Raw genomic sequence first — 238,601 nt, 5'->3', positions numbered from 1 at the left:
CACCAATGGATTCAGGTCATAATGTCCAAACATGGGCTATGGATTTGGCATAGTGAGAAAGAAGGGGGAAAAAATATGGCTGGACTAATAATTTGATTCCTTTGAGAGACTGCAGAGGCCAGCTGTGCTTTTTGGAGAAACAATAATAACAGGAAAAAAAATCTCAGTGATGAGAGTTTGAAAATAGATGAAGCTTTGTTGGAGAGAAAGACCTGATCTCAAGATAGATTAGTGGCTGGATGTGAATAGAGCCCACCAGTGCTCCGGCTCAGCCACTGGACCCCTGATAGTCTCTGAGCCCTGCAACAATGTCACCACCAGAGGCCAGGTCTCACTGCTATCTAACCCCATTATCACACAGAAAGATTGATACACACCCCCTCTGGGGTGGAAGCACCACAAAAAGTGATACCCTTCCGTTCTCATTCATGTGGATTCATTTAGTCTGCCCACCCCCACATCAAACTATATTTTAAGCCGTCTTTCACAGTTTGTCCTGCAACTGAAACTCATTACTTGCGTGTACTTATTTTCCCAGACATTCATAAAAATGCTACAGCATTTAAACCCTGCCTCATGATGGGAAATGAATAAAGATTTGTTGAAGTGTATGAGCTCCCAGGAGTCAGCAGGCTGCGGGCTCAGGTTTGGTTTAGTGACTGAGAGACTGTCAGCAGCTCATTCCACACCTCGACCTTTGACACCTTTCACACCATCTGAATGGGTGAAAACAAGTACAAAACAAGAAACAGATCACAGGATGGACAGAAACTCCGGCCCTGCAGCAACACTGTTTTTTGTGTTTTTTTGTTTGTTGTTGTTGTATTTTTTGGGGCTGAAGGAAATGGGCCCTTCCCCTCAGCCAGACCCACCTAGCAGCTTTGTCACCCAAGTGACATGAACATTGTTAGCAGATAGTTGCCAGAGGAGGCTACGGCGGCCCCAGTGAGAGAGATGGCATCCTGACTGTGAGAACTTTGACGCGACCAGACTGCAAGTGGCACCACCCAATAACCATATAAATGGGAGACAATGGACCTAATTGCAATCAGTGTCCTCTTTTATATTTTATGTCCTCAGTTTCACCCTGACTTTCACAAGGGACAACTGCATGCATTTCAATAAAGCTATGGTGTTGTGGGACAGACCAGAGCGACATAGTATATACAGTAGAGTGGTGCAAAGGCCCACACTGAAATGACACGATGCAAATACTCCCACTGAAGTCACACTTTGGTTACAGCCAGCTTCTGTTTCTCTCTTCCTCAAGCCTTTAGATGTTCAACATGAAAATCTCTACAGACTGTTAACGAACATGCCAAGCTAGGATGATTATTTATTCCTGCTGTGATCGAAATGATGTTGAAAAGTGGGGTTAAATAGTCACGAGGTGACCCAGCAGCTCTGATGCACAGCAACATGTGTTTGAGCGCAGACTGTAACTTTAAAGAATGTGATTCTCAAAGCTCTTCTTGTTTATAGGTCATGCACACCAAAGGTGATGGGCCAAAACTGAACTACAGAGGGGAGTGCAGTGTGTGGGCATTTCATTATGTAAGTGACTTTGAAGCCACTCTTTTGATGTTTGTGTGTCCTTCTGTCTGAAATTAGATCACTCCCTTGGATTCAATACATCTGTTTAACACATTGAGCACATCAGAGCCCAGATGGGAAGATTATTAAAAGTAATATGTTTGTTTGTTTTTGCGAAAACATTGGCACTGTTACAACAGAATTTTTAAAAAAAAACTGGCGCATGTACCTTTCCAGTCCCAAATAAAAATGTTACAAACTAACAGCACCTAAAAAATTACGCTAGTTTTGCCTCAGCATTAATATGGCCTGTAAGTGATAATGTTTCACACTTCTATTTTCTAAATAAATAGCTCTTGTCAGCTTCACACTTTTATCCAACACTTCAGCCACTAAATTCTAACTTAAGATCCTCCAATGTGTTGTTTATCACACAGTACTAATCACTTTTTCGCCTCTTTCATATAAACATTAGACACAGCGGAGAGGGAAAATCATGAGACCTCTATGGCTGACTATGCACTCATAACAATCCTTTGTTTCCTCGCATTAATGGCCATGCTGAAACATCTTAACATCAGCAAGTATCATGGCTATATATTTTCTCTTTTATAGCCAAGGAGTAGGACGTGTGAAGTATGTCGCCTGCCTTGAATGAGGACGGTGGGTTATCTGCAAGATTTCTAAAGAGGACAACCATCATCAGAAGAGATATGACACCTGTAAAGCAGCCTTATCCTCTTTTGAAGTGCCTGTTTGTATTGTTGAAGGCAACAAAGGAATTTTTCTACCTCTGTACCCACAAGAGAGCATTAGTCAAGCTGGAGAGATAACAGGGGGGGAGGGCATACTGATGCAGTCTACTGTTGTGTGTTTGCCAGTCATACATGTGCATTTGATCACTACGCTGGCTACTTTAAGGTAGGACCTGGCAGTTTTTCAGGGAAGTACCATGACTTCACGTATGTTACTGCTGTGCTGTAAGATGTGGTCTGATGCTGGTGGAGGGCCAAGCCTGGAGGTTGACAAGAGGTCATCCAGATCCTTGTGGGGATGGGGTTGTAGAAGGGAGGAGGAGGCAGACATGATCACTCATTAGTCACCTTTTCACCTCTCTGTAGCTCAAAGCGGTTCAGCAGGTAGGATGAGCATGTACTGTATTGTATTGCCAGCAGTAGTTTCAGTCAGTCTCACACATGTTTATTCATCAGTGTTGAGATTAAGTTATGTATTCATATTAGACCAGATTGTCTTTTATACAGACAGTTTATGCACTTTCGAACAAGTTTGCCTCTGTTGCTGTCTCTGATGGTTGTATAATTGTGATTTTTCTACAATTGTGTTATTTTCAGTTTCCTATCATATCAGGGCTCTGTCTGTTTAGAGCCATAAGTGAGACTTTACCTTGTTGGATAATGTTTAATCAGTTTTTCAGGAAACAAATTAAGAACTAGGGAAAATAGGGGAATTTCAAATAATTAGGGAACATGACATTTCCAAAAATGCTGATTGTCAACCCTGTCTGCTGGTCTGTTATCTTGTCAGCCTTTTACAGAGACGTCAAACTAGTGTTTCTATTCAGCAACACGAGCAAACAGGCTGCCTTTCCCCCAGAGCATTTATTTTATGTCAACATAGCTAGTCCAACAATTGGCATTGTCATTGTTGTGTGACGACAGCACATCTATTGAATAGCAATATCTCATCACAGCCCAGCTCAAGCTTGATTTATAGGCAGCACATGTGGATTTTCAGTGTGGATTTTTTCAAATTTCAAATCAATCAAGCAAAGTTTTTTTTTTAAATCTCCAGTCTAATGATCCAACAACATCAACTTTTAGAAGCTAGAAGCCAGATGGAGGAAAAAGATCCCCCAAAATTCATCCACACCATTGCAAACATGTACTGGGTGAGTGAGTGAGATCGGGTATATCAGTTACAAGGTGACTAGCAGGGGAGAGGAGCGGGGTTATCATTAGCAGGGACTGGCGCTGGCCTTTGGTAGTTCCAGTAATTACCTCACAAAGGGTGGTGCTTGCCTTCCCACTGGTTTTCCCACACTGCACTGCAGGCTCAGAATTCCAATCGGCCCCAGACCTGCAATCTCCTCAGTTTTAGACAGCAAATTACTGACAAGTCCCATTCTTCACAGCACTGTAATTGCTTTTTAGTGCTGTTTTTATTGAGGCAACCCCAACCCCCTTACCCTTCCTTCAATAAAGCTAAGTCAGGGAGGGGGCGAAGGGTTAATATAGATAGCATTAGTCCCTAATGGGAAGGTCTTGAGTCGTAACTGTGTTTTCCTATAATATTAGATAATGTTTTGTGGTTATTCAGAAAGATGTGTTTTCTCTGAAATTTTAAGTTAATAAATTCCACATTAATTCTTGAAGATACAAGATACACACTCTGCAGTAAGTTTCTGTGTGTGTTTGCTCCTGAGAAGTGATACCTTCAAGGCTCTTCACATCTCATACAAAGAGAGGCACTGAGCATCTTGGCTACTCTAGGACTTAAATCACTTCATGTTGTCTTTCCCACCCCTGCGCATTACTCTCTCAATCTATTACTTTGTGGAAATCATTAGTCTCCATGTCAATACAAGCTCCGAGTAGAGAAAACATCTCATTATGGGACTTAAAGAGATCCGTAGCATTCTTGGCTCTGTCAAGCTGTTCTTCCTTTCTTCAATATAGTTTCTTTCCTTTCACCAAAAGGACAAATTCTCAACGTTCCACTGCCGGACAACCAAACAGTTGCCATTTGAAATGAGAAAAAGAGAAAGAATGGAAAATGGCTGAGGGATTAGAGGATCTGAACAGGATAAAGGGATAGGAGATTCTTGGTGTGATCCAGTTTAGTTTGAAAGATGGAGGGTCTTAACAAGGATTTGAGACTTTAGAATTCACTGTGCCATTATTTCCATCCGCTGCAGTTTCAGCTAAATTGTTTGTCATTCTGTGGCCCCTACAAGCCCACAGTCCTTCACATATTTTCATCTAAATGCATACACAGTAGCCTACTTTATATAATGTATATAATGTGCTAACAATTCTTTATACAGATTTTTGTTTGACAGTTTGTTTTCCTCATGTATGTTTATGCACAGACTGCATTTGAGAGGTTTATAAAATATCATATGCAACTTTTTATTTATTTATGTATGTATTTATTAATCAAATTTGTGGTATTGATTCCTCTCAACTGTGTTTTTTTGGGGTTTTTTTCTTCTTTTTTTTGTCTTTATCACCAAGTCACCAAAATGTGAGGAAAATATATCAAAGAGGAACAACAGAATGAAGAAGATGGTTTAAACATGGTGTACATGCAAAGAAGTGTTTTTTTTCTGTCCAGGTATCAAACATGACATATGGGCTGCATTGGTGCAGCAGCAAAGTGCTCTAGGGCAACAACCTGCAATTGACTCAAGTAGCAGCCTAATTCGCTTGTGCCCTTGTGTGTCCATCTCCCTGTCAGTCTGAGCAGGTTGACACCTCTGACCCTGTCAGGAGTGTCAAATAGCTTGTCAGAGGTCTTCAGTAAAGTACAATGACAAGCCCTCTAATGCATTACCACACGAGTGCCAGCCAGAAATGAGAGGCTATAGACCTTTCCAGCCTCAGGGCAGACAGGTGCGCAGACAAGCAATGTATACACACACACAACCATGAACACACACCTAAAAAAGAAGAGTTCTGTATCAAAACAATTCGATTTTGAAGTAAGCACAAGACCATGATTGTTAGGAGGGATTATCAATTGTCAAAATTATTAATTATATTTTTTGGTCTGTGGTGCCTGGGCTTGTGCACATTGTTCAAAATCCCTCCAAATTCATTATTCAATCAGTTAAGGATTACTTCTGAGGGACTTACATAACTGAGAGAGATCACTTATCAGCAATAAAAAACACCCTACCTGTACCTGGACCACCTTGGGAGCATGTTAGGCCTGTCATCATGAGGCCTCTCTAAAGGGCCCAAAGGGCCGCTTACGATCAACCTGTCAATGTCACGGATGCCTGAATGTTGGAAAAATAAGATGAGACCGTGTTACAAATCATTTGGCATCAACATGACAAGTGAAAAATTCCAAATGCCAAATCTGGACATCTACCTGGTTTTGATGCCATGAGTTTTGGTTGGTGCTGGTTGCCCTCAAGGCCCTGCTTCGACATGCTGTGCATTCCAACCAATTATCTACCCCAAGGTGCAACAGGTTCACACTTTAATCTTTGATGCCTCCTCCAATGGGATATAGTTGGATTTAAAACAGGGAGCAGGGGTGGGACAGCCCTTAAAAACCTGTATACATAGCAAACAAGAATCAACTTCAAACCAACCCCCTGAGAGAAACAAAAAAGACTTTCAAAGAAATACTTTTATCCTCACTATTGTTTCATCTTGCAATGGCTCGTCATAACCTATGTGGATGCTTGAAGCAAGTATCAAAGAGAGAGCTGCAGACGTAGTCTCATAACATCAGTCAAAACTTCCTTTAAGTACATCGAAGGTGGCAAAATGTCCTGGTAATGTGGGTCATTTAAAGGGTGCTGAGTGTTTGGAGGAACAGACCATGGTAACCTCACGTCCAACCAAGTCATCCTTTACCAGGAAATCCAGTTCTCTGGCATGAACGTGGTGTTCTATGTGTACCCTTACACCTTGCCAGTATACCCACATCCTGCAAGCCAGCGATTCCCATCCTTAATACACTCTACCCCCAACCCCCATTCGACGCCAGAGGCCCCATGTCCTTTCTGAGGAAGTGCATCGTTGAAGAGCTTGTCTCAACCATCTGTCACGGATGTCGCAGGACAACTCCCATCAACACCAATGGCTCCCACATATCATCACTGGAGGAATGAACGAGACACATGGAAAATGAAAACAAATATTTCAATAATTTCATATGTATGGTATCACAGTTGCTCACATCGGAGACCAAATTTGAATTAAAACAAGGTTATTTGTGGTACTAACAATGCATAAGTCTATATTTCCCAAGTTTTTTTTTTTTTTTGGGGGGGGGGCGTCTAGTAAATGTGAAGAGAAAAAAAACCCAAAGCAAAATGCAGATGCTTATGGCCAAAACCCATGAATATGTATCTCATACACTTAACTGCTATCCAGCCAGATCACCTTACTACCTTTGTTTCCATAGAGTGTGCTGTCAAAATACATAAGAACAATCTTCATGCAGTAATGACTCAATATGGAATCAAACATTTCCGTATGCACCCGGGGCGGAGTGCAAAATGTTATGTAAATCCCCTTAACGACCTTTTCAGGGCGCCAACAATCACCATACAAAGGTGATTGGCAGGCGACACTGGTGCACATTTATCCTTTTGCCCCGGCCTGTCTCTCTCTGTAGCGCCCCCTACTGTGAAAGGCGTGGGGTAGGGTGCCCAGTGGCACTTGTTGCCAGTGGATGAAGCCAGCATGGATCCTCTCATGGCAACGATGCGGGTCGTTGTAATAATGTTCGGTTTGTTTCTTGCTTCACACCTCCTTTGGTATTTTGCCCGACCTATAATCCAGTACATGAGACGCAGAGGGAGGCATCCCATGCCTGTCCATCTGAGTTCCAGCTCTGCTTAGCCCAAACCAGCTCCTTTGTACGACTCACACAGCAGTCTATTGCTTGCCTAAGGGCCATTTCATAATGCGTGTCTATTATCATGATTATTATGATTATTGAAACCCTACGCTATGCACATATACCAAATCCAAAATAAGTTTTCTAACATAATGTGAAGGTTCATGAAACTGTAGATAACACTTTCCCTTATACATACACACTTATGGGGACACACACATTCTCTCTCCCCGCCTCTGTCACACGCTCACACAGACATGCGCACACACACACACATACACACCAGCTCAGCATTCCCAAGCCCCTTACTGAGCGTTTTTATCCTTGCTAGGCCTCGTCTCAGAGGGGAGTAAGGCCCCTACTGAGATCCTTACCCACTTCCTACTGCAAAGCCTGTTTGGCCCCTTGGCAGCCCTCGTCCATTCACAAAGTGCCGAGAAGCCTCATCAGCCACAAATGTACTTTGATTTGGCCATGACTGACACAGCCTCACAGGTGATGGTGTAGTCTGTATACATCGCCCAGGAATTTATCCAAAGTATATTTTTCTGTAGAGAGGGATTACCTCTTTGAAAATCACAGCAGTCCTACTGTAGCTGTCCTCTCTGGGGCCTTGGCCCCCAGGTGGGGATAGGTGGTCTGGGGACACATTTGACCTGAATGAAAGAAGAGAAAACATGCACGTGCATTTGTGTGTCCATGCCCGTGCGTGTTTGTGCATGTGAGCGAGAAAGTTTTAAGAGTGTATACAAGTGCGGCCATTAGAATTTGTTTGTGTGTTTGTGTGTGTGCTTTGAGGGTGTGTGTGTGTGTGTGTGTGTGTATGAGTGAGATATAAACACCCCCTACTGTCCTATTTCTAGTCCTCTGTCCACACATCACAACTGTCAGTATCTGGAGAGATATGAAGACGCAAAGGAGGAAAAAGAGGAGCCCTTCAGATGGATGTTACCGCTGCGTTTGTCTGTTAAGCATTAGACGATGGATTTAGCACTTCCAGGATCTTAACTGTACCCTCGGCTCGTTACATGGTACGTTGCAAATGACTCAATGTCAACAAAATAAAACCTGTTTTTTCCTCTTTTTCCAGTTTACTTCGGGTAAGGGTTTTGTTGCTAATTGGGAGATTCTTTATGAGATTATCTAGCATGATTTATGCCTCATGTATTTCATTTGAATTCAAAATGTTCATCTTAGGAGACAACAGCCTGCAGGTATAACTTCCAACAAAGGGAGTATCTCAGAATCCAGATCTGTGATTTGGCTAAGGAGTGCAACAGAAGACAGAGCAGTAATAAAATTTCATTTTGGCAGGTTTCATTGCACGTGTTTGCCCTGATCAGTGTTGTCACACCTCAACACCTGCACCTGTGCTCTGACAATGCAAAGAGGAGAATGTGGGTTTGACTTTTGCTTTGTTATATGTTGGATCACTAAATCAAACAAAACTTTATGGCAATATTTTTTACAGCTTGTCTTGTTAAACTGTCCTTTATTAAGAAAGTGCCTTTTTTTGGTTAGTTAGTTGGATGGTTGGTTGGTTGGTTTGGAATTTATAGGATTTTGCAATTAGGAAATTACAGTGCAGCAGTTTCAGTGTTGGGCAACTGGTGGTTTTGCACTCTTTTGTTTTAAAGATGAAAAGCATAAGACATGACTATTTTATGAAATATATCTTCTTCATATTGTATAGTACATTGAGTGAAATGGTTTGTTATGCAAGTATGACTTTCTTAACTTGTTAGTGGACAAACTTTGACCTGAACCTGCTACTAAACAAGATGTGTTTTGAAAAGGTTTGATCAAAGTTATCACAATCTTTTAATAGCTGCATGCTCTAACATTCTAACAACTTGAAATAGCCTATACATTTTGACAATATGCTGTAAGCTTCCCTGATGGTTTCAACCAAGTTGTCTGAATTCTGACAATATCTGGAGGGAAATATGGAAAATACAGGAGGAAAAGAGAGAGAGATAAAGACCATAATGAATTTTCTCAGTGTTTGTTTGATTTTTACAATGAAATAGAACTTTCAATATTTGTTTGTAACATTGGCTTTGCAACTGTAGCCTATTGCAACTTAGTGGCCAGATTAAAAGGCAATTTGCTGAATGACCCTGAGTCAAATATGTGAGTCTACAAGAAACTAATCATTTGGTACTCGGTAAACATCTTCCAAACACATGGAGAAAAAAAAGAAGAAAAAAAAAAGACAGCCATTGCTGTGAAAATATGCTGAGAGCGATCTCTCAGGCATTTGGCAGGGCATAACCACAAATTATGGTTGCAGAATGAGACGGCATTATGAGCCTTCACTGTGTGGTCCATCACCAACCATAGACCCTTCTCCCCTCCCGCTGTTCTCTGCTGCTCTTCTCCCCTCCTGCTGCCACCTCTGCTGGGTGTAGCAGGCATAGTTGACCCTGGTTAAAATTTAACTGCCCAACAACAACAACGCAGTTAGACTTTTTCTTAATGACCCAGTGGTAGACCTGAAAGAAGTGGAAATTGCTGTTTCAATTGACTCTGAAAACAAATACCATAGATTTAAATGAATCTAAACTGTATAGTATGACAGATTAGGTCATCACTTTATAAGCAGAGAGTCTAGACAATATGCAGACAGGGAATAACTCATAATTTCAAACTATACAGGGAGTTTCCATGCTTTTAAACAGCTTCACATTAGACCAGATAAAGGCTGTGTATCACATTTGATTATGCATAAACCCCATTTTAGATATAGCCTACTGATATGCTTTATTTCATTCTACATTTTTTCCCCCATAAAAGACCATTAAGTGTTTGGGCTATACATGTACGTATGTAATACTTTATGTTAATCTATCAGTTTCCTTTACTGATTTAGGCTTAAATAATTATACATTTATCAGAACATAAACATAATCAGTAGTTGATAATAAACTATTACACACCATATTGTCACTGTAAGTGTGAATTAAGTGTGAATATAGTTCTACTATGAAGCACCCATAACTAATCTTTAAAACAGATATTGAATCTTTTGATATAAATTTAAAATATAGGTTGCACCGTATATCTATTAAGGAAGTTTTTACATGCAAGCTCACTATTTGACTGTCCACATCCATCCGCTGACCATTAAAGACCAGATGCAGCTGAAATCTCTGGGGGAAAAAATCTTGTAGATGGACATGGAATTACATGGAGGTTTTTTTTTTTTTTTTTTTTTTTTTCAGACTGCTTCAATCATTCACTAACTGTTCACCATGTATTCATGCTAGGAGCTATGATTGTCGAACTTCATTGCAGTTTGTCATTGACTATTTTAGGTTTAGTGTTTTAAAACGCCAATTAGGAGGGTTAAACCCCAAATTGGCCAATTAACAATTACCGTAAGCAATGTAGAACAATTTAGGCTGTCCACAGGGCCTGTAGTTCTCCCCTTGGCCGCAGGGGGCGACACCTCCCAGCCTGACGGCGACCACGGAAGTTTTGCAGGAACGGAACCTCTGACGTGTCAAACTGTCGCCATTTTCCTGAGGACGGAAACGCCTTGAAGAGGGAAGGGAATAAAAAAAACTGTGTAAGTGAAAAATAGAGATTTTAATGAACCTAATCTAGTGTCGTTTTCATCGGATGTAGTCGTTTAAAAAGCCACGCGTTTGCAACGCTAAATCGTCCGTGTGGCCGCGTTCACGGCAGTCACGACGCCGAGAGCAACATTATTAGCCGCAGCTGCGAGCTAACTTAACCGACCACCGTTAGCCAGTTTATCTAAGTCACCATTTGTATTTTCCTCAGTTTATTACTCATGTTGACGGCCCCTACTTTATTCTGAATGCGTTGAAAATGCGCAGTAAGAGCCGTCAACGTCCTGAAAACAAGAAATGTAACAATAAACCGTCAATAACTGAACCAGTCGGAGGAGTAATAGCAATACACCTTGAAAAGCTAACCGTGCTTGTGTGTATGTTCGTGTACGTAGTCGGACAACGTTAAGCACTGCACCGTAATGAGGTAAAAGTACTCATAGTTTTAGACATTATGAACAAGCTGGGCTCCTGATATCCTGTCTTAATGCATGTACAGTTAATTGTTGACTTTAGACAGTACAGGTCGGCGGCTCGTCGTCCTGGACAAGGCTAGTCCTGTTCGTCACCTTAACTCTCCGTAGGTGACAGCATCATCTCCTCTCGACGCCTCCTGTGTTTAAAAATGTTTACAAGGGGTTTGTCGTAGTTTGAGTTGAAGTGCTTAGTTTTCGACTTGTAAACGTGTTCGTGTCAACTGTGAAACTCCAAAAGCTGCCACATATCCGACTTGGCACAGAAAACAAATATGGACGCCTCCCATCAGTCAAACCCTATAACCGAAATTAATATGCTCACTGTTTGAGTCCTTGGCACGATTAGATGTAGGCTAATCATAAAACAGTTTTAAAGCAGTGCATGTTTTAACGTGGTATCAGTTTTTGTGATGAAATTTTGTCCTGCAAATATTTTTAAAAGCCAAAACCTCAAGTGGTAACATTTACAGATTCAGATCTCTCCAAATATTTATTTGATCACCTGGGGAAAAAACGTTCTATTAATTTATCAAAAAAAAGAGGACATTTCTATTTGAATAACAGTAAGTTTGGATTAACATGATATAATCTAAATATAAATATAATTTTAATACAGTAACATAAGTAGAAACTGAGATTTTAATAAGACTGGATGTTACCCAGCATTTACTTAAGGTAGGCAGCAATACTGTAGGGCACATGCAGATACAGTGCACCTTAAGATGAAAAAAAACAAAAGTGTGTTTAAGCCATATATTAGAGATAGCCTACTTGTTTGTGGTCATATTTGAACAAACAAACCCCTATCGTTTAGTCTATAAAGTGTCAGAAAATTGTGCCCATCACAGTTTGCTAAAGCCCAGGGAGACATCTTCCAAGACTAATTTGTATTCAGGTTGTAATTATACAGAAATATATATAATAAACAAACCTTCACAACTTTATGTTTGCTTTAATCACTTTATCAAAAAGTTGATGCATGTCTGTTATGTATCAGCCCTCATTTTAACAATTGATCTTTTGTTTCTCCACAGGTTTATTTTTGCCAAAGTAGGTTCCTATCACTTGCCACCATGGGGAATATGTTTGCAGGGTTATTTAAAATGTTCGGGAAGAAGGAGATGAGGATCCTTATGGTGGGTCTTGACGCTGCTGGAAAAACAACAATATTGTACAAACTCAAACTAGGAGAGATTGTGACGACCATTCCCACAATAGGTAAATAACAGCGTGTGAGATAATGATTTAAATGCCTGTTCTGCGTTTAAAATCACACAGGGTGATGAATACTATTCCAGGGAGCCGGGTTGCATTATCACTATGGAATGAGGGAGTTGAGTTTGTTTTTAATGTGATTGTCTTTTTTCCCTACTAGGTTTTAATGTGGAGACAGTAGAGTACAAGAACATCAGTTTCACAGTGTGGGATGTCGGTGGTCAGGACAAAATCCGACCGCTGTGGCGTCATTACTTCCAGAACACACAGGGTACGTTTATATGTTGTAAATTGCTTTGCCATTAGTATTCATAAAATTTTCACATATTTGTGTTCAAAAGATCCACAATGTGCACTCACTCATTTTTTTCCCCGTTTGCTTTTGTTCCAGGTCTCATCTTTGTTGTGGACAGCAATGACAGAGAGCGTTGTACGGAGGCTCGTGAAGAGCTCCTGAGGATGTTGGCAGAGGATGAGCTGCGTGACGCCGTCCTGTTAGTGTTTGCCAACAAACAAGTGAGTAATCATTTATCAAAGCCTTTCATTTAAACAAGTATTTATCACAACAGTTTTTATCTCTTGGTTTATTGTACATACAGGCCAGGCTTCTTATATTTTTCTGTCTGTGTATTGCTTGTAGGACCTTCCAAACGCTATGAATGCTGCAGAACTCACAGACAAGATGAATCTTCACTCCCTACGCAACAGACACTGGTACATCCAGGCAACCTGTGCCACCACTGGAGATGGTCTCTATGAAGGACTGGATTGGCTGTCTAATCAGCTGAAGAACCATTAATGAGCACAGCTATCCAAAACCTACCTACTCCACTCAATCCCTTGCTATCTACTCTCAAGATGTTGCAAAACTGAGCTACCCTGTCCAAACAAAAGAAAACAAAAAACAAACAAACAAAAACCTTCTGGAAGCTGCCCTCAGCAGTTATTAACACAAGCATACATGGCCAGTGGTGGAGTTGATCTATTCTTGTAAAACATTTTTTTTTATGTAATTGTAAATATATTTGGTAATGGGGCAGCTTATTGCACTCTTATAGATTCTACCATGGTTACTTTTCTCTTTGTGGCTGACCAGCAGCCATGTGTGCATTGACTAAGAAAAAGGGAGGCAGTGAATAAGAATTTACCAGCACATGTTGGCCGCAGGACCTCAATGCAATCTGATGACTTGTTATTATCTTGTCACACGTACTGTAGAGAGTGATCCGTGAGGGGCTTTTCATTTTCCAAAAAAAGAATTATACACTGATGCACTACTTGCAGCTACTATGGTTACTTTAACCAGTGACTACATGCACCAGTCCCCAAATTACCATTTAGTCAACACTGGCATATTATTTGTACTGACATCACTCTTTTCAAATTGAGAACTCCTCATCTGTGAACACTTGCCAGCCTTTGATAATACAGTTGCGTTGGCTTGAATTGAGAAATGCAATGATCTCATATCTACCTGCTTTACAGTTGTTTGAGAGGCAGTCTGTTGCGTTAGCGTTGGGTTTTTGTATTTCTGAGTCTCAGGTTGATCATGTGCTGCCTTTGCAATATACTTGTTAGTAAAACTGCATGATGTGTTCCGTTGGTTTTTTAAGGGCATGCATATTTACTGGGTGTTTACAACATTAGCCTGCACAGGAAATGTTACCTACTGAGTAATTATTTCCACAGCCCTGTACTGTAACTGAACTGTGCGAGGCAATTGTAACTAAAAGAGTTGCACACTACAACACCCTTAGTGTCATCACTAATGGCTCTATCAAGTCATGCCTGTTTTTGAATTCATCACAATCTGGTAAATGGCATTTTAATGGCAATACAAAATCATATATATATATATATATATATAGTGCCATTAATTCTTCCTTTGCAGCACATTGTCCTTGGGGTAAACAGGAAGTACATACATATGCCTTGTTATCCAAGACACATGTTGCCTCTTCTTTTCTAAAAGGTGTGGGTGTTAACTTTACTGCTCTGAAAATTACTCTGGGTTGCATTAAGCATTTTTTTTTTAATTATAATTGTCTAAATGTTTGAAGACTATATTAATCTCTTACTTAAGTTTGTGTTTTTTATGTAAGGCTTTTGTTTTGTGAGGAAAAAAAGCACTGTAATTAAAGTGACTGGAGAAAAATGTTTGTAGATGATTTTCATTGTGTTTCTCTCTATGCAATAAAATCTCTAAACGTTAAGTTGGAGATTCTCCATGTGCTTGGTAGTATGTGTTTTCTCTAGTTTCTTATAGATCTTAAACTAATATGTTCGAAATTTATATAATGGGTACAAAAAAACAGACCAATGAAAAATGTCATTAGTTCTACACCATATAATGCAGGAGCACACGAAGGCACAATGCTGTGATTTAACAACAGATCCCATATTGGTGTCAGGGTGAACTGATGGGGTGATCATCCTTTGACCCAGGGAGAAATGTGAGACTCCGAACAGTGGAAACCACCCAATGTTTGGGTTAAAGCAGTAATGTGGAGAGCATACCCTGCCTCACATTGTGTCAGGGTGGCAATCTAGGACAGCATTCTTGCAGGTTGATTAGGCTGCCGTGGTTAATGCAGCCAAGCCTATAAAACATGGCAGGAGAGTATGGTAGTGGTGGAAGGAGAAGGAGTTGGAGTCTCGGGTCCCTCACGGGGTGGCTTTGTCTGGCCTCCTCTCCTGCTGCTCCATCAGCTTGGATTGTGTGTGGCGGTCTAACGGTACTCGGCCATATAAAAGGACCAGCCTGGTTTTTTGCACTCTTCTTTATGAATGCCTTGCTCTTTTTTAGTGCACCCCCCAGGTGCCGGCCAGCAGAATACCCTCTTTCAGACCAATTCAAGGCAAATGCAAACACTACACTCTATTATGACCAGTGGAGAGCATTCCAATGGTATCGCACCAGTCAGGAAGCTCAACCTAGAACGGTGAGGGATTAAGGAGTGTTGGCATGACCGAGAGAAAGAAAGGGACCATAGCTGCTGAGTAGTGCAAGGGGCACAGTGGGACGGAGATGTCTAAGGACGCAAAGGCATCAAGGAGCATCCCAGAGGATTTACTTAAAAAAAAAAAACACTGAAAGAAACTCACCCAACTGTTGCACAAGACGATCCCTATATAATAAAACAAATAGTATTTACATTGTCTTCTGGCTAACACTAACTAAGCCCATCTTATAATACCTGTATGCTTCTGTTGGAACAGACTCATTCACACAGGAAGGATTCATTCGTTTTTGAAATCTTTTACTTAAGCTGGTGTAAACAACTGTGTCAGGTATTTAGTTTTCAGGAATTATCATACTGCACACAGTACAAGTTTCTGTGGCTTTGTTCTAGGTAAAACTTAGATTTCCTGAGCAATAAAAGCCACAAGGGCAAGATATAGGAAAACAGAGATGCTTTCATTTGCTATTCAAACTATTTCAACCTATGACAGTAAGTAAAATTATAAACACTGTTAAAATACAAAAAGTGTCAAATAAAAACTCAAAATAGCACAAAGAACACAGTGTCCAGGACTAACTGACCAATTCATAGGGTGCAAAGTTAAAACACAAGGCCAGACACATTAACTCTCCATCACCAGTCTGTTTGGTTGTCCCGAGGTAAATGAGGGCTTCAGGGCCAGTGGAGCTGCTGTGGAGCGCTCTGTCCTCATTATGCGTCTTTGAATTTACGGGGAGGGGGACATTAGTCGTCGGAGTCTGTGTCGTGGCGCCGCCTGTGGCTTTGTGTTGCACCAGCAGGGGCCATCTTGTGGCCCGCGGGGTTACGGGAGACAGGAGACCCCCCATCAGAGGAGTCTGTGTCATGCCGCTGCTGTCGATGATCGGGGTAGGAGGGCTGTCGCTCGGCCTTTGCTTCCCCTCTTGAATGGCTGTCATGGGGTCTGGCTCCACTCTGACTGTGGTATGATGGATTATGATGATGGTGGTCCTTTCTGTGCCTGACAAGTAAAAAAAAAAGAGGAAACAATCAATGAGTAGCGTTGCGGTGGGGATCAGTTAAGATATTGCGATAGTGGGAAAGAAGAAAAAGTAGTGACATCTACAGAAAATATGAAACAGCAGATGTAACTGAATATAACTGACTATTTCACATTCAACGGTTATTAAATGATTGCTGTTGACCTCTTTCTTATATTGATTCATATAAATGTTGTCTTGCTGGCAGAAATCACTGAAACACATAAATTGCATAAGTATATATATTATAAAACACCACCTCTCCTGCTAATAGCCTATATAACAGACACTATATCTATCATAGGGGTACGTGTGTTTCAGTTTTTAAGGGTAATGCTTCAGGCTGCTGTGAATAGGACAGTGTATTGGTGCCCTCTAGTGCTGACAGATGAAAGCCTCTGTTTCATGGCAAGTCTGCAAATTTGGGTACTGTGAAGGTGGACATTGTATGAGCAAATATTCAGTATAATTGATCAAAAGAAGATACAATATCACCAATTAATGCCATAATACATCTGTTTTTTAGTTTTGTTAACAAAACATTCAACCTGGGCCCCGCCTCCTGCCCCTGACGGCAGCAGCAGCAGCTGTCAGAACTGCAAAGTAAAGGAAATACAGTCCGAGTGAAGCGCTGAAGCGGCAGGTCAATAGAGTGCCAAAGTAGTCCAGTCATTTTATGAGAAAAGGTTAAACAAATTACAACAGAAGCAAACTCATCTGATTTTGTATCCTCAACATGTCCTGAGTGAGGGAAAAAAAGCCCCGAAGAATCCCATTAGGGGAAAGTTTCGAAAAACACCCTAAAATATCCCATTTATACGCATATAAAAAAAAAATTCACGTGAATAGATTAAAATTTTTAACCTTTACATATCTCCATGAAAATTACTGAGTTGATTACGTACATTAAGACAAACAAAAAATGTATTACAAGTTTTTTGAAATTCTTTGTTAACATGAGCAGATTTGCATAAATGTGCATAAATTCCACCATTTTGACGGCACATGTATATATGAAGTTGCTGTGGTGGTACCGGCGTGAAAATTGGAATGAGTTGACTCCATCGGTCAACCGACAAGTTGACCACTTTAAATTTCAAGATGACTGCAATTTTTCAAGACAGCCACATCCTTAGTAGAGCAGGTATGACATGCTCCGTCTCTATTAATGCTCATGGGTAGCCTAAATTGGTTCCATTCCTTAAGTTTTTTAACTGTAATATCATATTACAGTTAAAAATGTCTTGTTCAATCTTGTTAACATATTATATGTTAACAAGATTGAACAAGACATTTTCACCTGCTCTACTCAATGTTTAGATCAGGTGCTGTATGAATGCAAATTAGCCATACGTAATTGGATTATGCACTGTTGGCTCATGTCATACCTGCTCTAAGGATGTGGCTGTCTTGAAAAATTGCAGTCATCTTGAAATTTAAAGTGGTCAACTTGTCGGTTGACCGATGGAGTCAACTCATTCCAATTTTCATGCTGGTACCACCACAGCAACTTCATCTAGTATACATGTGCCGTCCAAACGGTGGAATTTATGCAAATTAATGCAAATTTGTGCAAATTTGCTCGTGTTAAAGAATTTCAAAAAACTTGTAATACATTTTTTGTTTGTCTTAAAGCAGAAGTAAGCGATCCGGTCGTTTTCGCTAATGCTGCGTTCCAGGCAGGCTTTTGAAATCGTAAATTACAGCTTCAAGTCACAACTTCCGACTTTGTAGCGTTCCAGGCAACCCACTCGTGTTTTTCCGACCTGTTTTACCGGTGAAAGTCACTATAACGGCCACTCGTAACTTCCGACCTGTGAACTCGTACCAGATCGAACTGGTACGACTTCACAGGTCGGAAAAACAGGAGTTACGAGTTGCCTTGAACGCACCATAACAGTCCTCGTCCCTACGTCACCACATTCACGGCGTCCCTTGGCTGCACACACAGCCCTGCATGCCGTTCTCTCTCCTCATTGGATAAAAACTGTAGGATACGATAAATGTTTTCTCCTGGGCTCAGAGCAGAGCAGAGTGACTGACAGACCCGTGTTTCGGTCCAAACGCTCCATGTAAGTGATTGCTGTCGGAAGATATAACTATTTAAGACTTATATTAACACAAATATATCACTTACTTCTGCTTTAATGTAAGTAATCAACTCAGTAATTTTCATGGAGATATCTAAAGGTTAAAAATTTTACCCTATACACGTGAACATTTTTTTTTATATGCGTATAAATGGGATATGTTTGGGTGTTTTTCGAAACTTTCCCCTAATGGGATTCTTCTGGGCTTTTTTTCCCTCACTCAGGAGATGCTGAGGATACAAAATCAGTTGAGTTTGCTTCTGTTGCAATTTGTTTAACGTTGACCCCTTTTTTGGCCTAAAATTACTGGACTAAAGCGGAAGCAACGTAACGTCGCCATGGGACCTCAATTCGGAAAAAATCTCCATGTAGGCTAAGTGAACGGTCAAAATTTTATTTCGTGATCCGATTGAATTGTGTCATGAGAAAACTATATGACCTTAACCTACTTAAAACATCGCGTTTCATGCCAAAAAATCAGCAGTTTGTCGTAAAACGGCAACGGAAGAATGTATTTTGTGCGAAGACCGCTCTACAGACTACAGATCGGGTGTCCCACAAAAAAATACGTCACCAACTGACAGAGGAAAGGGCGGCATGTGGTGTGTGACGTCACCTACGCTACCTGTAGTCTTCCTGGTTACAGATTTTTGGAGTTTTATTTTACAATAGTTTTACAACAAACTGCTGATTTCTTGGCATGAAACGCGATGTTTTAAATAGGTAGAGGTCATATATTTTTCTCATGGTACAATTCAATTGGATCAAAAAATGAAATTTAGACTCCCGTTCACTTACATGGAGAAAAAATACTCACTCATTATGCGTCCAAGATGTCAAAAATGGCAACCAGGAAATGTCAGGAATCTAAAAATAGTGCCAGAAGCTTATTTACTTCCTTCGATAATTGTATTGGTTTGGATTCTGAACCAATAGAACATACTCGCGATAAAATCGTCACGCTGCATATCAGGACACTTATTTCGCGAGATTTCGTCGCCGGTTCGCTCGTTTGCTGTATGCCAGGATGCAGTGTTATGCTGTAACAAGTAGGAGGGCCGTTGTGGTGAGCTGTGAAGCGAGTGCTAGTGGCGAATGCATCCACCGCTAGCACTCACTAGCATCCGGGACAGCTAGCGGGGCTAGCAGCCGTCCTACTCGTGCTGCATGGAGCTTCACCTGAGCTCTGTCATTGGCTGGAGAGAAAACACCAACTCTCCACCCAGAAGCGTCCCCAATCCCCATGCACAACAAACAAAGCAAAAGACCAAAATACAGGCGTGGGGAGGGGGCTCTGTAGACACAGTCACCACCACACAGGACTCGAAGCCCATTATTAAGACTGATTTAATTTGTATAGCGTTTAGTTTTTCAGCAAAAACCTCCAGACCCCCTTTAAATGAAAATGAAATGATATAAACTTACCTCTTTCTGTTGTCATCTGACTCTGAGGAGGACGAGTCTCTTCTTTGCCTTTTCTTCTTTTTGTCCTTCTTCTTTTTTTCCTTTTTGCTCTTTTTTTCTTTCTTTTTCTTCTTTTTGCTCTCATGTCTGGAGTTCAAAATTTAGCAGTGAAGATCATAATTATTCAAATTAACATTAAACAATTCATTCAAGGCCATATTTACCTTAGTAGAACAAAATGCCTGCTGTTTTCTCAAGTTTTAAATGTGAGTAAATTGGTAGCTAATCGTATGCATACGTACCGCTGCTCCATCTCTTCTTTGTCTACACTCTCAGATGGATTTGTTGTTGCAGTTACGGGATGACCTTCAGTCTTGTGGTGCTGTAAAGACAGTATTTTTTTATTTCTACTTTTTTAAGTAACATAGTAGAGGCAGCAGAGAGGGAAAAAAACTTACTGTAAAGACTGGTAAGCCTATTTTCGCAGCCTCCTTTTCTTTTTGGGACAGTAACATTTTCCTTGACCCTGCACTGTAAATAGAAACACACACTTGTAAACAAACACTTTACGATCGCACAGCATCAAGATAACAAGCTCTCTAGCCACCATTTGAATGTCAAGAGGATCATTGTGACTGAACAAAAATAGAAGCATATTTCCTCCTTCATCACCTGGAGCTTCCCAAGCCAGAGACACGGTCCACATTTCTCTCCTCCCCATCAGCCTCTTCCCTCCTGCAAACATCTGCAAGGTCCTGTGTCGAAATTAGATAGAAATCATTTCATATAACATTTTAATGCTGCAGGCAAATTCTTTAAAAAGCTTTTGACTGAAAGCAAAACTGAACAGTGACATACTTCTTTGGTCAGGCCAGTTGGTTGTCTCTTTATATTCTTGTGCCCTCTGGATTGACAAAAAGAAAATTAATAACCTTCATCAGTGATCAACTGCACTTGTTTCCCATTTTTTAAAAGAAGTTATACATACAAGGCAGCCATCAGGGCTTCGTGCTCTGCAGCTTTGACCGCAGCAAGTTCATCCTGTCTGGACAAAGCCTTCTTCTTCCCTGTTTTATCTCTTGCATACCATGTCAGATCTTTGCCTTTTTGCCATCGTCCTACTGGTGCCATCAAAGAGTTCCCTGGAAACAACACAGAGGAATAAACAGTGATTGAGAATGATGTGCTATGCATGTTATTTCTACTGTATTGAGCAGCTGAGTTTTTCTGCGAGAATTTGAACTAGTCCCTCCTCAAAAAGAAACAGTAGACAGTCGCTGCTGTAGAAGGCAAATGTAAAGAATCTAAAAGGCCATAACAACAGCAAAACTGATTTTGAGATGTAAAGATTCAGTAAAAAGTTACAAAAAATAAATAAAAAATAAAATAAAATAAAAATTTCTGGTTTAGAGATCTCAACCCTACAATAAAGAAAACTCCTGGATGAAAAATTGATTCATTCACTGTTACTGGAGTATCTACATTGGAGGTCACCTGATGGCTTCAATGACTTCAGATCTTGCAACTTATGATCATGAAGGGCAGCAACAAACAATCGCTCTAACACAAATTCTGTCCTTGATGCAGTGATTTCTAAGTCTGTCTATAAATGATAAGGTAAAAGATAGGATGAATAAATGAATATAAAAAAAGAAAAGTAAAAATAAATCCACTAACTGACATTTCAAAGGAGGTTAAATCGAAAGCAATTGGACTTAGTTATTTGTCTAGGAGTTATTTGTCTTTCCTAGACAAATAACTAAGTCCAGTTGCTTTCGATTTAACCTCCTTTGAAATACTATGACCTGGACAAATGAGAATATGCACCGGCCCACTAACTGACAAACCTTTATATTTATGAAGCTGGGCAATCAAATAATATTTAACATTTTACATTGACATTTCTTGAAAATACTAATAATACTAAAAAATACTACTACTACTAATAATGAATAATAAATTAATCACCTGTATTTAAAAACTGTGGTCATGTTTACTAAATGTTGCAACAATTAAAACACCTGTGATTGTTGATTCAGACACAAACATATAAACTTGCTGAAATAGCACAAGTTAATTTCTATTTTTAGGTCGATTTTCCTCCTGATTTAACACATGAATCAAGAATTACTTCGCACACACATTTTGAGTTGTGTCCTCCTCCCACCACAAAAAAGAAAATCTGCTGCTGATAAAATGTGCACTGTAGCTTTAAGCGTTTAATTGTTCGTTTAAAAAAACTGTTTCCTGTGTTTATTTAACTCGTAAAACACAAGTAACGTTATTCTGATTTGTCCATTTAATGTTACAGCTGTGGTGGATGCTACGTAGCCCCTTGGTGGCATGCTGACAGCGGTGGGGGCTCAAATAACGAAGAGACGACGTGTCTGCTCAGTAAGAGAGAAAGGGGGCAGTAATGACAGCTGGAGCCTGCAGATTGTAGAGTGGAAACAGGACGAAAACCCAGCGACTAGACCAACACAGACCCTGTGTGGAATGAGGGAATCTACAACAAAAGGTGTGCAAAACTGTATATGGAGCCTAAGAGCCACTGTGCGAAATTTAAGTGTGATTTTTTGATGTTTTGCTCTGCTGGTTGTAAGTTAGCATGCAAGCTATCACCCACGTCGCAGGTTAGCGCCGTCGTACAAACTTACCGAGATAATTCTCCCTGTGCTTATCGACTTTCACGTCATCCCAGTTGAACTGGTCCTGGCCCCCTCGGACCCCTCCAGATCTCGAAGAACCAAACATGCCTAGTAAATGGTGTTATTACGGTAAGAGCAGGGGGGCGCTGGATTCAGCCGCTAACTTTCAGCCACGTTAGCACACGAGCTCCGCGACTGGTCAGGCCTTTAGCGTCCACTCATCCGGGAAAGTTGCGGTGAGTTTAACCTTGCTGCTTCGGTCGGAGAAAAACGTGCGTCTTTGTGGTGGTATTTACGAAATCACTGAAACTGACGCGACAACTAATCTTGTTTACTTTCATGAAATGTCCACGAAGCTCAAAAGGAAATGGCTCCAACTCAAGCTGAGCTATGCTATGCTATGCTATGCTATGCTATGCTATGCTATGCTATGCAGCACGCGTTACTCTGCGTCCTTAAAATAAACAATCCGTAACCGTGCGCACATAGTTCCGCGTTAAGGAAATAAATGTAGCTCCTAGCCTATTGCACTTTATACTCTAAGATGTCCGCACTGGCAGTGTATGTTCTCTTTAGCAAATGTTAGCAAAACTTCACGTTTCTTTGCTTTGTGTCGCACATTACCGTCGTGACGTCTTAATGTTGTGACCCGCAGTGATGACGTAGGCAGCCCCGGTCCACTAATGGCACTCGCAGCGGAGGAGGGAGAAAACCCTCCGGACAAGGTCTCACAATCTTAGACTAACGTAACTCCCGATGTACATGAGATATTTTTCCAGACTGTTTTCAGGTAAGAAGCAGGATGTTTGTCTGTTTATGTGTTTGTCTGTCGTTGTTGTTGTTGTTGTTGTTTTTAAATGTCGGCCTGTATCTGTCTGTTTTGTGTCACTGTAGCCAAGAGACATCCATTCATTTCCTACGATGTGAGGCTCTTAGGTTTCACCGCCGCTGCAGGTTAATAACGGTTTTTGTTCACTGAGTTGACTAAGTTTAGCTGATGCAGTGTCACCTGTAGTTAGTAGTGTTAATAATTGACAACAAAACGCATTATACTCAACTGAAAGTAAAAACTCAGACTGCAAAAACCAATCCCATGACAACACTTCAAAATGCCCAATAGAACAAATGCACACAAGCTAATAACATGTGTAGTTTTCTTGTAATTACGAGTTAGTCTTTGAATGTCCACAGAGTCCCTTTGTATTCAAAACATAGTACTTATGTACACAGCAAACTGTTCATATTTTAAAAGGCTACACAGACACAGGCCAATATGTTAATACTTCCAGTGTCTATACCATGTAATAGGTTATCTTAACTCCTAATGATGCAAGTCTCTATCACTGCATCTTTACTTCAGCTAATTACAAATCTGTTTTAATAAATATTAATGAGAATAAGAATAAGGATGTTATTTTCATCTTTTCTCAAGTCAGACCCGTAGCATTTTATTGCCCCTGACAGTGATTCAAAGGGCACTCTGCAGAGCCCGATTTAGCTGTTTTTTTTATCTGTTAGATAAGTCCGGCACAAGATCGTAGACACTCATGACACTCACTCCATAGTGATAAACGGAAATTACTTCCTTCTGTTTTGACAATATGAACGGTATGCTGTATCTTCGAGGGCTGCAACAAATGATCATTCACATAATTTGCTAATCTGCAGGTATTTATTTGTGAATTGGACAGTTTCATCTATGCAATGCTGAACATTATCATCAGAATTGAACAGATCCCGAGGTGTTATTCACATCATCAAAGATAATGTATTCATATGAGATGATATTTAAGTTAAATACAGTGGTCCATGAATCTTTAGTTCCTTCTTGCATGGGAAGAAGTTGCTCATCTGACCACTGAGGTCTAATAGGCTTCACATGGCTTGCTTCAGGCCAGCCACATATCAATCACGTGAGATGTAGTGTACACGGTTTAAGTCAGGCTTCCAATAAGCCTATAAGTCAGTCTATGTTAATTGTAAACTCGCGTCTTTCATTTCCTGTCACACAGCTTTAATCTACGTACAGGGTTAGTTCTTGTGTGTGTATGAGTGGGAGCTTCAGGTTTCAGATAACCCGTCAATAACAAATGCAATCAAAACGGTGGCTTAAAATTGCAGATTTAATGTTATCTTGACAGGTTTTTATATAATTTGCTTTCAATAGGAAATTTATTTAATTTCAGTTTCCAGCACTATTTGTCTTCTCTTAGGCCTTATTATCTTTTCATTTAGCAATCAAATAAGAAAAGCCTGCTGAGGCTTTAAAAAAAAAAATTTTGTTCATAAATGTGTGAATATATGGTAGTTACGTGTTTTTTTTAAAGTAGCTACAAGCAGCCATTTCACCAATCAACAAAAATAAATCTGCATCTATTCTCAGTTAATCATTTCAGATATTTGTTGAACAGGATTAAATTTGTATAGAGAATAGGAAGCTGCTGCTAATAGCCCAAACAGTCATTGATTGGTGGTGGAGGTTTGGTGTTGGTGTTGGGAGGTGACACCTATTCTAAGACAGGACTGACCTCTGAAAAAGAAACGCTGGCACCTTAATTAGACATGTTGCTGTTTACGGGAAGCATTCAAGAGGCATTGGAGAACTACTCCTGTCATTTGCACCTGCAAACACAACCTCACTGCCTCTGATTCGCCTGGAGACAAGATGACTCATAATGCCATGATTTTATTCTTTTCTATTAAAGACCACAGGGACATCCAGAAGTCCTACTCTACTTTTGTTTTTAAGATGGATTAGGCTAATTTTCCACATTTTTATTAAGAATTTAATGCAACTTAACATTTTTCATGGGATACCTCATTTTTGGACCAATTGCCAACCTGCCTAATACTTGATATTGATGTAAGTAATCTAACTGTAAACAATAATAATTATAGCAGCTCTTTACTGTAGTTTAGCAGCTCAATAGCACAATTATAACTATTTTCTTACCATTAATATGGAGAAGATGGTCAGAGTTGTTGCTGACCAACATACATACACATATAATAATTACTCAAAGAATGTCTCAAAGAGCTGTCGCCGCCTTTGGACAAGAAATAGTTAACACATGGATCTTTTTTTTTATTTTGCAATATCAGATCACTATGAATATCCACTAATGGCCTGTTGGTGTGTAAAGGACGTGGCCCTGCCATCTTGCCCCTCCTCCCACACTGCTCTCATACATCATCCACCCACACACACCCTCATAAACAGTCACGCCTGCCAGGCTCACTTGAATGTCTTGTCTGCTTGCACTCCGTGTGTTTTGAGGAAAGGTAAGGAGGAACACTGTGGGCTTTACTTTATTCTTTACTTGAGCAGGATGCACAAAATTGATTTGTAGTAGTGCAGTAGTGGAAAAACTTCAGGTACCGTACTGAGAAACAAATACCATTTTACAAACTTGTAGTATTCTGCTTTTAGGCTCAGCACTGGAAGGCTGTATAGTGTGGTTAAAGTGATGGTATGCGTTAACACCCACGGTGGAGTCATAGTACCAACAAAGTCAGGAATGTGCACCTTGGTGACGCTGGCCACCGGCTTTTGCTCTTTTTGCCTGTCTATGTTGTTAGCATTAACACCTCGACCAGCTGCTGCACCTGTGTGGGTGTTCTCATCTTGTGTTGTGATGTACACACTCTCTCACCACCACTGGACCATCTGATCTAATGGCTAATGGCGTCTTATTGAGTTATCTGAAACAATGTCCGGTTATGTCTTTCAGTTTTAGTCTTTCAGTCTGTGTCTTCACTACACTGCACTGCACTCAGACATGTTGTCAACTGCTCTGTTGTGTCCTGTCATCAACAAGTGCTTTAGGGCTCTCCAATTAGCGATGAATTGTTCCTCTCCACTGCCATGGTAACCTCACAGCTTGTTAAACAGTTGATTGCCTTTCCTCCTGTGGGTTTTTTTTTTTAGGTCTCATCATTTGCTGCTGAGTGCTGCTGGCTTATTATTTTTATCCCCTCCAGAGCACACTGTTTTTGTTCTGAACACACAAAGCTGCTGTAATGTTGTGTAACTGCACTGAGAGCCATATGTTCGTACAGATTTGGTCCTGTGATGACTCATGCAGTAAGACTCCAGCGGTTGTGTTTCACCCTTCAGCCTCAGTCTTTTTTTTTTTTTTTTGCTCTCATTGAACACTCCTTCGTTTCTCCTCCTCTCTTCCAGCTATGGCTGGACCCAGGCCTGTGGTTTTTAGCGGGCCCTCTGGGGCAGGGAAGAGCACTCTACTGAAGAAGCTCATGAAGGAATACGACAGTGTCTTTGGCTTCAGCGTCTCCCGTGAGTGTCAACAAGGAAACAAAGGGTTGCTATTGATTAGCATAGTCAAACCTGTACATGTGGATATGTAAATGTGTGCCAAATGTCACAGAAGAAAACAAGCAAAATTCAAACAGAGCTGCAATGAATGATGATTTCCTTTACTGATTAACCTAATGATTATTTCCTCTGATTAATCAGACTAAAAAAAAGAAATAGATGAAAAGTCCATTTCATAGTTTCTTAAGGCCCAAAATGAAATCTTCATTTAACTTTGTCGTGATATTAAACCCACCAATATTTCAGGTATAAAGATATAAATCAGAGAAAACTAGCAAATATTTATATTGAAGAGATGGAACCACTGAATATTTATTTATAGTTTACTAGATTAGTTACGGATGTGCTAATGCATTAATCAAGTCATCACTTCAGCTCAAGATTCAAATCCAGTACATACTATAACATAACTGTCTTATCATTCCTCAGATACGACCAGAAATCCTCGGCCTGGGGAGGAGAATGGCAAAGGTACCTAGTTTTCCTCCTTTTTCACAAGCTCTCCAACAACTCATGTCTTACTTTCTAGTTAACAGTTTTATAGCTGTGTCCCTCATTTCGTGGTTTCAGATTACCATTATGTCACACGGGAGGTGATGCAGGCTAGCATCGACAACGGGGAGTTCATTGAGAACGCAGAGTTTTCCGGGAACATGTATGGGACGAGTAAAGCCGCCGTGCAAGACGTCCAGGCCAAGAACCTCATCTGTATACTTGACATAGACATGCAGGGTGTGAGGAACATTAAAAGGACAGACCTCCATCCCATCTATGTCTCCATCCAGCCACCGTCCATGGCAACCCTGGTGAGAGCAGTGAATAACCAGATTGTTCACATTTAGGACTTTCCCAGTTGTCACGTAACCGGTTGTACAGGTTTTGGATGCTCAGATTTTTTTCCTGATTGTTGTTCCTGTTGCAGGAAAAGCGTTTAAGAGACAGAAAGACTGAGTCAGAGGAGAGCCTCCAGAAACGTTTACATGCAGCCAAGGTGGACATGGAGTTTAGTAAGTCTTAACAACGGTGCTCAGATTTTTTTTTTTTTTTAAGTTTTAAATCACACAATCATGAGCATGAGAATAATTGTATTTTCCTTCAGGTAAAGAATCTGGTGTCTTTGATGTGATAATTGTCAATGACAATTTGGAAGATGCTTATGGACAGTTAAAACAGGCTCTTCTTGAGGTGAGTTGCTATTATAGAACAGGTTCTTACATATTACATACAGTATGTTTACAAATTTGAAGCATTAAAACATACAGTATATACTGTGTATATATATATATATATATATATATATATATATATATATATATATATATATTTTTTTTTAAACACACCTAACCCATGATTGGCAACAATGCATTCCTATTTTATTTTATTATATTATTTCAATTCATTGCATGTAAAGCAGGAAAGTTATATCAGTGATCAATCAAGATACACATGGACATGAACAGATCAAATTCGAGCTGACCACTCCGACCATGTCTTACTGAGGACATGTTAATACCAACAGGGTCAAATGAAACTGCAAAATTTGACCCTGTAAATCTGCCATTTTTGTGCCATGCCAAGGAAAATCTGACAGATATAGAAACAGTGCTTAAGGATAGTGGGGCGTAGCAGATGGTCAATTAATGAGAGATAAAATGCACTTTCTTCTTTCTTCCTTCTCAGAAGGCTCAGGCTTTTGTGGCTACAGTGTAACCTTGTGTGTTATGGCCAGACGTGGCTAATGTTAGCTAATGTAATAGCGACATTGCTGTGTGTGCACTCTAATTGGTTTGTGTTCTACATTGTTAACAGTTATAATATTGAGCTAAGCCATAGAGAATCCTGGGAAATAAAGGCAAATTTAATGTCCTGCAGTTTCCATTCGTGGCCACAGTGAACATGACATAGTTCACAGTTGTAGATTTTTTTTCTAGTTTTATTAACTACCCACATTTGGGAACATTGTAAAATATGTTTTCTCTTTTTTTTCTAGGAAATTAATAAGGTGAAGAAAATCGACATGTCTTCGTAGGAGACGACAGCATCCTGACACCGTTAAGTCCCGTCCAGCCACTCCTCACAAAACCACAGACCTCCATTCCACTCGTGTACATTCCCACAGATGGCGGTCTGTGTGTAGGATTTACATACTGTTGAGAAGTATACGATAACATACTATAAAGTGGAACTTTTTTTTTTTTACTGACAAAGCGCTTTTATATTTTTATTTTCATATGTACGGAAATGATACTCCAATGATCCTTACACGATGAGACTTGGTAGGATGCTCTCTCTGGACAGGATTTACTGACCACACAAACGGATATACTGCTTGCAGCAGCAACATGCAGACAGTAGTGTGTACAATAACTCATTCCATCTTGTGGGTAATCTGGTTTGTCAAGTGTGCAAAAAAGCACGCATCTGGATATATGGATAGCGAGTTATGCTACCCGTACTCCATTAGAGGGTTTTTTGTGCAACTCTTTTAATTATATCATAGATTTAATGAAATCATAAAATGTGTTGGTAAGAGAAAACATGGCAGTTGTTTACTTAAATGTGATGATTCATGCAAGTCAGCTGTACTGTTCGAATAATAAAACTATTCCAGTGCTAGTCAATGCTTTCGCTTTAGAGACTTTTATAATGGCCACATACTAGTGTGCTTACGCCATAACAGTTTGGTTTGTTAGATAGACTGAAGTGCTATAGAAGGATTAAATCCCATGATACAAGTAGAAAATGTTGCTTAGAAGAACGAAACAATAGAGCATCTAATGTCACTTTGTTTGTTTTGGGTGGGGAGGGGGGGGCTATGACAGATTGGTTTTACTGTTTATTTTACAGTTGTAAATTTGTAAAACTTTTATATTGTGTAACTTATTCACTTTGCAGCTCCAGCTGCAGAGTGAAATTACACTGAACAGTTTGGGTTCATAACAAAAGGAGATCTTTGTAACTTATAAGACAAATTAAATGGCACATGTATGTTTTTTTTATATATTGCTTAGAATGAAGCACACAACGAACCTACTTTTACTTGAAAGCTAAGAACAAACATTTCTAATAATCCATTTGTGAATTGGCATTTTTTGTTATTATCGAATTCAAAACCAAAATGAATTTCATGGACATAAAAAAATACCCATTCCTTTGTGCAGATAATTGTGTGTCCCTGTTTTAACTTTGTATTATTCACTGCTATTTAAATAATTAATTGTGGAAATGTTACATCATATTCATTGAGATGCATGCAGTCCTAACCAGCTTTTAAAATATTGCGCTTGTTAAACTTGTATCATCATGTATAACATTAATGAAACTCCCAATAAATACCGGTATGTCAAAACACAGTACTGGAGTAATAATTATTTGTATGCATGCTGTAAGTAAGAAATGTCAAAGAAAGTAGCTGCAGTATTTGCAGTACATTTATTTAATTCAGATTTAACACTGAGTATCTCATGTTTCCAAAAAAAAAAAAAACTACACATGTACAGTACAAGCAATTAAAATCTGTTAGTGCCTTTAATATCATTACATAACATGATACTTGTAGCTAAGCCGAACACCTTTTAAACAACACCAACACCACACATCTTTAAGGAGGCAGTTATTCTAGTCATCTTCTAAATTGCACTGAAAAGGTAGTAAATTCTGAGCTCAAGTATTTTGCACAAACATTTGTTCATAATCAAAATATGACATGACAGGTCGGGTTACTTTGGATAAACACGTCCGCCCTGGAAAAGCAAATACATGCAGTCACTCATCTAAATATCACTTACATATGAATATCCCTGTGTCGTCCTGTGAGCTCACAGGTGGTTGCACTGCATTCACAGATGTCAAAATGTCGTAAAACGCTGAGTGTAACATTCAATTATAACACAATTATGGACACATCTGCAAACAGATGTGTAGTCAAACACAGTTAGAGATCTAATGTGGAACAGGCTGTCAGGACACCTACCAAAGGATTTGCTTGTTTCGTTTGTAGAAGCTGTAGTAGAGAACTTCTGTCTGATTTTACCAGACTGACCATAATTTGACAACAGCTCATGGACCATAACAGTGGCTGAAGCTCTGTTGTTGGTTTTACATGATCAGTGCTGCACGTTTAAGTTAACTTACAGTAATACTGAAAGAGAAGCATGCACTCATGACCTCATCAATAGTCTTCAACTCCCAACGTTTGCTGATCCAGCAATTCAAGGCACTGCAAGGGTGCAAAAGGCAACATTTCTTGAAAAGGTACAAAAGTCAAACTGCAAAAATACGTATATTCAAATATCTACTGTATAATTATTTCTGTATGAATATATAAGAGTCATCAATAAAGATAATGCCTGGATCAGTTAATAATAGTGGATCAAGGCTTATGAATTCATTAAAGTACATAAATGTTACGTGAAATGTGATGAGATGAATTCAGCTCGATGGACAATGAAAGTGTCAGTAAAATATCATACCTTAGTTACGTAGCTTCTGTCTATCATGTGTATTGATAACACGGGACTGAAACCTGCTTACAGTGACATTCCAACTGGCCTAGTCTAAAGAGACTGGGCCACTCTGACCATTTGACATAAAAAAGTAAAAGACTCACAACAGTGAGCCCACTTTCTGATGGGAGGTTTCAAACTGGAATGGTCTGTCAAATGCAGAAAAGATACTTGAGGTTAGGATATGTTCGTTTTCATCATGTAAGTAGAAATGTCCCCATTTAAGACTAAGAGGGTTTGCGGTACCAGATTAAAGATGTTTGCTTCTACTGGTTCTGATAAAGGTTATCTCTGATTTGAAGAGTGACTGGGTTTCCCACTGATGTGTAGCCATAGGTCTGAGTTGACACTTTGGTTTTAAAGCTCTGCTGCCCACCCTCAACTCTCTGCACCTCTGAGCAGTAGGACGGCTTCACCTCCAGATTTGCGTGGCTCACTTGGATGGGGACGTGCCTCTCAGTCCTGGGCCGCGCTCCGCTGGCTTGAGGGACGGCGGAGGAGAAAAGACTGCCGGACAGGTGCTCCTTGAAGCGACTGAAGAAGCTGCTCCTCTGCCTCGGCGCTGCGACGGGCCGCCCCACGTTCAGCAGCACGGGCTGTCCCACCGTGGACCCGCCGATCTCCCTCTGCAGCACAGAGATCTCACAAGGCTTTTCAGTGACGACGTTAGAGGAGCCGTAGGTCTCTCCTTCTTCTGGAACATAGTCCTCCAAGTCCTCGAGGGTCAAAACATGATCTCCTTGTTTCAGAATCTTAGGTTCCTGCTTTCTGAACATATCTTCATCATCATCTTCATCATCAGGTTCAAAGATGACAGTCTGTTGATCGTCCAGGTCATCGCTGTCCTCTCCGGCTGGTGTGAGGACATCTGAGAGCTCACAGGGCTCCGCAGTGGCAGAACCAGAGGGAGCAGTAGCTTCCTCTTCTTCCCAGGCGAGCGGCTCGGCCTGAGCCTGCTCCACCAGCTTGTTGTTAGAATTGTTAGCGTTTGGGTTTTCCGGTGGAGACCTTTTGGGTCTGGAGGGAGTGGCAGCGCGATCAGAAGCTGCAGGTGAGATGCCTCTCCTCCTGGGCAGCCTGGGAGATTTATTGACCTTGTACTCGATGACCTCCTCTACCTCAACCCACCTGGGTCTGCTCTCCATGGCTCTGGCTCTGTCTGCACCCTCGGGCTCTGTGACATAGAGGGTAGGGATAGTGGTCTTTCTTGGAGTGGGCATCCTCCTCACTCTGGCAGAGGGCTCTGGGGTGGATGTTTCAGAGCGGTGGGCTCCAGCAAGAGTCAGGCCAGGAGATCTGTGCCTCCTCATGCGCGGGTTTTTCACCACGGTGGTTATAGTCTCCTCACTGGATTGAAAAGACGACCACAGACAATATCAGTGCTACAGATGAAGGTCTTAAGTACAAACTAAGAGGGTACATGCAGTTTTCACACTGATGACTGATGCTTGTCGGCCACTTATTAGTCACTCACGCAAGTGACACTGAGCTATGTAACTAATTAGGACTCCCCAGAGACCTCAAAGGAAAGTCTGATGTTAGGAAAACAATTGTCACCACTATTCACTGATATGAACTCATCCTTTCTTTCTTTGCTGTACACTCTGTCAAATCCCTTGAGACAAATTTATGATTTGCAAAACTGGGCTATATAAATAAAATTACAGTAAGTGTCACATGAATACTGTATTAGGAGCTGCAATAATAAAGTAACCAGTTAAAGAAGACAGCACCCTGGTGAAAACAGCCCATCCTTTCATCATCCTTGTGATAGAATCCTTTGCACTCAGGTTTTAAATGCAACACAACGATGCATACATAAGGCTAAAAAGAGGCACACACACACACACACATGCTGAAGTGCTCCAAATTTCCTGTTGGCCCATGGTTTGTTTTAGAAAGCAATGTCTTCACAATAAACATACACAAGGGACAGTTTAGTGAAATTACACTCACATAATGATGGTTTTCCTTGGTATTTTAGTCTCCTGTTCGGTAACTATGGAAGAAACAGATTTAATTGAAGCAAGCTGATAAAGTCTAAACATCACAAGTATCAGATCAATCCATGTTTAAACCTGCATCAAAAGCAACAATAAGGATCATTTCATATGACTCAGTCTCTGCAAGGATAAAGTATGTGTCCCTACCTTCAATGGTAATGGCCTGATCACCAGAGCGAGCCACAGCAGAGGGGAGGACCAGATCAGCAGCACACTTAGCACTGCCCAGACGGTTGGACAGCTGGAAACAGCAGGGATGTGATTTTAGACTCGACTTACTGTTTCGAAACCAATGTAAATGGACTAAGAGTATATGTCTATGTATGTGTATGCATGTATATGTATTATATAATATGTATATTGCAAACCTTTCTTCTTTCATTCATATAAAGTTGTGATGTTGTGTGTCTGAATGTTTTGTTTGTTTATGAAAAAGTGTATGATCATTATTATCATTACATATGGTACAAGTATTGTACTGTGTGGTGCAGACTAACCTCACACTCGTAGTGTCCCAAATCTCGCTCTGTCAGGTTCTTTATTACCAAGACCAGAACTCCACTACGGAGCTCGCTGTAGGTCTGATACTTTTCCTGGTCAGTGAGCAGTCTGCCATCTTTGAACCACCTTTAACAGGTGCACACAGCCAGGCAGTGGAGAACACACGGACATGTCAAACAACTTACTACATTTCATCAAAATGTTTTGCCAGTTTTATAATAACAAATATCCATACCTGATCTTGGGGCTGGGGGCACTCTGTATGACACAGGTGAACTGCGTGTCCTCACCAGGAACAAAGATAGCATTCCTCATTTTATTCACAAAACGAGGAGGCACTGCAGGAAACACATCCAAATGAGTTACATGTTAAAACACTGAAGCAACATTCTGTAAAGAAGAGGTTACTTTCACATGACTATTTGATAACTCACTGAATTGGTAGGTTGGACTTATTACTGCTGTTATAAGGATGCATTACAGTTAAGAATGAAAACATCTGTTATTGTATGTACACAATCAAAATGTATGCTGCTTACCCTGAACTGTGATCTTTCCAAGAGTGCTAGCATTGCCAGCAGAGCTTGTGGCAAAGCACATGTACTGTCCAGAGTCATCGGCCGTCATGTTGTCCAGGATCAATGTGCAGGAACCGTCAGGGTCCTCAATGATGATGTGATGGGGGTCTGCCTCCACTGTACGTCCATCTGTGTCCAGCGTGTTAAGCAATGCGTTAATGACAAACATTTGGCAATTTTACCATATACACTCTATATTTTACAGCTTAATAATATGAAAAATATGGTGCAAATTTCATACCCTTGTACCACGTGACCACAGGTTTGGGCACTCCAGTGACTTTGCAGGCCAGTTTAACAGTCTGTCCCAGCTCTGCTGTGCAGTTTGCCAGAATTTCATCAAAGTCAGGGGGACCTATGAAAAGAGTTGAAGCATAAAACGCAGTGTTTAAAGGTGATAAATAAGAGAATAACACAAAGAAGAAAACCTAACCCTAAACCAAGTGTATATACTGTATATGTGTTTGTTTCCCACTCACTCCATGCAGGTGTGCTGTATCGCTGCTGGAGTTCCCTGAACTCTCTCAACCATGAATTCTTGATGGTGACAGTTCGGGCCTGTAAAGTGTATTTCCTCACAGAGTCTTCACGTTCATGCCAGATTTCAAAGGCACGGTCATCACCCTCCACTGTCTCATTCACATCAATGTTATTCAGCTGCAACAAGATGGAGAGTACAAAGAGCATCATTTGGACTGTTGATCAGGATTCTTCATTCTTTTTTTTAAGAGCACCTTCTCTTGAAACAGAAAAAGTGTGTATTTACATTATAAGTCTTACCTTCATCATGTTCTTAAAGACATATGTTTGTGTATCAGTGTTGCTGTCTCTCTTAGGTTTACAGATTATGCAGTAGTTCTTAAAGAGGAAGACGTGGCGGTGGTGACCTCTAGAGGACGTCCTAACTCCAGGAGCTCCTTCCCACACTTGGAAGGGTCCCTGGTGCAAAAAAATAGACAAATACAGTGGAGTGTGTTCAGACTTTTCAACTTGAAAAGATCGCATCTCTCTATCAGTAAATTATGTCTTATAAATAAATTAGTCAGTTAAAAGCAATATCCTACCTGTCTGATTGGCTCTCCAAGAACTTCCAGAGTGGCGGGATAGTTCTCGATCATGGAGACATGGTGAGTATTCTCAGAGCGTTGAGGCAGCGCAGACACCATAGCATAAGCTTCTTCCAGGAGGCAGCAGTTCTGACCATTTCTCGCCTTGTTTCGAATGAGCTCCTGATGGTATCAAAGCAGAAACTTGAACACAACTGCGGTGATAATAACACAGGCCGAGAATCAAGTGCCCCACTCATGCAGGTGATCCTAACGAGACTGTTGCATATGGTGTCGAAGTTGTCACCTTGAGGAAAGCCTTGTACTTCTGAATCCTGTCCAGTGGTTGTTGGAGGTAGGCATTGATGCTGCGTACAGGGGGATCTGCAGGGTCTGCACTGGCCTGCACTTTCTCATTGTACTCCTATAATGCAATGATAGGAAGACTTTAATTAGATTATTTCACTGATGCACACATCATCAACACGGCGGCAGTGGCCGTTTGGTGCACATTGGCAGCCACGCTTCTGTCAGTCTGCCCCAGGGCAGCTGTGGCTACACATGTACAGTAGCTTAGCACCACCCTTGTGAATGAATAATGGTTTCTGTAAAGTGCTTTGGGTGTTGGGAAAAGCGCTATATAAATGTAAGCCATTATTATTAAAACAAATAATCTGCAAATTCTTACATCAAAAGTATTTTTTAGTGGAGTAAATTTACGCTTAGGAGTTTAAAGGTGTAAAAGCAATAATAACTTTGGCCTTACTTGAGCGGTGCTTTGTTACCTTGAAGAAGTGATGGACAGACTTGTCACTGATTGCAGACTCTGCCTGACCCTGACCAACAAGGTACTGCAGATATTTCTCAAAGCCCTCCCTGTTCTTCAGGAAGCACATGGCTACGTCATCATCGGTGTCACAGTCACTCAACTTTGGAAGGAAAGCCCTAAAAACAAGAATGGAGAGGAAATTAATGCATTGATGATAAGAGAAACTCTTATCCACCTGTTCTTTACCCTTTTTTGAAAATATATAACCAATATTAAAGTATTAAGGAGGTGAGCTCACTTGCTATGGAAGGACTTGATATCATCAATGTTCCTGAAAATGGTTTCCTTTTGGCCACTGATATCAGGTGGTGCATCAGAGCTGTCTGCATGCTTCACATGATGGGATGTGAAGAAGTCTACCTCCTTTACAAACTCTGACTCACCATTTATCAGGTCCTGTAACATTTGGCTAGAACATGAAAAAACATGGTTATGACACGTCCCTTTTTCTCCTCCAGTATTTGCCTTGTGAGTGTAGATTTGCTGCACTTACAATAATTTCCTCTTGTATTCACCCTCAGTCAACTCCTCTGCACTTGTCTCTGGAAGATCACCTGCCTCAGCTGAGAGCTGAAATAACAAACATTTTTATTATAACCTTTAACATGGGCAAAACTAACAGTTAACATGTTGTGTTGTTGGATATTCTTGAGGCATACTCTGAGTTTCTTGTCCAAGTAGGCAGGTGAGACCCAGCCTTGGCGGGATGGCGTGGTTTTGGTCGGTTTTGTCCGGACTAACCATTTGAGTGGATGGGCTGAGTCTAAAACCTCAACATACTGTCCTTCTTTCAGAGAGATAGATTCTTTGCTTGCCACAGTGGGGATGTAGTCAGCCGTTGCCACATAGATGTCAAACATCTGTAAAAAAGTATATTAATGACAATTCAGATTTTGCAAAATGTTTTGATGGCATTACATAAAGTGAGCTGCCCCCACTCTGCTTATTCTTGCAGTCTTGGTTGGAAATCTCCACTTGGAAAGAGTTTCCTGAATTTCACTAGTGAATCTTTGCACTGTGCATGAACACTTTTATTACATCGTTCACCTTTTATGTCCATTTGTTATAAAGAGACACAACTACACAGTACAGGTATGGGTTTTAGTAAGTATCACTGTCATCTGGAAAGTTTTTTCTAACAATTTTTCATTTTTTCTTTCTTTCTTTGTTACCTCTCCTCTGGCATCACCCTCATCAGACTCTGAGGAGGAGTCAGCCATGAGGGAAGGAGGACGAGAGCGCCCGTGATGAGGCGATGGAGAGGGAGTCTTGGTTTCATCATCACTGTCAACACCAGGTACGCGTAATGAAGCTGTGACAGCCAGGACAGACAGAAGGAATCGGAGGGATTCAGGTCAGGTGTGTGAAGAACTTGAGCAAAAATCAAGAATAATCTCTATCTTTAAACATTGTTTTCAATTGTTATCAACCATTACATTTGGGATTTATATAGCAGTTGTTAGTAACCACATCACTCAGTCTGTCAAAGCTCAGCTGAGGCAGGACCTGTCAAGTCGTTGATTCATTTTATCTTTTAAAATTTTGGTTCAAAAGAGATGACTATATTGTAGCTGGAAAGTAGTGCAAAAATTCCACAACAACATTGAAGTCACTCACACTACTTTGTTAGAAACCACTAACCACTACTACTATGTTAGTTTTGTGACAAAGAATGCAAGACAAAACTACAAGATAGACAACATTGTCTGAGCTCGTAACATACATGTCTGTAAACATGTATCCAAAGTTGGGGGACACCAGTTTGATAAGGCAAGATGATGCATGAGGAGGTGTAAACGCTCACAGACAGCATGAGATGGAAAGGCGCTTTTGGAAAACCTGTAAGCTGTTTAACTGCAGCTTAATTCATAAAACATTTTTTCCTGTATGTATAATAAATAGTCAAAGAAGTCATGTCTTTCGCGATCCTGTTCTGTCATATCTCATGTTCCTTGTAGAAAAATGTAGTTATTATGAATATGATGCACTTGGGATACATACTGGTAGTTTTGGGCCAAGTTTTCATCCACTGGAGCACTTCATGATTCTGTGCGCTGTCTGAATAACAAATTAATGATTGAATGAGCATTCAACTGTTTGGACTGATAAACCTGATGGATGAAAGTTGTGAGGGAATGATGTCTGTATGAATCAATGAGAGGTTTATCTACACATGAGTAAAAGCAAAACATGCTGAAAAACAAGCACTAGAAAAGCAGGGATAAGTATCTGTCAAGTTTGGTATCAAGTCCAGATCTACTGGAAAATGAATTCGAATTCAAGAATTGAAATGTTAAAACACTCAGATTAAACACCACTTCCACAATTCTTGAATAATCAGAGTGAATTCACTGAATTCAACCAAACCTGACAGGCATATAAGAAAATACTAAGGGTTATTTTTGCAATCTTACACATTAGCCAAGCCATTCATAGTAGCTTGCATGTTTTATATGCAATATTAAGATTTTCACTCAGTATAGTCTAGCAAAATGCTAGAAAATTAGCAGGTTTTTATTCCAACCACAGTTAAAACTAGGTGATTTAAGAGATAGGCTTTCCCTCTGGCTGAACGACTCCTCCTTCTCCTCCCAGTGAAATCACCTGGTGCAGTGTTTGGCTGGAATGAAAACCTATATATACTGATGTGAGCTTAGGAACTTTTTTATTTTTATCTCTCACAGTATGTTATCTGGTCTGTTAGCTTGCTGCATGTCTAATGACAAAATAATTAATGATTTCACACTGAATAAAACCGTTTTTGACTCTATTTCATCCCCTTTTCTTGTCATTAGTGAATTAGTGTTTACCTTTTACACACAGCGTAAGTCCCACAGGTTTGTAGTTAACCTCTGATGGTGAAACATGTCCATCTGTCCATATTCTGTCCTAAATGACCTCTCTACTCCAACTATGACCTCATAATTTTTCTTGTGGTATATCCATCTTATTCCCTTTATGGACCTCTTGGACATACTGTAAAATTGCTCAGTATTTCTCTAGTGCTGTAAATTGTGACTTGGGTTTCTGTCAAATTAGAATCTGATGGTCAGATAGATTTTTTATTGCATAGACAAAAAGGTGAACAACAGACTTACCCTGGGTGAATTTCGCTGATACCATTTCAGTGATCTGGGAGGTGAGCTTCATGAGGAACTCCTCTGTACCTACTTCACCCAGATAGGGCATTTTACCCTCTTGTGGTGGAGAACAGAGGGTAGGTGGACAGCAAAGAGGAATGAACACCATAAATATTTTAAATGTTTAGTATTACAAATCATTGCTATATAATTATCATTAATCTCACCTTTTCCAGTGCCAGCCTCATCTTCTGGAGGACTAATTGTAATCCCAAGAACCCTAAGAATTAAATGGTACAATTTACTTCCAGATATTTGCATTTGTATATGCCCTTTGTATGTGCAATTTCCCTTTGACTCTCAAAGAAAACTTACTCTGTGGGTTTGGTCTCTTTCTTTGGTTGTGGTGCTAGGGAAAGGGGAGAGAAACACAAACAGTCATTATCAAATATTGAGGATAAATGATAAATTCTAAGGCAATAGGAGGTTTGCCCTCTAATGAAGGTCTTCTAGTTCAAACATATTCTCATGGTCAATTTCATATAATTTCTACATAAACTTCTCAGATTTTGTTTTCCTTACTGTCATCCACCTCGAAGTGGGCAGTGCAGATGGACTGTCCTGCTCTATTTGTAGCAATACAGGTGTAGGCACCAGTGTACTCTGTGCCAACATCCATCAAGATGAGGCTGTGCTGGCGTCCGGAGCTTGCTATTTTGTATCCCTTGGTATCAGGCTTGATCCACAGAACCTCTTCCAGTGATTCCTCCTTTAGCCAGGAGACCATGGGAGTGGGAGACCCTGTAAAGGTGGGTGTGGAGAACTTGGAATAAATGCTGGATGACAGATAATGTGGGAATTTATGAAATTGTTGTTTTTCACGTTAAGATGAAACATGACATGAACACACCTTCTACTCTGACTGACAGAGTGATGCTTGCTCCTTGTTTCACCTTTCTGTTGCTGAACCTTTCGAGGAAACGTGGTGGCACAAGGGGTTCCTTGGGGTCTTTGAGCGTAAAACAAAAACAGTCAGATATAATCTATCATTGTATCTACTAAAATACCTGTACCAAATGTGTAAGATGAATTTTAAATTACCTCTCTTATCTTGTGGCATAATCTCCCCTGGGCCTGTTGCAAAATACACATGTTACTGTCTGTAAACATCTCAAAAGCAATTTCTAAGCTCAAAGTAATTACAAAATAAAATACAGTATCTAATGCTCTTTTTGAAGTAAGCCTTCCAGGTATTTGCATACATACGCAGAACTATCAGGCGGGCAGAGGAGTAGGCAGACCCAGCTGCATTGCTGATATAAGCAGAGTACTCTCCCATATCGTCTTTCTTGACCTTCAGAATCTCCAAGCTGTGAACATCTCTGGCAGTTAGTAACAGAATCCTCTCCGAGGGCCGCAGAGGGTGGCCATCTTTGAACCAGTACACTCTGGGCGTGGGGAAGCCTAGAAGACAATAGATATTTCAGAAATATTACTGTACTTTAATCATTGGCAGTTTTGTTAAGTTAAGTTGACTAAATACAACCTTTACAATTAGCTGTCATTTTCTTGTCTCTTATGACTTGATTATTGATCTCTGCTAATTAACTTACCTTTTACTTTCAGTTGCATTTTAGCAAAAGGTGAACCTGGAGTAACATGAACATCATGTAGGTCCTCTACAACTTGTGGTAGCTGATCATCTTCAGCCACAGACTCGAAAGTCTCAGTTTCCCTGCGTGAGGACAGCAGAATAATCAATCTCAACAACCGAGTACTCTAAAATAACCTTATCTATACTTTATCTTTTTCAGCACCATGAGAACAGTTCATATTGAATGTACCTGGACATGTATCCCCTGGCACTAATATAAGAAGATGTCTCAGTAGCATCAGCTGCGGTGTCATAATCTGAGCTGCAAGACACTGAAGGAAAGAATTAATATACAACATTAAACAATGACCACAGACATGGTGACAAAAATGCAGCCCGTTAAGACTACAAGATAACTTCCAAGGCATTTCCAAGCTGCAGCTCTACACTGCTAAAACCCTAATTTTATCACCACAATGTTGTCTGACAAAATAAACACATAGGTTTATGACAAAGATTGCTGTGATTTCAGCTGTATTTGCTTGTAAAATGATTGCACAGAAAGAAAGTCAAAATACACGGGATGTCTTTCTTATTTTGTTTCTCACACATCCTCCTTTGTTGTTTGCATTCAGGAGTGTAGTTGAGTAATTATTCCACTCATGAACTCATTACTCATGTAAACATATGTGTGTGTTTGTGCATGAAATGTAGACTCTCTTACTGTCAACTCTGAGTTCAGCCTTAGTGGCAGCAATTCCACTACTATTCTCAGCTGTGCAGCGATAGACACCCATATCAGTGGGCAGCACAGTGGTAATGATAAGTTGGTGACAGCCTTCCAGGTCTTCATTGATCATGTAATGGTCATTCTCCTCCAGCAATTTGCCATCCTTAAACCAACGCACAGTTGGAGGGGGCTTGCCAATCACAACACAGTCAAAGCTGACTGGATAACCATCTGGAACGTCTTGGCTTTGCAGCTCTGTCAAGAATACTGGGGCAGCTGGGTAATAAGAGCAAATTGAAAGTAATAATTACACTTTAAATTGTCCACAAACTGTATGATACTGGTTATTTAGAGAGCTATTTACTGATTATGTGGAGAGTACATAAAAAAATGTATAATGATTATCAAGTGAGCACAACCACACTCATGTGTTTCTTACCTGGGGAACCAGTCACGAGAGCAGGAGGTTGTCTATCCTGTGTGGGCGTCTGTGTGCCGTCTTGTATGTAGCCCATCTTCCTAATTCGGAGCTCCACTTTGTGAAGCCCCGCCTCCAGGATAGCGGTCTCTACAGGAACCCCATGGACTGTAAACATCTCCTGGAACCTCTTCGAGGCGACTTCAGCCTCTGTCCGTGACTCAAAGCGGATGTAAATGTAAGTGTCATCCTCACGGTAAGAGTGAGGATCAGGGGGGGGCAGGTCTCCTTCATCTGCACTGACAAACGCTTCTTCTGCAACATCTGGTGGGAGACGTGTGCGCAACAGGCGCCGTAGACGTCTGCTTGCCTGCCTCAGTGACTCATCCATCTCACTACCTGACGAGCTCTCAGGTTCGCTGTCGGCGCTGTAGCCCACCGTCAGCGGCCGTCGCCCAGATGACTCTCTCACCGTTCCTACTGTCACCTTACCACTGTGAGAGGTAACTCCAAACTTGTTGGTGACCTCGCAAGTGTAAACCCCAGTATCCTTTGTGGTGATGGCGGTGATGACCAGTGAGCAAGTACCATCATTGTAGATATCAATATGATGGTGTTTGCCATCTGCCAGCAGTTCTCCGTCCTTCAGCCAACGCACCTTATCAGGTTTACCTTCTGCCACACATTCCAGATGTATGGTGCCACTAGGTTCTTTGGTTTGGTCTTTGAAGACATCTTTGAAGACAGGACGCATGTCCTTGCGGGCCTTGTAGCCCTTGAAGGCAGCTTGAATCTTAACAGCAGCGTCTCGGAGCTCAGGCTCATCCTCTTTACTGATCTCCATTGTGTTAGTCTCTTCTGTCTGCTGAGTTGTGGTTGCTTTTACTTCAGTTTTCTGCTCTGCCATCTGGAAATGTGCAAAGAACCTATCAGTGGTCATTGTCTCTGTCTCACTGGCTGTGGTGATAGTAGATGTACTGCTCTTCTTGAGGTAGGAGACAAGTGTCTGCCCGCCTGATAAAGATTGATCCTCAGAGCTGATGCACAGGTTTGACTCCTTAGACACAGTGGCCACCTCCTTCTCTCCTGATTTTACTTCCGCTTTCTCTGAGGACTTCTCTCCTTTTTTGTTTTTACCATCCTCCTCTTCAGTGATGGAGTCCAAAGTGGGCTCGCGGCTCATGCGCCGCTTTTTAGCTGAAGCCTCCCAGAGCTCGTGGACGTCACCTTCATCAGCAGCTTCTGGAGGCAGTCTGGGCTGCCCCAGTTCCTCTGTGTCTGCCTGTTTTGCCTCTGTACGTACAACCAAAATGCAGTTTTCATTGCCACTTTGATAAACGTCTTATAATGTTACGTTGGTATTCACACAGCAAAACACACGGACTGGTGTTAGAGCTATTAAAACTGTGCTTCTTCCGACTTTGTATGACAAGACATTTGTAGGCTTCAGGCGTTTGAGAGGGATAAGAGTGAAGAGGTGTTTCACTACAGAAGGACTTGAAGGGTAAAGACAAAAGAAACCCACACACCAAACACACTGTCTTACCTGGGATAATGATTGGCTGCATAGGTGCTTCTGTGTGATAAAGAGAAAACAAACACCCATAATATAGTAGCGTAGAGGACTCTAGCTCTAATTCTCCACTCTACTATAATCATATCATTTGGAAGAATGCCGTACATCACACTAACAATTAAAAAATCTACTACACACATACTAAACTATAAACTATAAAACCAAACAAGTACTTTTCTATCTCTTATCTCCATAGTAGCTAATTGAGCAATGGTAAGCAAGATATTCTGGCAAACACCCTTAGCAGACAATGAACAATGTCCACTCACCAAGCTGCACAGTGTGAGGCAGCTCAACGGGCTCTCCAGTCCCAGCTCTGTTGATGGCTGCCACCCTAAATCTGTAGCCACCCCCTGGGACAAGATTTTCAACCACAAACTCTGTGTTACACACAGGTTCAGAGTGACATGGAAGCCAGAGGGCACTGTCTACCAGTCGCATCTCCACCCTATATCCCAGAATGGTGCTCCCTCCATCATGTAGTGGAGTGAACCAAGAGAGGGTGACAGACTGTTTAGTCTTACTGAGGACCTCTGGGTCCTCTGGGGGATCAGGCGCAGCTGTAGGGAGGAAAAAACAATTATTATGAATACAGATTAAGTTGTTGTTAAGATACAACAACGCTAACCTAACCTATGCTGGCACTCAAAAGGGAATGTGGTCTCAGGCCCTGTTCAGATCTGGCTCTAACATGCATCTTGGTGATCCAAACACAAGGACACCTCTAGTTAAGTAGCTAGTCCTTGAATGCATCCCAGCCTTCGACACGTGACCAGTGACCAGCCAGCAACACCTTTAATTGGACTTATTCACCCGAGATAGATGTCAATGCCAGATCAATACAGGGCCTCAGACTTTTAGACCCTACAATAAGTACCTTTAATTCAATATTATCATGGGAAAAGGTAAAAGATAAAAACCATTGCAATAAGGAAAGATTACAAAAGTCGTAAAACAGTTTGTTGCCAGTGCTGCTTATCAGACACTTACTGATGATGGAGAGCTTGGCCACAGAGAGAGCATCTCTAGCAGCAAATGTAATTTCCTGCTGGGGCAAAAGCGGTGCCTGTCTCAGCACAAGGCGATAAGAACAGCCGTCGGCCCGCATAGCCCAGAGATCGCTGGGCTTCAGCTCAACTCCATTAGCATACCAAGCTATTTCTGCCACAGGGACAGGCTCAGTCAGCTGAACACAAAACTCCACCTTCTCTCCCACTGCAGCCACTGTGTCTTCTAGACCCTTTACAATGTCCAGCTGCCATCCTTATGACAGAAATAAACACAGTCAAATATAAAAGGCAACAATTACAGTTATGATGATATGTATACAGCACATAAATACACAAGAATGCATGATTCAATGTTTAAAAGAATTTATCTGGGTGACTTACCCTTAACAGAGAGTTGGGCTGATGTGGATGCTGTGCCAGCTTTGAAGGTCACTGTGCAACTGTCTTTAACACGTAGCTCTTTCAGCAGGAGCAGATGACGAAGACCACTCTCAAATGAAACAACCTCAGCATTAGGGGATTCCTTCACTGGTTTGCCATCAAGAAGCCAGCAGCAATCTTTGTTCTCAGGACGAGAGAGGGCACATTCAAACAGTGCTTCACCTCCATCAAAGGTTTCCATGTTCTCCAGTCCCTGGACAATGTTAACGGGCTTGTCTGTAGAAGACAAGTGGAAAATGAAGAAAGAGAGAGAGAGAGCAGACTCAAAAAAAGATTTTAGGAAAACTGTAATGTTTGGAATTTCAAATCATATGGGATTTTGCCAACAAATGGCACAAACTGATCAGCAAAGGGTCATTATATATTTGGACAAACAATTGTGAAGTTTGAGGGAGCAGAGGAGATTGCCTAAAGGATGGTGGTCTTTCCATGTGGAGGGGATCTCACCTTCCACATGAAGTGAGGCAACCACACAGGTCCCTTGTGCCTCACAGGAGTATGTGCCCCTGTCCTCAGCAGACACACAGCTAATGTACAAGCGAGCCACATTCCAGTCCTGCTCCACTACCACCCTTTGGCCATCAGGCTGCACTGGCTGCCCGTCTTTCCTCCACTGAGCCTTGACTGGCCGTGAGTACTGGCAGATGAACTCAGCCGGTTGGTTTTCGACCACCCGAAGGTCTTCCATCTCGCTCACCACTTCAACTGTGGGATCTGAGGATGGGGTCAGGGGTCATAGGGTCAGGCCTTGACCATGAGATAAACGGATATGTGCAGGACATGCCGAATGACATGCAGACTTTATAACCCCCGATAGCTTATTGAGATAATGTTCACGTTGTCACTAACATTGTTTTGATGGAATATCCAATAGAAATCGTATGTGCTGTGGTACAGTATCTTAATGTATATTTTAATGTCCACTGTGACCACTATATTGTCCTTAGTCAGCATCCAGGGGGTCAAAAAGCCCAACTGTCAAGGTTCAGGGTAACGGTCACAAGGGGAGCTGGCGGGTAATGGTAGGGAAGAGTATGTTGAGTGGACAGAAATGTCAAGCTCAAGGTTGGCATATGGGGTTTTAGTGCTTGAAGGTTAAGGGCAGGGTTGGATGGAGCAGTAGAGCTGGAACATGAGTAATCAACAGCAGGCCTGCATGGGTGGGTGGAGCAGCACTTTACTGGCACAACATTTTTCGTCTTTTTTCAGTTGTTCACTACAGAGGTTACAATACAACTTGGATAAAACATGACCAAAACTAAGTCTTCTGTATGTTATTCGCTGGCTCCAATCGGCAAATAACAATCACTGACTATTAACATTTCCAAGGGATTCAATTGGGGCTGAACAGTTTCTCATATAATAATCACGATAATGCTTTTAAGATTTGATACCTCAAGAGTGCCTGGCTTAGAACAACAAAAATAGGATTCCTAAATAATTCCCAGCATTCTTCTGTTAGCTGGTGTCTCCTTCCCAAAGACAGTCGCAGATGCAGATGCACGCCAGAGTATGATAGCATCTATATGACTTGGCTATACCTGCAACAGCAGTCAGAACACAGAGTAGTGTTTTCACTGAGATGAGCAGAGCTTAATCAATCTTCAATCAGGCCTAAATCATAAAGGGCCATTCATATGGGTCAAAAAAAGAAACAGCAGCAAGATGTTGGAGGAGAGACATGAAACATTGGGCATCAGTGGACAAATAGAAACACCCTCCTTCGCCATAAGGAATGCTAGTCTGAACAATAAAGACTGATCAAGTTGTTAGGTAAACTGCTGGTGGTAACAATAAGGACTAGAGAAATAAAGTCAAGGTGTTTGTCAGGCGAGATACATGAGTTATTGTAGAGCTTCACTGTTGATCAGTTGTGTTGGTGTGTAAAGTTTTGCTGTGGTCAATGTTCAGAGGGAGTTCTACCTAGCACTCAACACTTTGTAACTTCATTAACAAAGGTGCTATAGAAATAGAGTTTATTATTATTACTCAAGGAACATGACCAATGCAAAGAAACCACAAACACCAAATACGTAAAAGGCACTATGAACAGTTGACTACTGAGAAGCAGTTCATGTAACCAAACGAGTACAATTGTTGTGTGGATGGTATATATATTGTATATTGTGGGTAAAACCACTGACTGTGGATGGGCAATGTTGAAGTATATATTCTTCTAGGAATTTTGCAGTTCTGTTTATTTTTAAAGACAAAAAAGGGTCACCTTATTTTGAGCTGATTTATAATACTGAAAAAATGATTGTGATCTGAAAAGTGAGAAACATAATCGTGATTATCATATTATCATTTCAGCAGCCCAAAATACAGCATGTTGTAAAGACTACAAAAGCCTGTCTCCTGCCTTCCACTCCAGGAGACAACGCTGAGTCCAAATAACAGATTTTTGCTTTAGGAGCTATTGTTAAAGTTTTGCAATAATTATATAGCCAGCATCAGCACGAACAGCTGTTTAGTAACCTGTCTTACCAAAAGCTTTAGTCATCATTGTGTTTCCAGGACAGGAGGTTAAAATACAAGCATCACTACTTCTTTGGGGCAGACTGCACAGTGACTTGGTATCGGAAAGTGACGAAACAGTCCAACTGGGCCGGAGCTAGCTGGTAAGCCAATTCAGCAGAAAAAAATGAAGAGCAACATATAGAAGCGAAACAAGGGGGTTGCTTTCCACTGCAGGAAGCAGCTCTTGACGTGTAAAGGAAAGAAGCTTGATGCAGAAATTGTCTTCCATTTTCAATTACTAAACAGCTGTTGCTGCTAACTGCTAATACAGCAATAGCAAAATTTACAAATAGCACCTTTAAAAGGAATGGCTGATCATTTCTGATCACTGGCACATTTAGCCCAAAAGTTCTGTTTTGGTTTAGATGTTTCTCTGCTCTACTCTGATAAAACTTTTCTGTGGTGCTGCACCCAGCTGTACATTTTGGCTTCATCAAAGCATATGGCGAAAGACTCTACTGCTACTGTTGTTATTATTGTGAATATTATCAATGACGTGAGAAACAATGCTGCTCATGCATGATGAAGCACTGAAATATCAAATGTCAACTATTACTCTATTTTATGAACCTAGACCTTTTTTATGCAACCCTGCAGAAAACAATAATAATTTATTGAATATTTACTCATATATAGGAATATCTAAACTTAAAGCAGATATCAGTGGAATGTTTTTGTTAATATAAGTCCTAAATAGTCCTATTTTCCGTCAGCAATCACTTACATGAAGTATTTCAGCCTAAACACGAGTCTCTCCGTCACTCTGCTCTGCTGTAACCCGAGGAGAAAATTTTCCTTGTGGGATACAAGTGTTATCCAATGAGGAGAGAGAACGGCATGAAGGGCTGTGTGTGCAGCCAAGGGATGCGCGTGAATGTGGTGACGTAGCACGAGGACCAATTGATGCCTGACAAGGGCGGGGGCTGCTAACTCATGGTGCGTTCAAAGAAACTCGTACTTTGTGTTTTTCCTTCCTGTGAAGTCATACCAGTTCGATCTGGTACGAGTTCACGGGTCGGAAGTTACGAGTGGCCGTTATAGGGAACTTTCACAGACAACAGGATGGTAAAAACACGAGCTACGGGTTACCTGGAACGCTACCAAGTCGTAGTTGTGACTTGAAGCTGTAACTTACGGTTTCAAAAGCCTGCCTTGAACGCAGCATTAGCCGAAACGGCCGTGAAGCTGATATCTGCTTTAAAAAAAAAAAAAAAAGTATACTTTTATCATTAAATAGAAAACAGACAATTTTAGCCTCCAGTTCAAAAAAACTAATTATTGTGTTAAAATTTCAAATGGTAGGCGTAAAATGCTGCAGGGTCTAAACCGAGATGCTGCTTTTATCACAGTCTCTAGTGGTTATTTTTGTGACATAATACCTTTGACTAAGAGCTTGGCAGTTGCTGTTAAACTTCCAGCTTTGAACGTGACAGTGCCAGAGTCATCTGTGGCCAGGTTCTTTAAGGTGAGTGTGTGGATGTGGCCCTGACTCAGCCCTATCTCACTAGAGGGGCTGTTCTCCAGCACGGTGCCATCCAGCCACCACTGCACCTTTCCAGGTGCCCTACCAGACAGCTGACAGGAGAAGGTTGCCCATTCCCCAACAAAGACGTCGATGGTCTTAAGACCAGAAACAATGAAGACTTCTTTCGCTGTTGAGTAAAAAAATACAAATATGCACACACTGAGCCTTACTCAATGTTTGCATTGTACTCACTTGAATGAGAAAGCAACATGACATCAAGACAAAAAATGTACAATCCAGAACAAACGCATCAGTATTGAGGGGAGGCTACCTTGCACTGCCAAAGAAGCTGTAGTGAGCTGGTCTCCTGCATCACAGGTGTAGTAGCCACTGTCTTCAGGTTCCAGGTTGCGTATACACAGCTCTCGAATGCACCTTTCCTGCCTCATCTCATACTTTTTACCAGCTTGGAGGACCATGCCTCCTTTCCGCCACTCAACACGAACACCCGGCTTAGACAGCTCGCAGCGCAGGGTGACATCATCACCCTCTATTGCGTCCTCGTTCTTCAGCTCTTTCTGGAAGAACACTGGAGCACCTGGTGAGAATTTAAAATGGGAGAATTGCATCAGATGTTGAGATGAAAACGTCTGGCATCAGATAGTTGAAATGATGAGCATCTCAGAGGGAATTAAGATGTGATGAGATGCCAGACTGGGTGTATGGTTGACTGAAGTGGAGGTTCAAGAATATTTCAGTTGTCCATTTCAATCCTATTTTGGTTGAGTCTTCAATTTGATCAAATGGAAAAAGCCTCTTTTTTTTTTTAGAAGTGGTTTCATTCTTTACCTTCCACAGTCAAGGTGACATCACACTTTGCATCTCCAGTGTCACAGGTGTATGTTCCTGAATCCCCAGGTAGCACGTTGTGGATACGAAGCTCATGGAATGCTCCCGTCTTCCGCAGGTCATACTTAAGGCCCGCTTGGATGGCCACATTGTCTCTGGACCAGGTGACGGTGGCCTTCGGGTCAGAGATGGTGCAGGCCAGAGTGACAGTTTGATTCTCGACTGCCACGGTGTTTTGCGGCTTTTCTAATATTAGCACTGTAAAAACGGGAAACCCCAAACTAAATTTAATAGCAGTAGCAATTAAATGCAGTCTTTCTCTTTTCTTTACAGCCCTGGCATAAACTATGTACATAAATACATAAATGCATGCACTACTTATTGCATACTCTCAGAGGTATATCCAGAGTCATTTGATTAGGTAAGTAGTTAAAACATTCCATCTTTAACTAACTGACAAAATTAAGTGGTTTACCTGCTTTAGTTATGATATTTGTGTTAGTATGTTGGGAGAATTTCTTTTAATCTTTTAATAGCATACCCTATAAAATAAATGCAAGGATTAGCCGAGACAAAGCTGTTTAGTAGTCGATGGAGATGGATGTGAGAAAAAATCTGAAGAAAACCATGTCTTCTCCTTTACCTTTGGGTTTCTCCTCCACCACCAGACACACAACACTCTTCTCTTCTCCCACTACAAAGGCAACGTCTCCTGATTCGTCTGTGGTTACCATCTTCAGGACCAATCGGTGCACTTTCCCGTGGCTGCTCATTTGATTCAGATCATTATTCTGGAGAAGGTTGTCTCCAAGCCACCATTCTCCATTTACCACACCTGAGTGTGACAGCTCAACCTCAAAGACAGCGTCCTGCCCAGTTGCCACCGTAAGATCGCAGAGTTCTCGGATGATGCGCACACGCTCTGAGGGTGAATGGGATGATGGTCAGTGATTAGACTTTAGCAAAGCTTCCAGAAGGCATCACTATGAGACGCTTATTCATCATCAGGAATCCAATTTTTTCCCTCCTTAATTCTTCAATCCTCAAGTTTGAGCTGAGGGTCATGGATGTAGTACTATACCATGTGCCATTTCTTAAGACAACTGATTTCACTAGCATTTGATTTTATCAATTTATTTCAAATAAATGATATCTAAAATGAAACCAAAAATGTAATATTTCCTGAATACCTAACTTAATTGTAAAAACTCCAACCTCGTTACAGTGCAGAAAAGATGGCGTCAACATAAGATAATTTATAACTAAAACTCAAATTTCATTCCAGAACTATTAAACTCCTAAACTGTGAAAACCAAGAGAATAAAAAGCTGAGTACAGGACATGATCCAGGTCTTGGGAATGGAGTGGATGGATGTTAAATGAACTTCAGGAAGGATGAAGATAGATGAGATGAATGCGCTGTTACCTTTCACTTTCAGGGTGGCAGTGCTTTTCTTGGTGCCTGTGTCACTGCTATACTCTCCACTATCCTCCACAGTCAGCTTGTGTATGACCAGAGTGTGAGTGGTAGCTCTCTGCTCCATTGTGTACTTCTCCCCATCGGTGAGCACAGTTGAGCCCTTCCACCAGGTAACCTTGCAGTCAGGGCTCGATGTCTCACAGGACAGGGTGGCTTTGCCTCCTTCGGTGACCTCTTGACTTTCCAGGTCCTTCTTGAATAACACTGGTGCAGCTGTTAGAAACACCATTATTGATTAGGATAATTTATCTCTAATTTTCTAAGGCACACATGACCGCTACAAAACACATCAGAACACTCAGAAGTCATTATTTATGCTCACAATTTCAATAACTGTACAATTGAGAAGCGGAAAACAACACATAAAAAAAAAACACTAGTTAACCCATTATTGGCGCACTTGAACGTATTTCAATAGCCACTAATAGGCTGAATTAAAAAATCTGAGAAAAAATAAAGAAAAAAGAAAAATATTACTGTGCAGTTATCATTTTAAGACACTTAATTGACACCAAAAGTTATGGAAGTACATTTGGTTTTGTCGGGGGGCCATGGAAAAATAAGAGAAGTGTATAGTAAAATAAAGTAATTCAAGTGTAATGCATAGGATACAAGAAACATATTGATCAGCATGACCAATATGTAATTTCAATAGGTTTAAATGGAAAAGGGAAACATGGTGAGTTTAAATTCAATGAATGGTCATGCATCTACATCTCATATGAACGAGAAAGTGAGATGAAAGTCAACAGAAAGTGAAAGACAGACCTTTAGGAAATCACAAGCATCCCAAGAGTTGGGATGCTTTATAGGATGGTTTTAATAATGATAAAAAGTAGGTGTCCAACAAGAAAGATGACAGAGAACAAATGAACTGGACAAGTCCAAATGTCACTGCAGAGGCAGCAGTTTCTTGTCTTGAGAAGTAAAGTGTGGAACATTTTTCTTACCTCTTACTGTTAGAGAAGCAGTTGATGTGTGATTTCCCACTGTGAAAGTGACTGTCCCTGAATCAGCTGTGGTGACACCTCTGAGGGTGAGGCTGTGTACTCGACCCTCAGTCCTGATTAAATTCATTTCATTATTCTGTAGTGGGACATCCTGGAGTTTCCACTGGGCCAGAGGTGCCTCCTCATGAGAAACCAGACACTGAAAGTGGACGTCTTCACCTTCATACACCATGCAGCTTTCCAAGAATTTTAGGATGGTAACGTTGACCTCTGTTTGCCAAATACATTTGAGCAGAATAGTTAGACACTTCTTGCGAATATCTTGACCAAGATATTGCAGAAATTGTAACGCTTGTGATCAAAGTGTGATAAAAGCTGTGAAGATTTATGTTAAACTGTTATTATAAGCAGTACTAGGTCAAGAGAAACAGAGAAGAGTGTGTTAATTTTTGTGAAGAAAGATCAGAAATGGGCACAAATTATGAGACGGTGAGATCAGTAAGCAAGCTCAACCAAAAAGTGTTTGTGTGGACAATTACAAGTGCTTTTGAAAATGGTGGAGAGCAAAACAAGAACACACTGGGGATGAGAAATCATTCTTCAATCAAAAACACCCCACACAGGGTTTCCACATGAAAGGATGATGCCCTTCACACTCAAGTGTGGCTTTGTGAGAAGACAATCAACGAGAGTGTGAGTGGAGTGATGAAGGACACTCAGAAAGTTGTGAGTCCAGAGAATGTGAGAAAAGGACAGTTGTAAAGAATCAGACCGTACCCTGCACAGTGAGGACAGCTGAAGTCCTTTGGCTGCCTGTATCACAGGAATATTCTCCTGAGTCGGCTGCCTGCAGTTTATAGATGACAAGCTCGACTACAGTTCCTTCCTGTTTCAGTTGATACTTGCTGCTGGATTGAAGCACACGGTCACCACACCTCCAGATCACATTGGCACCTGGTTTTGTGGTCTCACAGCGAAGACTACCAATTTCCCCTGCCTGTATTTCAAGGTTTTGCAGCTGGGTTTTGAAAAGGACAGGCTGAGCTACAGAGGTAGGAAATTAAGGAAATGAGGAAAAAGAAATTAGGACAACAAAGAACAGATAAAACTACATTTGAGGTCAAAAGTAAATGGCAGCTTAGTCTCTTAGTTTCAAGACCTAAAGGCAAGTCAAATACCAAATTTACTGTACTAGGCCTCCTATGTTTTTGGTTTTCATAACGTATCAACAACTAACATAATTGAGGTCATAGCTTCTCTCTTCATAATTTAGATATACAAGTATCTTATACTGCATATTTTGTGAAATACAATGTATTTGCAGTAATAAAAAGGTCAAGTCCTATCCAGTAATTAATGTCTAGTATAAGAGGGCCCCTCAATAATGACTCAGTCTATTGCCCAAGTCTTTTAAACAGGCAACTCAAGTGTCTTAACTGCAAACAGCAGTCTCTATCAGGCATACCCTTCACAGTTAGTTGTGCAGTGGTTTGATGGTCACCAGTGTCACATGTGTAACTCCCAGAGTCCTCCGGTTCCACATTATGGATTATTAGTGTGGCAAGTTCTCCTGTCTCTCTAATTTCATACTTGGCACAAGGACAAAGACCAAGTTCTCCTTTCCTCCACTCCAGAGGAACACCAGGTTTAGAGAGCTCACACTGTAGGATGACACTGTCACCCTCATCAGCTGTCAGGCTTTCCAGCTTTTTTATGAATACGACTGGGGCAGCTAATGGGTGAGAAAAAAGATTCTGATTTGTATCTACAGTGCAAGTTCAAGATTTGTGATGAAGAAATACAGTGAAATAGAGAAGAATGAGTCAACAAATGAAATGAAAGACTTCAAGACAGACGTATGAGATGACGACATGGTCTCCATCCTACCATTTACTGAAAGACAGGCTGAGCTTATTGTGTCCTCTGAACAGCACGAGTAGTTTCCTGTGTCTCCAGGTGCCAAATCACAAATGTGGAGTTCATGACTGAACCCTGTTTGTTTCATCTGGTATTTTTCTCCAAAACTCAGGACTTGAGTTCCTTTCTTCCATTCGACAACAAGTCCAGGTTTAGAAAGCTCACAATGCAGAGTAACACTGCCTCCTTCCTCAGCCTGCTGGTTCTCTAGCTCTCGAGTGACTATGACCGGAAGAGCTGAGGATTGAATACATAAAACAAGGTGTTGATGTGTACCTGTTAAAACTCAGAGGCTTTCAGATCGGATGCCAAATCCTACATAAACTACAGTATGCTGTGTATAAAATATGATCCATTTTAACTTACCTGATTGATAAAAAGCAGTACAGCAAAAATAGAAAAGGAAAAAAATAAAAATGTATGAGTGTTTTAACATGTAGATTCAAACAGAACATCCACAAAATACAGAGGTACAGCCAATAATCCCTGCTCCCATCCAAACAGATGGGCATCTAAGGGTTTATCAAATCTGTCAAACTCAACTCTTAATTATTCCTCTCTGGGGATAAGAATCCAGGATACAACAAATCAGATATTCACAAATCAATATAAAATCAACAATAAGCGAGAATAAATATACAGCATACACAGCCCACATAGAGACCTTTAAGGTGACTTCTCAAACACCAAGACTTTGAAACACTGCAGGTGTAATCAATGCAAGTAGATCCTATCTGATGTGGTGAACACATCACACCACAGAGGCAACAATAATACTGGCAACGACAAAAAAACACCACCAACAGTGAAATCGACAGCGAGCTACTGATTGACTGCCAACACGCTATTTCCAACTCATCAGCCAAGAGAACAAATGAGCCAAATTGTTGACAAATCCCTCAAGACACAACATTGTCAAATCTTAACAGTCTGGATGTGTAGCATATGCTCTCACAGCATGTGTTTGGCAAAATCCCAGCATACAAAAAAAAAGCTCTAAAGACCCCCATTCACACTCATTACAAGTGTACTCTTGGAGTGTCTTTCTAAAACTACCACATACCTTTAACTGTCTGTTTGGAGTCCTGCTTCTCAGGTTCAACTTTGGAGGTCACTGCTGAAACTGGTGACTCATCTGCTGCAACTGAAGTTATTTATAGACATATTATAATATAGATTTTACTTCAACTTACATAAATCTGTACCAACAGAGCGAACAATGCTACAAATCAAAAGCAATGTGCCACGCAGACTTCAAAGCTACAATTTCCGAGATATTGACATACTTATATAGAGCAACAGAACGATGGCAGTGACAAAATTGTCATGCAACATGTGAAAAAGGAATAGACAGTGCCATGACCAAGATCATTTTCTCAAACAGCAGATAACAGACTGCAGTGGACAAAGGACAAAGTACATAGCAGCAGCCAAAAATCCAAACAGTATACCACCTTCTCTATATTCACATTTTGACATTCTGAAAACCAGATTTTACTCTCAGTTATTTTTGTTCATTACCAACCCATCAGAGCAACATACATAAGCTACAGCCGACCAAATGACAAGCTCAATACACAATAGAAAGTAGAGAGCATCCACAGTCCAAGAACACCTGTATTTGGCAACACAAAGCAAGAGGGATGTGGCAGGAAACAATGAGAAAGCAAGGAAGCCAAGACAGAGTTCAAATCCTTGCATACCTTCTCCTGGCCCCTTGGTCTCCTTTTTCTGGGTGTCTTGTTTGACAGATATTCCAGGATGAATCTTCTCAGCTAAGACAAAACATGGCATTGAACTCAAAATCTTACATAGATGAGTGCTGTAACCCGAAGACAACTGTTAACCAGAGACAGTAGCACACACGCTCATTGTCTACCACTAAAGTAAGCAATCAAAATCAATAAAGCTACAAGCAAAAAACAAAACAAAAAACAACTAAAGCTGCAGTGCTCTCTCATAGATTGTCCAACATAGAGCACTAATCCATACCAGGCCAGCGCCATAAACACATAACATCAATATGATCCATAGTCAACACAGACCTGCAGTAACAAGGTATTAAAAAAACTAAACAAAAAACAGTGTTTGCAACAAAATGGAATTTACATAATAGCAACATAGAGCTAATAAAAAATCACAACTTTCTTTATACTTTTCAAACATTCAAACAAGTAACACAACAAGCTGCACAGATCGTTAAGCCAAACTGAGCTGCCAACTGTCCCTGTAATTGCCAATTCTAAATTGTGTATTTCTTCAAACCTGAAATCATACCAAACATCAACGCTGATAGACATCACAGTTAAAAGCCGTGCAAATATGTGCCTCATTACCTTCACCTCCCACTTTCAGCTGTTGTGAATCTCTCTGAGTCTCCTGTTTGAGGAGGTGGTGGTCAGGAGTCTGTCCAGTGGTTTGCAGAGTGACCGCTATGAAATACACAATATTTCTGCATGTAATAACTCAATGTTACAATCAATGAATTTTAAAGGTCAGAAAAGCACCAGATGAAAAAAAAACATGTATCCAGCCTCCATGCACCACAGTAACCCAAAGGCCGAAAGAATCCACATGTGCCTTGACTGAAATGTTTCTTGAGACAATAGAAACACAAGCACCCAAAACGACAAAGACAACGGCATTTAACAGAGGAAATGCAGCCACATTTATCAGCAGGCACATGTAATTGCACATTTTATGTTAAAACTAGAATTACTCACAGTTTTACGCACCCAGGAAAACAGTTTTTGTGTTCTTGCGATATTGCATTCACAAGGACAAAACTGTGTTTTGTGAGGTCAATGTGACCTTTAACCGTTGACAGCAAAAACTGAATCAGTGGATGTTTGTGCCAAATCTGAAGTTCAGTTGAGGTGTTACTGAGATATTGTCCACAAAGATCATGGGACGCATGGATGGACAGACAACTCAAACAAATTATGCCTCCAGCTCTGGCTTTTGCTGGTACTGAGTCATAAAAAATATAGGTATGGTAACCATATGTAACCAATCTGTCAAGCAACGAGACACAATTTAAGACAGATCATGAGCCAATAGGTTTCTGTCTTGTATCATCAGCATCCAAGACTCAGCCAGTTTAGCACTATGAAAACAAACAAAGCCAATAATCCACAAATTACCTTCTACTGTTTCATATATCTCCTGCCTGTTGAGCTTGTCTTTAGCAGCAATGGATGAAACTTCAAGGGTCTTGGCTGAAAATATCACATGGAAATAGAATGAAATGCTACATAAAGTGCAAAGGCAGCAACCAGAGACACTGGCAGACAAACAGCATTCGAAATTGACACCTGAGCACAGCCTGAATAATCCTCAATCTTCTCAAACCACACAAACATAATGTAAACAACAGTGGCCCATGCTGCACACAAGTCAGCTGTGCAGACAGAAACTCCACCCAGCAAATAACATTATCAAACTATCATCATGCTATGGACGCAGCTGACACGAAAACAAAGGGTTCTTATTTCTTCGTTCTTCTATTTTTTACACATAACGCAAACACACAGTGGGAAAGACTGACATGAAAATTCTGATACAAGCCCATTATCAGACTGATGCAGCATTTGGTACACTGGAAGCAAACCACAAACTAAAACATCTGCTAAACGCCACAGGGACACGTATAAGCAACAAGGTGCAGGCCCAACTCAGGGACAGCCTGCACATGACAACACAAAGGCCATTGTCAAGATAGACAGAGCACATAAAGCTGTCAAAGTCAAACCGACGTATTGCCATATTCCTTCCATACCTTCCACCGTTCCTTTGGTTTCCTGCCTTTTAGATTCCAGCACATTAGCTGAAGGAGGAGCTGAAGGAGGAGCTGACACCTTTGCAGCTAAGAGAAAACAACTTCATTCAAACTGTAACATAATCAATCCAGAAACTTTTACCACGTTGAGTAAATGTTGCCATACAAAATGGCTCAGAATTTGTAAATTATATCAAATGAGAGGAATCAGCGAGGACCATGACACAATGTAAAACAGATCATGGGCCAATAAGTGTCTTTCTTGTATCATCAGTCCGCATCCAAGACCCATACAGTTTTGCAATTTTAGCTTCATTTTTACAAAGTACTACATTGCAGACACGGATAAATTACAAATGCACATTGCACATGGACTATGAAAACAAACAAGTCCACAAATTACCTTCTACTGTTTCATATATCTCCTGCCTGTTGAGTTTGTCTTTAGCAGCAATGGAAGAAACTTCAAGGGTCTTGGCTGAAAATATCACATGGAAATAGAATGAAATGCTACATAAAGTGCAAAGGAAGCAACCAGAGACACTGGCAGACAAACAGCATTCGATATTGACACCTGAGCACAGCCTGAATAATCCTCAATCTTCTTAAACCACACAAACATAATGTAAACAACAGAGACCCATGCTGCACACAAGTCAGCTGTGCAGACTCCACCCAGCAAACTCCAACATTATCAAACTATCATCATGCTATGAACGCAGCTGACACAAATACAAAGGATTCTTATTTCTTCGTCTTTCTATTTTTTACACATATCGCAAAAACACAGTCGGGAAGACTGTCGTAACAATTCAGATTCAATCACACTATAAGACAGATGCAGCATTTGATACACTGGAACCAAACCACAAACTAAAACATCTGCTAAATGGGGGAGAAACAATGCACAGGGACACGTATAAGCAACAAGGTGCAGGCCCAACTCAGGGACAGCCTGCACATGACAACACAGAGGCCATTGTCAAGATAGACAGAGCACATAAAGCTGAAGTCAAACCGACGTATTGCCATGTTCCTTCCATACCTTCCACCGTTCCTTTGGCTTCCTGCCTTTCAGATTCCAGCACATTAGCTGAAGGAGGAGCTGAAGGAGGAGCTGACACCTTCACAGCTAAGAGAAAACAACTTCATTCAAACTGTAACATAATCAATCCAGAAACTTTTACCACGTTGAGTAAATGTTGCCATACAAAATGGCTCAGAATTTGTAAATTATATCAAATGAGAGGAATCAGCGAGGACCATGACACAATGTAAAACAGATCATGGGCCAATAAGTGTCTTTCTTGTATCATCAGTCCGCATCCAAGACCCAGACAGTTTTGCAATTTTAGCTTCATTTTTACAAAGTACTACATTGCAGACACGGATAAATTACAAATGCACATGGACTATGAAAACAAACAAGTCCACAAATTACCTTCTACTTTTTCATATATCTCCTGCCTGTTGAGTTTGTCTTTAGCAGCAATGGATGAAACTTCAAGGGTCTTGGCTGAAAATATCACATGGAAATAGAATTAAATGCTACATAAAGTGCAAAGGAAGCAACCAGAGACACTGGCAGACAAACAGCATTCGATATTGACACCTGAGCACAGCCTGAATAATCCTCAATCTTCTCAAACCACACAAACATAATGTAAACAACAGTGGCCCATGCTGCACACAAGTCAGCTGTGCAGACAGAAACTCCACCCAGCAAACTCCAACATTATCAAACTATCATCATGCTATGAACGCAGCTGACACGGAAACAAAGGGTTCTTATTTCTTCGTTCTTCTATTTTTTTTTTACACATAACGCAAACACACAGAGGAAAGACTGACATGAAAATTCAGATACAAGCCCATTATCAGACTGATCTAGCATTTGGTACACTGGAAGCAAACCACAAACTAAAACATCTGCTAAACGCCACAGGGACACGTACTGTATAAGCAACAAGGTGCAGGCCCAACTCAGGGACAGCCTGCACATGACAACACAGAGGCCATTGTCAAGATAGACAGAGCACATAAAGCTGAAGTCAAACCGACGTATTGCCATGTTCCTTCCATACCTTCCACCGTTCCTTTGGCTTCCTGCCTTTCAGATTCCAGCACATTAGCTGAAGGAGGAGCTGAAGGAGGAGCTGACACCTTCACAGCTAAGAGAAAACAACTTCATTCAAAATGTATCCAGAAAACGTTACCATGATCAGCAAATACTGCCTTACAAAATGGCTCAGAATTTGTAAATTATACCAATGAGAGGAATCAGTGAGGACCATGACACAAACATGGTGACTCCAATAAAACACAAAGACCAATTTCACAACTAACAAAACAAACAAACAAAAAAATCATGTAAGACTCAAAAAAGAACAGCAACAAGTGAGGTCAAAAAAGATTAAAAAGGAAAGAAAAGAGTGTAACCGTGATATTACAGCCAGTTTCTTGGCTGCATCCTTCTTCGGCTTGTTTTCTCAGATAAAGAGTATGAAAAAAAAGAAAAAGCGAAAGAAGTGATGAAAAATCTTCAGAAGAAAATTTAAATGTAACGAAAGCAAAACGAGCAATGGCATGCAACCTGCTGACTGACCACAATGTTGGGGAAACATGTGATGAATCTAATATACACATATAGTACATTCACAATGAAAGCTGACCTCTTATAGGACAGCAAAAACAAGACAACAACAAAAAAATAAGAAATACTGACACATTTCTCACCAAAAGTGCTCCAAGATTATATGATTAAAGTGTAATACAAATACCTTTCCTATCAATTCAACATAATTGTCTGAAGTAACTTGTGCATGAACAATTCACTACCTGCAGAGGCATGGGTAAAAATGTTGGAACAGAAAATTGAGGACATTGAGGTTAATTTTCCAACATGAATGAACAACATGTAACATTATATTTCCAACATATTAACATATCATCAAGGTTCAAATCACTTATCCTCCTACCCTTTATCTTGAGGCTGGCTGAGGTCTTCTCGTCTCCACACACACAGCTGTAGTCTCCATTGTCTTCTGGCACCACCTTGTTGATCAGGAGTTCATTCACAGAGGCTTTCTGCTTCATCTGGTACTTTTCTCCAGACTTCAGGACCTGCGTTCCCTTCTTCCACTCCACTGGGACTCCAGGTTTAGAGAGCTCACACTGCAGAGTAACGCTGGCTCCCTCCTCACCCTCCTGGCTCTCCAACTTGTGCTTGAAGGTCACTGGTTGGGCTGAGCATTTGTTAGTTGGTTAGTGATCAGTGGCAGGTCATAAGATATAATATACACAGAATCATTGCTAAAAAAAAAAACAACAACTATAAAAGGCAAGCACAGATCATTTGCAAGTCCGGAAAACATAAAGAGTCCCAACCATGTCTAAATCTGTACAAAGAGGGAGCAGTTACTGTCTTTCAAAAAAATGTTACTCAAACGGACTATTTGAAAATCCTCTCCCTACCCTTGATCTTGAGGCTGGCTGAGGTCTTCTCGTCTCCACACACACAGTTGTAGTCTCCACTGTCTTCTGGCACCACCTTGTTGATCAGGAGTTCATTCACAGAGGCTTTCTGCTTCATCTGGTACTTTTCTCCAGACTTCAGGACCTGCGTTCCCTTCTTCCACTCCACTGGGACTCCAGGTTTAGAGAGCTCACACTGCAGAGTAACGCTGGCTCCCTCCTCGGCCTCTTGGCTCTCCAACTTGTGTTTGAAGGTCACTGGTTGGGCTGAGCATTTTAAGTTGGTTAGTATTCAGCGGCATGCCATAACAAAAACTATTTTTAAAATGTGGATATAAAAATAGTACAAAATCAAATGGAAAACACAAAAGCCAAGCATTGGCAATTTTCTAGCTCTGAAGCCATTAATACTCCTCAGAACACTTATCTAAATATCTACATAAAAAAGCTGTGCTATTTAAAATAGCTATTTAAACGGACTATTTGAAAATCCTCTTCCTACCCTTTATATTGAGGCTGGCTGAGGTCTTCTCGTCTCCACACACACAGCTGTAGTCTCCACTGTCTTCTGGCACCACCTTGTTGATCAGGAGTTCATTCACAGAGGCGTTCTGCTTCATCTGGTACTTTTCTCCAGACTTCAGGACCTGCGTTCCCTTCTTCCACTCCACTGGGACTCCAGGTTTAGAGAGCTCACACTGCAGAGTAACGCTGGCTCCCTCCTCACCCTCCTGACTCTCCAACTTGTGTTTGAAGATGACTGGTTGGGCTGAGCATTTTTAGTTGGTTAGTGATCAGAGTCATATCATGACACAAAACAAAATAATTCTCATATATGCTGTTTCTGTCAATGTTGTCAGACAACAGAAGAAGTTTGATATTGTGCCTGAAACACGATCCACTGCTGCTTCACCTCTCTGTCACTCACTAGATACAAGATACAAGATTATGTTGCAACTCTCTTCTTCTTCTTCCTCTTCTGCTTCTATAAATCTAGCAACAAATACTCTCAACTGGCAACACTGGAGGCCATTATCGCCATCCTAGTAGATGTTCATGCCAATACACTCTGAAAGTGCATCAGCCAATGTAGAAACTAAAACTCAGTCACGTAGCATTTGCCTGACCAATCATGGAACTATGATCACTCAACTCTATCACTCACTGAGTCAGTCAGTCAGTCATGGACATTCACAATTGTATGGTGGTCCTGTTGTTGCAATCGAGCCAAAAACAGACAGAACACAAACACTAACAAGACTCCACAAGGTTTTCCAAAAACAGTCCATGGGCAAACTCTTAAACATCCTCTTCCTACCCTTGATCTTGAGGCTGACTGAGGTCTTCTCGTCTCCACAAACACAGCTGTAGTCTCCACTGTCTTCTGGCACCACTTTGTTGATCAGGAGTTCATTCACAGAGGCTTTCTGCTTCATCTGGTACTTTTCTCCAGACTTCAGGACCTGCGTTCCCTTCTTCCACTCCACTGGGACTCCAGGTTTAGAGAGCTCACACTGCAGAGTAACGCTGGCTCCCTCCTCACCCTCCTGACTCTCCAACTTGTGTTTGAAGGTCACTGGTTGGGCTGAGCATTTTAAGTTGGTTAGTATTCAGCGGCATGCCATAACAAAAACTATTTTTAAAATGTGGATATAAAAATAGTACAAAATCAAATGGAAAACACAAAAGCCAAGCATTGGCAATTTTCTAGCTCTGAAGCCATTAATACTCCTCAGAACACTTATCTAAATATCTACATAAAAAAGCTGTGCTATTTAAAATTGCTATTTAAACTGACTATTTGAAAATCCTCTTCCTACCCTTTATATTGAGGCTAGCTGAGGTCTTCTCGTCTCCACACACACAGCTGTAGTCTCCACTGTCTTCTGGCACCACCTTGTTGATCAGGAGTTCATTCACAGAGGCTTTCTGCTTCATCTGGTACTTTTCTCCAGACTTCAGGACCTGCGTTCCCTTCTTCCACTCCACTGGGACTCCAGGTTTAGAGAGCTCACACTGCAGAGTAACGCTGGCTCCCTCCTCAGCCTCCTGGCTCTCCAACTTGTGTTTGAAGATGACTGGTTGGGCTGAGCATTTTTAGTTGGTTAGTGATCAGAGTCATATCATGACACAAAACAAAATAATTCTCACTTATATGCTGTTTCTTTCAATGTTGTCAGACAACAGAAGAAGTTTGATATTGTGCTTGAAACACGATCCACTGCTGCTTCACCTCTCTGTCACTCACTAGATACAAGATACAAGATTATGTTGCAACTCTCTTCTTCTTCTTCCTCTTCTGCTTCTATAAATCTAGCAACAAATATTCTCAACTGGCAACACTGGAGGCCATTATCGCCATCCTAGTAGATGTTCATGCCAATACACTCTGAAAGTGCATCAGCCAATGTAGAAACTAAAACTCAGTCACGTAGCATTTGCCTGACCAATCATGGAACTATGATCACTCAACTCTATCACTCACTGAGTCAGTCAGTCAGTCATGGACATTCACAATTGTATGGTGGTCCTGTTGTTGCAATCGAGCCAAAAACAGACAGAACACAAACACTAACAAGACTCCACAAGGTTTTCCAAAAACAGTCCATGGGCAAACTCTTAAACATCCTCTCCCTACCCTTGATCTTGAGGCTGGCTGAGGTCTTCTCGTCTCCACACACACAGCTGTAGTCTCCACTGTCTTCTGGCACCACCTTGTTGACCAGGAGTTCATTCACAGAGGCTTTCTGCTTCATCTGGTACTTTTCTCCAGACTTCAGGACCTGCGTTCCCTTCTTCCACTCCACTGGGACTCCGGGTTTAGAGAGCTCACACTGCAGAGTAACGCTGGCTCCCTCCTCAGCCTCCTGGCTCTCCAACTTGTGCTTGAAGGTCACTGGTTGGGCTGAGCATTTTTAGTTGGTTAGTGATCAGAGTCATTTCATGGCACAAAATAAGTAAGAATTTGTGTGTTTTTACTGTTTAACGTTGTCAGACAAAAGCAGAAGTTTGGAATTATCTCTAAAGCATGGCCTATTGCTGCTCCGCCTCTCTGCCACTCACTGAACAGGGTAGATGCAAAGTACGACATTATATTGCAACTCTCTTCTTCCTCTTCTGCCTCTATAAATCTAGCAACACATTAAATCGGCAACACTGCAGACCATTAACTCCATCCTAGTAGAAGCTGTTTGTGAAATGTACTCAAAAAGTGCATCAGCCAATGTAGAAACTAAAACTCAGTCACGTAGCATTTGCCTGACCAATCATGGAACTATGATCACTCAACTCTATCACTCACTGAGTCAGTCAGTCAGTCATGGACATTCACAATTATAGGGTGGTCCTGCTGTTGCAATCGAGCCAAAAACAGACACAGAACACAAACACTTACAAGACTCCACAATAAAATGTGTTAACATAAGTCCACATAAAATGTGGTAAACAAGGTTTTCCAAAAATAGTCCATGGGCAAACTCTTAAACATCCTCTTCCTACCCTTGATCTTGAGGCTGGCTGAGGTCTTCTCGTCTCCACACACACAGTTGTAGTCTCCACTGTCTTCTGGCACCACTTTGTTGATCAGGAGTTCATTCACAGAGGCTTTCTGCTTCATCTGGTACTTTTCTCCAGACTTCAGGACCTGCGTTCCCTTCTTCCACTCCACTGGGACTCCGGGTTTAGAGAGCTCACACTGCAGAGTAACGCTGGCTCCCTCCTCGGCCTCCTGGCTCTCCAACTTCTGTTTGAAGGTCACTGGTTGGGCTGAGCATTTTTAGTTGGTTAGTGATCAGTGTCATATCATGTCACAAAATAAGTACAAATGTGTGCTCATTTATGTGTTTTTACTATTTAACCATGTCAGACAAAAGCAGAAGTTTGAAACTGTCTCTGAAGCATGGCCTATTGCTGCTCCGCCTCTCTGCCACTCACTGAACAGGGTAGATGCAAGGTATCCTTGTCTGCCTCTCTAAATTTAGCGACACGTTAAATCGGCAACACTGCAGACCATTAACTCCATCCTAGTAGAAGCTGTTTGTGAAATGTACTCAAAAAGTGCATCAGCCAATGTAGAAACTAAAACTAAGTCATGTAGCATTTGCCTGACCAATCGTGGAACTATGATCACTCAACTCTATCACTCACTGAGTCAGTCAGTCAGTCATGGACATTTCACAATTATAGGGTGGTCCTGCTGTTGCAGTCGATCCAAAAACAGACACAGAACACAAACACTGACAATACGTCCACATAAAATGTGGGATGTAAGGTTTCCCATAAACACTCCATGGGCCAATTCTTTAAAAATCTTCCTCCTACCCTTGATCTTGAGGCTGGCTGAGGTCTTCTCGTCTCCACACACACAGCTGTAGTCTCCACTGTCTTCTGGCACCACCTTGTTGATCAGGAGTTCATTCACAGAGGCTTTCTGCTTCATCTGGTACTTTTCTCCAGACTTCAGGACCTGCGTTCCCTTCTTCCACTCCACTGGGACTCCGGGTTTAGAGAGCTCACACTGCAGAGTAACGCTGGCTCCCTCCTCGGCCTCCTGGCTCTCCAACTTGTGCTTGAAGGTCACTGGTTGGGCTGAGCATTTGTTAGTTGGTTAGCAGTCAGTGGCAGGCCAAAACATAAAATATACACAGAAAATTAAAAAACAAAAAACAAAAAAAACAACTATAAAAGGCAAGCACAGATAATTTGTAAGTCCGGAAAACATAAAGAGTCCCAACCATGTCTAAATCTGTACAAAGAGGGAGCAGTTGTTGTGAGAAATGTTACTCAAACTGACTATTTGAAAATCCTCTCCCTACCCTTGATCTTGAGGCTGGCTGAGGTCTTCTCGTCTCCACACACACAGCTGTAGTCTCCACTGTCTTCTGGCACCACCTTGTTGATCAGGAGTTCATTCACAGAGGCTTTCTGCTTTATCTGGTACTTTTCTCCAGACTTCAGGACCTGCGTTCCCTTCTTCCACTCCACTGGGACTCCAGGTTTAGAGAGCTCACACTGCAGAGTAACACTGGCTCCCTCCTCGGCCTCTTGGCTCTTCAGCTTCTGTATGAAAGCCGGCGGCAATGCTGTACAAGAAGACAAGCGGCAAATAATCACTTGATTTCTCTAACTATAAAACTTTTCCAGAGCACTTCAGAAAAACACTTCATGAATCCATACCATTGACTTTCACAGTTGCAGATGTCTTCTGATCACCACAGACACACGAGTACTCTCCACTGTCTTCAACTTTCAAATTCTTTATTAGAAGTTCCAAACGGGTGTCCTTCTGCTTCATTTCATACTTCTCTCCAGCTTTGAGGATTTCAGAGCCTTTCTTCCACTGAAAGTCGGTTGCAGGTTTTGATAAATTGCAAGAAAGTGTCACACTCTCCCCTTCTTTTTTATCCTGGTTCTTCAGTTTTTCTTTAAAACTGGCTGGCAGGGCTAAAATAAAGGGGACAATGATTTGATTATATAAAACAGGGTGTTGCATGTTGTTGGGTTGTGATGGAGGATGGAAAATGATGAGAAGCGAAGATGCTGGATGATGACATGCTCCTGTTGTCCACCAGTAGTCTTCAGAACCCAAACATTTCTCTACTGTAGGTTGAACTGGTGCTCCTTTTAATGAACAATCTCTCTCACTACAATACTACAGGAAGAAATCCTTTTTCAGATGCACAAAGGATTACTATCGTAGGGAAAAATCCACTTATGCAATGAGCAGTCATTGCAAAACAAGACAATACATTTGAGGAAAGATCACTTTTAGCATTTGCACATATCGAATGACATCGTTTACAATCAGTCTCACTGTCACACAGATCCCAAGACAAACATGACAGAAATGCAAAGCAGATCCTTCGGTAATTCACTCACAAAGCAAGACACTGAGAACAATGTTTCTATTGGAAAATACAAAAGGCGAAGCAACAGTTCTACTAACCTATGGTGTTTTTTGACAAATCCACACCTTAAGTAGATTTGTAAGAATTTGGGATTGGCATCATTTACCTCTGACATCAAGAGACGCATATACTTTCTGATCCCCAGGAACCACAGAGATGGTGCCTGAGTCCCCGGGAGTCAACTCTCTCATGGTAACAGAGTGGATACCCCCCTCTAGAACCTGAATATCGCCCAGAGGGCTGATCTGAGAAGGAGTGGGACCTAAGCACCACTGCACATTAGGTAGATCAATAGGACTGACACGGCAAACAAATGCAGCAGATTCCCATTCAAAACAAAGGACATCCTTTGGTCTTTCCACAATAACAAAATGGTGGTCTTTAGAGTCAGACCAAACCAACTACGAGCGTAGTCATACAGCATTCACTCTCTGTGGCACGACCAACAGGCACAAAATGATTCTGAATGCAGTCACAGATTTCGACAGCCTTCAACAGATGTCACAAAACATGCAAAATGCATTGTCACAGATTCATTTTTCAAAAAAATATTGTGAAAGTGCAAAGTACTAATGACTTAGCACTATCTGTTTTCTTCCATATTACCCCCTTATCATATCTTGCAAAGATAAAACATTGTAAACATGTTGACTCAATTAGCACTTCTTAAAGATACTCAGCAGTGTAACATAAAACAAACTTACCCCAAACTTGTATATATAGAGTCTTACCTTTAACTGTCACCTTTGCCATGGTCTTAGCAGTGCCCACATCACAAGTGTAGATATCAGTGTCTTCCTCCTCCACATGCTTTATGGTGAGAGTTAACACCCTCTCTTTCTGGGACATCTCATATCGACCTCCAGCCTTGAGCTCCGTGTGGCCTTTCAGCCATATCACAGTGGATGGGGTTTGAGCCGTCTCACACTTCAAGGTCACAGAGCTCTTTTCATCTGCTTGGCTGTCCTTAAATGTTTCAGTGAACTTATGGACTGGGTCTGTAGAAAGAGAACCTCATTTTATTTGTAGGCACAGTTTGAAACTGCAAGGTTAGCTCATTTTAGGATAATCATTAGCTCTTCTCTAACTCAACAAGTGTTGTCATAGGTTAAGTCTCTTAAATGCTCATTAAGTCAAATATAAAAACTGCAGTGGGATAGAAATTAATCATTTCATTCTTACCCTTGATTTCAAGTCGGGCTCTTGTGGTTGCACCTCCAACAACTTCACAGCTGTACTCCCCAGAGTCTTGAGCAGAGACACTATGGATGGTGAGCTTCATGACCTTCTCCACTTGGCTGATGTCATACTTCTGGCTCTTTCTGATGGCTTTTCCTTCCTTGGCCCAGTTTGCAGTGGAACTAGCCTGTGTCACCTCGCAGGTGAAAACAGCATCCTCCCCTTGAACAGCACTAACATTCTCCAGTGCTTTGGACACAGATGAAGCTTTGCCTGGAACGAAGGATGACCATATGTTTACTTCAACATCTTAACTTTGAGTACCTTTGTTTAGTCCTCTTGAAGCGATATTCGTCACTTACCTTCGACTGCTAATGTTGCTTTAGAGCTCAGGTCTTTAATGTTGAAGACTACCTCACCAGCATCAGCAGGGATGACATCCTTGATAGTTAGTGTGTACTTGCGGCCTTTACTGGTGACTTCATAGCGACCTCCTTTTGAAATAGTTTGGCCATTAACGGTCCATGAGCACTCATCTGTGCTCTCACGGGACAGGATGCACTCAAAGCTGCATGTCTCTCCCTCATTCACCTCAGCTGACTTCAGCCATTTGGTAATTCCAAGGCCGATTTCTAAATTTGGGTCAGAAAGCAAAGGTGGTGAAGACGCCCGGCTAAACCATAAGTATCCAGGCTACAACTGTATACTTCAAACAACAAAGCACACCAACCTCTTACAGTGACCTTTGCTTTTGAAACCTCTGTTCCAAGATCACAACTATACTCCCCAGCATCATCTTTGGTGACGTCCTTGATGATCAGTCCCAAGGACTTGCCCGTGTGGAGGAGCTCATACTTTGGTCCAGCCTTCAACACTTTACCTTCTTTCCTCCATGTAGGAGAAACCCTGGGCTTGGACGCCTCACACGCCAGAGTTATCATGCCCTTCTCCTCTCCAATGACGTCATCGAGAGACTTGAGGAAGACAGCACGCTTCTCTGCAGGGCAAGTCAGAAAGTAAAGAATGGCCTGTGAGAACACTTTGCGCTCATCTTTTTGGTCGACTCTGATTAGGGTTAGGACTATTTACATTCAGTAATCTGATCCAGGGCTCGACAGTGCGAGCCCCTCGTCGCAAATGCGAGTAAAAAACAGATCAGTGCGAATTGTGAAATGCAATTAGTAGCACGTGTGCGACTACCGAATTTTACCGTTCAATAAATGTTTTATGTGTTGCGAACGTTTGGAGGAGGTTGTAGCCGGTTGTGCACTTGAATGCAGCATCAGCTGAAAAAAAGAGACTGCACGCGGAACCAAACCGAAGCTGTCAAGATGTATGCAGTATATACTGTAGGCTATCACTCATTTCCAATGTACAGGTGCATTAGAATATCATGGAAGAATTTATTAAGGCCTATGTCACTAATTCAATTCAAAAAGTGAAACTAACTAACACATTATATACTGTAGCCTATATGAAGACCTGAAATTCCATATTCCCAAAAATGTAAATACTACAAAGGACCTTTTTTTTCTCTTTTCTTTAAAGCATTTTTAATATAGAAATGTTGTCCACCTATATGCAATCAATACTTGGTTGGGGCTGTTTGATTTTAACTACTGGAAATTGACTTTTCCATGATATTATAATGTATTTAAATGCACATGTATTATGTTAATGGTGAGTGTCACCGCTCTAAGATCTTTTTTGGTCCTGACCCGTTGGCATCCCTGTTAAAAAGCTATGAATTGAACTGTTTTGCTTATAAATGCCTCGTCATTGACCTCATATCACGTTATTATTTAAAATTATTTGTGTGCTATTAAAATTATTTGTGTGCTACTAGATTTTTCAACTTACTAGCACACGTGCTACCTGGGAAAATGCTAAGCGTCAAGCCCTGATCTGATCACTCCTGGCTCCTGTCAGTAAACTGATTTCATGAAATGTCGCGTGACTGAGAAACTTATCAAGTTAAATGAGCAATTTTTTTATTATGCGCTAGTGAATTCTTACCTTTGACCTTAAGGGTAACAGACTCTTTCACCTTGCGTACTTGAAAGGTGATAGTCCCCCCATCCTTAGGTGCCAAATTCTTCAGCATGAGTTTGTGAACCTTGCCCTCGTGAGTGATGGTGTTGACTTCATTAGTGAAGAGCACCTTGTCATTCAGAAGCCACTGTGCCTCTTCGTCTGCATAGTTTACTTCACATGTGAACGCTGCGTCGCTGTCTTCATCAACCTCAGTGTCGGCCAAGTGCTTGGTGAATTTAATTTCACGAACTAGACAGAAAAAATAAGACAGTGGTTTTAGTTCATAGACCACTTGACCATAAAAATGCTTTATGTGATTTAACGTGAACTGCTGTATTTTCTGTCGTATTCTAAGATGTGCACTGTACCTTCAACAGTAAGTTTGCCTTTGGTCTCAGCAGGTCCAGATTGACAGCGGTACTCTCCACCGTCTTCCCCGGTTAACGTCTGAATGGTGAGTTGAGCCCTTGTAGCATCTTGCTTCATGTTATACTTGTCTGATGCTACCAGATGTTCTTTGCCTTTAAACCAGTTAACTTCTTTAGGTGAGGCAGAGAACTTGCATGAGAGTATGGCTGAGCTTTTCTCCTTTGCCTTCACATCCTTCATGGGCTCTGCAATCTCAAGTGGACGCTCTAAATGTGCCAAACAATATCTGATTAGATTTGCCTACGAGAGTTTTGCAGCGCATAAATGATTGTAAGCACCGTGGTTGAACACATTTACCTTTGACTGTGAGTTGGGCAAGAGATTTGCTCTTTCCAGCTGTAAACTGCACAGGTCCTGTCATTGATGCTTTGGTTTTTTTGAAAGTGAGACGATGCAAAGTGCCCTCTTTCTCCATTTCAGCATCAGCGCTCTCCTGCACAGCGACTCCGTTCAGAGTCCAAATGGGAGGTTTCACCAGTTCCATGCTGATTTCAACTTCAAAAACAGCTGCAAAGGGTTCTGTCACTTCGACTGAACTAAGCTCCCGCACAATGCTGATGGACTGCTCTGGGGGATCATGAACAGAAAATGGTTTAGTTAGAAATCTGTGAAATTATTTCATAGAATAGAGGTCATGTTGATATATAGCATTACCTGTATATACACTTTTTACACCAAAATCATATCACAGACCCCATGTACTTTACATTATTAACACTAGTGCTGAGAAATCAAGAAAGAGCATCTGATACTTTGAATGTGCTATAAAAGTCAATTTGCTTAAGCCTTGCTTTGATTCTTGTCATTCAAGGATGCACAACACAAATTTGACAAACAATAGTATTCTTTGAAAAATGTTTTGTAGTGGGTCAAACAGCTCATGACTCCCCCCATGACTAATTTCCTAATTAAACTATTGTAGTACTGTATTACCAACTTACAGCCTTGAACAATGGCCAGAAGTGTTCTTGCAGTTAAATGATACCATACATTCATTTGCAAATTATGTCCACAAATGTGTTTTCTGAGGTTCTTTGACCTTTGATGTCTTAATCCTGATCAGGTCACATGTAATAAAACTCCCCCTAGGAATCCCTCACAAGGCGGTGAGGTCACTGCCACCATAATGTAAACCTATTCTTGCTGCTTGAGTACAAATTAATGTTCGTGCCAAATTTGAAAAAGTTCCATCAAGGCATTGTTGAGATTACAAGAGTTCACAAAAATGGGACAGACAACCTGAAGACATGTCTCTCCACATCTAATTGTTGTTGATGCTGAGGCAATAATAATGCATCATAAAGTATAACAGCCACTGTGTATGCCGCGTCACTCAATGGCCAATGTTAATCCTCTGCTTAGAGCAATTTTTCTCCTCTTTTAACGCCCTTGTGTGTTTTGGCACCATCTCACTCTCCTGTGTGTTCTGTTGCTCTTGCCAAAACAGGAATACAGCACCTAATTTGACTTGTCATCGTAGGAATAGCATAGGTGTTACTAATAACATTACGATGGCCTGTTCCTATTTAAGTCAACTACTAAGTAATGACAGTGTGATGGTGAGCCAGCATGCACCACACAAACACGCCCAAACCAGGCAACTAAGTGGAATGCAGCCATCATTAATTTTATTTTGTACACCTCAGCTCCTCCTGCTGTGACATGTCAAAACGTCTCCAATGAAAAAGGCCCATTCTTTGTCCGTGGAGTGGACTGAACTGTAATGAGCTCACACATTCCCTGGCAAAACCTCAACAAGAGTAATTTGAAAACAGCTGCATGGGTTACTTCACCTGCAGTGGTAATAACAGTTTTGTTAATTTCTTGCACAAAATTATTTGACATACCATTTTTTTGTTAATTCATTTAGTAGGTCACGCTCGTTGCAAAATAGCCAAGAAATAAATCAACAAAATGTTCCCATATTTCTCAGTAGTGTAATACTTAAGACAGACAGATACCTCATTGACTGTGAGTCTGATGGCTTGTTTAGTGTAAATACTTATACATGTATTTACACAACCATACACCATACCATAAATTCCCTGCAATTGCTTTAACTGACACCAAGTAGATTAATCGGTCGCCTTCCATCATGTTACCTTCTACAAGCAGTTTGCAGGATGTCTTGTCATCAGTGGCATCACAGGTATATGTGTCTTCGTCCCCGGCGTCGACCTCGGTGATGGTGAGTTTTCGGTACACATCTTCACTCTTGATCTCGTACTTCTTGCTGGGCTTGATCTCCGTCTTGTTCTTGTACCACTTCACCTTTGCACTGGCCCGTGACACTTGGCATTCAAGGTGACCACGATGCTTATACATCGCTATCTTATCCCTGAGTTTCTTCACAAACTTGACAGGCAGCTCTATAGTCACAGTAGCACTGAATCAATCAAAACTATCACGTATGCCACAAAGGAAAATGAAAGACCATGAATGCCAAAGCCTTGCAAAAGCCCTTCGCTAGGCGAACAAGAGGACAAGCAATGTTCATAGACTAATTATGCTACAGCAAGAGCAAATGGGGTCATAATGTAATGGCACATTAATGCTTTTGATGGATCATCAGTTCCAACATTTGTTTTTTTGCAAAAGCAAAAGCAGATAACGATAACCTAAATTAAATAGAAATTACTGTGTGCCAGTAATGTTTTGTTTATATATCACTTGCTGTTTGGTTGTAGCCAAGAAGTTGCAGTTTACAACATAGGTGACTGATAGCAAAGTATGCCACTAAGATACAATTATCCTCAACACATTAACATTCCTAGTACCTGAATTCTGGGTAGAGATAGGTAGATTTATCTTACACAGCTAGAGATCCAATCATTAAATGACTCCAAAATGTCAAGAATCTCTGTAAAAACTACTGTATGACACAGATGCTAACCCACTTTCACTCACAGAAGGCAGCTATGACAACACCTTAGAGAAATGATCCTAACCCTCAGCTAGAAAGACACCAAGAGTTGTGATCCTTTGCCATCAGGCCTCAATGAGGTAGAACAATGTAAATGGAAGTTGCAAGTGGATTCTCTATTGCACCAGATTAAAAACAGATTGATGTTCTTAATCAACTGTAGCAGCAAGACAAATTTCATTAAACTCTAGTGTTAGCTTTTGCATTGGGTTAACTAAAGTAGCTGAAATGTTGAGGTAACTTTACAAAACCACCCAAGAATTACACAGTAACACTTCTGCACAGCATGACGATCAATTTTCAGCAGATTAATTGATTTTAATTTGGAAGAAAGTCAAAATTCAAATGTGCAGGAGTATTTAATTTATTGCCGACTTTCTGAAAGTTTTGGTCAAAGTGAATAAATAATCCATTTGCAACCACATCTGGACATTGCAACATGATTAACTGCACATATAACAAGAAATGTTACTCCAGCAAGGGAGACAAGTTGGAAATTAGCTATAGCTATAAACTCATTAGCTTCATGCCTTAAATTGCCTGGCCTTGCCTTCATGCTTTGTTTTGTAACTATATTAAATTTCATTGTCTCTATCAAATAAATTTAAAAAATCCATGCAACACATTTGTTTACCTTTCACTTTAAGTTTAGCAGTTGAAGAAGCCTTATCAGCTGTGAATTTAATCTCGCCCATATCCTCGGTGGAAACAGACTTGAACAGCAGTACATAGGTTCGGCCTGGAATAAGACACATGATGGGTCAGTTTTTTTGTTTGTTTGTTTTTTTAAATCCTTACTACTTCAGAAAAAATCATTATGTGATTACACAAGCAGATAAATATTTTTTTTCAAATATCTTGCAACCTTACCCTCTTGTCTCATCTTGATGTTGTCACCCGCTTTGAGTTTAGCACTTCCTTTGTACCACTGACAGTCCACTTCATCATGTGAGATTTCACAGACAAATGATGCACTTTCCTTCTCCATCACCTCCACGTCCTCCAGTTTTTTGATAATCTTGATGTCTCTGGCTGCAGGGAAACATTTTAAGATGTCTTATATACTGGAAAATATTACATCTAATCTGTACCTTATAATAACACCTGATTTGTGTGCTCTGTGAGAGGAGTAATATTTACCATTAACAGTGAGCTTGGCAGAGGTGTTATCATCAGTAGTGCGACAGATGTAAGTTCCTGTATCATCAGGGGTGCATTTGTTGATGACCAAAGAGCGCTTTCGACCCAAGGAATGGATGCCAAAGTTTTTCCCTGGTTTCAGCTCCACGTCACCCTGAAAATGTATTAATTTTTAGATTAGAGTACACATGGTCTGCACCCTTTCAATCTTATTATTATTCTCCGCCAACAGCAATACAAACAATAATTTCTTACCTTGAACCATTTAACATCTGCATTTGTTCTGGACACTTCACATTCAAAAGTAACCTTCTCCTTCTCAGGAACACTGATATCGGTCATGGGCTTAGAAATCATAGCAGGTGGTTCTGTAAAATCAACAATTAAGCAAAACGTGATTTTGTGGATTATATGGATTCTAGCATTAAGTTATTCCTCAAGTGGATTATAACAAATTAAAACTTTCTTTGCCAGACTAAAAGGAAGCAGCTCTTACCTGTGACAATAAGTTTTCCAGAAGTATGGACACCGTCTGCTTGGAAAGCAATAGTGCCTGCATCCTCTCTCTTGAGATTGGACAATGTAAGGGCATGCTTCTTTCCCAGAGCTGTGATACGACAGTTTCCCCCTCCCCTTAACTTGGCTCCATCCTTGGTCCAGGAGCCTTCAACGTCAGCCTGGCTGAGTTCCACCTCAAGTGTAACTGTTTCTGTCTCATGTGCCTTGGTTTCCGTTAAGCCCTTTATTACCTGGATCTTCTTCACTGAAGGGAGGAGGAGGAGGAGGAGGAGGAATGGTTAGATGTAAACATCCAGACAAGGTTTCCTATCTTATAACTCAAACATGACATGCATTATATACATTCCCTTTTTATTTGTGTGTAAATCTTACTCTCAACGCTAAGTTTGGCCTGTGTCTTGTCATCCAGAGTTTCACAGGAGTAGATGCCACGGTCAGCGTGAGCCACACTCTTAAAGACCAGGACCTGCTTGGCTCCGTCTACCCGAATCTCTAGGTTTCCTGCAGGCTGCAGCACTACGCTGTTCTTCATCCACCGGACTTCATCTGATGCCTTACTTAGCTCCACCTCCAGCTTCACTTCACTCTGCTCCTCCACTGTCAGGTTTTCCAGCTTTTTCTTAAATGTCACAGGCTCATCTGAGTAGGGGACACAGATATGTTGACATTATTGAGGCATTTTTGTTACTTAGAATACTTAAAATAGATACAGTATCATATATTTTATATAGATATATTTTAACAAAAAAAATGCACTTCTTACGTTGCACTTGTAAGGTAGCTTTGCAGCTTTTGCCTTCTGCATCAATGCTAATCTCTCCAGCATCTTTTTGGGTGACAGAGGTGATGGTGAGTGAGTGGGTGTTGCCACCATGTTCAATCTTATACTTAGGTCCAGCAGTGATGGGTATACTGTTGTGGAACCACTTAATGTTGACATCTGCTGGGGTAGCAGCACATTTGAAAATGGCATCTTTTCCCTCCATAGCAGCCACATTGTTGAGTTTGGTGGTCAGCCTCACTAATCTGGGCTCTGAAAGGAATCAGTGACATTCAATGATATTGTATGATCACATGAAATAAAAAGTTTTAGGTGTTAAACCGTGGGTTCAGATTTTAATTAACTGATAATTTACCTTTTGAGGAGACTTTAGCAGAGGTCTTATCACTTCGACATTCGCAGCTGTATTCTCCTTCATCTTCCTTAGCCATGCCAGTCACAGTGAGCACCCGCCTAGCACCATCTGTCCTGACACTGTACCTGCCCCCAGGTTTAATCTCGCGACGATTATGGTGCCAGACAACATCCCCTGAGGCTTGATTTAGTTCGCACATCAGGCTAATTGTACCCCCCAACTCCACATCAACAGATTTCAAGGGTACAACAAACTTCAAAGCTGCATCTGAAATGAAAACAGGGGAGTTACATATTCCATCAAAATTGGGCATCTGCAGAGTTCTGTACTGAAATTACCAGGTTATTCCCTCTGACCTACCTTTAACCTGCACTTTGAACTCCAGTTTGTCACTAGCAGTTTGAGAGGAGTATGTTCCACTGTCTTTGGCTTCAGTAGATTTTACCACCAAGGTACGAAAACGGCCCTCTTTTTTCATTTCATACTTGCTGCTCTCCTTGACCTCCACACCATCTTTAAACCACCTCACACTTCCACTCTCTGTGGTCAGCTCAGTGGTCAACACAATGTTTTCACTTGCTTGAACAGTACATGTGTCTTTGACAGACTTCTTCTGGAACTTGACAGCCTCTTCTACAGAAAAATAAGAACTTCTTTTGAGTAGCTTTCTTATTAATTATGTGGGAAAATTACTTTCATTTAAAATATATTTTACCTGTCACTTGCAGTTTAAATGCCAGCTTCTCTGTTCCAGCCTCACAGGTGTACTCTCCAGCATCTTTTTTCTCCATTTTCTCAATCACCAGCTCGCGACTTTTGCCCTTAGTCTCCATGTGAACTGCTTTGCTGGAAGTCAGCAGCTTGCCGTCCTTGTACCACTTCACTTCCGCCTTGGAATCAGAAACTTCGCAGCTCAAAGTGGCTTTCTGAGAGAGAGTGGCTTTGACGTCCTTCTGGACTGACTCCTTGTTTGAGAAGCCAGCTGGAGGCTCTGTGGAGCGAATACAAAAATGTGATGTAAATAAAACAGGGAAACACGACACAAAAACTCAACATAGCGTACGTAACAAATCGCATTTCATATCTAATTTGCATACTCTAGGAAATCCTAGGAATATATCATTTCTCCTACCTGCCACCTGTATCTTAAAGGTCAACTTCTCAGTCCCACCCTCACAGATGTACTCTCCAGCATCCTTCTTCTCCACGCTGTCGATCACCAGCTGCCGACTCTTGGCCTTTGATTCTGTATGGATTGTCTTACTGGAGGTCAGTAGTTTGCCATCCTTATACCATTTCACCTCCGTCTTGGTGTCAGCTACCTCACAGCTTAAAAGAGCTTTCTGGGAGAGAGTGGCTTTCACCTCCTTTTGGATAGATTCCTTGTTAGAGAAGGCTGACTTGAGTTGAATCTCTGAAAAGGTAAAAATGGACAATGTTGTGGTTATAAACAAACATTAACAGAGATTTAAGTGGACGAAGGTGCATTATGCTGTTGCTGAGCCCACCAAAGAGAACTGTGCAGCTACGTAAAGAAGACTATGCACAATATTCACAAATCATTGTGTCATTATCATTATCATCATCATCATTAACCTCATAACGAAAACACAAACTACAAAACAAAAAATTCAAATCCTCCACTGCAGCTGTTTTTCAGCTTTGCTCTGATTCACCTGAAATCTTCACCATCTTAAAACACCAGTCATATTCCTCCAACATATACAATTCCCTTTAATGTTCTCATACCTGTCACCTGTACTTTAAATTCCAATGTTTCTGTTCCGACTTCACAGGTGTACACCCCTGCATCTTTCTTCTCTATGCTGTCCATCACCAGCTGACGAGTCTTGCCCTTTGAGTCCAAGTGAACCGTTCTGCTGGAACTCAGCAGCTTGCCATCTTTGTACCATTTCACCTCTGTCTTGCTGTCAGCTACCTCACAGCTCAGAGTGGCTTTCTGGGACAAAGTGGCTTTAACTTGCTTCTGGACTGACTCTTTGTTGAGGAAAGCAGATTTAGCCCGGATTTCTGTAGAAGTGACTGTAGAGGAGTGTGGTGGGAATACAATTACTGATACAACCACGGACTTGACTTTAAAACCACAAAGCGCACAAAGCTCTGGATGAGCTGACCACATGTAAGCAAACTTTGCCGAACACAGGGTCTCAAAGTGTATTTAAGCCTATAAGGCTGACGGACAACAACAACATCAACAGCAGTTTATGTTCACAAATGAAAGCAGCCACAGAGAGGCACAATGCCCAAAGCCCAAATAACAACATAGAACAGCCTCATCAAACAAGTCACACAACTACAACAAACCAAAAATATTACGTCCTACTAATATAACAATCTAAGTCAATGCTGGACATCAAATACCTCTAACTGAAACAACCAACAATGCAACCATAAACGGAGACCACAAGACAAACAGAAAACACAAATTCACCAGTTTCACACAGTTTTTCCTTATCTTCATTTTTTTTTTAAAGGATAGCAAAATGTCACCATTTGAAAGTAAAATCTTTTTTGTATTGTGCCATTTAGTATTGTAAAATCTATATAGGTGACGAGCTTTAACATTTACATTTCTAATACTATTACTGAATTAAAAAATCAAAAAGCTTTATGTTTGGGTCATAAAGTTATGGCTTAATGATCTTAATATGGTAGTAATCAAATATAATGCCTCCTTACCTTCCACATGCATTTTAAAGGCCAACTTCTCAGTCCCAGCCTCACATATATACTCTCCAGCATCCTTCTTCTCTACGCTGTCGATCACCAGCTGGCGACTCTTGCCCTTTGACTCTGTGTGGATTGTCTTGCTGGAGGTCAGCAGCTTGCCATCCTTAAACCATTTCACCTCTGTCTTGGTGTCGGCTACCTCACAGCTCAGGGTGGCCTTCTGGGAGAGAGTGGCTTTCATCTCCCTCTGGACTGACTCCTTGTTAGAGAAACCAGACTGTGTGTCTGTGGAGGAGAACATGAATGTGGGTGACAAGAACTTTTTCACTGTCCTCTAACACAGTGGTTCCCAACCTGGGGGGCGCCAAAGATCCAGGGGGATCGCGAAGCCCTCTTGATTTTAAGGGGTTTAATAATTTTAATGTAATTAAAATGTTAAATAAATGAGTAGGCTAAGCATTTAATCTATATATGTGACAAAATCAACTAAATTCAAGGGCCACATTAAACATTTATTTGTGTATTTAAATAGATAAACAAATAAATTATAGGCCTATATCAATAGATGATTGAATATCAACAGTTTTAAAACATTAAATACATAACATACAGCAGGGCAATATCAGTCACAATGAATTTGAAAAACAGCATGGAACAATGAGAAAAAACCTGTGTAAAATTACAACATATTCTTCAGAACTTGTACTGTTAAAAACATAATTGTGTTTTTAAAAGTACAAGTTCTGAAGAATATGTTGTAATTTTACACAGGTTTTTTCTCATTGTTTGTTCAATGCTGTTATTAAATTACTGAAATATAATAAGGGGGGGGGGGGTCCCTTAAGAAAAAGGTTGGGAACCACTGCTCTAACATGTTAGCATCTGCAAAACCTTTGAGTGCATCAATCAATGAAAAACCTAGAAGAAAAATGCTGTCAGTGTCTGTACCTGCTACACGGAGTTTAAAGGCCAACTTCTCAGTCCCAGCCTCACAGATGTACTCTCCAGCATCCTTCTTCTCCAGACTGTCGATCACCAGCTGGCGACTCTTGCCCATTGACTCTGCGTGGATCATCTTGCTGGAGGTCAGCAGCTTGCCATCCTTATACCATTTCACCTCTGTCTTGGTATCAGAAACCTCGCAGCTCAGAGTGGCTTTCTTGGAGATAGTTGCTTTCACCTCCTTTTGAACTGTCTCCTTGTTGAAGAAAGCTGACTGGGCCTCTGATTGAATCACATAAGATGTAATTCATTAAGAGCTCAAAAATAAACAAGCATCCAATAAAATACACAAATATTTTGAAAAGCCTCCTCCCTTACCTGCCACTTGTAATTTAAAGGCTAACTTCTCAGTCCCAGCCTCACAGATGTACTCTCCAGCATCCTTCTTCTCCACGCTGTCGATCACCAGCTGGCGGCTCTTGGCCTTTGATTCTGTGTGGATTGTCTTGCTAGAAGTCAGCAGTTTGCCATCCTTGTACCATTTCACCTCTGTCTTGGTGTCGGCTACCTCACAGCTCAGGGTGGCTTTCTGGGAGAGAGTGGCTTTCACATCCTTTTGGACTGACTCTTTGTTGAAGAAAACTGATTGGATATCTGAGGGCAACATCAATGAGAGATACAAAGTTGTTATGAGCCAATGACTGTGACATATTCTGACACATTCCTCAGGTTATCATCAAGTATGCGAACATATGATTATTTTTAATTCCTTAGGAATAGTGTTTACACTCTCAGGCAAACATCATCGAGTCTTATTTGGAACATTTAAAATCACAAAATTGACACAACAAACTGAACCCATTTATTGGATTCTACATATCAATACCTGACACAGATATCTTGAAGACCAGTTTCTCCCCTCCAGCTTCACAAATATACTCTCCAGCATCGCTCTTCTCCACCTTTTCAATCGCCAGCTGACGAGAAGTGCCTTTTGCCTCCGATATGTATATGGTCCTACTGGATGTTAGCAGATTGCCGTCTTTATACCATTTCACCTCTGTTTTGCTATCAGACACATTACAACTAAGAGTTGCTTTTTGGGAGAGCAAGGCTTTCACCTCCCTCTGGACTGACTCCTTGTTGGAGAAGGCAGCTTGGGCTTGAGTTTCTACAATGAGAATACAGTAAAGAAATGAATGTGTGTGATCAGCAGTCGGATGCTGAATAGCACTGCAAAAGAATCACAGTCTTACCTTTTATCTTGACCTGGAATGTGACTTTGTCTGCTGCCGTCTCACAGGTGTAAGGTCCTTCGTCACTTTTCTTGGCATTCTTGATGATGAGTTTCCTTTGAGTCCCTTTGGAGATGATGTTAGTTCTTTGGTCCTCAGTGATCTCCACATGGTCTTTTTTCCACACAACGGCTGCACTAGCAAGAGACACCTCACAGCTGAGCTCAAGATCTCCTTTCAGGGATGATGACAGTCCCATGGTACCTCTGGCCTTGTTCATAAACTTAGCAGGTTCATCTTAGAAAAAAGAGATGGAAAGAGATGGAGTCAATGTTTTTTTTTTAATAAAAAAAAATATTTGTAAAATATTTTGGTGGTGCCTAATTGGAGAGTAGTACAAGTAAAATATTTGTGACGTGAAATGAAATCTCGTATTTTTAGGTTTGTTTTTGAAAGGCCTGATGAGCATGAGCTGATGCAGCAGAGCCACAGTGGAGGTGGTTGCTACATGATCACAGATTGCTTTCGTATTTGATGGCTGATAAGCATATGCTAGTGTCCATTAGGGCAGGACACATCCTGAAATATCGCATGGTCTGTGACAAACTGTCTGCATACGGCCTAGATGCAGCACTTATTTCACACCGGCCAGTTCCTTTAATGACATCACTTCTGCACCATGCAGGACATATTTAGCGCTTAACCTTTGGCAAAATGTCTGCTCCACAGAACAACAGCTGCTGCAGCACATTTTCTAACAATTCAATAGCACACAGGTTGTTTCTTTGTAATGGAGTGAAACTGGAAACTGTACTGTTGCCATGGATTTTGATTTGTATACCTTTAAGAGAGAGCTGCAGGGACATCTTGTCGTCAGCTAAAACACAGTCGTAGATGCCAACATCTTCCTCTGTAACATTGTGTACCATCAGGATCCTCTTGCGGTCAGTGGTGACATATTCATACTTCTTGCCCATTTTCACTTCCCGTCCATTCTTCATCCAAACCACCTGCGGAGGAAATACAGAACAGATTGCTACACCACACATATTACAGCAAATACCAGGGTTAAAGGTACTTTGATATTCCATATTTAGATACTCAATATAAAATGTTCTCTTTTGCAGACTATTCTGAGCAACATGTGGTTGATGATAATGTTGGGTAAATGTGTCATGCTGATTGAGCTTATTTCCATATGAAATTAAACTTCCAAGTTCAAAGACAATGCACAAACTCTTAGGAAAGAGGGTCATAACTTTATGGAATTGGCTTTTAGCCTTTTGCCATTTTAAAGGCCATTAAAAAAGGAAATGAGTGACAGCTTATCAATTACAGAAATTATAGTACTTATAGGTCTTTCATACCTGCATAGTTGTAAAATGAAAGATATATTTATTAATGTAAAATATAAAAGTAAAAAACAAGAGCTGGAACTGATGTGTGTTTCCATTGCAAACCTGTGCATCGTAATCCGACACCTCAGCAGTCAGCTGAGCAGTAGCTTGGGCACTGCAGGTCACCACCTCCATCTGACCTGGCCTGTTTGTGAACCTAACAGCAGGGGCTAAAAATACACAAGTCAGATTACTGCATTGTTGATTTGTTTCTCAGAAAAAATACCTGTGATGATGAAAGAATAGACATCTAAACATACATCTATATTTTAATATAGAAAAGCAAATATGTATCAAGATATTAATATGATCATTCTCCCTATTGATAGTTTTACTGGCTACGATCATGTGCATACCCTTCACAGAGAGGATACAAGTGCTTTGTGAGCCTCCACCCACAAACTTGACTTCAGCGCCGTTCATTTCCATGGTCACGACACGGATGAGCAGTGTGTGTGTGTTCTTGGACCTGGTGATGAGGTAGTCAGCTCCACTGCGGAGGAGGCGTCCGCTTAGAGACCAGAAGCCAGAGCAAACAGCAGACAGCTCCACAGAGATAGAGAACTCCTCGCTATTGACTGCAGTGCTGTTCGCCAGGCCTTTTCTGATTTCTGCAGTGGGCTCTGAAGGCAAGAGGCAAACCAGACATGAGAAAAGAACACTTGAATGCATACAACAACAACAACAGACAGCCACAACTGATAGATGCTACAGTAGTACAAACAACAAAAAGACATCAGCCTTACCAAGGTAGAAGCTTCCAGGCACTTCCAGGTAGGCACTCTGGCCAAAGTCGTTTGTGGCAGAGATACGGAATTGGTAGCTGGCCTCTTCAGTGAAGTTGCAGATGGTAATCTCTGTTAAGGCAACAGTTTCTCCAGCATTGCACCTCTGCCATGTCTGAGTGCCAACCTTCCTCCTCTCCACAAAGTAACCCTTGATGGGCACGGGGCGGTCAGTGTCTGGGGGAGACCACTGAATGGTGAGGGATGAGTCAGTCTTGTTCTGCACCACAGCGTCGACTGGGGGATCAGGAGGATACTTCCTTGCAGCTAGAAGAGAAAGAATGACAGTCATACTGTTTATCTAATGAGTATTGAGTGACTGCAGTGTATCAAAAGAACATTTTGACACTTCCTCACAATTTGGAGGTGAAAAAAAAAACATGACTACACCTTGTAAGCGTTAAAGGGATAGTTCAACATTTTGGCAAATTGGCCCATTGCCATAATCGCTATAGTCATAGCAGTAGGTTCGTTACCTTTATTTGTCGGTGTAAGCTATTTTTAGAACGGAGGAGCGGAGCGGCAGGCTGTTCAGAGCTACACTATGGAGGCTAATGGAATTTCTTGGTTTCCCTCATCAAACTCATCAAATACAAAATCCCAAAACTCCAAAACGCTTTCGTGGACAAGTTGTGAGCTGCACAATCACCACGCTATGAGATAATGACGGAACGATACGAAACGGAGCCGTTTTCGAGGTAAATTCATACAAACCCGCTGATGCGCGTTGCGTTCAGGGACAGTTTTTCAGCAAGCAGACTCTGTATTTACCTCGAAAACGGCTCCGTTTCGTAACGTTCCATTATTATCTCATAGCGTGGTGATGCTACGCTGATGTGCAGCTCACAACTTGTCCACGAAAGCGTTTTGGAGTTTTGGGATTTTGTATTTGATGAGTTTGATGAGGGAAACCAAGAAATTCCATTAGCCTCCATAGTGTAGCTCTGAACAGCCTGCCGCTCCGCTCCTCCGTTCTAAAAATAGCTTACACCGACAAATAAAGGTAACGAACCTACTGCTATGACTATAGCGATTATGGCAATGGGCCAATTTGCCAAAATGTTGAACTATCCCTTTAATGTTGCTTTTGTCTCATTCATCAAGTGTTTACATAGTTTTGTGTAACCCCGTTATGTTACATATTTGCTTGAATCTGTAAAGGTGCTAAAGGTAGGAAGGTTCAAGGAAGACAAGAATCTTGCAAGCAAGCAAAATACAATTCTTTTAAAACAGGATGTGACCCAGGTGTCATCCTTACCAGTGACAGAGAATCGAGTGGAGGTTTTGCAGTCTCCAGCCACAAAAGCAACCTCCCCTGAGTCATCTGCCTGGCAATCTCTAATGGTGAGTGTGTACTGTCTTAGCACGCAGGCGATGGAAATACGGGAATCCTCCTTCAGCTTCTCCCCATTGCGAGTCCAATAGACATCTGGGCAGGGGTGCTCCAGCTCCACACAGAAGATGACAGTGTCACTGACAGGAACTACTGTCCTCCGAGGGAGCTTCTTGGTAATGTTGCCTAGGATATAAGAATAAGGGAGGTGAATCTACACATTAATTATATACCTGATAACAGAGTTATGATAACCCACCAAAATATTTCAGAATAAACAGGAACAGAGAGGAGAAAAAAATGTCAGTTATACCCAGGACAGTGAGCTCAGCCACAGTGCGACTGCCCTCTTTCATTTCACAGATGTAAACGCCATCATCATTAGTGGTGACATTGTGTATGGTGAGACGACGCACGGTGCCATCCTCCTCCATGCGATATTTGGAGCTTTGTTCCAGCCTCGTTTCCTCCATGAACCAGTTGGCATTGGTGATACTGAGAGGCACCTCACACAGCAATGTTGCCGACATTTTCTCTTGGACATCCACATCCCGCAGCTTCCTCCTGAACGGGACACTGGGCTCTGACACAAGGAAACATTACAGGATCTTCAGGTTACACAATCATACTGATAGTTCTGCATTTGTCAGTCTATGAATTGAAAAGAGACAGGCTTACCAACTATACATCACAATACTTTACACTTTTCTTGGTTGAGGTCAGATAAATTAGAACCTAGTTTGGAAATAATCCATCATACTTGGCATTTAAGATGCGCAATTTTTATGTGGTGCGTTTTAGGAAACTTCAGCACCCTAGATTTGAGACTTCTCGGATGTCTCACTACGCTCCGCACCACAAATGAGGGATAAAGTTTCAAACTGTATCCATATCCATATTTTGGACCTAAGCCAACAGTTTAAACCGAGAACTGTTGAAACATGTGGAACTCGACTTTGAGTTATGGGAGAGTATATGAGTCGAAGTGTCTACAACAGTAAGCTAAGCTGTTTTCCGCTTATCTTAAATATTTCTTCAAAAATAACACTCACAAAGTCAAATCAGAACATATAGCCTATCTACTAAATATCTGCTGCCCTTAATCTGCTAGGACCCCGAGCCAAACGTTGTTGACCACACCTTAGCAAAATGTATTCACTTATTAATTCATATAAACATATACGACCCTCTCAGGAACTACCTTTTCTTTTTTTGTAAAGCACCCAATAATTTATAGGTGATGTATCAAAATCTATTGTAAAGCTGGTAAAGGATATACACACCACAATGTTTTGTGTGGTTAACTTTCTTTAGCCATATAGGCACTTTGTGTTGCTTTTAGCATGAAAGGTGCCATATAAATAAATAAAATTTGAAAAATTTGAATATATGTGCACTTTTGTTGTTCCGGTGTAAGTGACAGTCAAGTGTAAATAGCTGTAAACGTGTATTGTAAATTCAAATACATCATCTTTTCCTTTTTTTTGTTCTGCATTTGGGGAATTTGTTTAGAAATAATCATAATCACCACACAACTACTAGCCTAATGGCTCAAAATGATGATGAGGAACATGAATATGGAACATGATGACGCCTGTCAATTGCAAACTTTCATTCCACCAAACTAATTACAAGGCAAACATCACTTATATCTATTTCTCTGCACCTACTAGTAAAAGAACATGTACATTAGTGTCACTACCCACTTAATGGATTAACAACCAACATAAATCTACAACCCTACAATTTCAGTCCCTTGGGCCTGTTTCTTCCCAAGGGAAGTCACACGAGCAGTGGCAGCAGTGTGCTCCAGTAAGTGACTGACCATCTTAGCAACTGTGAACTAGTCATCACCAGCAGAAAATAGATGCAACACAACACCTTCCCACAGAGGATGAGCCAGATTTCAACCCTGTTGTGAAACGCAAAACACATTTTGAGAGGTTTAAATGAGGTTTCAGTGCAGTGACTTGAACCACACTTTACTGCAGTTGCCAGCAATGAGTTTATGCCACTTTCATTAAGCTCATTCTTCTGTGCCTCCTGTTTTATTGCTATTAAAACACATGAATGAGGCTCACCACTATACAGGGTGACAAATGAAGGCTATGCACTTTATTTTGAGTGTAACTACTCACTGGACCACCAAATGTGTATTAATATGTAGTTCAAAATAGCCACAACAAATGTTATTTACTGTATGTTTCAGTAATGGTTATGGTTACAGCTGGTTAAGGAAATGATTCACGCTTTTTGAAAATTAAACTCATTCATGGGAATTGCTGCAAACATATGTCTATGTAAACTTGTATATGTAAATACTGGACATGGTATGGCTCAGTGTGTGGGCTTCTAAGTATTCTATGTGTTGACAAGTGATCCATTCGATTTATGATGTTGTCTCATATCTCTAATAAAAGCTGTAAAGCTGTTAGTAAATGTTATGTTCTCTCACATAATGTAACATGTTCTTACCTTTGACTGTTACCAACACAGCACTGTAGGTCTGCCCAGCCATGTTGGTTGCATTGCAGGTGTAGAGACCATTATCAGTCTGCTTGCAGAACAGGATCTTGAGGATGAAGTTCTCAGCCTGGTCCTCATAAATGACATGTCTACGGCCCTCACTGATGTTGGATCCATCCTTTCTCCATATGATGTGAGGTTTAGGGTGACCCGTCACAAAGCAGCTGAGTTTGGCGTGCTTGCCTTCAGTCACTGTGCAGGTACGGGTGAACACACCTTTGGGCAGCTTCGCCAGTGCAGATGCCCTCAGCTGATGTTCAAGGCTCAGAGAACTGTAACCATCTGTGATGGCGCCTTTGGTTGAGGACGAAACCGAGGAGCTTTCTTCGGTGTGATAGATGGAAATATCCTTCTTCATTTCTTCTTTGCGCTTTTGCAAGTGAGAGAGGAGGGAAGTGGCCTTATCTGCTGTCAGGTGGCGGGAGTCCTGCGCGTCTACGGCGAGAGCTGCTGCGGTGTGTGCACGGCCAACAGGGTTCTGGGCCCTGCAGGTGTAGGTGCCGCTGTCCAGGTTACGCACACTTTGGATCTTTAAGGTGCTGCTGTCGCTGTCGGAAACAATCTTGACGCGGTTTGTCTCTCCCAGGTAGCGCCCATCCTTTTCCCAGTCAAAGTTGGCCTCTGGATAAGCTACAACCCGGCAGTGGAAAATAGCATCGCCTCCCAGACCGACGCGTGACGAGGTAGGCTTCACCACAAAAACAGGGGCCCTCTGAGCCATCTCCGTTGGCAGCGCCACTTTCAGGGTTACAGCAGCATAGGCTTCCCCAACACTGTTTTTGGCACGGCACATGTACTGCCCACTATCCTCCAGCATTAAGTCATAGATGGTCAAGCGGTACACAGTTCCATCCTCCACGGTCTTGAAGCGGCCCCCAGATGTCATCTTCAGCTTATCCTTTTCCCAGGTGATCAGCGGGGTCGGACTGCCCACAATGGTGCAGCTCAGTGTGGCATCTTTGCCCACACACACTGCAAACGCCTTTGGGCGAGTGAGGAACCTAGGGGCTCCTCCAAACAAGTTAGGATCCATTGTTTGCTCCTGTAATTAAAAAAAAGGTGACAAAAAATATAATATATATTATTATAAATTTGATAGATTGTGATTTCGGTGTAAGTCACGGTTTCAATTGATATATTCCTTTACTTCTGGAGAATATGATTTGTAAGCTGGAGCACCACCATGGCTCAGTTATGGTATGATGTGACACCTTTTACCTTTAGCAAATGCACACATTGCAACTTTGATAATATTTTGAATAATTGTTTGATCCTACAAGGGAAGGGGAAAAGAAGTAAAACAAACACTGAGCAAAATTAAATGGTATTTTTCATTTATCAAAGCCCTAGTTTAATGCACTTTCCTTTCACACAAAAAACAGATGATATTCCTGATTTATGATTGCATAAAATTGTGGAATTTAAGTTGTATAATTTCATTGAACTATAATGTTTTATGCCCATCACGAATTGTGTTTGTCATTTTAAAGCAGTTCCAGGCTGCATGTTAAATGACATAACTGTTAAATACACCCGACAATTGGGAGATGTGCCAGTTTGCTATACACTCTGTAAATATGTTACACTGTAAAAACAGACATAAACCCACTGTTCAGAGTGGCATATTTATAGCTGGCAGTTACAGTGACAGTCATACCCTGTCCTGGCCCTGCGGACAGATTCACTAAATACAAAATGCCATACAGCATATTGACTGGGCAGGTAGTTCAACAACACCACAACAGATGAATTCCCCTGTAACAAGGTCAAACAGAGCAGATATGTTCCTTTCAAAGAGTGACATTTGCCAGCTTTGTCACCTCTGTCGCTTGAACCGCCTGTCCCAAAAATAACCTCAGCTGTCAGGGCCCGTCTCTGTCCATTGCCATTTGTAGAAGCGAAACGGACATCAGCTGTTTAATAAAGCTCCCACTTCACTAACATTTCCCGTTGTGTGTCTTTTATACAAAGACCTCTAAACCTCCTTAACTTATGTTGGAATTTCAGTAATAAATGTCACTTTTAATAAAACAGCGAAAGTTGAAGGACATAAGATTGTAATTCGTCAAAAGATGAAAGTATCTCACTCAAAGCTGGAAGTTGAAGCTACTGTAACTAGCTTCACTAAGAGCAGCAGCCGTTGCAACAGGTGGAAAAGAAGATAATTACGTTAATTTTAGTTGAAATGAACTCAAAAGTCGGTCAGTTTTACATATAGAAATTAATTAAATTTAGTTAACTTTAGTATTAAAGTAATATTCTCAGTTTAGCATTACTTTTTCACCTTGAGTCTTCAGCCACTCAGGTAAAACTGGCGTTGAATCATGTGGGCTTTAGCCTCAGTTGGCCGTCGAGGTTTCCGGGTGATAGACCTCCCCTGTACCGCTGCTAGAAATCCAACCACAAATGTCCTCTTTGTGCTTAAAAATCCTTGAAATGGTTGTAAATCCAGGATGGTGTAACATCCCCCCCAGTCTCCGGCAGTGGGCGGTTGACTAGACTTATTTTTTCTTTCTTCTCCGGTACCTCATGATGCCAAATAGCTGACGTTCCTGTTTTAGCGCAGCCTCCTGTCCAAAATAGACTTGTCATTTAGTGTGGAGATATGAGGAGATAGGAGGAGATAGGAGACAGGCTGGGGCTGAGGAGAGGAGGGGGAGGAAGGGGGAGGAAGGGGGGCAGTAACACTCTGGACCTGCTGCTGCTGCTGCTGCTGCTGCTGCTGCTGGGCTGCTGCACACACACACCCTGCACAGTGCACACCACCACCAGCACTCAGACACTTAAGTCGTAAACAACTCATAATGATGAATATTACTACCAAAATATTTTACATCTGCAGAGGTGAACCTTTCAGTAGCAACCGCTCATAAATAACACTATGACATACTGAAGTTCCACCCTGTTTGTTTATTGTTTTATGTTGTATTGTTTTTCCTCCCCTTATCTTTTATTGAAGGCCCGAGTCCAAATTCGCTAACTCCCCCCCCCCTCAAACTACTAACAATAATAATAGGCTAATCATCACATTTTATTGTTGTAGCCTAATTATTACATGTTTTAATATAACAACAACTATAATAATAACAACAACAACAACAATAATAATAATAATTATTATTATTATAACAATAATAATAAATATTATTATTATCATTATTAGTGGTAGTAGTAGAATACCATTTATTACTAATTTGGAAATTATTTAGGCCTACATTCTGTTCATTTTATCTCCCAGCATGAAGGTTTAAATACTATTTCCAGGCTCTCTCCACACAATAAGACTTTTTTTTTTTTTCGTCTCTTCATAAAATACTAGAATCAGCCTGGGTACCCCTACAACTGTTTTGATTGCCTCTGGTCCCTTAAATTTCTCAAACTTCTAGGAAAAATTATTGTCAGCCTACAAAAATGGAAGTTGTGATCATAGTTCCCTTATTGAATTTATCATAAACTTTATTTAAATACACACAGCGTTCTGTAGTCTGAAACCTCATGCGGGTAAAGTGGCCTCAGACTTTTGGTATTTCAGATGTTAATGTATGAACACTGCAGCTAGGCAGCTTGAGGTTATTGATTTTGTGTTGACTTGTGTTGACTATCCTATTGACTTTTGTTTTGTTTTTATTCCTCATTATGTTCCTTCATTGTCATTCAGTCCCTTGCTTGTGAATAAGAAACCAGTAAATCCCTGTTATTTTTGTGTTTGTATGCAGTAATCGCTAATACTAATTTGACTGAATGTAAATATGATTGGGTTAAGATCAGAGATTAGCTGAACCTGTCACAGAGCATGTGGCACATTGTATTCTGCAGCCACCAGTGTGACAGCTGCTTTATAGCCGCCTATAATTAAGTTATGACTTCATACTGAGCTAAAATACAGTAATGCCTTAAATGTATCTCCCATGACACCTTCACAATGATGACAACACTCAGCAATCATTCAGCATGACATTGCTGTCTTTACACAGTAGGGCGTGCCACTATTATTTTTTATTTATCAAAGAAAGAGACATAATTCTGCTTCTGGAATAATAATGTTTACACCATCTAGAGAGGAAAGGGAGGGAGCAAGTTGTACCATGGTATTTTCTCGGTCTCCCAGCGTGGGCTTTCCCCCAGTGCCAGTGAGTGACAGCAGCAGGTCGCCTGGACCCTGAATTAAACTCCACGAAACTCTAGCAGACGGTAATCCACTGTTGCTGCTCGCCCCTGCTTCATCCCGTTCTGGCTACTGTGTTTAGTTTCCATGCTTCTGAACCACACTGAGAAAGAAATGTGTAGATTGATCTGTTATCTGTCTCTGTAATGTGGGAAAAAAATAATAATAAAAAAAAAAAATCTGAACTTACTTCCAAATGTTTTCCCTGCTCTCTCTGTACTCTGTAGCCCAGTCCGTCGTTAGCATTGAATCACAGATCATTTCCACGTTGGTATTCGTCCAAAACTCACTCTCAGCCAGGGGTCATCTTCTCATGGCACCTACAACACACTACAGCAGAGGGGCAGTGGACAGACACATACACACACACAGTACCTGGCTATGTTTTTGGCAACTATAGAGCTGGATAAATTCCCAAGTATAACATTTCTTAGCAATGAGCCAGTCTTCACAAAATGGACGCAATGTATACTCTCCAATATCTGACATCACGGGCCTTGCAGCTGACCTCTCAGCCATTTCAAGAATAAGGTCGTGGTTGTATCATGTTCACAGTTACCTCAAAAGAACATTTACACAGAGGGATGACAAGTGAGACGAATGCCTGTAGTACCAAGGACAGGTAGCCAAGAGTGAACAGCAGGTGGCATATGTGCGCCTTAAAAGGCCTCGGAGGACCTGGACAATGATGTTAACCAAGTGGAGGAAAAAATAGATGAGACTAAATAGTGTGTAGCAAAATAGACACATGTGGTGTTTATTTACAATGCAGATACCATTTACAGTAGTGTCAGGAACAGGGCAACGAGGTTAACACAGAAAAACAGGAAATGTCAACAAAAGTACTCTAAAATGTTTTTGTTGTTGTTTTTTTTTAATCTTTTGTCTACATTTGATGCTGTGTGTTGTGTTTTAACCTAAGACAATTTTGACAATTTTGAAATCTTTAATTCTTCTAAATTGCTATCTACTTTAAAATGATTCCTTAGTAGGGTCACAACCATCAGACAACTGGTCCGGGTTCTGCTTTTTCCTGTAACTTACATTTCAATTCACCTCAAGGTAAATTTGTTGAGAGAAAACTCAGACATAATGTACTGTATTCTTTAACAGCCTCAGTTGTATTTTGGATCAACTGTGAACACACATATGAACAACGTATTCAGCATGCTCCTAAATGATGGCATAAGTAAGATACAAAAGTTAATGGATGAATGGATCACAAATTCATTCCTACACAGACCATGAATGTCTGTAGCCAGTGTCTCTCAGCCAAGCAGCAGGGCAGACAGGTTCAAGTGGCACTGAGCCATGACCTGGAGCCCTGCTTTAAAAAAACACTTTGTATAAATTAGTGCAGTAATATAAAAGGTTATCCCTTCAAAGGTCAACATCAACACCAACAGAACAGTGTGAATATCTTGTTTATATATACACCATTGGGCTGGCACAGAAAGTGTTAGACATTGCAAACTAGCAACAACAATGTAGAACAGAGAGAAAATTAAAATATATTTTTATTTCAAATAAACATCATGTAATGATCCACACATAAAATGATTAAATACACTCAAAATAAGATTTATTTGCCTCTCTACTCACTCACAGGGAACAACACGTCTTGTAAAGCTGTGCCGAAGACAAGTTCTTTTGGCATGTTTCATTTTTCAGCTAGTGTTTCTTCATTTACAGAACAAAAAGACAACAACAAACAAACAAACAAACCAATGTACCAGAAAATCAAAACATGTCTGAAAACGTATTTAACATTTCAGGATGAAAACTTAGCACCTTGTTCCAGTCACTGTGATTAGACTGGTGTATAAGAGACCATAGTATGATGAGAAGGTTGGCCATGGTGACACTGCCAATTACAAGGCATGCTCTTGCTCTCAAGGTCAGTTTGCAGCTCATCTTACAAGCCACATCCACAAATTCACAACATACATGATGTTATACACAATGACTTGCCAAACAAACAATCAAAAAACAAAGAAACAAAAAAAAACACTGTACATAGTATGTGCTGCTAAATCCGTGAAAGCAAATCTGACGGTTTACATGAAATGGCTTCTAATAAGAGTGAATACTAATCCTTAACACTAAGGCACTGCTGAAAATAAAATAACAGTGAGATGTAAAATGTGGAGACTGCCAGAAGTCAAGTCAACTCTGTGCACATAGCTGAGCTCCAGTGTCTCGGTAACATCGACTCACTGCATTTGTAAGAAGAACCATAAATAAACAGTGACCACAATATACCCATGTAAGCATATTTAAGTGTGTGTGTGTGTGTGCGTGCGCGCGCGTGTGTGTGTGTGTCAGAAACACACAACATCCCCTACAGGGCAAACTCTTTACTAACCAGAGGTAAGAATGACCTTATGTGATTGGCCACAGTGTTTCCAGATGGTCCACTGTGGCCAATGACATCACAATATGTGCTGATGCTATGCTTATATACAAAACATAAGAAGAGGTCATTTAGGATGGAGACTGACTCTGTCCCTTTTGAGACCTGCCCTTTCTAAAGTGTAACTGATGCAAGTACTGTATATTTATCATATATATATATATATATATATATGTGTATATACATATATATATATATATATATATATATATATATATATATATATATATATATATATATATATATATATATATATATATATATATATATATATGTGTATATACATATATACATACACACACATACATATATATACACACACTCACAAACATTTTCAATTTTCTCAGTGCAAAGTTCTGTTTGTGTTAGCATAATTACGCAGGTGTCAAAATGCATTCCTTCAACAGACACACAAACAAACACTCACAAGGAAAGTGGAATAGTTTCTTAACACGAGAGACTGCGAAGACGTATCTGTACCCTCTACAGTCTTGCATCAGTGGAGGATGAGATCTACATCACTGAGATCTTTGCAGGATGCAACAAAAAACGGATAGAGTGATATTTTTTACACACTACAGCAACAAGCAGATTTAGTCCCAGTTTATTTTAAGTTTAAATCACATTCAACATCAGGCAGCTGGGTATGCTCTTTTTGCATTAATGAAATCTTTTTATCACAACTTTTGAAACTACTGTTAGTGACGGGGGACGCATGCCATTTCTTTTAGTAATAAGATTAGAAGCTTTTGTGAAAGTAAATTATTTGACAAAACAATCTAAATATTTTTGCTCAAATAAATAATATTTATATCAATTAAATATCTGGGGAAAAACAAGTAATAAATACTCTTAAAGCTAACAAATGATGCTGACTGTGGAAAGGCTTTTTTTTTTTTTTTTTTAATATTATTATTCCTCATGCTCTTACTTTGAAAGTGGAAAGCCTGAGAAAATATGAAGCCTGAGAGGAACTGTCCTGTCCTAATATCTAAAAACCTAAAGCTCCAGAAGCAACAGCACACGCTCTGATACCAGCCCTTATGATGAACTTCCATTTATACTTTAGCTTTTTGGGAAAAGGACACAAATAAAATGTTCATGTGCACAACAAAGATTTGTAAAAGCAATATCACCCTGTTTTGATGTTTTAAAAAAAAACATTCCCCCCCAATGTTTCTGAGATATCTGACTCAAAACATCTGCAGGATGAGAAATAGGAACAGAAAATGAACTGGGTTCAATTTACACCTGCCATTAAAACCTAAATGCAGTTAAAAGATTTATTTTTATGCTGTGAAAAAGAAAACATATGTAAATATATTTACACATGAGTAAATACACAGCAGAGGTACTGATCGGAGTATTAGTTTTTCTTCACCACCATTGAGGTTATATGGAAAACTAGGATTTAAACACATATGTTTGTACTGGTGTTAAGGCATAATGCTGACTTTGCGTCCAGCCTCAAGAGAATTAAAAAGACATCTTCTACCTGCATTGAGATTTTGATGTCAATAGTACTTGGTGCCCAGATTTCACTCCTGTTTTTAAGGAAACGCAACATCTTGATAGATCAGCTGTAGAAATATTAATACTGAAGAAGATCTGCATTTAGGATCACTAAACACAGACAGCAGCATCAAAGCATGTGTAAGACCTAGTTTAAAGACATGTTTTAACAAACCCAGTGGGCTTTTTGCTAGGTACACATGGTGTTGAGTTGTACGGCTACTGTACAGTCAGCTCTTTATCTTTATCAATACTTGGTATCTTTTTAAAGGATTAGATCTGGTAGTAAAAATGTGGACTTGTAAAGTATAGGTGAAATGAAAAAGTGTATTTACAACTTACCAGGGTTTAACAGCACAACTTGAAATACTGTAATCATTTTTTCCCCCAGATGACCAAAAATTGTTCAGGCAGCTAAGATTCAGCTTGCAGTCTCTGTAGCAAGGACCAAAACACCACTCTGTGTGAAATCTTCCACTGGATTCACACTGTAAAAACTTGTGATGCACAAAACAGATGAATTGTGCACACAGGCTTAGGAGAAATTCTGGCGAGCCTTTTGCATTTCACAATAAAACTGCCCACATCCATCATTACACGTTAACTAATGGATACACTATATAGTCTCTCAGTCGCGTATACTTTGCAGTCGTCTGTACATGTTATTACAAGATCTTGATGAAACGGACGGAAGACATATGGTTTCCCTGATGCCATAGTCTGCCTGATGTGACAGGATGAGGCGTGGAGGTGCAGGGACAGTGGTTATTCAGTGAGCCCCACCCACTAATGAATGAAGGATGTTTTTAAGGTCCATGCTAAATTCTCCATGAAGATCATCTAAGGCCACAATGTTCATCGAAGAAAGTAAAATGTAAACACTATAAAGGAAAAAGAGAAGAGAAATTATGATGGCAAATTATCCTTTGTAGGATAATGATGGCCATTGGTGTTAGGTTCAACAAACTAGTAGCGTGTCACGAAATACAAAAACATAAAACATAGGCCATGGACAATAAATCGTGTATGTACCTTATGACATAAGGCACTTCAAAGACTACTCCTGGTGCCCTGCTTAGGAGTAGATCCACTATTGATCTCCTGATCTTCCTCGTCCTCCTCCTCCTCCTCCTCCTGCCAGCCACCGAGGTGGACAACGGTGGGCATAGACATGCTGGAACCAAGACCACCACTATGTGGCTGGAAGCCTGAGGAGAGCATTGGAATATGCGTTATATTTCATACTTTTCCATGCGTTTATTTTTTTTTAGATCTTTATTCAAATATATTTCTATTTGCATATATACTAAAAGAAATTAGTCATTGTCATTGTAAGTAATATACTCAAACCCAATATTCAAATTATTTCTTACTGTGGATTTAAATGTTCAACTCCCCTAAAAACAACTTTTTGATACATAAAAGTGAACAATTGATATTTTATTTACCAGTGTTTGCGTGCAGCTCTCTCATTGGCACTGCACTCTGCCACTGCCCTGAACTTCTCTGTGGGTGGGAGGTCTGCTGGTGGAGCTGGAGGCACAGGTAATTGTCAATGTACATGACGATGGAGCCCTAGACTGACACACTGCACAAGGATTACTCAAAGTGGAACTCTACCCATACTTAATAATTTTACATCAAATATTCGTTGCTGCAGCAATAAAAGTATATTTTTTTCTACAGGAAAGTGATTCATTATTTGACATTTTGTGGAGTATAATTTAAAAACTCTGGGCACATAACAAGAAAAGGAAGTTGGACATTATTTAATGATAATAATATTATTATTATTATAATTTCTAAAGGTTACAGTTTATGGTATAGGAAATCACCTCATGCATGTAGATGGCATGGAGGCTCATCTCTGCAGAGGCGAACTCTGACTGCAGTGCATTGCTCCGGATGTGTGAGTCACTGATAGACATACTGGAAAAAAGACAAAAAAAAAACACAAGTTAATCAAAGCCGACGATGCTCAAGTCTTTGCATTTATTTATCGGTTGCGACATACGCTAATGCGGCGGCAGCTGTGTAAATAATGCAGGAGAAAATACAGGGGCTGATGATACCTGTCAATGACGGTGCGATCACTGCGGTACATGGTGCTCTCGGGGTGGATGGAGGACGGCAGGAGGCCCTGTGAGCGGCCGCGGCTGGTGTGAGCAAGCTGGGAGGTGGACAAGGAGGCCAGGACGCTGGCAGCAGCAGAGGCAGCCGTGCTCGGTGGGATGAAGTGATGGTCTCGACCTTGTAGTCCAGATGCAGTTAGAATGGGATGGGCCAGGACACTGGCCAACAGGTTGTCATGCTGGAAACCGCAACAGCAACATGCAACACAATACAAAGTTAATAAAATTATAGAAAAAAAATACAAGATCACTTTTTGTGGGGTAAAATCTCTAGTTGTTACTTAAACGGCTGATGCAGCAAAAACATTTTGTACAAGTATTTAAATTCATAGTGGTAATGGACAATTAACATTCATAGTGCTGGTAACAAATCTGTTACCTAACATGATTTATATATTCAGCTCATGTGTGGTACATGTGTTATCTTCTTGATCGTCATGGTTTCTTACCCCGGTGGCAGACTCATTGGACTGCAGTGAGGTGCAGAGCGGAGCTTCAGAAAGCAGCAGCTGGGTGGAGGGGCCGCCCTGCGCATCATGATGCACCTTCTCCTTGAGATGGCTGATAAACACGGAGCTCTCCTGCGGCGGCTGCCAGCGTGGGTTCTTAATGGTGAAATGCATGAGGGACAACTCTGTCTTTCCGTTCTCAGCCTGCTGGTATATAGAGGCCTCCGTCTGGCCCTCCGACATCCACTGCGGAAATACCCAAAAATGCATACACACACGTTTAACTGAGGCGCCGACTTATTATAGATCAGCCTGTCTTTATTTTCACAAATTATAGGAATCAGCTGACTCGAAGGAAAAGCCTTACCGTCGGGTTTCCATGGCGTCTGATGTCCATCTGTGCAAAGGAACAGATGTCTCCAACTCCAACCACCTCCACAGTAAAGTTCCTAAAAAAGTCAATGATCTCTAGAGACTTGTTCCTCAGAAGGAAGATGAGAATGAAGGGTGTGACAATAGGACTGAGCAGCTCCTCCAAAATAAACACCTGATGTGGACACAGAAGGGTTAAATTAGGGTTAAAAATATTCAAATTCCAGACAGAGTCATGTGTTAATCAATATTCCCAAGAATTTATGAAAAAAAACATGTGATTTCACAGTCTGGCAAGACAGGGCCTGACAAAGTCTTCATACTGCCCAGATGCAGCTTGAACAACTTCATCAATCCCAACCAAAATATATTATTAATATCAGTGTGATGAAGGTGTTTCTCCCATCCTCACCGCTTTGTACTGGAACAGCTGGGCTACCTCGTCACGGGTCTCACTCTTGTTAGCACTGCCCTTCCAGTGGTCTGGCATGTAGTGGATGTGTGCCAGCATGCACTGAAGCAGCTGTTCTGGACACCACACCATATGCTCATCTGGGATGAAGGACCTGGTGGTGGACATGTACAAGATGTGAACATTTTTCACCAGTAAGCTGCAGTTTACATTAGGCCACAATACACAGGCGTGTATTATATTCTATGTCAGTTTATCGTAATATCAATAGCAAAGGAGACAATAAGAATAACTGACAACCGCTGTGAGTTTTACATCTACAGGGAGTGATGAAAAGGCTTTGGCTCTGAAAACTCACCTGGTTATAGTAATAACCACCCCCAGCACGGTGATGGCAGTCAGAATGTGCTGCACCGTCAGGACGTCCTCATCGTAGACCGTCAGCGCAATGAGAACAGCCAATACTGAGCCTGAGAAGAAAGCTATGTTCTTTGCCAGCACAGTCAGCATTGGTGATGTGAAGGAGTTCATGTATTTGGAAGTGGGCTTGTAGCCACGACCTAAACGGCCATGCAGCTCGTGGTCCAGCTCGTTGAAGTGACGCAGGTATAGGCGACCGTACATGGACCAGCGGCGCGCGCCCAGGCTTCCAGGTTCTCTGCGGATCACCTCTGTGTAGCTGAAGAACGCGTACAGCACCTGCCACACCAGGATGAAGGGGCATAGCAGCAAGTTGGCCAAACCCATTAGCAGGATGACTCTGCTGAGCTGCTGGGCCAGCTCCAGCCGATTCCCAGTCCGCTTGTATTTGGGGTGCAGGTTCCACTTATTCTGAAACAGAGAGCCAGGACCCCAGAAGAGGATGAGCTCAAAGTTGTACTTGAGGCCCTGGGTGAGGAATACCACATTACCCAGCAGGGGGAGCTGCAGCTGCACTGGCAGCAGTGATTTGTTTATCATGGCCACCATGTAGTTCTTGAATCGCAGGATGCGGTGATAGATGTCAAGTTCTGTCAGCTCCTTCTTGTGTATGCACATTTGCTGCTCTCTCTGCAGGCTGATGAGCCGGTCCTGGACTTCCTGCCATGTGAAGTTGCATAGTTCATCCTGGGGAAAGGAGACAGTGCACAAAGTAAACTGAAACGCACACCAACACAGCGCTACAAGGCATAATCACAACTAGTTGGACTTGGATGACTTTTATGTCTGTACACGTCTCCAGGTGCACCACTTACCATTCTGATCTTCAGTGCTTTGATGTAGAACTGCCTGATCTCCCAGTAGCTCAGGACATTGCAAAAGACTTTAATAAGTCGATAGATCCAGAAGATGGCTGCCATGATGAGGAGAAATATAATCCAGCTGTCGTCTTGAATCCTGTATGAAAACAAAGGTGGCAGAAGCACAACATATTAAGCTTATTATAAAAAAGGGGGGGGGGTGAAGACATAGGCCTATTTGAAAACTGAGGAATCTAGATATGAAGCAGCCAAAATATGACCCCACACACACACTCTTGCTAAGACTCTGTATTTAGTCAATTGAAAATATGATCCACACATGAGAAACTGTTTGTCCCAGAGTATGTTGCAATCTATGAAAGTGTCACTGAGCCACTGTTTACAGGTTTTTTAGTGAGGTAGCCCTCTTACTCCACTCTATAATTAAGGAAGCTTATGAGTATCCCATGTCAAAACACAGAACATGCTGAGCATCAGTAATTTGCACCTACAAACACACATTAGCCAGTAACTGAGCAATGTTTTGATGCTCTTTAAAGTATTTCATATATCATTTTATATCAAGGTCATTTTCAGACATAAACAAAACATTATATGCTCTCAGGTATTGAGTATCTGGTTTGAAAATGGAAATCTGAGATGGACTGCAAGGAGGACATAGATGTTCCAAACTGCTGGACTGGCTGTTCCCAAATTAGAATTCCAAGTGTTTGTACGTCATTGACTTTGATATTTGACTTTTGACCAATAGTCAGGATGAGGAAGACATTGGTGATAAGGGACCCGTGTGTAGCTCAAGAAAACAAGCAGAGGCAAGGTTGCTACTTAGGGTGAAAAAAACATATATGACAACATAGGGCTTAAGGGGGAGGTCATGTGGTTGTCAGCTTACTGGCCCAGCCAAGTTGTCAGTATTTCAGCTGGAGTGAGGCTATCAATTACACAGCCCTGTTCCCTAAAGCCAGTGTGAACACATGTCGCAATTTGAAGCTACCAATCTCAGGCTGAAATGAAAAACAAAACTGAGAGAGAAAGCCATTTTGGACAAACTAACATGACCTGTTCTTGAAATGAAACAGACTTAAAAAAACAACAACATTTGAATCTGATCAAAAATACAGACACTAATACCTTGTTATATTTTGTACCGTTTTAAATCGGTGGAAAAAATTTAATGGTGGCTGCGGTGGTGCCGTAATTACCACTGATATCAAGAAAAAATACCCCACATAAAATATTTGATGTATCTAAAAGAATAAAATCACTTATAAGATAATTTCTTCTGGAATCACTGCTAAGAGTGCTGACAGTTAATAAAAGAGTGAATAGTCTTTATTTAACATTCAAATACAAGAGCCTTTTCATAATTTTCCTGGGTAAATTAAGAAAGCCACAAAGCACATCTAAATAGGCTACTGCTCCACATTCCCCTCAGTGAATGTGACTGTATTTTGCCATCTGAAGCCCAAGACACAATACAATAAGAAATTAAGTCTGAAAGTCTGATAACGACTGTATTAACCCAGACACTTTAAATCCCTCTAAAGGCCTGTCTCTATAAGGGTTCTAATAATATCCAAGAGCGTCTGCTTGAGAACAAAGTATCTAATCAACTGGCTGAAATGCAAGGTCAAGCAAATCAGGCATCACCTTATATGATTATAGCTTTTTCAATTAATTCACCTTGGACTTTCCACTAATCTTCCCCAACAAGAACATAAACCTTCACACGCTACAGCTCAGCAGAAGACAACATTACCTCTGAGTGCACTGCTGGCTAGGCAGGATGGCATCTGGAAGGGTGACTTTGTTTCTGTCCAAGGGATTCTGTCCAGGCCCGGTATGGTTGACTGCCCGATTGGCAAACAGTACATCATACTCCACACAGTTGACAAGGAACGTTGTGAATGTGACAACAAATAAAAATTGACTGTTAGGAGATGAAAGAAGAAAACCAGAGATTAGGCTTCATACTTCATGACAGTAAAACACATGATACATCAAATCACCAACAATGGGCCTCATTCACCAATACGTTAAGTCGTTTTTAAGTTGTTCTTAAGAAATTTCTTAAGAAAACTCATTAATGTGTTTTTAGACCACAGAAATGTTTGCAACTGTTACTAAATAAATGAATCCCATGTCCTCGTAAATTTAGAGCACATGCAAGGTGAGCCTAATTAACATAGGGTTAGCAATAGGTGAACACACCATCAATCCCAGTAAAAGGTTGTAAAACTGCACGGCTGTGTGCGCACAGAAACCACAGAAATTGAGCAGAGAAGATGAGTTGAGAATCGAAGTTAAAGTGCCCAAACGAAAATCTAAAGAGGGAGCACCTGACTCCAAATGTAAAAAGAACTTCAGTAGTGCTGAGGTGGAGGTACGGCTGCAGGAAGTGAACAAAAAACAAGCTGTTATATTTGGTAGCATCAGCAGTGGATGCAAAAAAAGATATATGGGATGCTGTCAGTTGTCACTGAATGCTGTATCTGGAGAAGAGCTCACCACTGACAAAGTCAAGTCAAATCTGAGGTTAAAAAATTATTTCCAAACAAAGAAAAGAGATGCAGAGCACTGGAGGGGGACAGTCTTGTCCAGACTTATCTGAGCTGGGCATCGGGGCCAATATGGGAGAGACGGCACTCTCAGGTGTGCCATCCTAAATAGCGTGATCAATCACCTAATTGTTATTGGATGGGGTGGTTCCCAATAAACTTACAGTAAAATAATACAACTGCAGAACAGAAGAAAATGCAAAAACAACTTATTTTGCTCAAGTGCCGGCTGAGCTCTCAAATGTATGCTCGAGTGTGCGTAGATCTTCTTGAAAACTTTGTAAGTGGGTTTTAAGAAGACATTTCGGTTCGTGAATGAGGCCAAATGACAAGAGGTACAAAAACTGGAAGTAGCTATTGAGATAAGTGACAATATTGCATTCCTAACTACCAACAAACAGACAGTACTCTCCACATATACTGACAAGTGATTAATTCATAATAGTGCAGTTACAGCTCAATTGCAGTTAATTCTGTTGACAAGCTGTGGTTTGTTTTGAACTGTCATAATGAAGACTGATTTTTTTTTTTTTTTTTTTGCACAGCTAATGGTTCAATTGAGTGCAAATTAATTGACCTACTGTGGCAAGCTTCAGAGATACATCAGTCTGGGGCTCAATAATAGCAATGGTCTATTGGCATGATATTTGTGGCAGCAGGGCCATAAAATAAACAGCACGTTTAATACTGAAATACTGGCCCAAAATGAAGCGATTAAGGCCGGCAGAATATTTTGTGCCATGAGAAAGTCACTAAAACAGAAAAACAACGGTTTCATGTGAGTTTCTGTACAGGTGCTGCTGGAATTATCCAGTTGAGCTTGTTCATCCTGATGCCTGAGGCACTCTCCACTGACAAGTTCACAACAACATGAAAATTTACTACTGATATAAATTATGCCAATGTTTCACTGAAAACAAGCATCCTGTTGGAACTGAATAACTAAACTCATGTAATGTAACCAACGTTAACGTACTGTTTGCAAATGTAACTAACTTTGACATAATGTTTGCAATCACATGCATGTTTCTTTATCTCAGTGTGTTTCCCTCAGGTGTCTGAACTCTGTACTTACACAAGTTCAAAGAACTCTGACAACATCATACAGGCAAAGCCATTCTTCTGATGGAAGTGATAGATGTGGACAAGCTGGTTAAGAAAAATCTGAAATAACAAAAACTGAGTAACAGCAAACAGGATATTACACTCAAGCAGTTATATTGAGAAAGCAAAGGTAATCAAGACATACCAGTCTGTAGTAATATGATAAGCATAAACAGGAGTCAAGAAGTAGAAATTATGAAATTCAGCACTTTGTAAATATGACTCCTGACCGGCATCATGATACTATTGTGAGTCAGCATGACATGATGCTGGTGCATGGGCAATGACAAGTAAAACTGCATGTACTTTAAAGGATATCCTTGTGAAGAAATTATCCAGGTTCTTGATATGGTGCCATGAATCTGGAACAGAAATTAAAACATTAAACTCTAATCAACCATGACACAGCTGAGTCATAATCTTTCAGACCACAAACGTGTGCATCAGGTATGAGACTTTCACAATGCAGTCAACCAATTATGTTACTTTTGTCGTAGTGCTTTGATCACCTTTCAGGCCTTCGGGCACATGCACCAGTAAATCCTCCTCCCCGGGTGGCGAGTCCTCCTCAAAGTCCTCAATTCTCTGATATTCCTGGTAAGCTTCGAGGTTGGCCATTGTGCTTCACATTATTAGCATCACTCCCAACTGACGAGCTACTTTTGTAGTAAACAACACTGTCTGAAACGAGTCTCGCAGTCTCGCAACTTCAGCTACATAACTAAAAACAAGCTACCAGGCAGCTCAATCACGTCAAGAAAGGGTACCGTTAGCTCCAGCTAGCATTAGCTTGCTAACTTGCTAGTCTGACGGACGGCGCTTGTGTAACGTTACACTACGGCGATAACATGTCCAATGCCAGGCAGCAGTTTAAAATGTAGCAGACAAGCACTCGTTAGTTAACTAGCGGCTGTAAAAACCCGCACATGAAAGCTAACGACCTGAGCCAGCTGTGTGATGGCTGGCTAGCCTGTGAATGATTCAGCCACTCGTGTAGTCAGGGTGACAACGGTTTGTTTTGTCCCCGACTTGCTCCGTTCATCTGCTGCTCTTGATCTTCTTTTCGTCGTTTTTGTTCTGAGTCCAGTCCAGTCTCGGCCAGATCTCGTTTAACGCACACGGCTACGTTTTTAATGTCGACACGGTGGTCTCTCCGGTCTGCCCCAAGGTCCGTGAGTCGCTGTCCAAAAATACACTATCCTCTGTGTGTGCGTGTGTCCACTGTTTTTGTCTTTCACAAACAAATGTCAACAAAACGTCATTGACGTCACTTCGGGTTTAGCGCTGCGTTCATGGAGCATCGGTAGAAAAGGCAGAACAAGAAAAACACCCGATGGTAGGCTACATGGTTGTAAACATAGACATATGGTTATAAATTAGCGTGCTAGCACATTTTAAACATGGCAGTGTAAATATTGCACTCACATCAGATACAAAATATTAAATTTGCTGCTTTTTTGCTGTACGTATTTGTGGCGGTTCATATAATGGGCTGAGTTTGAGTGGTCAGAGAATATTTTTCTGTATTTTGCCGTTTACTGACATGTCCAAAGTATTTTTCAGCAAATTTGAGATATAACTTGTGTGAGAAAATCTCGGTATATCCAATTTAGATTTACAAGTCGTATGTTGTTATGGTTTTCCCACTGGGCAGCCCGTATTTCCAATTACACGATACACGTGAAAGCGGCACAAAATCGTCATTTCCGGTCAATGGTTGTAGTTTTGTCGATATTTTCCGAAGAAACTCAGATTTTGTCGCATTTCTGTTTGACAGTGTTATACAGGCTGCTTAGAGTTATTCAACAATTTGCCCCATGTGAAATAAAGTTGCACCCCGTTCTCTCAAATCAGTACTAACAGTAAACATTAGATCCTGTATAGGTGCAGAAATGCATTCTGGGTCACTTTCAACATGGCAGCCTACGTGTTGTCTCTGGATTACTGTAACGCTTAACGATTATTGTGACCTATTGAGCTTGGTGTCATTGAAATAAGCATAAAACATGTTTCATATTCTTTGCAGTAAAGCAAGCATCGCTGCTTCAGCGCGCTCAGTGTCGCTGTACACGCGGTGCAATAAAACAGCAGACATATGGAAACTGTCACGGTAGGGTAATGTAACCTGTTGCTACTTTAGCAAATGACAGCTGGTCTGTTTTCAATATATGCGTTAATTAATCCATGCTGACAGGCTTGGCCTACTTTTAATTACTAGACAGTGCACCGTGTCACAGTAGTCTTAGTACCCAGGTATAAATAAGTAGGTACCAATATACCTGTGTGTTTGAGTTGGATTAGAGATGAAATTGTAAGAAAATCAATCGATTAGTCGGTCAAAGGGTAGTCAGCAGCTGTTTGAACTTGAACTGAACTGTAAATAAACAGACATATTCAGACAGTGGAGCTGATTAATGGTTCAAGAAGTCACTGTCAACCTCTGGCCTGCTCCAGCTCACATGTGCTACTGTTACTGTTGTCCCACTGCCATAATTACTTAAAATTTAGGAAGCAGCCTCACCTGTAGTGCTCTTATGCGCATACTGGTATATAGTGTAAAAGTTTATTTGTGGCTGTAATTGTTTCTCTTCCTAATATAGTGTCACATCTTCACTAGATTATACTAACCATTTGTTTTTTAAATGTGCAGCTCAGGATGTATCTTAAAACGTATCATTAGTTTCCCCTGCTACCATGGTCATGTTTTCATCTGGTTTGTTTGTCAGCAAAAATGTACTGAACTGATTTGCGAGATAAGGCTTTAGGCTGAACTATAATTATCAGATTTTGTCAACTCCAAAATGTAGACCTTTATATCCATGTCAATTTGGACCCTTACTTCTGAGAGCTACATCAATATAAGATAACGATTAATTAATATCAGTTAATTCAGATGATTATAAACAGGTTCACCGGATAATGGTAATTGCCCAGATTCACATCAGACTAAATACTGATTGTTCTTCAAAGCATTGCTTTTGTTAAACTGGCTGTGCAAAGTGGCCATGATTTAGATTACTCAATGTCTGATTGTATTAATACTCTTTGTTGTATCCAGATGGTATATGTCTCCAGGATCTAAGGGATACAGCTCCACACAACAGCCAGGAAATGCTGTCAGCCGAATTTGGAGCCTCAGTCAGAGGGCTGTCCGCCAGTCTGCCACGCGAACATCCAAACCGCCAGGAGTAGCTCTTAAATTCATCCTGGGACCAGCGGTGCTCACTGTCTCTGCTCGGCTGTGGTGCCATGTAGCTTACTGCGAGGCGGATGTGAATAATAACACCCCGGTGGAAGTTGTAGCCAAAAACCCAGTGCCCGAGTTCAAATGGGACATCCTGTGGGAGTTTGTCAAACCTCAGGTCTTTGCTCTCATTGGGGCTGTTGTGGTAAGTTAATTTAAAAATGATTATGCAATACATGTTAATAATACGAATCAACTAAACGGGTCATTTTCCTTTCAGCTTGCTTTTGGCGCAGCTATTTTGAACATTCAAATCCCCTTGCTGCTTGGGGATCTGGTGAATATTGTTGCTAGTTTCCTCAGAGAACACACTGGGAATTATGTCCATGAGATAAGAGGTCCTGCCATGAAACTGCTTGGACTCTATGGCATCCAAGTAAGTAGTTACACAACTTAGTATGCCAGTACTTCGACTATGTCTATGAGTCAGTGATGAACTACGGACAAACTGATTAATCCAGGTGTGTCTGACGATTGTGACTACTCAGACACACCTGGATTAATCAGTTTGTCCAGTAATGTAAGACAGGAAATAAAAGAGCAGCCTTAAGTTCAGGAAGTAGTGGAGCTGTGCATAGAGCCCATGGCAACGTATTGTAGTGGACGATAACTGGACACGTACTACTCTGTAAATTAATTGAGAAGAATTGGAGAGGGATAATGCAATAAAAGCAACACCTGGACAATATTTACAAAGCTTTTTATATTGTAACCCAATTGCTGCAATTTGTGTGTTGATGTATTGGATTACACTTTATTACAAAGTGTTCCTTACATTAATATATTTTCTTTCACTAACTTTGTCTAGTCGTGCAGCTTGCAGATTTTTCCTTTTTATTTAAAATTCTTGATACATGCTCTGTTCCACTTGCTTTCATTAGGGGGGAAAAAATTATAAATGTCACAGCAATTTTCTGGAAAATGATCTGTTCCACTGGTCATTAATCACTTCCTTTGTGCAGGGCCTACTGACGTCTGGCTACCTTATCCTGCTGTCAAAGGTGGGCGAGAGAGTGGCAGCAGACATGAGAAAGACCCTTTTTGCATCCTTACTGAGGTACACATGACTTTACAAAGCCAGTGATCAGACACATGTGGTAATCACACCAGTTACCTACTCTTTAACTTATGGATCTTACTTTAATAATAATAATTTAATAATTGTTTTTCTTTCTTTTTCTTGTCTCAGACAAGATGTGGCGTTCTATGATGCCAATAAAACAGGACAGCTGGTGAATCGTTTGACTGCTGACATTCAGGAGTTCAAGTCATCCTTTAAGTTGGTCATTTCTCAGGTATAAAATGTAAATTTACATAAAATATCCATGTACTCAACATGCTAATTTTAACCTTCTAATTTCTAATTTGTGCTCTTTTCGCATTCTTGCAGGGTCTGCGGAGTATTACCCAGACAGTTGGATGTTTTGTCTCTCTTTACGTCATCTCCCCTAAACTCACAGGTCTGACAGTCGTGGTCCTTCCATGTCTAGTGGGAGCTGGCGCTCTCATTGGCTCATTCCTCCGTAAACTGTCCCGTCTGGCTCAGGAACAGGTAAGATCAAATAAAGTATTATATTAAGACTGCACAGTGCCTTGACAAGTGGCTGCCATATCATAAAGGCCATAATTCAGAAAGCTTCAGATATAAACCAGCAGAAGAACAGACCTTGTCATGAATGTGACTGATGCACCGTGCCCTCTCCTCTTTTAACACAGCACCGCTCTGTTCTCACTACGGCCCACAAATGTTTAGGTGCCAAGTTTCTTGACTCCTGACACCTCGATGTCTGACTGTGTCTTTACATTATGTTAAATTCAAGGTGGCAAAAGCAACGGGAGTGGCAGATGAGGCGCTTGGCAATGTGCGAACAGTGAAAGCTTTTGCCATGGAAGAGCGGGAGCTTCAGTAAGTGAGAGTATTTTTCTGATAAATTCACAGCCATAGTATGTTCAGGGCAGTATTCTGTATCACAGAATTTCACGATCTCTTTCTTTCCAGGTTATATTCATGTGAGGTTGACAAATCTTGTGAAATGAATGAAAATCTTGGTGCTGGAATCGCAGTTTTTCAAGGAATGTCAAACATTGCCCTGAACTGTGAGAGCACATTACCTACTTTTAATAGAAAGCAGTTTTCAGATTTCAGTTTCATATTGTATTTCAGAATTTATATAACTAATGATACTGTTTTGGAAATGTGTGCCATTGATGCAGGCATTGTTCTGGGAACTATTTTTGCTGGAGGGACTTTAATTTCGAGCAATGAAATGTCCCCGGGAGAACTCATGTCTTTCCTGGTTGCTTCCCAGACTGTTCAGAGGTAAAAGACACAACTTGCTCCACAATGACTGCTCTATATTACCATTTACTATTAAATGCATCAGTTTAAACAAAGCTGATGTCGGTATATAACTCATGTATTGTCTTAATGCTCAGGTCATTGGCCAGTATCTCTATCCTTTTTGGACAGGTGAGTAAAAATTCTACATGTGTAGTGTGACGCACGTTTTAAATGTTGGATTATATCACATGCACCTGTTCTACAGGTGGTGAGAGGATTAAGCTCTGGGGCTCGGATTTTTGAATACCTTGCTTTGGAGCCAACCATCCCACTCTCAGGGGGAGGACGCATCCCGTACCATTCTCTGACAGGAAGAGTGGACTTCATGAACATTTCATTCAGGTTGGAATCTCATCTTCATTTGAAATTAAAGTAGATTTTCAACAATTGTAACGTCTACTGGTCACAAACATCCTGTGAGACTATCTATCCATCTTGTTTTCATGTATTCAGTTATCCGACAAGACCTGGCCATCAGATTTTGAACAAATTCAGCTTGACTCTGCCTCCGAGTAAAACTGTTGCTATTGTTGGAGAATCTGGGGGAGGTAATTTCTTAGATATTAATTCTTATTTTAATTGTGTGACAAGTAAACACAAGTGATGGTGATGATTCATCCAATGCATTTCAGGAAAGTCCACAGTGGCGTCCCTGCTAGAGCGTTTCTATGACCCGACCGGCGGTGTAATCATGCTGGATGGACTTGACATCCGAACACTTGACCTGTCCTGGCTCAGGGGACAAGTTATTGGATTTATCAATCAGGTGAAAATTACTTATCATTAGCGTGTCCCCATTTTCTAAAGAGGGATGTGAATAATAAGTCAGTTCAATAGAAATATTAATTGTTCACATTTGTGGCTGTCCTCTTCTAACCACATCTCTCAACACTCTGCCCAGGAGCCGGTTTTATTTGGATCATCTATCTTGGAGAACATCCGCTTTGGGAAGCCTGAGGCCACAGATGCTGAGGTCATTAACGCAGCCAAGCAAGCCAATGCTCACCGCTTCATTACAGGTTTCCCAGACGGCTATAACACTGTGGTTGGTAAGTGCTCTCACTCACTCGTTTACTACTGTTCAGACATCGCGGGGCATTGGACATACTAAACTCCGGGTTTTTCAAAACCTAGGTGAGCGAGGTGTGACACTATCAGGTGGCCAGAAACAACGCATCGCCATCGCCCGCGCCTTGATCAAGAACCCCAGCATCCTGGTTCTGGACGAGGCCACCAGCGCCCTGGATGCAGAATCAGAGCGAGTGGTGCAGGAGGCTCTGGACAGGGCCACAAGGGGTCGCACTGTGCTCATCATTGCCCACCGGCTGAGCACCATTCAAGGGGCTGACCTCATCTGTGTCATGAGTAATGGCCGCATCGTTGAGGTGAGGTGGCAGAGTACTCAGAGAAATAGAGGGTGTTGTTATCTCCTTTTAAATGTCTTGGCTAATTTATTAGACAACCTTGCAAGTTCAAAAACGCACTGAGGAGAATTGACTTCATTTACTTGTCAGCAATTAATATGGATATATTGGATGCTTCTCAATGTACTGTGTAATGTAAGTTTTAATTATATCTAACAGCTTCTTCTCCTTTCTTTTAAGGCTGGGACTCACTTGGAACTGCTGAGCAAAGGAGGACTTTATTCTGATCTGATCCGCAGGCAAAGAGCTGAAGGACAGAAATGATTACAATAAAACAACGTTTAGATCCACAATAAAAAATAGTTTATTTTTAAATGAATACAGGTCTCTTGTATCAATATGATGAATGATAGAGAATGTATTTCAAATTTACTGGCTCCGTGTCTACTTCCATGACAAACTCTGAAAGTTCTGTATGTAAATGCACTGTATAAGTGGACCAACTGGATCAGGTTGTGAGGATTAATAAACTGCTGTACAGTCTTTAAATAAAATAAGAACTTATGTTGTTATTCTGTATAGAAAGATAAATTGTGAAAAGGTAAAAATAAATGAAAATTTGTTTTGATGAGAGTTTACTGTATTTCTTTCCTATTTTGGATCAGAACGAACAATTTCCATGTTTTACAGGTATGAAAAGACAAACCACTGAACCATAATGAAGAGTGTAGGCTTTGTTGGCAGGATTCAGTTTCTACAACCTTCTGTTTTTGTTACCTATTAAAAAGCTTCTGTTATAAACTCCCTTATACAGATGTTAGCTATTAAACTGTCCTTACAGGTGACAGGAACCTATGGTTTTATAGTCTATAAAATACATCTTTTAAATTACTGCAATCCATTGGACTGGACACTACAAAATTCATACAGCCATTTTTCAATCCTTAGAGGCTGAATACTTGGATGTAGTACAACTTTAATGTCCCCTTTTTTATGTTGTATTATTATTTTATCCATTCTTTGGAGGTCTGTACTCACTATGTGCTGACGGTGCTGTCTTGCACACTGGGGAATATTAGCCACCACTTGTTGACAGTTGATTGGAAATTGCAAATTTGGCCTTATGAGAAATATACTTAAATCACCAAAATATAGCCCGACAGCAGTAGAAACTACTTGCAGTTTGAGAGCAGATTATGAATGATCAATTTAGCAGCAAGTGTCCACATCCTTTACAGCTGTGTTTGACTACAGTCTGGATCAAGCTGCAGACTCTGTTCTTAGTTTACCTTTTGTAAACAGTCATTTTGCTTTGTGACCACAGCCCCTCACATCTACAGTATACCATGACTTCTTGCTACAGGTATGATGATGTTGCTGCATCCAGCCTTGCAGTCTGTATTTTTGGGGGAGTTTCAATGGCGCTGCAGTTCAGCTTGTGGCCTCTAGATGGACGACAACAACAAGTCGAGCTGCTGCAGCTGCAGACCGAGCAGGAGTAGCAAGTGCAGATAGCTTCAAGCTAACGCTAGCTACCCCACAACATCATTTACCCCAGCCCGGGGCGTCAGACAGTCGTCGGTTTGGTAGCTGGTTCAGGGCTGGCTTCACTGGTCAAACATGCAGAAATATGAAAAGCTAGAAAAAATCGGAGAGGGTAAGTCTCATACGGTATTTTTCTTAAAGTTAACTTAAGCTAGCTGGGGTTGCTAATATAGCATCAATGTAGTTGCAGGGCTAGCTAACGTTAGCTAGATTGAAAAGCTTTGCGCTAGCGTTAATTAAATCCCTGGTTAACCATATACGGCGCGGAGGCTTTAACTTACACCGGTATGTTAGTGACAAGAGCCGTGTGAAGGTGTCTGCCCCACGGCTTTTACGATAGCAACGCTAGCTGGATGGTCGAGCTAGCTAATGTCAGGGCTGTTTGGTTTTGCCATTCATCAACACGCTGGCTGTGATTTAACTCCACTTTGTCTGCTCTGTAGGAACCTACGGGACAGTGTTTAAGGCCAAAAACAGAGAAACCCACGAAATAGTGGCTTTGAAGAGGGTGAGGTTGGACGACGACGACGAGGTGTGTTATAATACTAACATCATTTCCATATCAGCTGCATACATGATGGACTAGCAAGCTGTTGGTGGGCTGGTGCTGATCTGTGGCTGTGACATGTTACAGGGGGTTCCCAGCTCTGCTCTGAGAGAAATCTGTCTTCTGAAGGAGCTAAAGCATAAAAACATTGTCAGGTCAGTGGTCTGCTTTAAAATGAATGCATCTTGTTGTTACTCAAGTCTGCATGTGACCTATATGTCAAGTAGCATCAACTTAAAGCTGCTTTGTCTCCCTCAGGCTACATGATGTTTTGCACAGTGACAAGAAGTTAACCCTGGTTTTTGAATATTGTGATCAGGTGAGACAGAGTCATCTGAAAATTAAAGCACGTCATGTCTCTTCTGAGACTAATGCATGTGTCTAATCAATTGCAGGATTTGAAGAAGTATTTCGACAGCTGCAATGGGGATCTAGACCCTGAAACTGTGAAGGTGAGAAATCATCCTGGAGGGTTTAACCAAGGACAGTATGCCTTCATATGTATTCTGTCTAGGCAGATGTGTGTGTTACATTTACTTTGAATTAATAAGTCATGTGTGGTTTTTGTATTTTTCCTGTTTTTCCTCTGCAGTCGTTCATGTACCAGCTGTTGAAAGGCCTCGCTTTCTGTCACAGTCGAAATGTTCTTCACAGAGATCTGAAGCCGCAGAATCTCCTCATCAACAGAGTGAGTGTTTAGGTGTATGGACTTTGACTTGAAGCCTGGTTAAAATTTGTCAATATGTGAGCAAATCATTTGGTTCAGTCAGAAGGCTATTTCCATAATGTATACATAGAGCAAAGTGGTGATTTTGTCTGGATGACTTCCAGTGAGAAACCCAGCTAGTTATTCATATTTTGTGTGAAATACACTGAGTTTGAAGTGTGTGTTGATATTATATGGAAAGACTTGGTAACTTGTGTCTCTGCCACACAGAACGGGGAGCTGAAGCTGGCTGACTTTGGGTTGGCTCGAGCCTTTGGCATTCCCGTGAGGTGTTACTCAGCAGAGGTAGGTTGTACATCATTAACACAGCAGGTGCTAATAACTGACTGCATTCAGCTTAAGTCTACAGCGTGTGATTAATGCTCCGTATGTTTAAGTTGTAAGTGCATGTAGCTGAGATGAAATAAAACTGGCCCATATCAAATGCTAAAAAAGTTTTAAAGCCAAACAGTATAACATCAATAAAGAGAAACTTTCAGGCATTTTTAGGGTTTAATGACATGACATAAAAATCCATATGTTAGTATTAAAAGTGGTATTAGAGTAGCAGAATTGTTCCAGCAAACTGTAACACTGTCAAAAATGTGGGGTCTCTTTCACAATGTTGTTGTTTTATTAGTGTGCACTGTGCACAGTTTGTGCCTCAGTTTAATTCTCAATTGTGGAGCCATTAACTTAATGATAGAATAGAGTGAGATGCACAGCAGCAGCATGTTGTTTAAGAGGGGGTTGTATTTTCTTTTATTTATTTTTTTTGTCGGTGTTGAAGCTATCAGACCAATGACAGGCGAGTCTCAGATAGGTTTAGTGGTTGTGGTTGACTGACCTTAGGGCCCGGCGAGCTGATCTCATCGGGGGAGCAGTTGACCCGAAGTGACACTGCTGATCTGAAAATATATTAAACTGAGAACCTAGAGGGGAACAGTGTTTGAAGCTTTGAGAATTTGAAGGAAGGTCATTTTCAGAGGTCATTTTATTTTGGAGAATCGATAATCCTGAGACTGTGTTTTCAGTGAGAGAAAAAAAGACAACTCTCCACACCAGGGATGTAGTTTGTGCATTAAAAAAACATGTACAGAGTTTTCTCTTATGTTGAAAGTCTACTCCTCAAACGATTCACCAAGTTGAATTAAAACTCACACAGTCAGTAAAAGCAGAGTTTTGGGAGCCAGACGCTTTATAACAAATGCTACCCTTAGAAGTTACTTCGAAGCTCAAAACACATCTATTCTTCTTCATCTATTCTTCCCCTTTTCTCAGTAATAAGTTGTAAAAAATGTTAGTAGTGGTTCTGCAGCAGGTGGTCACAACAAAACAACAACAAATGTACTGGGATGAACTTGCCAGCCTGAAACATAAGCAGTTCCAACTGCCCACACACTCTCTTGGGGACAATACCTTTTTATTTTCTGTTTTATTTTATACTTTTTTTTTTCTTCTCTGTTCTGTCAGCGAACCTCACCAGACACATTTTCATAAAACCTGTGAAATATAACTGTAAGATACTTGACACCTGACAAAGCAGCAGCTTACTCAAATGTCGAGAACACAGACACAGATGTAAGTTCACTATTTCGTATCGGCAACAGTGCTGTTCAATCCTTTTTTTATTTTTTGTAATAAAACAGTGTCAGTATAAAATGATACCCACCTCAGAGAGCAGTCATTACCTTGACTGCTTGTATTAACATAAGCTTGTCTGAGATCATTTGACTAATTGGTCTAATTATTATACTTTGTGCTTTGTGATCTGTGCGTAGGTGGTGACTTTGTGGTACCGGCCTCCAGATGTGCTGTTTGGTGCTAAACTTTATTCTACCTCAATTGACATGTGGTCGGCTGGATGCATATTTGCAGGTTTGTTGGGGATTATTGAAAACTTACATTGATTTATTCTTTTCTTCTCTAGCGTTGTTCTCTTGCCTGTGGAACTATGTATTGGGTTAAAACTAATAATTAAAAATACATAATTCATAAAGGACACCGGATTCCGTACATATTGCATTGCAAAGAGGTTTCGGTGTGCAAATGCCTAAACGACAGGACAGGCTATCAAACTTTCTGCAGGTGTCTGAGAAAGCAGAGAAGAGAATAGGTCTAATACTGAAGAGGTTTGATACTTCTGCAGTCAATAATTGTTCCGCTTTGAAATTTGCTACAGTTCTTAAAATACAGGTGAAAAACTGTTTTATTAAATGGAAAGAAGAGACATTTAATTTCAGTAAAAAATGTACAGTTAGTACGAAGTGACGGCCCAAGACCGCTGTGGAAATTAATCATTTTTAAATTTGGCTGTTTTTCTTTTCCCTGTGTCATGATTCAATTTCATAGGTTTTTTGTATCAGTTTTTGTATTACCATGTTTAGTATGTTATAAATTGTTTGTTTTATAAACATAACCATTTTCTATTTATCGTTCTATTTAGAGCTGGCTAATGCCGGAAGGCCTTTATTTCCTGGGAACGATGTGGACGACCAGTTGAAAAGAATCTTCAGATATCTTTTTTCACAATATTTGTAGGGTTCAGCTCCTGCTTATACTGTTTGGTATGAGGGAGCACAGAGGTTTGCTCAGTCACACAGAACTATTGATTCACTATGAGATCAGTGATTTATGAACCAGTTGGATACTGCTCTTAGTTGGTGTTTCTTTAACCACTTGGTACATTGTTGGGAACGCCAACCGAGGAACAGTGGCAAACGATGACCAAACTCCCAGATTACAAGGTAAATTATTAAAGTTACTGATTTTGTGTTCGCTCAGTAGTGTGTTTGACTGAAATAACTGCCTCTTCTTCTTCTTGTAGCCATATCCCATGTATCCAGCCACCACCTCACTGGTGAACGTGGTCCCCAAACTAAGTAGCACAGGACGGGATCTACTCCAGGTACCTCCTCTTCCAACCTTGCCCATCAATTAATAAGAAACCTGACTTGTTTTCAGAGACTAATGTTTGTGCAAGTAGCAGATAAAAATTCCCTACCACTTGCTGCCAATATACAGTTTTGCTTTTGAGAAATTTGATTCTGCTGCTCACTTACTAAAACCTGTTTCCTTTGATCTCACCCAGAACCTGTTGAAATGTAATCCTGTCCAGAGGATCTCTGCAGAGGAGGCCTTGCAGCACCCTTACTTTGCTGATTTCTGCCCACCCTAAATGCTAAATTGCCTCTCAGTGAACCTCAGCCGCCAGAATCAATCACCCGTCACTCTGTTGGTTTCATTAGGTCCCAACAAGGCAAATCCCTCACCGGTTTTCAAACACTCCCCTGCAATTTATTCTGTTGTGCCTCTGTGTGGAACAAAGTCCTAGTGGCTCTACAAGGTTTAAGGTTCTTGTAAGTTGCAAGCCAGTTTATTTTGGTACACATACACCTCCCAGTTGTTTAGCACTAATGCCACTTGGGTGCACTTTGTGTTGCATTAAATACATTTTTATATATGTGGAGATAGTTCAAAAATCCTCTCTTAATCCAAGAGAATTAAATTGGTATGTTTATTTCTGACTTTTAAACAAAGGCCCTTTGAATCTGTGGTGATCTGAAACTCAAATTTCCACAGTTACCCAAACAGCCCTTCTAATATGATGCTTTCTGTTCCTATTGTACTGTTTTGCAAAGCAGTTTTGCCAATGTGCCTCCATTAACATGAAATACAACATTGGTGGAGACTGTAGCCTGAATGATAATGAATTTTCAAGGCCAATAAATAAATATCAGATAATATATCAGCCAGTATTTTTTTTAAATGCCACAAATAAACATTTTTGATGAGAATTGTTGAAATTTGGTCCAATCCAAAACATATCTCTGCATTAGAGGACTGAAGGTTGTAATTAGCTATTGGCAGCAATGAACACTGGCACTGTTAAGTCTGTTTAAGTTAATACACTTTGATGTAATGGCTGTAGTGGAGACCACAGATTCCTGGGGCAGCTAATGCTGAAAAGTCATTATTTAAACATACTGTAAGTTATATTAAATAGAACTGCCAGTTTTAGAATCACAAGTGACTGATTCTTTTTCTTTTTTCTTTCTTTTTCTTTTTTACTATTATTGTAAACGCTTAAGTCAGTGTTACACCCCCCCCACCCCCACCCCCACCACCATCCCCACCACCATTTTTTAGGCTATGTGTCATTTGTACGACACTGTATTTTACAGTTGTGTTTAACTTGCATATTATTTCCTTGGACGTTTCCAGGTCAGAACTGTATCATTTGGGACAAATGACAGGGAAAATAACTGGGAATAACTTTGAAAGAACTGCTCCAGTTAAACCAGAGTAAATAATCATCCATTATTTATTACTGGAAACTTCCAACATCTTTTAAAACCAACTTTCAAAATCACACAGGCTGTTAATCAAAATGCACTACCTGAACATTGTATTTTCCTTACAGTTATGACCAAATGCATTCCTCTTTCCTGGAAACAACATGGGAAATCACATGTGTTACAATGATTTAAGCTTAATGTTTTTTTCAGTTTTTTTGTTTTGTTTTAACTTTAGACCAGAACAGACTGCACTCTTCTCTCTACTCTGTCCCACGATTACAATATTGTATAAGAGCATGGGAAGCTAATTTACAATTTTTTTTTCTTTTTCTTTCTCTCAGGCTTATTTCCCATTTTGTATGTCTTTTGTGCACTTTGGGAGACAGAGCAGTTTTATTTAAAATAATTTAGTTATCAACACAATCAAATATATTGAACACTGACAGCCAGGATTATAGCCGGTTATCAATGAATGGGCCAATATATATAGTATATATAAAAAAAATACATGTACATAAAAATACATGTACGTTAATGACTAGTGGACCATTTGTGACACATTGCTATTTTTTGACATCATCATTATAATGTCTTTCTGAAATGCTTTTGTAATAGTTACATTAGAGATGAAAAACAGTGCAGGTGATTTGCATTTTCACATAATGATTGTTTTGCACCATTAGCTGTTTCCATTTTTGGTTACACATTATATTAACATGGTTAACAGCTTGCAGTGTTGTTTTACTTCAAATTATTGCAGTGCTACTTATCCCATCAAAGCCTACATAATGAGTTATTGGAAGTAGCTTTCTTAATAGGGTAAGAACTTATTTTCATTTTGCTGATGTAAGATGAGATAATGGATGCATGTATTTATTAATGATGGAATGTCTGCTTTTTTTTTTTGCATTTGGTAAAATGTAGCACCAACTTTTTTTTGGTACAGAAACTCAGATCTGTAGTAATTAGCAGCCTCTTTTTAGGATTTAAAATGTTGAAGGTTGTATGTGGATTAAGTTATAATGGATAAAAAACAAAAAACATTTGCTCTCAGTATTTCAGTATGTCATCACCAGAATTGTCATCTGGTGATGACAGGACATTTGAAACTGCTGTAGACTTACTTTATACAGCCTAAATTTAAAATTTAAACGAAGAGTGGACTTTGCACTTTGCTAGTTTATTCACTTTTGTTGGTAGAATTTGGGATGAATAATTGTCAGTTATTCTTTTTGTGTATATCTCAGCCAATAAGACTCAGTAAAGACGACATAAATACATGTTTGCTTTTGGGACTGTAAGTTCATTGTTGTCAGACAAAAAAAAAGAAAAAGTTATCTCACTACAAAGTTTGTTTAGTATCTGCTCTTGACCTTTCAATCAAATCCATAACAAGTGGGCACATTACAACTGCTGAGGAAGACAGTGAGGTAGTATATAAAAGTTCTGAAATAATGAGAAATTATGCTGAAATAATTTGCACTGCGTTTTGGGGATAAGTTGTTGTTACATCTATGGTTGTGTGGTGACCAACTTTGCATGAGATGTGTCATTTTTGCCTATGAAAACTTGAAACTTGGTCTCAAATCTTAATTAAGTATTTCTCTCTATCTATAATGTAATAAAATTAAAACCAAAATAAGCAGCAAAGTCAAATGTAAGGAGCATTGAGTATAGTTTTGTAAATCAGCTAATCAGCTTCATCAGTACAAACAAGTGACATCACATCTAGATTTAAATTTTGTGTAATTACATTTGTCCTTCCCAGCTGAACCTGGTCCATATCTAATCAAAGAGAAGAGCTCAGAGAAAAAACAACACAAAAACCAAAACTGTTTGAACTGTAGCAGATTATTATGATGCGCTTCCACTGCCATTCAGTTGGCACGCAGTTGAGTTTTGTCAGTCAGGTGGTTTGAAACACTCACAGTATTTTAAGACTGAGTACGTTACGCGCAGTTAAGTGTGTATTAACTATTTAATGTACAGTTTCAAGAGTTAAAATCACATATCTACAATATAATGCACACAGAGCATGTAGAGCCAGATGAAGAAAGTCCAGTTCCCCTGATGTGTGTGCCCATGAAAATCTTGATGTAACCAGTAAGAACCAGTCTTAAAGGCACATTTCTGATTCACTGCAAGTCACATCATGTTTGGTTTTTTGAATCCGTAAAAATGTGTGATATTGCAGTTTTCCGCATCCGCATATATCTTTGTTTTCTTTAGTATTGCACAATCCAAAGCCTTGTTAGAGGAGGATTTTGTTAGTAAAGATCTGAGACGTGCCACATGATGAGGAGAGGACTATTTTTGATTCATCTGGCTCCAAAAAATACACTTTGGACAATACAAAGTGAATACCATGGCTAATATTACATTAAGAGACCAGGGATAATAGGAATACACAATGGTCATGCAAGGAAGAAAAATGGGTGATGTGCCATAAATTATTAACTGTAAGAATAAAATAGTTCAAATCTCTTTGTTTGTTGAACAGTATAGCAACAGTATAGAATATTATCTTCTACTTGGCAATATATGCAGTAAATGTCAATTCAGGACTACTCCATGAGCACAGACAGTTTAAGTAATAGTTTCTGCCAGTTCAGATACACTCTGCAGTTCCTCGACTGATAGTAAGGCAGGGGGCGGGGAGAGAGGTAAAGGCCCGGGGCATTTTCACCAATCCTACGTATCCCCCACAGTTTGCGGTAGGTCTTTTTTTTTTTAATGCTTTTAAACCCGACATGACACACGCACGCGCACACACGCACACTTAAAAATCATCATGGCAATGCAGCATCTTCAGAATAGCATCATCGTGTAACATGAACTGGCATTTGTGTCTCTTTATTTGGCTGATGATGGTTATTGTACAGTTGTCATATCATACATCTGTGTTGCAGTCGGCAGCTGTTTAGTCTATATCCATTCCAGCTATTGAATACGTCATGAATTGAAAATGGGAATCCCAAATAAAATAATTTCCTTTTATGTCAATTGGATAACAGTGGTATCTGATTCAGTGCATTTATTGCTCAGGACATAACGCCACTTTTTTTTTCTTTTCTTTTTTTTCTCTTTTGTGAATTTCCTGAAAGATAAAATTTCCATTTGGATAAAGTCTCTTCACATGGTCTCTGGCTCCTCTTGGAGTACCCTCTTATTCCTGATAATGCTGGAGCAGTGAACACACCGCGTGTAACAGTGTGAGGAGTTAAAACTTGCGCCACAAAAGGTAGTCACAACCATAGACGTCCAGTCATTGGCTTTCGAGTGATGGCTGATCTCCAAGGGGTTTGTGCTTCACATCAACAGTCATCTAATACACAGACAACAGAGTAATAAAGCTACAGTGTTATGAACACCACTCACTGGATTGGCATTATACTTGAACGTTTCACATTTAAAAATAAATAAATAAATGAAAAAATCAATCAATTAAGTATTTATAGTGACGATGTGCAAATGTACCTACAAGTCCATAACTGTGGTGTCAAGGGTTTAAAGAACATGGTGAACATTAAGCAGAGAGGAAAGACTGACACGAAGGTAAGAAGAAAAGTTGTGTACATGAGTAAGATGGGTAAATATAGAGTTTATTATACTTGATCATTTATACATCACAAACTTTTATTTGTGACTTATTACATGTTCTGTAATAATAATAATGATAATAATCATAATCATAGTAGGATACAATGGTAAAATTGTACAATGCATTTCTGTTATAAATCAACTGAACTGAATGGGGCTGAGGTGCACGGTGGTTTTGATGTTTTGAGGCAATTCTCTTGTATCTAATAAAGTCTATCCAGCTGTCAGTCATGTTGTAATCACCAGAAACTGTTTTTAATTTGTATATACTTATATATATATATATTTGACATGAATTTCTTCATGGCATTTGATTGCGTTTATTTACAAATTTCAGTCAAGTTTAGGAATGTCACCAACACGCGTTTTAAACTCTATTAATGTTCAATAGAGAATAGATTACTATCACAGGGGCATTGTGCTGATGAACACCTTTAAGACACGAAAAGAAAAGAAAGGAAAATAAAAAAAGGGTTGTTGAAAAGGTGGAAGAAAGTCTGATTGTTTTCTCCTCTGATGTGTTTCCATGGTATCAAGGGCCAACTTTTACAGCAAGCTGAATGCTAGCATCGTATTTGCAACAGTCAGCGTAGCAACACTGTCCCAAAAAAATGGGAAATATTTATGAAAACTAAAACGTTGGCTATATAAAGATATAAAGATACAATCAACAGCCTTTTTTGGCCTCCCGACTCATTTTTTTAATCCTTAATGTATGTAAAAAGTGAGTTAACAAAAACATCCAGCTCAGTAGCTTCTGCCATCTCAGGGTCTATGTAGAACTAAACACTTGCATATATGTACAAATAATCAAGTTCCTCCTCTGTTTTTAAATTCAATAAGCACAGTTGTCTAATTAATGAGGCAAGTCAAAGCCTCATAGTAGCAAAAGGCAACATTTAAACACTTGTTCAGTGTTTTCATTCAGGTATGAGCAGCTCTAATCTACGACCAATCAGCTCCTCAAAGCGGAGCTGATTTCTGAAAAGGCTCTCCTGCTCTATCTGGTGACAGGTTATAAGGTCACTCAATGCAGCATTGGTTAGATGCTGGAGACGTAACACCGATAAGAAACCGCAATGCTACACATACCAATCCACATGTATTCTATTTTTTTTCCTGTTTTCTTTTTTAATTTGATTGATGTACAGCAAAACTGGCACAACAGTACTACGTTAACTGATCTCAACACAGGTCAGAATCCCTTTTTTGGACACATTATCTTCAGTGATTGTATACTCTAAAGTGACTGGATAAGAAAAACAAATCCACAAAAATGAAACATGAATAAATTAACACGGATGCCTTGACATGGCAGTTAAACCTGAGTTCTGTTTTGGAAGTGGTCTCTTTTTTTTCAGATGATAGTACTCTATTTCTATTCAGGCATTGATAAACTCTACTATACGTTGTTTGAGTTACACACTCAACCCTTTTTCTGTTCATTACATAAATTATTTCACAGTTTGCTGTCAAGTTCCCGGATGTGCCATCCCACCCCTGACCCCTACTTTATGTTGTCAACAAGCAAACTCCTCAAAGTTGCCTAGAGTCGGGTGACGAGGTAACATGTTCGGCGTGAATCCGAGACTGTCCGAGTGACTCCGGAGGGTGTCACAGGTGCTCTGGAAAAACAGAAGGGGAGGGAAGGAGGGAAGACGAGTTCAACCGGGTTAAGGGAGGGGTGATGAAGGAGGGATGGCGATGATGGCGCAACGAAATGACGCACAGGTAAAATGAGAGAAACCGGGGCGACGATCATGGAAGGACATGGAGGATTGTGACAAGAAAACAAAAAAACAGGGGAACGGAGGTTTGGAGCAAAAACGAAAATAAAAATGAAGTTACTCATTGTCAAGGTACGGGACACAAGAATATGATAGCAGAGGACGATGAATGACAGAAACATATGTGGACAATGATGAGGTAATGAATACAACAGATTTGGAGATTCCAAGATCAGCCACATCGCATATGTTTCACAGGTAGTGAGAAGAGAGTTTAAAGAAAAGTGGGGGAAGGTGGGGAAAGATGAGTGAAAGGAGGGAGAGGAAAAAGAAAACAGCATATTTTTAGTCCTGATTTTACACTAGCAGAATAAATACTTTTAAGTTACGGAAGTTGAAACATCCACATACGTCTGCATTTCTCTGTATGTACGCTCGCAGAGTAGATAACCGCTGATATGTGGATAACAACCCTGGTAGTCCCACCGGCAAAAATGGCTATTCCAGCAGACAAAGAACCATTTATATTTTGCAAACTCACTGCATGCAGACCTGTGATAACATCACAAAGTAATGCATCTAGTGATGTTATCTGGCACGAGCCTGAAACGCATTGCCTCGAAATGGACCTCTGTGCTGCAGGGAGACAAATAGATCCTATGTGGTTCAACTTTTTGTAAAATGATTCAATAAATATGTAATCTATTTTCACAGGAGTAGTGCGGTTTATCCTTCGGGAAAAGAAAGCATCATTATTCAGTGGAAGGAGCAAGTTATGCAGAGTGGAGAATCCAACCAACTCATGTCTTCTGTTGAGCCAATAAATACAAACACAGAGCAAAACTAAACTGTCCTGACACGGCGGTAAATATGAAAATGCTCACTGCAATTCGACAATCACCCCGTTTTTTTCCATTTGTATGCCGACTAAAGCCAACCAAATCATTTGTAGCCACCGAGGAAATGATGTATGAGATGGTCTCAGGTATGTATGAAAGAGAGGGACAGCATGGGAGGGAGCAGCTATTATCAATGGGGTGTGCTACCTGGGGGCATGATTAGGCGTGACACCAGGGCTGGTTGGGTTCTCTGGAAACTCCTGGAATAGACATGATGAAAAGAAAGATGGGTGAGGGTGACTGAAATGAAAATAAAACACAATGCAAATGCTATCAGTCAAACTTGTGAGGGAATACTGCAAGAAGAGTGTTTCCCCCCTCATTAAGGTACTGAAGGGTGAGAATAAGCAGGGAAAGCCACTGGGCAGTTACTTTCATCCAGACATGTTGATGATCACTGAAGAGAAGGAAGTCCAAACTTTAAATAGAGTCAAATAAAACAACTATGTTCATTACTTCACTGTTGGGCTGTTTGAGTGGAGATGTGACAATGGGCTTGTTGGAAAAAGGTCACTGAATATGAGATAAAGGAAGTAAAGAGGATGGCTTGTAGTAAGCAGGTGAACATGTGACATGAATGGAGCAGAATACAGTAAATATCACACTATGTCAGACTCCAGGAAAAGCATGACATACTGCAAATATCAGCCCACTAAAATAAATTCTTCATCTTGATCATCGTGTTTGTAATTACTAATCCTCCAGAAACCAAACTCAAACAACCTCCTTTCTTCACTATGTTGGCTTAAGTCAACATAAAATCCCATAAAAAAAGAAGAGACAAGCTTTTTTCGTTTTTTTCCCCCCCACATCAGCTATCAAACCAACTTCTGAACCTGAGGTAACCGGGCATGCATAAACAAACAACTCTCATGCAAACACAAATCCATAACTTTTTCACCAATTTGAGGGAAAATTGTGGAGCAATCCATTTTGCATGCTGTATCTTTTTTATTTTATGTGATGAAAAAGCCTTGGACTCACACAACAGAACCAGAGCTTGCATTTCTGAGATTTTACCAAAAGGGCTGAGTGCAAACAGTAAACTCAGGGACAAAAGGAAACGACTGCATATTTTACAATCTGCTTAAATGCTTTAGATTAAAACAGCACCAGAAAAGAGGACACGCTTAAGTTTGTGTGTGTGTTTTGATTTTGATTTGAACTTTAGACATGAACAGTGGTCCTCATGTGTTAGAAAGACAAGACTGAGGGGTTATTATAGATCAGATTTTGAAATTCAGCTCCATTGGCATTGAATGGATAGTACAGATAGTTTTCCTGAATTATTGGCTGTAGATCAGTGTCTTTAGCCAAAACATAACTGAAACTAAAAACTACATTTAGCCCTTGCTGTGGTCAGTGATCTTGGATCAGATTTACAGACTACGGTATATGCATGACTAAATAATAATAAATAATAATAATATATAAAATAATAATTATAAAAATGTAAGAATACGGGATAAAGCATCCATAAAGATCAGAATATAAAAGTGGACTCAAGCAACCTGTTTTGTGTTTTCTTAGAGCAGTTACCCTGAATCCAAGATCTGATGAAAAACAATGACATTTAAGCCTGGCATTAAGAATAAGACAATCGATAACATCAAATAATCCTGTTAAATCTTGGAGGGAATCTGATCTGTGAGTCAGTCACATGTACTAAATCTTTCAGTCAGATTTTACTGAAATATTTTTTGGCTTAAAACACTCCTAACTCTTTGACAGCAAAATAATTACACTGTATAAATAATAATACAATTAGACAAGTAAATCCCACTGTCAAGGTTTGATTCAGCAGTACATGCAGAAAATTTGATGATTCCTGATATTAGGAGGGTGGATTGTGGTTATAAATAAACCTCTTCATTGCCCTGTATAGAACTTATGTAACAGTCTATGTGGGAAATTAAGGTGCGTCTAGATGAAGTGTGTTAAACCACTGGGCTCAACAAAATGCTGTGATTTAGGGCGAGACAGAAATGCCTCACATTACTCCAGTTTTCATTTTGATGTTGAAATGGGTTTTATTGCCTTGTGGGCTTTGAAACTAAGTTGATCACTAACTGTTAATAAAATCTCCAGACCCCTTAATCTTGTTCTGCTTTCTGCTCATTCATCTCTCGCATTAATGTATTCTGAGTTTGCTATAATCACAGTGGCAGACATAAAGAGAGAAAACCCAAGTAGAGCAACAGCTTCCACAACTTTAAGTGAACTGTAATTACATGATTGAGGGTGACATAGAAGCTACTGTAAATTGTGTAAATTCTTGGTAAGTGGGTTGGTGTGTGGGATTAACTACGATTAAATCCATAACCTCTGGAGCAGTTTGTGAGTCATGAATAAAAGTTAATTGGAGGCAGGTCAGACACTTTGCTTCTACTTGTCCATGCACTGAATGTGAGGGGCACTCTTGTAGCAAAACAATGTGCAAACAAAAGCTGAGAAAAAGGCTCAGAAAGTGAGTTTGGTCTTAAAATACTCATCTGTCTACCAACGGTAAAGCTACTGCAGCTTTCTGCCATCAAAGGCAATCACTATAATATTCACAATGTAAACAAAGAGTACTGTATTTGTAGAATATTATACAGATTACACGGTCATGCTCCACAATGAAAGCAATATTTTTGTATTACTACTGATATATTGTTCTCCAGGATGATGCATCATTTCTGCGAGAGAAATTAAAACTAACACAACGATACTAATGTAGCGTTGCTTTCATTTTTCTCTGGTGCTGTTCATCAAAAGAGCAGACCCTGTTGTTGTTCTTGTCGTTGTCGTTCCTGAGCTCATCTACAGTAATACACATCATATTCATTTAATTTCATTCAAGAGACTAGAATTACCAGATTGTCGCTCTGGCAACGCTGTGGCCGTTTCTTGCGTATGAAGTAACCCAAAACCTTATCCTTAAACACCTGAATGAAAAACATCAGACACACATTACAAACACATGAAATGCATCAACATTAAACATTAACATTAGCAATACAACTAAGCTAAGGTAACAGCTGCTGGACATTTTAACATATTAACAGATCAACTGTAAATGTATATTTGGGGAAAAAAAGTGTCTAACTATTCCTGTAATGAGTTGCTTTTATATAGATATAGACATAAATAAAAGATATGATTGCTTTACCTCATATAAGTAGTCAAATATTTCCAGTATTGTTAAAACACTGGCTCCAATGAACAGTCCCATCTGACCTCCAATGTCACCTAGAGGAAAAGAGATGAATAGATTTGGGTGGGTAAAGTTACTGAACAATGAAGTGTGAAACTTTTCCCTGTGCTGTCACTTTTAATTCAGTATCTCTCTGAATAATCTCAGCAGAGTTGTCAAAAAGTGTCCATCCAGCCCGTACTTCTCCTCAGACCCAACCCGGTTACCCTTGCCAGAGCATCAGATTATGAAAATGTGTTCAGCTTGTTTCACGAGTTCAAAGAGGAACCTCAAAGCACCGGGCGTGAACACATATGATGTGAAATATGCAGCAAGAGACCTGCTGAGAGTGCTGATACTGAGGTCAGCCTCATTCTTTTTTTTTTTGTCACAATGAACTTGAAACTGCGGGAATCTTACCGAGAAGCCCTGCAATTTCATAGGCCTTCTTCTGCTCAATCTTCTCGTAATTCAGAGCTTCAAAGAAGATGTCCAAGACCAATATATTTTCTCTGGGGAGAGGACAGACAAGAGCACACCAAAAAGATTTTATTTCCGGTGACATAGCTCTAAACTAAATGATATCTCGCATCTCCTGTGCATCTATCTTTCATTATTGTTACATTGAAGGTGAACGATGGAGACCCAGGTCATGCAGCACACCCATACATCAACAGAGAAAAGAAAAAAAGAGACCATTATCTTAAGAACTCACTGCTACCGCATAATACTCACCCGATATACTGCTCAGTTTTGTTGAATTTCTTAGCCAGATATTTAGCAGATGCCTTACTGGGGATCTTAACCATGGACAGTTCCTTGCCATAGCGGGTCATGTTGCAGGGGGTCTGACAGACACAGTAATCGTTGTCTTTCTCTACCAAAAAGTCTGTGGATGATCAAAGTCATTCAAAAAAAATATTGTGATCACCGCGAAGCATCAAACAAAGCTGCATACAGAGGCTCTCAAGTGTCTGCTAAAAATATCTGCTCGCACGACAGAAGAAACGTTACATTCGCTGCCATCGTTCACTTTCCATGAAAGCAAATAATGACTGAAGCTACAATACTGAGGAAGGAGGGAGGGAGAAAAAAAACGCTGTGGGATTCATTTGATATCAGTGAGGCATAGACACATCACAAATCTTCCTAATGGAATTTTTAAACAATAATTTTACTTTATTATTTTTGCTTCAGTACTGTCTGAGATTAGAGTCATTCCAAGTTAAAGTTATAGAAAGTTTTATCTACAGGCTGCAATAGTCTTGTGGCACTGCTACTGACTGAGCAGGTTGAATTCAGACATTAATACAAAGATATTACACTACTATTTCATAGTGGTGCTGTACAGTGTGTGCGCTCACCTAAAGCTGGGTCAGCACAGTCTTTGTACTGCTCAGGTGTGCAAACGGTTGAGGTCCCTGTTTGAAATAACATTAAAGAGAAAATAATTCCACATCAAATACAGAAAGGCTACATGAGGACACTAGTGTTTGTAACATTTTTCACTGGTTGAGTCAGTCTGATTTCATACCTGGCATGTGAACCATCCTGCAATTGCAATTCTCCAGCAGGTACCGGGTTTCACAGTCGATGCGGCAGGCGGTGATACTGTACGTAGAGAAGTATTCAGAGTCTATGGGAGTAGATTTGCAATCTCCCCAAGGCGGAGGGAGGTACTGAAGCTGAAAAGAGCAAACAGCACATGTTTTCTCTCAGTGCATAAGCACACGGGATTACAACAAATAACATAATGCAAGACCGATACAGCATTAATACAAAAAGGGGACAACAAGCTGACAAAACCCAACACGAATGTCTCAAACGTAAAAAGAAAAAAAGAAATACTGAAGCACTTAAATGAAAATGTGCACTGACACAAGATTTGCACAAAATGTCCAGTCAGAACAACATTATTGCTCATGTATAGCAGCAAGCAAACGTCATGCAGAACATTACTAATGCAGGTCTAGTCCCCGGTAGGAAGCAGAGTACCATGGGAATAGAGACGGGCTTAAGAGAAATCTGTAAAATATGTAGTTTCAGACAGGACACCACAATCAATGGACAAATTTTACAACCCTGAGAATGAAACTCAACAATAAACAGTTTGCAGTTTTCAAATGAACAATTAAATGAATTGAACAGACATTATACAGAAAATAACATCCTAGTGCACTGTATGGTAAGTGATATTTTAATGACAATATGTCAAAATGAATTAAACTTCTCTCTTAAAGCCTTCTTAAGTGATTTTATTGTTTTCTTTTTCTGTCATCTTTGCCCGTGAGAGTTTATAGAGAAACAACCAAGACAGCATAGGCCTGTGAATTAAAACAATGTACTGTAATGAAGATGTAGTGTGTAGTCAGTCTGCGGTCTCATTAGAGGTAAAACTCTCATAAAAAGGTGAAGAGCAGGTCACAACTTTCATGAGTATCTCGGGGAATTCTTAATGAATATCCTAATGAGGAATATTTAATGACTTATAAGGTTCTGGTTCACATTCTGAGTTAGACCCATGGTGCTCGTCTTGCATCTGCAGCGATAGCTGAGCGTGATCCGTTTATAGAGTTCCCATTGACATTTTAAAAGGAACTGAACACAACTGACACAGTTAGAAGCCAGCAAGCCTTCCAGTCCCCTTTAAAAGTCTTGTTTACAGCAGTTTATGGTAATGAATGCCTACTACTCATTTATAGGACAAAAATGAACCAATTATTTATGAAGTGCAGAGATGCTTGAGCACATAGCTGTTAATTGCTGTGGAAACTAGCCGGCATTCAATGCCAAGGGCTTCTTCCTGACAAACTTCACAGTGAGATGATGCTGCCGTTGTCACATTAAGGTTCACCGTTATGCCCAATCATCTCCTCCAGCTCTAACTGCGTTAACCTCTGACAATCTAACGGCCATTTGGTCAGTCAAGAGTCGCAGCGATAGAGCACAATTCATTGAGGAAGTGGACTTACACTGGCAAACATGATTAAGCCTTTATTGAAGTCCGTTTCTAGCCCACGGACTCTCATAAGTGGAGTAACAGTAACACTGCAGATAAAAACCTAGCGCAATAAATGCTAAGACTTCAAAGTGATGCCAGAGTCCTCACGGGTAATAAAACATAATGAATCATGCAGCCTGGTCCCTCCAGATGACATTAAGGAGCAGGCCAGTGGATCGCCCTGACAACACAAAAGCAAGAAGAAGAAAAAAAGTGTAGATGGCAGTGAAAGGGTAAAGTCAAGCAACAGACCTGAATGAATGGTTTAAAGCTGGAATGAAAAACGTTGGCTGCTCTTTACTGATATCTATTCAACAGAGAAGACAGTGACAACAGTGGGGGACTGCAGATGTTTTTGCTTCAGCCACACGGAGGAGGGCAGATGAATCGTGGAACTTGATGATGAGTGTGTAGCTGTTCAACAAAACAGTGGATTTTTTTGTGGGGTGGGGGTGTTTTGGCATGCAGCAAGCCCAGACAGTAAAAGTACGCTACCCTCTGCTCTTGGGTGGAAACGAACGTTTGGAAGCCGGGGGCAACCCCGAAGCCCAGCTCATGGAGGAAAGGAGGCTCTGACTGAGAGTGAAGCTGTACCTTTATGCCGGCCTCATAGGACGTCTCATCTAGGGCGAGGGGTGAGGGAACACAGCCCATCATTATTATCAAAATAAAAGAGGAGCAACAGTATGGTAAGGGACAGACAGCCTGGTGTCAGTATAACAGCAAAGCAGCTACAGCTCCCAGTGGTGTGTGAAGACTCCGCAGTGTCGCAGCACCGGTTCATTCAGCGAGTCTCTTCTGAACTCCACTCAAGCTTGAGTGCAGACACAGTTCAGTTACAATACAATACATAATTCTGGTCCAGAATTTGCAGTTGTAGTCTTCATGTCCCTCATGGTTCAAAAGCCAAAGCCTCCAATTAAAAAAATAATTCCTGCCAGAAGCTTTACAAAAAAAATAAAATGTCAAATGAAATTGTAAGAGCTTCGTCCAGCTGTCTATGAGACCAGTGTCACTATAATTGTAGGAGACTGAGTGAAATTAATGCTGCCCAGGCTTTAATGACAGCCTAATTAATTCAGCACATCTTTCAGGTCGTAAACATGTCTTTTAGCTGTCACTGGTGTGGGCGCTCCTGTTATGATTATAAATGACAATCTATGCTCTTTTGCTTTCTGGCGGAAACTTTGTGAAGGTGATAAACAGTCCAGATTCACTTCTCGGAGATGGTTGAATGATGAGACACTTGGAGCATTTTACAACATTTTTAGAGAGAGAGAAGGAAAGAAAGAGGGTGAGACATACTTATATATCATATTTATATATATAAAGATCAAAACTGCTTCCCAAAATTAAAATTTGTCATCTTTGTGGTGTCCAAGCGTCTGTTTGAAGAGACCAAACTCTGTCTCAATCATCCCATGTTATTCTGCTAAAAAAAAAAGGGTGAAGATTTTATTTGATAATTTCAAGCTCTCATGCCCATGAACTAACCAAGACCATTAACTCCAGGATTAATGATTATTGTAAAAACAATGAAATAGATTTAGTCCTCCATCTGGGGTGATACAAATATTAATAAGACTGCAGTACAACACAAAAATACACTTGATCTCAAAGGTAATCACTGTAGAAACCTGAAATCCTCCGTAGCACAGACACCATTTTCTTGGCTTACAATGAGGGTTTTGCTGTTTGTCAGAGGATATTTTTCTAATCTCATACTGTTTCCCTTTGCAAATCAAAGGCTGCTGTTTGGCTTGTCTGCTATTCAAGCAAAAAAACAAAAAAGAGAGAGACAATTTGAATTTGTTGCCTTAGCAACATCACATAACTGCCGTACAGTTTCATTAGATCTGATAGGAAATCCATGAGAGCTCAGTATTATGACCTTGCACACAGGCTTTCTGATCAATTTGGGCCCAACTATCCTTATTACTTTTCATCCTTCACTGGCGGCGGTGAGGGGATAGTTTCAGACTAAGAGCTAATTTGCCACTGGCCCTTTTTTGCCTCCCTTCATATTGGGTGCTAAAACCCTCATTTTACTATGCCCCTGAATCAAAATAGCTGTGGGTCATCTTTGTTATCTGTGGATTCAGAGTTTAAGAGTTAATGGAATTGGAAAATAAACTAATATGATGGCAGGTGCACCAGCCTTCTTTTGATAGTTCAATTTAACATAAAATAAAAGATATTTCCCTCAAGATATAGAAACTTTTGAGGCTCCTCAGAGGTCACATAATCTAATATAGTAAGACTTAAAAACAGAGCAGGCTGAATGCTGCTGCCAGTGAGAGAAATCACTCATCATGATTAATATTAATTGAAGTCTTTTAGGGACATTTATTATAAGAAATCGTTAATCTCTCTTCAAAAAACCTCAAATTAGGTTGACTTAATCACAGTTAATATTTTGACAATTAAAGTCTGATGACCACGGCTGTGTGAAATCTCTGAGCCGTCCCACAGCTTCTCTGCCTTCTCTTTGAATGTGCCACAAGAGGCACAGCATTCATAGCTGTATTCATATTTTCATAAATTCACTTTTCCCTCAATAAGACTTGAGATGAAAAATAAAACAAACACTCTAAGCTGCCAGATATTTTGCATGCTGTATAGTCTGAGGTTCTTTTGGCTCTGATAAGCACAGTATGCTTGTATGCTCGCATCCAATCATTACTTGGCCCTGCTCTATCAATGTTTCTTGGCTGCTACGACTCCTCAGTTTCATTTATTTTATCCAGATCCACTGGCTGTTTATTTAACACTTTAGCTGCACATTTCCCACACAAGGTTAATCACAGATCTAATTTTGCTCCGGGCACCGGGACACAGAGGTAATGGGCACTGGCTAGTGAGGATTTAGGGACAAACACAAAATAAAGCAGAGCGAAAAATAAAATAAAATAAAGGTCGAGGTTGCGACGTCGGAGGGGAGGAGGCTGAATATTAGGTACCAGTTGCTGTTGACATGACACAAAAGTTTGAAAACCAGGGGCCACACCAAATCCCAGTTGGTCAATGAAGGGTGGCTCATCCTGGCTGTGGATCTGAACCTTGATGCCTGCTTCGTAGGAGGTCTCATCTGTGGATACAGCACGCCAGAAAATGTAACAAAAAATGGAAACCAGTTTTGTGGCTATTTATCCTTCCTGTGGCAGAGATGTTGAGTTGTATACAGACACATAAAGACTTTATAAACGTAATGCCAGAAGGTAATTTGAGAGAAATATTCATATGTTAATGTGTTTCACCAGTATTGAACAGATTATTACATGCTGTTTAGTTCATGACTGTCTCAGTGGTGTTGTAGTCCAACATAAAATGGAAACAATGTGTTAGTGAATGCATTTTCAGAGGTTTTAGACCTGCAGAAACACGGTAGTATATCACTTCTGTTCTGTGTGGTGCAAAGAATGCAAAGATTTAGAAATAAATTCATGATAATCCAAGAAACCTTGGGGTTTGTTTTACATAGGAAGTGACACACTGACATGTTATAGAGATGACAAAAGACTAGAGGTGTCGCTGTGATTTCCTGAAATCTAAACATAACTGTTATGAGATCAAATGTTACCAAAAATGTCAGAGTGGTTAAAGTTGCACTGACCTGTCTCTCCCCAAACAGGCAGGTATTCGTCCTGCTGAATGTCCAACATGATCTCCAAGCCGTTCCCTGTGCCACCTTTTAACGTGGTCAGCAAAGGGTTGCCATCCAACCCCGAGTTGAAAGTGTAGCATTTTCCGTAGCGAGTGTAAATCTGTCAAGACAAGAAAAAAAGCACAGGAGGAGCATGAATGTTAAGTCAAACCTCTGGTAAGCCGAGTATCAGTACGAGATGTAGGCCTATTACATCACATGTAAGCTTGTAATTGTGCAGGACAGGTAATCATTGCAGAGGTTTTATGATTATCAGAGAAAGCTGTAGCGGCTTCAAACAGGCACCTTGCTCTGATTTGAGGAATTAATGAGTGTTCCTCAACAGCAGCAACAGCAGCAGCAGCAGCAGCCATCAATCTTTACCCAATTTCAGTCTGAATTTCCCCTGAGTAATTTGGAGTAAATGTACTATTTTGCCATCATTAAATAGGAATCATCTGAGGTGTGAGCTCTCTGGACACACAAACAAACTCCAAATTGGGTTTGTTAAAGACATTTGTGTGTGTTGACTTCTTAAGAGACCAAACCTGTGCCAGTGAAGCTCAGTGGCACTAGCCGACTGATGGGTAGTAGTGATCTCTCACTACTGTGACTTTGTTCACGCCCGATATCTCTCTGATTTCATTAATTCAACTGGCTATAGTCATTTATTTTCAGTTTTTGCTTCACAACTCCCAGTTAACACAGGCTGGCTTTTTTTTTTTTTTTTTTTTCATTTTATGCATTTCCCCTGTGATTAGAAAATTATCCAGCCTCCGCCCAACAATAAATATATATATATATACTGTATATGATTAAAAATGTTGACATTTAAAACTGAACTCACACTATAGTTTGGATAAGGGAGAAGAAAAAAAGCTTTAATTTCTAAATACAGCTTGAGGGGCTGAATAAATTCAAGATTAGTCTATCAATGTGAGACACTATCAGACTGTAGAATTGATTGGTTATGCAACAAATGCAACAACTAGATTATCTATTCCTCATGCATTTCAGCACAATATAAAAGACCTGCAGTATTAAGCACATTAGTTTTATACCGTTTATAATTGTGGCAACACCTACATACGCCTTTCACTCTGTGGAGGCAAAGAAAGGATTTGGGTCTTACAGGCAGCTGAATACATAACTGTGAAATGCAGTCACTGCTGAATATTTAATGCTGTTAATGAAAACCACTGAATCCAAAGCACTGAAATATTTGATGACATGTGACATTTCCCCTGTCGGGCAATTGAAAAAAACATTTTTTAGATTCACAAACAACTGTCCAGTTAAAGTAAAATGTATTTTAATTGGTGAAATTCAGACACACAATTAAAGAGGAAAATTAAAATAGATTAATAATATTAATTTTAAATTCAACATCAATTATTAGAACTATGTATTTAGTATTCATGGCCTGTTTTGAACTTCCATGCCATATCTATTAAAGATTAATTTCCTTCATTGAGCTATACTCGCTACATTAATGATCCAGATGGCCCAGTTATCCTTCTTTGGCTCATAATAACAGGGCATACATGCACTGTAGCACCCAGACAATAATATTCAGCTGCTGAGATGATGTGTTTGCTGACAGGTCCAACAAATTGGCTTCCCAATTGAGTTCTGTTTTCACAGACAAAAAGAGGAATCTATCTAATGGTAAGTTTTGTTCAGTATCCAGTGTGGTGAGGTCGTGGTAAGAGGGCTGCTGGCAAAAACTCAATCGGCATGGCAATGGCAAAGCTGATCTCAGGAGATCAGAGTCAGTGTTCCATGTCCAGACTTAGACGGACTTACATGAGGCTCACACAGATAAGACAGAGCTTTGGTCCCTTCCCCCTGCTGGCTACATAATGAGGTCTGCAAAAGTGAGAAGAAAGAATCTAACTAGTAGGCCTACTATTTTTAAAGATTCAGATTTAAAATGGGAGCTTTATTCAGACACAGCACAGCCACACCACATGCTGATTAAGATGCAAGCACACAACACAGTTTAAATCCCAATAATTACCCAATCACAGCAAATCTGGTCCCGATAGCTGATTTTACAGCGTGTGGAGGGTCTGCACTGGATTGTGCAGAGCAACCCCCCTGGACAGCTGACATCCTGTTATATGCAGTGTTTTACATTTCAAAGGTCTCAGTCTAGTTGAAGCTGTCACAGCTACATATTTGATTTTTGTGACTGAAATCTAGATGAATCTGAACTGGATCCTTAGATTTGTATCTGCAATAGCAAGTGGTAAATTACCAGCCATGGGTTGGTTTTTAAATCTACAATGTCTAAAGCATGTGCCCAGATGTATCATTTTCAATGCTGTAAAAATAAATGTGTCACTCTGTGTCACTTGTACACATTCAGCCTTGTGAATATTATCTGATGGTGTTAAAAGCTACCAGTTGCACTGAAAGTATCTATTGGAAATAGTGCCATCAGGAGAAATAGACTCCTAGCGTTTGTAAATGTCACCCACTTCCTTCATGCAGCATTCAGCACTTACTCTGGGGGTATAATAGACTTCCGTCTTGACTGCGTTTTTGAAGCAAGAACATATACTCTACATGCCCTCCAGATGTTTAATTAGGCACACTAAAATTTTAATTTCGACTGATATACGATGTCTCAATTATTGATGCTCTAATTTTTCTTCCTTCTGTTGTTGTCATAGGTTACGAAAAGAAAAGCTGCTTAAAAACCTGACAACTCAACAACTTTCCATGGTGAAAAAAGACAAATAGGAAACTTCAGAAACTGAAAAACAGAAACGTACAGTCACCGATGATGACATGACATTGATTTTCCTCGTATTACTTTTTGAAGTTTAATAAGGAAATAGCTGTCATGTTTGAGAGGCAAAAACAGGACCGTCTTGTTTGCAGCTTTGAAAACATCAACACCTTAAAACACCCTGAGAGAATGCCTGCTGGAAGCAGCATTGTCAAATGTTTGCATGAATTATTAATACACCTTGTAAACAACATTCATATCCACACCTGACATACACCATCTTTCTTTCTGTACATACAGTGCTGAAATTTTTGTAGGTGCATGTTTCCCCACGAAACCTGCACACCAACAGCATGTCCTCCAGCTGGTGACCGAGGCGTCCCATCATTTCAGTGGTGTTGATGCGGTAATCAGGGGGCGGGGTGTAGTTGTCGAAGTCCAGCAGGCTCAGGAGACCCTGTTTGTGGCTGTCTTTAAGGATGGACAGGCTCCTCTCCATCACTGTGTGATTTGGATACATGAGATCCATCCAGTAGCCGCTGTGATATAGGTCGTCCTTGGTCAGAGTGGATGCACGGAAAACATTTTTATTGCAGAAAGTAACAGCCGGGAAGGACATGTTGTGAGCCCACACCATGTAGATCTTGGTGATAGCAGGATAGGACATCAAGTAAAGGATTCGATTCCAGGACCAGGTGCAGAGGAGACCGACACAAACAAAGAAGGCCATAATCCAGATGACACGCTGCGGTTTTGACTTGTCTGGAGAGAAGACAAACTTCAAACCGTGGATCTTGGTCCTCATTATGAAATCCACCGTGATTTCTTTCCATGTTGGTTTGAGCGAGCTGGACTCTGTCTTTTTGAGAGTTGTCTCCTGGGCATCGTTTTGTTTATGTGGACCCAGGGCGATTGATTCGGAAGTAGGTGCTTCAACCATAATTGCTTGAGTCAAGGCAGGCGCTTCTATACCAAATGCAGTTTCTCAGTAGCCCTCCCTACACTTCCCCAATTCACACACAGTGGCTTTCTCCACAACCATCTCCAGGTTTATGTATCAGAAATTCCAAGTAGCAGCGGCAGGAGTCCTAACGTGCAGCTGTCCCACTGTTCAGGCTTTAAAAGGTATAAACAAAGGAAGTGGGCTCCTTGAGGGAGGTAAAATTGATTTACATAATGATTCCTTTATGAGAAAAACAGCTGAATCACTCCATTAACAAAAACCATCAAGCGTAACCATCACCAGTCCTTCATCAATAGATAAATGGACACGATAATTGCAGATGTAAGCGACAGCTTCATTCCCAGAGGCAATCACTTTGAAAATCCGGTGAGGCTTACCCCTGTTGCTCAGATCTTTCAGTCCTCCATCTCCCTCTCCAGTGCCAGACAATACTTGCAGATTTCGGTGGTTTCTCTCTTTGTGCAGTAGCTGCCCAGAATCCAACTCCTCCCTTTTTCCACAGATTGAAGAGATGCTTTTTAGACTGTTGACTTGCAGCCTGCAGAAAGGAATATAAAGCTTGTTGCCCCCCTACTCACTCTCTCTACAGTCGAATGGAGAATGAGGTGGAGCCAGTGGATGAAATTGTTTTCCTCCGGTGATGAAGTAGACCTCCAATAGTATAGAGAGGTGGGGGAAGGTATCAATCAAAGTAGAAATAATTGTGATAAAGAATTGCAACTAAAAAAATTATGAAATCTAAAAATCTTGAATATTGTAGAGTCTGCTGCTCCCTCATAGATCAATATGTATCTGTATAATTGATAACTAAGAGGAGCCAGACAGTTGGAGAAAAATGCAGCTAAACCTTTTATTACCTTGAATTAGAAATACAGTAGCTGTTATAGCACGTTTTCTAGTTCTTCTTTTCTGTCAGTTTTCAAATACAATTTTACAAATGCAGTGTAATGAGGGCTGGTATCCTGCTGCATGCAGATGTGTAACTAGCTGATATTAAAGGTGCTTTGTTCGGCTTATGTAAGACTATCAGAGGATTCTGCTTGGCAGATAGCTCAGTTTCTTACTGAGACCGCTGTTTTCCATTATATTAGCTGTAATCTTTTCAGTCTGTAATGTCAGTATTGCCTGCGTAACCAAATCACAGCTGTGGTGATATATGGTTGCAGAAAATTATTCTGAAAAGTGTGGAAAAACGCACCTGAAGGGCAAGGTATTTGCAAGTTTACAAGGCATGAATTGGACTAAAATGATTTGATTTGGTCCAGTTTAAAGTAGAAGTGAGTGATCCGGTCGTTTTCGCTAATGCTGCGTTCCAGGCAGGCTTTTGAAATCGTAAATTACAGCTTCAAGTCACAACTTACGACTTTGTAGCGTTTCAGGCAACCCACTCGTGTTTTTCCGACCTGTTTAACCGGTGAAAGTCACTATAACGGCCACTCGTAACTTCCGACCGGTGAACTCGTACCAGATCGAACTGGTACCACTTCACGGTCGGAAAAATACGAGTTTCCTTGAACGCACCATAACAGTCCTCGTCGCTACGTCACCACATTCACGGCGTTCCTTGGCTGCACACACAGCCCTGCATGCCGTTCTCTCTCCTCATTGGATAAAAACTGTAGGATACGATAAATGTTTTCTCTTCGGCTCAGAGCAGAGCAGAGGGACTGAGAGACCCGTGTTTCAGTCCAAACACTCTATGTAAGTGATTGCTGTCGGAAGATATAACTATTTAAGACTTATATTAACACAAATATATCACTCACTTCTGCTTTAAATATAACACTAAAGGATGGAAATGACCTGTGGGCATTGAGGTTTCTGAATATTTTTTTAATGACTGGAGTGATGCACAAATGTGAAGAAACGTTTTATTGTAAAGGGAAGTTTTATTTCTTGCCAAGTGTGCTTTAAATGTCCATATGAAGCTAAAAGGTTGTTAGCTTAGCATATAGCAAGAAATAACAACTAGCTCTGCTCTGCACTGCACCCGCCAAGTAATATTTCCCCCCATGTAGAGAGCCTAAGCGGAAGCATTAAGTAACGCTCGCCATGGGACCTCAATTCAGAAAAAATCTCCATGTAAGTGAACGGTAGTCAATTTTTTTTTATTTCGTGATCCGATTGAATTGTGCCATGAGAAAAATATATGACCTCTATTTAAAACATCACATTTCATGCCAAAAAATCAGCAGTTTGTTGTAAAACTATTACTGTATAAAATTAAATTCCAAAAATCCGTAACCAGGAAGACTACAGGTTGCGTACTGTAGGAGATGTCACACACCACATGCCGCCCTTTCCCGTGTCAGCTACTCCACTGCCTGTTACTGTAGTCCGTGGAGCGGTCTTCACACAAAATAAATTCTTCCGTTGCCATTTTACGACAAACTGCTGATTTTTTGGCATGAAACGTGATGTTTTAAGTAGGTTAGGGTCATATATTTTTCAATTTCTTTCCGAATTGAGGTCCCATGGCGAGCTTCTCTCCCGTTTCTGCTTAGGCTCTCTATATCCTCCCTTTAAAGCCACAATATACTGGATTCTGTATGGATTAAACAAACAAGCTATAACATTTTAATTAGTGCGCTTTAGAGATGGAGGAGAGGCACTTTAACCCTGGGAAGAGCCAGGCCAGCTGTTTCCCTGTTTCTAGGTTTTATGGGCTTTAAACTAAGCTAATCGTCTCCAGTGCTGTACTTAATGTACAGACACCACAGTGGTATCAATCTTCTCATTGAACTCACGGCAAAAAGTGAATAAATATAAACATAAAGTGATAAAATATTGTTTTTCAAATGAGGTGGGGGAACAGAGATCTCATTATAATTGTTATGATGAATGTGATAAATTTCTATATTCCTCCAGGCGTCATTGAAATTTTATTTTGTTTCAGCTTCTTGCTTTTGTCCACTTCAGACTGCTGTGGTCTAATAGCTACGGTCTCGTATCATTGTCAAAACCACTGATTCATCTGAGATGTCATTTTCATTTACATCTATCATCTTATCCAATTACTGTGCTATAATGTCAATGTTGAGTTTCCATCATCACACTGGTATAAGATTGTTTAAATTTAAAAAGAAAAGAAAAATGACAATTAACTGGACAGAAGAGAAAGTGTGCACAGCAGAAAAGAAGGGTAATTGGATGTCATTATAGCTTAAAACGACAGTTTTGTAACACATATGAACTTTATCAAGACCAGACTGTCATTTAAAGCAGAAGTAAGCGATCCGGTCGTTTTGGCTAACTTCTTGTCAGCCGATGGAGTTAGCAGTCCCCGCCCTCGTCCCTACGTCACCACATTCACGCGCATCCCTTGGCTGCACACACAGAGAGGACCGCCCCTTTATGCCGTTCTCGCTCCTCATTGGATAAAGGTTGTAGGATACAAGGAAAGTTTTCTCCTCGGCTTACAGCAGAGCAGAGGGACTGACAGACCCGTGTTTTGGACCAAACACTCTATGTAAGTGATTGCTGTTGGAAGATATAACTATTTATGACTTATTAAATAGCACAAATATTCCGCTTACTTCTGCTTTAATACTGGAGGATAAATATCAAAGAAATGCAACAGATGTTGTTTTCAACAGAATCATCCAAAAGGTCAAACTGTAGACTTGGCATGATTATGCATTCAGTCCTTTTTTCTACCAGCATATTTGTTATTTCACAAAGATGCCAACCTTAATTGAATAAAAAAAGAGAGACTATTTCACTAAGTTTATTTTCAGACATTTTAATTATAGTCCAAAATAATTCCATCATTACAAAAAAACTGAGCAGCACTAAGCAGTTTTCTCTGAGCTCAAAAGTTGTAGTAAAAACAGTTAGATAACATTAATGAATGCCTGGAAATAAAGTGAAGCCAAATTAACAGCTTCAGTATAGCGGTAACAGTTATTTTCCCTCTGTGCGCTTTGAGGGTTTTCCAGCTACAAAAAAACTAAATGAATTGCCTGAATACAGCTCCCCCAACAGCTCCTGTATGTCATGTCTGCACCATGCTTCTTTTTCCTGGCTTCCTTTTAGCCCAGAGCTCAAATCTTTTTATTCTTAGAAGCAGATGTTTTTTTTAAATTCTAGAAGCAAAGATACTCTTTTTAATAGGAGTGATTTAATCAAAGTGAATGTGGCTAACTATAAGGATAACTACCTCAGGTTCAGACCCAATAACAAAGGAGAGGAAATATACTACTGTAAAGACAGGCAAGTAAATAACTCCAACAATACTACCTTATCAGAGTTATGGCTGACTGCCTGGCTTCTCCTCTTATTGACCAGCTCCATCGATTTCCTCTATTCTTGGTTTCTTTGGAAATATGTCAATGGATATGAGACACATTGAACTTGTGAGTTAATTGCTTGAGCTCACTAGTACTATACTATACTATACAGTACAAGCCCGGTGGAAGCAGGAGGCGGATAGTCCTGTAGGTCTCATCAATCACCCCTGGTCAGCAGTTTGAACCAAAACACACTTTCATTACTCCCAGAGGTTAAACACTGGCAATGCATGAGGATTATCATTAGTCTTTCTAACATGTGCTTTCTGTCTTTGAGTTGGCTAATGCATTCAGGCACAAGTATATGCTTTATATAGGTAATTTCTTTCATTTTACATTTTAAACTTTTCAATTTGGATCTAATTCTTTAAAGGCTCATCTTAAGTCCTGCTGAAATGTAACTTGTAAAATAAAAAATATTTTCTACTAGATGTTCATCAGTGCTGTAATCGTAGTATTAGTAGCTAAGACTGGAGCTCTATGTCTACATAAAGGCTGCAATGAATGAATGTTGTGTGTGTGCGAAGAGTATTTATCTGTCTACAATAAAACAATAATAAAAGGCAAATACACAATATATATATATATATATATATATATATATATATATATATATATATATATATATATATATATATATATATATAGTATTTATATATATATATATTGTGTATTTGCCTTTTATTGTTGTGTGGTGCTGGGACAAACAAATTTCCCTCCTTGGGGGATCAATAAAGTTAATTCAATTCAATTCAATTCAATTCAATTCAATTCAATTCAAATAGATACTAGTTGAGTATCCTAATTTTGTTATTTTTGTTACTCGATCCCTATTGTAATTATTTTAAACTTGTATTTCCTCTTTGTTGGCCACCCTGGGGTGGTGCAGTACACTCTGAACACAACAGTGAGATATCATTAACTTATAGGGCTGATATGGCTAGCAAGTTAGATTTTCTAATATTACACAGCAGCACAGAGTCGTGTTCCCAGACACTTGGGGAAAAAACGTAATATCACACTACTAAACACCTGCTTTGGTCAGCTTAATTCTCCACTCCAGTGTTCAACTTTGTCCACTGATTAGTGCAGGGTGGGTAGGCAGGGTTTATTAGAGCTATTTTGCTGTAATATTGGTTATACTGTTTTCTTCACTGCAAAATTGATGATATGTTGGGGTACAGAGGAACTATCAAGGAGTATGCATGTTTGTGTTAATGTGAATTCAGTTCACTTATTAAAGCAGAAGTGATCCGGTCGTTTTGGCTAACTTCTTGTCAGCCGATGGAGTTAGCAGTCCCCGCCCTCGTCCCGCACACACAGAGAGGACCGCCCCTTTATGCCGTTCTCTCTCCTCATTGGACAAGGAAAGTTTTCTCCTCGACTTACAGCAGAGCAGAGTGACTGACAGACCCGTGTTTCGGACCAAACACTCTATATATAAGTGATTGCCGTCGGAAGATATAACTATTTAAGACTTATATTAACACAAATATTCCGCTTACTTCTGCTTCAAATGCATTTATTACTGTAGAGCACACCAGGTGGTTGAGCTCTTTTGTGTGTACATGTAATATTGTACACCCTAGTCAGGTTATTGATGGACTGTTCATGTATTTTCTAATAGAGAGTCTATGGGGCACCTCGCTCATTATAAGGATTAAAGCTGTTATATAGTATGTTAAAAGGTTTGAGTACATCCAGTTCACTCAGTTGTAACTCGCATAACAAAGATTTCCAATCTGGTGCAACTCTCTGCAATCACCTTCCTGCACTGCACTGGTTTACAACTTTTTTCGTTTTTCTTTTCTTTTTTTACGATGGCTGATACTTTAATCTGGGTAACTTTTTAAAAAACTGTGTTTATTTGTGAAATCATTTCACAAAATCATCAATTTAATTAAAATACCCCCTCCAACACAATGCTGTAATGACTCAAGAATATAAAGTGCTCCAGGCAAAAGTTAATGATTTTTCTTCTCTATAAAATTGCTAGCCTCCTCATTGAAAACACATTTCTGCTGCTCACACACACTGCCATTGTTATCTTCCCGGGAATAGAAACGCATTTCATCTTTGTCTCAGTATTCAAGCACATAATTAGAGGATCAGGGAGTAATAAAATTTACCAAATTGAAATGAGCAGCTGATTGCTATTTGATGGAAAAGAAGAGCAGAAGTATTTGAAAGATTTATTTTCCTTCTTCTTCTTTTTGTAACATCTACTGCCCAGCTTCAAGACCGACTCAGTGATCCCTGATACTGTCAGGGAATGACACTAACAATCCTCTTTTATGTCAAAGCCAAGTTGAACCCCAGAGGTCTCATTAGAGGAGGAGAAGAGTTTTATCTAAGTAAAAGGAAGAGCTCCTTCAAGGCCCAGTGAGAATGTTCAACACCAAATGAAACCCTGGCAGCAATTAGATGCACATCAGAAGCACACCCGGTGCAGACAGGGCAGAGACGAGGGGGGGGGGGGGAATCTATATTCAACATTAATGTCCAGTTACTGCAAAGCTCAACTAAGCAGTCAGTCTTTCTTGGATGTCTATGATTTTTTCAGATGACAAATTGAATATATTTTGGACTATTGGTGTAAGAAAACAAGCATTATGATTATGTTGATCTGAGAAAGTTTCACAATTTCCTGACTTTTCACACTGAAATTACACACTAAGTAGCTTTAAAGTTTCAAATAAAGAAGCTGCAGCGAACAGATTAATCAATCATTTCAGCTTGAAGTAAGCTTCCTTTTTGCTTATATAGTTTTGCCCTTTTACTTACATTAGCCTACTTTACACAGTGTGGTAAATAATATTGTGGATCAGTTCATTAGATTGAATAGTTAATAGTAGATTAATCAAATGAGCAGCCCAACTGGCAAACATAATACACACAGCGCCTTGGCTCTGCAATCTTTATATTAAAAAAGTAACATTAAATCTTGAATAAATGAAACTGATTTGATGAATATTCAACATATACTACACCAGACTTTCTCAACTGTGACTTAAGGATTCCCCCGTTGAGTGACTTCATATGCAGCATGTCACGCCTGAAAAGTCCCTGAGAATGTTCAGAGCTAAAATCAGGGGCAGAAAACAGGCTGGGAAGTCTTGCGTTAATCTGTGATTCAACAAGGCGAAAGCCTCACACTCTATTTGTAATCAGGTCTGTCACTCTCTGGACGGGCAGCTTCTTTAGTAGAGGGAGACATCTTGTGGCCTCCCTCTAAATGAAACCAACCTCTTAACTGCCTTGAAAAGAAGCACAGCCACTCTGTATGCTGCATGAGAAATGCAACGGAAGCAAAACTGGATTTTTAGCTAAGAGAGACTCAACCTGTGAAATATCTCATATAAAATTCATCAAAAAGGGGAAAATACTGGCATGTAAGAATATTTTAATAAATAAATAAAATACAGCCCCAAAGCTGTTTTGGAGTAAAGTACATTTAGCATGTATTTTACTGGCGATAAAACTATTCAAATCTTTTTTCTTTTTTTTTTGAATATTGAGTATTTAATTCTTGCTGTGACATGTTTGTGGTCTGGGTTTTATCAATAGAGAAGGAAGGGCCCACTGTTTCTTATTTAAAATCTACAGGAAATGTAAACATCTCTGACACAGCACATCGACTATAGTGTATCCAACCCCTGACAGACGGGGTGGAGGGCAGATGCAGTCTGTGTATCAATAAGAAAACAGATGCTGCTGGCTACACCTGCCATCTTTCTCCCTTGTTCGATTCCAGGCAGAATCCAACTTAAAAAAACATGAGCGCACTGTCACTCATGCTTTCAGTCTGCAGCCTGCAGTCACACTTTGATAAACTCACTCCTCAAATTTCCTCACCGGTCCTTTCATTTGCAAGGATAATCCATCTTTTTTTTTTTTTTTTTTTTGCATGTTCTCATCTTGTTTGCTCAGCTGGAGGATTTTGGTATCCATTCCTGAATCCATTTTGCCTGCTAGCCCAGAAATTAAGCACAGTAAGCACTTGCAAGGGGCCTAAAAGTGCCATAGAGAAACAGCCTTCCATGCAGAGTTTTTCCTCCGTCAGGTAAAGATATTATAAATTCAAATCACATCCTGAAACGTCAGCAAGGCTACACAGGCAATCTCTCTTAATAATCACATAAATGTCATTACAGAATGTAAACGTGAGGAATTTGTAACACTTGAAAATGAATTGTCCCATCACTCATACGTCTAACAAATGCTTTACCGTCTCCAACAATGTGTCATGACTGACTTCCACTGAAAAGTTATACATGGTGTCCAGGGAAATCTCAGTTTACTTGAAAGAAGATAGCGATACATTACTTAGCAAGGTGCAAGGCATTGCTTTTATTGGCCAAGAGAGCAGGGTATAGATCCCAGAGCCCATTAAGTAGAAACAAAAGCTAAATACGGGCATGACAGCCAATCCAAGATCAAAAGGACATGTGGTATGACTTATTTTTGCCCCATTATCATCAAGTGAAAAAATGGAAATCTAGACATTAGAGGGTATAATACATTCATTTGTTTGGACATCGGACCATGCCAGAAGGCTAGTACTGTAATCTACAACATAACATAATTGCACTATTGGTTTTGGACAGACTCACACTTGTGTCCGGTGTCTCCACCTAACAAGCTAATTAACTTAAGAGGTTCTATCAACTGGCACCTCCAATGTCTGCCGCTGGCAGTATCCGCACCCTTTTGTGCAAGTCAGCGAAAAGCGTCCCCGTGCAGTGACCCCGTTATGAATTCCTTCACTATTCCTCTTCAGTGCCATTGATCGGACTGCCAATACTGCACTTACAGTAACAGTGGCCCCCACTCTGGCCTTTACTGACACTGAGTAATGGAACAAACACATTAGGTATCTGCTATTTGGCCTTTCATCCGCGCTCACTGCCACGGATTTGTTTATTTCATTGTTTGCACTGTGGAAGCTTTATTTCATCTCTGCCTTCCCTCGTCATGCTCTAGGCAGCACTGTAATTTTGTGCTCCTTCCCACACTTCTTCCCTTCATCTCTCCTAATGCTTCCAGTTGTGCGTCGCGGTGCTGGCTCGGCTCCAGAGCTGGCTGAATCACAATGATGTGTCAGTCCTCAGCTGAGTCCCAGTCCCACCTCAATCTGCGCACAGAACAGCCTCCTTTCCTCATTCTCCCCTCCTTTCTCTTTTGTTTCCACTTTGTCTTCTGTCTTGCTTTTCACACTCTATCCATCTCTCTTGTATAAGCTACTTCTCTCTTCAGTGCCCCCACTCCACCCACCCCCCCATCTCCCTCACTGCCAATTTTCAACCCTAACTTCTGCTTCCTTTACTCACCTTTCCTTTGCTCCCAAAGCTTCACCTTCCAAAGTTTACTGCAATGGATGATTTCTGGTTTGGCAGACCCTGAACAAACCCCCCCAACACAGACAGATCATGTAATATTAAAAAGCCTTCGACTTCTTTCAACACAAGCTGATACCTTAACAGGAAGCTCAATCACAACACATGAGAACAACGGTAGATGGATAAACGTGTTAGAATCAAGTCCATGCATTAGCACAGACTCACTGAAGCACTGGGATGGTAATCGATTGAAATGATATTACGCCAACTTCAGCTTGCATCCTACACATGTACACCGACAAATGATTTATTTGGTCAGAACCAATCTTGCAGGTTTAATCCACAGCAGTGAGCTGGGCTGTGTTGGGGTGCTTTTGAGTATTAATGAGGCAATCAATCACACACCAGTTCACAAACAGTGTGTACAGAAACAGGATGGTGGCTTCAGATTCATTCTGAAAATAAATAAAGCCTCCACTAAGAAAGTTATTCGACCGATCTGGGATGTTTTCTTAATTATAATGTTGAGATGTATACACTGTACAAGTACAGTCTAAGAACAAAGTTCACTCAAAGATTGATAAAGGGACATCCAAGACTATACTTCTGTATATATTTATAGCACAGGGAAGAAATCTACAGCATCTACCATCTGCCAGCCCTTTAATATGTGAGACTTGCGAATTACAGCAGCGTCTCCCCAAAAAATATTTCATTACCTTATGCGGAGGGAATAATTGCACTTGGGGGCCTCTGATATTTCTTCTCAATGATTTCTCAGTACCACTGCACCCATATCCTGCTCATTAGTTCAAACATCTGGTCTTTTCTGTCACTGTAAGCATGCTGAGTTTCTTCAGCCAATATTTCTTTGTCTGACTTTGATGCACAAACACACATGCATATGCTTAAACACATAAAAATGATGTCCAAAGAAATACAACACAGAGTATCGTGTATCGTTCAGGTATTATGTTACATTCTAGTAGCACAAAGATAATTGTGCGTTAGGGGTTTTGAATAAGAAAACATATTGTATCAGTCTCTCTCTTCTAATGCACTGATAATTCAATGCTGTTTAATCAAAATGCACATCTCTGATATCAGTGGAGGCATTTGAATGATTTTGTGCATATATTTTCTCCCGTTTTTCCACACGCAGAGAACTAATTGTCAGGTGTTGTCTAGACCTTGTGTGAGTCATCTTGCAGTGATGTTGCTGAAGTACATAATGGGTAATCTCAAATCCATCACATCTCATCTCCTGTGCGAGGACCTGCCTCAGAGCCTCCCACAGTAAGATCAGCGAGTCGAGGAGGGGGAATTCAGGCAGCTCCATGAATCTTTAATTAGTCCCCTCTATACTTAGGCCCTCAGAGCATCTCCAGTTTCTGACATTTAGCTGAAATTTGCCCTTTGTGCGTGGGGATGTGAAAGAGCCAAGGTCACCTTACTCACCACAGTGATATCAAAATCTGCCTTTATTAGCCAACATGTGCTGCTTTGTTTTCCAAGCTAGTGGTCAACTGCGATACAGCATTTCATCTGAAGCTCTTCTACAGGTCAGGTTTAGTTTGGGTTGAAGACCCAAACCTCATCTTTCAATTTAAACCATTGTCTCCCGTACAAAATAATAGTATTACTACTATATAACTACCAAGTAATTAATATAAATCATTTGCCTCTGTCCCATTGCTGCTGGTTTTCAAAGGAATTGTGCAGCATGGCAAGCCCATCCTGGTGCTCGGCTTTCATCACTCAAATCAATGGCCCATTTCATCGAAATACAATCCTTCCCCTGTCTCTGCGGCAGGACGATTAAGTTCCATTCAGATTTTGCTGACATGATTTTATCTCTTTGGTACAGGCCTGAGGATCAAGGGGGGGGGGGGGGGGGGATCGTGGATTTAACTAAAAAAAAAAAAAAACAAAGAGTACAGAAAATGACATTTTCATTACAAAGGCGACACTGTTTTGTCGTGACATTATGTGTTTTTGATTTTGTCAGATGAGCGACACCACTGGAACATTTGGTGCCACTGATCATGCTCATTCTTCTGGAGGTATTTCCAAAGAACAACAATACTGTATTAAAAACCCAACTGCTCTTGAAAACAGCATATGCTTGCTTCATAATGCATGATGCATGATGTCAGCAGAGATTTGCTGAACCATATGGCCCCCTCAGTAGTTTACACATTTCTGTAACTCTCATTTCTCCTCAAGAAAAATAAGTATTAATAGAAGTCACCAAAAAAAAAGAATTGGACGCAGTATAAACATTGGCATCACCATAAAAGGCCAGGAAATATCTTTCTGCTTTTGGTGCCAGCTCTTGTAAACAGAGATACGGCAATGGTTTATTAGTATTCCTTAGAAATGTTTCCTGTCTTACACCCCCATACCTGTTGTCCCCTAGAGCGTCTTAATCTTTCCACAAACATGCCATTAATTATTTAAAACATGTAAGATTACACTGCCATTACTGAAAAACAATTAAGAGACGACAAAATCATTTTAATGAAAGCGGCGTCTCGCTCCCTAACAATATCTGATATGGATGTGTTTGTCTCATCCTGAAAATGCTCATTTTTGTAAAAAGAACCACTCTTCTTACTGCAGTTCTCTGCTGTAATGTCTGACATTAAACATAAACTGAGTCATATTTCATTTCATCGTGGGCAGAATGAAGCATTTAAATTGTAGAATTATAATATCCATTATATAGCTCACTGTCACTGGCATTGTTGCCAAAGGCTTCTGCATTTATTCATATCTCACTTTTTTAAGCTTTCGTTGGTAAATATACATTTTTTTCTCTTTATTTGACTGAATTTTCATCCTACATATTTTGTGTAGATATTCAATGAATCAACACTTTTCCTCAAAATATGTTTGGAAATATTCATCACCTAATGGTTTTTATGGCAATGATACTGACGAAGTTTGTGTTGATTCCACTCGGGGCAACACCCACAGAAGGAAGTGTACTCACTGTAGTGAAGTTCTCTGCACCACAGTCTTTCCCTCTATATTTGCAGTCAAGCAACATCTCCTCTATGTTGTGGCTCGTCCTCTGCACAAACTCTAACATGTTGAAGGTCTTGCTGGGGAAGAATTTGCTGTTGTCCGTGGGCTGCCCTAAAGCAGCCATGAAGTCATCGAAGTCCCCTTGCTCCACACCCAGGAGTCCCGCCATCCAGAAGATGTCGTTCCTACGGATCTGTGACTTTCTAAAACTATTGTAGTTGCAGAGGGTGATGGCGGGGAAGTACATGACGGGACTATCCATTTCATCCAGGATGGTGACATGGGGGTATTGGTAATACTCGATCACACGGTCGGCGACTTGGTAGAGGAAGATGGAAAGGGAGGAACTGAATGCGGCGGCCCAAAGCAGCCGTCGGATAGTCACTCCACCGGGCAGGAAGATGTGGCTCAGGCCGTGCAGGGTGCAGTTAGCCCCGAACACGGTGATGTCTGAGGCAGGGCGTGGTGCCTCCTCCTCTGGGGCTCCCATTTTCTCCAAAAAAGCTTCCTCAAAGTTCAACTGTGCGATTGTTGGATGGATGTGGTCTTGGAACAGCGATGACCTGCTGAGCACTGGTCTGGACAAAGAGGTTCACCCAAACTGAATGTACAAGGGAGGCTGGATGAGACAGGGTCTAGTTTTCCCTTAGCACCCGAGGGAGGGGAATGGGTTGGATAACAGGAGCAGGGAAGTAGCAATGGACTGTTACGTCAACCAATCGTCATTTAGAGGGCACATTGAATTCAAGAGATCCAGTTTCATTTGGGAAGTAAGACCTGATCCCACAAGACGTGGATGGTCCAGAGCAGGATGCACCAGAGAGGCAGAGATGAAAGCTGAAGCATATTCAATCTAGTGACCTCCAATGCACTGAAATCCTTTTACATATTGCAACATATACGTTTATCCATAAGAGATTTCTGGACACATCAATCAGACCGTGTGACCCCCATCAAATCCCAGTGAAAACCTCACAAGTGTGTGGTCAGGTGCTGAAAACAAGGCTGGTATTCTTAGATCCTACAAAGTTGACATTTTGCAGAGAGAAATGTCAGCAATTCCCATTAGTATCACATTTAGTTACACAAACAAACACAAACACACACTTGTAGAAAGCGCAAGCTGCCATGTACAACCACAGTAATCTATTGTTAGGCACTGAGGTTCGACACTGGGGAAATGGTTTAGCGCTTTACTTAATGAAATCTTAATGGACGTAGTTGTGAAAGGCCAGAGTATTACTCATTCATGGTTGCCATTAAGCTTATTGCAGCTACTGACAGGATTCAAACCTGGCACCCTTCATCGTCACACAGACTCATTTATAATCTTTAAGCTACCACCATCCTTCCTGAACATGTAGATTTCTTTGAATGACTGCACAATATACAGTGACATAAGTCACACTAGAGAGTTTAAGCAGGTATTTATATTCTCTGTGCAGCTTTACTGCTGCTACTGCTTTATCCCTTAAAAAAGATCAAAAACACATTGTGGATCCCTTAAGTTTGCAGCACACATCATCTTCTATCTTGCTGCAGCCTCCCTATCATGTGTTTTGTAACAGCATCAATTATTAATGCGTTCTCCTGCATACATTTCAACTCATAGACAGAGGTGTGTACTGTATTCACAGAATGCGGGCCTGAGGTTATTTCCAGTCCATCCTGATAAGCTTCCGTCTCGACCGAAATTGATTTGCTCACAGCAGCGTTCGTTTTAATAAGTTAATAAGTTAATTGATGTTAAGGGTGAAGGAAAGATCACAACCACACCTCTAATCACCAGTCATCAGTCAGGACCGCTCCCAATATACAATCGTTGGTTGTCTGTTCGTCTCAGCTTTCTTTACTCAGCTACCAATCTCTCGTCAGCATTTACACATCTGCCCTCTTCATGTATCACATTACCAGAGCCTCTTTTCATCCTCACACACCTGTCCTCTGTCCCTCTTTATAACCCAGTCCTGTGAATACCTCTTTGAGTTTTACTTCTTTCTGTTGCTCTCTGGCAGGTCTATAATACTAATGACTCATTTCCTCATGCTGTGCTGTGTTGCATTTGTGACATATGATCCTTGAGCTCCCAATAAAGAACAAAATGTGCTTTCAGAGTTATTGATGTGCACTGCATTGCATCCCAAGGGTTAAGATATTATGTATGTAAACCTTAAGCCTATATTTTATAATGTTCTGGCCACTTGAGGGCAGTGCAACAACCTGTTAAACCTGCAGTAAATGCAACACAGACATTCTGACACCTTAACAAAAATTGATTTGGGAAACATTACTCCAGCAGTTGCCTGTTAACACATGCAGCAGACTCAACGTTAGCAACATTAACATTCATTTGTCAGCAAGCTGGTGAATACAAGTCCAATACTGACTCCCCTGTTCGCTCCATTTAGGTCTCAACCAACTCCTGTGGAAACCATGAGGCTCTCAAGCCACTCAATGCCAGTGTTCACCAGCAATTTGCTAATTTTGTCTGTCTGCAGTTTGGTGCTGGGCAGGCAGTGCACTGAGTATTTAATCAGAGCTCTTTCACTAAAACCAGCTGCCTCCTGCTGCTGGAAACAACACTGATGACATCTGAGAGAGGGAAGTTAAACTCTTCAGTCCTGAGGTGGACTGCAGGGTGATAACATTTCTGTGGGTTTGTGATGATTGACTTTTCATTTCATAAAGCACTTCCTGTATGCAGAAATATTAGGGGTGTAACTCTTCACCTAAACCACCTTTCAGTTCAAACTTTGGTTTTTGACTCACAGTTCGGTTCAAACCTGCAGTTTTCCAAAAAATACTAAAGAAACACATCCGGTTCAAAACTGTTACACCTCTAAGAAATATTGACTTTTGCAGGTTTAACAGCTCTAAATTTACACTTTATCATTTAAGTCATGCCAGTCAGAGAAGCACCGTACATGAAGGACACTTCTCTGGCAACGCTTCACAATGTTCTGACTTTCAGCAACAACATGCAATACATTTCTCATTGAGGTAAAGCTAGTGGATTAATGAGATAACTATGAAACTTTACAAAATAAAATGAATACCCTTCCTCGATTTCATGTCCTACCTACTGTAACTCTCTACCAAATGCTATTAAAAAAGTTCTATTTGAGATGACCTCATAAATTAAAAGACGAGCACACAGAAAAACACTCAGGATGGAAAACATTACCTCCTTGGCAGTGCTAGTGACTTTAAGAACAAGTTTAGACAAGACAAACCTTGTGCTGCAGTGCACTTCAGCTGGGCGTTGGATAACACAAATCTGAACCTAAAGCCAATGTTTGAGTTGTCCTTAAAGATAATAAAAGAAAGAATAGGGACCTCTCCCTCTGTGAAAATGTCAACTGACAGAGAAAAGAAATGTAGATAATGTCGAAAGAGGCAAAATCACATCAAACAGTTCTCAAACAGAGCTGCAGCTTTAAACTTATGGAGAGTTTGTGGAAGCACTGAGTACTTCTCTTTACTTAAGCCATAAGTACATTCATTCAAAAGCTCTTCTCTATGCTCACAATAAACTGCACACTGATGCCCTGCGAGTACCATCCGTGCTGCTCGTCACCTTTGGCGTAATCTACCTTCAACTACAGAAAATGGGAAAGTGGTCAAAGAGTATTTTTGTAATTGACAGGTGCACTCTGAGCAAAGCGCAAGCTCCTACTCAATCAATACACTGTGGAGTTTTTCCAGCTACTTTAAGTTGGGTGTACTGGTTAATGTGCTGACTGACGAAATCAGCAATTCAGTACATCATGGTTCGTCTGTGGCCTGAAAACATATTCTTTCACTCTACTGTGAGAAGAGGCAGCGGCTGCAATCACACGTGTCAAGATTACTGATATCTTCAGAGGCTAAGTGCTTTTTCTCATCAGCCATCGACAGTGTGGAGAATGTCAGAGTTAGTCTGGTGGGGCTGACCAAAGACATGTTACAGGAATGTCATTTTCATAATGCTGAAAGGTCATTTAAATACTGAGCGTTAAAGAAAAGGGCTTCAACCTGTCCCTCAGCTCCTCAAATTCTAATTACCTCTCCTCCTCTTTGGTTGACCCAAGTGCATCTTTGAGACTGGCCAGCCATCCAAATGTTGAGTTTACAAGAGCGTTAAAGTGTTCTTGACAATTTTCCAGTTCTCAACTATCGCATAAAACTGTTTGACCTCCACAGGAAGTCCAGGGGTAAAGAACAGAGCAGTGTCCCTGCTGCTTCAAGTCACTGAGACCTTTATCTAACGGTTTCCCAACTCACAATTTCCTTTCATGTGTTTCCAAAATCAAAACAGAGAGAAGGAGCCAAGCTTGAAAGTGCTGGGCTGACATATTAATGTAATGACACATTTCACATCAATACGCCTTACTGAGATAATGATGAACAAGTATGCAAATATAAACTGATTAAAATGTTGGGATGAAGCAGGATGCTGGAATTCATTTCAAGATGTTTTTAACTGCACAACCCAACCTCCCAAGTGTTAAGCTTTATGGTTCAGCTAAGTATTTGGTTTTTCAATCACCCAAAGGGGACAAATGCTTAACAGTGAATCATTGCAAGAATTAAAATTTTGTCCTTTTTTGACCAAAAAGATAAAGTCTTAACTCAAGGTCTACTGTACCAAAAGGCATTTTCTTGAACCTTTCAACCACTTTAAACTGACCAAATTCCATCTCCTGCAAAAGACAGTGAGATACACCATCTGAAAGAAGATCTAAAACATAAAATCTCATGATAATGATTATTTTATTGATTAATTAAACTTTTATTCTATCAAATGTAATTAAACAGTGAAAGACACCCATTCCAGTTCCCCAGATATTCCAAAATGTTGCTGTTAATGTGATTTTTTTCCTGAATCAATAACACTCCTCTCTCCAGGAATCAAAAAATCCTTCACAGCAATATAACCTGAGAGAGCAACTCCCATCACATTTGTGCAATTTCAGATTCATATCTTCCCGTTCTCTGCTAATGCAGAAATAAAATGTAAAAAATCACTGGGCAGATTTTGCCAACTGGACCACCAGGACTCCCCCTAATACATTTTAAATCCAGCACAGTATCCGCTGCTCTCCATCCACTCCTGCATTCACTAAATGTAGACTGCAGCTGGTTTCTCTTACGGCAAGCAGGAAATGGGCAGTGACTAATGAGGAAATTCAATATTTCAGTATTGACCCTATCACATGAGGATCCTCAATAAATTTGGTATCATGACAGTAAAGGGAATATAGCTGTAGTTTGCACAATAGCGGTGCAGACTGTGGATGTGCTTCACGGGGAGCAGGTTCTACGACTTCCCATGTCTTTGTGCTTCATGACAGAGTTCTTCTCCAGTTTGATTTTATGCCAAATTCCATGCAGACAGTTATTCATCAGGCACAAGCAGGAGACTTCATGCAGCTGCCAAAGTAATCACACTGAATATAAAAGGCAGAAAAGCTTCACTGTGGGTACTTCAAAGAACCTTTCAAAAATTAATTTCTGTCCATCTAAGACAGCAATTAGTTGTAAGTACAATTAAGGGGAATAAAAGGTGACTTTTTCCACAATCCATTTAAGATTGCAGTTTGGAAATAAAACTCTTGACAAGAAAATCTTATCTAAAATGGAATTCATGTATTCAAGTGTCCACACAGACGACACACAGCCTGAATCTTTAAAGAGTGAACTTTTCAGGAATCCATAAAACTAATTGTGCAGAGTTGTCTTGGTGTCAGGGATCACTGTGCTGAAGCACCTTGACCACAAAGGTAACCAATATCAATTGATCTGTCAGTGTCGGATATTGTTTTATGTCTGTTATGTCAAAAAGATAGACAGTTTGCCAAACTCAGCTCTGACCTGCGATGTCAATGGGCTCTTTGCACAGCTCCACTACTTCCTGAACTTAAGGCTGCTCCTTTATTTCCTGTCTCACATTATTGGACAAACTGATTAATCCAGGTGTGTCTGACCATTGTGACTACTTGTCTACTTGTCTCAGACACACCTGGATTAATCAGTTTGTCCAATAATTTAAGACAGGAAATAAAGGAGACATAAAGGAGCAGGAGTGGTCAGGAAGTAGTGGAGCTGTGCAAAGAGCCCATTGGAGATAAACCTTCAAGTCTGAGGAATGACCAGCAACTCCACCTTGAGGGCAAAGTTAAGATTACCTTGATCATTTTCTGGAGATCCACAATAATGTTCTAAATTTTGGAGTCATGTGATCTTAGACGCTTCGATCGTCACTCTGCAGAACCTCTCCCAAAATGTAACATTATTTTCATAGTTAACGCTACTTTTTAAGCTCTCGGTTGATTTTCCTGTTTTGTGGAAGCTTTCTAAACACCGAGATGGCAGTGAGCTCGGAAAAAATGACCAGCAAACAGCCGGAAACAGCTAGTTTAGCCGACAGCGCAGAGCCCACCGAGCTAATTAAGCTACCTGTCGCAGAAGCTATCAAGGAGGCTGCACTCGTGGAGGACATGGTGTCTCTGCTGACAAACAAGACACCGGTTTTGGTGGATGCACAAGTCGCTGTATTCCTTGTTACAGTAGATGGTTGCCATGCAGGCCGACATTTCGAAGCTTATGGACTATGTGGTGAAGGACGAGAATTGTTTGGCTGAGGTAAACAGTCTCATATTATCTCTTCATAAGCAAACTGGCAGCATGTTTCCAAACCTTGGCCTAGCCTTGCACCATTATTAGGGCCACGGGCAATCGCACCGGGCACTGATCCCTACAGCTATGAAATAGCTGCAGGGACCAGTGCCCGGGCGAAGCCCGGGCACTACTGTTATTGTGTGGATTTTTTCTTATTATTTTTCCACTTCCGGCCAACTTTCGGTTCGCTACTAGTCCTGCAACTCGAAGAGTTGCAGGCCAAATTATATATCAAAACGTGCGGCTTGATTGGGATCGGTGTGCTATTACTTTTCTCAACAGTATACGAATTTTTCGCGACGTAAGTCGCGAAAAACTGCGCAAAATTTTTGCATTGAAATGAATGGGACGGGCGGGAAAAAAAGAGCGAAAAAGACCAATCATTGGAGTTTAACAAACGTCTACTGCTCAGGCATACTTTCACCTAGAGACTCCATTTAAACTTTAAACAGTAGACACAAGTCTTGTGTATTGGCGTATTACTCCACGTTTTGATAGGTCAAATAGTTTTTGATCAATCCCTGATCAATGACCATGATCATTTTTGGAGAAATTATGAGATTATAATGGGTGTGTATTGCACGGAATGTTCGTGTCAGAGCGCGTGACATCATCGGTTAGAGTGGGAGAGATGCCAGAAAAACTCCAGATTTTTTCTCTTTCCAAACTCGGCCCAGCCACAATTTAAACTCTACACACATAATTTTTTCAGAATTTGTAAGACAAACTTGTCCTGTCACTCATCATCTGCTCAAAATATCAGAGAGACTTACAGAATTTAAACTCTGAGCCTCTAAGTGCGGCCACGTCTGTCTCTGCTCCTCATTGACTCCAATACAAATATTTTCTGAGAGACACAGAACGGCCTGATGTTTTAAAACTGCCAGCGTCGCCAAAATATTTACTGTAGAAACACCAAATCGTACCAAAATTTGCAGTAAGTCCTTAGAGCAACGTTGATCTGTGTTTTGTTCTGATAGGAGTTACCGTTTTGTCATGCTAAGCCTAAATGTGAGAGCGGTGCAGAGGCAGAAAATGGCTCTTTTTCTCCATGTTTCTGTCTGTCTCAGCCTGCGGGGGCCCCTATCGCCGTGGTAACCTCTTTGATCCTCAGGCCAGAGCTCGTTAACTTCATAAACAATCCACCTGGCGCTCGTTTAAATGTTTATAAACACAGACACAGCTAAATCAGACTGACACAGGATGCAGCTCATAACATGTGTCAAGTCAGTCACACACAGACACACACACATAGACTCTAGAACCAGCTTCATGTGATTACAGTTACAGACACACACACACATCAAAACACACAGGTAACACTCCTCTCCCACACACAGGTAACTTCACACACACACACACACACACACACACACACACACACACACACACACACACACACACACACACACACACACACACACAGTTAACCTAATGTGATTACAGCTCCTCCATATCAGTGCTTATAGAAAGATGATCATGTGTCTGTCTGATCAGCTCTGTCTTGACCTTAAGATCGTGGGTTTGATTCCCATGTTGACAGAGATGGCAAAATCGGCAGTAGCCGTGGCCCATTCAAAATTTCCCGAGAGGAAATTTTCTAGTTTTCAAGCTGCTGTGCTTTACCAACAGAGACAAGATCCTCAAAGCAGTGCATAATGCGGCCGTGGAGTTGTACAGTAGTGAAAGGCCATCCACACCATCACAGCCTGCACACGTTCAAGCGCAGGCTGGCCTTCTCCGACGCAATGGACACTCTGCAGAAACTAGACTTTCGGACCTTTTTCCTCCGTGAGATGAAGTGAGCCATCTTTTCAACGAAAATGAACGATGACACTTCAATATTGCGATGATGATATAACTTGCAATAAATAGGCAAATATTCAGGTGTGCATATTAACCATACAGTTCAACATGCTGTAGTACATACACCCGGCCTGTAATGGTGCTGTAACACTGCCACACAAATACACCAAAAACACAGAAGAAGAGTGGACAGCTTGCACGCTGTAAACAAACTCCAAACATTATAAGTCGACTAAAACACGATAAGTCGTGCCAGTACAAATATGACAATCAATGCCGCGTGGACGCGTTTCAGGCGTGGTATCCGAGGTACCCGATGGAAACCCACTGTTGTTGTTACGCTACGGTTCCAGGTATGAGATGTATGAGTGTGAAGGCATGGTGCCTGTAAATAAAACTTACTCATTGTGTTTCAGGCAACATTTTGTGATGTATTTATCATGCATGTTGATATTGCGAGGGGGATGAAAATAGGATTTATCAGTCAGCCCTATTTACAGCAATCCTGTATTGCCCATGTTCTAGATAAGAGTAGACTGTAAACGTACTTAGATCGTTATTGGACTTTAGTTTTTCAACCCATTTTAAATATGTGCAGCTATATATTTTTTTTCCCCCTCTCTTGTTTTTGTTATTTAGTTAGTAATAAAAAACCCAACTTCACAATCCTGCACAATGCTTGGGACTTATGTGTCTCTGTTGTTAGTTGAATACCCCGGTGTGGTTTGACTCTGGAAGGAGATGTTTCTTGCTTCCAGTGAGATACTTAAGGATCAGGATCCCAGTCTCCCCAACCTTGCTTTTGCTTAATGACAACTCCTCTTCAGATTTGTCCCTGCAGCATTAACGCATTCTATGGGTCAATCTCACTGCAGCCAAGAAAATGTTGGCCCTCAGGTGGCAACCACCACATTCCTTGGCTTGGCAGCAGTGGGCCAACCCATTCCTTGAAATTCATGATGGAATGGCCCCTGGCCCGTATGCATGGGGCCAGCCATAAGACTCTCCAGGCGTGGGAACATGAGTTAGTTAAACAGAGGGGGCAGCGCGGCGGACCTTGACTCGAGAGTGAGAGAGATCCTGGGGGGAGGTTCATATGGAGTCAACTGAGAGGTTCATATGGAGTCGCCATGGGGAGGGTGGGAGGGGATATAGGGGCTTTACTATTGTTATCTCCTTGCAAATGTACACTGCTCAAAAAAATAAAGGGAACACTTAAACAACACATTGTAACTCCAAGTATATCACACCTGTGTGAAATCAACCTGGGATGATAATTTTGATTTACATTGATCATTTTTATGTTATTTTGTTCTCAACACACTCTACTATATATTGAATAACGATTTTAAACTGCAATATTTCATTAATTGAGATCTAAGATGTGTTGTTTAAAGGTTCCCTTTATTTTTTTTGAGCAGTGTATATGAGAATTTGTGTCTTAATATGCGGGGAGAGTGGAAAAGGGGGAAAATATGTTTATGATGTATATTTTGTATGTGCATTCTTCAATAATAAAAAAAATACAATAAAATAATAATGTTTTGATCCTTAAAGATGGATCTCAAACAATATACCCCTCTTAAAATTGAATGAATGGCTACGGACACTGGTGCTTTTGATGATCTTTGACTTGTGAGATAATGAACACTTTTCTCCTGTGTGATCCAGATAATAAAGGCTCATCTCCATGTGTGTGCTGACTTAGTGGCATATGAGCTATATGGTCTTGTTAAATCTTTTACTCGTAATTCAATGCTGTTCCAATGTAGCGCCCATAGCTATGGACCAAAGCACACAGTCTCAGGAAATTTCTGTGTCTGTGGCTGCGATTACAGTGCTTCAACAATGTCCAAACAAAAGAGGAACTGCCACTTGATACACCATTGTGACAAGTGTGCCTGTGTTGTCTCCAGGTTTGATAGACAAGTCTATACATAGCACAGTAAGTTATCCAAGGTTACAAAGGCAACAGCCTTTAAGGACAGTGTTTGATCTCTAGTGGTCAGGCCATAATGTAAAATTAACTCCAAGCATTGTAGTTCTTTCCAGACAAATGATAATGGATCATGTCAACTGAAAATCAACATGCCAGCAGTCTGAATCACAGCCCCAATGCTTCACTCAACCAACCAGGGCTCATTTTACGATAATGATCCTCTCTCTCGGTACATGATTACAGGTATCAAGATGACACCACGCTTCAAAATGGCTCACTGAAGGTTAGCCAACTGCTTGCACTGTATTGCTGACAATAATATGACTTGCAATGCTTAAATACCACCAAGCCTCATACAGTTAAGCTTTCACCATTTTTAAACTGCCTTTTCCCAACAAGAATTAACCCAAAACTCCCACGATTCAAATGAAATCAGCACACAAAAATGAAAAAAGTGCAGGCTTGCACACAATTTGAGTGCAATCTTTCTGGATGGGCTAGAATAGTAAACTAAAATGTTGTATTGTATTGTGTTGTTGTTGATTGTATTTTTGGTCATTTATATTTACCTGTAAATACAATTACTGTGTGATTTGACGCCTGACTGACTATAGCAGAACATGTGAACAAAGTAAACTGGAGAACTTAGACATATGAACGGTTTTTAAATTCTAATGAACTTGCACTTTCTACCAAGGGAAGCAATTCAATGCTTTCTCTAGAAAGGGTGCTGCTATTTATGAGAGAGTGATGTTTAATTTTAATCTTTTGCTCCTTGTGGCAGAAAATATATCCATAACAATCAACAGCTGAATCCTAGAGAGAAAATGAATAGGGTTTTAATATGACTAATTTTACAACAAAGAAAATGCAAATGATAGAGGCATGTCAAAGGAAGTTTGATCCAATAACCAGTACCCTCCACTTACCATTACTTTTACCTAATTATCTGTTTTATCGTATTGGTCTTTGAAAATGTTTGACTCCCTCCAATCAATTTTATGTGAAAAGTCCAGTTTGAAGACACCGAGTCCAGATTATTTTGTCAAAAGATGGGAAGGGCTTTTCCACGAAACTCCTATAACTCATCCTTCCTGTGTGTTAATTATGACAAATCCACAGAGTATTTTTTTATTTCTTATATCCATTACATCCAATTCATAAGTATTTTGATACAGTCGATCAATATGAGACATTTTAATAATAATAACAAGTAATGCTGATAATATCAAACAGACTTGAGTGTTTAAGCAGCTCCACAGCTTAATGTCTGCCCTGCTTTACCCTGACTTTGCACCGCTGTACAACGTCAGCTAACTGGATTAGCAATGACAGTCTAAAGGAGGCACTGGACAGTTCTTGTCAATAAAGAATTACTCCCTCTTCTCTTTTATTCCTGGGTGTAAAGTTTGCATTGGGAACACAAGCTTGTCTCCACCTCAATTCCACAGTTATTAATCATATCAGTTATAAACTTCTTCAGACCAATTAATACACTTCTGCATTTACTGTAGTTTGTTTGTTTTGATACGTGTCTGAAAGACATCTGCAAAACGAAACAGGAGGAGGAAGACAGAATAACTGTGAGGTGTGTGACAGCCCTTCAGTCTGCCTGGTCCTGACTGCTGCCGTCTTCTCCCTCGGGGCGATTGGCAGGAAGTCCATCAGAGGGACGGCTGACACCTGTGCTGGCTGGATCCTCAGCTATGTAAGCTGATGGAGACAGTCGGTATCTCTCTCCCTCCCCTGGTATTTGATTTGTCATTTTGGGTGGGTACAGACTTGTCTGAAAGCCGCAAACAACTGAGTGTGACAATATTTTCCTCAGTTCAATGGACATGGAGACAGATGGAGACAATTCCTTTTTGGCAACAGGGAGTAAAAGACTTAAAATTAATGTTCAGTTTGATTCCAGGCTATAAAGACTAAAGGTCGAGATAGGAATCTGGATGTTTTAATGGGTCTCAGCTTCCAAGCCTCACTGAGGCAACTAAATCATCCCTTTATCATCTAAAACATAAAGCAAGAATTATAGATTTCATGTCCATATGAGATTAAAATATCCTTATTGATGCCTTCATATCTGGCATGATGAACAATTTCAAAGGACTGGGTCACTGCATCAAAAGCACAACACTGCTGGTAGATTCATCTGTAAGCAAACCTGTCGCCTAAAAATTACAATTATGTCTTACTAAATAATTCTGACAACAATTAGCTGAGGGAATAACGGCTGCGTGGATATTGCCCACTGGCGATGTAATGTTTCATTTGTATGAAGGTAAAACAGTTTCACATTTACTGCTGCACAGTTACCATGTTTAGGAACCAGTGTTACTATATTTTACCGTCCAACAGCCAGGAGAATCGAGTCCATAATCATGCTGCTGCTATGTCATAAATGACATGACATTTCTGATATGCCTTAATAAAAACCCAGTCGGCCCTATAGGACTCCAGGAAGCAGTCACCTGGCAAGGCCAATACTCAAGCCAGACAGTAAAGATGAATTGAGCTGCTACTTCACGCTTCACACAGTCTCAAGTATACCTGACCAAATGTAAAATAAATATTGCTCTTTTTTGTACCATTGATTAATATTCTCTACAGCACTTACATTTCCTCACGTATATTAGTGATGATTTATTACTGCACTGAAACTGGTGTGACTTCCTTTTTTTTCATGATTTCTTGTTATTTCGTTTTATTATTATCTCATTGCAGTTTATCCACATATATTTTATTCACCTTTTCAAACGTAATTTACCTCAGTGTTTGAAATTTCTTACACAAATAAATTAGCTTTTCCCACTTCAAGCACTATGCACACATACACAGTGATGTACCTTAATTACATATTTGAGATTATCTTTCTGTTTGGTTTAATAAACCTTTGTAAACTCATGTGGTGTCCTCCTCTGAGCGGGACTGTGACAGGGACACGGGGTGTGAGCAAAACATTGGAACCAATTACCTCCTTTCCTGTATATCCGACAGGCAACTTTAAGCTGAAACAAAATAAATGAGGACATAAGTCGGCTCTGGAATCAATGGCGTTAAAGTCTGTATATTTACTGATTGCAAGAATCTTTACCCATTGCATCTAATCGTTTGGTGCAGCAGAGACCTGACATCGTGCTGCAGGCTTGAGTTAACTAATCAGGCTATCTTGGGCCCGTTATTGCTGTGTATAGAGCACTGGAATTCAATTAAAATGGGCAAGTAAACATTCACTCAGCTACAACCTGTGACATTAATCCATGGGAACACCCTGCTGAGACCTACTTCCCTTATTCCCCTGAGATTTACTAAATCAGGCTTTCTGATGATTAGCCAAACAGGACAGCAGCAAGGACACCAAGGCTTATACATATGAAACATCTCATACACTATCGCAATTTAAAATTAATCAGTAGTTTCTGAAACTGGCTTTGTAGATGTCATAAATTACCCACAACAGAGAAAACTGGCCATTGTTCTGAAAAAACAAGCAGCGGTACCTGACCTCTCCTGCTGCACTGTGGCTCGGTTATTACTTCCACTTGTTTACAGCTTTTTCTGGCTTCCAACTCTCTGGGCGCTGCGTACAGTCAGAAGCTGTCTGTGAAGTAATGTAAACCGTAAAGTGTGAAGACCAACTTTTCACTTCAGATGTGCAGAGGTGTTGGCTGCCTGTCCTCACATTTTGGCAGGTCCATAGGATTTTCTTATGGGGAGGGGAGGCTTACATACAGTACAGTACAGAACCGGTTGCCGTAGAATTGGTGCATGTCTCAGCATTTTATTTTTTTTTGGGTCCGTAGACAGTGAAGTGAGAATCTTCCATTATTCTTTTCAACCGCCTCCTTAACAAGCTCTCCTGTGTGCCTCAGAGCTATCTGCTACGCATCTGCACTGTTCCTCCACCAAGCGCTCGCTACCAACACAGTCCCCACAAACTGTCTTCAACCCCCCCCCCCCCCCCCCCCCCTCCGGCCCCCGGTGGTATATTCTTCAACACTGCATCCCTGTTTCTATAACAGGGTTTTAACATTTAAATAGCTACATTGCCTGTGTATGTCTGTGAAATATATACTGGTAGATCCTTAAGCTATGATACTAAATGTTTGTTGATATATCTGAAAACATGTATCAAAGGAAATTGTGCTCACAAGGCTCCGTGTTTGACATTTCCCCCAGTCAATTAAGTGATATTTGTTTAGAGCAAAATGACATGTCAGTCAGTGACAAAAGCACTTCAAAGAATATTTTTGTGCCCTGATTCCATTAATAGAGGCTGGCAGCAGGTGGCAATGTTTATTTAGTCAGAGATACCGTATTGGGGAAAAGTGCTGTTGTGTCTGAAATGGTCATAGTGAAAATAAAGGTTATTTGCATCACAAATTCATCAACACACTACGCTTAGTCAACTATGAAATCTAAAAACAATCCAATACAGCTACAGGTTTGATTGACACAACCAGAAAGGTTTTAATTCAACTATGTGGTCATTAATGAGTTTGTAGCTTGCTGCTGTATGCTGAGAGGTATTTCTAATATAATTTCCTCCACATATAAATGAAGTTGAAAACACAGTATATTGTAGTCTAGTGCAACACTACCTCTCACTATGAATTCAAAAACGGGTATAATTAACAGAAATCAACTTGTTTTAACAAAAACGGGCTATTCTAAGTTTTACATGGGTAAAAATGTGGCAGAGCTGTTAAACTGGATTGTATAAATTTACCTAATTAAATGACCTGGGACTCAGAGTGTACTTTTCCAAATGTAATGAAAAAAATAATTTCAGTTTGATTCAGAAATACATTTTCTTTACATACTGGGTTTAACTCACCATACGTCAGGGATACAGCTGGCAGATCAACTGAGAGTATTGAAAACACAATAATAAACACCCACTGTAGCTCAGCTGTATTACATACTAACAGCTTGTGAGTCAAACAAGACCTGGGAAACGAGAGACTAATAAAGTGATGAACATCCTGCTGGTGAAGCCTAATAACAATGTGTGAAGGCGAGTGGCACACACAAACAGAATGTGCGTATTCCATCACCAGGCAACTACTGAGCCACAAATCATTCTGTTAGCGTAGACAAACAAGCTATTTATCTATCCTGGTCCAGATCTGCTCCTGTCAGCGGAGGCAAGCCTCCAGATTAGGTCTCGACAGAGACTTGTGAAGTCTGTGTTCTGTGAAATTTGATTTTAATTTTTTTTTTATTCTTATGGATGTCACATTCACTCGCTTTCATTTGAAAATGAGTCAAGCCACCAAATTCAAACAAAATATATTCATACGATTGCACAGCTGAACAACATGAATAAATGATGGTTGTCATTCAATTTGAGCGTTTGTTCTGAGGCATCTGACAAAGCTTATTTATCTAATGTGAGGCAAACTTTATACCCGTGTAAAATTTATTTGTGCCTGCAGGCAAAAAAAAACATAATAAGTGTATATAAGTAGTTCCACTAGTGGTGGAGGAAGAAGGCTCCTACTTTCCTGACACCTGAATTTCAATTTAATTTAAGTTCACTCGTGTGAGAGATTACAGTGGGTCTAGGAGCCTGTTAGAGGCGCTGGTACATGGCAGTGGAAGGGGACTTGGCTTTCCACCTATTACTCTCAAGCCTCCATGACCAATAGCATACAGGAAGGCACACAAGCCTGTCCACCCATGATAAATGCTCTTACCGCAAATCTGTGTGTGACGGAAAAGCTGCTGCTATGTTCTGCCATTTGTCCTTATAAAGACAGTCTATAATTTAACGACAATAATTTCCTCTGACACTATGATCACATCTAATGACCTGTGAGGGAAAGGGGAAGAGAGGGGTGAGGTCTCACTTGGGTGTGTTACCTGCTTCATTTCAAATCTATGTCTTTTCACTGGTGTAATCAAGGAAGATAATTATGCAGATAATCACAGGTGCCCATACAGTACTGTATATAGACTCCCCCCCTGCATAAAACAGATGCTCAATCAGAAGTCAGAACTTACAGAAAGCCTGTTATTTTCGGTGATCAATTGGTCTTTTAGGTCCCTTTGTCCCCTCACACTGATTATGCAGTTTGTGTGCAGCCATGTGTCATCGGGATGTGAGAGGAGAAACACAAGATTAGGTCTATTTCAATATGAGCTGGTCCAATGATGGGCACGTTCTGATGGATGGGAGGAGATGGCTTTGGTTTCAGGGCTACAGCGTTTTAATTTGTGAAGGATCATTAGCCGGAGAAGGCTCCTGCTTGTAGCTCTGGGGGGTGGGGAATCAAATAGATGCAGCACAAAGCGGCACCTCTTCATCCATCTAGATGCCGCTGTAACTCTCACAGTTGGTAGAAGAGGATATTATTCATGCATTACAATGCAACGTGAACTGGAGACTATAAGCTGCACGTGGTGGGCCATGGCATGAAAACTACCTTTCTGTGTGAATTATGTGGCTTTTGAAATACACAGGAATACCAAGTGAGCTTGAGTCAAGCACTATATATCCTGGATTTGTCATCCAATCCCCCTCCTACACACACAGCATTGTGTGTGGGCATGGAGTGTCAGGCTAGGGTCTCACTTACTGCCGCAGTCACTATGTAAAGTAGATTCATATATGCAAACAGTGTACACAACTGATTCAGATATGCCCACAAGGTAAAATTAAATGTGACTTGTCCGTTTTCCTAGACGAACATGACGACAGTGCAAATCTTCAGGTCTACTTCATTCGAAACGTAATTTCACAATGAGAATTTAACCAAACTACAGTTCAGACTAGACCCGATACCGCAGGGGCTAATGATACTGTTCAGTCTGTTTTCTGTAATTTCGCAAACCACTGCTCTCTCTGGCTCTCAGAGAGAAACACACTCAGACTCCAGTGCTATAATTGTCACACAGCTCTCACAAACCAAGACGCTGTTGTCTGTGGTTGAGTAGGGGTTAAATGAGCATTTTCCTTATGCTTCCTGTGTTTTGAAGAATAAATGCTCTGCGACAGTGAATGTGTTGTTTTTTTTTATCCGCGAGCCCACTCATATGGTGGCTTTTGATCCCCCCCCTCCCAAAAAAAAAAAAAAAAAATCAATAGAAAGGAAACAATACAATCAAGTGCCTGAGGCAAACCACTCATTCTATTGAACATGTGTCTACATTGTGATTGCCCCAGGAGATTGAGTATAATCACAGTATATACAACATTTTCTGGTTTTCTTTCTTTTTTTTAAAGAAAGATGAACATTACAAGGGAACAAATGGCAAGGATGAAAATGTTTCAAGTGCTTCATTTACATATAACAGCATACTGCATATCAAGTGAAGTTAAATAAAGGCATATCTCACGTTCAAACTTAGCGTTTAAATATCTACCAAAGACATCATTATTTTGGCTACAATATCACATGTTTCTGGCATCACAATGAAAGGTTATGCTGATACCTATTCAGTGTTTTTTTTGTTCAAATTTAATTCTGACCAAATGCATTTGTGCATGACTGAACTCATTTACTGTGTACATCGCTTCCACGGGAAAGGGCGATGAGGCAGCTAGCTAATTAGCATGAAGCGTTTCTTGTTATTAATTGTAAGGGAGGTGTGCACTGGTGTCATGTAGTTATGCCATCCTGCCATCACTGTAAAGCCTTGGTTATAAAACCCAGTGGGCTATTTATAGAAACATGTCGATGGGCAGGTTGCGTGATTTAAAGCAGCACAGTTGCACGGGCCCTTGGAGAAGATTTACTACGGCTCTTTCTAAAAGATTTTCTCTGCAGAGGGGTAAGGGAGGATTTTGCTGTGTCAGTCAAATTAGATGCAAATTGAAAATACGATTGCAGGGAATAAAAATGGTACTAAAGTGAAAAGACGCACAGATGAGTGATAATCTTTGATGGTTTTGACCCCCATGACCACTTTTTACAGCATGAGCAGGCGACATAAGATGATAAGCTATGCCAAACACGAGGCACTGAGATGTTTTTCAATGAGACAGTACACCGAGTGCATTATATTGTTTTTCTCTACATCCACTGATCGAAGATTATTAATAAAAGCGCAGCACAAGACACATCTGTTGCTGGTGGCACACTCGGCCTCAGATGGTTGACACCGCAACAAACTGAGAAGCTATAAACAGTTAACAATTTAAAATCTTTTCAGGAAATTTTTGGTGTATGACCTATTAATTCTTACAACAACAAGGTCAATTAGATATTCATGAAGAGAAATGTTCCCCCTTGCTGATAACTCAAAAATTCATGATTCATTAAATTGACACTACCATTTCATTGATCTTTGTCTTTGCTCTAAACTGCCAGTTCTCACCTCCTCATCTTCTTAGCCTATCAAGTTTGTGCTGTTATCTCTCACTTCTCCAGGCACCCATGTAATAAGCAGTTAATCTTGTCGTAATTATTATCTTAATTTCTGTTAACAGTATGATCTTGCTCACCTGGATATGGGTGGATTGTATCAAGCTAGTTGCTAAATAAGTTCAATTGTGTGATTGGATTTTTCTAACAGTGAAAAGGACTCACAAGACCAACAATTAACTTCTGGTTGTTGATTAAACATTCAGCACAGGTTTCCATCTCACTGAACCTCTGCTCAGTGAACCCTGACACTCCCACTTGCCCATGACATTTCACTGGATGGGTGCTGGTGCAGATTATTTGTATAGTGTAGAAATTATGCTCCACTGGTCGGCATACAGGAGGCCAACCCCATATCAAAGGATCACTACGTTGTTAACCGTCCTCCCGCCTAGCTGTGCAAAGGACCAGGGGAAATATATTTAGCTCTGCTGCATTCAGATCTCACCTCATCGCCTGGCTGAACTCTGACTGGTGAAATGCCATGATTCCCCATCACTCAACTAATAGCAGGCAGTCGGCACAACTGACTTCTCACTCTCGCAAAACTTAAATAGGGGCCTTATTTGACGTGTCACAAAACACAGCTGGGGTGTGACAGGCGAATGACAACGACAGATGAAAAGGGAAATAAAGCTGGAAAACCTCATGTTAATATGTCATACAAGAGCTAATTACTCTCGAGGTTTAAATACATCTTTTACACTTGAAAAACAAATCTAAATTCAGAGCACTCCCAACCCTGGCAAAAAAACAAATGACTGTTGCCTTCAGACTCTCAATCTCTTTTCAAATTACAACCCCATACAAAAGTTCGATATGTTACTGCAGTTAAATGAATTGTGGATGACAGCCAGAGATGGTGGGTTATACCAACAACACACCAAAGGTGAGTGAGTGAGTGAGTGAGTGAGTGAGTGAGTGAGTGAGTGAGTGAGTGAGTGAGTGAGTGAGTGAGTGAGTGAGTGAGTGAGTGAGTGCAATTGTTTTTTGTTGTTGTGTGTTTTACAATAGAAGATTGATAGAATTACATAATTTTGCCTGGAACTGCAATTTATCTACTTATAAGCTTGGACCAGGATCAGCTTTTGGAAGCCTATTAAAGTGACTATATATATATAATTTACTCTAAAAAAAAGTGGATTCACTCAAATATATATGGCTCTATTTGTGGCGTAGTGTCATAAAACATACAAACGAGTAGATTGGATCTGTACCAAGATTCTTACAGACTACTTATGGAAAAAAAATATATCTCTCAGCTAATAGGGTTGTCAGGTTGCACCCGTCCTCTACTGCCAAATAAGTCTGTTAATGCATCAAATCATGATACCGGCAATATCACACTTCGCTTGCTGCAGCATTTTCCAAGTTGGGTAAAACAAACAAAAAAATAAAACAGGAAAAAAAAAACATAGCAGACTCAGGCCACAGTTGAGAGAAAAAACAGGATGTTCCTTGTATCGAGTGCAATAGGTGGCTGGAATATACTGCAGGCTATTTTTAAGTAGTATTAATGCATAACGGCTGTCTCACTCAGCCATTTCTCTCATTTTAGGTGGCATTGCTGAAAGCACATTCTAGCTTTATTTTTGTTATTTGCTTTAATATCAAGATACACATGTTATATCTGGACAAATTCCTTAATAAAACAGTTCTGGATACTGACAGGAAGCACTGGGTGGATGTTTAGTAACTTAAACAGTTTGTAAAGCATAACAGCTATGCATGTCTGCATGTTTTTCAACATTTTCAAACGTGTTAGAAGCAGTGCATCCAAGTGGTCTTAACACTTCATTCATTATTCTTCAGATCATTCCTAAACTCTTTCTATTACGCCTTTCAGTAAAAATGAATACTAACTTGTGAGCATCCCAACATTTCAGTGGATTATCACATATGATGATTTACGTTATAAAATACAGAGAAATCTCTATCTTTTGTTCTTGTCATTCTTGTCTTTTTTCCATGAAATTAATACAGTGATAGATGTGAGCATGTACAGTATATCCTGCTAAGAAAGTCTACTGAATAGTTCTCCACCTGAGCCTTGATATTCATCTGACCATGTTCTGTGCAACAGGACCTGTATGGTGAGTGTCTGTCTGAAAGGCTGAAACTCAGCCTGGCTCTGGCACCTGATGCAGGGACAGGACAGTCTCTCTCCGTTTCTCTGATTGTTACATCTCTTCATGCTCTTTTATGGGGGTGATGTTTATGAGCTTTAGAAGGTTTGTGATATTGCCACCGTATCGTACAAATGCTACAAACAGGTCGCATTTTGCACATTAACAGTTTGGTATCACAGTAACCGTTTAGAGAAGTATCTTGTAATGATGCTCCATCTTTTTTTCCCCCTCCTTGTCTTCTGTCTAACTGAATCTGTCTATTTCTCAGAGGGGCTGGGATGATATTATGTTCAGTCAATGCTCTCAAGAGCAAAAAGGTCACTGCAACAGGCAACAGTAAAAGGATTAAAGGCAGATTCAAGGAGGACGTAAAGTTCTGATGCAAATCAACTTGATATTGGTGATAACATTTTATGTAAATCAACAAGGATCTGATGATAATCTAATGAATCCCCAGGAGAGCACTGCAACTGCCAGTTGTAATTTTAATTTTTCCATTGCATGTAAGTGATAAGCAACTCCTCATATCACAAACAAACAAACAAAAGCAGGAGGAAATGTATTCAAATCTGGCATTATAGAGGCTGGAATAAAAATATGTATTTTCTGTCATCAGCAAAACCAGCCTTGAGCATTCACTTAACAGTGAGCTTCTGGGTCCTGACTTTCGCCTTTTTGCATACAGTAGAACAAAAATTAAAAACAAAAAAGTACCTATATAAGAATGCATACAGGGAAATACTATGGAAAGCACTGCTGTTATTTAAACCTCATTAAAGTCATTATTTCAGCACCACCAGTGAAATTGTTTTTTGAGCCCTAATTATGAGGCCGGTCTCGTCGTGTCTTGCCGACTCTCTCAGGATTCATGATTGAAGCTTCAGCAAAGAATGGAAGCACATTTTCTGATACAACCTAATATGATGCATCCATTTGTTCCCTTGTATTGATGGGGGGAGCAGTGGTTTAATCAGGTCGGGTGTAATTAAATGTTGAAATTTAACATTTATAGTCAGGCATAAAAAAGAGAGAAAAAAAGAAGTATTTCATTTGTCTTTCCTTTGGCTGGAGCAGAATGAATTGAGGGCTGAGGTGTGCCTACAGAAAAGCAAACGTCTTGCTTCAGTAGAGCAGAAATCTTAAGCCAGGAAGCTCTTTCGTCTTCAGTCTTCGCTGCAGACGTCCATTTCTGGTATTTTCAACTGCACCACGCTGTCTAATTTAAATGCAAGGTGCATCAGGAACAAGTGATCAGTTTTGTCATGACCATACAAAGTACAAAGTAACCTACTTTACCTTTCCTTTATAACCTGAAATAAAGGGTGGTAGAGCAAGTTGTGTAAGGTGACCTTGGGTGACCTGAAAGGCGCCTCCAAATAAAATGTTATTATTATTATTAAGTTGTAAACAAACCACTGACATTTCCCAACCAACCTGAAGTCGACACAGCAAATGTGTCGGCCACCAGTTGCCCATTTACATTTCTGTCAGGCACAGAAGTCCAATATTCACTCACTTTTTTGCGCTTTTGGTCTCCACCAACCACTGAAGGAAACAAGAAGCTCTTAAGCAGCTTAATGGTCCATTATGTTCATCATCCATTCTGCCTGGCATTAGGTGCTGGGCTAGAAACACAAGTAGGTTTATCGCTGTTTTTTGCTCTCCACAGCTGCCTACTATGCTTCAAGACGTGGGGAATAAAGGCAGTGAAACTAAACCCAAACATTGAAGTTGTGGGCAGCAAAATGAAAATAATGAGCAACAATATGTCAGGAATGTGTGGTGAACCGCACAGTCTGCTCATAATCCTCTGTGAATCTCTTACCACAAGACATTCACATAAGACATAATCGTTTGATCCTTTGTCAAAATGTAAAAAAAATAAAAAAATAAAAAAGATTAGCACAACTTTATAGTTGTTTATCAAAGTTGAGTGGTTACAGCTGTTTAAATGTGGGTTTCTTCCTTTGTTTCATGTGGTTTTCTTGAATTGAATTTGGATGAACAACCAATCCTTTAGTTGTCCCTTTAAAGTCTTTGGAAAACTGTAGTTGGCATTTTCAACATTTTTGACATTTAAAAGACTAAATGTTGATCATTTTTCCAATTCCATGATAAATCATGTAAATTAATAAAAACAACTGTCAAGGTGCAGCCACAGGTAGTGTTAGGTAAAACTGCTCATAATAAAAAGGTATAGGACCTACTGTATCAGTATTGTTCTATGTTGTACAGTAGCTGTCTCTAACGTATGACCCTGAAAATTAAAAAAACAAAACAATTCACAAATCGCTGAAAGACAAGCGCACAATACAGCCTTGGTTTACCCCACAGAGGGTAATTAGTCTCTGTGAGTCACATGGGCTGCAATTAAGAGTACGATGAAGACTTACAGCTGAGAAACATGAGGAAAAATCACTCGTCAAACCATAAAAACATGACTAACCACCTCTTTCAAGAGGCAGTCCAGAGAGAGCAGATTCACAGTCAATCTACTTGTTTTCCGGGCTGATGAGGATAAGGTAGTCTCTAAAGCTGTTCAACACAAGGCTGGTGATCAGGTGTTTGAGTTAAATCATACTGAGGGAAAAAATATCAGTGTGGAGGAGGATGACTCAACGTACCTTGCAGGGTAATGAAGCTGATGCACAAATACAGGTCTTGACATGCAAATGAAGATGATATTGAACATTATGTATGATTATAAATTGGTATTTTTCACTGCGCTGTCATGGATTCTCCACCTTTTTTTTTAGAAGGAAGCAAAATATCCTTCATGCTCTACAGTCAGACGTCTTTGCCTGAGGTTCAGTCTTTCTTCCTGCACTGCACATGTCACATGTAATGAAACAGAAGTTTGCCACATATTCACTTATTGATGCTTTTCAGTTGATGTTGAGTGTCACATGTAATGTGAACATGCAGGGCTCCAAACTAATCTCCTCCATTAGGGACACCAGTGTTCTTCACTGCAACTAGACTGACAATGCATATTGGCTGATACCAATTTGAAAAAAAGAAAAACACATGTCACAAAGGCTGGTACGTTGTCATGTTTTAACAAATATACCTGACATAAACTTCTGTATTGTGCATTGTAACTGCAGTGAAATACTCCATCTGCTTCTTCTGCAAGTTTCAAAGCACAACTCCAAGTTTTTGTTGTTGTATTTCTTGTGATTTTTACTAACTTGGTTCTTCTGTCTCTTCAGTTTCTGCCCCATGTGCCTCACACCCTTTAATAATCCACATACCTGCTTCCTATCAACTTACTACCAGTCAACCCCAAGCACACACACACCCCCACCCCTCTCCATTTTCCATTGTTTCCTGCCAGGTTGTCCGTGTTCTGCCTCATGTGTTCATCACTTTTCAGCATTGTGCTTGTGTTTGAGTCCATGCTTTGTGACTTTGCTTTGTTTCCTTGACTTTTGGAGTTTTGCCCACTCCCTGCCAGTTACTGTTTGCCTATTCTGGACTGACTGCCTGTGTATGTCCGCATCACTACCCAGCAAAGACCTTGGATTTGAACTTTTATCTCCCTGCATCGGAGTCTCTATTATATCCAGAATTGTTACAGAAACTAAAAGTGTGTTCATATTTTTACATTTTTACTCTTATTTGTGTTTTATTCCTTCTTTTTTTAAATCATTTTTAAGGAGCCGTCAGCCCACATATTGTTGCATTACAGCAAGTAATAGGCTAATAAATTTTACTTGCCTCTCTCACTGCAGTGAATTAAAGGGGAGGGGTGGTTTAATGTATAGCACCTAGAAATATACTAATAAGATCAAAGAATTGCCATATAAAAATTACAGTAATAAAGCAATACAATATTGTTTAAATAAATCTTTTTTCTTACATTTAAAATGTTAATCTTGAGTTCTGCTTCAACAAAAACCAAGAAAACAAAACAGAACCTAAAGTAAGAAGGTGCAAATGGTTGTGCAAACAAAAACTTGCACTTATCTAATGCTCAGTGCAATACAGTTAGATGTTTTGGGTTTTTTTTTTGTTAATTTCTTTCACAGGACTTCAGATCACTCACAGTTAAAACAAAGCCAGAAAGTCCAGCTGGCAAAGCTGACTCTGTAAATTTCTGCAAGATATGGTCTGAATTAATAAATATACAACATTGTGACCATTATCACTCTAAAAACAGACATTAAACACTGCAATTCTTTAACCTAAACTTATCTTTATGTCAAATTATTTTCATAGCACTATGTCTGATGTGTCTGCAAAATCCAGCTACAGTAAATAACAGCAGCCCAACTCCCTGATCTTCCATCTAAAATGAATGAAATACAGTTTCCTTTACACCAGAGATAGAGGAGTTTGTATCCATCACACCAACACTCACTGGTAAATGCCATAGTGAGGAACAAGCAGATTTTGCAATGTCACGCTGATGTGTTGCTCCATAGAGAGTGAAATGCAAAATAAAACAGAGAAGGTGGCCCAACAGGACCTGGGATGATTTTCTAGTGTTCCGAGCACATTTTCTGGTTAGAACAGAATCCTACTGTACCATCGCATGAAGCTCATTTGGATGCAAATTCAAACAAACATTGGCCAAGTCTTCAAAGTCAACGTCATGCAACGCCAAAGGAGCATAAAGAGATAGTCCTGTTTTTCCAGGATGTTTATGGTGACAAAAGTGACTGAACCGTCACTGTGAGGAATAAAAACTTCATAAATTAATGAGCTCCTGAGCTGAGGAATTTTCAAGCATTTAATGATCACTGAACAAAGCCATCCTGACAGAGAATACCTTTTCTCCCTGCAAATTTTGAGTTGGATCCTGCAGTATTAATGGCAGGAAAATATATTTTTGAAAATATGCTGCTAAAAGAATGGAAATTATACTATGCCACTGTTTGATTGTACAAACATGGCCCCCAAAGCTCAGGAAGAGCAATTTTCTTTAACACAGTAATCTGTATTCCTGTAAAAGATGACCTGCCAGTAAAGGGTGGAGTTACAAGCACAGATTCAGACAGAGACCCAGGCTATGGTCTGGTAGCACGCCCAGGGCTGGGGTAACTGTTCCTGTTTTAAATGAGTGGATGTATCTCCTGTAGACAGATGTCAGTAAGGCATGAAATGAGCCATCCCTACGGAGGCGTCTCTGCAGCAGTGTACAGCAGGTACCTCTATTTCACCAGCCTGCTCATAGTGGCTCCAGAGACTGTGCAGCTGGTCTGTACACACCTTTCACATCAGCAAAGCTGCTCTGATGTTGATGATTGTCAAATAACAATAAAAACACCCATAGGAGTGGTGTTTCATCAGATCTTAATCTAGTGTTAAATCCACTTACTGAATCACTTTTAAAATCTAATTTAGTTTAGCTTCCAATTCATGTTAGAGCCTAAAGTTATAAAAAGCAAAAACTCAAAGGCAGAAAAACTGCAGCTTTAAGTGGTAGTCTAATTTATGCAGCAAAAATGTGTAGCAACAACCTGAAAATGAGATGGACTGTATTGAATATGATACGCTTATGAAACATATATCCAACTCTGAGGGAACCTTCCCTTTTTTAAAACCTCATTTTTCACAGGCTCCTGGAGGTCCCTATGGATCTCTATTCAGGCAACAGGCTTTAAGCATCGACATAAAAGAGAGTTTAACTGCAAGATCGTCCTGGAATTGACGTGACTTTGTAGAAAAGAGTTTCCTCTCTGTTGGTCTTGTTGAACTTCAAAAGAACACAGTTCACTTTTGGTCGAATAGCAGTGTTATAAAGCAACATTTCCCTTTTTCCACACATACAATCTCTGGCTATACAGACACCAGCTATTATCACAGCTGAAATTGAATTTACTTCAATGAACTACAGCCAATAACAATGTGCCACCGGTGATGTTTGTCATTTTAATCGCCAAAGCACTGGTCAGTGTTGACTGAAAATGAGAAGCCTGCAATGTAAATGTTTTCAGCATTACTCTTTGCCAATAAAAGAGAGATGACAGATAATGGGTCCAGTAAGAGATTATTTAGCTTTGTAGCGACTTTGTGGGTATTTTGCCAAGCGTAAACAAAATGGACCTTTCAATCTGAACCCAAAAGTGAAAACTGCAACTTTGCAATAATCAACATTAAATCCAGTAACAACAAAGGCTGGAGAAAAAAACTACAATCTAAATTCCTTGCACTCCAAATTTATGTTTCTTTAATGTGAATATAGATTCAACCCCCTTCAAGTCATAATGAGGAGGAAAAAATGTGATGGGGAAGCTACTGTGTGAGTGGGGAACACGGGCCAGCTGCTCACTAGATCAGCTTCAGCAGGGGTATCTCACTCCATCACCACCGCATCAGTGAACACATCACATAGATGGAGAGAGGCTGCATCAATCAAACGCCACACCACAGGGAACTCCAGCTTTGAGCCCCGTGGGGAAAACTTTGGAGATAGTGTCAAAATGCAGCAAAATATCAACAAATGAGCCCTGGGTAAGAGCGCGTTTCGAGTGCAGAAATAAAAAAATAAAATCTCCAGACTCCCTACTGATACCACTGGGTGCACTTCCCTTCTGCGATTAATCCATGCTTAAACAGCCAGGTACACTGTGAAGGAGAAAAACTAACCGTCCAGAGAGGAAAGGGATGAAAAGGAGGAGAGGAAGGAAGAACCTGAGTTGCCTTTCTAACAGGCTTCAGTGCAACCAACCAAGATGGTTTTCACGGATCTATGATGATGATCATATGGAGAAAAATGACTGATAAAGAGAAATTAGAAATACAGCTGTCTGTTCTTTCAGCACTGGATATACCAAATGTGGGATCTAACCCATAATGTGAAAATCTTTAACATTTGAAGTCTACAGTTTCACATGAAGCTGAAACTACATAAATACATGTACCTGTAGCCTGACTAACCTGCTCTAACAAAAATATGGCTACGTGGGCTACTTGGATCGAGTTGTGAAGGAACTTGATACACTGCACACTGTGAAAAATAATACAAAATGTGACCGTTTTTCGCCACACTGAGCAGAAATGCAGCTTGAGGAGGGAGCAGCTCACAGCAGCAACTGTGCGTGCACTGATTTGGGAGAAAAAAAAAGACACAATAAAGGAAAGTAGAGGGCTTCATGCCAAATGTGGAGGACAAATTGGTTCAGGAGACGTGAGCTGCATATGTTGTTTGTTCTGTGGAGAGCTGGAGGTAAATTATAAAGCCAAAATAACAACGTCCAATCAAACCAATAGGCTTACACTGTTCCTGCTCTGATGTTCGCACGGCTGAAAGTTTTCACTCCCAAGTGTTGCCCACCCTTCTCCCCTTTCAAGTGTTGTCTCGCAGTGCAAGAGCATTGTAGGTTTTGTGCTGACAAAATCAAACATGTTTGAAAATCTCAAAATGTCTGAGGGGCCTCAGAAAGTAGATCAGCCGCCTCTCTGCTCCGCTCACAATTTAACAACCGTTCCAAAGTGATTTCAGATTTTATTTTGACATTGTTTAGTTATTCATTCTTGCCTGCCTATTCTCAAGTCTAAAGTTGAAATCATGTTGGATTTTATTTATTTTTTTTACTTTTTGTTCTTGAAAATATGACCATCATGAATTTCTATTTACTGTGGTATTAATAGAAGGTCGATGGAAACCAACTCAAAAATCTGCCCAGTGCCCAAACTTGAAATAGGCCTCTGCTAAACCATCTAAAGTCTAACAGCATAAAGCTACCACTTACTGTCGTATCTACAAATGTTAAGTGGGTCAACATTAAAAACACTTTTCCTTAAACAACGACTGGTTGCCATGGAACTGAGAAAACCTTGCTTTTGTTGGGTTGTTGTGGTGGTGGCAGATGACTAGACCATCAAATCCCACAGCAGTTGATTTGGTATCAAATGATAAAATGATAAAACAGAGAATCTACACGGGCCCTACATAAACCGACATAAAAATCTACACAGATTTTTTACATAAAGCCTACAGTATGTAAAAAAAAATCTACATGTTATACAACAGCAACAGGGACACTGGCAGTGCTAAAAATTACAATGGTTAGCAATACTGGCCTCGGGCTGGAAAACGACCTGTGTGGCTGTAGTCATTTAAACAAAACTTCACAAACTTTATTTTTTTCAAGTGTCTGCACACATCGTTGTATGATGTTGCACCAAGAAAGTGCCAACATCATTTGACTGTAGCAGAAAAATAGACAATCAATAGACATTTTATTAAATCTAACCGTGACCGTATAAATACTTTTATTTTGCCAGATGCCTTGGGCTTTCCCACGGCCATTTGATCTCAAAATGGAAACAGAACATCTTCAGAATATTTCAGATCAGTCAGGCAGTATAAATATTCACCACAGAGAAGTAAAAAATTGTGATCTCTGATTCATTGTGGCCAACTGTCCATAATTGCTTAGCACAAGCAGCAAAATCCCGAGTGGGGGACAGTCAGAGTAAGATGCCATTTGCAGCTTGCTGGGACTTGTTATTAAGAGCAATGTTTTGTCCGTTATGTATCTTTATATGCTACGTAAAAGCTTTAAATATAGCACACTGCCATTCATACCAGCTATGGGAATATGTAGGAGTATATGATGTGCCTGAGCATAGAGATTTTATCAAAGACAGTTGAATAGAAACAGCAGTTCACCAAGATACTCTATTATTATGCTGCTGTTCCCAAGGAAAATCCTTATCCCTCTCACAAAATGCTTCCTAAGCAGGTCTGAGTTCAGACTATTGAGCTGGGCTCAAATTTTACCAACTTCAAACATCAATGGGTTTATAGCATCCATCCGTCATCCTCTGTCAGTCATGCATATATATGGACACACACCAACATGGCCTCATCAAATAATTAAAGGAGATAATGACAGCACAAGCCTGAATGCTAAATGACTTTCCTCTTGTTTGCTAAGACCAGTCAGGCTTCCTTTCAACTCCCAGGGAAAAATATTGAAGGTTCAAAACGCTCTCTGATGTCGATTTAAAAGACAGGCTGGATTTTAACACAAATGCTCAGGACGTGACATGTTTCATGCTGTGTGTCTGTGTGTGTGTCTGGGTCTGTCGGTGTGTTTGTGTGTGCGATATGATATCTATTCTGCATGCATATGTGTGTGGGAGGCTGCATTGCGTTGTGTATTTTAGTGTGTATTTCTGTGTGTACAAACGGGTGGGCGGATAAGTGCATGCATGGGAATGTGTTTCTGTGTGTCACTGTCAGTCTGTGTGTGTACACAAACATTTACTTGCTCTTCCAGGTCTTGTCTTCGATGTACACCAGCTGAATTTGACCTTTCATTGTGTCCAAAGCTCCAAACAGTCAAAAGATCATGACATGATCTTGAGAAATGAAAGATCGTTTCTCACTTCTCCCCTCTCGTGCTCCCCCAGGGGTTTTCTGCTGGGCCATTTTTTCTCTGGCCTGAAACTGAATTAGTTGACCTCCTGCACTGGGAAACTTCTCTGCTGAAACTTTACCCTATCATCAAAAGTATAATGAAGTGAGCGATAATTAATTAAAGCAGCCCTTTGATAATCACACCCTCAGTGCAGGAGATAACAGTCATATCTATCCGTGTGAGGAGGCCATGCTCCGCTACTTGTGATTGTGTCAAGAGAAAAACAGCAGATGACTGGTGAAAACACAGCACAACTGATGTAAATAAATCACAAGAAGCAGAGTTCTGCAGCCCTCCTCCCCTCTCCACTGCTGCACTCCCACACCAGAATAATATCTACCCAACAGGTTATTAATGTGGAATACAAAAAGTAAACATTATATTTCTAACAGGCTCATCAGACTCAAGAGACACCTACAGAGGTGACATGATAAATTGCTAAAGCCATCAAAAAGAAATATAATCTGCAACTACATGTTCCACATATTTTACAGTTTCTTAGTTTGAAAACTCACCTTAAACCGTGGGACACTATGTTGGGGAATTTTGTGGACAATGAATTAAAAAAATAACTGGGAGACAAATGTTAGATGCTGTAGGTGCAGCCTCACGTCAGCCTTGATGGCTGCATTGCTGCTGTTTACAGTATGTTGTACACTGTCGGTTCACCAGTTGCTGAAACAGTCATGAGGGTTAGGCTGCAGAATACAGCACTGCAGTAAGTTATTCTACAGCACTTGTCCCGAAAATGTGTGTAAAGTATAATGAGCAACTCATAAAATAAGAGCATCCAGTTTGACCCTTGTTAATAGTTTGCATATGGCTTTAAACCAAGACAAACAAACAAATTGTAACGGCTATTAGGTAAAATGTGTTGAAATATCCCGAGGAAAACATCGCTGTTAAAAACAGTTTAAACAGTAAAAACTGTTATTAAATTTTCCTTGCTTTTGATTGTAAATAATGCCCCTGTGAAACCTGCATGCATTAATAATCAGCTCAATGCACCATTCCTCCTCCCCATCAGCTGTTCATTTAGTTCAAGAGGATAAACAGACCTCAGGAAGACTACACACAACTTGTGTCAGGTGAACACCTATCATTCCGTCTCTTCAAGGTGATATTTTCAGGAGAAACTTAGCCAGGGGAGATGTTTAAAGGTTTAACACAAGTGTTTTTAATACCTATGATGTTTGCAGGGGCTCAGTCAATATCCCACTTGGTTTTATCTAAACCTGCTGAAAGCCTTAGGCTGATTGATAGGCCTATTTTATCTATTGACAGTAATTCAAAGCACCCCAAGTAGCACAAAATCTGGACTCAAGGACAGACCAACAACGAGTCCTGGAAGTAAAATTACAGCAGATTTCATCTCAGCATTACTACTCGAAAATTCTGTGCACAAGTAACAACTGGCAGAAGGTGAAATAATCCCTCACACACTTATCAAAATCAGCCTAATAGACCCCAATGCACATGTGGACAAATCCCCCTCAGCTGTCAGTGTGGTGCTACGAGGAGAAAAGTAATAAGATAAGAACACTAAATGAAATGTACTGCATTTTCAGCTTTTTTTTTTAGTTAGTTATTTCCTTACACCATGGCAACAGAATAACAACAGAGCCTCTGCATTTCCACGGTCTGCTAGTCTGCAGCTGATGACTTCACAGTAACATCCTAAACCAAAGTGGAAAGCTGCCCTCTCAGCAGTTTCGTATGTGAGTGCAGGAGACAGACCTGTCCTGGGGAGAGAGAGGAATAGTAAGGAGGTACAAGTTGCAACGAAATTGGCTGCCACCACAGACACCAATTTCCTGATGTGTTTCAAACCACCAGCGGAGAATAAATACATTAGTATGACAGAGACATCTGAGAGAATGATCTAGAGCAGTGGTTCTCAAACTTTTTACACCGAGTACCACCCCAGAAAATACTTGCCCCTCCAAGTACCACCAAGTCGGGGGGGGGGGGCAGTGGTGTGTATCCTAACATTAGAAAGCTGTCTTAAAGATCATATATTCATATGTAAGAAATGACTCATATTTCACCCAAAAACCTGTTCTTTCATCTTATACAAGTTACTTAATTTAAACTTAAACGGTATCAATATTAGTCAAAATTTAGGCTTGAAAAAAATATATTAGTTTCTGACCTAAAAAAAACCTAAAAAAAAAAAAAACATTTACACACTGTTATCCCTTATTGGTGAAAGCGATGCTGTTACAACCATCCCCAGTCTTCCCTAATAATAATAATAATTAGCCTACTAATTATAATGGCGGTATACAATGATACGTCGTTTCATTTTTCAGCTCATACACGTTTGTTTTCAGTCGGGTCCAAAAGCCACAGCACTGACAGAGCGTCATGTTTCCATGACGACTGACCGGAAAAGATTAGCAGTGCCTCATGTTTATATGACCCCCGATCGTAAAAATAAAACTCTGAGAAGTAACACTAAACTTTAACATCAAAGACACACGTACGCAGTGCACAAGTACGCAGGTTATTTGAAGCGCTGCTCAACGAGCCGCTCCAGTTGGACTGTAGCCGAGCTAACGGAGCTAACGGAGCTACGGAGCTAACAGGTAAACAGATACACGTGTGGTCGGAGCGGTGCCTGGACTCGTTTGCTGATAATGATGTCGGCATTTTCGGCAGGTTTTTTGCTTGTATTTATACAGTCTCTATTCTATGGTATCATCACAACATCCTGCAAATGCATTTTTGGTCATTTTCGGCCGAAAATATGCGGTTGCCTGATTTTTTGATGCATCTGAAATTTATTTTATTTTATTTATGTTTAATTCGGTGAGTCTTTTGCGTACCACCTAGAGGGAGCCCACGTACCACTAGTGGTACGCGTACCACAGTTTGAGAATCACTGATCTAGAGAGAAGTTTCTTCTTAAAGACCCGGCTTACAGCATGGCATGCCAGTGAATCCATTCTACTCCTTTCATCTTTTATAAAGCATGATTTTTTTTTTTTGAGTCCCATGATTGCGCAAGTATGGAACTCACTCCCATCCATCTTAGAAGTATAATCTATTTTAGTTATATTATACAAAAAAATGTCACAGAATAAAAGGCAGACAAAGCTTTTAAGTTGGAGACATTTGTAGCAGCGGTGAGAGAGCTCCCTTCAACTCAGGAAATTTAACAGATGCAGACGTGATGTAAACAGCAGTAGAGAAAATGTTATTCTTTACTTGGAGGTTTTAATTCTTGTATAAATCTTTCAAGTATATACCATTATTTTCATATGCCATCATAACATTTAAACTAGTCTACTACTGCAACCTTTGACTAAAAATAACATTTCCATGCAGTGCCCTTTGAATTGACACAATATATTCCCCTCTTTGAGAGCAGAGATGTATAAAACCTTCAGCATTATATGTCAATATCAACAACGTCAGGCACCAAGTATTTGCTTCACAATTGACCCTGAACACTCTCACTCCATGTCCCATGTTTTCTCCTTCCACTCTATACAGCCTTATGAACAGGTCTATATAAAAAAAACAGCTTTGTCTTTACAGGAGCTTTGTAACAACTGAAATCACTTTCTTAACAAACGGCCTGAATACCATAAACTATTTTTTGGTTAAACTGTTTTTACGAACTCCGCAGCCATTATCATCTGGCAGCTTTTACAAGTGGTGAGCTTCGTCTTGGAGGACAGACAATATCTGTAACATTTATCTGTCTCTGCCCATCTGTTTGTCTCTTTCTGTTTACTGTATCCCTCTTCCTCCATCAATCTACATCAAAGCTTGAACAGCAGTCGTGAGCTATCCCACTAGTGTGTGATCATGCGTCACCACTTCATCTTGTACATCACCAGAGTGCAACAACTTTGAGCTCGTATATCATCTTGTTTGAGCGCAATTATCCAACCACGCAGCTGGGTTGACTGCTTTACACGTCCAACCTGAAGGACGGCAGACAAAATACATGAAACCTTAAACAACAGCTAGGCTGGCAATAGCTTCAGGAACTAGAGCTCTTACTGGAGAAAAAAATATTCTCACTATAGTTACAAAAATATAAATCCTTTAAAACATGCAAAGGTCTGAACTTAGTGTAATATTCATTCATCCTTGGTCTGTACACAAAGTATTTTAGCAAGCAGAAAGCAAAGTAGTCATCGCCAGCCTACAAGAGGTGAAGCAGTCAGTCGTGTCTCCTGCCAAAAAGCTGACATGGAAGAAAGCCCAAATAGGTTGCACTGTAGTTTAGTAATAAACTCAGAAAATCAACTGGCTAAATGTCCACTAGATTTGACTGCTATGCTCTAATATGATCTGATTGCACCTCTGAGTGGTTTGCAAGTGTTTCCACATCCTTAAAGGCATCACATCTTGCCTCAGCCTAAAGGTTTCTTCAACAACAACAACCAACAGCAGACGGATCTGGTACAACCAGCATTAACATGCATAGGGATTTCCACCCCTCCCCCAGTGTGTGGAGGGGTAGATAGCACATTTACTCATCCCCCCCAGACAAATAATACAAAAAAACAATCAATCACTACAGGTTCAAGAGCACACCCTCTAATAAGAAGAGATAATGAAGGCAAAAGAGGCAGCACGCAACACACACATGCCTTACTGTACACTACACAGGTTGACTGTGTTGGGTATTACCGTATTATGTTGAGGTTTTTTCATTAATCATGTAATATATAGTGTATTCAGTCACCATTTTGTTTTGTTTGAGCCTTTGACCTTGACTTCTGAGTGCAGAAATGTAGTCATGAAAAATTGGCCTCTTAGGGCCTGATTTACTAAGGGTCGCTAAATTGCGTGCTCCTGGTAAAAGCGTACAAGCGGTTTTTCTACTAAGAGTAACCCGCTACATGACAGCACGCGCAACCCGCAGTTAAATTAGGGTTTTGTGCGTGGTTATCATTTCCACCACGGAGACTGTGGACAGAGAGCTGAATGGCTCCAAAGACAGAATGAAATTTGATCCGATGGATTAACAGAGATTTCGGATCTAAACGCCCTGACCAGAGGGAAAGACGGGTTGAAGGCAGCAGTGACGTCTCTGAGCAGCCAGGTACTGGAGAGGGAGGAGAGGAATGCACCGGAGGAGAGACGTGCGTGCGGCGTGCATAACGGTGCTTAAAGGACTTTTAACACACCTGAAAAACTGCAAGAGCTTTTTCCCTGGCAGGTATTAAATCAATAACCACTGAATTTTTTTGCAAAGCTGTGCCAGTTAATACTTGCCTTTCAAATGTGCTTAATAAAGACGCAAAAACTGCCACTGCAATATGTTTCAGGTTGGGTAAATAACATTGCGTGTGCTAAATAAATCTATTTGCATCTACTCGTGCATGCTTTTTTGCCCGTTTTTGAGACGCAATCTTTGGTGCGCCCAGTTAGTAGATCAGCTTGCACACTTTTTTTGCGGGTGACATCAAGTTTGCACACGTTTTTATACAAGCAAACCTTTAGTAGATCAGGCCCTTAGTCACAAAGTCGGCTCCTTATCCTATATGTTAGATTCAGCATTTAACTATGAAAAAGCTATTCTGTATAAGTCAATATGCAATGGACTTGACTCTTTAACCCGGTGTAAATCTGTGACTGATACTGTGGAAACATTTGGTTACACACATACAAGTTATATTGATAAAAGGGCTTATGCGGAGCTAAATCCCTTTGCTCATCCATCAACAACTGAGCCAGCTACACTCTGCCCTTTTGAATCCCATGAAACTTTCACCTTGGGGAATGTGATGCTTGAATTGAACTGTACACTGACAAGCTGGGTTTTTTTTAATCAGTGTCAACAAGTACAGGCACTGCTGCATTCACATATTATTCAAAGTCGTCTCTCAGTGGTTGCACAATCGTCAACGCTTCATCTTGTCAAGTAGCCGGCAAATGCCCATGAAATATCACCACTTGACCATGAAAACTCCTCACTGATAACGCAGCCTCGCACAGTTGGAAGAATCTTCCTGAAATCAAAACAAAAAGCCTCTTCGCACAGTCGGGTCACTGACTCAAAATATGTTTCGGCGCTGTGTAAACAGAGCGAGCCCTCAGGTCAGGCTGACAGAACACATGCAACCGTTACTGCATCTGGGCGTGTCACAACCTCACATAAATATCTCCACTGCACCGGCACAGACAGATGAGAGTGTGCAGTGTGCACCAAAGGCAATAACAGAGAGATTCAGCTGTCTTTCATTTCTCTTCACACATTCGACCCACACACCGACATGCACACAAACATACGGTGGTGCTGCAATCACCACTGTTCCCAATGTAATCACTAACGCTTAGTTCTGTCCCTGCTCTTGTATTCCCTTATGCCATCCATGCTATTTTAATTCTGTTCCTAATCCCACCAACAGAGGCCCAGGTAATTACATATGTTCCAACACCAGTCCACACTGCAATATATAATATGAGTCTTGGAAGAGAAGAGGAGAAAAAAAAAAAAAAAAGCCCCACCAGCCCTGTTCACCATGTTTGTGCCTCTGGAAGGAACAAAGGGAAAAATGCAGCTGCCTCGTCATTTGCTCACTCATGTTGCTTTCTTTTTTGACAATGGTAGTGAACAATGACAGTACACAGATCCAAAGCCCAGGTTCGTGTGGTCTGAGTCTAATTTTTTTGATTTCTTAATGCATGACAGAGGCCGGGGGTAGCACAGATTCAGCCAGATATTGATTTCTGCAACAATGCAGTTGTGTTTGCAATTTAATCACATTTGGGAGTAAAAATAGAACCATTATTTATGGATTAATGACCTTAATAAAAGGTATAAGAAGTTGGCTCGCCTACAAATTCCTCCTGTATTAAAACTGCAATCATTCTATGGGATAGCTAAAATCCCTAAAGACTTTGACTCGGGTGCGATTTGTTTGAAATGTGAGGTGCATAAAGACCTTTATTAGGCACCCAGCTACTCCATTAATCAAGGAAGTGTTCTTTCAGTGCACAGATCCAGCTGAGGCTGGCTGGAGAGCTGATCACAGTGACTCTGTGACGGATTATGTGTATTCTGTGTTCCCTCAGTAAGACGTGGTGCTCCCTGGGCCGGGCCGGCCCCCAGTGGCACACAGCCATGAGGAATTAGCTGAGTGTGCCCCACATTTTTCTGCCTTGACATGAATCCGCAGATCCACTCCGGTCAACATAACACACAGAGTCTGGACTGGGAGGAGCAGCGTGTGATGTGACTCATCACGCTGTCTTGTACAGCCGCTTGGCAGAGTGAAGCTATGGAGTAATGTGTAGGTCTTCATCGAGCTGCACTCTAATATCTGCCTGAGAGAAGATGTACGGCATAATCTACAATAAATTGGTTTCCAGATAAGACAAAAGAAACATCAGTCATTGAAACAGGGGTACGGGATCAATTCACAGACTCCAAAACGTAATTTCTGTCCTTTGTTAATGACATTAGGGCTTGTAATCGCTATGGTGACAGAATGGAAATGGTGTCTCGAGAGCACTGCAGTTCCCGGGGGATGTGCTTAACAGCATTTGGGCACCTTCAGATTTAACTTTTGGAAAAAAGGAAAAGGAAACATACAGTACTATGACATCACTGCAGATGAACGTTAGCGGAATAGAGCCACAACTGTCAAACTGATCTGACACAGAAAATAACTTGGTCTGTACTGTGTTTCATTTCAACAGAACTACACCAGTATTGCAGATAACGATGTTTTTTTCTTACCATAGTACTGGTGCTGCAATAGACAGGATGTTCTCCACTGCTCAAGGCACATATCAGTAAAAGCCAGTTGTGGAATAACTACCAGATCTTTTACTTGAATGAAAACACATCACTGTAGAAAAACTCTGTTAGAGATTAAAGCCATTACAAATTGTGTAGCATTTCAGCAAAAATGTGAGCAAATACCAGGATTAAAATATACTTGAAATACAAAAAGCAAAACATGTTTCAAAATAATATTAACAATATAACTGCATCATAATTATTGATACTCTGATGCATCAGGTCACTTTATTGTCACCGCTGATTAAGGTGGGGCTAATACATTTAAAATACATATATGTTTTTTTTTTCTTTTCCTTGTATTCACACTGTGGATTATCAATCTGAATCTGAAAATGACTGAGTGACTGCGAGTGGGCAATTTCAATTAATAACCACTATGATTACTGAGTTAATAGACAGTCGCTAACTTCAGTCACAACAAGTTGAAAGTGCTAATTTTGATTTAAATTAGATTCTCTGTGAATAAATTGCTAGAAAATCCTCAGCAACAGTTGGCAGGACAGGAGTTTGTGCTGAAGCCCCTGACAGCAGCCTTGTCACCTCTAAGCATACGGCTAATGTGCTGTATTTTCCACCAAAGACAGCAGGGCAAATCACAAACACTAATCAACAACACGCTTTTAACATTCTGCTGTTGAAGGCAACCTGCTCTGGGCAATGACTGTTTGACTTAGGCAAATGTTATAGCTGTTTAAATATCACATACAATTTGTATTCCCCATTCACACAGCACTAAAAAAAAAAAAGGCAAAAAATGGTAGGCGGAGGGGAGGAGAGCGGGGAATTTGCTTGCAATGCCTTGGTGCTTGACGTCTGCTGAATCAGTGAGATAAACATAGGGGCTTTGAATGTCAGAGTTTACATCTACAAGACTGAAGACTTAAATTTGGTCACTCGCGACTGCTCTTAGAGAAAATTGCATTTAAAAAGGTTAGCCTCAGCCCTGCTTATACTGAATAACTAAATGTCTGGGTCCCCATGTGGCTCTGGTCTTCTGTATCAAAAGCATGCAACCGAGTTAAATGCCTCTGCTTTTGTTTAATAAAAGCACCCATTTCTGGAAACTGTAAAAGGTTGTTTTATCAACACAAATGTCCCTTCTTTTATTTTAATCCATCAATCTTTTGATATTAGATCTTGTGTTTTAGAATCACGTCACAAAGCATTTGATTTAAAATGATGTCTGTGTCAGTAAGTGCAGTGCTCTCCATCAATGACTACCTCAATTGGCCAACGCACTTACAAGGGTGGTATACAAAGTCAACAATTAATTTTCTGCTTATTCGATCCTGTAATTCAATCGCACCTAAACAAAGGAGATTAGCTAAACACTTGGCACTGATGCTCAGTTATTCATACAAGTCGCTGCCAGGGTCCTTGCTGAGGTCTGATGGTGGGACTACAGCTTCATAAGGAAACCTGGCTGCCTTATGGATGGGTCTCTGGCTGGGATTAGACTTACAACAGAAGACCAGGTGGCAGTGCAGTAGGAGGCTCTTGGCAGGAGGCGGTTTTGCGAGACTGGAGGGGAGGAGAATGTTATCCTGCTGGCTGAGGAAGCTGTTTCTCACCCCTTGTACAAGCCGAGCACCAGTCTGCCAGAACATGCCTATGGCGTGTGGGACTTTCACCAAGCCTGGGAGGGAGACGTTGAACTTCAGAATTATGAAATTCAGTCAGTGCTTTTGGAGTTTCAACAAAACTTCATGATTTTATTGTCCATTTCAGATTGCCATGATTTTATTTATACTGCTGCTAATATCCCTGTACAAATAGTTGGAGGATTGTTTTTTACACAGGTCACAAAACCCAGCTTTCTGAACAAGTAGGTGTTCCAGAGGAAAATCCTCTGTTGCACAGCGTGTGACAGATGTTGAACTTCTAGCAACAACTGTTTGAAGTGCTTAATAAGAAGTACTCGGCACTTAGCACCAACAGCAATAACCACCGTGTTCAAACAAAGCAGACCAAAGGAAAACCACATCACATTATTGGTGATACTAATTGTTACCCAGTGCAAAAACTCTGCAGCTGCTATACTGCATAGTTTCAAAGATGTAACCACGAGAAAGCATCTCCCAGACCAAACTTAAACACACAGCATTAATATGTACGGTATATTTTTAGAACAGAGCCACGGTTAATGTTCTTGCAACATTATCACATGCAGTGTTTGCAGCGACGGGCTGGTGTGAGGCCAGGCACTGCCTTCATGTGCCAAACATGTCAGAGAATGGGCCGTCACATTCACAAGAGACAAGACCATGTATTTCTCACATTTGGCACCGGTTTGCAGACGAGAGAGGAAATTGGTCTGGTAAATGAGATTGGGTGTGGGCTGTGGGTGAGGTAGGTGGGAGACATGAATGTGAGTGAAATCCTCTTTAAAAGAACTAGAGCAAAGATAGTCTGTGACAGGTCTAAATGAGGACAGACCTAACCTGGCAAATTAAGAAAAACAGCAGTCGAGGTGAGCATTGGCCCTGCTCAGACACTGTCTTGAGGAGAAACATCTCCGATACATGAAAAAAACAACAAAGAAATGCACACGAGTGAGCAATACTGAATCTGGATCTAAGCACTAGCTGCCAGAAACCCCTTTTTCTTCACTTCCTTATTTCTCTCTGATTTCAAAGCTACGGGAGTTGGTTTTTTTGTTTTTTCCCCCTATATTCTACAAGAGTTTTATTCTGCAGGCAAAGTCTGTCCAAACCAGTGTGAAGCACTCTTAACCCTTCCACATGTTGTAAGTCCTGAAAGTCAATTGAACCACTGTGGGCAGATTCCAATACATATATCTAGTCTTGTCACATGTCACATTTCTGTGGTTCAACTAACTTCATCACTGCTCTTTACCATTTTAATAATTCATGTAGAGGGAAGGGGAGATGATCTAACAGATGAAATCAGCCCTTATGAAACTGTAATCACAAAAGCATCTACAATGACAAAATGGCAATTATATTGCTTGGGAGAGACATACTTGCCAATAACAGTGGCTGGTGTAGTTACATAATGCAACAGTGTTTTCTTATATTAACACATAACTGAAATATAGAAAATAAACTCATGGCGCAATATCACTTGCCAAGGGCTTCCAATCAGTTGTGCCAACTGAGGGCAATTATCATACCCATAATGAGTTCATCAGGATAATGAAAGAGCCTAGGCTGATTCTCTATTCTGCATCTTAAACCCTTGTATTAGCTCTTCCACTAGCAATTTAGATTAGCAAACCCAAACACAGACTCAAGAAATGCATTGAGCAGATAAGATGCCGCTGCTGCAGAACACACAGAGGTTACAAAACACTTGCAACCAAAATAACTGCTGTTGAGAATTTAAAAGAAATGTAGAAGAATGAGCTGGATGAACACAGCAAAGTCTATTTGGATGCTAACACATGTTGACTCTGTTATCCAACAGCTGGATTCACAAAGATACTGGATTTTTGAGGCCGATACTGATATTGATATTTGGGCATTTAAAAAAAAATCTGATTACAAAATGCCAACATAATTTAGCATAAAAACATAAGAAACTGAACTTTATATGCATCCCTTAGATTTTTTAAAATGACAATACAAAGCAGAGCATTTCACAATAGTGAAAAAGCTTGTCAGTATTCTCTGACAAACTGCATTGGAGTCTGCTTCTACAGTATGTTACCTTAGCAGTTACCTAGAAATGTACGGCAGTGAGGGTATCATCTGTCGTTTTTTTGTTTGTGCAAGTAAACTATCGTGACCCTGACTGAGGAGTAAATAGAGGTATGAAGCCATGGCAGGTTAAAAAGCCACAGCATGTCAGCTCAGCTGCAGGTACAGGAAGTTTTATGCCTTCCTGAGAGACAAACATTTTCTGCTAGATTGAAAGAGAGCACTAGAGATGTCTGCTTAGTTACCCATGTTTTTTTGGATTAGTTTTCTAAGTCTTGACTTACCCCAAATTAATAGTGTGAAGAAATGGAGAGCTTTGTGCAACAGCTGAGTTTAGACCTCTGTTTGTGAGATCCAAGCCCGGGCCAGTGACTGTTCATTTGAATCTGACCTCAGTAAATTTGGAATTAAACAATGAGTCAGAGGTTTAAGCTCTGACTCTGGCGTTTTCACTTTCTCAGGCTGATTATTTCACAGATAAAATTTCAATCAAATCCTTTTAAGTCAATGGCTGACATAAGTCTCCATGGATGGTTCCTTGGTGATGGGCCATACTGCAGCCAAAATAACTTCATTCCTACTACTTTGGGGGTTCTGACCTTCAGACTGTCTGACTGACTTGGCCTGTCAAGATTTTTTTTTAAATGTTTGTCCCCCCTATCTACTTTGGCTGCGCATTTAAGATTACTGTCCTGGTGCATTGTCCTAAAATCAAGTCACTGTGTATAAAAAGGTCGACTAGTCTCACACTGTTTACACAACATGGAGATTAACATCCTCAAACAACCTTAAAGCTGTGGGTCAGCACTTTATCCTTATGGTTATTGTTTTATTTCAAATCCAATATGCTCGAACAGAGAAAAAACAGCTGATAATGTGTCACTATCCAAATACATATGGGCCACATTGTACACAGAATGATGATGTACAGAATATGTGCTAATTACGATATGACTAAGCCAGCAGCAATCATGTTCTGAGCGAAGACGCCACCCCCAAAAAATCTTGGTTGAAAAACACAGCCTTTGGTAACATCCATGAAGCAGAGTGAGTCACAATTTGTTCAGTCTTTTCAAAATGTGGCACACACGTGTACCAAGCGCCTTACCAACCATAAACAAAGGTGTTGCTTCAGAGCTGTAATAAAAGCCTGGCAAAAGCAGAACACCAATGAATCACTGATCATTCATTTGCGCTGCCTCACATAAATCCATGACGGTGGTCGTCACTCATCCCCAGCTTGAAGCATGCGAATGAGGTCGCAGCTCCCGTCATTAGCCTCTGTGAAATAAGCAGCACCTCTCAGTGAGAAGTTTGAAACAGCACTCAACAGCACCGCAGATAATAAAGCATGGACAAGGCTATCTGCTTTAATTTATATGCAGGCAGGGAGTGATCTGCCTCAGGCGTGTTAGGCCTGACTAAGCAGACTGAGTGAGACATTGACTTGTATGCAGAAAGCCTTCCCACGACCCACTGAAGAGAAACGCACCTCCTTCAGTTCTGGGCAGCGGCGCTACATCAACGTAACAACTACGCAACAACGGCTTAAGCATGCTCTTGACTGGACTTCATGGACGCCATATGGAATCGGCATGCAGAGTAAACAGTGAGACGGGGAATCTCTTTCAAGAGAATCTCATCACGGCAATTGCAGAGTTATCAAGAGGATACATCTGAGGAACATGGAGCCTTAAACCAGCCATTATGGAAAACTAGCTTAGCTACCAAACCATCAGTTTCAAATGGACTCCTAATAGACTTTATCAGCAGATATGAAAGAGGGGATGAGGTATACATAAGGGGAGAGTGAGAGAGAAACAGATTCCCTCGGCTTTCCGAGGTACATAAATTATCTGACTGCTGCATTTGTAAAATGCAAAGCGGATATTGTAAGTGCGGTGCCACATTATTCTAATAATTACTTGATTCTGAGGCACCTAATAATCACTGAAATAACAGGTCTTTTATAAGGAGGATTTCCAAAACAATCAATTTCAGCTAACTGTGATACAACAACTAAAAACAAACACAGAATGCACACCGTTTTTGTTTTTTAATAAAGATAATAAGAGTACAGTGCAGGTATTAAGTGTGCACTTGTGTCAGATACCATGCTGTTATTTTGTATGATTATCTGACATCATACCAGGGAATTACCATTTTCTGACCAAAATAGTCGGAGCTGTGGATTGTGTTGTACTGGGCAAGGTATGAATCAGCAGTAGGCAGCGAAGGTTTACTAATCCCACAGATACAGAGGCAGAGACAGGAGACAGGAAGGTACAAACTATGATGCAGTATAGAGACACTTTGAGATAAGCACAGTTACAAAAAAATGCAAACTAGATGAGTCACCACTCCTCCTTGTACATCTCAGAACAACACATTTCAGGTAAGGTCATTACAATTACAGATAACAATACAGTGGCAGAATTCAGTGCTGTGCTAACTCTGTGATTGTTTTTCACTATCGCTTGCAGGTTTTGCAGTTCTATCAATGTCCTCCATAACCCCTCCATAACCCCTCCAGCTCACTTAATGGGAGCTCCGGACCTACTTTATCATGCTGCTGTTGAAACGACAACTGTTCTTAAGATTGGCTGTGGTTTGGTGTTAGAGACACTAGGTATGTTCACATGTAGCCAAATATTGTGATCAGAATTGGTCTAAAAGCTTTAACATACGAATATCTCAATCAGTGGTAGTTCCTGCTGCTTTCTTCCTGCACATGCTTCCCCACTTTGCAAAAACTCAGACTATATCAGTTTGGCACTATTGCTTCAGTACAACTGTACCTGACTTTACAGTGACAAAATAATCTCAACTGAAAGGTTCACAAAAAGACTGAGATTGAGTGTTTTAAAAGATAAAGTTGATGTGGAATCTGTAATATATATTACAAATCTAACTAGTCCACAGAGACAGTGTTGTTGTTAACTGTCCAAAAGATCATGTATTTCTTTATGCATTCAGCTTCATCATCTCAGACAGACGAGCAGCAACAAATATATTTCTACTATAATTCATCTTCCTCAAGGAATTTTGTCACATTTCAAAACACCACAGACAACAGTGCCGGCAGTAAATTGCCAAAGGGTTTGCTGAGATAGGATTGTTCTCCTGGGATGACGGAGCACACCAACCAGCCGTTCATATCAGGAGTTGGCCAGCCGGCTGCTGAAATGACCGCTGGTCTCACCCGGCAGATGTGTTCTCACATCTCTACATTTCCAAACAGGCATTCTTTGACAAACTGACCGCATAGTCAGAACCTAGAGGGTTACTTTCTGAATAAATATATGAAATGAAGAGATATAATTACTTCACTTGACAATAATAAAAATTGTTAACAGCTTTGAGCTGGGCTCAAAGTCCCTGCCATTGGCTGTGGTTGTTGCACGATGCATTTTAGGACAAGTCTGCGAAAGTCAGCTCCCAATGTGTCCTTGATAAAAATAGGTAAAGGAAGAACACATCCAGAACAATACTTGGACTGTGACTCCTCCAGTCTGCAGCAAGTTTTATGAGGATTTTATTTGACACCTAAATGTTAATGGTAGGGTTGGAGATCCTGGAAACGGTTAGAGCAGGCCACATTTTGGAAATACAAAAGTCAAAAGCCCCTTTCCTCAGACTTCTCTCTGAAGCCACACCTCCAGAGCTCAGGAACACGGAACGCTTGTTCAGCGTTAGGTTCACATCAAAGTGAAGGTATCATGCTCTAGATGAATGGATGCTGTTTTTACAGGATTGTCCGTCCCACAGGTGACAGACTTTTTTATTTTTGTGCAAAAGCATGTAATTAATTGGTTGCAATTGGAGTGTGAAGAGGATTTCAAACAATTTTATTAAAAAAAGCTCCAGAATAGGATCTCCAACCCTACCTTTAAGACGATAAGGAACAATGACCTATTCAAACAAGTCCACCAAAAAAAAGTCCTTCTTGTGCCCCCTGCTGCGCTGCCTGGTGTCCATACTTTGTTATCAAGCTGTTCCTTGGTTAACAGCAAAACAATAACAGTGAATATAGTGCGGACCAGACGACAGATATTGATCTTTAATCACATGGCAAAGAGATAAGACAGATACTGAGGAAGACAAATGGATCACGTACTGTATTCATTACTGCACATGACAGTGTTCTGATTAAAAACATTGACCTAAAATCTTCGAATGATATGTGCTGTGTCTCAATTCGAATACTTAACATGAGTAGTTGAGTACTTCAACTACTCATGGACTGTCGAAATTTGCGCACTACAGAAGTAAGTAGTATAGTGCGCATATTTCGACAGTTAGTGTTGTCTCAAATCGAACACTGTCGTTGTGCACTTACCGGAACTAACAATTGCAACAGTTGCCACGTCTTCTTTTTTTGGACCGCTATCGTCGCACGTCAACACATCTACCGACTTGTTTTGTTTGTCATTTCAATTAGCGATAATTTTTTGCTTGTGTGCACCACCTGTTTAACGCGAGGTGGAGATTATGTCGCTGCCACCACATCATCTGGCTCCTCTTACTAGTGGAAAGTATTGGCCTACTGGTATGTTGATTTACATATTATATTCCGCTATAGTCAAGACGGTGATCCTTGAGGGTGGGAAGTGTCCATCGTTCCACACGTAACTTTTTGGCCGTTATGAGTGTACTATCCAGGTACTTAGCCTATTACACTGATTTTGACATACTTGTGAATTGAGATGCACTTACATACTCAAAATAGTTAGTGTAAGTATGGAAGTATTTGAATTGAGACACAGCAATGGTTCGAATCAGAGTGAAAAAAACAACAAATTACTATCTACTGAATGGTGTATGGTGCTTCCTTAAAATTGAGTGAAGCACATTCACAACAGTGCTCTGACTGTGCTCTGCAATGACACCACGCTCACTTCAAAATGCCCTCCATTAAAATCCACAGGTGGCACGCAGGCTTCCAATCAATCCCATTAATAAATGAGAATCATTTCCATTTTGAATCACACAAAACTATGAAGTCAGGCTGAGCCACATTTAGATATCCATGACAACAGTCAATGTAGCACTTCTACAGGGTGTGAGCATGAATGTACGTCTCCCATGGCAATGTCCGCACTGCAACAGTCCAGTACCTCAACAAAACAGTACGCAAACACAAACGCAAGGGTGGAAGCTTTACATTCCAAAAAATGTGTTTCTGGTGAGAATCCCGTCCCCAGTGAAACCATTATTTTATATCCTCCAGTTCCACAGACATAATGAGTCTCAGGGGAGGGCATAGTAATACCAAGCATCCCTTTCAAACCACAGAGGAAGACAGGAAAGGCTAATAAATTGGAACTTGTTAGAGCTTTCATAATTCGGGTCGATCACCAAACAAGCGCTCACAGGAAACTTTATACAGCAGCAGTGATGTTACCACAAGCAGTAAGTCCTTCATACCGTCATACAGTCACTACATGCTAACGCTTTGAAAAACTGAAGTAATTTCCTCAATTTCAACCTATAATGCCCAACACCAGTTTCACACAAGAAAAAAAGAATGCTAAACTTAACAGAAATATAACAGTCACATTTTAGTTTTCAGTGGGTGCTGTCATTCGTCCGGGGTTGGAGGAAAAGTATGGCTCTGCACCACCACCTCCAGTGTCAAGTCCAGATAACACTTAACCTCAGTGAACAGTGTGACAAAAAAGATGTGCAGCAGAAAAATGGTTCACTTTTTCTTGAGCGAGATGGAGTGAAACAAATGTACAAAAACAAAAGTGCCCGTAGTGGTTGTAGCTTCTTCTTTCAAAAAGTTAAAAGACTGATAACTCTGACACTGGAGAACTGAGTAAAGATTACTGACAAATATTCTTTGAGTGGATCTTGCTTTTAAGAAAACTCTGAGCTTTTATTATGTTTAAATACCAAAGCCAGGACAAATATTTCTGCTAGAATTACAATTCATCTTGTCTTTTAAATTATTCTGACAAAAAACTCATTGTGCTCTTGCTCACATATTGATCATGCTGAGTAAAGAGTGCCTCCTTTAGTATGTCGTAATGTTCACCAATCCAATATATCGATCAGCTGGGAAATGAGATGTCATTTTGCTGTCAGCGGTCAGATGGTGGTGATCCATTGTGCTCTGCAGAGTGACACTTCGGAGCAGCGAGGGGAGAGAAAACAGGCTGACGTATGTATACACTGCACCCCATGCTAACCACAGGAAGAGTGCTGTTGCACCTTAAGAGCTGGTTAGATGAGTCGGGTAATTGTGCTGAACGTAGAGTAATGCAATTCGTGATAACAGCATAGGAGCATGCCTCACAGACGACTGCCATGGCAACAGACTGGCCCAAGGTAGCAAGGGGCTAGATTTCATTTCTGTTCACACAGAAATGAGAAAACAGATTTATCACCGACCAATATATCACACTTTGATCTATTTAAGCGGCTAATGGAGATTTAAGGTTTAACAAAGGCAGATTATCATCTGTTCAGACAAAGATTTTACTTACTTTAAGTACAAAGGGAGCATGGGGAATTTGATTGAATGTTTTTTTTAAATCAATATAAAGCTAATGTATTTTATAATCCCAACATTACTGTATCAGTTATAGGACTTAACTTTTCATCATCAGCTGTCCTATGAATTGTTATTAACTATTTCAACTTCAGACATTCAACAGACGTGCCACTGTTTTATGCACTGCAGCAGATATGATGGTCTATTTGATGGTGTGGAAAATTAGTTGTTTAACTGGTGTGTAATAAGACCTTTGCTGGATCCAGGAGAGGAAGACAAAAATAATTATGATCCAGTGAGTTTTCAAAGGGCAGACGCAGTACTCCCTTGTCAATGGAACAACTTTCCCTTTGGCAACATCCTTTGAAATCTTGGACTTACCACAATGGAGTCATGAGATAATATTCAAATACTACTGAAGCTGGAATAATAATTTTCAGTTTACATGCTTTCATGTTTTGTAAAGATCTTTTTAGAGCTGAAACGACTGGTCTCTTTATCAGTCACATAGCAAGATTAATTAATTTATAATTTTAATTATAAATGAATCATTTAGTCATTTAACCATCATTTTAGGGGAGAAATAAAATGCTGCTTCCAGATTCTCAAATATGAACATGCTCTGGTTTCCTGGTATCACATTCAAATGTCATAGTGGGTTTTGAAAAAACAACATGGTTATGTTACCTTGAGCTTTGGGAGACCGTAGTGGACATTTTCCAGTCTAGTGTCCCCACACATACTGTAGACTTTCCTTGGATGCACCACCCAAGTATTTTCACTGAAAGGGCCACTGAAGTACATACAGTATGGCCACACATTTTAGCATTTTTTTAATATACATCCAAGAGAAGGACACCATCCATGATCATCCTTCATTCATTCTTCTGAACTAATTCTCTAATTTCAGTTCTAGATTTTTCTGGGACTGAGGGCAGAGATATTGTACTGTACTAACCTCTACGAAAACAAAAGGTGACCTTAAATTATGAGCTGTCAAATAGGACACATGAAACATATTGCTGGAGAGGAGAATGCCACGCTTAGTGTACTAATAAAAAAGGGGCGGCAGTGGCTCAGGTGGTAGAGCAGGTCGTCCAATGATCAGAGGGTTGGCGGTTCGAATCCCGCTCTGTCCCGGTTGCTGCCGTAGTGTCCTTGGGCAAGACACCTTACCCACCTGATGGGTCGTGGTTAGCGCCTTCCATGGCAGCTTCCGCCATCAGTGTGTGAATGGATGAATGCGATGTACTGTAAAGCCAGTGTTGTTTTCGTTGACGATGACGAAATATTTCCGTTGACGCCCCTTTTTTTCTTGACGATAACGAGACGGTGACGAGATAAACATGGCTCTCTGATGACGAAAACATGACGAGACGTGTGTGAGTTTTCGTTGACGAGACGAGAACGGACGTAAATGTTAGTGGTAGGGCTGCGATCGCCTCTAAATTCCATATTATGGATTGTCATTACTCTAAGCTTCACATGATTTAGCAACGGCTCCGTCAAAAATAGAACGACGCTGCTGAGACGAGCCGCGGTGCGCCCGCCGCCCGGTGCTTGTGATTAGAGCGGCAGAGAGCAGCAGGCAGTGATCAGCTGCTCGGGTGACCGCGGTGCAGCCGCTCCGCAGCGCTGACGGGTGGATGGTCAGACGTTCAAAATGCACGACATTTCTGCTTATTGTGCGTATAACCTGTCAATTAAAAATCAACAAGTATCTGCAACGCTGCTGCATCCCATCCTTGTGTGGTCAACCCACCACCTGACATGCAGCGCACATTCTGCTCAACACACCTGCCGTCACTCGACCAGAAGATATATGGACGTAGGCTATTTTAAATATAATGCAGCAGAAAAAAAAACTGAATGCACCAGGCTACTGTTACCACTTTATCTGTGTGTAGGCTAATGCATAATCCTTAGACCATAAGCCATTGGGTGGAAACATTATGTGTAGAACCATTCCTTTATTGAATTAATTTGTTAAAAGACTGACTAAAACTAGACGAAAACCTTGTTGAGTTTTCGTCGACTAAAACTAGACTAAAACTATCACATATTGAAATGACTAAAATTGACTAAAACTAATAAGTATTTTCGTCAAAAAGACTAAGACTAAGACTAAATCTAAAATGCCTGCCAAAAACAACACTGTAAAGCGCTTTGGGTATCGTTCAGGTATAGTAAAGCGCTATATAAATACAGACCATTTACCATTTTACTAATAAAAGGTTAAAATGAATAAGTACAGGTCAAACATTTACTCAAAAAACCTCCCCCTGCAACTACAAAACAAAAATTCAAATGTCAGCTCAGATGCTTACACAGAGATAGAGGGCTGAAGAATGCCAGGGTGGCCTGTTACTCTCATAGCAGAGCTGTGACCTTCTGTCTGGCCACTGACCGCAGGCTATCACATCATCTAACAGCTTTGTATTTGTAACTGCACCATGTTCTGCAACTGCAGAATATAACAGTGAGTAGAAATAAACTTGTTGCGGATCCTGTTTGTGAGTACGTCTCTATTTCTGGCCACTGCACTGTAAGATTGGATTTTTGCAAGTACTGGAGTGTTTGAGGGCCATTGACCTACTGTGCATTACTCAACATATTTCAGCTGACACTGAAAAGCAGCACAGATGATGCTATACAATATGCAACACATGCGCTGTATGATAAAGAATGAGGGAGCACAATACTGCATTCCATGTTAAACCCTTGTGTGAAGTAAAGGGTATATTCAGGATTTAGCATTAACCACAAATTAAAGGATTTTGAAACATAATAGCATTGGCCATGGTTGTTACAGGACAAATGGAAGGAACAAATCATGACAGAGCACATTATGTACCAACAGCAAACTAAGTGGGTATAATGAAGGAAAAAAAAGGAGCCAGTGTAGAGCTCAGAGGAACACGCCAATCTCACTAAGATTAATTTCATTAAGAAGAGTAATTCAAGACTGCAAGCTATCTCATATCAAAACAAAAGCACAGCAGACAACTTGGAACTTTTTTCAATAAGGGTAAAATATTCTCAATCTTTTTTTCTGAGAAGTGCAGAAATTCGATTATTCAAATATATTCATTATTCCTACAAGACTCGTCTGAGTGGAAACATTTTGTTTCCCATAAACAAACTACAGCAGTGTTACTCTTTGTCATGAACCGGGCTTGTACGATACAGAGGGACATGTTGACAATTTGGCCTTCACATAAACTAATCCAGTCTGGGTGAAGATAAACGAACCCCCACGGCCCATGAATGCAAATTAGATAAGCACTGCAGCCCTATTTACGGTGCTGCAACCCAGGTCACAATCAAGGTAATGGCAGGTGAAATTATTTTCTACAGCTTTGTCTGTGTGATTAGTGAACTTAAATGTAAGAGGCTATAGGAGTCTCCCGTTTTCAAGCTCCGGGCAAGAGTTGGGATGAAAATTATTAAACATTCCGAGTATGTAGGAGGCAGAATCGATTTACTAAGAGACATATTTATTTGTGCTTCTTCATTGAGTTGCTGTACTTTAATGGAAAAACCACTGAAGCAAATAGAAGGTGCAAAATGCACATTGTGCTCAGGCAACACCAAAAAATACAGAAGTACTGCGTTTTGCGAAAGCAGCAACATCCTCTGTTTATCTGTTGGTCTAGCCTTGCAAGTCAAGGATGTTAATCAAACTAGTTTAACCTTTGCTTGCAATATAAATGAATGTGCTTTTCACAATGAGGAGGCAAACCAAGTGATTTCATTTCACCTGAGGTCACACAGGTCACAAATTCATAATGGTAACAGTCTCAAGCAAACTCAGTTCAGCGTCATTTGCTCTTTTCATCTGAAAGTATAAGGGCGACACTGCAATACTGTCTGGCTTCCTCACATGGCACTTTGATAATGGAGAATGATGCTACTTTTTAATTTTTAAGTCAATTTTAAATTATCTTTTGATGTTTGAAGGCCTCATTATGTTCACATTACCATGATACTGGACCCCGAGTATTTCCATCATGGATAGTAGAGCTGGGGACATGGTTAACTCACACTGAAATATTTCAGTGTGTCATCACTGGTGTTAAGGAGCTGTTTTATAGGCACTCTTCACACATCTGGAAGTTGTTATTTGGCCTCTCATGATTCTCTAGCCCTGGCTGTGTGGTAATTTACTCTGCCTAAACTAACTAATGTATCTAACATACTGTATCTTCTTCCCCCAAGACCATCAACAATGACAGCAATTTGTTGCATACACTCTACATCCTGGTAACTTGTTAAAAACACATCGTAGAGAATTGAGACTCCAGAGTTGAGACTCCAGAGTTGAGACTCCAGAGGCCATGATAGGGTTTTCCCGCAGCGCCAGGAAAGAGGTGCCGCCTAAAGTGGCGATACCCCCCCCCCGTCGGACGATCGTTCTGTTCATTCATCTCCGCATACCACACACACACACACCACAGAGAAGCGTGCAACAGCAGCACGCGTGGTGAAAGCGAAAATTAATACAAAAAACAAATCAACATTCCCATGCTGTCTTTGTTTAGATTATGGCTCCAGGCCATTAAAGGGCGGATTGGGGTCCCGAAGTTCCTAAAGGCGGCGAGAGTCTGTGCAGCAAACTAAAAAATAATATAAATTTTTAAAAAAAAATTTAAGTTTTGCACATACAGACTTATATGCACGCAAATTGTTGTTTGTGTACACACTGGGCTTCTCTATGAGTTAACTGCTAATGTGACAGCTGGCTAGTTGGACATCTGAAATTTATTCTGGGAATATTATAGCTATGGGTCTGATAAAAACGAAATTTATCAACCAGCGTATCCAGCGTTTTGCATTAATAAACGAGTCTGGCGGCAGCGACTCTCTCTCTCTCCTCCTCGCACACACAGACAGTTACACACACAGGCAGATGGGGTTGACGCGCTGTGACGGTAGCATGCTAATGCTAGCTAATGTGTTCAAATAGCTATTCGCCCCCGCTTCCCATCAGACCGTCCGACCGTGGGGGGGGGGTATCCGAGTAGTGAAATGGCACTCGGATACCGCCCAAGCCGAGCGAGTACTCAAGTACTCGGATATCGGCTGCAGCCCTACAAACAATACGGCATCTACATTGATATCAGTTCACTCCGAGCAGTCTTTTGCCCCCTGGCTGCGCGCGCACCTAGTATTGTTTGTACACAAGAAACCCGTCTATAGACAACAGTGTTTGGTTCCAGAAATTGTGGGTTCAAGCAAATGAACATTAGCCTATGAGGTTAACTGTCCTGTCTTCCTATTCTCCTATTTGTTGCTCAGAATTTGCCTAAACTTGCCAAAAATAGCCCGGACCCAACCCATCGCTGCGCAGCAGCTATAATTTTGATTAAAATCCCTCTGCGTTCCTTTCTCCTTCTTTGCTCTACTCTTTATAAAAGTCTAGCCAAACTCTGGGATAAGTGCACATTTTTCACTCACTGAAACATTGTCCACTCCCTAAGATGTGTCTTCCCATCAGTTCAGCTGAATTTGCAGCTAATCACGTATTTGCACTGACCTTGTATGCAATCATGTCGCCACTAGAATTCTCTATTTTTCTCTTGTCTGAATGCACAGTTAGGCAGCACATCTGAAGCATTACATAGCCAGTAATCACAAATCATACATTTTCTGCAAAGGGCCTTAAAACCTGTAAGGGGACCATCTATACTCAGACCCACGTTTCAAAGAGTGAGCCATGTTTATTGCGCTGTTTCCAGTGTTTTAATGAGGATACATTTCTGACATCTGACAGATGCATAGAAGAATACCCAATAATAGACAAGAGATTTCCCATCACTTGTTGCCTGATACAAATCAATGAAAAATGTGAACTGATGCACTTTACTATAGTCTGCATATCAGAGACTGGGTCTCTCTGCGCCCCATTCCACTGCATGAGCTTCACTTTTAATAAATGTTTTCAGTATCTTAGTAAATATCTTCACATATTGATGGTGAGACTACAGTAATTACCACTGCTGTGATGATTGGCACAATATTAACTTTATCTTTACCACCCATTGTGATCTATGACCAAGGTCTGAAGCAAGCAAACTGAGCACAAAGAAATGAAAACAAATAATTTGTATCATTTTTTCCTTAAGATCAAAGAATAAAAAGCTTTGTTTCCTCGATAATATTTACACAACCACAACAACCGTTAGAGGGAAGTGCACAAGATTCTCATGAAGTAATCATAGCCAGATATATCACACTTCCTGTCAAGAATTGCTCCGTGTAATCTGACATCTCCATAAACTAACTTTTGATTACTACAAGGCAACAACAGTCGCTATAGGAATATTCCAGGGGTAATACAGGAAACTTGCTGTTTGGTTGCAGCAGCAGTAATAACCAATACTGTTATCTGCTGATGTCACATGCGAGTGGTGGCATAAGGCAATCTCAGACAGAGATTAGGCTCATTTGAAACACCCTGACTGGAATACCGACGGGAGTCGACAGCTCAGGTTGAAGGAAATGACAAAACTGCAGTCAAGTTGGACAGTTTCAGCCGACATGAGATGCCCGTCAAATATTTTTCTTATTGCAAAACAGTCAAAGCTGACATTGTTTATCTGGTTGTTTAAATAAATTGCAGATTCAAATACTGTGTGTAGTCTCCCTCTTTGTCTAGCTTGCTGAGCCTGAGCATGACAGGTATGTTAAAAGACAAAGTGTCATGTTCATATGAACTACAAATACTTACACCAATGCACTCTAATTTCTTCTGAATGCTGTAGTTTTAACACTGACTTGTTACTTTCTTATTTAGTCTCAGACTTTAGTCAGTGGCATAGTGGTTTCTATTTCACTTTTGTAATTGTGCATGTGTATAGCCTGCTAGTCGTGTTAAACCCATACTTAATGTACATACTGTTTTTTACTAAACTGCACAATAACGTTAAAGGCAATTACCTATTTATAATTTTAACCACAGTAAGCTACTGTATACATTACTGTGCTGTATTGTGTACAGTATTTGGGCCATGTCTGCGCAGTATTAAACTTGCACAGTGCCTCTCAAAAAGCATTTGAAACAACTGTACTATGTTTGACACATTAAATAAAATTCAGTAAATGCTGAAGCTGTCCGTTTCGTTACATTTATCTAATTGGAAAAACTATACAAATGGCATTTAGATGATGTTCTGTATAAAAAATGAAGTGAAATAATTGTCAACCGCTTAGTGCTCACATTGACTCTGGCTCACTATAAGCGGTTTCCACACAGTACTGCCTGAAGGGAGGCACATGTATAAATGGCTAAAATCCATTTATATTGTACTACAACATACTTGTACCACCAAAATGTAAACATGATTGGCCACGGCTTTGCACTGAGATCACTTGGGTATTGGTATTAGAGGCTTAAATCCCTCCTCGGTCCAGAGGCAGGTGGATATGCCACATACCTGAATATGCACCACTACATCCCGGTCTGCATGGATTTCAGGAGGTGCTTCACTCAAACTTCGCCAAATGAACACCGCTGAACTCCAGAGTAACCGTTTCAAATGTAATGACATCTTTTTTTGACTTACAGCTTGTCTCTTTCCATGGCATCATGCACCTATTTTAAGATGTAGTTTGATACTAGGGAGAGAAATAGCAGCAGAGAAAAATGAGCCCACTTCTGTAACCACACAAACGCATACAAATATTCCCCCTTTTTGCATCTTTGTCATGCTCTATTCTACGTAATGAGGACCCCCCATGTTACAGGTAAGGAATTGGTGGTCAATAATAAGCAAGGCCGTGTTTGGACTACACTATTCTTTGGTCTTTCACAATGGTCACCATGTCAGATTAAACAATCACAGTGGCATAAATTCTTGCCGTGTCTTAGTTGGGAGACTGGCAACACTACAAGTATGACCCCGACCAATCATAATTCACGACCGATCACCGCCCTGTGCGAGTTCATAGGCCATCAGGAAGGCTTAACAACAAACTGTCAATCATGCCTACTACAGCGCTGTGTGTGATAGAGGTCTTTTGCTCAGACATGAAAAAGAAAAGGAAGAAAAACGATCGTGGACCAGTTCCTGGGTCTGATGAAGAGGACAGTATGACTGTCTGTCCTTCACAGAGAACTTGAGGTGCGTTGATAAATGTGTAAGGTAAAATAAAAAAAATTTTAATAGAAATAATTATAGCAATATTGTATTCATGCTTCTCCCACAATGATGAAACCTCTTGGCTAACAGTGTATCACACAACACTGTGCTTCATCACAGTGACACTTTTCTCACTCACTGTTGTGTCCGATATTAAAAAGGTGGGATGATCCTTACTGACAAACAGAAGGAAGCAGCATTGTGTATGTTGTTTATTTATAAGGAACTGCTGTTAAAAACTGCCTCGCTGCCTCTGCTCTCCGATTGCATTAAAATCCAGGACTTACAATGTCAGTCCACAGGACATTTTGACATTAGCTGTAGCTCGAGAAAAAATAGTTTCAGATACTATGCTGCATACAAATGGACTGAGCTCAAAAATATTGAATTACCCTCTTTTATTTCACTGGAACATTGTAAAAGGTTGTAGTACTTAATCTCACTTGCACATGCTTCTCTTGAAATGTGAAAATGTATAATGCATACCTGTGTGTTTATTTTGATGTCTGTGAATTATATGCATCTATGTCTAGACTGTATAGGTTTACTTTTGAACACAAAGGGGGGAAAAAAAGAAAAGAAGATGCCATATGAGGCTATATGATGAAATGAATGAGAAGAGGGTAACACCCAGTAATTGATTTAAATCTCTCCATCAGTCCAAAAGCAATATTGCTATTTTTGAAAATTATAGAGAATGGTCATGAATTTTATTTTCTATAAATGAACTGAGCTGTATCCATAGTAAACATTTAGGAGATATCTTACTTTCCAGTTACGACATACGCTACAATTTTATCCGTCTCCCACAGCTACAAAGTTTATAAAGAGAACGCTACATCCTTCACACAACTCATCACCTCTTGAAACATTATTCACTGAAGCATCTTGAAGCGCTGACGTTTTTTTTTTTTTTGCCAGTTCTCAGTGTCACTTTCTTCCACTGTGTTCACATATCAACTCCTGTTGCCAAGCAGCTAGTACGACATTGATACACACAGATACATGTTTTGTGTTTTTTCACGAAAACTGATCAGCTTAATGACACAGATTTAAGGACTTGATTGTGAGGATAGCTTTGTTTCACAGAGTCGTCAGCCTATCCAGCCATATCCACTAAACATAACAAAACAAAATGACTACAGGTTCTCACAGTGGCTGCTGGAACAGCCTGTGGATTTGGTTTTTTACTGCTGCAAATTCTATTTCATGGTAAGTAGCTTTGTGAAGTGTTGTTACATGCTCTCACTGAGTATCCCTGCAAGTGTACACAAGGCTCCATGTTTCACTGTCAGCTGCCAAGTTTCTGACTGCAGACATACCTCTGTGTGTCTGCCTGAGTGTATGTATATGTAAGAAGATATATAAACTAAAGTTTGAGCATTAGCATCACTGAGGTGATGATTGATGCAGGATTTTGGCAGCAAATACTAATAAAAGTCCTGATAACAGCACAAACTATAGACCTTTCAGACAACAAACACTGCAGGAGAAGCATGCTAATTTATAACTTCCACAAGTCAATATAATGGATGAAATGACTACTATGAAAAACTGGTCAGCTCTATGGAGCATTTATTAAGCCGCAATAAATGAATGAGTAATAGCAACTGGTGCTCAGTGGACCAGTGAACATGGCAGAGCATTTAGCTGTATAACCTAATAGCCAGAAACAAAAACACCAGCAATGCCAATGTTGCTATGGATACAAAAGACTCCAGGATTACACAATGTGTAGGGGGATGAAATGTAACATAAGACTTAAGTTGAGACACCAATGTGACACAATTAAATAAGTAAATACATATAAAAATGTACAAATACATCTTATGGTTGACAGTACAATAAGATTGCATAATGTTTGAGTGCAAATAGGCCGATGCAAATGTGCAGCTATTTAGATCTCCGTATGACAAGTTAATATGTCTTCCAGGTCTGCTGGTGGATATTTATGAACCGATACAAGGATCCATTCATTTGGTTATCAAATAGTTTGGAACATAAATAAATAAAATACATTTCCTACGATTAATCATTATATGTATTATTAGCAGAATCTGCATCACCATCTGTTGATATTGTGATATTTTACTCTGCCAACTCAGCTGCTGCAGAGTTGTAAACAAAAGAACCTGCTTGACAAACAATGAAATTATGACTGCTGTAAAGTGACCTCAAGCATGTTTTACTGCACTATGTGCTCTATTTGTGCAAATCAACACACACACACACACCACTGCTGACATACAGTATCTCTGATAAGCTAACAATATCAGAGTCCGAGAAATATAGTGTCTAGCTCTAGCATCAATTGCTCTAGAGGGAAAATGAGCCTCCAAATGCTGAGGACCCTGGCCAAATCCCTTAAATCTCCAATGTGTCGATCCACAAGTCACAGTGTGTCAGTCAGGCTCATCTCAAAAGTAGCCATGTCTCACCCTCTTGGCACCTGCTGTCATCTAGATGTTAAGATAAAAGACAACTCACATCTTAAAGACTGAGCTTCAGCAAAATGTGATGATGAATACTGATGTTACACGCTCCGTAAGAAATGGACAGAAACGCAGCCCAGGGAGACATTACATGACCTGTCAAGATTTAAGCATGGAGCACTACATCCAATCTGTGAGATTATGATAATCAACCTCTTGTTCACCGACTGCAGTCCATCATTGACTAAGGTGACATTTACATACAGTGTTAGTCACAGGCTTGTCATGTGGCCTGCCAGAGCCACAGCAAGTCAATATTATACATACTGATAAAGGTCATTTTGTTGTCAGGAGCATAGCCATTTAAGAACATACACAACCTCAAATACTGCTGAAATCTCTAATCTGGTGAAATACAGTCAATTGAAAATCTGGTAAATTCGATTATGATCTTTGAATGGAGAAGTCCACAGCGGAGGTTTTAGTATTACAGGCAAGAAGCAGAAGATTTGAACTGTGGTTCACTTCAGACCGGAAGGGAGATTTTTGCACTTCACCAAAGGGACTATGTTAAATCTGTTTCATCACACTGAAAAGGAAGTGAACCGTGGAAGGATTTTAGGCGTAAGAATCAGGGATTTTACAGAGTAAACTCATAAAAGACCAGGATATCCTGAAAAAATAACAAATGCCCAGTTTACTGCTACTGACACAAGAACTGACAGGATGCTAGAGGGCTAACTTCTTTCATAGCATTCATGCTTTGACAAGTGGCTATTTTGAATATAAATTGACAAAATTTGACCAAAACTGGTCTTGCATGGGACACACAAAAAATAATCTTTAATAATCTCGTTAATGGCATTGGAAATAGAAATTGGCATTCACCCTTTGCCCACCCATCCATTACAAAGCAAAACATGTTTAATGCTTTGTTTCTCAACTGCATCATAACCCAGACTTAATGGAATTCTTCCTTCATTTATTCAAGGTCAAAGCTCATCACTCCCACAGTCCTTTGCATTGTAAATCTTCCTCTCAACACGTCTGTGGGGGAAACTGAATAATTGAAAATTTCCTGTAGTCGTCTTCTAAATATCAGCGTACTGTCACTGAATAGTGATTCTGAGTTTGGAGAGGAAAACAAGAACATGAATTTGTAGATAAAGTCAACCAAATGCAGTCTGGTATACTAGGTACATGTCTTGGTTTCGTGTTTCCTGGTGAAGATCTCCAATAAACAGTAGCTGAGATGTTTTTACCACTGAAGAAGGTTATGAACTCCGTTACTCTATTAGTGAGCAAGCCATAGAGATTGCAGTTAGCTGTGTGAGATTATTATCAGATACAGCACCAAACACTCAGCTAGATGGGTATGGTATACTGGCACTCATCCAAGCCCTGACAAACACATTTCTGCCCACTGAGAGCACAACGCAGTCTGGTGTGGTACTGCTCTAACCACTTCATCCAAACAACACAGCACAATGATGGATGGGTATCAACAAGCCTGTTCGAGTGTGACGCAAGCAGTTCTTGAATAGGTGAAAGTTCACAGTGTGCTGGACAACTACATTTTCCCAGTAAAAACAGGACAACTTGCAGCATAACCACATTTGCTGAATTTTCCTACTTGCTCATTTAACAGCACAAGCATTTTCAATCAAGCAATACAACGGCAATTTGCTTGAATGATTTGTTTCTCTCGACACTCTTGAGTGCTGCCTGGAAACAAACATGTAAATGGAGATATTCCTAATTTACAATATTTGTGACAGAGATTGAAAAGAAATAAGACTTAAAAGCAACATTAAATTTGTGTTTTATCTCCTCCTACAGCTGAGAGGAACTTTGATCATCTGAAGATTGTAGAGTAAGTCACTTAAAAAGTGGCCATCTGCAGGGGTTTAAGACACGATAGGACACAGACATAGCGAGAATAATAAACTGCTATAAAAGGCTGCATCGTTATTGTTTTTGTTTGGTTTTTTTTTTTTTGGGGGGGGGGGGGGGGGGGGGGGGGTTGGCCAAAGCACTGTATTCTTGTTTAAACAGAATAATTGACAACCCAGACAGAGATAAGGAGAGCTTTGCCTACGGCTTTTTGGTTGTTATTCACTCAGAATAGGGTAATGGTGATAAAAACGGCTCAAAAATATTTCCTGCATTGAATAAAAGCAAAAGTGGAGAACACAGGGAAAAGCTTTGTAAAATAATCATGATACACAGTGAAAAAAAAACAGGAAAGCAGTAACATAATCACACTTTGTACTTGGCATTTTTCATTACGTTGATTTTAACTGTAGCACTAAAAGCCTCAGAACTCACAGTTTTACTTCAAAAGGATCTGTTTCTAATCAGAAAATACACAAACTGACTGACCAACCTTTACATTCAGGGCTACCCATACTCACTGCCACTTTGTAAGAATATACAACTCTATCTCATAAAATTGAGTGCAATGCCGGCGCAGTACTTGAATGAGTAAAGATCTTCAAGAGAGTATAATGGGCCCACACCCTCTGATTGAAAAAATGTATTCCACTGATTCTCATCAACACATCACTACAACTGAGTAGACAGGTCTGTCTTACTGTGTATATTTAGATGACTTGGTTATGTATAGCAATCCATTTTCAAAGTCTTAACTAAACAGTTTAGTGAACTTCATTCATACTGTATAGTGAATGAAGAGATGAATTTGATTGGATGGATTGGCACAAGGGAGTACAGAATGAATCAAAGCACAACGGTTCGCATGCTTGGTGATGAGCCAGTAGCATAGCACCTTCTCCAAATTACTTAATATTGTCTCCAGTGACTAGTGTGAAGTATTTTTTGAAAGGTTAGCATAAACAAGAGAGTAGAGTAGTACAGGAGACAGCACAGTGACCCCGACCTCATAACAGAGCAAAAGGCTGTTAGGAAACTTTGATTTGAACTCTGGTCTTATTTAAGGCCATCACAGAGTTTGTTTTTTTTTTATTCGCAAACAACAAGCATACAACTACAGTTGCCTACGCAATGCAACATCACCAAAAACAGCTCTTTGTAACTACTAACACTTAACCACAGCATTAACACTGGTCTCTTACAGTGGCCAATGCATTAAAGCCTGACATTTGTCTCAAATATAGTGCTCAAGCAACATTAAAACTCAGTCTCAGCTTATTTGAACACAAAACAAGGAACTGGCAGATCTGGCAGGAAGCAAAACAGCTGACGTACCATGCAGAATTGCAGCATGTAAAGATAAGAATAAATTCTTACTGTGGTGAAGTTCACAGGGTAGCAATCCTCTCCTCGAAAGGTGCACTGCAGTAGCATATCACTGATGTCATGACCTGTGCGGTTATAAAAATCAGTCATGTTGAACAGCTTGGGCTTGAAGTTCTGGAAATTTGCTTTATCCTTTAGGGCAGCCAGAACCTCCGGCTCAGCCAAGTGTGGGTTGGCTATTTGGTAGTTATTATTCAGGAGGGCCAGGAGTTCTCCCACATGATAGAGGTCATTTCTGGTGATTTTGGAGAAGCGAAACTCATTGAGGTTACAGAAGGTAACTGATGGGAAGGTGAGGTTTGTCGCCGCCACCTCGTCCAGTTTGGTGACGTGAGGATACTCCAGGTAATATGACACTCGATCCATGCAGACCAGCATCAGTAAGCCTAGAGAACCCAGGAATGAGAGAGTCCAAAGGAACCGACGGAATGTCATGTGCCCATAGGCGAATATGTGACTCATGCCATGTAGGGTGGATATGTTAGCAAAAGCTTGCAGGTTGGAGGGCCTGATGCTTTCAATGCTTTCCTCTGAGCTTCCTTTCATGGCTGTAGAGTGATGCTCAATACTGTCTACCCAAGAACTTGAGGTTAGAGACTTTGCTTAGCAACAGCAATAGCAGAATCCAACCGGCAGTGTGGGTTTGGCACACTGCTTCTTTATTCCCTCAAGAAGTGGTGATGGTCTCAATAAACAGCTACCTTAAAATGGTTGTCAGTCTTTGTAACAGTTTTCTTTTCATCACAATTCACTGTCCAGTGGTTGTCAGCTGTTCCTCTAGTCCCAGGTCCCCCCTTTTCTTTCAGGCTGCTATTTTATTATCTCCAAAGCTGTCCCTCTCACTCCCTGCTCAGCTGTCCTTTGTAGCGGCACCAAACACAATGACAGCTCCAGGAACACCCACTTCTACCAAAACGCAATGCCTCCTGATTCCTGAGTGGTGTGAAAAGGGACAAGAATACGAGGGACAAGAAAAGAGAGAAGAACAGAGAAAACAGCAGACGTAAGGATAGAGGCGAGAGATGAGGGGGAGACTGCAATGAAAAGGGCTAGCGTTGGGAGAGAGGTGCTAAGCCTAAGCAGTCAATGGGACCCTTCCTCCTCCAATCGGAGAGAATGCCTCTACATCGCTGTGATAATGGGATGCAATGGTTTTGTGAATGGAGGTAATAAAGAGAGAAATGGCTCACTGGTCCCTCGCTGCCACCTTCCTTTTTTCTCTCGTGTCTCTTTTGCTCTTCTCTTTTCTTCCAAAAATGAAAATGAGAGGGTCAGAGACCTCCGACCAACCCACCACTGTGCTTGACAACCGGCGTTCACGGCTTCCACGGGTCCCACTTCTTTATTTGCACAGATCCTCAGTTAATAGGGAAGACCACCTCTTGATGCTTTATGGTCACCCCCCACCAGTGCAACCACTAAAGCCGCTTCGAAAACCTCCAGCTTTAGTCCTGTTAACATACAGATTTATATTCTGCTGTGTGGAGCCTTTCACTCTCTTTTTCGCTTCCTCTCTCTCTCTCCCACCACTCCCCCATTTCTTGCTCTCGCTCTCTCTTTCAGTCTCCCTCTCTTTCCCTCTTCCTCTTTAGTAGTCAGGATCCATCCCACTGCTGAATGGCTGCTTTGCTTGTGTGTCTGTGCTCACAGGGGTAGTCTCTCAATCTGGACACCACCTTCACCAGTATTATGCTGCGAGCTGCTCCTACACTCTCTGTCATCAACATGTTTACTCGCAATCTCGCATAAAAGAATGCCACAGGTTGCATGTTTATCGCACTGACATGTAATGAAGTTAACATTTTAATCTTTTCATAACAATGCAAATTAGTGACAAATGCAAATAAATTACCCAAACCACATGGTTAGATCGATCCTTAATTATTATTCATCAAATTACACATAATCTGATTTTAGATATTTATGCTTTGTCCTTTCCTGTGACTGCAAAGGTAAATTATTTCAATTCTTTTGTAGTTTAGAGTGACAGACTAATCCCAAAGGCATTTCACAGTCTGGCTACAGCTGTGCAAGGCTATCGTGTGTGACGACAAGAGTGGTTCAGTCTTACCCAGTAATGGAGTTGGTGATTTTATTGGGGTTAAAAGTTCACCACACCATTCTGAGAAACCTTTTTCATTTCTCACAGGACCAAACAAGATTATCACTCATTGGCTACCCGGGGATGTCTTATTATCATAACAATAGGTGAACAGATATGACCAAAGCCCTTGAGGATTGAATCAATATTCTGCCCTGGTAACCAAGCGCAGACAGCATAGCAACCGTTACCCACAACACTACAGAGGTATGCAACTGATAAAACCATGAAAACCATTTCATCCATGAACTTCTGAGAAACGCAGTGTCAACCATGCATTGTCACAGTCAAAATGCAATCTGAAAAGTGCTCACTGGAGGAAATGCAAAATGATACCTGAAGTGACTGTTTCAGTTTTGAATTCACCTATCACCTCTTTTTTTCTGACAGGGAATGCTACCAGCTAGAATAGGTCAACCGACAATAATGTCTGTACAAAGTACTGAAATTTTAAAATAATAAGACATTGGCCTTTTTTTCTTTGCTTCATCCATCAAAAGCAGTCCAAACTAAATTGAGTTACCTAATGACTAATAACATCATGACACTTTAAATATATCCTGCATGACTCTTAGGGCTTGTTCAGACTGCAGCCCAAATCTGATTGTTTTGCAAATCTGATCAGAATCCGATTTTACTGACTGACTGTTCACATTACATATTGCAAGTGATCAGATTCAATCTGCGCGTGTCCATATTGCCTGTGTCTTATCCACATTGATTTCTATGGTAACAGGCTACGCCCAGAAAACAAACAAACAAGCAAAACGGATGACAGTGAACTGTGCTTGTGTCTGTCCCAAATCATGTGGTGGAGCTGCAGCACATAGGCTGCTAATAAACAAAAAAAAGTCTGTTAAAGCTATGGTCTACTCTTTGAAAGACGATGAGAAAGATTTGAAACACACACACACACAGACACACACCCCTCCCCTCCAAGCTCGTATGTCCCTCCCCTCCGAGCTTCCTAACGACACACCCCCTTCAGCAGAGCAGAGCAACAAGCCTGCCAGCAGAAACCAAACACGGCGCCAGCTTTGAATGTAGAGTAACAATGTCGGATTCACAAGTCACAACTTCCACAATAAAAACCAAACATTACCTGTTCAACAAAAACTCAGCTGTATCCGCATCGCTTCTCAGGCTCATATCATGGCGGAGCTTTCTCTCCATCGGTCAAACGATGACACGATGTTTACTTTTGTTTTGTTGCATCTCCTCTTCCTCTCTGTCTTTTCAAGCTCCACTACGTAGTTTTTCGACCTTAAAATAATGTTTCTAAACTCACTGAAGTGGTAGAAAAATGGCTAATAGGATGAATGGTGCCGCCGCTGCAGCATGAATGGGGTTGTGTCGGTGAGACTGCTGCACACCGCAGCTCCGCTGAGCTCCAGAGCCCGAGTCTCCCTGCTCCTCTCACCCCCACACCAGTGCCCTGTGCTGGGCCGTGCAGCCAACCAGCCTCCCTCAAGCTCTGGAGCTTTACTCGGCACCGGTACTGACGGCGCCACTGGTAGTGGACAGGCCGACAGGACCAGTACTGTACCGGTAATGTCTGTGGTGACGGCAACTGGCACCGGTACCGGCAACGGGAGAGATATTGACCAATAGGAGCCATGTGGCGAATGGCTCCTATTGGTCAATTTCTCTGCAGGCCTGCAGCCGCGAGGGAGAATGGATTTTTTTCATTCCTTTTGCTCTTCACTTTGTGTAGGTCATACTATAGGGTCATAACCACCATCAAAATGACGTTAATACTGTAATAATGATCAATCTTTCAAATCGTAGACCATGGCTTTAATTGCAAAGATGTTACAGCAACCTGGTGGAACTACGTTCTGGGGACGTTTGACGATGCAATGTGGCACTCAAATTTCTGGATGCGAGAGCAGACATTCTGCATGATTTGTCATGTCAGTCGTTTAACATTATCAGCTCCGAAATGCCATCTGAGCAGTAGAGCCATTCACATTGAAACTGATCTGTACAAACCTGATCAGAATTGTATTTGAAACCACACTCCGGTATGTGGTTTGAATTAGATTTGTAAAAATCGGATCTCAAGTGTTTTTTACAGCAGCTTTTCTGGCAAAATTAGAAAACTAGATACAATCTGGATATGCTAAAAATCCAATTTGGAGAGGCAGTGTGAACTGTGAACAAGGCCTTAGTCAAAAAGCCTTTGAATCAATTAAAATGTTTGAATTTACAAGTGGTTCATACTTCAGTCAAAACTGGCTAATACCTTCAACACTTTAGAATGAACAAGATTCAGCTGCACTCCTTTGTATTTGCACTCATGACCGATAATGATTACTGTGCTGAAAAAACACTTAACAGTGATGGATGATGCTGTGCCCATTTAACATATGAGACCGTCACTGGGCTTTAATGTGTCCTCAATCACAAACACAAACAGGTAAAGCAGTGCCGTTACACATTAAAATAAACAAAAATATTTAATTAAGTTACTGCCAACAACAGAAATCAAGTCTGACACATTCTGTTCATTGGTGAGAAATAAAATATGACATAAATTAATGAGTATCAGGGAGCACTATATAAAATGCATAGTGTAGGGGGAAAATCAAGGTAACTGACTTTTCTTGTTTGCTGAAAAACACACAGTAGGCAAGACACCAGCAGCAATCGTCATCTCCGGGGACTGAGTTTGTAGAATGTGGTGGTTGTATATAAATATTGTATATAGTTTATGAGACAATCGTCTTGTCTGAAAAAATGTGGCTAAATGTTCCCTTATTTTTACTGCTGGGAGAGGAGAGTTCGTCCCCGTTTAGATGTGTCTCATTCCATGACGAGGAGTTAATTCAACGATACCACGAGATAGGCATTTGATAAATTTTGCATTTGACATTCAAATTCTATATACAGCGACTGAACAGAAAATCTCTCCATGCTTTACATTTGGTAACCACTGTCCTGTGTAAAGATTAGGAAACTTAAATTCCAAATTCACACTAGCAGGCATGCCTGTTGTTGCAGATTGCAGGATGAAAGCAGTGGACTTTCAACAGTAATTGGCTTTCAAGTGGATGGTGGAATGCACGGCATAATGCAGAGAATATTAATAAGGAGGGTAACATTTGAGGTGGTGCTGAGCACTGCACTCTCATTTTGGGGGGCCTTTGAATTTGACTTTTGGCTCTCAGCTAATGTTGTAAAAAATTCCAGACCAAAAAACTATCTGGCTTTTAGATTAATCATAATTTATTTCTGATGGGCACAATGTCTTGCAGCTTAACTAGTCTAGATATGCAATAGCATATGTATGAGCATGCAGACATGAATGCAACATTAAAAAAAAACAGTTTTTTTAAATAACAATTAATTAAATAACAATTTGATACAACTACATTTCTAGGATCTAGGACAGTGTTTTCCAACCTTGGGTCACGACCCCGTGGGGTCACCTGGAATTTAAACAGGGTCGCCTGAACTGTCTAGTAATTGATTGAAAAAAAAATTACTGATAAAAATATTTCTTAAAGGTACAATATGTAAGAAATCTAAAGCAACTGGCTGTAAAATCATCCTAGTATTTCAGAGAGACTGAGGAATAATGTTCATATAACATACTGAACTCACCAACAACAATCCTACAGCCAAAATATTTGCATTAAAACATTTTTTTTGCAGACCGCAAATCACGTTTATGTTTTGAATTTCTATGGTTGGCTTGTGTCGCCACCCAGCACTTTCTCCCAGTCACAGCGTCAGTGGCATTTCAGCCTCCGGGTTGCCAGTTAGCTTCCACTGAGCTGCAAATATGGCTGAGAGATAAAACGAGGTTGTGAAAAAAAGATTGTGTTCTATTATCGATTATTATGGTCATATTTCCTTGAGACCACACGGTAGAAATAAGCGGCTTGTCGCTCTGCCGTTTGATACACAGCTTGCTGTTGTGAGCATATAGCCTGGTTAGTTTGAGCTGCTGCTAACGCTAAAGCTAAAGGGAAGAATTACAAAGTGAAAGTTAGAAAAGAGGGAGGAAATGTGGCGAAATGGAGCCGATGGTAAATGAAGTGATGGTGAACGTGTGGAGCCAGCGGTTCATGAGAGGAGTCCGGCCCGGCCAGTTCTCCTGGCTCCGGTCGTCATGTTTTATGATCCGACGTCAGAAAGTGGAGGAGAAACGGAGCGGCTCGCGTCGTTTATTCTGCGTGAAGAACGCGCACTAAGGCTCCGGTAGATGCGGGGTTACTGTCTGTGTCAGTGCGTGTCAGCGCTGCACACACAGACACAGCGTCGGAGCGGTAATGTAACAATAACTTGCAGATCACCTGAGTGACGTGAACTCTGCTCGTAGTTACTGTGAGTCAGAGCAATAAAACAGTGAGGTTGTTGATGAATGCTGTCTGGCAACCTCGAGTCTGGTGGGTAGGGGAGGGGGGACAACGCGCTGCTGTGTTTTGAATTTGATTGCAGCAACAATTTTGGCCACATTCTTACATATTGTTAGCCTCGTAAACCAGCCTCTCGCGGAAGTGCATTTCATTTCATTCCGAGGGAGAGTCTGGCCTCATCCCCATTCTAAGCGTTTGGCCTGAAACCCTCAGAAGGCCGAGCCAATCAGCGTCGCCCGCTGTGATTGACACAGCACGTTGGCCAATCAGGGACCGACTGGTGCAAAGCCCCGTCACTACACCAACTTGCTGATTGGCTGAATGGGGTTGTCTGTCAACTCTACTACCAAAGATATTAAAGCAGAACTATGCAACTTGGCCGGAAATAGCTCGCTCCTTCGTTGGTTTCTCTTTTTTTCCCTCTCCGGGGCTCCCCCACAGTTCTGGGAGGCACATGTCACTGTCGTAAAAAAAAAACTCGCCGCCCCACCTCCTCCACCCCCTCCCTACACGTGCTTGTGTTTACTGCTGAAGGTAGAGAGCGGTGTTTGCTAAGCACGGAGCTAATGCTAACACGGAGCTAACGCTAACAGGGAGCTAATGCTAACACGGAGCTAACGCTAATACGGCCACACACAGACAAAGACACAGACATACACACACACATGAATAAAGGTTCCAAAACGCGAAGGCGTGTGTGTGTGTGTCATGATGTATTACATTATCTTATAAAAGATCCATGGTGTGTGTGTGTCTGTTAGCATTAGCTCCGTGTTAGCCACAAGCCGAACTTCATCAGTACAAACATGTTTCCATGGTTTCCTCCGACTTTCCGAACTCAAACCAATCACGATTCATGACATGCATGACGTCATCTGCGTTCTTATCTCGTACTGCCGTAAGGCAGTTTCTCGCGATAGTTCTATCCATTGATGAGATTTACACCGAGACGGAGGACTGATCTTGCAAGTGCGGTTTTCAGCCAGTGGGGGGGGTGAGCGCATTGGCCTAGACCCCATTCACCTCATAATAGGTCACTCTACCATCACAGTGACTCTGAGCCACAATAATTACAGCCGAAATCCTGCATAGTTCTGCTTTAAACCGTCTTTGCTACTACTCCCGCCCACCCCAAACGCTTAGAGGGGGGGTGGGGCCAGACTCTCCCGAGAAATGAAATTAAATGCATTTCCGCGAGAGGCTGGTTTACGCGGCTAACATATTGTACCTCTAAACAATTATTGTTCTTTTTACAATTATGATTAAAAACCCCACGCAATCTTAAACAACTGTATTCTCACTTTCTCAAATGTAAATTGGGTTCAAATAAAATGCAGCATATAAAAATATCTGAGCTAGTGCATCTTGATTGACGGCCACAATCACGTGACTGCACAAGTGACTCACTGTGGGCTGTCTAGTCGGACTTCTGTTCTTGTCCCAGTTTACATGCAACAGAGAAAATCGAATAACGGACGGTGTCTGCCTCCTCAGGCGGCGATATGCATTGTTTCAGTAGGTTAATATGCCCCCCTGTCCTGTTGACTTTTCTGTCACAGAGTAAAAACTGAATATAAACAACCATGAGCATAATAAATTCTCTACTACAGTCCCCAACCAAACTACCTTTGTCAACACCAAAACCAGACCAGAACTGTGCTTCCAGGACGCAGTAGGGGGAAAGTAAGTATTTGCAATACAGTATAACAAACATGATCAAAAACGAATTCTAGAAAAAAATAATTCTCTGGGGTCGCCAGAAATTTATCATGTCAAAATGGGGTTATGACACAAGCCAAAAAAGGTTGGGAACCACTGATCTAGGAGAAGGTTCTGCATGTTAAAATGAAGCTAAGCTAAAGTTCAGACAAGAAGATCTCTTTAAAGGGGAGCTATGCAAGTCTGCTCGCTTTTCCGCTGTTCTGGTTATGCTGCTCTCAGCCATGTGCATTTGTTTACAACAAAGCCAGCGAAAAATCAATAAATTGAAACGTTACATAACATAAACAATGTTACGGCGCGTGTGTTTGTGTTCTCTTAACCATCATAAACCAAAGATTAGGGGTTACAGAGCGCGTTTGTGTCGCGGGGTGCAGAGACGAGAGCTGGGACACCGGGGCGGAGAACGAGCGTCCACCGACTCCGGGTCGTGGGTCCGGAACGGCACCGGCATCCGGCAGCCCTCGCAACACATACGCAGAGCTTCTATTTTTGCCGGACGCCGGAGCACGGCGCATCAAGCAGCACAGAGCAGGTCGTGTATGACAGGAAATCACGGACAAAATACAAAATAAAACACCCGGTTAATTTTCAAAATAAAATACACCATGTTTACAGCGGAGCATATTTCCTGCTTTACAACTTGAAAACGTTGTAATGGGCAGTGACCGGCCTGAAGTCAGCAGCTCGGAGGTTTTCAGACATCATTTCACCCCGTTTACACCATGGACAAGGAGATAGTGATAGTAAAATCAAGTCAGGTCAGCACCAAGTTGTTTCTCTACTACTCCTCTGGATTAAATTAATTGTTTTTGATTTTGTGGTTCACTTTATGGAAACTACAACCCGCTTTATCGCGAGATCACGTGTTCCCGCTGTGCGGCGGAGCCGCAACAATCAACATCACGGACGGAACCGGTGTGAGTTGACGGAGTCGGAGTACGCAGCCGTTCCGTAGCGGACCCGTTTCGGAATCGTTCCGCATCCAGTGGAATCCCGGCGTAACTTACGCTGATGTTGCAAGGTTGGACGATGTTGCAGCCGTGAGACACCAGGTGAAGGCAGAGAGCCTCCGTTCTCACTCGTAACAAGTCACAAGTCATGTAGTTAACGGAGCTTTTAATTAAGGCAAAAATGTAGCATAGCCAGGGGAGAAATCCTGCTTAGTTCCTCTTTAAGCACGCCTCAAAGCCCTTTCCCTGTTTTCCCGCTATCTTCTCGCTCCACCCTTATTCTCATAATTCAACCACAGTCTGCCATCCTCTTTCTCTTCTACCCATCAGTCATTAGCGTCAAATTTAAAAGTACTCTCTCTGCTGTCATCCAGCCGTCATTTCAAAAAAACTCTCAGCCCACCTCTCACCCCTGCACCACCTCTATCAAGATACAGACTATCTTAATCTGGATCTTCAACCGAGAAGTTCCCTCATCAGGCGACTTCAAGCTTCCCTACCACCACCAGTGTCTAGGCCCGGGGGGGGGATATAACTTCTTCAGATGCAAGCTTCTCATCCCCAGATCAGTTTACTCAGCTGGCCTCCACCCCGTGGTCTAAGCACCAAAGTTTATTTTGTGCACAATAAATGTAATTTCATCTTCATCTTCAAACCTGGCTCTCTTGTCATAAATAGTCTGTCCTGATTGAACTACATTAGTTCTGGCAGAAATGAACAAATGTGACAAAAAAGTGGCAGCCATAAGGTCTGACCAAACGAAGTTTCGATTTTTTTGGGTCAGCCTTAAAAAATATGTCACAAAATATTCAAAGAAAAAGCTGAAGCTAACTTAACAAGTCATCTGAATCTAGTGACAACAGAAAATCAACACTGTTGCCACTCTCACCATGTGATGGTAAAGGATGCTGGGTATTAAGTAATGCACTGTAATTGCTAGAGAAATTTCCTATGACAAGCACACCGCCCATGTATGATATAGAGCTAAAAAGGAGCAATTACAGTGAGTCATTCTTTGTGATGCCCAAGTTATGCAGACTTGGCAAGCACCTCACAGGACAGATTATCCTGCTAAGAACTGAACCCGGCAGCAAAGCAGTCGACATTTAAAAGCACATATATCATGAAGTTAAGGGAGAGAAAGCAGGGACACAACATAGACGCACAGAGTGGAGCGTTGCCACTATGAAGGAGCAATACAACCTGAGGTACAGATTACACTTAATACTGTATGTGATTCAACTGTCCTGGTGTCCAAGCTCTTTCACCAGCTTGCACAAGCACATTCGTAGGGCTGCAACTAACAATTATTTTCATTATCAATTAATCTGTCGATTATTTTAACAATTAATCGATTAGTTGTTTGGTCAATAAAATGTTAAAAAAAATATTGAAAAATGTCAATCAGTGTTTCCAAAACCACGAGAAAACGTCTTCAAATGTCTTGTTTTGTCCACAAACCAAAGAGATACCCAGTTTATTGTCATAAAGGAACAAATAAACCAGAAATATTCACATTTAAGAAGCTGAAATTAGATTTGGACTTTTTTTCTTAAAAAAAAAAAACTACCCAAACCGGTTATTTGATTATCAAAATAGTTGATGCTTAATTTAATAATTGATTATTGTGCGATTAATTGTTGCAGCTCTACACATTTGCAACGGTACCCTTTTTTATAATTAGTAGGAGATGTTTGAATACATAAAAAACAGAAATACAACTATTTTGTTCACAGAGGTAGTTAAAGCAGAAGTAAGCGATCCGGTCGTTTTGGCTAATGCTGCGTTCCAGGTAGGCTTTTGAAACCGTAAATTACAGCTTCAAGTCACAACTTACGACTTTGTAGCGTTTCAGGCAACCCACTCGTGTTTTTTTCCGACCTGTTTTACCTGTGAAAGTCACTATAACGGCCACTCGTAACTTCCGACCCATGAACTCGTACCAGATTGAACTGGTATGACTTCACAGGTCGGAAAAGCACGAGTTACGAGTTTCCTTGAACGCACCATAACAGTCCTCGTCCCTACGTCACCACATTCACGGCGTCCCTTGGCTGCACACACAGCCCTGCATGCCGTTCTCTCTCCTCATTGGATAAAAACTGTAGGATACGATAAATGTTTTCTCCTCTGCTCAGAGCAGAGCAGAGGGACTGACAGACCCGTGTTTCAGACCAAACACTCTATGTAAGTGATTGCTGTCGGAAGATATAACTATTTAAGACTTATATTAACACAAATATATCACTTACTTCTGCTTTAACCCATAGGTCAGCCAGTGTTCCTGTTTCTTTTTCATCTATGTTGTTATCAGACTTTTCTGTGGAGAGCAACAAATTTATATTTTTTCCTTAAGGTTTTCAACTGCTCAAATCACAACTAAGCCACTTCTCCATTTTCTAGAGTGTGCGCATGTTTTTTAAAAACCCAAAACTGGAATATCTGTCTACAAGACTGGCACAATTTGTGCATTTAGCAACTACAGAATAATCACTGCAGGTACGAAGCTCAGCTTTGTTCTATTAATCTTCAAATCCTTCAGAAATAAAACAATAAACACGCCTCATAGCCTTAAACAATATGTTGATATGAAAGGCTGTGATAAACAGAACAGCCAACAATTTTCTTCTTCTGTGACTGGCAAGCAAATGTAGAGAGGTAGCAGATGTGCACACACACTCACCTTTTTTGCCATCTTCTCTTCAGATGAAACAGCCAAACAGAAGAAATCTGCCAGACAACAGAGAAAAAGATGGTCCTCAAAATACAGTCAACCAATGCCTTCTATTCAGTGTGTGGCAATAGCTGCAAACGACCTTGCATAAATGCTCAATATCGGCTGTGCACTTACAGAGAGGAAAATTGAGAGGGGAACAAAAAGCCTGAGACCCTGAACACACAAATGACTGTGATCTATGAGGAGATTTAGCCCCCAAATACTCACACAAATGGCAACTGATCAACACAAATCTGTGATTTTCTTTAGTAAATCCAGGAGCATATGAGAGGGTCTGTGAAGTGTTAAAGCCCAAGTCTGAGAAGTAAAACCTCAAAACAAATAATACTGATGTGTTTCCTATTGTGTGCATTTATGTTTGTTTTGCACTGCATGACAGACAGGAAGGCGTGTCCTTACACCTTGCTTCATAAGAGTGAAAACACCTTTTAAAACATATCTAAAGCTTTTCAATAAGAAATCCAGTAACACTTTAACCAAAAATGGTAGAAAGATGGTAGAAGGAGCTACTGTAGGACCATCGCACATACATACACATCAGACGGATGGATATATCAGTTGTATTATTGGTTATATCTTCACAGTTTGTATCAGGGTATATTTTATTGATAATGTTTAACTGTAAAACAGAAAAATGCAGTTACATGGGTGTTGGGAAAAAACATAGAAAGGATTCTTTAAGATAAAACACTAACTGTGGACAAAAACAGGAGCTGCTTGCATGTTTTATAATCAAAGCTGTTTCAAGTTACTCCTTTAATGTGCCATTATACTAAGAGACTACAACATTAACTCTCTATGGGCTTATTTAGATGTTAAACTTTTCAACCCAAATAAAACAAAAAGACCGGTCTGGAAGAGAGAGAGAAAGAGAAAAAAGAATATCCAGCGCTGGAGCAGAAATTGTTTTATCTCAATTGTAAGCATGACAATCTTAAATCAGACAGGATGTTTCCAAGGTCAAACACATGATGTAAGCACACCACTATCATACAAAGAGCCACATTACCACAGTCAGACACCAGCAATGCCTAAAGGACTCTGTGGAGCAGATCAAGAGGGCAGATGAAGCCACTAGGAGGCCTCAGAGCAAAACCTACTTTGTGCTCATCTCTACACCCAGCTAACACCACAGACGTGGTAGCTGATGAAGCTATTGTAAATTGCAAATATAGTCTGTGAATTTTTCATGTGCTGAGGATATGCTGAGAGTGAGCCTTATCATATTTTACAAAGGGAGCAGTCATTATCACCATGCTGAAACATTACTTGTCCTTGTCCAATTACTTCCATATAGGAGTAAATTTAGCCACAAAAGAGTTAATTCACACGATTAAAATACGGTAATAGGGAATTAACACAGTGTCGTTCTGTATTAGAAAGCTTCAACTATATACCTCAATTGTGCAAATTCCCAGACATATCTGCATTTCGTCAGATTGTCATATACCATATCAGGCTAAATTAATATGGGGCTTTTGGGACTGGGGCTCTGGCGCAAGTGCCTACTTTAATCCAGCCCCATACTCATAATACCATACATTTTTAATAAGTGTACCCTCAATGTACATAAATCTATCTGAAAACAGCACAGGCCCATGCCTTACCTAAACACTGACTGTGACTATACAAATGTCGCCTCCAGGTGTTTACTGGTAAATGTTATGATATTTAAATGTATCCCTGAGATGTAAGTCAAAGATATTTTGTGACAAGCTACACAGAAGATATGCAGTGGATTATAGTGAAGCCTACAGTGGGTATACAACCCCACTTTTAAAGCCTTTAAATCTGGTACAAGTGTGCCTCCCAGTGGACGTCATCGTCACCTACAACGGCACAATTTTCTAAAGTTACCTCCAATTATCATATAAGTGTTATACAGGAGTGCAACAACACCCAGTTAAATAAAACTCACACGGTTAAATGGAGCTGAATTAATGCTCATATTCCTGTCGTGAGGCACAGGTCCAAACACACGGCAGGTGAACTAAATAAGGCGCTAATTAACGCCGCTACATGAACAGCTGCTCATGGAATAATCATTCCGAAGCGACTCGTTAGCTGCTTCACACATTTGATATCATCACGTTACACCGTTGCCAAAATGTCTAACGATGTATCCAAAAAGAAGGGAAAAGGTTCGAGTGAGAAAAAACCGAAAAGAAAAACCAAACGAAGAGAAACTTACGCCATGTACATCTATAAAGTTTTGAAACAGGTGGATGAAGAGAGAGAAAACTACGCTGAGCTTCGGTTTTACTAACGTGACATGAGCTAATTACCCCCTTTTTCTGTGTTCACAGGTTCATCCGGACACGGGGATTTCCAGCAGGGCAATGAGCGTCATGAACTCCTTCGTGAATGACCTGTTTGAGAGGATTGCCACGGAGGCGTCCCGGCTGGCTCAGTACAATAAGCGCTCCACCATCACCAGCAGGGAGGTGCAAACCGCGGTGAGGCTGCTGCTGCCCGGGGAGCTGGCGAAGCACGCCGTGTCTGAAGGCACCAAGGCTGTCACCAAGTACACCAGCTCCAAATGAGGGGGGGAAAAGGGGGGCACAAAGCTATCACAAAAAGGGCTTTCAACCACGTGTATCAATTTCTTTGTGAGCTGGGTGATTTCAATAAACGCACAAAAGCTGTTTTTCCTCTTTATTCTTAAATCATATTTCATGTAGAGAAGGGAAAAGCAGCAAAACGCCAGCATTAAGCCACTAGATGGCGTAACTCTGTTACATTACATTGATGTCAACAAAAGCTCATTGCACAAGATGATATTCGCACAGAGAGCTATCAGCTGCATATCACCAGTTTGGTGTTCAAATTAACCACACAAAGCTAAAATAATCCACATGCATAGGGCCAGGTAGCCTATGACTTTCACACCTGTATTCGTGCAGTTTTTGCAAAAAATCTGTTATAAAAACGAATTGTTTAAAATGTAGCTAGTTATTGTTTTTTTGTTTTTTTAACTCAGCAGCAATTAATGTTAAAACATGATCACAACAGCTGCAGCTCAATAGTCACATATTCTATAGCCTAGTGGATACTGATGAGTTAATCATCCAAAAATGTTAAAGGTAAAAAATAAAAATAAAAAATTACTCATGTCAGAGGCTCGTCTTATTATGCCGTTTGCCAAAGGACAGAGCTCACATGTTTCTTCAGCCATCAGGCTTTTTTATTCTTCTGCAAATGGTAATGAGCTGACAGACATTTGGGGATGAATAAAGTAGTAAATGAATGGGGTTGCGATGAGAGCACATACTGTACCAGCTCTGACAGGTGTGGATTTAACCAGGTGACTGTGTTGTTGTCAGGGTAACAGTTAGGAAAGAAAACTCAATGCTTCAGTACATTATCTTCTGAATAAAAGGCTACTCATTTGAAATGACTCACAAACCAAAAGTGTTCAAATCTACAGCATACTACTATGCTATCCTTGCTGTAGCTGCTAGGCATGAAGCTTAACGTTACTTTTAATAGGCCTACCTCATAGCCAGGTTTGTGTATTTTGATCCAGATGCTAAAGAGGTCCACAGAGTCATAAAAGGACAATAGACTTATTTTTTCCGACATCCTCTCAGTTTTGCTAGGTAGATAACTCCTAACCTACTGGATTACTGAACGTTTTGATAAGGTAACGTTAGCCTACGAGCCAAAACAGGTAGCAACCGCGCCTCAAGTCATTGCAATGGCTAATAAGGCTGGCTAATAAGGGGTAAAGCTGGGTTGTTTCTCTGATACGCCTAGGAGTTTTGCATCGAACAGAAAAAAAGAAAAAAGAAACTACCTAACGTTACATGTAGGCCTAACTTTACCTTCAGAGTTAGATTTTGTGCCAAGTGCGGCACCGCAGATGATGCACTTAAGTTAGTTAAGTTAGCCTAACGTTACCTCTCACACTAGCTAACCAGCTCAAAGCTAGCACGACTGGCAGGTGTCACTGTGTTTGTTGTTGTCAAACCTGTTAACGTTAAACTAGAAACATTTAAGCTCCATTTAAGGACACTTACCAATATTTCCATGATATCCTCTGTCTGTAGCCAGCCGCTTTAGTAGCCTACTGTACGTAGCTATAGCCCGCCACAGGCAACACAAATATTTACATGTCCCCGCAGTTACCAGCAAAAAACAATGATGGCTACCGGAACTAACATACTGTAGGCTACTTTCCATTCCCTGTTGTTGTTCAGTTGTGACGACTTTTTGGAATTCCGCCAAAATTCCATCCAAAGTAGCTGTGAGAATTCTAAACCAAAAAATAAGATCAGACTCTGAATCTTTTGATCTTCTTCTAAAGATTTAACATTGGCCTACATAAATGCAAATTGGTTGACACCAACTAACTTGTGATAGGCTAGTTAGGTTCCCACAAGATGAGAACAGGAGAACATCTATGTAGGGCCTAGGCTACATTTGACTGACCATGACCATCCACAAATGGTTGAAACCCATCTACAAAACTTTTTTTTTTTTTTTTTTTTTTTTTACCCAGCTGAATAAGTCTTGGGGATTTAGAAATATCTTCAGGACCAAAGGCTGTTAAAACAACCTATGGTTTATCAAAGTTAGTTTTTTTTTTTTTTTGTTTGCGGAAAAAGAAGAGCCTACTTCTGACTCAACTAACCATCATTTATCTCACATAATATGTGAGAGGTAGGCTACACATTTCATGGAATGATTATAATATTGTGGACTGTTTTTAGAATATAATTTCTCACTTCTGATGCTTCAGTCTCAACTCCATTATTCATTTAACTTTAAAAATTGACATAAAGTGACTGAAATAATGCAGTATTGTGTCCTTGTTATGCATTCTAATCAGGCTTTTAGAAGACAGCACTGTCAACTGAATAGTACTTGATTACAGGATAATGACACTAGCGTTTGCACCAGTCCAATCTGCATAAAATGGAGGAACTGATAAAGGTCTCTCTAATTAGGATGGTGTTTACATCAGGCTTTACATACACATATTAGGCTACCCTTATCAACATCCTACAAAGACAGGCTCACTGAGATAATGCCCTCGGATGTGACTCCAACCGCTGACTGTTATTGTTGAGATACCCATTTTAGATGTTTCCCAGTATTCATGGTAATGATATGAAATCTACAGATGTTATTATGGGGGGTGATACACTCTTTGATGGCAGTGACTTTGTTCATGATTATCATGGCCATTTAGGTTTTGTATCTTGCACCCTTCTCCATATCCCCTCTCATGCCCATGCCTACTGGTAGTCATCGCTGTCTCCTTTAGGCAGGCTGCTATGAACATATTATGGATGGGTGCATTAGTGAGTGATGCAGAACCCAGACTGGCTTGCCTTGTTTTCGTGTGAGAGTGCATCATTAGAAAATGTTCCACTTGGCAGGGAAGCGCGTATTAACTGCAACCGCAATGAAATGAGGTTGTGATAGATGGTTAAAGTTATACAGGACTATTAGGTTGAAATATGAACCTCTCAATTGTCATGATGAAACAGGGGGCTATTTGCGTGTTGATCAGTGCATTGAGAGACAATTGGAATCTGCAAAGACCGATACAATACATTATAGGTAGTGGGCTCAGAGCTGAAAGAGTACAGAAAAAGTAATCATGCTTCCACAGAATAGTTTGGAGCTACTGTTCAATTCAGACTTCTATAAATTCATTTAGGTTCTCCACCAAGCATCAGCCGATGTGATGAGACCATGGGAAGATTTGCAAACAGGGCACCTTTCTAAGCCATATATGTGGAAACAAACCAGTGCTGATCAGCTTAAATGGCATCAGAGTCTTCAAGCAGACTGTGTGTGTCTGGCTTAATGTGTCTGTATGGACCACAAAGTCAATATGATATTAAGAAAATGTGAATAAGCATAGAGAATCAGAACCAGTACAAATGCGTAATGGATCAACTATCCTCTCTGGAGAAAATTAAGCCAATTAAGCATTCTCTTATTATGTTGCCATGGTGACCTCCAAGTCAATCTACCACTAGATTAGAAACTTTAGACTGTTTCTTGTTAAGCCCTGGGTGTATGCTGAAATGTGTAAATTACATATTAATTGCTCTCTTTCCAGCAAAGAATTACCCATAGGCCAGACACAGTCCCCCTCTGATTGAAATAACATTAAACAACACATAAATCATTAAAATAAGAAACACCTGATGGCTAATTGAGTGCTCTGATGTCATGATGACGCTCTAAACTTAGACTTTCTTTGGGTGCTCTCACTCTGTCTCTTAAACTAACAGCAGATCCAATTGCAAACCCATTAGCATTTAATATTACTGTAATTACTGTGTACATTTCATTATGTTCTCAGTATATTAAATGACTGCTCAGTGTGGAGGGAGGGCTATAGTTTAATCTCTTTCTGTATTACTGTGTGCCACAGTACTCAAAACAGCATTAAGAGGCACATAATCAGAGGGAACTAATTGCCTATGATTGCATAAATGAAGTGCCTCACTCTCATCAGGGCTGTTGCTGATGTCCAGCCTCTTGCCGCCTTGGGAGAGGAAGGCGGTTGACCACAATGCAGAAAACCTTGGAGAGGCAGCTACTGGTGGGTAATGTGAGGAAACCAAAGATTTAATATGTCCACGGGGAGCTGTGAGGGCAGGGGGTGTTACAGTACTACTGCTGATGTTTTTTGTTGTCATCAGAGTTGCCTTCGCTTCACAGAGGAAAAGAGAGAGAGAGAAAGAGAGAGAGAAAAAAAAGAAACATGAATGCCCACCATTTGAGAAATGAATTTATCGAAGTCGCTGTCTTTTTCCCCATTAGTAAGTGTTTAGTTCAGCGTTTTAAATAATTGCGTTACCAGGAATGATATTTAAAATACATTTGGGAGTCAATGAGGCGGGAAAGTGCCTACATGTTTTGCTGATGACACCCGGGCCATTTGGAAGACATCAAAGTAGAGAGGAGGTAGCCCAGATGCATATTATAAACTCATTATGTATATCATTTAAAAGGATGTACTCCAGCCACAAAAACAATATTCCTAGTCTCTCTCTGGTAATGTGTGTTTTCAAAGTTGAAACTCTTACTTGCCTTCAGTTTAATGTGGCATCTATTACCAAACTGTAACATAAAATAAATGACCTTGATTTCCATACCAGAACAGTCGTTAAGGTATAGATGAGATGCAGCTATGCTTCTGTGTTTTCAAATGGGAAAGAAGGTAAAACCTTCCACATACATATCATGTATTTTTCCACCTGTGGTGCAGACTTTGTTTTCTGCCGAGCTTGCATGTATCTTGATGGACCCCAACATAGAGTAAGATAAACAGACCTTAAAATATATGTTTTATGAAATTGTATATTCAACACAGCTAATTTGAACAGACTGCCGTATCAAATCAAAGTTAACGAGTCTTTCAAAAACTCAAAGGTAATTCTCAGTTACTGTTGCCAACAGTGTCTATAGATTTGAAAGATGGTTTTTACTGGGTAGAAACTCAGCCAGTGCTGGAAAATGGTGATCCATCAGTCAAAAGAGAGGTTTGTCAGATGCCTAGGAAGTAGGCTTAAGAGGCTTAATTATGCACCATCCCTCCACCATCAGAACACTACACGTGGGGCAGAGTGACACAGCGGTTGCCAGTCATTCAGCCTAATGTTCTAATGCAGGGAGGCATGTGGATACATAAAATCCATTAAGGCTCTTGGTAAAAAAAAAAAACGGAGCAGAAAAAGACATTTTGCAAACACATACTCACAGGGGCTTACAAATAGGGCAGTCTTATTTGCTCTTCCGCAAAGAAAATGTCAAGACAAAATTTGACCTTCAAAGTTGCCAAGATGTTCATTACTTTAATTTTTTTAAATTTCAGTTGTGAAAGGACTGCTGGGAAGTGCAAAGGTTTCTTATCATATTACTTGACCCTTTATTCTTGCTCAGCAGATTTCCAGAGGGAGAAATGGATGGACACCCTCTAAAGATATCAGGAATAAGCACTACTTAAAATATGCAAATGTAATGTAACCTATACTTTTTATGAAAGCAAACCCCAGATACTCTGCTTATTTAGGTTTTGTCAGATAAAATGAGAAGAAAACAGCATGTACTGTGGTTACAAAACATGAGTTTATTCAACACGTTTAGTACTTGCAGGCCAGCAGACACACTTCATGGCTGTAACTTTGCTGGAGGCAAATAGGAGCAGCTCGAGTGGCTGCATGTGAGACATAAAAATAGCATTACTTGTCACACTGCAGGGAGGGCCTCATACCAAATATCAAAACAACTCTGTGAACCAACCCTGTGAACAGCCGGCAGGCACATAGTGGACATTAGCCAGAGAGAGAAACAACAACAGGAACAGGGAAACAGGCCTTTTCAGCCCTTCTGCCTCACTTTATCATACAGAACCGCTTTTCTCTGTGTGAGGCAAGCCATTCAGCATGTCGCGAGGCAGCTTTGTCTTCACACACACGGCCTTGCGTTCTCTTGAACATGACAAGGATATGCTAGAGAGACACAAGTACAAGAGGCAGGTGGCCTCACATCACCTCAGTAGCTATATGCTGAAGAAGGAGGCCAGGGACAGAGAACCGCTGAGGTCCAGCACGGCCCGTCCAGCAGCTGTGTGCCACGATTTGGTTATCCAGAATGCTGTGTATACAGGAAACTTGGAGGCTATGCAGCACCTCTTCCCTAGAGGATCCATAGTAAACCTCATCATTGAGCCACAGGGAGGGGACATGCGCTGGGTCGCCACAGGGGAAGGTAGGAGACAACATCTATCTTCATTAGGCATTCAATTTGAAATTCATACAATTTGGCACGGCATAGCCAATGGTTTTACTGGAGACTGGTATCCAAAATTAGGAATTTCTCAAATCATTATTTTAACAGAAATGACAGACTGATTCCCCTGATGTGAAAATCAAAGGAGAAATAGTAAAGTAAAAACTGCTTTAAAATTCAGATTATTTTAATGTGCAACAATAAGCAGCACAGCTGGTCCATCCCACTGGCTGGTAGTATTTTAAGACAGAGTGAAGTGATATTTATAGAAACAGAGCACGAGGCAATATTTATAGAAACCATCATATGTCCATCACATAACACATTGTTCAGTGCAACAGGCTTTACAGAAGAAAGAATACTTAAAGAAAAGAAAAGTTTGCTTTTATTTTGGGAAAGACCAAAATGAAAGTGAATACACAATATAAAATGACTGGATTTGACAAATACTCTCATATTTTTCAAAAGAATGCGTCACTCGTAAATGCCTGCAAGAGAACAGGTCAGGTGTTCATTGACTTCAGTGTATCAGGTGCTACGTGCTGCACCGGCATTTGGCTCCTGTGCCATTGCTTTTTAAGTTCAGTAGGTCATGCACAATATCATATAACACCTCCCTGAAATAGCCCTGTCTGGACAAACAACCAACATTAGCGCTCATTTGTTCTGAAGCAATACCATTACGAAAACACTCCAATATGGCTTATGTGGGACCTAAGATAAGGTGGCACAAACCAAAGGCTTACCGCAACGATGTGATCGCCACAGCCAAAGCCACAGGTTGTGTCCTGCAGTTCTGGAACTCTCTGCTTGTTGGAGATGAGCTGACGGTACTCAGCATCGTCGACGACGAGGAGTATGGCTACCTTATTGACGCCATTTATGACACCAGCGACATAGAGGAATGGAGGAACTTCAGATTTAACTACAGATGCCTGAGTAGGTTTTCTACTGTTTTGATTTTAAAGACTGATTGACTGTTTCCGTCAAAGTAATTTGCATCAGGGAGAGTTGTTCACATTCTGATTTGGTCTTATCAGACATAAATTATAAATTATGCTCCAATTAAAAGACCCAGAACTCTTGCAACTGTTACAGCTGATGTGTTTCCTTATTTATAGAACTGACTTTGTCTAAACTCTATTCCCTGGCAGGACTATGGTCGCTGACCTATGAACAGGAGCTGACCACGCCAATTCACATAACAGCTAGTCGAGGCTTCTCGGACTGCCTGAATCTCCTGCTGCAACGTGGTGCCAACGTCGACCTAGCCCCTGGCGGCACCACTGCTCTCCACGAGGCCTGTGAAAACTGCCAGCCAGAGTGCACCAAACTGCTGCTGATGCACGGCGCCAATGCCAATGCTGTTTCTGAAGAAGGCCTTATGCCTTTGCACATCTGTACAAGCCCAGAATCCCTTGAGTGAGTGAGAAAATACACAAATTTGTGTATGGTTTGCTGTGTGTGTTGTTAGAAAACCCATTAGCAAGCAGCCACAACATGACTGTAAGTTTTCATGAACAGTTTCTATTGGCTTCAGTGATAATTATGAGAAACATATAAGGAAGACATTAGTGTCACAGTGAAGTGATTCAATTGTGCAGCATTTTTTTTTTACTAAAACATTGTAACTTTAGCTAACATTAGCCGCCACAAGCTACTGGTTAAACTGTATCTTATAGTTGTAATACTACTGTAATCCAGCAAGAATGCTTTCATTGCTAATGGACTTTAGTTTTGTAAGAGGAAACTGTGATATTTAAAGTTAGTGAACATTTATATGAGGTAGTATTAGTCATACATTCAAGGTTGTCAAAGAGTTCCATACAGTGTAGCCCCATGTGTTAAACCACCTGCTGCTGTGGAGAGGGCATCCAGCAGGTGAGCAGAGTAGGTGAAACACATAAGTGATATAAGTACTGGATAACTCAATGTGGTTATAGACTCTAATCAAACCTATACAGACAAAAAAAAGACATTTGACAGTGTTGAATCACTTCCAACTTGAAAATCAGTTTAAATGAACACAACTTTTGCTGTAATTCAAAACAAAGACCTGTATCTCTGTCTGCAGGTGTGCAAAACATCTCCTTCAGTATGGTGCAGCAATCAATGGTGGCACTCAAGATGAAAACTACGCTCCTTTACATGTGGCAGCCAGACACGGCCTCCCAGAGCTCGTCGATCTCTACCTGCGTTACGGAGCTGCTGTGAACCAACGGAACGTCGAGGGTTTCACACCCCTGAACACTGCTTGTTCTCAGCCCCAGGAGGCGCAGGACCTCCAGCGTTACTTCAAAGTGTCCCAGATGCTGGTGGCAGCAGGGGCCGATGTCACTATTACCGACCAGGACAACCACACTCCTTTGCAAATGGCCTGTAAGAATGTAAACCCAGACATAGTGGACATGCTCCTGGCTAACGGTGCCACTGCCAACGTGAACAGCATGGACTACGGTGGTGAAGCTCCCATGCACAACATCCTGAAAGAGGCGTGCTTCAAGATTCCCCACCAGCCTGAGAGGATTGTTCGTGCTTTGCTCAACCATGGTTCCATTCGCGTGTGGCCTGGAGCTCTGCCCAAGGTAGGAGCACGTTATCTAAAAGTGCTGGAGGAGAAAATGTGTGCACAAGCATGTAATATGGGCTAATGCATTCCAAAGCCGGCTTGTAAAAGTGAATCATTTTTTACAGTGTGAGCCATCAAGGTGGCTCATTTAGCATAATTAGCAGGTACTGCACATGTTAACACCTTGAGTAAGAGTCTTGAAACACTAAGCCGTTCTTTGCAATGTTCCAGACTTCACAACTTAACATTCAAATCATTCCCATTTCATGACACAACATGAAGTGTTGCACTCTCTGCGGGAAACAGACTACAACTATCAGTGAACCCACGTGCACTAGACAAAATGCATGGTTGCTAATTAGGCAAGTGTTAATAGGAGATTAATTAGCACTAATTGCATAATTTCCAGTTAAACCCCTGGAGGGAAGACCAATCTGTTCATTTCACAAGTGTTTAATTACTTTAGTTCTATGTTCAGTTATATGGAGTCACAAGCTCGCTCAGGAACTTAAATGATGGCTATATGACTCCTTTTGCTTTGCTTTGCTCTGCGTCTATGTTTCTCTTTAGGTTTTGAATCACTGCTGTGAATCTCCGCGCACCATTGAAGTCCTCCTGAATGCCTACAGTCACCTCAAAGTCACAGACACCTGGGTCGAGTCTGTTCCTGCAGAGGCGTTTAAGGCAAGTACTTTAAATTGTTAATTGATGAACAGGATTTGTGTCTTTTAAAACAAATATTTTATTAGACTTATAATATTTAATGTTTCTTACTGGCACCCTGCTCCTCTTCTTTGGTTTTTATATGATGTAATAGGTGTCAGTGTCTGGCTAAGCCATGCCAATAAATCAATAGCTGGTCATCAATCTGAGAGTTATTGAGATTGTTGCATTTCATTTGTTTTGTTTTTTGAGTAACACATTAATTTACAGAAATGTTATGAATAAACCAGATTTGTATAAATGTAAGTTTTGTGAGTGTAACACAACACAATGGAATTTAATATTTAAAAAAAGGGATAATATCGATTAATTGTAAGATGTAATAATGTTTAAGTGTCTTGCACATTTGCAGGTGAACTGCAGTATGTTTTAAGTGAAATGACTGATCTCAGTGTTTTACCAAATTAACTGATGTTGGTTTGTGTTTTCTCCCAATCAGGAGCACCAACAGTTCTATGAGTCCATCTTCTCCTTGGAAATGACTCCTCGCTCCCTGCAGCACTTGGCACGCTACAGACTCAGGACCTTCCTTGAGGGCCGACTGCACAAGGTGGTCCCTAAACTGGATCTGCCCAACTTCCTCAAGAACTACCTGCTCCTTGACTACAGAGGCTACATCCACTGAGAGCTCTTTACACAGCTGTATAGGACCTGATGAAGACTTGTGTGCTGCTAAACGTGAAGAGAATGATACTCAGTAATATTCTAAAACCTTTACTAATGCCAAACAATACCACTCAATATTTTCAAATACACTTTTATGCCACATGTGCTCTTTGGGAGGAAGAAGCAGCTGCTTGTTTTATGACACATTAACCTCAAGCTCAAACTTTCAGCACAGTGACATGTTTGATTTTGCACCACAAGAGGGAGCTATAGCCTTGAGTTGACAAAGTATATTACAACTGTGTTTTATATTTCATTTAGGCTACTTTGCTTTTTTTTTTTTTTTTTAACTTTTGCACTATATCAAGACATAAGTTACTTGGATTTTTATACATAATAATTCCCGTAGTTTGATGCTAATGGACACTGTAATGATGTGTTTTTGCAGGTATACCTATTTGCATACATAATTGTTATTCCCCAAAATACGATTGTAATTACGCTTTTTTATAATTGGAATTAGGCCTAATGTAAAATAAAATATGCCACTGTGGTCGTGTAATGTCGACATGTGCTTTCATTATTTTAGATTTTCTCTCAGCTCGTTTTACATTTTTCACAATATATCACAAATACAGATACAATAGTGCACGCTCACGCTGTATCCGGGTTTACAAAGGCAACTCTAAAGTTTGAAATGAAAGACAAGCCGAAGATACGATGCATCATGTTAAATGAGTATACGTTTTGGACAGATTGTAATGTTTATTAGGCTCCTTTATCTGTTTCTGTTTGTTTGTTTGTTAAAAAAAGAAAAAGAAAAAACAGTTCCTGACAACCTTTCACACACACAGATATAACATAAAAATTGAATAGCCAATAAAACAATAGTAGGAAAATAAATTCACAATAAAGTCACAACTGCCAGTCGCTCATTAGCCTTGGCGTTTACATTAGTGTTGATCTGTTTATGGTTTTATGTACGAGTAAAAATCATCGTCAGGCCTGTTTTGATTTGATTTGATTTTTTTTAAATTTTAAATCAATTTACCTCAAGATAAATAACTTTATTTATAATAAAAAAAAAATAAAGAAATATACTTTATTTATTTTTAATAGATCTATATCAGTATAGCTCTATCATCAACAAAGAAAAAAGTCAGAAAATGGCTTCAAATTATAAATAAATCCTCTTTTAATGTCAGTTTCATTTGGCCGTTTAAAGTGTGACTAAAATTCATTTAACAGAACAATCAGAGAGAAGAACTGAACTGCACCATCAGAGGTCCTCAGAAAGAAAAGGCAGAGGAGCTCGAGCAAATGGTTTCAATAGATCACAGAGAGGTGCTGCTGAAGTCACTTGCAATTATAAGAATTAGCCTGGCCTGGCCCTCCACTGCTAATCAGAGTCGGTGGTGA

The 238,601-nt window shown here is 40.5% G+C and overlaps 10 protein-coding genes across 14 annotated transcripts; 6 read left to right on the top strand and 4 right to left on the bottom strand.

The window, feature by feature from the left end:
• Nucleotides 1-10,637: 10,637 nt before the first annotated feature.
• Nucleotides 10,638-14,624, top strand: arf1 (ADP-ribosylation factor 1). The gene is made up of 5 exons (XM_083990837.1): nt 10,638-10,705; nt 12,223-12,406; nt 12,564-12,674; nt 12,795-12,919; nt 13,044-14,624. Exons 2-5 carry the CDS (start codon nt 12,262-12,264, stop codon nt 13,200-13,202), a joined length of 540 nt encoding a protein of 179 aa, XP_083846963.1. The 5' UTR covers nt 10,638-10,705; nt 12,223-12,261; the 3' UTR covers nt 13,203-14,624.
• Nucleotides 14,625-15,655: 1,031 nt separating this feature from the next.
• Nucleotides 15,656-23,166, bottom strand: cUnh1orf35 (chromosome Un C1orf35 homolog). Its single transcript, XM_083992168.1, has 8 exons — nt 22,537-23,166; nt 20,868-21,021; nt 20,738-20,783; nt 20,552-20,634; nt 20,338-20,410; nt 20,182-20,261; nt 19,901-20,026; nt 15,656-16,366 (listed from the first exon to the last, which is right to left on the bottom strand). The coding sequence occupies exons 1-8, from the start codon at nt 22,631-22,633 to the stop codon at nt 16,111-16,113; spliced, it is 915 nt and encodes a 304-aa protein (XP_083848294.1). The 5' UTR covers nt 22,634-23,166; the 3' UTR covers nt 15,656-16,110.
• guk1a (guanylate kinase 1a) lies at nt 22,216-30,207 on the top strand. Of its 3 annotated transcripts, XM_083992171.1 has the most exons (8): nt 22,285-22,397; nt 23,183-23,317; nt 26,711-26,824; nt 27,293-27,334; nt 27,434-27,669; nt 27,786-27,870; nt 27,963-28,048; nt 28,854-30,207. In XM_083992171.1, the coding sequence occupies exons 2-8, from the start codon at nt 23,284-23,286 to the stop codon at nt 28,890-28,892; spliced, it is 636 nt and encodes a 211-aa protein (XP_083848297.1). In that variant the 5' UTR covers nt 22,285-22,397; nt 23,183-23,283; the 3' UTR covers nt 28,893-30,207. The 3 variants fall into 3 exon arrangements, with proteins under 3 accessions (XP_083848296.1, XP_083848295.1, XP_083848297.1); XM_083992170.1 differs by lacking the exon at nt 23,183-23,317 and having other exon boundaries at nt 22,216-22,397; XM_083992169.1 differs by lacking the exon at nt 23,183-23,317 and having other exon boundaries at nt 22,216-22,409.
• An 83-nt stretch (nt 30,208-30,290) lies between these two features.
• Nucleotides 30,291-90,338, bottom strand: obscnb (obscurin, cytoskeletal calmodulin and titin-interacting RhoGEF b). Its single transcript, XM_083991242.1, is given in 87 exon segments — nt 30,291-32,715; nt 33,325-33,367; nt 33,519-33,612; nt 33,869-33,998; nt 34,108-34,210; nt 34,412-34,579; nt 34,692-34,805; nt 34,930-35,107; nt 35,231-35,389; nt 35,515-35,679; nt 35,804-35,920; nt 36,282-36,441; nt 36,564-36,734; nt 36,819-36,895; nt 36,985-37,185; nt 37,498-37,637; nt 39,424-39,522; nt 39,633-39,685; nt 39,781-39,814; nt 39,988-40,206; nt 40,316-40,414; nt 40,507-40,539; nt 40,672-40,869; nt 41,019-41,140; nt 41,250-41,331; nt 41,724-42,005; nt 42,169-43,440; nt 43,694-43,723; nt 43,993-44,283; nt 44,714-44,986; nt 45,115-45,390; nt 45,622-45,888; nt 49,074-49,346; nt 49,491-49,757; nt 50,009-50,266; nt 50,652-50,930; nt 51,435-51,701; nt 55,419-55,499; nt 56,059-56,130; nt 56,692-56,787; nt 57,499-57,573; nt 58,134-58,220; nt 58,537-58,611; nt 59,179-59,265; nt 59,575-59,649; nt 60,218-60,304; nt 61,112-61,378; nt 61,608-61,874; nt 62,110-62,376; nt 62,926-63,192; nt 63,428-63,694; nt 64,246-64,512; nt 65,106-65,372; nt 65,928-66,194; nt 66,422-66,688; nt 66,783-67,049; nt 68,245-68,511; nt 68,696-68,965; nt 69,055-69,324; nt 69,423-69,689; nt 70,709-70,975; nt 71,095-71,361; nt 71,453-71,722; nt 73,258-73,524; nt 74,713-74,817; nt 74,949-75,110; nt 75,219-75,372; nt 75,474-75,586; nt 75,715-75,981; nt 76,110-76,376; nt 76,501-76,770; nt 76,874-77,140; nt 77,234-77,506; nt 77,589-77,864; nt 78,006-78,287; nt 80,513-80,788; nt 80,885-81,160; nt 81,393-81,745; nt 81,747-82,038; nt 82,583-82,751; nt 83,202-83,308; nt 83,495-83,761; nt 83,885-84,190; nt 85,182-85,442; nt 85,570-85,839; nt 87,732-88,824; nt 90,067-90,338. Coding segments are annotated over 86 exon segments (19,722 nt in total). The 5' UTR covers nt 88,816-88,824; nt 90,067-90,338; the 3' UTR covers nt 30,291-31,634.
• Nucleotides 90,339-94,889: 4,551 nt separating this feature from the next.
• atg9b (autophagy related 9B) lies at nt 94,890-105,409 on the bottom strand. 2 transcript variants are annotated; one of them, XM_083990835.1, is made up of 14 exons: nt 104,650-105,409; nt 104,459-104,502; nt 104,112-104,176; nt 102,238-102,408; nt 100,473-100,614; nt 99,596-100,344; nt 99,238-99,391; nt 98,821-99,000; nt 98,454-98,699; nt 97,945-98,183; nt 97,708-97,801; nt 97,321-97,405; nt 96,905-97,080; nt 94,890-96,753 (listed from the first exon to the last, which is right to left on the bottom strand). In XM_083990835.1, exons 1-13 carry the CDS (start codon nt 104,756-104,758, stop codon nt 96,923-96,925), a joined length of 2,436 nt encoding a protein of 811 aa, XP_083846961.1. In that variant the 5' UTR covers nt 104,759-105,409; the 3' UTR covers nt 94,890-96,753; nt 96,905-96,922. The 2 variants fall into 2 exon arrangements, with proteins under 2 accessions (XP_083846961.1, XP_083846960.1); XM_083990834.1 differs by lacking the exon at nt 104,459-104,502 and having other exon boundaries at nt 104,112-104,185; nt 104,615-105,409.
• A 653-nt stretch (nt 105,410-106,062) lies between these two features.
• On the top strand, nt 106,063-111,629 carry abcb8 (ATP-binding cassette, sub-family B (MDR/TAP), member 8). The gene is made up of 16 exons (XM_083990779.1): nt 106,063-106,250; nt 107,199-107,529; nt 107,605-107,760; nt 108,347-108,441; nt 108,574-108,679; nt 108,775-108,936; nt 109,205-109,290; nt 109,384-109,481; nt 109,599-109,704; nt 109,821-109,854; nt 109,931-110,067; nt 110,179-110,273; nt 110,358-110,491; nt 110,627-110,774; nt 110,860-111,110; nt 111,330-111,629. Exons 1-16 carry the CDS (start codon nt 106,147-106,149, stop codon nt 111,411-111,413), a joined length of 2,127 nt encoding a protein of 708 aa, XP_083846905.1. The 5' UTR covers nt 106,063-106,146; the 3' UTR covers nt 111,414-111,629.
• Nucleotides 111,630-112,567: 938 nt separating this feature from the next.
• Nucleotides 112,568-117,692, top strand: cdk5 (cyclin dependent kinase 5). The gene is made up of 12 exons (XM_083991893.1): nt 112,568-112,746; nt 113,078-113,166; nt 113,269-113,336; nt 113,440-113,500; nt 113,577-113,633; nt 113,774-113,869; nt 114,119-114,193; nt 115,669-115,765; nt 116,334-116,405; nt 116,576-116,634; nt 116,715-116,795; nt 116,979-117,692. The coding sequence occupies exons 1-12, from the start codon at nt 112,710-112,712 to the stop codon at nt 117,063-117,065; spliced, it is 879 nt and encodes a 292-aa protein (XP_083848019.1). The 5' UTR covers nt 112,568-112,709; the 3' UTR covers nt 117,066-117,692.
• Nucleotides 117,693-123,331: 5,639 nt separating this feature from the next.
• Nucleotides 123,332-137,772, bottom strand: asic1c (acid-sensing (proton-gated) ion channel 1c; the record flags this gene model as incomplete). Its single annotated transcript, XM_083991610.1, has 12 exons — nt 123,332-123,410; nt 124,559-124,611; nt 124,868-124,906; nt 127,267-127,338; nt 127,563-127,642; nt 128,007-128,098; nt 128,322-128,475; nt 128,951-129,007; nt 129,121-129,271; nt 133,548-133,675; nt 134,201-134,351; nt 137,266-137,772. 12 exons carry the CDS (start codon nt 137,770-137,772, stop codon nt 123,332-123,334), a joined length of 1,563 nt encoding a protein of 520 aa, XP_083847736.1.
• An 88,862-nt stretch (nt 137,773-226,634) lies between these two features.
• h2bk1 (H2B.K variant histone 1) lies at nt 226,635-227,070 on the top strand (the record flags this gene model as incomplete). The annotated part of the gene is made up of 2 exons (XM_083991611.1): nt 226,635-226,748; nt 226,834-227,070. 2 exons carry the CDS (start codon nt 226,635-226,637, stop codon nt 227,068-227,070), a joined length of 351 nt encoding a protein of 116 aa, XP_083847737.1.
• Nucleotides 227,071-232,767: 5,697 nt separating this feature from the next.
• On the top strand, nt 232,768-237,796 carry asb10 (ankyrin repeat and SOCS box containing 10). 2 transcript variants are annotated; one of them, XM_083991623.1, is made up of 5 exons: nt 232,768-233,263; nt 234,439-234,706; nt 235,359-235,869; nt 236,424-236,537; nt 237,016-237,791. In XM_083991623.1, exons 1-5 carry the CDS (start codon nt 232,939-232,941, stop codon nt 237,199-237,201), a joined length of 1,404 nt encoding a protein of 467 aa, XP_083847749.1. In that variant the 5' UTR covers nt 232,768-232,938; the 3' UTR covers nt 237,202-237,791. The 2 variants fall into 2 exon arrangements, with proteins under 2 accessions (XP_083847749.1, XP_083847750.1); XM_083991624.1 differs by lacking the exon at nt 232,768-233,263 and adding an exon at nt 233,677-234,223 and having other exon boundaries at nt 237,016-237,796.
• The last annotated feature ends 805 nt before the right edge of the window (nt 237,797-238,601 follow it).

Source organism: Trachurus trachurus (genome assembly GCF_905171665.1).
Source record: "Trachurus trachurus genome assembly, chromosome: 17".
In the NCBI taxonomy this organism is placed as follows: Eukaryota; Metazoa; Chordata; class Actinopteri; order Carangiformes; family Carangidae; genus Trachurus; species Trachurus trachurus.
The sequence above is the reverse complement of the archived record's forward strand: the minus strand, read 5'-3'. Positions and strand labels throughout refer to the sequence as shown.

Bases quoted from the DNA above. Each gene is read 5' to 3' on its own strand.
- arf1 (XM_083990837.1), top strand. From the start codon at position 12,262: ATGGGGAATATGTTTGCAGGGTTATTTAAAATGTTCGGGAAGAAGGAG. The intron at 12,407-12,563 runs GTAAATAACAGC...TTTCCCTACTAG, and splicing joins GACGACCATTCCCACAATAG to GTTTTAATGTGGAGACAGTA. The intron at 12,920-13,043 runs GTGAGTAATCAT...TATTGCTTGTAG, and splicing joins TAGTGTTTGCCAACAAACAA to GACCTTCCAAACGCTATGAA.
- guk1a (XM_083992169.1), top strand. From the start codon at position 22,223: ATGCTGACAGCGGTGGGGGCTCAAATAACGAAGAGACGACGTGTCTGC. The intron at 27,871-27,962 runs GTAAGTCTTAAC...ATTTTCCTTCAG, and splicing joins CAAGGTGGACATGGAGTTTA to GTAAAGAATCTGGTGTCTTT. The intron at 28,049-28,853 runs GTGAGTTGCTAT...TTTTTTTTCTAG, and splicing joins TAAAACAGGCTCTTCTTGAG to GAAATTAATAAGGTGAAGAA.
- cUnh1orf35 (XM_083992168.1), bottom strand. From the start codon at position 22,633: ATGTTTGGTTCTTCGAGATCTGGAGGGGTCCGAGGGGGCCAGGACCAG. The intron at 21,022-22,536 runs GTAAGTTTGTAC...TGTTGTTTCCAG, and splicing joins GCACAGGGAGAATTATCTCG to GGAACTCTTTGATGGCACCA. The intron at 20,411-20,551 runs GTGATGAAGGAG...TTCTATTTACAG, and splicing joins TCTGGCTTGGGAAGCTCCAG to TGCAGGGTCAAGGAAAATGT.
- atg9b (XM_083990835.1), bottom strand. From the start codon at position 104,758: ATGGCCAACCTCGAAGCTTACCAGGAATATCAGAGAATTGAGGACTTT. The intron at 102,409-104,111 runs GTAAGTACAGAG...ATCTCCTAACAG, and splicing joins TCAGAGTTCTTTGAACTTGT to TCAATTTTTATTTGTTGTCA. The intron at 97,802-97,944 runs GTATCATCAGCC...TCTTTTTTCCAG, and splicing joins GATCGCACCGTCATTGACAG to TATGTCTATCAGTGACTCAC.
- abcb8 (XM_083990779.1), top strand. From the start codon at position 106,147: ATGTTTCATATTCTTTGCAGTAAAGCAAGCATCGCTGCTTCAGCGCGC. The intron at 109,482-109,598 runs GTGAGAGCACAT...CCATTGATGCAG, and splicing joins GTCAAACATTGCCCTGAACT to GCATTGTTCTGGGAACTATT. The intron at 110,274-110,357 runs GTAATTTCTTAG...AATGCATTTCAG, and splicing joins TGTTGGAGAATCTGGGGGAG to GAAAGTCCACAGTGGCGTCC.
- cdk5 (XM_083991893.1), top strand. From the start codon at position 112,710: ATGCAGAAATATGAAAAGCTAGAAAAAATCGGAGAGG. The intron at 113,337-113,439 runs GTCAGTGGTCTG...TGTCTCCCTCAG, and splicing joins AAGCATAAAAACATTGTCAG to GCTACATGATGTTTTGCACA. The intron at 114,194-115,668 runs GTAGGTTGTACA...ATCTGTGCGTAG, and splicing joins TGAGGTGTTACTCAGCAGAG to GTGGTGACTTTGTGGTACCG.
- asb10 (XM_083991623.1), top strand. From the start codon at position 232,939: ATGTCGCGAGGCAGCTTTGTCTTCACACACACGGCCTTGCGTTCTCTT. The intron at 234,707-235,358 runs GTGAGTGAGAAA...CTCTGTCTGCAG, and splicing joins ACAAGCCCAGAATCCCTTGA to GTGTGCAAAACATCTCCTTC. The intron at 236,538-237,015 runs GCAAGTACTTTA...TCTCCCAATCAG, and splicing joins TTCCTGCAGAGGCGTTTAAG to GAGCACCAACAGTTCTATGA.